At 39.4% G+C, this 288,358-nt stretch overlaps 9 protein-coding genes across 21 annotated transcripts in view; 5 read left to right on the top strand and 4 right to left on the bottom strand.

Annotated features, from left to right (window-relative positions):
- p4ha2 (procollagen-proline, 2-oxoglutarate 4-dioxygenase (proline 4-hydroxylase), alpha polypeptide 2) overlaps positions 1 to 3,931 on the top strand; it is a 21,511-nt gene extending 17,580 nt beyond the window's left edge. For 2 of the 3 annotated variants that reach the window (XM_085421079.1, XM_085421081.1), the window contains exons 13-15: positions 2,243 to 2,311; positions 2,685 to 2,781; positions 3,385 to 3,931. In XM_085421079.1, coding sequence (XP_085277205.1) covers positions 2,243 to 2,311; positions 2,685 to 2,781; positions 3,385 to 3,455 — 237 coding nt within the window. In that variant the 3' untranslated portion in view covers positions 3,456 to 3,931. The remainder of the gene's footprint in view (positions 1 to 2,242; positions 2,312 to 2,684; positions 2,782 to 3,384) is intronic. The other variant, XM_085421080.1, reaches the window with a different exon arrangement.
- Positions 3,932 to 6,198: 2,267 nt separating this feature from the next.
- Positions 6,199 to 26,354, bottom strand: LOC146660975 (sodium- and chloride-dependent GABA transporter 2-like). The gene is made up of 14 exons (XM_085421084.1): positions 26,020 to 26,354; positions 25,788 to 25,922; positions 25,052 to 25,192; positions 23,790 to 23,871; positions 23,355 to 23,487; positions 18,381 to 18,515; positions 18,173 to 18,276; positions 17,933 to 18,057; positions 16,948 to 17,060; positions 16,722 to 16,856; positions 8,254 to 8,356; positions 7,982 to 8,082; positions 7,687 to 7,857; positions 6,199 to 6,696 (listed from the first exon to the last, which is right to left on the bottom strand). Exons 1-14 carry the CDS (start codon positions 26,219 to 26,221, stop codon positions 6,580 to 6,582), a joined length of 1,797 nt encoding a protein of 598 aa, XP_085277210.1. The 5' UTR covers positions 26,222 to 26,354; the 3' UTR covers positions 6,199 to 6,579.
- Positions 26,355 to 28,745: 2,391 nt separating this feature from the next.
- jakmip2 (janus kinase and microtubule interacting protein 2) lies at positions 28,746 to 54,499 on the top strand. 2 transcript variants are annotated; one of them, XM_085421078.1, is made up of 24 exons: positions 28,746 to 28,881; positions 40,027 to 40,274; positions 41,966 to 42,220; positions 42,368 to 42,610; positions 43,854 to 44,063; positions 44,475 to 44,573; positions 44,724 to 44,870; positions 44,978 to 45,118; positions 46,692 to 46,748; positions 47,048 to 47,170; positions 47,406 to 47,534; positions 48,177 to 48,260; positions 48,382 to 48,444; positions 48,536 to 48,634; positions 49,667 to 49,768; positions 49,898 to 49,951; positions 50,035 to 50,100; positions 50,189 to 50,257; positions 50,777 to 50,854; positions 51,064 to 51,114; positions 51,540 to 51,692; positions 51,819 to 51,884; positions 52,200 to 52,276; positions 54,020 to 54,157. In XM_085421078.1, the coding sequence occupies exons 2-23, from the start codon at positions 40,146 to 40,148 to the stop codon at positions 52,248 to 52,250; spliced, it is 2,469 nt and encodes an 822-aa protein (XP_085277204.1). In that variant the 5' UTR covers positions 28,746 to 28,881; positions 40,027 to 40,145; the 3' UTR covers positions 52,251 to 52,276; positions 54,020 to 54,157. The 2 variants fall into 2 exon arrangements, with proteins under 2 accessions (XP_085277204.1, XP_085277203.1); XM_085421077.1 differs by lacking the exon at positions 52,200 to 52,276 and having other exon boundaries at positions 54,020 to 54,499.
- A 16,298-nt stretch (positions 54,500 to 70,797) lies between these two features.
- On the top strand, positions 70,798 to 107,307 carry dpysl3 (dihydropyrimidinase like 3). Of its 2 annotated transcripts, none has more exons than XM_085421076.1 (14): positions 70,798 to 71,012; positions 86,854 to 86,942; positions 88,120 to 88,304; positions 89,666 to 89,830; positions 89,983 to 90,044; positions 91,006 to 91,086; positions 93,216 to 93,284; positions 94,382 to 94,502; positions 95,273 to 95,429; positions 95,844 to 95,985; positions 96,791 to 96,961; positions 99,926 to 100,105; positions 101,721 to 101,874; positions 105,870 to 107,307. In XM_085421076.1, exons 1-14 carry the CDS (start codon positions 70,974 to 70,976, stop codon positions 105,962 to 105,964), a joined length of 1,710 nt encoding a protein of 569 aa, XP_085277202.1. In that variant the 5' UTR covers positions 70,798 to 70,973; the 3' UTR covers positions 105,965 to 107,307. The 2 variants fall into 2 exon arrangements, with proteins under 2 accessions (XP_085277202.1, XP_085277201.1); XM_085421075.1 differs by having other exon boundaries at positions 101,721 to 101,892.
- Positions 107,308 to 110,296: 2,989 nt separating this feature from the next.
- On the bottom strand, positions 110,297 to 181,147 carry stk32a (serine/threonine kinase 32A). 2 transcript variants are annotated; one of them, XM_085421073.1, is made up of 13 exons: positions 180,889 to 181,147; positions 179,425 to 179,932; positions 174,500 to 174,555; positions 171,009 to 171,160; positions 157,643 to 157,816; positions 138,205 to 138,242; positions 131,665 to 131,754; positions 128,793 to 128,896; positions 126,301 to 126,417; positions 125,110 to 125,235; positions 123,623 to 123,751; positions 115,549 to 115,613; positions 110,297 to 112,862 (listed from the first exon to the last, which is right to left on the bottom strand). In XM_085421073.1, the coding sequence occupies exons 2-13, from the start codon at positions 179,474 to 179,476 to the stop codon at positions 112,745 to 112,747; spliced, it is 1,221 nt and encodes a 406-aa protein (XP_085277199.1). In that variant the 5' UTR covers positions 179,477 to 179,932; positions 180,889 to 181,147; the 3' UTR covers positions 110,297 to 112,744. The 2 variants fall into 2 exon arrangements, with proteins under 2 accessions (XP_085277199.1, XP_085277200.1); XM_085421074.1 differs by having other exon boundaries at positions 179,425 to 179,927.
- A 2,784-nt stretch (positions 181,148 to 183,931) lies between these two features.
- Positions 183,932 to 185,491, top strand: cytl1 (cytokine like 1). Its single transcript, XM_085419665.1, has 4 exons — positions 183,932 to 184,084; positions 184,314 to 184,358; positions 184,591 to 184,737; positions 185,394 to 185,491. The coding sequence occupies exons 1-4, from the start codon at positions 183,932 to 183,934 to the stop codon at positions 185,436 to 185,438; spliced, it is 390 nt and encodes a 129-aa protein (XP_085275791.1). The 3' UTR covers positions 185,439 to 185,491.
- A 2,792-nt stretch (positions 185,492 to 188,283) lies between these two features.
- stk10 (serine/threonine kinase 10) lies at positions 188,284 to 225,808 on the top strand. Its single transcript, XM_085421067.1, has 20 exons — positions 188,284 to 188,800; positions 199,599 to 199,763; positions 204,121 to 204,169; positions 204,769 to 204,918; positions 207,649 to 207,721; positions 208,527 to 208,721; positions 209,284 to 209,365; positions 213,544 to 213,678; positions 216,088 to 216,441; positions 216,532 to 216,912; positions 219,852 to 219,976; positions 220,756 to 220,879; positions 222,045 to 222,224; positions 222,453 to 222,545; positions 223,034 to 223,163; positions 223,295 to 223,419; positions 223,540 to 223,728; positions 223,810 to 223,935; positions 224,074 to 224,187; positions 224,721 to 225,808. Exons 1-20 carry the CDS (start codon positions 188,642 to 188,644, stop codon positions 224,859 to 224,861), a joined length of 3,090 nt encoding a protein of 1,029 aa, XP_085277193.1. The 5' UTR covers positions 188,284 to 188,641; the 3' UTR covers positions 224,862 to 225,808.
- A 1,673-nt stretch (positions 225,809 to 227,481) lies between these two features.
- Positions 227,482 to 261,265, bottom strand: sh3pxd2b (SH3 and PX domains 2B). 4 transcript variants are annotated; one of them, XM_085421069.1, is made up of 15 exons: positions 260,892 to 261,265; positions 258,095 to 258,175; positions 250,482 to 250,557; positions 244,331 to 244,407; positions 240,413 to 240,504; positions 237,692 to 237,717; positions 237,287 to 237,322; positions 235,227 to 235,358; positions 234,192 to 234,293; positions 233,350 to 233,433; positions 231,797 to 231,914; positions 231,388 to 231,596; positions 231,050 to 231,096; positions 230,809 to 230,934; positions 227,482 to 230,715 (listed from the first exon to the last, which is right to left on the bottom strand). In XM_085421069.1, the coding sequence occupies exons 1-15, from the start codon at positions 260,961 to 260,963 to the stop codon at positions 229,192 to 229,194; spliced, it is 2,802 nt and encodes a 933-aa protein (XP_085277195.1). In that variant the 5' UTR covers positions 260,964 to 261,265; the 3' UTR covers positions 227,482 to 229,191. The 4 variants fall into 4 exon arrangements, with proteins under 4 accessions (XP_085277195.1, XP_085277197.1, XP_085277196.1 ...); XM_085421071.1 differs by lacking the exon at positions 233,350 to 233,433 and having other exon boundaries at positions 260,892 to 261,264; XM_085421070.1 differs by lacking the exon at positions 237,287 to 237,322 and having other exon boundaries at positions 260,892 to 261,264.
- A 1,599-nt stretch (positions 261,266 to 262,864) lies between these two features.
- LOC146660968 (leukocyte cell-derived chemotaxin-2) lies at positions 262,865 to 273,021 on the bottom strand. 5 transcript variants are annotated; one of them, XM_085421065.1, is made up of 7 exons: positions 272,633 to 272,704; positions 269,634 to 269,754; positions 269,008 to 269,045; positions 266,579 to 266,884; positions 266,055 to 266,142; positions 265,580 to 265,725; positions 262,865 to 263,580 (listed from the first exon to the last, which is right to left on the bottom strand). In XM_085421065.1, the coding sequence occupies exons 3-7, from the start codon at positions 269,021 to 269,023 to the stop codon at positions 263,414 to 263,416; spliced, it is 723 nt and encodes a 240-aa protein (XP_085277191.1). In that variant the 5' UTR covers positions 269,024 to 269,045; positions 269,634 to 269,754; positions 272,633 to 272,704; the 3' UTR covers positions 262,865 to 263,413. The 5 variants fall into 5 exon arrangements, with proteins under 5 accessions (XP_085277191.1, XP_085277188.1, XP_085277189.1 ...); XM_085421062.1 differs by lacking the exons at positions 269,008 to 269,045; positions 269,634 to 269,754 and adding an exon at positions 272,955 to 273,021; XM_085421063.1 differs by lacking the exons at positions 269,008 to 269,045; positions 269,634 to 269,754 and adding an exon at positions 272,951 to 272,988 and having other exon boundaries at positions 272,633 to 272,702.
- Between the last annotated feature and the right edge of the window lie 15,337 nt (positions 273,022 to 288,358).

Here is a 288,358-nt window from a genome sequence, read left to right as displayed (position 1 = left end):
ACCAGAATCCCTCACGTTAACTTTTATCGAGTGGAAAAAAAGTTGACGTTCATCCTCCAGCTTCACTGTGCTAATATTATGCTAACATAGCTGTGTCGCTAGCAATCACGTAGCACAACATTATATACCAGGTAGTCCAACTTCAGTAACCCTGCAAACGCCACTGCTGTTTAGTTTTCTGTCTTCATTTATGTTGGAAGTGGTAGCAGAGCTGTACGTTTTAATTAGTTTCAAAAATCTCTCAGCCAGAACATGGTGTCATGTTTAGGTGGAAACTAGCGAGCTAACTTCCTGTTAACTTCTAACTCCGTTAAATTTAATAACTTCTGTTTTCATGGATGCCTGGATGTTAAACTTACTTGTTACACCTGGTAAAGCAGCATCGTTGATGATTTTATTAAAGATTAAAGAATTTAGACCATTTTTAACTCTCAGTGTTCGTTTGACTTTGGGACCTGAAGAGGACGGAGTTTTGGACCCAGATTACTCTGAAGCTCCTCACTACAGCAGCCGTAATGCTCTGACAATCCATCAAGCAGTGCAGCTTACCAAAGTTGTACTAAAACATTTTTTTAACAGATTTCTCCTAGCCCAAATCGGTTCGAGGTCAGTAAGCACAACCAGAATTCATACATAAGGAACACTCTCAATTTTTGAGAAAATTAAAGGATTTTAAGTGTGCCTTATAGTGTGGAAAATACGTTATACAGAAGAAAAGAATATATCGCGATATATATCGTTACTGCACATGCTTCAAATTATATCGCGATATGAATTTTAGGCCATATCGCCCAGCCCTAATCTATACCGTAAATTGGTAACAATTGGTAAACAAGTTTAAGGATGAAAGAAAACAGCATTGAGGGAAGAACTTCACAACATGAACAATCACACTTTTTATTTTTTACGTAACTTATTGACAGAGGTGGGACCAAATCATTGTTTTGCAAGTCTCAAGTAAGTCTCAAGTCTTTATCCTCAAGTCACAAGTCAAGTCTCAAGTAATGTCAGGCAAGTCAGAGTCGAGTCTCAAGTCACTGGTGTAAAAGTCCGCGTAAAGTAACAAGTCTGAAACTTTGAATTTCAAGTCCTTTCGAGTCTTTAAAAAAAAAAAAAAAAAAAAAAAAACGAAAAAGGAATGTTGCAGTTATATGCTAACTGTAAATATTAGACCATATAATTTTAAAATCTGTGTTTTTCTCAACACATGACGAAATAGTGAACTTAGAAAATATACACAAATTGTGAAATTGCACCTCTATAAAATGCAGCTCAATTAAACTTAGCTCCAAGAATAATTTTCACCGACAGTTCTGAGATAAGCTGCATGTTATTCTTGGATGCGCTTGTAGGGCCGGCTTTAAAATCGCATGACAAAAATATCATACACATTAAAAAAAACTGTATCACCAACATAGCCTGGACAAGATTTGCTTGTTAGATGAAGTCATGATCTTATCGTAGCAAGAGAGAAGCACCACCTACCGTTCTTTATGCAACTTCAACTGTCGGAGAAAGTTGGAAGTTGTTCCATCTCTGTCTGTGATTCTCTTCTTGCATGTTTTGCATATTGCAATTCGGTTTTTTGTTGACTACTTCATAGTTTATGTACCTGAAAAAAATAACTCCTTGCAGCATTTGTGAGCATTTTTTTTAATTTTTTTTTTTTTTATCTGTTTAATTTGATTGGCTGTGCTACAGCTCACGCACACATACATACATACAGAGTGTGGTTTGAATAAATGAATCAATGAATTGAATTAATGGTGCACACTTTCTATATAATATGCATGTTAAATTTTATATTTGGGGTGAAATATCAAGTCTTTTCAAGTAAACCGGTTCAAGTCCGATTCAAGTGCCAGGTCATTGGTGTAAAAGTCCAAGTCAAGTCACAAGTCTTAGAACATTTTTTCAAGTCAAGTCTAAAGTCATAAAATTAATGACTCAAGTCTGACTCGAGTCCAAGTCATGTGACTCGAGTCCAAGTCATGTGACTCGAGTCCAAGTCATGTGACTCGAGTCCAAGTCATGTGACTCGAGTCCAAGTCATGTGACTCGAGTCCAAGTCATGTGACTCGAGTCCAAGTCATGTGACTCGAGTCCAAGTCATGTGACTCGAGTCCAAGTCATGTGACTCGAGTCCGCACCTCTGCTTATTGAGACATGGCGTAATATGGAATAGCGTCTTACGAGAAGCCAGTGACCACTAGTGATTATAAATGATCTTGTCTTTTTTCAGATGAGTGATGTTGAGGCAGGAGGTGCCACAGTCTTCCCTGACTTTGGAGCAGTAATCTGGCCAAGAAAGGTGATGATATTTTTATGTTTCTTTGATTGTGAGCGAGCTTGTGTGAAGACCTGCATTATTATTCCCTTTGTATTGTCTTTTTATTTTATACTACTGCTATCCTCAGGCTATTAGCGTTTACTTTATAGTTAAACTGTTTTTTAACAAAATCAGAAATAGTCACGATCTCACAAAGACAGCTGAACAAACACAAAAAAGATTTTATATATATATTTTTTTTAAAGCTAATTCAAGTCCAGAATTATTTTGGTGCCCTTGACTTTTTACCCTACCATGAGCAGTAAGCCATTTTTACTCCAAGTACTTTTAAACCTCCTATTTACTGGACACTCAACTTTATCGTCATATTTGCCTTCTAATTATTTTTCCACAGGGAACATCAGTGTTCTGGTATAATTTGTTCAGGAGTGGCGAGGGAGACTATAGGACCAGACATGCAGCCTGTCCTGTCCTAGTAGGAAGCAAATGGGGTAAGCTGTAGTTCAGATTTATAAAGCCACATTTGTGATTCATCAAATAGGTTTGGAAACGGCCACGTTCTCATTAAACATAAAGACAAGAAAACAGAAAACAGGAGGTCAATGACAATTACAGCTGCACAATAAATAAAATATTTGATATCTAATATTTAATCCAGTTGGTCCTGGTGTGTTCTTTGGTTTGTACAGAATTTTTAAGTGCTCTACTCTGCAACCACTATCACTTCAAGTATGTGAATTAACAGGTTCACAATTCAAGATGTTATTGCAAAACATGAGGCAGCATTAGAGAGGAAATGAAACTAATAATGATAAAACAGCACTATAATAAGCAAAACTAATTCCCTAATACAATGTAAAAATAACATTTTATCATTTCTAGCTTTTCCATTTGTACAAGTATAAATATTGAATTAATTATAAATAAGAGAAGAATCCAGCAGGCTTAAATGTGGTTTACTTTAGGTACTTGAGATGTGCAAGCTTATTTACAAAAAAGTAAGTGTTCATATGATTTAAAATGTCAAAAGCTATTAGACAGCATGTTCAAGCTGCTTTACTTGGTTAATTTTATTTGTCTTGTCTTTTTATCAGTCTCAAATAAGTGGATTCATGAGCGAGGTCAAGAGTTCAGAAGACCCTGTGGCCTGACAGAAGTGGACTGAAACTGACTTTGTGGACTGAAACTACACAGCACCCATGCTATCTTGCATAGATGGAGCGCTTTAGGTTGAAGTTGTAAAATGTTGCTTTTTTTTGTTTCTTTCTTTGTTTTTTGTTTGTGTGTGCTTTGTGTGTTTGTTTGTTTGTTCTATACATGGATTGCATTTTCTGAACTGACTCACCCGCTCACTTGCTGGTCAGTCCAGTCTGTGTGTCCACTGCTCTGTTTATCATCCAGTCCCAGAAGATGATTTTTACAAGTCTGAGTGGGAAGTTTGAGATTTTTTGGTTTTGTTTGTTTGTATTTGGGTTTTTTTTTTGTTTTGTTTTGTTTTTAAACTGAAAAATAACTCAGAACTTTGTTGTGCATGGTCATGCCACCCACACATCATTAAATGGGCAATTTAAATTAAGAATGAGAAACTGTGTCCTGAAATGGAATTAACAAATAAACACTGAAAAAACACAAAGCTGTATTTTATGTACGATTTTTTTGGGTGCTTTTTCCAGTATATGTACTTCACCTATATATTTTATAGTGTTTAAATTAAGAATTGCTTTAAAATCTGCATAGGTTGGCCGTGATTCTTGCCGGCCTCAGGACCGTGGCCACCTAGTGCACATGCTCCACCCAGGTGTCACAGTGGATGATCAGGTCATCCAAGAAGGCAGGATATGCAGCGTGTGGAGGCCATGATGCGTTTCAAAATAGTGATCTATAAGATTTGTACGTTGGGCACCTCTAGCCCCAGCCCATCTCTTTCATTCACCAGGCTCACCAGAGAAGTGGTTTCAGGGATAACTGGACCACTCGAGATCTCTGTCCAGAAGAGCGCAGTCCTACGAACAGCAAAGATACAGTGCAGGACCCTCAACTTCCCAGGCCTTGGGTAGAGAACCTGAGCTTAAAGGGTAATGACTGCCTACAGAGATGAGTCGGGAATTTATATATAGAAATAAAGTATTGAACACATCACCAGTTTTCTAAGTAAATGTATATTTCAAAAGGTGCTTTTGACATGGAATTCTCACTAGATTCTCACCAGATGTCAGTAATAATCCATCTAATCCATGCATTAGAAAGCAATCCTGCCACTCAGTGTAAATCATTATCAGCTGGTTCAGTCCAACTGATGGGCTATGAAAATTACCAATGTTTCACACACAAGAAGCATCTAATGATGGATTAAACCAGTGAGTTCTCTCAAGACCTTGGCACCCTCATGGTAGCAAAACATACTGATGGTGTTGGTTATTGGTTAATTTCTCAGCTACTGAAGGTTCCAGTGAGCACTGTTGGGGCCATAATCCTGGAAGTGAAAAGAACATCAGTTCACCAAACACACCCAAGGAAACTCTCATTTGGTTTCAGAGAAGGAATTAAAGCTGGTGGAAGCTGGCCAGTCACCTGAATCCACAGAACAGTCAGGATTTAGAATAGAATAGAGTAGCCCTTTATTGTCATTTTATATGTACAACAAAATTATGGGTGGTCCACGTCCAGTGTGCAGGAGTGGAAAAAAGTATAAATAGTTTGTGTGGAAGAATGGACCAAAATCCATTTGGGGGAATGCATGAGACAAGTTTCTCAATACAGGATCTTGAAGACATCATCACCAACAAAGGCTTTTGAAAATACATTTCACGAAGTGAGTTCAGTACTTTTTTATTACACATAACTTAATTTATAGACCTCTATGTTTTTATTTCTTTGCATGTGTAGATTGGATGAGTTGTTACTGGCACCTAGTGATAATTTCGTGTCAATAGCACCTTTAGAAATATATTTACTTTGAAAACTGGTGACGTGTCCAACACTTATTTTACCAACAGACACACACTTTGTAATTATATATATATATATAAAAATTATAGTTTGGTTCACTAAGTGGAAAATATTTATTTTCTCTTTCTCTTTAATAAAATAATTAAATAATCTGCTTTATTGCACAAAAAAATATTTAGGGTTAATTTTTTCATTCAAGAAATTGCGAAACAGAAATACTTACAGTACGTTGGAAGCCACTCCTCATTTCTTCATATTTTGCTTCCTATTCTTTATATTGCTGCGGTAACACAACAATTTCCATTGTCAGATCAATACAGTTACCTACCCTACAAGGAGCAAAATATTCTTGTAGAATTTTTAAGTGGTCTTCAGCCTTTCTGTAGATTTTGGCTGCTTTTTCCACTTTTCATATCGTATTGAATCTAAGCTAAAATAATAATATACAGAAAATTTCTTCAGCTTTAGTCTGTCCCTTTGGTCAAAATTATCAACACAACACCACAAGAAGAATGTGTTTTTTGAGACTGGGACGTCATTATTGCAAATCACATTCTGAATTTAATACAAAACCCTCCATGTTATGGAAAAAATGAAGAAGCAAACACTTTTAAATATTTGAAACTGAAATGAAATGAACAAAGTGACTAAGCAAAACAAACAATACCGATACAAAATAATAAAAAATAATAATTGAATTAATAGTAACAATTGTCTGGACAGATTTGGTAAACGGTCTAGATACAGTTACAAGAATTAACAGATGAGTTCAAAACTACGCCTGAGTTTACAGATGGGTACTACATGAGTACTTTAGTCATGGAATAATGTAGTACTGACTACAGAGTTGCCTTCTCATGGATCAGAATGCCAGCATTTTGATCCCATCACTACATGGGATTTATTTATTCATATGAAATGGTAACGCAGCTTAAAATTATATGAGTGAGTGAGTGAGTGAGTGTGTGTGTGTGTGTGTGTGTGTGTGTGTGTGTGTGTGTGTGTGTGTGTGTGTGTGTGTGTGTGTGTGTGTGTGTGTGTGTGTGTGTGTGTGTGCGCAGTTCTATTATTCAGCTCGCTTAAGACAAACTATATAAACAGTATATAAGCTTGTTCTAATATATTTTGATAATATATGTTTATTGCTATTGAAGATATTAAAGCTTAAAGATGAAATATAATTAGATAAAGGTAAACTAAGGTAAGGTACAAATGTGAAAGCTGTAGGTAAAAATTTCAGGGCATGTTTGTTCTTTTCAAAGCACTCTTTAAGTTTCATTAGATGGATAAAAGCTCAGAAGAGCAGAGAGTAATTTACAATGTCCGTTATGTTATTGTGTTCATTGAGTGTTTTCCCCATTGCATGATAAAGAAGCGAGGTCTGTGTGGTCTGCTGTACCATCTCGTCCCAAAGCAAGATGGAGGTTTTGATCAGGCTGGCAGAGCTCTAAGAAACGCTGAGGAAAGAAAGGATAAATTGTAGATTGTAATTGTTTTGAGGATTTAAAAAAAGCCATCTTTAAATAGATTTTTGATTAACATTTTTGGAAGATATGAGGCACAATTAAATACAATCTTGAAACTTTACAACCAATGAAAGAATTGCATTCAGTTTTCCTGTAAAAGAACAATTCAGTATTACAATATTATAATTTGACATTTCATGAAGATGTAATAAAAACACAAAAAAGGTGAAATACGTTTAGTGTGCTGATAAGTATTTGCAGCAGTAGAACAGAACTGACTTAACATGAAACTCAGAGGCCACGATCACATTATGGTGGAGTAAGGCTCGCTAATTAAACAGAAAAAAAGAGTCTAGATACATTGTTTTCCATGTATTAATTCTAAAAGTGTTTTCCATAAACCCATTCTTATGTAAGATGATTTGAGATCTCCTGCTGATACTCCTGGTAAAAGGCAGGGATTCAGTGTATGCAGTCCAAGTTGTATTTAACAATTCTTGAACATACCCAGGTTAAGACCTCTGTTTCTATATAATTGCCCAGATTTAAACAAAAAAAAAGCACAACTACATTCAATTACGTCATTCATCCCCCAAAACTCTTTAAAAATGTTCAAACACTGAATTTAACAATGCGGGAAAATCCAAACACTTTTCTCAGACCCAGGGGCCAGAATCAGCCAACCAAAGTCTCCAACTCAGACTGGACTGCTTTGGAAAATGTGAACAGGGTCATAGGTTTTGGACTTTTAACTGCATTTTCATACATTTAACAGCTTTTCCCATTGATAAAAACTATTCTGTCTATTAATACACCAAAATAACTAAGCATAGATAAACAATAAAAACAGTGAATGCTCAATGTATGTCATAAGTTATTGTTTTTCTTTGTCAGTGATGGTTCTTAAAAGTGAATCCCTTCCCCATCAAATATAAGCCATCTCATACTGATTCCACAATTTTTGAGAGAAAAAAGGCTCACCTGTCGAAGAGTGCCCTTTCCCTGGATTATTTTATATAATAGAAACAGTGGAATGAGGGAGAGGGAGACTGTGGCAATGAACCAGCCCAAGATGTTGGCCCAGAGTGGATAAACATAAGTGCTACTGAACTTCAGCGGGGAATATCTGACAATGGAGAAGATAAAGGTGCCCTGTGATGAAATAAGACAAAGTGGATTATTCTTCAGTGTGAAACTGAAAAGTGTGAATACTCTGCAGTGCCAAAACTGTGGAAAGGGAAACACAAATTACACATTATTATATGACATGACTTACAAAACAGGTCAAAGGAGTGATGTAGCGCCAACAGTACTTCATGAATGGGTGTGGACGATAGCCAATCATGTCTGAGATGTTACCATAAAAACGATCAGCACCTTTAGGTAAAAGAGAGCTATTAGAAAGACCAACCATTTATTTCAAACTAATCTATACCAAACAAGCAGACGCTGGTCTTTGTCTCAATGAAAATTGTTCTGAATCTGAGCAGCGTCTTTTTTTTTTGTCACAACACAGTCTGTAATTGGTTGGCTATTTGTCTGACTTACCATACACCCAGCCAATGCTCACAGACTGGCAAAAAGAGAGAAGCAGCAGAGTGGTGCCACTACAGACATGATGATCTAACAGCTGGAGCAGATACATTCCTCCCTAAAAAAACAAAAAAGGACAGGGGGAATAATACACAGTCGTTCAAATCCAATGATAAAAAGAAAGTTAGGAAATAAAGCTAATCACAGACATACTCAGTCTCACTCACAACAGTTGACACAAGCATGCTTGGTCATGTCCCTTGGCATGACTTTATAATGCATTTTTTTTCCTTAGGGTTTACTGGAGCAATTTACATTTTAATAGAGTAATTAAAAATTTACTAAAGCAGTTTGATGGTTTTATACCAATTAGATGCAAACTTATAAAACTTATATAAAAATTCTGATGTTTATTCTAATTGTGGTTGCCATGGTAATACTGTAAAATTGTATATTACACCAGAAAACAGTAAGTTGTTGTAGCTCCCGTGTATGTTGCCTAATTATGTCTTTGCCATTTTGAGACTTAACCAGAGTGATCTCAGATCTGTTATCTAAAAACTTTTGCAGTGCAAAGTTTTTAAAATTAAAAGTGTTTTCCAAGAAAAGGGTAACTATTATAGGCCTTTTGCCAGAATCTTGAAATCCACCTTATCAAACGAAATCTCTTCTGATCAGTGTCTTTTTCTTTCTGTTAAAATTTAGGAAATCAGAGCGTCATTACAGTTATATATTAGGGGTGCAATGATACACAAAATTCACGGTTCGGTTCGATACTTTGGTGTCACAGTTCGATATTTTTTCGATACAAAAAAGTGTTCATGCTTTTTTAATTTGTCATTTATTAAAATTATAAATATATATTTTAACTCAAAAGTACAGTTTTTAAATTTAATGTTGCTGAAACAAAAAAGTAAGAAAAAAATAAATCTATCTGATCGAGAAATCACTCATCTTTGGAAAAGAGAGTTTATTACAGAGAAATGGCTCTTTCCAAAATAAAAGCTATACTATACGCTTCTTCTGGGCTATATTCTCAGCAGCATATTATTAAACATATCAGGTCCCCATAAGGAGAATCATGTGCTAACGGCTGTCTAAATGACTCGGGTAAAGTTTGTAGCATGCGTGCTTGTTGTTTTTGTCTGTTTCCACTTGTCTTTGCACTAGGATGATGTCGGAGTAAATGTGCAGTCATATTTGTTGTGTTCCCACTAGTGCTGTCAGCGTTAATCTGAAGTGATGTTTACGCCACAACACGGCAAATCTCCGTTAACGAGCTACCGCGGATCGCCCCATGTGTGGGGCTGGACGGCCAACACGTTAACGAGCTAACTGCGCTAACCACTAGTTCCCACCCATGTAATTGAGCATTGTGTGGCACATCCGACATACTGTTTTACTTTAGTCCATGACGCGCTTACCTTCAGGGTCATACTTCACATGAAAACCAAAATAGTTCCAAAGGCCAGGGGCCCGTTCTTCGTACCTCGCTAAGTAAGTTAGCTGGATTAGATTGTTGACGATTTCGCGTGATCTTGGATCGTTCGGTTCCCCGAAGCTCATCCGGGACTTGCTGCCATAGCAACAGAGCCGTAAGCGTAAACCTGCTCGGGAGCAGGTTTACTTTATGCAAACAGGATTAGATCGCGGCCACGCAGGTATGTCCGCTTCATTTATACGAAAGCAACAGCGATATTCCACCACTGTTTCACCATAAATAAATAACATCAATGTAACTAAAGATAATGCAGCACTTGATCCTTCTATTGATTTCACACAGATACATACAGGTCATTTCCTAAAAAAGGGAAATGTACTATTATTACAGATGTAAGTCATATTTCAGAGTAGTAATTGCAAATTACTTTGTGTAATCAAGATGAGAGACCACGGCTATAAAAGCGAAGGTGGATTTGGGAAGCCTGTCGCAGCCATGTCCTGTCCGTATACGCGAGCCACCCATTGCGGAAGGTGCAAGATTGATAAGGAGAGTCCTCAGAATTCAGCGTATATTGCGGGACAGACAGGATCCTTTAGCTCAGCGCGACAGTGTGCTCATTGAGAGATATCGATTTTCCCGTGAGGATATTATTTACTTAACCAACTTGTTGACGAGGGGGTGCAGGACCACCACCTGTCTTTTTTTTTGCTCTGCCCTTTTCTTGGTTGCTGTTATGAACAAACAAACAGATTATTTCAGGGTCTCTTTTCAAGAGACGAAAAGCAATATAAGTGATAAATATTACCATTCTGTAGAATATTCCTATATTTCACTTTTACTTGTTCCCATGTTCTAGTGGGTCCTGTTGTGGCTCTAATGTGTAAGGGGATATAATATAACATAATATAATATAATGTAATATAATATTGGATAATATAGTGTAATATAATAAATCTACCCTACCGCCTACTGGTGTTGGCCAGAGGGGCCGATGGTGCGATATGGCAGCCTCGCTTCTGTCAGTCTGCCCCAGGGCAGCTGTGGCTACAACCGTAGCTGCCTCCACCAGTGTGTGAATGTGAGAGTGACTGAATAGTGGCATTGTAAAGCGCTTTGGGTGCCTTGAAAAGCGCTATATAAATCCAATCCATTATTATTGTTATTATTAAATCACTTACGAGTTTAATTTGTCAGCAACTTTCTGCCAGCCCTCTCTCCTTGCTTTTGCAGCCTTTGCAGTGTTCCCTTGTGTTCTGATTAAACTCTGAAACTCCTGAAATCCCTCACTCAAGAGTTCTTGCTCTGCTGCCGAAAAATACCGAGCGCGCTCCTTCGACATTTTCGCCAACCAATCAGAGGGTTGCTGATCAATGTTTCTACTATCGATGCGTAGCCCCTTTTACGACACCCAGTGATCTCACATTACTTCATCCAGCTGTACTAATCGTCAACAGCAGGTGTGTTCGGAGAACCGGATTAGCGAGCTCACGGTTAGCGCGATGATTTGGTCTTGGATGTGTCATTTGATCTTGGATGTAGTAAACGACGTACGAAGAACGGGCCCCAGATCTGAATGAGGGTGGGGGAGGTTCAATTTTCCATGTTGCAACTTCTGTCTCGCTAGCTTGCGCTGCGCTCAGTGAATCTGTGTTCAACTACTTCGCCTAGGTTGCACTGTCGAGCACAGATCCACTGAGCGCTCAACACAGACAGCAGAAGGAAACTTGATAAAATAAATTAAAAATTTTGTATTGTTTGATACATATGCGTACCAAACCGAAAGCACTGTATCGAACGGTTCAATATCGATACGAGTATCGTTGCACCCTATTATATATATATATATATAAAATAAATAAATAAATAATACACCCAGCACGCCCCTGCGGGCGGTTTATCCTTCAAGCTCGGGTCCTCTACCAGAGGCCTGGGAGCTTGAGGGTCCTGCGCAGTATCTTAGCTGTTCCCAGGACTGCGCTCTTCTGGACAGAGATCTCCGATGTTATTCCCAGGATCTGCTGGAGCCACTCGCCTAGCTTGGGAGTCACCGCACCTAGTGCTCCGATTACCACGGGGACCACCGTGGTAATATATATATATATATATATATATATATATATATATATATATATGTATATATATATATATATATATGTATATATATATATATATATACATATATACAAACTAACTGTAATGACACTCTGATTTCCTAATATATATATATATATCTAGTAAAGCTGGTGGTTTTAACTACCAGATTTTGCATTGTGCTTCATCATAGAAACTTCTCTTCTGTGGTGTTTTTAAAGAGATTTTTGAGATAAAAGACATCTCTTTTAATGTTTTTCTACATTCATTCCAGGTATGGTACTCTAATTACATTATGCTTGTGTTGGAGCTCCGTTTGGCCAGTTTAGTTGCCCTACACTTATAAAGGTTCCTTTGTAAGTGCGGATCCGCCATTAGCATGCTGCCTGCTGTAACCCATAATTTCCTTCGGGATTAATAAAGTATTCTGATTCTGATTCTAAAAGACCGGATCCTCCAGCTAAAAAACATTTTCACTTCTCCAATATGCAGCGATTCAACAAGAAAATTTGGGACACAGGTGACTTCATCTTCACTTTTCCAACCGTTCCATCTCACAATTTCAAATTGTAAATTGTAAAATTGTGAAGACTGTAAACAACTTATCATCTATGTGTACATAACATGTTGTCTGTCAACAAGACTGAATATGGACAAGGCTGATTCTTAATATTAGATGCCTGAGATCCCTAAGCTCTCAAACAGCACTTCATTAAAAACAGGCATGATTCTGTCATGGAAATCACTGCACTACTAGTCTCAGGATCACTTCCAGAAATCATTGTCTGCCACGTCACCCACAAATGCAGATGAAGGCAAAGAAAAAGCCTTATGTGGACACAATCCAGAAACACTGCTCTTACAGTGGGGCAAAAAAGTATTTAGTCAGCCACCGATTGTGCAAGTTCCCCCACTTAAAATGATGACAGAGGTCAGTAATTTGCACCAGAGGTACACTTCAACTGTGAGAGACAGAATGTGAAAAAAAAATCCATGAATTCACATGGTAGGATTTGTAAAGAATTTATTCGTAAATCAAGGTGGAAAATAAGTATTTGGTCACCTCAAACATGGAAAATCTCTGGCTCTCACAGACCTGTAACGTCTTCTGTAAGACGCTTTTCTGTCCCCCACTCGTTACCTGTATGAATGGCACCTGTTTGAACTCATCATCTGTATAAAAGACACCTGTCCACAGCCTCAAACAGTCAGACTCCAAACTCCGCCATGGCCAAGACCAAAGAGCTTTCGAAGGACACCAGGAAAAGTATTGTAGACCTGCACCAGACTGGGAAGAGTGAATCTACAATAGGCAAGCAGCTTGGTGTGAAAAAATCAACTCTGGGAGCAATCATCAGAAAATGGAAGACATACAAGACCACTGATAACCTCCCTCGATCTGGGGCTCCACGCAAGATCTCATCCCGTGGGGTCAAAATGATCATGAGAACGGTGAGCAAAGATCCCAGAACCACACGGGGGGACCTGGTGAATGACCTGCAGAGAGCTGGGACCAAAGTAACAAAGGTCACCATCAGTAACACACTACAACGGCAGGGAATCAAATCCCGCAGTGCCAGACGTGTTCCGCTGCTGAAGCCAGTGCATGTCCAGGCCCGTCTGAAGTTTGCCAGAGAGCACATGGATGATACAGCAGAGGATTGGGAGAATGTCATGTGGTCAGATGAAACCAAAGTAGAACTTTTTGGTATAAACTCAACTCGTCGTGTTTGGAGGAAGAAGAATACTGAGTTGCATCCCAAGAACACCATACCTACTGTGAAGCATGGGGGTGGAAACATCATGCTATGGGGCTGTTTTTCTGCCAAGGGGACAGGACGACTGATCCGTGTTAAGGACAGAATGAATGGGGCCATGTATCGTGAGATTTTGAGCCAAAACCTCCTTCCATCAGTGAGAACTTTGAAGATGAAACAAGGCTGGGTCTTCCAACGTGACAATGATCCAAAACACACCGCCCGGGCAACAAAGGAGTGGCTCCGTAAGAAGCATTTGAAAGTCCTGGAGTGGCCTAGCCAGTCTCCAGACCTCAACCCCATAGAAAATCTGTGGCGGGAGTTGAAAGTCCGTGTTGCTCGGCGACAGCCCCAAAACATCACTGCTCTCGAGAAGATCTGCATGGAGGAATGGGCCAAAATACCAGCTACTGTGTGTGCAAACCTGGTAAAGACCTATAGTAAACGTTTGACCTCTGTTATTGCCAACAAAGGTTATGTTACAAAGTATTGAGTTGTATTTTTGTTATTGACCAAATACTTATTTTCCACCCTGATTTATGAATAAATTCTTTACAAATCCTACCATGTGGATTCATGGATTTTTTTTTCACATTCTGTCTCTCACAGTTGAAGTGTACCTCTGGCGCAAATTACTGACCTCTGTCATCATTTTAGGTGGGGGAACTTGCACAATCGGTGGCTGACTAAATACTTTTTTGCCCCACTGTATCTCTGTGCCAGAGCTCATTCAACATGGACATGGAGTAAAAAACTGCTCTATGGTCATGAATTGACATTTTTGGAACACACAGACACCACATGCTCCAGGCTAAAGAAGAAATGAATCATCTGGCTTGTTATGAGTGCTCAATCCAAAAGCCTGCACATCCATGACATAACACCTTATAAAAACCCCTTTCGCAGCAATAACTTCTTTATTGGTTTCTAATGTCATTGTGGAAGAATTTTAGCCCAGTCTTCCCCAATGACTAATAAAATATTCTGATTCTGAGAAACTTTAGCCAAGTCTTCCCTACAACAATTTATTTATGCATAGCTCTGTTAAGGCTCCACTGCAGCATTTCAGTCTGTTTGAGGTCTGGGCCATTGCAGCGTCTTGATTTTTATTTTTCTTTGTCAGCCATTCTGTTTTGGATTTGTTGTTGTGCTTGGAATCATTATCCTGTTGCACGGCCCAGTTTCAGCCAAGCTTTAGTTTCAAGTTGGTCTCACATTTGACTCTAAAATACTACGGCATGTTCTGCTCAATGACTGCAAGCTGCATAGCAAGCCTGATTCATCACCCCTCCTCCAGCAAGTAATGTAAACTTCATGAGTTGCTTGACATCTGTGACTCTGTGCATTATGGCTAATCATCTCCACGTTGATCTTGTCTGTCCAAAGGACATTGTTCCAGCATACTTGTGGTTTCTTCAGATGCTGCTTTGCAAAGCTAAACCGAATCTGTCATACTCTTTTTAGAGGAAAAAATGTTTTCTCTTAGTAAGCCTTCCAGGCAAGCCCTACTTATTCAGTTTTTTTTTTCTATTATAAACTTCAACATGCTAACTGAGGCTTAGAGTTTTTTTTCCCCGGGCATTGTATGGCCTAATCTTAAAAATGTCCACTCCCAGAATAGCATGGCATAGTGTTAACACTCACCTGAGTGCTCCAGACCAGCAAACTGCCAAAACATCCACTATTATAGACGTGGTCACACTTGCTGATAATTAGTTAATTAAGTGCACATGATTTTAACCTTAATAAAATAACCACATAGATATTTTGAAAGTGTTAAAACTTGAAAATTCAATCGAGGTGCATTATTGTGAATTTTATTTTACTTCAGGTGACTGATATGGGGTAAATAAACTTAAATTTGTCTTTTCTTATTAATAGTAATTTGGAATCAAATAAATTATTATATCTTGGTTGGAACTTCAATAATTAAATGGTATCCAATCACAAAATTTTGTGTATATTATTTTGCCAGTTAAAATAATTAAAAACCATATGTATGTCAGCCATATATATTTAACTGTCACCTTAAATTTAACTTTAGCTTGTGTTAAATAGGTTAAATATTACAGCAAAGCCATTAATTCATTTAAAGAACACAACAAAGCATTGATTAATGCACAAGCTTACACTGAAACATGAGCAAGAGAAATATTGCTGTAGCGTCAAACCACAATCTTTGCATTGAATGTCAGGCAAGCAGGACATGCTGATTAAAGTGCATTACTAGAACAAGACACATATGAGCAAGTACTGAGAAGCTACAGCAACATATTCAAAAACCTTAGATGAGCAGAAGACCCAAATACATAATTAAAATGCAGCTGTTTTCTAGAGCTGGAACGTCAAAAGAAGGAAGCGTCAGTCACAGCTGGAGCTATAGAGGCTCTAGTGCAGTGGGAACCCTGCTAAGATACTAAGTTGGAACCAGTATAAAAAGGCAGTGTTACAAAGGTAAGTGATACCCAACCACCAGTCATGACAGCTGCATCCGCTCTACTTAGCATGGAAACCGTGGCCAAATGCAACCCACGCAATCCCCAGATACAACTCCCCCAACTCAAAGGCATCATTCATAAAGTATACACCACAGTAGCAGTAATCCTGGAGATAAAAGAGCAAGAATGCAACATGCAATACTTGTTTTGCACAGTGACAAGAGTAAAGGATTTCAGTTGCGGGTTATAGTGTTACACCAAAACCAAAATTGATCAAACTCACATCTGGAGCACATACGTGTTCTTGCTATGTAAAAGAATTTTTCCATACTTGGAAATTGGATCCTTGGGGAAAAAACTCCTAAATATGAACTGTATTCTAGTTAGCACACCATAGCGGTCTCATTTTTAGGTAAAACTAAATGTTTAGATATAAGATTTATAGTATAAGTTTATTCTGTTCGTTTATTTTTCATTAGATCTGTCTTAGCCCCCCAGAATACATGGATTTAACCCCACTGTTTCATCCCTATTTTTTAAATGTGTTCCAGTAGAGGCCACTTCCCTTGATTCTACCTGTACACTAAAACATGTAGTGTCAATAACTAAGGTTTAGTTAGTAGTTGACTACATACCTTATATAGTTCTTTCAGTCTCACTACAAATCACATTAAGAGCTATATCGGTCAAACAGTATCAAAAACTTCCTTAATGTTTTCTTATCGTGTAGCTCCGTCTGTACTGAATACGTACCTCAGTGACCAAGGAGAGTCCCAGCAAACAGCAGGTACAGCATACAGCCAGCAGAAGCAGCTCACGTCTATAGCCTTGATGCAGGCGAGGAAAAAGATCAACCAGTGATGTCATCACACACTCCAGACCAACAAACTGTAAGGAACCAATTGCAACACACGGTTTGTTCATTAGTCACATAGTATTCCATTTCTTCATTCATGCATACTCTAACGTGGATTAGTACCTGACTATCCAACCCAAGCAGAATGATCATGAGGAAGAAACACACCGACCACACTTGGGGCACTGGCATCATGGCTACAGCACGGGGGTAAACAATGAATGCCAACCCTGGACCTACAAACAAATAATGTAAAGACAGATCAAAGATGTAAATTATAGGACACAGACAGGAATCGTTATGTGTGGATACTTCAGTATACTGTCTTATTGCTTTTATCTCTATTATGGTGCTAAAGGAGAGGCCAAGGGATCCATCAATTTCTTTACAAAAACATCCTTTTTTGTTGTTATTGTTTTGTCAGCCACAGCAGTTTGCCTTGTGGTCTGCAGTACAATCCATTTAAAGTTCCTGTTTTTGCTTGTTATTTTAGTTCAGCTGCTCAACCATGTTTCTAGCGTCATAGACTTTTATTGCCTAGCCATACTGGTGTACTAGCTGTGGAAACTAATTTGGCATTATTGTCTTACTGATTCCCTCAAAAAGAAAAATTTTAAGGTTTGATGAGCCAGATTATTACTTTATATATATATATATATACCAAAAATGAATTAATACCAATTAATTGCCTATAATAAATATAGTTACATGCCTCAACTATTAGCCACCTTCCCAAAAGGCCTGAAAGTTGGCAACCCTGTATTATTATCTGCTGATAATAATACAGGGTTGCCAACTTTATCCTCTGCATTCCTAGTATCCACTGGTTAGCTTTAATCAGACTCACCTTAACTAAGATGATTCAAGTTTAAGCCAAAATATCAAAAGAGAAATAAAATGGCAGAGCAACATATGAGCTCTGCCAGAAAGCTTCTTATGATTGAAAGAAAGAAAAGAAGAATCACAAGATCTTCCCAAAGGGTGAAAAGTTTGCTGCCATGCAGGTTTCCTGAATATTTTTACAACACCAGAAAGCCTCAAAGAAAATGTATGAAACTGCCACTCTCATGTCCAGTATATAGTTGAACTGAAGCGAGACAGTACATGCCTGATTCTGCTACTTCAGAAATATCCACTCCTTGTTCATATGTCATGAAACCCAACACAGAGAAAATGGCAAAGCCTGCCACAATGCTCGTGGCACTGTTCAGCAGACACAAGTAGAAACAGTCCCTGCAATAAAATGAATATGGTAAGTAGAAATACTTAGACACAGATGTTGTAGATGCTGATGCTCAACTTAAAAGATGATCATAATGATCTTTATGACAGTTAGTACTGGACTTACTTATAACAGTTGTTGTTGTAAGTGTTATAACTCCCAAGAGAAGTGAGGAAACCAAGGCCAATGGCATAAGAGAAGAAGATTTGAGTGCCAGCATCCATCCACACCTGGAAAGGTCAAACAAAATCATCGTGTGTGTGTCTGTAGTGCATGAATGTCACTGTAAAACATCTAGCTTTTTTGATCTCGGGTCTCTATGTGCTTTCTTTACCTGGGCATCTAACAGGCGAGAAATGTCAGGGTAGAGGTAATAAATGATCCCATCCTTTGCCCCTGGGAGGGTAACACCACGTATAAGCAAAACAAATAGCATGACATAGGGGAAGGTTGCTGTAAAGTAGGCTGCCTGAAAAAAAAAAAAAAAAAACAGAGAAAAGAGATGGTAAAGAAAGTTATACTTTGTTTTGACCTGTCATTTCATTATTTTATTCATATTTTTTTCTTTAGTTTTACTGTATTGCACGCTTGCTTTCCTAAATCCAGCTTTGGTGTGGCACATTAGTAGCATCTTGGGTGTATTACTCTTGAAATAAACAGTTCCCACAACGTTAATCAGATCACTATAACTTCCAGTGTAATGTTTAGCTTAAACGTGAATATTACTTACCTTTTGAAATGATAAAAATCACACCAACAGCTTTTCTTTATAGCTGCTCTTCTGATATTACTAATCAGTGCTTTAAAACATGGTGTAAAGCTTACTAAATACTTTGCCAAAACTGTTCTTTGGAAAGTTGAAAGAAACTTCAACTAATCCCAGCCAAGTTATGCTTTGTATCGATTTTGCACCATTTAGATCTTACAATAAGAAACCTGTCACACACTGCACACATACAGTGGGGCAAAAAAGTATTTAGTCAGCCACCAATTGTGCAAGTTCCCCCACCTAAAATGATGACAGAGGTCAGTAATTTGCACCAGAGGTACACTTCAACTGTGAGAGACAGAATGTGAAAAGAAAATCCATGAATTCACATGGTAGGATTTGTAAAGAATTTATTCGTAAATCAAGGTGGAAAATAAGTATTTGGTCACCTCAAACATGGAAAATCTCTGGCTCTCACAGACCTGTAACGTCTTCTGTAAGACGCTTTTCTGTCCCCCACTCGTTACCTGTATGAATGGCACCTGTTTGAACCCATCATCTGTATAAAAGACACCTGTCCACAGCCTCAAACAGTCAGACTCCAAACTCCGCCATGGCCAAGACCAAAGAGCTTTCGAAGGACACCAGGAAAAGTATTGTAGACCTGCACCAGACTGGGAAGAGTGAATCTACAATAGGCAAGCAGCTTGGTGTGAAAAAATCAACTGTGGGAGCAATCATCAGAAAATGGAAGACATACAAGACCACTGATAATCTCCCACGATCTGGGGCTCCACGCAAGATCTCATCCCGTGGGGTCAAAATGATCATGAGAACGGTGAGCAAAGATCCCAGAACCACACGGGGGGACCTGGTGAATGACCTGCAGAGAGCTGGGACCAAAGTAACAAAGGTCACCATCAGTAACACACTACAACGGCAGGGAATCAAATCCCGCAGTGCCAGACGTGTTCCGCTGCTGAAGCCAGTGCATGTCCAGGCCCGTCTGAAGTTTGCCAGAGAGCACATGGATGATACAGCAGAGGATTGGGAGAATGTCATGTGGTCAGATGAAACCAAAGTAGAACTTTTTGGTATAAACTCAACTCGTCGTGTTTGGAGGAAGAAGAATACTGAGTTGCATCCCAAGAACACCATACCTACTGTGAAGCATGGGGGTGGAAACATCATGCTATGGGGCTGTTTTTCTGCCAAGGGGACAGGACGACTGATCCGTGTTAAGGACAGAATGAATGGGGCCATGTATCGTGAGATTTTGAGCCAAAACCTCCTTCCATCAGTGAGAACTTTGAAAATGAAACGAGGCTGGGTCTTCCAACATGACAATGATCCAAAACACACCTCCCGGGCAACAAAGGAGTGGCTCCGTAAGAAGCATTTGAAAGTCCTGGAGTGGCCTAGCCAGTCTCCAGACCTCAACCCCATAGAAAATCTGTGGCGGGAGTTGAAAGTCCGTGTTGCTCGGCGACAGCCCCAAAACATCACTGCTCTCGAGAAGATCTGCATGGAGGAATGGGCCAAAATACCAGCTACTGTGTGTGCAAACCTGGTAAAGACCTATAGTAAACGTTTGACCTCTGTTATTGCCAACAAAGGTTATGTTACAAAGTATTGAGTTGTATTTTTGTTATTGACCAAATACTTATTTTCCACCCTGATTTACGAATAAATTCTTTACAAATCCTACCATGTGGATTCATGGATTTTTTTTTCACATTCTGTCTCTCACAGTTGAAGTGTACCTCTGGTGCAAATTACTGACCTCTGTCATCATTTTAGGTGGTGGAACTTGCACAATCGGTGGCTGACTAAATACTTTTTTGCCCCACTGTAACATTGAATCTTGTCCCCTTTACTCATAAATTTCATGAATGACAAGTTTGAAAACCATACACTTCAGTATCAGATTAATTCAAATGAGTTCATAGATGGTTTTCATGCAAGCATCTGAAATGTAAACTGAATAGAGGATGGAGACATAGCTGCTGCATGTTCAGCAGTGTCCTAAAAGAACATAGGAAGAGACTATTTCATTTGACTATTTGGAGACTGAGTATATTCATTTATGTAGCCAGAAAAAGACTTCCTTCATCTTCTTCATAAAAAAGGACAACAGCACATGTCACAACAAGCATTGCTAGCAACAAAATTCAAGATAAATGGCATGAGATGGGTAGCTATGACAGACAATTACATCAGGCAGTAATGACACTTATAATACAGGTATACAGGAAAACTGGGAGCAGGAGACGGACCAGTGCTTGGACATATAAGTGGGTTAGGAAACAGCTGCAGATGTCACATCTGTCACATTCAATTTTGGATGAATGTGCAAAGTGCTTTTCCCTGCTGTATCATGTATACTGAGCAACTCCTATTGAGCAACATTTATCAAATTGTACTGTACATTGAAAAAATGTGGATAACGGGGTAGCAGTATAGATCAAAATATGAAAACAAGTCCTGATCAAGCATGGGTATGTAAGACTGGGTAATGACACACTGACTTAATGTGCTGTGCCCTCCAGTAGCTACTGTGTTTGTGTGCCTTTATTCTAGTGTTTCTAATGCATGCATTAACATAGAGAATTGTAGGATGTGAGTTTGCAGACGTCAGTTTGTGTCATGGGGCAATACTCACCCCGTGCACCATGCAAGCTACAGCAGCCACTAGCCAAAAGTTTCAACAATCAGAAGAAAAAAAATTTTTTTTTTCAATGGTTGCTTGTACCTCCTGTGTTAGTGTCTTAACAGTGCAACAGTGCAGTTATTTGCTTTATAACTATGTGAAAATGTCTTCAAAAATACATGAATCAATGGTTCTAATTGCCAATTATACAGCTGATACTTACTGTGTAATTTGACCAGATGTTAAAGCATGAGTAAAACAGAGAATAAAACTATGCTTTTCTGATGTTGGAGTTTTACCCAAGCTAACACAATACCCATTTAGCAGAGTTATTATAGTTTTGCATTTTCTATTTTTTTTTATATATATAGCATTTCAAGGATAAAAGATCTGATGTCTCAACAGGACCTGGAAAAACTAGTCCATGCATTCATCTTTAGTAGGCTTGATTACTGTAACAGCATCTTTACAGGTCTACCTAAAAAATCAGTCAGACAACTACAGCTCATTCAGAACTCTGCTGCTCGAGTCCTCACTAAGACCAAAAAAGTGGACCACATCAGTCCAGCTCTGAGGTCTTTACACTGGCTGCCTGTCCGTCAGAGGATAGACTTTAAAGTCCTGATGCTGGTCTATAAAGCTGTGAATGGTTTAGGACCAAAATACATCAATGACCTCCTGACCCAGTATGAACCTTCCAGATCCCTCAGGTCATCTGGATCTGGTCTTTTATCAGTTCCCAGAGTCAGAACCAGACACGGAGAAGCTGCATTCAGCTTTTATGCTCCTTATATCTGGAACAAACTCCCAGAAAGCCTCAGATCAGCTGAAACACTCAGTTTATTTAAATCCAGGTTGAAGACTCACCTGTTCTCAGCTGCATTTGAATAAAGCACCAAATCCACACTTTTAAGCTTAAATTTCAAAACTTACATTTAACTACTGACTTTATCTACTGTTCTGATTTTATCTGTTTTGATTTTATATACTGTTGTTTGTTTGTTTGTTAATTAGTTAGTTAGTTTATTTGCTTGTTTTAATCAATTTTAAATCATGCTTTTTATTTGTTTTTGTTTCTGATGTCTCTGTAAAGCACTTTGAATCACCTTGTTGTTGAATTGTGCTATACAAATAAACTTGCCTTGCCTTGCCTTTTATTTGGTTTTTAGAATGGGTTTGATGATTTCAGTTTAGTCTTTATTGTTTGAAAATGTTGAAAATGTTCTGTTTGTTTCAGTTTATTTGTATTTGTTTAGTGTTAGTTTTAGTCTTTTTAAGATTATATAGAAAGCATAGGTCACAAGCAAGATTTCAGAAAGTCAGTCTTAGACATCCAAAGTCTCAATAAAAACGCACATCAAATCCTTATTATGCTAGTTTGAAATTTTAAAATGAACAAATACTAAAAGTGAGTCCCTCAATATTTTATTATATTTTTATTTCCAATTTCACAAAACATTTTACTTTGTTTTCTTTCTTTTTTTTTCAAAAGCCTAGTATTTATTTTTATTTTAGTTAACTAAGCTGCCTCATGTTAGTTTTTAGTTTAGTTTGAGTTAGCTCTAATAACCTTGGTTTAGCCTTCAAATATAAAACAACCCAATGATGTATACATATTTTATGTGGAAATACATACATTCTGCAACCCTCTAATAAAAATTGATTAGATTTTTAATAAAGGCTCTTTTATTGCTAATTCAGACATCTTGGATTTTTGTACTGAGTCACTGTTTTTTGTTGTTTGTTTGCTGTCAACAAGCACGGTGTTCCACAAGGCTCTAGATTAAATCCTCTGTTATTTTTTTTAATGTACATTCTTTCACAAGGCCACATTATCAGGACTTTTAAAATCTTTTTAGAATGGTTTTATGATATACTATTACAACTTTTCTTCTTTGTTTTTTTAAAGGAAAAAAAAAAATAAGATGTTCAGTTTTTAAATTACTAACCTTTCCTGTCGACTTGATACCCTTCCAAACACAAAAGTAGCAGATAATCCAGCTGAGGATGAGACAAAGGACCAGTTCCCATCGCAAGCCCCCAACTTCCTCAATACCACCAGAGACCTTTAAAACCCGACGCCTGGTCAAATGAAGGGAGCAGTAATGTGGGTGAGAGGGAGACCAGGAGACCACAAATGAATGGCAGGTGAAAGGGAAGGACATGTGGAAATTGGGAGGGAGGAAAACTGAGTGCTAGATTGGATGACTGACGAATGAGGAAAAAAAAAAGTGTGGGAGGAAGTGGAGAGTTAAAAGAAAACATCTGAAAATGATCATAAAGAAAGGAGGAGAGAGGGAACGAGACAAGTGAGGGAGGGGAGTGAAAAAGGGGAGGAGGGGGGAGCATTCTGTTTAACTTGTGTGAGTTGACTATATGCTTACTGCCAGAACTCCACAGCAGGAAGAGTAGTGTTCAGTCTGGACGTCATACTCAGATTCAGATGGCTTAAGTCCAAGCATGAGTCTGGTATAGGGAAGGCAAGGCAAGGCAAGGCAAGTTTATTTGTATAGCACAATTCAACAACAAGGTGATTCAAAGTGCTTTACAGAGACATTAGAAACAAAAACAAATAAAAAAGCATGATTTAAAATTGATTAAAACAAGCAAACAAACTAACTAACTAAACACACACATTTCACACCTGTTCGCGCGATCTGAACCCTTATCGTAAGGGGAGCTACCAGTCCTTCTGTGGACGAGCTACTTTCTATTTTAAATTCCCTGAATTTAAAATACTCTCTAGACCCAGTCTAGACCCAGTTGGGGAGCTACCCAGAGCTCTAATCCCACACCTGTTCGCGCGATCTGAACCCTTATCGTAATGGGGAGCTACCAGTCCTTCTGTGGACGAGCTACTTTCTATTTTAAATTCCCTGAATTTAAAATACTCTCTAGACCCAGTCTAGACCCAGCTGGGGAGCTACCCAGAGCTCTAAACCCACTTAACAAACAAACAAACAAACAAATAAAACAGTATATAAAATCAAAACAGATAAAATCAGAACAGTAGATAAAATCAGTTTTGAAATTTAAGCTTAACAAACAAACAAAACAGTATATAAAATCAAAACAGATAAAATCAGAAATAGATAAGATCAGTAGTTAGTGTAAGTTTTGAAATTTAAGCTTAAAGTGTGGATTTGGTGCTTTATTCAAATGCAGCTGAGAATAGGTAAGTCTTCAACCTGGATTTAAATAAACTGAGTGTTTCAGCTGATCTGAGGCTTTCTGGGAGTTTGTTCCAGATATAAGGAGCATAAAAGCTGAATGCAGCTTCTCCGTGTCTGGTTCTGACTCTGGGAACTGATAAAAGACCGGATCCAGATGACCTGAGGGATCTGGAAGGTTCATACTGGGTCAGGAGGTCATTGATGTATTTTGGTCCTAAACCATTCACAGCTTTATAGGCCAGCATCAGAACTTTAAAGTCTATCCTCTGACGGACAGGCAGCCAGTGTAAGGACCTCAGAGCTGGACTGATGTGGAAATAAAACATCAGCAAAGTAAAAATGCCCATTTACAGTGTCAAAGGTGTTGCCTTCAAATTATATTTCATATATTCTATATTCAAAACTATTACAGCACACAACAAGCAATGCATACAATAGTCACTGCTTTTTAGAATATACCAGTACTGTAGTACCTGTGTTCCAGTAGTGTCCACATGTGGCCCAAGGCAAATCCCCACTGAAAGACTGGAACAGGTAAAAGAACGCCCATGCCAAGATTATAATATAAGATGTTGCACTGAATGCGATGATTAAGTGACTGGCATAGCCCATGCCTAAAATGAACAAACAAATAAATAAAATTGGTAATGGCCAATTATTGAAACTGTTCTGTTCTTGCACAGCACCTAAAGTCTAAGAGCTAAGAGGTGCGCAAAGGAAACACCGCAGACGTAAGCTATATACAAGTGCAATGTCAGTCGAAACACTGTGTAAACACTTTCTCTTTGCAGAGGTCTAATTATATAAATAAGGTCGTTGTGCAATGAAGCAGGAATATAAATGGAACGTAACCAACATATTTATGAAATGCATTCATGTGGTTCTTACACTTAACAATCATGCGTGTAATAATCTTTTACATGAGCATAAATAATTTATCATTCTTCCTCTTCCAGTAGCAGTGATTACTTTCCTACTGGAAGTGGAAACAACTTCCCTCTGGCACCTTGCCTCAACACTGTTTGTTGTTGGACCGAGACCATTTTTGGACACGGAGGCGGTCTCAGCTCTGTTTCTAGGGGAATAATCGAGCACGCATAAAAAATAGACTAGGATACAAGCCCGTTGGTAAATATAAGGACTCACTGAATATATATAAAGTATGACTGACATTTCGGAGAAAAATTTGGGGGAGTTTATTTTAATTACCTTGAAAGAGCGGACAAATCCTTCTCCAGCAAGTAATTCCCCCCTGGCTAGTGTACTGTCCCAAGGCAGTCTCAAGGAAAAAGAGGGGGATCCCGCACGTGAATATGAACAAGATGTATGGGATGAAAAACACACCTGTAAGAAAGGCGGAATTTTTCGTTCTAACGCACGGAGGAAAAAAATACTGGTGGACAAAATGTGCTTGACGACTAAGAGCGTTTCTTTCACCCACCTCCTCCGTTTCTGTAGCACAGGTAGGGGAACCTCCACACATTCCCGGGTCCAATGATCGCACCCATCACAGTCAATATGAACTCGGCTTTGGTTCCCCAGTGCCCCCTTCCTTCCACCTCTTCAGCCTTCTCTGGGTGACTGTTTGGCACACAAGCTGTGGAGGTGCCATTCTTGCCGTTTGTGGTCATCTGTTCCCCCATTTAAATAGTTTACTTGGTGCCAGATTTCCTTTGTTTCTGTGTAAAGTTCCCCGCGCACTGGACTAAAACTCACACGGGGTTGATCACACGAATATGAAGCTAAAGATGCCACTGATGTGGCAACGGCACTGATACGCTGGCCCTGTTACTGTGACTTGTGTTGGCTGAGAGGGGTACTCGCCTACTTAAGCTGCAGAGAAATGTGTGTTTTCTGGGGTGCAGGGGGGAAAGAGTGATGAAAGAAGCTTGTGATGGGGTCTACTGCTCTGCCTTAATTCATCCGACACCGACAGCAAAACAAAGCCTGGGGTACTGAACATTTCAACACATTATTCATCCTTCTGAGAATAAAGGAAAAAAGAATCTTCTCAATTAAACCTTTTCTTTTGTTATTTCCTTCCTCTTTGGAGATAAAAGACACAAAATCAGATACCAATGGAAATCCCGGGATTTCCTCTATTTAGTATTTATGGACTTATAGGGTAGTTCAAATAAGTCGAAAGATAAAGACAAAAAACAAATGTCCATTACAGAGGATATAAATGAATAGACTGGTTCTCAGGAGGTTATTTATTTATTTATTTATTATTTTATATAGCCTCATATATCTTAACTCATAGTACGGTAAACAAATAAATGCAGAAAAAACAACAGATTTTTACCTTTACTTGGATCTCGAACTCAGAGAAGACCTTTAAAACTGTTTTGACTCAAAAAAAAATGTCAAAAATTGATTCAGACAGCTGAAGAGTCTAGCGACATTTATCATATTAATTTAGTTTAGCATTAAATGTCTTGTTTTTCTGTATAAGAAAATCGACGTCCAGCCAATAGTTCCTAACGGACCTAAGAATTGTGCATAACAACAGGCAATTACGCACAATTCTTAGATCGACCTTTAGGTGGCATTATTTATAACATTATTTTTCGTACCACACAGCTCTCTATAACACAAAAAAGTCCAAATGTCACACTGAGAATAATACGCATTTAATTTTCTGCTTATTTTATTGGTTTGACTAATAAATAAAGTAATGTAAAGATATAGACATGCCCTTGAACTTTAACAGGCATCTTCACATTATTTATTTATTGTAGAGAAAATAAGCAACTACTCCTGTTTACTCCTGCAAACAGAAGAAAAGCTCTAAATCAATAAACCTCAGAACTTTGACTCCTTAAAATTAACTGTTTAAGGCAGGGCAGAATTATTTGTTATGCATTATAATTATTTATCATGAATTATCATGTGTTGGCAGTTTCTGATCGAGATAAGTTGTCTTACTCTTTAAACTGCGCTAATACTCAATACCAAGGATCTGAAAATGATACAAAGGCAGAAAGATGACACTGAAGCACCCCAACTGTGAACTTTTGCAAAATGTCAGTTCATTTAATTCAGTTTTATTTATATAGTGACAAGTAAAACCAGCTGTCACCTCAACTGTTACCTTTTTATATAATAGGTTAAAGATCCCAATATGTTAGAGAGAAACCCTAAATATCAGTCAATACAGATGTTGAAGCACTTGGTGACAGTGGGAAGGAAAAACTCCCTTTTAACAGGAAGAAATCAAGAAGTAGATTCAGGGAGGGGTAGCCATTTGGCATGCTGGGTTGGGGATGAGGGGGAAAAGAACAGAGCAGAGGGAGACTGGAGAAAGGACAAACTATAAAAAAAAGAGTTAAAAAATATTCACTAAGTGAAAAACAGATGAACGAAGAAGAAACTCTAAGCCCCCAGCAGTCTAAGTCTACGACAGCATAACTTAGGGACGATTCAGTGTCACTGGATCCAAACCCTAACTATAATCTTTATCAAAAAGGAAAGTTTTAAGCCTTATCTTAAAAGTAAAGGAGGTGTCTGTGTCCTGAATCCAAACTGCAAGCTGATTTCACCGAAGACGGGCCTGAAAGCTGAAGGCTCTGCTGCAAACTCAACACTGAGAAACTATAGGAACCACAAGTAAGTCAGCAGTCTGAGAGCAAAGAACTTAGAACAATAAGGTACTATGAGGTTTTTAAAATATAATGATGTGTGATTATTCAAGACCTGGTAACTGAAGAGAAGGATATTAAATTAAACTTTGGTTCTGCACATTTGTTTAATATGCAAACTGAACATCAAAAATGTCTCAAAGTTTAATTAGAGTGTTCCTGGAGGTCAAGGTAATGCCATCTAGACTGGTTAGACACCATGCTTCTAAGATTTTTAGGGCTGAGTGCAATAACCTCCGTTTTGACTGAGTTTAGAAGCAGAAAATTAGAAGTCATACAGATATTTGTGTGTTTAAGACGTGCATGTAATTTAACTAAGCGTTGTATGTCATCTGGCAAATACGGGAAAACAAACTACTGGGGGAAAAAATTAAAGGCAAAGAAAAGCTGCAGGTTTTGTACAGCAGTGCTGTTGCACTGGTGGACTGCAGCGGTACTGGAGCCGGCTGGGCTGAAAATCAGTGAGCTCATTCTGGCTACGCTGACAGGAGGGCGGGGCTCCCAGCATCATCACCACCGGCCATCACTTCATTGTACGGGGCTGCTGCTGATGCAGAGATCATAGCAGGCGATTGTGTTTCTCTTAGTTAGTAACGGAAGCATGCCATGGATGTGGTTTCTCACCCGTTACGTCTTCACATTGGATGGGAATCTGTTGTGAGGTAAGGCGATGAAATCTGTCGGCAGTGTGGCTGCTGTAGTTGAGGTTTATCACCGTCTGAACTGGGAGTTCCTGAGACTAGCGGGCCTGTTGGCTTGACTCACATTGATCAGCCCAGAAGCGAAGCGAGAGATATAAACTGGTTTTGTTTTTTTAATCTCACCTCTACTGGAGCGAGGAGAGGCCACCATCGCGTTCTGTGGCATAAAACCCTAAAGCGTGTCTTATTTAGCCGGCAGCAGAGCTCTAGCCTGCCTGTCGGAAGTGGCAGAGCTCGGCCTACACCAGCAAACCCTTTAAAGATGACGAGGATGGAGCCTGAGTCCGGATTTTCCTCGCCATGCAGAGCCGGATGCTCACGCTACATCGAGCATATTTCGAGCTTTTCGTAGCCGTGATTGTTGTGCTGTGTGGATCCCAGGTGGTGTTGCTTGTGCCTCTTGGTAAAGACAGATAAGCATCCTTTTCTATAATTATTAGGCACGTGTGGTTTTTCTGGACGTGAGTTCTGTTTTTTCCCTTCTTCTTCTGCTTGACAGATCGTTACACATTGCTGGCCGCGTCGTAAAAGGAAAGGATGCTGCAGTGATGCTGCAAGAGGATGCTAGTCCACAGTGGGTTGGCAAGGCCTCCAGATTGAGGCTCAGAGTCTGTAGCCTACAACTGCCTCGGGGTGTTACACTGGCCTGATTTAACAGACATCACCCCAGCTGGGAAGGTGTTTGTCACAGTATTGTTTCATGGCCAGGGCAGATGCAGGCTAATAACTGACCACAAGCTAATTGTTTATAGATTGCTTTATAAATGCAAGAGTCATCCAATACAAAACACCAATAGCAAAATGTGGCAAAAGGAGATGGCAAAAACACGAAAAAAATGAGATAAGACCTTTTTTTCTTTGGTTGGGCCTGTGGGCTTATTACTAATAATAATGCTTTATAAATATGTTAAATATGTTGCTGTTGTCAGAACCAGCTGAGCAGAGGTGAGGAAGTTATATATATCCCTGTATCATTAAGTCTAGAATCCTATTTTCAGTTCTTATCCATGCATCATCAAGGATTACTTTGGGTATAAAGAGGAATTTCTCGTCCTGAACAACTACAAAAGCTTGCAGCTTTAACATAACAGTCAATGCTAATGCCATACTATAATTGCAAGCCATCACTACATATTACAGCCATATTGTAGATGTTATAATGTCTGTGGACATTTAGCCAGGTATACAGGAAAAATTACAAATTAAAATTTGCAATAACAACAATGCAAACCACCATCTCTGTTTTCTGTTTCAACAAATGTATTTTTCAATTTGTTAATCTTGCAAGATACACCTTATTTCCTACTCTTATTAATAAACTATTGTTTTAGAATTATATTTACTTTTTCAACTTTAATTTGTTTAAATATGAATTATTAAATAAAAAAAATGAAAAGAAAACCAAGTATTTTAAACATGGAGCAGATGTACACCATAGTCATTTAGATCCATTTCCTGCACTATTTCCAGCATTAGCAGAGCTCTGCTTATACACAGGGTTGGTATTTTGACCTCAGGCAAATGGATTAGAAAGCATCTTTTGGTCAGGACTGAAATGTAATCCGAAAACAAGAAGAACAGTTCTTCTTCACTTCAGCCAAAGTGATGGCACGTTGAACCAGGTTATGTCACAGCTCTATACCAGACTGATTAAACTTAGTTTGCCCCTCGATGTTGGGGCAATACTGGCATTGGTCTGGCTAACTTTTACTGAGAGGGTTGCATAATGGGGATTAACTAAATCAAAAATAGTCCTGAAATGCAAGATTGTGTTTGCTGAAAAAAGAACATGACAGAAAGATAAAGCTGAAAGTGACAGTTGGTTGAGCAGTCACAAACACGTGGACATAACAGTGCTAAAGAGATCAGTCTGTGCGTCTAGGTCTGGTATTAGGGAGGAGGTTGGATTTCTGCTTCACATCTGGAACACGAACTGCCAACAGTGTTCAGTCTGTGTTTACAAAATCATATTACACATATCATATCATATCTGTGAGCCTTAAGTGATAACTGTTAGGTGGATTGTGACATTTATGAATCATATTGAATGACTGAACATACAGTAGGGTATTTATCCCTGTGTGCTTTGAATTTGGCAGAGAATTATGTATACAAGAAACACATTGTACCTGCATGTAGACATGGTCCAGACAGTTGAATTATCAGATTCACAGTTCTCTGAACCAGAAGTTAGAGAGGAGAATGGCCAGACAGAGCTAATAACAAAGGCAACTATAGCTCAAATAAACACTTGTTGCAGCCAAGGTATGCAGAAGAGCATTTCTGAACATGTAATACCTTGGACCTTGAAGCAGATGGGTTGTGGGTGCAGAAGACCACACCAGGTGCTGCTTCTGTCAGCTAAGAACAGCAAACTGAGGCTACAACCCATATGTGCTCATCAAAATTGGACCATAGAAGATTGGAAATAACGTTGCCTGGTCAGATCAGTCTCGATTCCTGCTGCAACTGTCGAATGTTTGAATTTGATGTAAACAAAATAAAAGCATGCATCCATTCATCCTCAACAGTTCAGGTTGCTGCTAGTGGTGTGACGCTAATGGGATATTTTCTGCATGAAACTGTGATCCAATCTGGTACTAGCAATGTGTACCTAAAAAGTGGCTGGCATGTATGTTTTCAGTTTTGCACTACTAGTGTTCATAGTAAAGCAGTGTAAAAATCCACATCAATAGGTGGAAGGCTTGGTGGTGGCACATATTAAACAAAAGACTTCCAACCATGTGACTGTTTGGACAGGGTTAGGGAAAAAATGCTTGGCTAGGCTTTGAGAAAATCCCGATATGGGGAAAATGAACCTTTTCAGAATGTTATCCACAGAATTCTAGCATCTGTAAAAAGCTTAAAGCTTACTTAAAAAAAGCTTACTGTAAAAGGTATAGTCCTACAAGTAGTGCTGACGCCTGTTTTCTGAAAAAGATAAGGTGTTTTACATGCCCTTACCACAAGAGTAAGTTTACATATAAAGGGGTTATTTCAGTCATCTTCAAGCTTGACCACTGTTTACCACATACTGTATAAATAAATGTTTGCAGAAATCAGTAGGGTCCCGTTTTGGAGCAAAGATTGTATGTAATCTCTTTATGATACATAAAATCAATGGCAGTGAATTAGCTGCCATTGATTTAAATGCATTTGGCAAAACTGTAACACACACTGCTATATGCAGAATCAGCATGTAGTCCAGGTTAACATTAAATCACTAGCAATTGTTCAAACAATGCAAAAATGCGTCCTTGTGACCATCAATCATTTCTGTGTTTTAACTCTATTTTCAGTCACACTGAAGCTGCGGCTCGTATTTCTAATGCTCCCTCTGATAGTCTGCTGGAAAATCCAGCGCTAACAACCAAATTTAATGTCTGAGGAGTCAAAAGTGGGTCATGGTGCCAGTGTGCTTCGTGTCGTAGTATTTAATGCACACAAGCTCACATTGATACACCAACACCATGATACATGCACATACACTCATTCAGAGTGCAAAGAGAAAATCAGTTCTTTTTCATTCTTAGCTATTTTCTTCATATTAAAAAAATCAGTTACTGTGAGCATGGATGGTTTTAGTTAAGACTTACCAATCATATCTCCCAGTCATCACAGTACTATTACTACAAAACGTGTTCCACTTACATGGTTTTGTTTTTAGTGTGTTTGACCAGTGGTTGTTGAAGCCTAACTTAGGGACATTTTATAATGTGAATGATGCCATCACACTTTAAAACTCCTAGGTCATTGTCCAGCTGTGCAGTTCCTTAGAGCTTTTTCACATTTTAGCTCTCTGTTCTGTGTATTCTAATGTATTTTGTAGTGTATTGACTTCATGGCTTAGTCGTGACACTCTAATGAACTCTGTTTGAAGCTTCTGACCCCTACTATCATTGAAAAGCTCAGATAAGGTTGTTGTTCTGCTTGCTCAGCAACAAATTGCATTAACATTTAGATCAACACATTGTTTCTCAGTATTGGATTAGAAATTGGACAGTTACAATATTATTATTTTAGGTGATCTAAAATCTGCCTCGAAATGAATACCAGAAGTCTTTAAGATGTCACATTTACCATACAGCTTCAAAAGGCAGTAGCAGTCACTCAGTACAGCTGTGACTTTTTCCTGTTTTACATGCATTTCTTAGTGAAGCTTCAAGCTCACCTGGAACTTTTTTAGGACTGAATAGCCGACAAAAATATCAACTAACTCGAAACCATAGTTAAGCACTTAGACACTAGAGATGTAGATTTTTTTTCTCTCTCAGGAATTGATGAAAATTATACCAAAAGGAAAGTGGATTTTGGGCTAATAGTTATTAATGGCATTCTGGCACCTTCAGTTAAAGAGCAACTAAACCTGATAGGGGGATTTATGCATAATACAGTAAAAGGAGTTTTTCTTCAGTGAGGTAATAAAAAAATAAAAAATAAAAAAGCAAATATCACCAAACACAAAAACATGTTTTAATGTAGCTTGCCACAGCGTGTCTGCTAGGTAGACGTACAGTCGGTTTATTTTTCAGGGAGTGGAAAAAGAAATCCATTACATTACAACATCTGTGACATTTTCAGGGATGGAGAAAGATGTAAGAAAGTGAGGAAAGGCAAGAAAGATAAGAGATTTTTCAAAGGTAGAAACTGCAAGGACATTTGAAAAACTGGAATTTTAAAGCTTCTTGTAATGTCCTAATTGATTCTGTAGTGTTTGGATCGAAACATAATGTTGCAAATTTCTTTTTTTTATACTGTGAAAGTCATTCCAAACAAAGTGAAGTATAAGAACTTTGTGTTTTTCAGAGGGTGTCGTTTAGAGCAGGCTGAAGTCACTAGCTTGAAAGACTGCGGTGAAGTTTCCAGTAATGCACCACTATATGCTGGATGCAGAGTGGCTGTGGTGTTCATGTTCAGTGTTAGGTTACATCTAGGATTGCAGACATCACTTTAAATTTAAGGTGATGACACTGATTAGATTCACTTGCCAAATCCTTCCTTTTGCACTAGCTTTATGCTGTCTAGGTGTTGGAAAGCAGCCACGGTAGCTCGTGTAACCTTGCTTATTTGTTTGAATTCAGTTGACTAAATCCACAAAGAGCAGAGAATCTGGTCAGCCGATGACAGCCTGTACATAACAAATCTCACAAGGAAAATTACTGTGACTTATTTCTAGGTGGTTCTTTTCCCCATACACTGCTACACACAATCTTTTCACGCCTGCCAAATCTCACTTTACCCTCTGCTTGTCAGGTGTACAGTAGTACCATGACACAAAATAATTGCTTTTGCTATCTGTCTGTGAGACAAAATATTTTGGTAAGTTGGATTTCTAATTGATATTATGCATTTATGTTTATTACCGGTATATCAACAATATTTAAGACCCTGTTAAAAACTTCAAAATAATCAACTGACAATAAATAAATAAATGTCCATCTTTGTTCAAGTGCAATTAAACAATTGTTGAATTAGAATTATGGACCATTTAATTGTTGGAGAAATTGCTGTTGAGTATTTTTTTTTTAATTTTTATACTTGGTTGGCATCTCTTTGCCTGTCATCTCCACATAACTCAAGTCGATTGCTTACCATGCAGTACTGACCTATAAAGATATCCTTGTATACGGTATAAACACTGGGAACATAGACAGCAGTCCAAGAAACATGTTTTAAATATCAGCACTGAATTGAAGGTGAACGTGATTGGTCACAAATGCATAAAATAGTGGTCTTTGTGGATTAAAGAGGTATGGTCACCACATATATTTGATCTCATAGCATTAGCATCCTGGTTTGCTCACATGAGCTATACATTTTAGAGATAATGGTTAAATCTCTATAGTTAAAAATGTATTATTCAAGTGATGCTGCTGTGATGGATGCTTGATCTTCTTGATCTGCTGAGTGCTCACTAGTTCTTAGAGGAATACTGTCAACAGAGTTTGAAAGATTTGGTTCCCTAAACCCTTCTTGGCATGAAAGATGCATTTTCATTAACTTGTCTTAGTCTGTGAGTCCATAAAGTGTTACCCAGTTATGTCATTTCTTATCCAAGAGGCTGCTGTAGCTGTCGGGTTTCTTACAGTTAGTTTCGACGGCTACCAGGAAGCTTGTATAAGGTACTGATACTCTAAGATTTTCTTTTATATAGTTTCTTAGTCTTGTGTGATGTTGATTGCTAATATTGTTGTAAAGATTTTGAGTGATTGTGTTGTGTGAAGTATGTTGAGTGTATATTGCACTTTTTAAAAATATAGCAAGTTGTCATTTTTTGCAGTATTAGGGTTGAAATTTGTCTCTTTACAAAAGAGTCTTGTGTTGTCTTAGCATCCTTTATTGTTTTATTTATTTCCTCATTTGAATCTATTTAAACTTTTTATGCAAATGAAACATGAATAATTTGCTAAATGGCTTGTAACCAGTCAGCTTTGTCCAAATATAAGATATAGGTTTAGAGTTTAGTGTTCTAGTGAGCTACAGTTTTTATGATGATGATCCCCAATCACAGCATTATAATTTTATCATAATATAATACTAAAATATATCTGAGAGATGCCTCTCAGACTAGCTTAAATTGTCCATTACCTGCCATTTAGCAGCTTCCAAAAAATTCCTTACTTTATATGCAAGGCTTCCCGCTATAAAACCCCATGTTTAAATATTAAACTGGCTCTCATTGGAAAAGAGGACAGTGCTGAGTAAGAATATTACTTGGCTGTTCCTGAGGGAAATATAGATCACAAATGACAGCTCTGAAGGATTTTTTTGCTATTTGTTAACAAGCAAGGAAATATGAATCACAATCCTTCCCTAAAAATCTTGTTGAGAGTCACCAAAGATGCCTGATACTGAAAGTGAAAACTAGAATTAGAAGCCTGTAAGGTTAAAAAGTGGGTACTTGTGTTGCACTGAGCAGTGGGACCTATAATGCCTCTGTGTGGGTGAATAATGTTAATTTGGCTAGCCAACAGATCATTTCCCTGCTGGGGAACGTAACTGCAATCAAATTGACTTAGGCTTATCGCAAATACATATCTAGCCTACTCCTCCAGAACAGTATCTGGCTTCTGTGGATGGTTTGTAGGTTAATACAGTATTAGTAGTCATGGTGAGGCGGTTGGCTTTGCATGATGATGGTCTAGTCAGTTTAACCAAAATGAAATAAGATGACTTGTCAATGAATTATCAGCATTACTATTATTAGAGTTTTCATATATGGGTATTGCACTCATGCCACAAAGGAGAGTGTTGTACATTGTATAACAACATTATGAATATCAAAGAAACAGGAAGTGTTCCTGTAAATGTAGAGTACCTCAACTGCCTTAGTATTTTCCATATTATAAAAACTTGTGTACAATACACCAATGTAAACTTATATCAAATGTATATTTTCCAGTCAACATTTGCTTTTTCTGTGTTCAAAAACACACGCGATGGGTGAAGAAACAACCCGGTTTGCCTTCAAAACAACATGAAAACTACATAAATCCTCCAAAAAGTGTTTTTCACATCACTTGTGGCTCTGGAAAAATTGTTATAGGGACTTGTTAATATGGCCAAATATTTAATTATTTCATAATAGTCGATCTAATTAATTAAATATTAAGAAAACAAATATATATATATACAATTGAATTGGCAGGAAAAATATCTGTTGAAATATTTCATGTTTAAGGGTGCAAATCTGGCTATACTTTCACATCATACTTAGAAATCTACTGAAGATGCAAACTCGAGTAAGCTCAAGTTTCCTCTGCAAACATTTTCAAATTCGTTCATAGATTACAGACAGTGGTGTTAAAATGGTAATGTACATGACATAACTGTCCTGCACTCTTATTGCAAATCATTTTTGAAGTTGCTACTTGTTGCTACTTCATTAGTGTTACTTTGGACAGCCTCCTGAAGTGATGCTTAATAACGTCAGCAGTACTTCTGAAAAGCCGCACTGTAAACTAACTGCAAAATAAGGAGCCCGTGTGGACTAAACGTGATGATTACTTCATCTCTAATCTGCATCGTCAAATCTGTTAAGCAATGTTATGTCATTCCACTTCAGATTATGAGGGACGTAGTCCAGTTCCTTGTGAGTCATTGTGACAATGCACAGTCTTTTTCACTTTCATATGAACATTTTGTGGGTAGTGTATTAGAGGAAAACAGTCTGCACGTCTCTACAAATGTGTTAAAACAGTGACCTTGTAACAATGTTTCCAAAGAGTTTAGAAACAGTTTAATCTATAAACCTTTGGTTGAATCTGCATAGAACAGGCAAAGTCACGAATAGCTGATAGTCATATTTATATGTATATATATGCCATTTAAGAAGAATTTTAGCAGCACAGCCATTACAAGAGCCTAGTAATGGCTAACCTTCATCATCCAAATCATCAAGGGACTATCTATTTCTGTGTTCTTCATAAGGTATTAAAAGTAAAGTTAAAAATTTCAGCAGAATACATTTTTATGACTAATATTAAATACAACATGTGTGTTGTACACACAGTCACACGCAATACATCATACTCTGTTTTTCATAATTAACATATTTCATGTTAGCATATGCATAATACATTAAAAAAGGCACCAAACCTGTAATCTTTAGACTGCAACTCCAGATGGTAATTTGAGTATTTATTATTTATCTATTATTTTTTTTAGACAGATTGGTCAAGGTAAAGCCTATATTTACCTTCTTGTGTAATTAATTTGATTGCCATAAGAACAATGTCTGTTTTAATCAGTAAAGCAACATATATATGAGCTAAAAGCTGTCCTTTTGGCTCATGAGTTTGCCATTTATTTTTCTCTACCACTGAGCAAGACATTGAAGCCTTACTGTACATCTTACACGCAGATGCAGTAAGTGCGGTAGGCCTGCATTACCATCTTTAGGTGACCTTAGCTTCTTGAGGTGACTGTTGTTGTGATTTGGTCCTATATAAATAATATTGAAATGAACTGAGCATTATTTTACCCCGGACTAGTGTGTGAATGTGTGAAAATAGACTGGGTTCAGTAAACTGATAGGACAAGTCTCTCATAGTCTTATTTTAGCCCAAATGTCCTATATTTGCTGCACAAGTCTATCTGTGGCTTTTAGCAGGTCGTTGGCTTTCAGATGACCTCAGGCTGTGCACAAACAGAAGTCAGATTGTGGGGCAGGAAGGATTACCACTGACTCGGCATATCCAGACAACCATCTGTTCCAAAACCACTTTGGTTTGATAATAAGCCAATATGATCAGGACAATTTCACTTCCTACTTGCTTGTTCAGGTTTTATTTACACCGCAAAATTTCTCAAATGAAAATCTCTTGCCACAGAAATTGTCATTATTGGCTTCTTTCTGTCTAGGCAAAGCTTCTTGTGACACACTGGATCTGTATGACCTTAGGGATTTACCATAACATCATGCATGTGTAGGTCATCATACTGATAGTAAAAAATTATGAGGATGTTTCTATTGTGTGCATTGTGTTTACTGCTTTTTTGTTATGTTAATGAGTGACTATAATTTCTTGCGTGACTATAATTAGGCATGTAACAGTTGTGGTCAAACAAGAAATCGAATGCACATGAAAGAAGCTGACCGAGCAACAGTCACAAAGAACTACAGTTCTAAAAGGTTTTATGTAACTTTTTTATGGACATGCGGAATTTACAGGCATAAAAAAATATTGAATATAACAGATTCTATAAGGCTGAGAACAAAATACTTTTAGGAAGTGGCATCAAACTGCTTTATGCCACAAAGTGAGGAAAAAAAACAGGGACCAACTCTGGCTTTCCTTTCACAGGTCCCAGTTAATGGACGGGACAAGGTGTCTCACATGGTTTTGAAAGCAAAAAGGCAGGGGCTCCTGAGATAAATCTGTATAAGTGCAGAGGAAACTGCTCACAGGAGGTTTCAAACAAATAAATCAGAAAGTAACCGATGTTGCCGTTCAAGTTAATATTGTCATAATTATGAGCTTTTCCATTTAGGTAAGCCAAGTGCAAAATTCCATAAACATGAGGCTAATATTAGCCTAATCCCTAACCTTAAATGGGTTGCTGGGAGATCTGAATATTAACAAATTAGAACTAAATTCTTCAAAAAACCCTTATCTCCATTTTTTATGCCATGCTAGCAGTGTGGCTTTGAAGGATTACCATTTTAATTCCACAACTTCTCAACTGCATGTGGCCAAACTGCAAGAAAGCTGGTCTCCCCAAGGGGAGTCCTAATGAATTTAGTAGGTCCATGACTTTTTGGGTAACTGTTACTCAGAAAGTAGAGGTTGACCACTAATTACTACGCTGGTAGTTTTAAAACTGTATCAGTGGTGTCTGCATGTTGAACAGATAACATATATATACAGATAGATAGATACGGTAAAAAGTCCCAAGTGGTCAATCATACTTGAAAAGCCCAACAAAACTGTAGTGTATTTATATTTTTTACCATTTATACTGACGTTTAATAATTGGAGCATGTTGTCTTTTCTACCAAACTAAGGTAGTGCATGTTTTCATTTTGAGCCTGTTAACTGGCATGAACATTTAGCCCAAATATGCACTATTCCCAAGTTTGTTACTGTATTTTTCAGTTACATATTTCAGATTACATTAGATAAGATTAGACTTCATTCATCATTTTTATATAATTACCTAAAAATGAAATAGCCTTCGTTAGCCAACAAGCTGGTGGTGGAAATTGGTTTGAGGAGCTTAGCGTTAGGGCTAGGTTTTAGCTAGGTTATAGCCTAGCATTAACACCTCCACCCTTGTCTCTCTTCCATGTGCTCTTGCGATGTTAACAATGCATGGTTGTCCTAATCCTGGGTGAGACCAGTGTTTTTTATCTGGGCTTATACAGTGTAGCAGGACAAGCTTGCTAAAACACTGTATTTCCCCTAATCGGTGATTCCTACAGTGGTTTCATACCTTTTGGTTTGCTTGTCTGAAGTCTGACGGGGCAAAACATCAGTTTTGTTGCTATGTTTCCAGGAATTTATTATTTCAAAGTACAAGAATCTTAATCATACTCTGTTTAAAGTAAATCTGGACTTGCTTTGTCTAACTCTGTCACTCTTTTGTCTCTCCTCCTACCCCAAGCCCTTGTGTCTAATAGGAGAATGAGGAAGAGGAGGAACTGGAAACCTTGGGAGCACCTCGGAACGCTTATATGAAGTCTCAATGAAAGCATTAGAACAGCCTCTCTAGTTCTTGAATCAATGGCTAAGAAAGGGCGTACGAAGGGCGAGAAGCCCGAAGCCCTTATTTCTGCCTTACAGGCAGCTAATGAAGATCTCAGGTCCAAGTTGACTGACATTCAGATAGAGCTGCACCAAGAAAAATGCAAGGTACTGTACTACATCTCATATACATATATATATATCTGGACTATTATCTCTTGGACCACTTTCTGTGTAAATACAGTATTTTTAAAACCTTAATAAAGTTTAAATGTTAAAATGTTCAGAACCATCACTGACAGCTTGAGAAATTTTTATAGTATGTACACTGAACAAAAATATAAACGCAACACTTTTGTTTTTGCTCCCATTCCCCATGGGATGGACGTAGAGACCTAAAATTCATTCCAGATACACAATATAACCATCCCTCCCAAACAGTGGTCACAAATCAGTCCAAATGTGTGGTAGTGGGCACATCTGCCATATTGAGATAATCCATCCCACCTCACAGGTGTGCCACATCAGGATGCTGATCTGACATCATGAGTAGTGCACAGGTGTACCTCAGACTGCCCACAGCAAAAGGCCACCCTGGAATGTGCAGTTTTTTGCGCTATTGGGGGTCTGGGGACCCAGAACCGGTCAGTATCTGGTGTGACCACCATTTGCCTCATGCAGTGCAACACATCGTCGCATGGAGTCTATCAGATTGTCAATTGTGGCCTGTGGAATGTTGGTCCACTCCACTTCAATGGCTGTGCGAGGTTGTTGGATATTCGTGGGAACTGGTACACGCTGTCGTATACGCCGGTCAAGCACATCCCGAACATGCTCAATGGGTGACATGTCCGGTGAGTATGCTGGCCATGCAAGAACTGGGACATTCTCAGCTGCCATCTGCCCTGAACAATGTGAACCATGATTCATCCGTGAAGCGCACACCTCTCCAACGTGCCAGACGCCATCGAATGTGAGCATTTGCCCACACAAGTCTGTTACGGCGACGAGCTAGAGTCAGGTCAAGACCCCGATGAGGACGACGGGCATGCAGTTGAGCGTCCCTGAGACGGTTTCTGACAGTTTGTGCAGAAATTGTTTGGTTGTGCAAACCAATTGTTCCAGCAGCTGTCTGGGTGGCTGGTCTCAGACGATCTTGGAGGTGAACCTGCTGGATGTGGAGGTCCTGGGCTGGTGTGGTTACACGAGGTCTGAGGTTGTGAGGCCGGTTGGATGTGCTGCCATATTCTCTGAAACGCCTGTGGAGACGGCTTATGGTTGAGAAATGAACATTCAATGCACGGGCGACAGATCTGGTTGACATTCCTGCTGTCAGCATGCCAATTGCACGCTCCCTCATTGCTTGTGGCATCTGTGGCATTTTGCTGTGAGACAAAACTGCACATTCCAGGGTGGCCTTTTGTTGTGGGCAGTCTGAGGTACACCTGTGCACTACTCATGATGTCAGATCAGCATCCTGATGTGGCACACCTGTGAGGTGGGATGGATTATCTCAATATAGCAGATGTGCCCACTACCACACATTTGGACTGATTTGTGACCACTGTTTGGGAGGGATGGTTATATTGTGTATCTGGAATGAATTTTAGGTCTCTACGTCCATCCCATGGGGAATGGGAGCAGTAACAAAGGTGTTGCATTTATATTTTTGTTGAGTGTATATATATATATCTGGACTATTATCTCTTGGACCACTTTCTGTGTAAATACAGTATTTTTAAAACCTTAATAAAGTTTAAATGTTAAAATGTTCAGAACCATCACTGACAGCTTGAGAAATTTTTATAGTATGTATTTATGAAAAATAACCAAACCCTTCCTTCCGTGTTCCTCTAAAGGTGAGCAAACTGGAGCGAGACAAGGTGCAAGAAGTGAAGCGGGTGCGAGAGCAGGAGCAGCACCGTCATACTGCCATGCTAACAGAGCAGCGGGCAAAGTGGCATGAGGAAAAGCAAAAGGAGCTCCAGGCTCTCAGGGAAAACCTGACACGGCAGCACGAGCAAGAACTGGCCCGCCATGCTAAAATCAAAGACCAGGAAAACCAGAGGCTGAAAGCAGCACTGAATGCCATGCGTGATGGCAGTGGAGAGAAGGTGAGTTTAAAGATGTCCGTTAAACAGATTTTAAGATTTTCATTCCACCCTACACTTACTTGTGTTTCAGAAAAATGTAAAAAGAATAAATAAATAAAACTCTTATCAACCTAGTCAACCTTTTTCTTTCTGCCTTCACTTTTTCAGGTACGCACAGCACTGACTCTTGAAGCCAAGGAGGACGCACGTCGTTTCTTTGACCAGGAGAGAGTTAAACTCCTGCAAGAGATAGCAGAGCTGAAGTCTACTAAAAAGCAGACTGACGAGGCTCTCAGCAACATGATCCAGGCTGACAAGATGAAGGCTGGGGACCTGCGGGTGGAGCACCAGCAGCACCAGGAGCAGATCTCTAAGATCAAATGGGACTGTGAGAAAGACATCCGCAGACTGGTATGAACAGTCACTGCAAATAAACACCATAAAACTAGAAACAGGTTTCACATGTATCTTCAACATATGAATAATGAGCATGTCAAAATTTCTGCGTCCATGAATCTGTGACCTTAGGACTCATAAATAACTACACATAAAAAATGTTAGGGAAATCTATTTATGTTTTATGTGTTTGAAAGAAAAAAAAACAGATTTTTAAATCACCAAAAATAAGTGTTGGTATACTCTTTAAAATCTTTTATTGTTTGAGCTTTAGTAGACACAACTCTATAATGGATTCACTCTCTCACGAGACTTCGAGAAGTATTCAAAGAATTTTAACAGGAATCATTACTTGAATAGTTTCTCTAGCTAGCCTGTGTCTACAACAGAGTATACAGTAGTCCGCACTTTAGTGCGAGTTGCATAGAGAAGAATGGGGTAGATTTCTATCTAATTAAATGAGCTACATTTGTGTTTAATGCAACCTATGTAAGAACAAAAGAGCAGCAGGGAAAACATTTTCATTTGTAACCTGCATAACGTAGAAACCTGGTGCTGAGAGAGTTTAATTATGGACACATCTAATGCTGCAAATTTCCTTCCAAATTGCTATCAAGGCAGTCTTTGTAATTTATCGGTCAGTCGAAATGCCTAAAATTAGCTTTTATTTAGCCAATAAAAAAAACAACAACAACATGATATTAAAATATCTGCATAAAATCTTTTCACACCTTTAAAACAAGCTTTAAAAATACTGATCAAGCCCTGAAAATAACAAAATAATTGCAAAATAATTTGTGGAATACATCCTTTAAGTGATAGGTTGCACGACAATGCCAGATGTAGCAAACATAATACAAATTAAACGTCATATATTCAATTTTATATTACATTTATGTCATTTTAAAATTTAATCAGAAGGCTCAATAAACACTGCACTTTCAAAAAAATTTCTCATAATTGCTTCATGTTTCAAGCATAACATGGTTAGGGTCAACTATTTATGGGTCTGTTGTTCCTCTCTACTTGTGTAAGTCGGTCTGGTTTCTTTACAGTTGTTTGTTAGTTTTTTAGAAATACATTAAAAGAAAATACAAACAAAAATCATATTAAACTTTCTGTTCTAACATTTAAAACCCTAATTCTGATCATAATGTCATAAAGAGTGATGGGAACAATTCGGATAGCATCGGAAATAAAACGCCTTCCTTTCAGCCATTACTTAATGATTTTTCCATTTCCTTCTCCCACACCATAGGTGGACGAAATCAAAGGTAAGGACCGCACCATTTTCGCTCTGGAAAAAGAACTGGAATCGACATCGGGTTACTTACAGAAGCTGCAGCTTCAGAAGGATGCCCTGGATGAACAGTTATTCCTTGTTAAGGAGGCTGAGTGTGGCCTGGGAAGCCCGAAAAGAGAAATCCCAGGCAGAGCTGGAGATGGTGCGGAGCACTGTGGCAGCCCAGTAAGTAGAGAAACCATCGAGAAGCAGCTCAGGGAATTAAAACAAATAATATTAAACTGCTAATTTAAAAGAAACTGTCTTACTTCTTGAATTCACTTCAATACTTTTGCTGAAGCACTTGAGTGCACTTGGTTTAGATTGTTTTAAAAGTCTAATAGTCAAAATGGAAACCATGTCATGTACACACTCAGGCATTTCTGTAAGTGCCAAACTATAAAAGACTATAAGAGAGGGGCGGTCCGCACATGAATCAGCTCCAAGCTATAATTTAATTTTAATCAGTGCAAAACAAAACCACTACAAGACAGGATGGACTGTTCTGTTTTGCAGTCCATTACATCACGTATTCTTCACACTTCCCTTGTGACTTGATTGGTCAAATGATAAAGGATTGCATTTTGTTTGTTTCAGGACATGAGGAGAAACCAGAGGCGTATGGCTGAACTCAATGCGACTATACGCAAGCTGGAGGACCGCAACTCGCTGCTGGGGGATGAGAGGAATGAACTGGTACGATGAAATTCAAGAAACTTAATTCATTTTTAATGTTTCTGCTTTTCCTTGAAAGTTCCCAGCTGCTGTTTCGTTGTCATCTCTTTTCTTACGGGTCTTCCTTAATCACCATTTAAATTAAATTTATGATTTTTTTCCCCTCACTAGCTGAAACGTGTTCGAGAGTCAGAGAAGCAGTGTAAGCCCCTGCTGGACAAGAACAAGCTGCTGAGTAAGAGGAATGACGATTTGACCCAGACGATCCAGAAGCTGGAGGAGAAGCTGAAGAGCCTGATGAAAGAAAACCTTGAGATGGTCTGCACAAAGTATCAGTAGCCTCATTCTGTATATACGCACGCTGACTTACACTTGAATAGTGTGATCTCAGTGGACACTTCTCTGTGTTTTTTGTGGATCTGCAGAAGGAGAGGATAAACTCTCATCCTCCACTGAAGAAGCTAAAGTCTCTCAATGACCTGGACCAAGCCCATGATGACCAGGAAATAGCCTTTCTCAAGCTTCAAGTCTTGGAGCAGCAAAGCATGATTGATGAACTGACAAGAGTATGTTTCTTATAGTGTTTCAGTAATTTATCAAGTAAGCCATGTTGTTGCCGTGATGCTCTGACATTTTGACACAGTCCTGATACAACACTGAATCTTTCTGCTTAGGTCAGATAGATTCAGATGAAAAGGAAGTAATTTCAGAGGATAATGAGCTATTATGACATCATGGTCAAGATGACCCACAGTAGGGACCTGCTCCAAACAGGACATAGTTTGCTGAAAATTGGTGTAATGCTTGTTAATCTTGTGAAAATGTATTGCCATGACTATCCTTACTAGAAAACTAGAAAATCAAGCACAGTATAGAGCATATCCCAGTTTATATGTTTGGGTTTGATAAATATGACCCATAGCAGGAATTTCAGATGAGTTTTTTGTCTACAATCATCCATTTTGATGGTATTTCAATCACACATATTCTAAAACCACATATGTGTTGTTTACATCTGTAGTACACTACTTTGCAAAAGTCTCGAGCCACCCATCATTTTGTCTTCAGGAATAGTTCTCCAGGCTTTTTGAAGGACACCCCAAATCTCTTATGGATTTGGCTGCCTTTTGTTGCTTCACCTGTTAAAATGATGCCACACTGCTGGAGTAATGTTGAGGTCCGGACTCTGGGGAAGCCAACATTTCTATCTAAATGTGCTTTTACTGCACTGGTAGTGTGTTTGGGATCGTCATCATGCTGAAAATAAAATGAAGCTCTTGCCAGTCTGAGCCTTTCCAGGTGGTATTGTGTGGTAAATAAAAATATGGATGATACTTTTCAAGTTATATAATTCCACCAATTTTTAATCAAAATTGATGGAATTTCTCTTTCCCTTCCTTAAGAAGGAAACAGCTGCTACTCCACTGAGACCGTCTCTGATGAGGCTTGATGGATCAACTGAAGGACTAGCTGGATCTCAGATCCGGTGTCAGGTCTTTGATGGATCTGTTTCTCAAAGGTCATGACTTTCACATATTGTTGCAGGAACCTTTTTAGCCCTGCCACTTCTTCTTTTGTCCTTCACTTGTTCAGCTGCCTAATTTCTTTCAAGGATACACGGTCAGTACACCATGCGAGATATGTTAGGTTTTTTGCTAATAGCTCTTTGAGAATCACCTTGAAACATATCAAACTGTGTTATCGTCATCATTTTTTATTATATCCAACTAAAGAAATGCACCACTGGTTTGTCTATTGAGTTAGGTGCCTTTTTTATGCTTGGATGATTCTTAGGTCAGTGTTACATGTTTAAACAAACAAACAAAATGTTTCTCTGAAAATAATTAGTACTGGACTGAAATTAAGTTAAAAACCAGTGTGTAAACATTCACAGATATTCAGAAAGCCTGGAGAACTATTGCTCTAGACCACTTTTTGTTTCCTTGGAAACAAATATAAAGAATTGAGGGGTGGCTCATGACTTTTGCACACCTATAGCATTTTTGCTATGGGGTAGCTCTTGTAATTTTGCTGCTTCTATAAATTTGATCATGTAACCTAAAGAAAGAAAATCAAAGAAAGTAACTGTGTCTTTAGTCGTATTGTTAAAGTGTGTTGTTCATCTGTCTGATTTTCCAGGACCGAGAAAAACTCCTAAGAAAGAAACGGCATAAAAGAAGTTCAAGGCCAATAAAGGTAGGATAAATTCAATTTGTTAATGGCTGCTTAATTTAAAGTGTGTGTAGAAAGTGTGCATTAAAAAACAGTATGGAAGTCAGTCCTGTTTGAGCGGATTGTTTCAATAAGAGTGTAAACTGTAGTTAAACAAATGAGTGCAAGGAGAAACTCGACCTGTTAATAATGCAAGAAACAAAACTAAAAATTGACAGTATTTAACACAAAACATGGCTTTTTGTTAAATGTGAAGCACCAAAAGGAAAAAAAAGTGTATTGATTGCTCTATCGTGAAAGATTTTGGTATTTATTTTCTGCAGAGGCATATCGTGGTTGATACTTTCTTTGGGTATGATGAAGAGTCTATGGACTCAGAGACATCCTCAGTGGCTTCATTTCGAATGGACAGAACTCCTGCTACTCCTGAGGAAGACCTGGATGATGTATGAGCTTATATTTATCATATCCAAAAGATAGTCTAGCATTAATCTCAGTAATCTCATTTATATTCACATCAGGGCCTTCAATTGTGTTTTTACTTTTTAAACTTCTGCTATCAACATCAAATTTGTTCAGTCATACCAGCTGGGTAATGTTAGCTCATCAGATGTATCAGTATAATGATGCTGTCTCCTAGAATCATAACCTTTGATCTTTTTCCTGTGTGTATCAATCAAGAGTCTAGCCAACGAGGAGTCAGAGCTACGTTTCCGTCAGCTCACCAGGGAATACCAGGCCTTACAGCGAGCTTACGCCCTGCTGCAGGAACAGAAAGGAGGCCTACTGGATGCTGAAATCGAAGCTAAGGTACATGTATAAAGATTAATTAACTAGTTACTGCTCAGTCTGGAAACCTCTGATCTGGTCTGAAACTGTAAAGTTACAATCCCCCAAAAATTCTAATGTCCCCCCGAGGATTATTTAAGTTGGAGGTACAACACGGTTCATTCAAGGTTACGTCTGTCTGCCTTAGCAGTGAGAAATTCAGTTATTGAGAATTTTATTACCACTAGTCTGAAGTATTCATCTAAACACACGATTTATAAAATCATTTTTTGACATTTTTTCTATCGTATGAGGCTGTAAAAGAGTCATTTTGAGCGTGGCCACATCATGTGGATGTCAGACGTACTTTTTAATTAGTTCAGCTGCCGTCATTGATTGGGTAATGTCCCATGCTTGACCAGGACACAAAACATTCTTTTAGACTTTTCAGTCGTTCTCTTTTAATGTCTGCATATAGCGACATTATGTACGTCGTATGTTGGGTTGAAATGCTGCAAAAAACCCTCAAAAAACCAAAACAACATTTGTGAGAGTTTTAGGTGTGGCTTAAACAGATCCCATTATAGAGCCTGAGTGCAGTCAGAAGTGAATGTCAGACAAAAATTAAAATCTTGCAAGATTTGTAAAAAATTCTAATGAATATCTGTTTTGCTCCTGGTTCAGGCTCACGAACAGCTCCAAGCAGAGGTTCTCAGGTATAAAGCCAAGATAGAGGACTTGGAGAAGGAACTAACCCTGAAGGGACAGGTAGGATGCGTAAACACACGTATGAATGAAGGTGTTTGCATGTGTGCATGAAGGGATTGGAAAAAATAACCATATTTGTTTAATAAATATATGAAATGATGTGTACCTTTCCACTAATCAGGACTCCAAATGGGTTGAAGAGAAGCAGCTGTTCCTAAGAAGGAATCAGGAGTTGTTAGAAAAGGTTGGACTCACATTTTTTTCGATAATCAGTGAACAATGAAATAGTGGAAATGAAAACAGACACATTCATTCTGATCCTTTGTGGCACCCAGGTGGAAAAGTTGGAGTCAGACTGTAATCGGCTGCAGCAGGAGCTTCAAGACTCCAAAGATCAAAATGAACTGTTAGAGTTTAGGATACTGGAGCTAGAGGTACGTCACAAAGGGTTTTCTACCAAGTAAGATAAGGGTTGTCTGTGCGCCTAATAATCAGGTGAGCCTAAATAACTTGTGTGTTTTTTACTGAGTTAAAAACGTTTTGCTTTCCCAAGAGCTGAGAAAAAGTGATTTTAGTGTAATTATTACACAAACAACACTCTGGTGATTAAAGCAGCCACATTGGTTTTACATTTCATAGATTTTATTAAAGTGAATTAAACCACAGTGAAATATTTCATGGCAAATCAGGAGAGACTGTAGCCACTTTACAGGGGAAAAGAAGCGGTGTCCGAAATTATCGAATTTTTTCTGAAGGCTGGGGATTATATCGTTTCGTAAAAGTACAAGGTAAACTTTGAGTTGAACACAGTGAGGTTTTAAAAGAACAACACAACACAATCCCTGCTTTAACTCGAGGACTGTGGAGAAGAGCAGAATCGTTGTTTAACAGGGTGCATGCCTCGTGTCTTGGAATGGCTCCAAGAGTCTCTGATTTCCAAGCTCGATAACCAGCTGACAGCAGTTTCTGTGTTCTGGCTTTGCTCTGGTGCAGTGACTGACAGCACCTTACCAAGGCTTTAACTGCCACCTAGTGAACACAGAGGAAAAGTTCTTGCTCGGACGTGCCGTGCACATTCACCTGATTTCACCTCTGGCAACATCAAAGTGATTCAGCCTCGGTTTAAACTAAAAACCTCCAGCGCTGCTGTCAGGTTTGGCATGTCACTAGTCAGATGACAGCGTTTGCAATGAACTTGTGAACCAAGTTAGAAACTTTGTAGCTGAACAAAGACAGTGCTGCGTACTAAAACTCAAGCATGCAAAGAGAAACTGATAGGGACTGATATAATCCATCATTAGAACTCCGGGTAAGACTGTCACTCGTCCTGTTTTTTTCTCTCCTGATTTAAATATTAATTTTAGGCTCCTATGATAGAGATTATGTTATAATGCTGTTATAATTCATAGGAGGCTTGCAGAAGACTTTTTGCATAATAAAAAGTGGGTTTCTTTTTGCTGTTTTAGGAGCGCGAGAGGAGGTCTCCTCCATTCAACCATTTGAGAATGCATCCTTTCTCTGAGGGAGTCAGTGCACTGCAGATCTACTGTATGAAGGAAGGAGTTAAGGTGCGCAGTGAGACGGGCTGATGCTTTATCATAGTTTATCGTTAAGTAGCTAAAAACAGCAAAGATTAAATATTAAAGGAATTTATATGTATTTACACCCTAATCAGTTTTATTGTCTTCTTTCCACAGGATGTATGCATACCAGATCTCATCAAACTGCTGGATATCCTCGGAGACAACGGGGTAAATTCATACGGAACTTAACATTTCATTTTCCGTCGCTAAAACATTTACATTATTAAGGTTTAAATGTCTTTTTTGTGCAGAACTTAAGGAATGAGGAGCAAGTGGCTATTATTCAGGCTAGCACTGTTTTGTCACTTGCGGAAAAGGTAAGGCTGGAAGCTACATTGTGTTTAAATTAACATCAGATTGTTCTGTTGTTTAATAAATCATATTTTGTTGCTTGTTATTTTCCAGTGGATTCAACAGATTGAGGGGACAGAGGCAGCACTGCACCAGAAGATGATGGACCTGGAAATAGAGATGGTGGGACACAACAAGGGGCAGACTTTGTTTCATGATTATCATTTGTGATATGACTGATTCTTCTGCTTAACCTTCTGCCTTTAAGACATTTAATTAACATTCCTTGGATAAAGTCACATCATACCCAAAGAGTCTCCATAACCAGTATTTGAAGCACCATGTGCCTGCTGCACATTAAGTTCTAGACTTGCACCGTGACACTTTAACAGGGAGGCGTTAAATGTTACTTAGTGGCACTGGGCTCAGTTAAAAAAAAAAAAAAAAGAATAGATAGGAAAGGAAAGAAGAGAAATAATGACGATGGTTTATTGAATATTCCACGTTGTACCCAGATCCTTCCTGTAAGTTATGACTAGTAAACCGAACAAACAAAAAATCTGTCATTGATGTTGGGTTTTCTTCACAGATCCATATCCTATAGTTTCAAACAGTTAAACCACATGTTAGGAAGTGGTTTAAGTTTATGTTATCACTTCTTTCTCTGCTAAACACTGGTCCTAATATGCTCCATGTGTACAGGAGATGTTTTGCAAACAGAAAGGATATCTGGAAGAGGAGCTGGACTACAGAAAACAGGCCCTGGATCAGGCATACATGGTGGGTGTGTTTTTTGTCTCTTGTACATCTGGGGCTGAGAAAACAGTGCCTCGTTTTATTTGGGGTCTAAATTTCAGTTCCCAAGGTGACACATAATCTTATGATTAGAATCATGACAGTATTGTTAGGCGTGTAGCCGTTTGAAGAAAAGTGAATAAGTTCTTACAAACTTAACTAACAACACTTTTCTACATTGCTTCTCTTCACAGCAAATCCAGGAGTTGGAAGCAACCTTATACAACGCCCTGCAGCAAGACAAGGTCTTTGATTTGCCATCATGCATTTATGCATTGCCGTACAGCCATACATTTTTACCAAAAAAAAAGGCTAAAGAAAACAAAAACAGTTGTAGCTTTGTTGAGTCTCACCCATCTTTTGAAATGTCACCACAGTCATCTGATACAGTGGGTGAGGTTTATCTAATTAAGATAAGAAATGCCAAATTCCTCCCAAATAATTTGGATCATCGAAGCTGTTGGCACAGCTAGTTCTTGGTAAACGAATGACTGGTGTGAGATTATTAACAGAGATAAAGAAACAGAAAAGGCTTCTACAAGCCCTCAAGGATTCTTATGATTTGATAAAGCCTCAGCTGATAAAGAGCAGTAACACTGGAGGTGTAAGGAGTCTTTCAGATCAATCACAATCCAGTATTTGTGCTTCACGCCTGTCTTCTTTTCACCAGGTGATAAAGTACGGCGAGCCTCTGGATGAGCTTCAGAGGGACGAGCTGCGGACGGCGGTGGAGAAGCTGAGGAGGCAGATGCTGAGGAAGAGTCGAGAGTACGACTGCCAGATCCTCCAGGAGAGGATGGAACTTCTGCACCAGGCCCATCAGGTCTGTTGCTGTCTGTAAATGTGGCTGCTGATGATACAGTAGAGCTTTGCGTGGAAGTAGGTTTGTAGGTCACATGCTTTATACTGGTATTGTTATTATTTTTTTCCCCTCTCTAAATAATTGCAGAGAATTCGTGATCTTGAAGATAAGACAGAAATCCAGAGGAGGCAGATTAAAGACCTGGAGGAAAAGGTAGGATGTGTTTGATGGCCTAATGTGAAAACAATTGGATGCAGAAATATCTCATTTCTCATGATCAGCAGCTTGGCTTTACACTCATAAAGGAACGCTAATTGAATTTTGATAGTTTAGAAGAAAAGATAAAAAGGGAATCAGTCTCAAATCATGTGATAGTCATAAATATGATTTCATAATTCACAATGAGCTACGCCCGCTGCACAGTGAACCTCTGTTCCTGTCCCTTCTGTGACTAACATGTCTCAAGTGTTCCTCTAATTCTCTTCTTCTCTTCCTTTGTCCCTCCTTCATCTTTCTTTCTTCCTATAGTTTCTGTTTCTGTTCTTGTTCTTTTCTCTTGCCTTTATCCTTTGGCCTTGAAGTCTTTGGCGTGTCCTGTAGCAGAGGTGAGTCCTGTTGGGCTTTCGGTAGAAAATTCAAATCACTGCCATCCCTCTTTTTGACCTTGGTTAAATATTTTACTGAGGAAAGCCATAAACCTCAAACAGTTTTACAAATTGACCACTGGGTGGCTCTGTGTCTTTCAGAATCAAGAAAAGATTTGACCCTGGTCTGCACACTCTCCCACCTTCCTTCATCTGTCATTACTTTTTCTTTGTACTCTCATCATCTTTCCACCTATGCAGTTTTGTTACAGTTTCGTGATATTTTTTTTCCATGTTTTCTGTGTTTCGCTCCATGTTTACATTCTATTTTTACCGTCTTGGTAGCAGATACCATGAGCACCTTTCTATCCATTATATATTTCTTCATTGTCAACTCTTTGGTTATTACCATTGTTTATACCTGCATTGCAGAAACCCTTTGAGGTTTGTGAAATTGTTCTAGATGATTGTTTTTCACCCAGCAATTTGTGTTTTTATAGACTAAAACTAAAGTTACCAAATAATTTATTATGGCTGATGTAAAAACAATATATGGAGAAAAAAATTCATGTTCCCATCTAGCTGAAGATAACAAGTCCAGTGTTCACTAACCTTTTTGCTCTGGTTTGTTCTCTGCTGCTCAGCTGTTTGTGCGTGGAAGGTTAGAAATTTTACAGGTGGTTTACAAGAGGTGTAAAAGCAAGCAAAAGCACTTTGACTGGAAAGAATACTGGGAAGAACACTCAATGGCTGCTTTATTAGGCACACCTCTTCAATCACTCATTAACACAAGTGACTTATCTTAAACCCGATTCTTTGATCCCCATGATAGAACAGAGAAAACCCGACTCAGGAGTGGTCAAAACATTTATAATTCTTTATTCAATCATCTTCTGGAAGAGAGAGCCCTGCACAGCCCAAAACCAGCTGCAGAATCTCTAACATTAGAAGCTAAAAATGTGTCTCATATAGGTGTTATTTTGGTACTTTACACGTCACACATAGTTTAGATACAAACAACTCCTTATATGTTACTAGTTCCAATCCCATGGCAGCAACTTATTGCATTTAGGTTTGTAGACATGTTCAAGACGGCACGCTGACGATCAAATCAAGCATCAGCATGCTGAAAAAAGGTGATTTAAGGGACTTCGAAGCAACAGAAGACCACACTAGATGCCACTATTGTCAGCTAAGAACAGGAAACTGAGGCTACATCTTGCACGTTCTCAGCAAACGTAGACAGTAGAAGATTGCCTGATCTGATGAGACTCGATTTCTGCTGCAACATTTGGATGTCCGGGTCAAAATTTGGCGTAAACAACTTGAAACCATACCATGCTGCGTTATATCAACAGTACAGGCTGCTGCTGTTTGATGTAATGATGAGGGGGATATTTTCTTGACACTCTTTCTGATTTGTAGTACGAACTGAGGATTGTTTCAACACAACAGTCTCCCTAAATATCGCTGCTTACCATATCCATCCTTTTATGACCACAGTGCAGCTCTAGAAACGCATACCTAATAAAGTGGCCAGTGAGTTTAGTCGTAGACTGTAAAGCAAAAACAAATAGTAGTAAAATTCTAATATTCTCATGAGTGACAGCTGAGTACAGAGATTATAATCTTTTGACATAGGGGCTACTCTACTGCTACTGACTGAGCATACCGATATCTAAAGATGATAAAAATGTGCCACATGCTGCACGTTTTGTGTGTTCTAATCTAATCTTTCATGACTTCTCTCTCTCTTTCTCTCAGGTGGTATGTCAGCTTGGGGATCTTGTTTGTGACTGCAGTGTTATTTATTTTCTGGACAAGTGTGAAACGGTGTGTGTAGCAGTGGCTGCTCGTGTCATAACATCAGTGACTGCTGTCGGTATAGCTGGATGTATTGTGTGCTGGTCGGATCACACTTCAGATTTATTATTATTATTATTATTATTATTATTATTATTATTATTATTAATATTGTTTTTTAACCGGGTGAGGTTGGTTCTCATCCTGCTGCCCAGGATGATATTTTTAGGACATTAAATATCTCTCCAAGCAGCTGAGAATACAGACTGCAAGGAATGGCAGGCAATTGGGAAAACAGATATAGTGCATTCAGACATGTACACACACACACACACACACACACACACACACACACACACACACACACACACACACACACACACACACACATAAATAGTTTTCAGACACACATGCATTTACAGACATATGCAGTTGCAAACACATGCTTTGACAATTTAAAAACCAAAGCCTGGGATATGTTCTCTCTGCCATGCAGGGTAATAATATATCACTGACCAACATTTAGCCCCAGTGGGAATATAAACAGACAGAGAGCTCATAAACAACAAGGAAAACAAACCACAGGCCGCTCTTCTTTTCCCCCCTCTGTTTTTTTGGCGTTCAAACCTGAAAAGAAGTTCTTGAATGCAACCACCCGGTGAACTGAAGCGAGCCAACTCAGGGCCTTACGCACGCAGAGGCCATTTAAACAGTGCTGGTCTCAGGTCAGATTATAACAAGGAACTTTCGGGACCTGGTTTCTTCAACCAACTGCCCTGACATTGCTGTTCAGAGAATGGTGCTTACACACTGCTTGCACTCTCCAGAGGTCACGTCTGCAAAAGGACACAGCTACACTGCAGAAGCTGGTGTGTACAGACACTAATGGGAGATACGGGACACTCAGGTTGACATGTCTTCACTGGACACACATAACAGACTCGAGTGAAGGAAGGTGAAAATAGATTTTGGGAGAAATGCCACACTTGGATCCACTCAGCTCCACTCAGCCTGGATCTGTACAGGAGAACATACGGATTGTCAAACTGCATCTTCATTTTTTCTCAAAAGCCAGCAGACTGTAAAAGCTTTACCCCCTGGTTGTCTTTTTTTCCCCTCCTTTCTGTTTTTCTTTTACAGCTCCTACCACTGACAGCCCAAGAGAAAACATCCCCATTCTGTATTGTAATATATACATTGTTAATATGTACATGTGTCTGAATAATTTCATGTAGTCTCCCCTTTTTTCTGTGAATAGTGGAAACTTTTGTTTATTCTCTGATGCAGCTTGAACAGTTGATGTACTTGGCAGTTTAGAAATGACTTGACAAGGGTGTAAATTGCTCTGTTTTATTGTGGTGATGGCTGCAAAGATGAACATTGTTTCCTTGAAAATTATAAATGAAAAAAATAATTTTAATATGAATGTGGAATAATATAAATATTTGCCACCCCTTTCCTTCCCCCCCCCCCCATCCTTTATCACATACCGTGTATTGGATTTGTTGTTCTACTGTCTATATCGTGTTGCTCCAGCTGGCCAGCAGGGGGTGCTGCTGTCGACCTGTGCAACTTTCCCAATTTGCCCTTTAAAGAAACATGACCTTTTACCAAACTTGTAAATATTTCAGACTGGTTTCCGATGAGCTCTGGTCACAAAACAACATGTAACAGTCATGTTGTCCGTATTTGTTGGGCAAAATTTCACTCCATACTCTGAATTTTGTAAGGATGAAAGGAAAAAATTATAAAACAACACTACAACATCAGACCTTCCTTTATCCCAAGAAAACTGCAGGTCTCTTCTTTTTCTACTAACCAAAACATCTTTGATACTAATGGCCCTGTTTTGCTAAACTCTGCTGGCCACTTAGGTGTCCACTTCCCCCAAAAGGAAACAGGAGAAAGTGGATGCAACACAACACCTGCTTCACTTCTCTCCCGCTAAGCTGACTCTGCCCAGTCCCTAAAATATTTACTACTAATACTCTGCCTGCTCCCCTTTTTACCCGAGCTACTGTATCTGCCACTGAATCACCTATTGTAAGGCCGAGGGTACCTTCTCATTGGATCCCATTACACATCGGACAGTAACTACAGCCCAGTACATTCACTTTAACTTATCGAGGGGGGCGACTGAAAATATTGTGCAAACTCAACAGCAGTTGCCTTAAATGCACTTTCCCCCCTTTTTCTGCCTGTATTTCCATGTTTAATCTATTTTTTCTTTTTCGGGTCATTTATGTATCTCACAAATATACATTACGAGAATGTAATGTGTGACATTACATGTAATGTGTATTCATTTTTATTTTTATTTTACAGAGATTTTCTTTTCTCCTTCTTCTGTCTGTCTTCCAAGGAGAATATATAATCCCTCCTAATTTCATTTAGATTATTTGATAAACAGAAAAACGTAATGCTGTAAAAAACAAAAAAAGATTAAATAAAAAAATATGGCCTATGACCTTGAAGACTAATTTGTCTTCTTTCTGCAAAACAGTTGCTTTTTTTTAAACTCCTTTTTTAATGACACGTAATCTGCTTTTGTCACGCTCAATTAGTTGTTGTTTTATTATGTATTTCAAATATTTAAGTGTTTAGCAAAAGATGTTTTTTTACATACTATTTCCAAAGTCAGTAATTTCTATATCTCCCCGTATCATCGTGTCAAACATCTTTTTCTCACACTGGTTTTGTTTGTAACAAGATTTCCTTCCCCTTCATAAAAAGAGAGCATAGGCTTTGAGCTGTAGCTGGTGGGTGGCTTACTCACATCTTTGTTCTCCGAGCATGTACCGCTCAAAAACGGACAGAAATCCTTGACAGAAATATCGTGTTTACTGGCGCTTCTCTAAGTTGCTTAATATTAAAGGGTAAAAAGTCTGGTTGAGCATTGCTGAGTCATTTGCTTACTTTAAAGAAGATGACACTGAAGGCTTCAGCTTTCCAGTTTCCTCATTAGTTTACTAAATAGTAGGCTTTTCATACTCTAAGCTTATTCTAAGCTGTATGGTACAAAGAGAAGAGTCAGTCCAGGTTAGGAGTCTGCTTTAAAAAAGAAAAATTGGAGTCATGGCTGTTCTTGACAATCCTGATGAGAACAGAGGTTGAGCCAGGCTTTGTTCTGCCAAAGTACATCTGTCATGAAAGCACTTTTATCTGTCCTCCTTTCACCGCTTACACAGAGGTCACTTTTATATTTAGTGTATCGTCTGACTGAACAACTGTCTCCTATAACTGAATAAAAGAGGGGGAAAACACTACTAAATAAGTTAAATGAAACTCCCCTTTGTGCTTGTATGCCTCTGCTAATCACTCAAATTGCAGTTGAAATCAGATCTGTTCAGGTTCATGTGATTTATGTGGTAAATCATATGAACCTGTTATAGGTGTCCCCAGATGTTAGTGTTACTAACTATGAATCCTACCAACTGTATGGTCACAGTCTGTGGCTACTTTAAAAAAGCTATAAGATATCATAGTCAAATAGTGACATAGTATAACCTATCATCACTGCATCAGTTCATGTGACTAAACTTTTAAAAGTGAAATATTGCCATTAATAGTTATTGCCAAAAGTATGTTTTGTCACAATGTCACTTTTGCCATCAAAGAGATACTGTGTTGAGGAAGTTTGGATGGATGGACGGATAATTATCCTTCTAGCGTAATCCTTGATGACACGTTTGCTGGGTGCAGATGAAAACTGCTTCTTCTGCACAATAAATGCTTTACCAGCACAAACCTTTTTAGCACATTTGACACAAGTCGGAAGAGTGGGTTGTTTAAAAGTCAAACTACAGATAGCACGAACACTTCAGTGTTGTTCATGTGCTAAGAAGCCGGCCTGACTGTTAGGGATACAAGATTGAAAAGTCTGACACATCCATCCTGGGAGGCTCTTTAACCTCATTTCAGCCGCAGCTGGTCAGCAGCCAAACCATTCCAGGCGGATGCAGCTGCCTGGCCTGGTGTCCCCAGCTGCTTAGCAGTCCTGACTTCATAGTCAGGACTGCTAAGGGGTAATCGGGGCGATCGTGGCTCAAAGAGTTGGCAGTTCGTCTTGTAATCGGAAGGTTGCCGGTTCGAGCCCCGGCTCGGGCAGTCTCGGCCGTTGTGTCCTTGGGCAAGACACTTCACCTACCACCTACTGGTGTTGACCAGAGGGGCCGATGGCACAATATGGCAGCCTCGCCTCTGTCAGTTTGCCCCAGGGCAGCTGTGGCTACAACTGTAGCTTGCCATCACCAGTGTATGAATGTGAGAGTGAATGAATAGTGGTATTGTTAAGCACTTTGAGGGGTCAAGAAAAGCGCTATATAAAAATGCAATCTGTTGTTGTTGTTATTATTATTATAGTTCATACTTCTGTGAGATTGCCACCTCAAGCTTTTGCTTTCACTTTTTGAAACTATAGATTTAGATTTGCACAATTCAGCAATTTTTGGGTAAATTCACAAGCAAAGTGAAAACAAGAAAAACAGCCGAGATGCGAGCTTCTGCAGTACCCTGGGCTGCCATTCCTTTTTATTTGGCTACATCAGGCCAGTAGGCATTTATATAAGTTGATGTATAATGCTGATGGTTTACTGCTGCTTCTGATTTTAGGCTGCTGTTCTAATAATGCCGTAGGAATGACATTTTGTGGCAGGAAAAAAAAATCCCATGATTTAACAGACGTGCATGGCTGCTACATAACCAAGACAACTTGACAGTGAATATTTGATCTTTTTTAAATCAAACTCAAACCAGAAACCTACCTGTGGTGGAATGTGAGATTTTATGTGTTTTTGTGTACCATTTGAATTGAGCCCTGTCGACTTATCTGTGGAACTGTGGCCCACTTACCTACTTCTTCAAAGGTCTAAGTCGCCGTAAGGCCTCTTGTGCCAAATCCATGAAGACCACTGGGCGTGAATTTGCCAAACTCTGTCCTACCTGCCATGCTTCAATCATGCCCGAATGAGCATGCACTTAACCCACTAGCAGAATAAAGGCCATTGTTGTATGGTGCTGGCTTACCTTACATCCACGTTTACTATCATGACTGAGTGAGTCTCCTGCTCTGCTCCAGTGATGCAGTCATTACTTTAAAAGCCACATTAATTCAGAATGATGTTAGTTTGTGAACTTATTGACTTAGTGCCAAATATGGGTTTGTGCAGGAAATTCAGAATGTGTGGAAGTAACACAATGTCTTTCATTGGGATCGTGATCACGGGGAATTTTCTTTGACAGTGACAGTAAAGTAAACAACCGACTGAATGTTTTGTTTTTATGGTTTGCAGCTATGACAACATCAGTGACACACTGAAAGCCAGACACTGCGTGCTGACGGCTCTGTTGCCTCCCAGTCAGTCTGCTGATGCCCCACACCACAGGGAACACTTAAAGACAAACACACTCTGCGCTGGCCTCAGAGCGTTGTCCTTGTTCTCTCACATTATGTTTAATTCTCAAAGCGGTCGGTGTCAGCTTATGAATGTGTGGCCGGCCAAAACACAAATTTGTTACAAGGTTGAAACTCCAAGGAACGCTGTTAGTCATTTGTCTCTCTTCCATCAGCATTATTCACCGTCTAAACCGAGTAAGATACTGGAGGAAACACAAGACTTGGAACACACTGTCATAGAGTTACAGAGACAGGGAATTTTAGCAGGCTCTTGGCATCTCTGCAAACCTTGACGCTTTAATCACATTCATGTGAGGGGAAATTTCTTCTGCCTTGTCAAGTTACTGCATTAGATGCCAAAAGAGCCACGGAAACTGCCACAGTGGAACTCAGCAGAGAATAGTGCTACTTGTGTTTAATTTTGCTTCAGTACACTGAAAAAAAAAATACACTCTGCTATCTTTTAAAAGCATCGTGCTTGATCATTATTTTCCTCTTTCTCCTGTGCATTCTATGATCATGCAGTGTGTTAGATATGCTTTTGTATTTGTAGGATTGTGTTTCTTCATGTTTCCATGCAAAAAAAGAAAAGATGGTCATGTCTGCACATCCCTGCAGGCAGACTTTTCCCTGTTGTAAATTATCCAATGTGAAACCTTTTGACTAGTCTGTTATCTGTTTATACAGATAAAATCTTCTCCTGTGGTTTTAATCCACACACAAAAATAGAGGCTGCCTTGGTAACAACTCAAACAAATAAACACACAATTACATTTTCTCATTTTCATTTTTCAGGCTTGGTCACTTGAGTCATTTGAGTTTGATTTTGTCTGTTGTGCCCTTAGTCGGTTTCTTTATCAGGAGCTCCTGGAAATTTCAGATGCTGCCCCAGTGAAGTGGCCCTTTGGCTGAAAACAGCCACGGCTTTAATTCACTGATGACAACCTGTTAGATGAGACCTGAGGACGTGGCTTGTTGGACTTCACTGTAGCCCACAGTGTGACTGACCTTGAAAGTCTTTTTCAGATTTGTGGAGTCTAAGAGCTCTTTTCTTCACCTCTCTCTTTTACACACACACACACACACACACACACACACACACACACACACACACACACACACACACACACACACACACACACACACACACACACACACAGGTTAGGCAGGTCGGTGTTATTTCTAATCCACTTGATGAAAGTTTTCACCAGTCCTTTCACCTCTCTGTGAAGCCAAAGTCACCCCCATGCTGTACCAGGATAAAATAAAATACCAAACTGTCATTATTCTGTCCACTTTTTATTAGAAGGCTGTTTTACTCTGACATATGTTATTCATGAGACTTACACGAGGCACAGTTATCAATATACTACAAAGTCCTAACGGAACCAGTGTCCTAAATTTGACCCCATGGAGATTTGTGGAACATGTAGATATTTGGCCGTTACATAATTACGTTCCTGTTTACTGACTTCGTTGACTCCTGCTTCCCTCGTTCGCCCTCTCGACTCAGCAGACCTGCTGCCTGAAAGCTGCGCGTCTGCCGCGCTGCTGACACGATCTTGTCTCGTTTGTGCTGGCCTAAGTATTCTAAGCACCCTGAGGTGTCGCCGGTGAGGGGGCCAGACAAGCACTTGAAGAAACATCAGCATGATCTCGCTGGGAGTTGTTTAAGCGCGCAAGTGCTGAACGGACAGCGCCAAAGTGGACGTCTTTCAGGACACCTGTAATACCTGCTAGGCGCACACCTGTGTCCGCTCAAGTTAATCTAAGTATCAGTGCATCAGCTAGAAGGAATTATATTTTGATTATTAGGTTAATTCTTACCTTTACAGACATAATACGTATGTGTGCATAAATATGGCGAGTGTTCTCTTTAACCAAATGTGTCCCGATCTCTTTCGTTCTCTTTTCAGTGTTATACTATAAACTCAGAGAAACAAAGCCTTCCATTAGTCTTAAGCCACAACCATGAGTGTGCTTGATTTCATTGTAAAATTTAAGATGAATCAAATACACATATATTACCTATGCATCAGGAGCCACTGCAGTACCACCTTTGGCTTTAATTCAACTCCTTCCTGCCTGACTGTCTGCTCAACACACACACACACACACACACACACACACACACACACACACACACACACACACACACACACACACACACACACACAAAGAGATACACAGCACTTCAGTACTAGTTTCCCCGTCTTTCTCGGCCACTTGTGCAGGGCTCCACTATGGCAGAGCGCAGGAGAAACTGGGAGAAATCAGGGGACGACCTGCCGGTTTATCTCGCCCGGCCCGGCACGGCCGACCAGGTGCCCAGGCAGAAACACGGAGGCTTGTTTTGCAGCATTGAGGACGCGTTCGAGAGTAAAACGATAGACTTTGATGCCCTTAGCGTCGGGCAAAGGGGATCCCGCACCCCGCGGAGCACCAAACGGCTAACCGGTCTGGAAGCGAAGAGCCCGGCGAGTGACAGTAAGAGCTCCCCTGCTGTGGAAAGTCCCACAGCAGACAAGCAAGAACGCAAAGGCTCCCCTCAGATGAAGATCGGAACCAGCGGCGGAAAAGAAATATTGCAGAACCTGGAAGATGAGAAGGTAAAGAGACTAACTTTTTTTTTTTTTTTTTTGCAACAAACTGTTTCAGCATAAATGACAGAGGTGGCTTCCACTGTGTGTCACTGTTTTTCCTACAAGTTCTCTGCAGCTACCCTGAATTTTTTTTTTTTAATTATGCTTAAATGAAAATGATAAAATTGTTTCCATTATAAGAGTCCATATTATAGAACTCGCTGTGTCCTTTAGTTGAGTTTTCAAGTTTGTCACTGAATAATCACAATGACATGCCATGAGAGCAAAAACTGAAATAGGAAGTCAAAAACTGTCCAGTCCTTACAATCTACAAAGAGTATAAGAAGCTGAGTTATCCATAATTCTGTTGACTGAATGTGCCATTATGGCACATCACTATGTAATTAAAGACACTATTTTGTTTGGAGAAATAACCTTGGTGTTGAAGTGCATAGAACAAGCCACAGAACGTAAAACAATCATGAAATAAATGGCATTAGGATTTTATGACTTAGCATTATTTCTTAGTAAAAAATATTCATTTGTAAGATTTTACCAAGAAACAATCAGCTGTGTCTGGGAAACAGCCCACTATCCATCCAACATTCATTAACTTTTGTTTTAACTGAGAAATTGTGCAATACAAACTACTTACCACTGTGTAGCATCCCCTCTACTTTTAACAAAAGTCCATAAATGTATGGGTGCTGAGGAGACCAGCTGCTGGACTTTCATGAGAGGAGTGTTATCCCATTTTAGCTGCTCAACAGTCTTATCTCTGTCTTATATTTGCTCCAAATGTTTAAATTGGTCTGGACTGCATGCAGGCCAATTCATTACCTAGACTCCTTGAGTATTAAAGTTATGCCATTTCCATAGCTGTAGGATGCAGTTCAGCATTGTTTAGCTGTAATATACAGGACCTTCCCTGGAAAAGAAACCATCTGTATATACCTTTCAGCACTGATGGTGCCTTTTCAGATGTACCACCTACCAGTTCCACATGCACTGACACATCCATCATACCATCAGAACAGCAGGGTTTTTAATTCAGTGCTGATAACAAGCCTCTTCTGTAGTATGTAGCATCCATGTTTCACAAAAATAATATCCATTTGGCTGGCCACAGAACAGTTTTGCACTTTGCATCAGCCCATTGTATCATCATCCAGAGATGATGATGGTGTTTCTAGAGCATCTTCACATATGGCTTCTTCTTTGCATGACAGAGCTTTAACCTGCATTTGTGGATGGCACAGTGAACTTTTTTCACAGATAGGGATATTCCTCAGCCCGTGCAGTGATTTCCATGTCAGAATCACACCTGCCAAGGCCGAAGATCACAGTGATCCAATATAATTTTTTTTACCTTGTCTCTTGCATACAGAGATTTCTCTGGATCCTTTTACTGTGATTATGATAAGAGATGCTGTGAAAATCAAAGTCTGTTTGTGTGTTGAGGAGCATTATTCTGAAATCATTTCACAACTCGTAGAGGCAATATTTTTAGAAGATTCGTGAACCTCTGTGAACCTCCCCTGTTTACTTCTGCCCATGTTTACTTTGAAACCTAGTGGAAACCAACAAACAGTTGGTCTGTTCTCCTAATCAGCTTGGTACACCTAGCATACACCACCAAAGTACGGACAGGGCAAATTGAGCCTGGCACTGAGCCGTCAACTGCTCCAAGCCGTCACTGAGAGCTGTTCATAGCTCAACCGACTGTGATGGGTAGGATTGGGTCAATGCCTTTGGCAAGAATGCAGGGATGGGCAAGAGGACCACCCCTTTCCAGTCCGGCAACCACCCACAGCAATCCCTATGGCCCAACAGAGCATGGAGCTCACTGACCCTTCTAGACCTACATGGTGGTTCAAAATGAGGACGCTAAAAGGTGCCAAGGAACTGGGTGGAACTGGGTACCCAGGCCTGCAAACTGTAAGCCGCTGGGCTCCCCTCAAGAACTGGGAAACTAAAGAGGAGTCGGCATCGCTAAGTTCTGAGTGACCAACGCAAACGGGCCTGATCGCTGCCACCATGCCAGCAATCAGGGAGTCAGTGAGTGGGGTGAGCCTACCGCTATAGCCTGGTAGCTGCAGAGGATACCGTGATACCCAGTTGAGGCCGAAACTACTGTAATGCCAAGGACAACAACCTGCAACTCCAGTACATTTATGTGCTGGGACACCCAAAAGCCAGTCCAGTGGCTGTTGACCCCACAGTCCTCGTCGACTGCACAAGGCATCTGTGAAGACTAACTAGACTAACTGTGAAGTAGATCTACCGCTTGGCCCTACTCCATGTTGGACAAGTCTCTCCACAAACAGAGAGCTTGGTGGAGCCCTCAAGAGACTACCAGTGTTGTCTTGTGGGACTGCTGCGAGCAGACCCAGGCTCAGCAGGTGCCGTTGGAGAGGTCTCATGTTTAGGAGCACTAACAGAACCACCTACACCATGGGAGCCATGTGGCCCATCAGGTGGAGATAGCCCCCAGCTAACCTGTGAGTGTAACCTGAATTGGTTTAGGAACACCCTGAAGGCCTGCTCTCGCTCCACAGTGAGGGACATGGAGTCCCTGATGGAGTCCAGGGATATGCCCAGAAATGTTGTGACTATTAAAGGCTGCTGCCTGCTCCTTTTCAGATTCAGGCACAACCCCATAGCCAGAACATGCTACACAGAGCTACATGGCTGCGGTATTGTTCTACTGATGTGGCACAGACCAGCCAGTTGTCTGAATAGTTCAGGACCCTGCGGCCCCTGAGCCTAATAGGAGCCAGGACAGTGTCCATGCACTGCATGAAGGTTTGGGATGCAAGAGAGATGCTGAAGGGGAGGATTCAGAATTCGAACACCTTGTCCTCGAATCTGAACTTCAGGAACCGACCGTGCTTCTGCCAGATAGGAATCTGGAAGTAGGTGTCCTTCAGGTCAGTGGTTGCAAACCAGTCCCTGACATTGATGGCCTACCTCACCTTGGGGACCATCAGCATCTTGCACCACTTGCCTTGGCTGTACGTCCTTCAGCTTTCCCCTGCATGTGTGCGCTATGTCTGTGGCTTCAGCTGAGGCCTGAGGTCACCAGGACCCCATGCTGGAAGAGATAGTCTCTCACTCCACTCCACTCACCAAGGTTACAAAGTAACCGTAAGATATGTTTTTTGTCTACTATTCTGAATAAATCGTGAGTGTACGACATTAGCAGATCATTGCATTCTGTTTTTACTTACATTTTACGCATCATATTCAGAACTAGGTTTGTATGATAAAGTAGAAGACAGAGAGAAAAAAAAAGGAGAATGACTGGAAAGCCTCAAAGCTGGAGAAATTACAATTTTTATCATATCATATCACTACAGGCTTGTGCCACTAAAGACATAAGTCCTGTTTTTAAAAAAAAAACCCACAGAACTGCTTACTATGATGATGATGGGGCGATCATGGCTCAAGAGTTGGGAGTTCGCCTTGTAATCGGGAGGTTTCTGGTTCAAGCCCTGGCTTGGACAGTCTCGGTCGTTGTGTCCTTGGGCAAGACACTTCACCCGTTGCCTACTGGTGGTGGTCAGAGGGCCCGGTGGCGGCAGTGTCCGGCAGCCTCTGTCAGTGCGCCCCAGGGTGGCTGTGGCTACAAAGTAGCTTGCCATCACCAGTGTGTGAATGGGTGGATGACTGGATGTGTAAAGCGCTTTGGGGTCCTTAGGGACTAGAAAAGCGCTATACAAATGCAGGCCATTTATGATAGTGATGATGATATTGATATTTTACCAAATGTAGGAGTGTTACTGGGAACAACTGTATGGTTTACTAACAGGTGTAACTGCAGAGAAAGCAATTAAGAGCCTTGTTTAGATTAAATATGCTTTATATTCCCAAAATTATATATATATATATATATATATATATATATATATATATATATATGTATATATATATATAATAAAGGTAGTGTGTGCTAGCAATAAGCATCCATATTCTATTGGATCGCCACAAAAGAACCAGTATCTAAATGAATAATGTTTTCTGTGTCTTAGTCTGGTGAAATACTCCTTTAATACTTAATGCTTCTTATATTTATACTTAATAATACTTATACTTATGTTACACTTGAACATCTTTGATACCTTTTCCATTATGCTTAAAGTCCTTACAAATTATTTGGGAAACTCTATACCGTTTAAATATTTGCATTTTAATTTTTGATATTGAGAAAAGGTACGTTTGTGTCTGTTATGTGTGATTAAAAATGACACAAGTCTTTCAGCACCATGGAGAGAGAGACACAAACAAAAGCACCACGGAAAGAATCCAGTGCTAAGTAAAGGTAATAATTACTTTATATTAGTGGTTCACAACCCATTTATCTGAATCAACCCAGTAGACCAGACAACACAACAGCACAGATGGAATTTTCTAAACTCATTTTATATAGTTATACTTTACGCTTAACTACCCAAAAGTGGAAATAAATTTTTCAGCAATTAGTTTATTTTTTTTTTATTACTTAACCTCTTAACAAATTAATTCAAGTTATTTTACTAATTTCTGTACTACTTTCAGCTTACCATTGACTCTTAGCTATTACTTCCTACTTATTAGTTTTCTTCACGTAAGCTATTTATTGTCTATTTGAACTCTTTATCTGTGCTACTAAATAAAAAAAATCAGCTGTTGTAATTTAAGCTGGCTCTTTTATTGCTTTTTTTATATTTGTAATTATTCCTTTTTTGTTTAACATTTCTGCTTTGGTCGCACTCAATTAATAAATTTGAATTTTGTCTTTGGCAGATTACTTGAGATAAGCTTTTCACATACTTCATGAACTCCTTGTACCCCTAATTGGAATTTAATTAGAGTTACTCTCTAACTGTGCTATTAGAGAGTACAATTTATTTATTTTTTAAAAAAAGGTTGTTTCTGAAGTGTTTCCATATTCTACATTCAAGGAAAGAAAATGATACTTGTAATGCTACTTTTTTGTAAAAAAAATACATTGGATAAAGTCAATCCATCGGGGCTCTAAATGTATGAGTACTGCTTTTTGCCATAACATAAGTGTGGGACAAGAACTGATGATAATATTTGTATGTGTGACCTAGCAACTATTCTAAAAATTCACTTCATCCACTCTTAATTGACACTGGCTTAGAGCAGTACACTCTAGGCACCAAAAGATGATGATTCATGTCTCGCTCTCTGGCTCTTGTTCAATACACACACACACAATTTTGGCTGAGAGCAGTAGAATCACTGGACTAGACAAAGTGGTGTGATTACCATTTTGCCATTTCATCACCAGAATGTGGTCATTTATTGGCACACAAGAGTACTTCTTTGAAGCACGGACGGAGAAAACAGATTTTAAAAAGACCAGGAAAGAGTTAAGCAGATTACACAATAAGTTAATATAGAGCAAGATGTCATAGATTACAGACAAATGGAATCTAATAAAAGTCATTATGGTGATGTCAACTCTAGAATGAAATTAGTAGCACACCTTGGTAAACATTTTAAAATGATCCCCGCATAGTATGTTTGAGCTGAATTTCAGCTTTAAGGTTTGCTGTTATGTGCTACACAGCATTTAAGAGAATGTGGGGAAGTTCTGGCTGCTAATATTTCCTACAAAGATTGGAAAACAATGGGATTGTCAGTTTACACTTTAAAAACTTTAAAACTACAAAACTCTCTGACACAGATTGCCTTTCTTGATGATGCAAGTCCTTCATCTTCAGATTGGTCACTAATTAAAATATGACTGCCTGCTGTTGTTTCTGCTGCACAGGCAGATCTGCACTCTTATCCAACTTTCATTTAACAGAGACTCAGCAACAAAGCAGTAGACTGACAGACCTTTGTGTGAGTAATGCAAGTAAACTGACTGAAGCTGTGGAGCTGTATCTCTTTGAGTACAGGTTTTCTACATGCTTTTTCCCCCCACCGTTGCAGTTAAATGGTGTTCCCTTTTTTGTTTACACCTCTGTGGTTCTAGTGCTGTTATTCATTCAGTCTCAGACAGTTTGAGACTAAGCTGCTGCACTCTACATTTATCTGCATTTAAATCTTCACATTATCCTTATGATATATTTGATTCCCGCCTTCTGAATCATTCCCGCCTTTAATTGTCTTAAAATACTGTAAAAAAAATAAACATAGATTTCTTCAGCATGGCAGGTGGCCTTTTTCCCTCATGTGGCCTGATACTGAACTGCAATATTGCTGCTTTCAGGGGACCAGATGATTCAGCAGAAACCAGCAGACAATAGAGTAAGGTTGTGTTTTTGTTTCCCCCCCCCCCCTGGTTTGGAAATTGTTAGAGGACACAGGGAAGGCAGGATGTGTTTATCCCTTTGTTATTAACTGGTACATTTAGCGTGCCAGTAAAACTTAACAGCATCTTTGTCTGGCAAACAAATGACGAGTGGAAAAGCTGCCCGTTTGTATTTTTATGACAAATGTAGTTACCCCTCCTTCCTATCTGATTACACCTGGTTCACTTTGATTTGAACTACAGTAAGTCATGATATTATTGACATTGTCATGCAAACTCTCAATATCATTCGTTGTTTTGTGGCTATGGTGAACTGAACTGCTCACTATGTGTTCCTGTGTTGTTCCCTGTTCGCTGTAGTAATACTGAACAATAACAATCATAATTATAGATTTTACTGGTTTTCCTCCTGTCTGGTGGGCTAATTAGTCCTGTGAGCTGCTGCAGTGGAGTGAATAATGGAGACTGGCTAACCAGATGTCCAGAGAGAGAGGAAATGGCCCCAACCCCATCTTCTTTTTTTTTTTTTGTGATGTCCTGCAGGGTGGAAGTCACATTGACACATGTATTCAGAAAGCATAAAACTATACATATACACTGACATGTAGACTTGTCTAAATTAAAACATGCACACACATGCTTCTTTAAGCTGTCACAGAGATACTCTAGGAGCAAATGAAATAAGCACTCTACTAATGTTGCATATAACACTCAGTTTAGTCTTTATAATCAGCAGATAGAAACAGAGGATGTCTGTGCCTCCCTCTGGTTAAGTCTGAAAAATAACTCTAATTATATTGGGTGCAGTAAAGAGATGCTTTTGTATCATAAATATATTCAGTGTTTTGGGAGAATGAATCATAAAAGGGACCAAAAATAAACACTAAGAAGAATGCTGCTTCATATGTCTTCATATCGGTCAAGACTGAGCATTGATAGAGCCTTAAATGTTTAGAGTTAAGCAAAATTTTAGGAGGTTTAATTCTGCGTTCTGCGTAGCCTATTTGCTTTATCCTCCCCCCGCATTTTCAGAATTGTCCCACTACCACAAAACAACTCCAGATCATTTAGTCTTCTTCAATTCGCCAATGTCGTCTATATGAAGAGATCACATAGTGGCTGAGGTGGTCAGCATGATTGTGCTTGTGTGTAAACTGATAATATAATTTTATATGATTGTTGGGTAGTGAACTGGAAGCTTCTCACTCCATTCACTGTGGTGTGAAATGTGCTCCAACAGGCTTGATGACCTGACAGAGACTTTTCTGCATCCCTGATCTGTCTGCACCCTGTCTGTCTGTCAGTGTCAGCCGGTTAATGTGGTCTGCAGAGGTAGCAATCCTGCAAACTTGAGTGTGTAGCGCTGATGCATTCTCCAAGTCCTGGAAATGCTGAGGTAATGCCTTTCTGCCTCACTGCCATGAAAGGACATGCCAGGATGAAGGCCCTGTGTCTGCTTGTAGCAAAAAAAAAAGAAGAAGAAAGATTTAAACCCTTATTTTTGTACAACAATTGGGTAGAACTGTGCTGTAAAACCTTCCTACATTACTCTGTAAAGCAATATTTAAAAAAAAAAAGACAAAATGAAGCAAATGAAAGTATGATATATATATATACATATTTTAAGTTGCTAGTGTAATATAGACACACAAATAGGCACACCCTTTGTCACGCACCTGCTTCTACATGCATGTCACTCTCAGGATCTCATTATGGCTGCATTAGAGCTGAGGAGGGGAGTGGCAGAGCGAAGAGGGACCCACTTTAGGTTCAAACAATGGAGACACATGGCTGGGTGGGAACATGCAGAGAGAGAGAGAAAGAGTGTGTGTGTGTGTGTGTGTGTGCAATGTTACGGGCAAGCTCTGTGACAGCTGCCACACCATTTTGCTCTTCTGTGTCCCGCAAAACAAAACACACAACCTCCTGGTTATGACTGATATAAATCTACAATTTCAAAGGGAATATTTTTTTTTCTTGCCAATAAATCTATTTAGCAGACTGGCAAAATTTTAAACATCCAATATGTATGATTAACACACGGCAGTGAAGTCAGTGGACATGTTTAAAATGAGTAAATCTTTCCATTACATATTGTTTATAATAACGATGGTGATTTCTATCCCATGTTCCTTTGTTTCCTCTTAGTTCTGCCAATTTTCCCCTAATCAATCAGACCTCAGTGACTTCAGCCGTAAACACACAGGCGCAGACTACACCACAAACTAGTGCGCCTCAAAACCAGCTGCTTCAAGGACTTTGCTATTTCTCTCGGATAGGTCAGTGATGACAGATATTGGATACGCAGCACACTTTATGTAAAAAACAAAAAACAAAAACAAAAAAACAACGTGTGACATTAGTGTAACGCAAAGAAGAGGATGCCTGCTGGAGGCTGTTCACCAGCTTCTCCACTGCGCCCTCCGGTGGAAAGATTGTGACATCACGCTTTCCAAACTGAACATACTGAGGGAGGGGCCGTGTGCCTGGACCACAGACGCTCCTATAGCACTCTGCGAGCCACTCCACATCGCACTGACAAGAGGGGCGACTATTCCTTGAAGCTCCCATCCAGGCGAGGGCCGCTGCAGCATCCATAAACGGAGGAATATCGCTTTTAAAAGCTCGGTATTTTTAAAAAAGAAAAGAAAAGGTGGAATCGAACAGAAGATGTCTTATCAAGGAAAAAAGAACATCCCAAAGATCACAGTGAGTAAAGAGTTATTTCTCCTTCACTGGCTGCAGGAACTTTGATGGCTGCTGCTTCAAATCACTGCAGAAGGTTTCAGCGTTTTTTTGCGCCGCTGCGATGGATCTTTGTCACATACACCGATGCAAGCTCAGAGCAACATGAAAATGCTCTTTCTATTGTCAGAGCCGACTGCAGGAAGCCGCTGGAACAATGCGCGCAATGATATGGCATGTCTGGCTACCATAGTGACAGTCAGGCAGGGAGATAAGGCGTTTTCTTAAAGGTGTCCTGCATCCTCTTTGTTGAAGCGATCCATGCCGTTGTGCAGAACGGATACCGGCTCGCCCATTAAAAAAAATCACCGTGCATAACGGAGACTTTATGGTGATTTAAAATATGTAACTCATTCTTATATATTTAGAATAATGCAGTTAATTAGATTTATTCCCCTACACTCCACCTAGATTTACAGCGTAAAGATATTAGAAGAACGTGTCCAACCCTTGTGGGGCTTTTTAAGGCCCAGCCGGTCTTGTTCATGGGAGGATTTTGAACAGTAATGTTGATCTCATTTTTCGAATACCCTTCTTGCCATTTTGGTGCACAGTGATTTCATGACATACATAAAAGTATCAATGCACATTCTGGTCACAATGCCCTGGACGCTTGCAAATGACTGAAAAAGGAGGGGGGAGGGGGTCCTAAAAATAATGGTCACTTATTATACATGAACTCATTGTTTCGCCTGAAGCCCTTAATTGTTTTATTGCAGGAAAAAAAGCCCTCTCTGTGATTTCATAGGGGGGCCTCGGAAATCATAGACAGGGTTTGTCTTTCAGGCTGGTGCAGCAGCAGAGAGTGAGAGGGACAGGGGGAGAAGAGAGGTGGGGTAAATACACGCCCATCTGTGATAAGCTGGCCTTGTGAAGGGGTGCTTGTATTTCTGCATCACCACAAGGAGAAAGATTCAGGGTCGGCTCAGAGCATTCAGGGTGGAGCGGGGTGGGGGGTTGAATTCAGGGCAGACTGGTGTTACACAGCCAGCCAGCTGGGTGTTGGTGTGTGTTACAACTGCAGAGGAACCTCTCCCTCTCCTTTTTTTTCTTTCTGTGTGTGAGCATCTGAAACGCCTGTTTTCCAGCACTCATTGTTGAAGCTCAGGCTGCAGTTCGGGGTGTGTTGCTCAGATGTGGGAGACTTTGCTTTTTTCTTATCTCCTCAGCTAATTGTACACAATTACATTATTACTGTAAAATTAGGAGATGTCGATAATATATGAAAATCTATGAAAATAGTGAAGGCATGTTTAACAGTCACTAGAAGTGCTGCCAATTTGAATGACGATAACCGCTAAGGTAAAGGATGTTTTGTAGGTTTGGGGGTTTTAAAAATACAAAGGGAATGCTAATTGTGTCAAAAATACACACACATGCAGCAATAAAGTAACAGAAAGCATTTAGCAGATCACCAGCCAAAGTAACATGAGTAAGCTATGCTGGTTGATTGCCTCAAGATATATCATATTTGGTTACTGAGCTTGCTTTTTTGTGGATTTAGAAGAGCTCCAGCTGTAAGCGGCACATTAACACAGACTGACAGAAAGTACCACAATACAAGTTTTTCATGGACGTCCTAAAGCTGCTTCATGCAGTTTCAGTTGAAGGGGAGTAATTTATGATGTAAGCAACCACACTTTTCACTGTTTTATGAATTTAATTATAGTTTGATCTCAACATATGGGTGACTATTCCAACAATATTTAAGTGCTTTTGAAAAGTGATTTGAAACAATGTCTGGGTCAACCACTGAGTGGATTGCTCCCAAATCTGTTTGCGTCCAGTTGACAAGGTAGGGTGTACTACGTTCTTTCCTACATCCAAGTTATAACCATAGCCTCTAAGGATGTAGGGGAAAAACAGTTTGGCATATTGGAATATTTTGTGTGGCGATATTGTATAAAAATATTGATAATATTGATATTAATAAATGAATAAATAACAAATACTTGAAAATATATTAGACTAACAACAAGCGATGACCCTGGGCCAAGAGGGCTCGTCTTCTGCACCGTCATCCCGAGACAAGGTTAGTCGAGCAAACTTACCATAAATTGGCTGAAACGACCCTGGACACACTTAGCTTGACAGAGTATAAAATTTCCACTTGATCTTATTCAATTGCAGACTGATATCAGATTCATGGCAGACTGATTCCATCTTATGGCAACATTTATTGCAGGTTTTAGTGACAGTGTTGCTTGACAGTGTCATTTTGGAGCAAAAAAAACCCTCCCCCCAAAAACGACGTCGATAACTTTATGTTATTGGATAAAACCGATATTGACAAATTTTTATTTTGAGGACATCATTTGCAGTTGAAAAAAGGTGATAAATTGCAGTAGATGTTATTGCAATACTATTGCAATACTGAGCTTATCACCAAATGTCAAAAACTGCAATAATATTGTATCGTGAGTGAAATATTGTGATAGTATCATATCGTCGGGGGTCTGGTGAGTCCCACCTCCAATAACTTTATGAGAAATGTATTTTATGTTCAACAATGTATGGACTAACAACACATGTTGTTGTTTGATTTGGAGTTTATGGTAGTAGTAGTTCCCCTCCAACCATTTGATCAGCTTCTTAGAAATGCAAACACACAATACTTGCATTATTGGTTTATTCAAACGCAGACAAGCCAGGAGAATTGAAAGTGTCACGTTGTTTCAGTAAAGCAGACTAAAGCAAGAACCTCTTGTTACAAGTAATGGATGTTTTTCAAATAAATAACAGAAGCACTGTTGTCTTTGTCTTTTCTGTATCTAAACCATAAACATGTATATAAAAGATGGCCATAGCCTTCTTGTCTGAGAGCTAAAGCCAGTATAGAGGAACTTGAATTCTTTGTTATAGCCAGCAAGGGACGAACTCTTGAGTTACAAAATGAGGTCATACTGTATAGAAGTTTATGAGGAAATGAGCCCATTGCTCACATGAGCCACTGGCCTTTCCTAATGAGTTTATGTTCTTAAACTAGTTTCAAGTCTTATTAAAATCGCATCATGTTAATAGACATTAAGTGGCTCCGCAGTGTAGTGGTTTACATATTTCCCAACAAGTGAAAGAGTCCACTTCAAATCCTTTTGGGGTTGCATCTGGTTTAAAAATCTACCAAATCAACCATGCAGACCTATCTGCTTTGTGACTCCTTGTGAGTAAGAGAGCAGCTGAAACTAAATTTCTTTGATGATAAAGCAGGTTATGCATCAAGGCATGGCTACCTTGTAATTGACAAATTGCTACTGTATGACCAGTCAGTTTCCATCTGGTTTCAAAAAAACAAGATGGCCACAGCCGAAATGTTCAGGCTGCGGCTTCAACACAGAACTTCCCCAACAAAAGGAGCCATGACCGTGGAGTACATCCACGTTTTATACAGAGTGTACGATCGAAATGCAGTTATGGCCCCAAACAACAGGAAACAACAGGCTTTGCTAATTACATGGAAGATCTACTATATACACAAGCAATAAAAAATGGAAATATAATGAATAGCAATTTATTATGCTTGGCGTAGTTAGCTTTTGGTTAGTTGGTTGGTTAATTAGTAATGGGGGCTACACAGACACCAGAGAACTACTTTTGTGCATATCATATCACTATGTTTAGATTTAAAAGGTGATTCTGCCCCATTGCTGCCCCAGAGGTTGGCATCTGTTGCATTAAAATAACCTTTTTTTTCACTGTAAGCCAGGAGTGTCCAACTCCAGGCCTCAAGGGCCGGTGTCCTGCAGGTTTTAGATATCACCCTGGGTCAACACACCTGAATCAGATGATTAGGTTGTTTGTCCAGTTACAGGCCTTTAACTCTGTAACTGGACAAACAACTCTTCATAGAGTTTTGATGCCATGGAATCATTGCGTTTGTAAGCTGTTTTCACATCTGTACTTCAACAGAGGTCCATTTGATGTTGTCGATGCTGGAGTATGCTGGTGTGTGAATATTGTATTGTCTGGTACATTCTTTAGTGGTGAGTGGATGTAGTGTGTGCTGCCTCTTAACCTGATTCCCTAGAAACTGTCTGAAGTTCGTGTGTGAAAGCCGCTATTAATTCTTACACAGGAGGACCTTAAACGCTCTACCTATTTCTAAGCCTCCTTCCTGACACCGACTCCTTATTTCCAAGCCTGTCCATTCTATTACAGCATTTTCATTTCGTTTGGGTTTTAGATCTGCCCTGTCACTTTTCTAGGTGTGGTCCCTTTTATTCCTTATACCCACTCACAGCAGCCACAGTGTTGTTCCAGGCGGTTACATGTCATCCGTAATCCCCTCCAGCTGGAGTGAGCATCTGTGGGTGAAACCCGTTCACCCTGTCAACGCTCCACAAATCAGCTCCCTGCCACACCAGACTGTACCGTCACCATGCAGACTGCAGCAAAGTGGGCTTCAGTGCAAACAAAATACCCCACGGCCACCCAGACATTGCCGCGCAACTCACCATGGAAACAAACATACAGTTGTGATGGCAGGAAAATACAGCCCTTCTTCGGTTTGTCATTGCGGGGATGTGTTTTGACACACATGCGCACAAACAGGCATTTCTCAAACTTCTTGACCGAGACAGTTAAAAATTCAACCTGTCTGACCCAATCAGATCCAGATTGTTGCACGGTTACACTACTCCAGCCTATCACAAGATCAACATTCCAGACCTTAACTGGCAGGGGCCCCTGCGATTAATTTAGATGGATAAGTCTCATTGTTTTCACTTTTCCAGAATGTGAAAAAAAATCCTGCACACTTTTTGCTGAACAGTAAATATTTTTGACTGCTAGGCAACAGGGCTGCAGCAGAGGCACTGGTGCAGATTCAAGATGACTTCCCTCTTCCACTGGTCCCCGCCTGCCTCCCCATGCCCCCCTCCTTACAGACACGAGGATCTCTGCCACAGCTAATGGAGGTCTCCTCTAATGTCCTCCTCCTCCTCACCCCCTTTGACCTATTTTGTCGCACTCGAGTTTTCCAGGACCGTTCCCTTTCATTAAGCACCATGAAGGAGATATTAGTACTTTGCATCCCACTTTATGAGCGCTTCTCCCTCCAGTCCGGTGAAAGTGGAAAAAACGTGTGTGTCGATGTCAGCATAGTAGTAAGAACAACATCCTGCCGTCTATTTTTTATTACTGCCGGCTTGTGTAACAGAAAATGACAGCTTCCCGTGCAGTAATAGGCGTTTTATTTTTGGCACTTTGTTCTTTGTTAAGAGCTGAATGACAAGTTTGTTTGGATTTCTTTCCATCTGAACTTCACAGTGTTTTGCTTCCAGAAATATAACAGATCAGCACTTGTAAGAAGTTGTATCTGTAGCAGACAAAAGATCTCACTACTGACTGAAGTGTATCAAAAGAAAAAAAGCAGGTGGAAGGAACACATTTCCTTATAATTCAGATTTCTAGCATAATTTCATCAGCTTAGTTTAAAGAAAGGCATTAACAGCCTCTACATTTGTTTGAGCTGAGAATACTACTTGTGAGAGCGACTTTAGATAGTTGTAATGTTTGCATGATTCTTGTGTTAACGCTAATCCACCAGCTGGCCTAAATTAGTGATTAAGACAGCAGTTTAATCAGTGCCAAAGCTTTGAGAATAGGTCATGCGCACTTCATAGAGTGGGCATAAGTTTCTGGTAAAAATTGTGCTTAGATTGTCACCCGCAGGGAAACACAGTGTATTAATTATAAATTTTATCATATCCAGAAAATCTTCCAATAAAACTATATGTATAAAATATTATTTCTTCATTTCAAGCTGTTTCAATGCCACATTCAGGAAATAAACTGAATCATCTGAAAGCTTTTGTAATGTATTATTTTTTAAGACAAATGTAATTTAAGCTCTGCTGATTTGATGCTGAATTTTTTTAATGATTTATGTTTTTTGGCACCTGCAAAGCTTAGTTACTCTAATACATGAATGATTTGGTATGTTTAGAACCCAACCAACACAGGATTTGTAAGACCAATTCTCATAGCGTGATTTGAAAATCCAATTTATCATCCGATATTAATTTTTCGTTCAGAGACATTAAAGTTAACCAGTTTTTTTTCCCTAGCATTTGTTATATATATATATATATATATATATATATATATATATATATATATATATATATATATATATATATATATATATATATATATATAGAGAGAGAGAGAGAGAGAGAGAGAGAGAGAGAGCAGCTGGATAGTGTAGTGGTTAGACTACACGCCTTTGGAACCCAGGATCGCAAGTTCGATTCCTGCCTGGGGGCGTCTGTATCCAGTAAGGGTCCTAAGGCTAGACCCCCTATGCTAAGCGAGCCTACCGCAGACATGAGCGAGACAGATAAATATGAAGGCATGCCGGCTCGGACGTCGCCCGGATCAACAAGGTCCGCGTCAGGTGTTGAGGAACCAGGGCACCCTGACGAAAAATGGGCTACTGGAACAAGAAGGCATCGGTGGGCAAGAGACGAAAACAGGGCGTTGTTGGAATGCTACTACGCAAGTAACCCCGGCGGAAGGGGCTACATGAATAGGATGACGGACCTATGGCTTCTTCGATACCCAACATCCACAATGACGGCGAAACAACTAGTAGCTCAGTGTTCCAACATTCGAAAGAAGGGACTGCTCTCACAGCTAGAGATTGACGAGGTACAACACAAATGCTACGGCAAGGAGGAGTCAGGACGCCAGGTCAGGGGGGAGATATCATCACCCCCACCCGAGATTGGGTACATAGCCCCAAGTGCGATAGGAGAAGGATCGTTGAGTGCGAGAGGAACTGACCTGAAAAATAGGATCATGGCCAAGCTTGAAACCTGGATCCCCCGTAGCCGGTTACCAAGATTACGTGAAGTACCCTCAGAAGGTCTGCTAGATGATGTTAATGCAGCACTACGGACAATACCTACAACCACGATTACCGACACTAACAAGCTGATCTACAATACGGCAGCAGTGATCAGTGAGATGCTTGGCTACAAGTTGAACAGCCACAAGGGGCAGTACCCTCCATGGAGAAGGAGGCTAGAGGGCAAGATCAAAGTAGCACGGAGGGAGGTTAGCCAACTAACGGAGTTGCAGAAAGGTGCGACAAAGAAGGTGCATAAGAAATACAGCAAGCTGTCCATACCTGAGGCCTTGGAAACTGCCAAGCAAAGACTCACAGCCTTGGCCAGCCGCTTGAGGAGGTACACCAGAGAGATAGAAGGCAGGAGAATAAACCAGCTGTTCTCCACAGAACCAGCAAAGGTGTACTCTCAGTGGCAAGGGAACAATAAGAGAACAGCACCACCAAGGCTGGAGACGGAGCAATACTGGAAGAGCATATGGGAGAAGGACGCAACCCATAACGGCAATGCTCAGTGGCTAGTGGATCTGAGGGCAGACCACAGCGACCTCCCTGAACAGGGTCCAGTAACCATCACAGTGGCAGATATCCAAGAAAGGGTCTCCAGTATGAAGAGTTGGACAGCACCAGGGCCCGACATGGTTCACGCCTACTGGCTAAAGAAGCTGACTGCACTCCACGAGCGTCTGGCAGCACAAATGAACCAGCTGCTAGTTAACGAGAGACACCCGGAATGGCTAACCGAAGGTCGGACGGTCCTGATCCCCAAGGACCCCAAGAAGGGACCGGTCCCCTCCAACTACCGACCAATAACCTGCCTCAGTACTACATGGAAGCTCCTGTCAGGCATCATATCGGCTAAGATGAACAGGCACATGGGTCAATACATGAGTGGGACACAGAAAGGAATTGGCAAGAATACCAGAGGCGCAAAACACCAGCTACTGGTAGACAGAACAGTCAGCCGAGACTGCAAGACCAGACTGACCAACCTGTGCACTGCCTGGATTGATTACAAGAAGGCCTATGACTCAATGCCCCACAGCTGGATACTGGAATGCCTAGAATTGTACAAGATCAATGGGACCCTAAGAGCCTTCATCAGGAACTCAATGGGGATGTGGCGTACAACACTAGAGGCCAACTCCAAGCCCATAGCACAAGTCACCATCAAGTGCGGGATCTACCAAGGAGATGCTCTGTCCCCACTGCTGTTCTGCATAGGCCTGAACCCCCTCAGTGAGATCATTAACAAGACTGGCTACGGATACCGACTACGGAATGGAGCAGTTGTCAGCCACCTCCTGTACATGGATGACATCAAGCTGTATGCCAAGAGTGAACGAGACATCGATTCACTGATCCACACTACCAGGCTATACAGCAATGACATTGGAATGTCGTTCGGACTGGAGAAGTGTAGTCGGATGGTAACAAAGAGAGGGAAGGTAGTCAGAACTGAGGGGATTGAACTACCAGAAGGCAACATTGCAGACATAGAGGACAGTTACAAGTACCTGGGGATCCCGCAGGCAAATGGGAACCATGAAGAGGCCGCTAGAAAGGCTGCAACCACCAAGTACCTGCAGAGGGTCAGGCAAGTCCTGAGGAGTCAGCTGAATGGTAAGAACAAGATCCGGGCCATCAACACCTACGCCCTGCCCGTGATCAGGTACCCTGCTGGGGTAATAGGCTGGCCAAAGGAGGAGATAGAAGCCACTGACATAAAGACAAGAAAGCTCCTTACCATGCATGGAGGGTTTCACCCCAAGTCCAGCACCCTGAGGCTGTACGCTAAGCGGAAGGAAGGGGGCCGGGGACTGGTGAGTGTCAGCACCACAGTCCAGGATGAGACAACGAACATCCAAGAATACATTGGGAAGATGGCCCCAACTGACCGAGTGCTCAGTGAATACCTCAGGCAGCAGAAACCCAAGAAAGAGGAGGGAGACGAGGAACCATCATGGAAGGACAGGCCCCTGCACGGTATGTACCACCGGCAGATAGAGGAGGTGGCTGATATCCAGAAATCCTACCAGTGGCTGGACAAAGCTGGACTGAAAGACAGCACAGAGGCACTAATCATGGCAGCACAAGAACAAGCTCTGAGTACAAGATCCATAGAGGCTGGGGTCTATCACACCAGGGAAGACCCCAGGTGCAGGCTGTGTAAAGATGCCCCAGAGACAATCCAGCACATAACAGCAGGGTGCAAGATGCTAGCAGGCAAGGCATACATGGAACGCCATAACCAAGTGGCCGGCATAGTGTACAGGAACATCTGTGCCGAGTATAACCTGGAAGTCCCGAGGTCAAAATGGGAGATGCGCCCAAGGGTGGTGGAGAATGACCGAGCTAAGATCCTGTGGGACTTCCAGATACAGACGGACAAAATGGTGGTGGCTAACCAACCGGACATAGTGGTGGTAGACAAACAGAAGAAGACGGCCGTAGTGATCGATGTAGCGGTTCCGAATGACAGCAATATCAGGAAGAAGGAACACGAGAAGCTGGAGAAATACCAAGGGCTCAGAGAAGAGCTCGAGAGGATGTGGAGGGTGAAGGTAACGGTGGTCCCCGTGGTAATCGGAGCACTAGGTGCGGTGACTCCCAAGCTAGGTGAGTGGCTCCAGCAGATCCCGGGAATAACATCGGAGATCTCTGTCCAGAAGAGCGCAGTCCTGGGAACAGCTAAGATACTGCGCAGGACCCTCAAGCTCCCAGGCCTCTGGTAGAGGACCCGAGCTTGAAGGATAAACCGCCCGTAGGGGCGTGCTGGGTGTTTTTTTTATATTTATATATAACAATGCAAGTACAGTGCAGTATATACTTATACTGGTGTACTGACTTTCATAAATAGTAACTGTAAAAAAAAACTGGAAGGAAAACAACTGGTACACTTTGAGTACTGAATCAGCTGCATGGAGTAGTCCTTGCAAATGTGTAATTTCTAATAGTGGCTACTATTTACTGCCAACCCAGGGAGACCTTTCCATTTCAAAGAGTCGGTGCTGCAATAGTTATGCGATTGACAAATGAGGACATAGTTAGTGACCCTGGGAAGAGCAAGTCAAGATCAAGATCAACATCGTTCATGTCTCTTGTGCATATTCTGAAGAGCCAAATCCCACAACCCCCCCCCCCCCCCCCCCCCCCAAAAAAATCCCCCAAAAAAACCAGAATAGCATTTATCACCCTTCTAAGGTAAAATAAACATTTTCTTCTTATGTCATTAGATTTTTAGAAGTCTAAGGAGCTTGGAAAGAAAAGCGTCTGGACTTCTTTAAGTGGCTTGAAGACGTGGTTTTGTCTCAGTATGACCATTGACTCAGTCAGGAAACAGCTTAGTGACTAAATTATTTATTTTAGCACTGATATGGATAAAATGCTCTGTTTCCCAGTTTTCTGTAAACTCCAGTATGGTACATATTGAGAAATTAAGTTTATGCAAACAAAAAATATATTTTTATTATGACATTTTTATTTTCATAATAAAAGAAATGACAATGAAACTTTACAAAAGAGGAATGAAGTACAAATAATTAACTAAAAAATGGTTTCTATAGCTGGCATATTTTGCCTTACCAGATAAAAGAAGGTTTAACAGATTTATATAACAAAACAAATACCAATTACTTACATTTTCCATTATGTTTATAACTTCAGCAGACAACAGGGCCCTTTTCTCTTTTTCACACACCTTAGTTTTCCTCGTAATTGCTCTCAACCTTTGTCTGCTCATACTGAAGCTCTTTCCGAAGCTGTTTGCTTCTACCTGGCTCTGAGCTTTAGCTAGCTTCAGTGTTAGCCATTTTGCCTTTGTTAGCTTCTTTAAAAATATCCGTGTAGGCATTTTAAGTGTCTTATTATGCTTGTTCTCAGAAACATTTACTTGTACTGAATAGCTTCCTAATGATAGCCTACGTTGGCATGTGGCTGTAAATGATGTGTAGATGACTGTTTGCTTCCAACCCTGTGCGTGCGTTGCGCATGTATGAAAGGGACCAGCTCATAATTGGACACATGGGAGGCTAACCCACCAGTAACCAGTCTGGGTCAAGAATGTTGTCAACCTGGAAATTCTGGTCCCTCACCAGTCGAATGATCCCGTAAGAGAAGAAGTTAATTCAAAACAGTAGCCAGACATTGTATTTTCGAAACTTAAATCAATGGCTATTATAGAAAATCCACAATGACTAGTCTACAGCACCTTTCTTCAGCTATGTGTGAGCACAGGCAACTTTGCTCAACAAAGTTAGAGAAAAAAGTAAAATTATGAGGTCTTCTTTGTCTTAGGACCTCATTAAGCTGTCTTTACTCTCCTTTTTGCATCAAGACTGTCAAAGCATGTTATTAGCCGTGCACTGAATCCACCATCTTAAGCCCGCTGTGGTTATGCAGTCCAATCTTAGACTCAGGACTCGTGAATACCACATTAGCCACTGAATGATATTTAATAGTTCTTGTCGAAGCTGCAGCAAAAAGTAACAGCTGTGGCATGAGTTCATTATGTGGACAGTACTGTCTCGTTAAAGATGTAACAAATGTTTTGGTTTATTCCCGTAACCACAGGATAGCACAGAGGGTTGGAATCCACCAGTGTCACTATTACAAAACCACATTTGTCTTGTGGTATAGACAGACTAACAGACAAAAGTTGGACTAAGAATTTCAGAAATGAGGTGATGAGCTATCTCCCTTCACTCACTACTTACAATTTTCTTTCTTGTATGTTGTTTTGATAATCATGAATGTGATGTAGAACACACATTTTGAAATATTCCATATCTATTCTTTAACAATCTCACCCGCCATGATGTCACATGACATATATTTGTTATAATAATATGAGCAACATTGCTGTTTGTGGTCAGATGAAATGGTTACTGTCACAGTTTGTGGCTGTTTGTCACAGAATTGATGTAAAAGCCACAGTAAATGTTGAGTCTGAGTTTCTGTTAATGAAGTGTGATGAAGAAATGTCAGTGGAAAACGCGTTGTTTTTATTATGTGTCTTTAAAAAGGCTTGACAGTTTGGCCACGCATTCTGCGTCTAGTTCATGGTTTGTATTATTATTGAAACAATTTTTTGGGCATGCTTTTTGCTTTTTAAAAATATCTGTCTTGTTAGATATTGCACCGATGACATGAGCTGCTGGCATGAAGCGTTTCAGCATCTTAGTTTCCGCTGAGTGTAAAAAGAATCTAATGTGAAATGCAGTCCTGAGCAATTCAGCAATGGCCAGTTACTGGGTTGTAACGGAAATGGAAAGCTATTGATTGTTAAGTGATTGCGGTCTCCTGCATGTTGTCATCAGCCAGTGGCCAGAAATTGAAAAGGGTAAAATGAGTGTGTGTGTTTGTGTGCGTGCCAGAGAGAGAGGACGGGGGAGGGGGTGTAAGTACTTCAGTAAGTCACCCATGCATGATGGCACACCCATCGCTGCAGTATTATAAATCAGGTAAAACCTCTTCTTGTCTGATGCTGCTGATGTAAGCAGGTCTCTATCTGACTATTAATTCAATAATATTTATATTAGTGATTCTTATTCATGTTAATGAAACAGCAGTGACTCTTAACCATATGTTCCGAGTGATTAAAAAAGAAAAACAAAAAAACTTCCAATTTTAGAGATCCGAGGTAGTCCAGTAGCTTTTGAATCCTTGAGGGATTTTCTTTGAGTCTGGCATGGGACTCAAGGATGAACTGATTAGAACTGAGTGGGCGAATGTCAAAGCTACTGAGACCACAAAATAATTTTTTTAATCTACAAAAATCAGAGGTCAACTTCATTGATACATCACAACATTTTACAAAAACTAATGTCTCATATTTAACACCATAAGTCATGACCAGGAGACAAGATCAGATTTCAGATTTTGCAGAATCAGATTTGGTGGCATTAATTTTTTGTGGGCAGCTGCAACTAATGTATTTTTCCTTTGACTCATTACAAGCTGCTTTTCACCACCATTTAAACTGACAGCTGTAGAGCCGCAACAATTGATCATTAACTTGGTTAACATCAAATTCATCAGGAGCTGTCATTATAACAATAACTGAAAAATCTTTTCTGGGTTATGGTCATCTTAGGTTGTTGATCTGTCAAAGAATGTCAAAAAACGATGAGGAAAATACCATTTAGTCACATGCAAAGGCTGATTTTGTTACAATAGTTTTACAACATTGGGCATCTTTTGTACCTTTTTTTGATTAACTGACAAATTTATCGTCTGTTTCCTTTACTGGAATGCTATGAAAGTTGTCTGTGTGCACTCCCTATTCACATTCAGTAATGTTGTCATGTTAAATTATTATGACAGAGCACTCTTTGGAAGGCGTTCTCTCTAAGCTAATGAAGGCATTGAGCTTTGCAGCATGATCTATGCTAGTGTGGTGTTCCAGGAGTTGATGACTGTGTGTTGTAATGTGTTGCTTCAGGGTGTGGTTGCTTGGGAAGACTCTGGGTTCTGGTTCGCGCTAGTCCATCACTACCACCACCACCACCACCTAATATGTGCAATCACTACCACACAACTCTTGAATAGCCACATTGTGTGTCTTTTAGCTCAGCAGATATTCGAGCTATGTACACGATAATACTTTTATTTTTCCTGTTGTTATGTTCAAAGGAATTGCTGCAGTTTATTATAATGATGAAACTCTGGGTCCACGGCCAGGGGCTGTAAATTGTTGCACACATCTGCTGATGGGAAAATATGGTGTGTTCCTCTTAGCAGACCAAGGAAAGACCAAGTCTTGCCGTTTTAGAGACTGGGTATATAAATAAGGCTATATTTTTTGGTTTTCAGTGTAATGTCGATGCTTTTTTAAAAGAACTAATTCGATTACTAATCCATTTTAGTAAAAAATTAATAAATATAAAAAATAAAATAACTAATTATCTCGTGAAGGTTACACGGAAGTTAAATACTGCAGGTCGCAACAAATTTTTCAGTATTGATTATTTTATTTGTCATCTATTCGAAAAAATGTCACAAGTCTCACATCACAAGCTCCAACACCTGAGGATGACATGTGCAGAAGCCTTGTTTTGTCCTAAAAACAGTTCTAAACAGAAAAGAATTAAACCTATATCCTGATAATTAAAGCAGTTTTTTAAAATTTGTGAAGCAGATAAGTGCAAATATTTGTTGATTGTGCCTGAAATTCACTGGGTAATTTAACTCAGACATACTTTAAGAAACTGACCATTTATAGCAGCAATGAGGAAGCGGACAGGAGAATGGATTCTCCCAAATAAATATACCTTTGAACCCTATTGTTAAATCATAAGTGTAGAGCTCCACATATAAGGAGAAGATTGGGGTGGTGGAATGAAGTGAAGGGAAAAAAGCTTTGTCATGAAGTCATTGTGATAAGGTTATCCAAGGCTAAATTTCCTAAGGCATTAATATGTTCAATTACTTACATCATATTTGTTTTATTGAGCAAGTCCTGTATGAAGAAGATATCTTGCCCTTGCTCATTTTGTGAGCAAGGGCACGTCTGTAAACCCTTAACCCTGTTGTACAGTCAATTGTACATTCAACCAGTCAGCAAAGCCAGCATATCAGCGAAACCAGGCGCACCCTGTCTCTCCTCTCTTGCTTCTCTCCCTCTCGTCAACCTGTTGCCATGGCAATGGCCTGCTAGAGTCGGCCCATGGTGCAGCAGCAAATTGTTCTTGTCTGACTGTGTGGCGTCATGACAACACCCAAATCAGGCCACAAAACATCAAAAGGTGTTGGCAAAAGGCTCCTCAGACTTAGTGTTGCTTTTTTAGTTTTACTTTGGAACATGTTCGTTAACACTGTAGGGATTATATAATATTTGCATTATTTTGTAACACAGATCAGAAATTGTCTGCTTTATGAAATGATTGAGTGATCAGTTGGTGATCGCATTCGGTCTATTGGATAAAATGATTACGCTGAGAAAAAAAACATTGATGGTTAAAATTATTGCGTAACAGAATCTGGATAAATGTGGTTACGATGTTAATCCATGACCTTAAAAGCGGCTTGAGCTTCAACGACATCAGCCTCCCAGATGACATCCCTGTCTGGAGAAATTTTCATTTTAAAAGAAGGGAAAGGTCTGCAAATTATGGTGATTTACTGGACCCCCTTTCAAGTAAAGGAGCAAAAGACTGAAGGATGCTGTTTAACCTCCTGACACCAGAGCTGTTGTTTGGGGAGCCTTTTTACTTTTTTCTAGCTATGTGTGAATTCTTTTTACATACTTTGTTACATGCATGTCCCCTTGTGAGAACATGCTCACAAGGGGACATTAGGTTTATTTTACAGCACAACACAAGTAGAATGAAGTGTGTGATGCAAACAAAGCCAGGATGTAATGTCCCCATGTGTGGATGCAGGAGGTTATAATACTCTGTACCCAGAGCTCTTCACATATATATGGGTCCATAGTCAGTTTATGTATCAGTGCAACCAGTATTTTGTCACAGATCTGACATGATCCAGATATTGAATGTCATGTAATCATCTGCCATCTGAAAAGTGGGTAATGAGTTGACACTAGTTGATGTTCATCAAATAAATGAAGACATTTCCTCCCAAATCTTGCTTGTTTTTCTGGGCACGCAGACTTACTGGGTGGTCCATATAGTTATGCTATGTGAGATGTGTTTGCTTGTGACACGGCCACCACATGTATCCCTCTCTAGCAGCCATGAATGAAACATTGTTCATATCCTGTGGGTGGAAAGAAATAAGGAGATAATCTCACTACAGACAAACAGAGTACAGTTCTAATTCTTGTACAGTAATATTGTGACTTAGGCAAGTAAATTTCCAGTAGAGGATGATTTACTATGTCTAAACAAATTTTCTTGGCACAACGTTGCATAGAATCATAATTGTTATCGTATTTCATCCCCTCCAACCCCACCCTCCCTCCTTTTCCCTCCACTCTGCCCATCTCTTTCTCTACAGAGCGACAGGCTTCTGATCAAAGGCGGAAGGATTGTTAATGATGATCAGTCCTTCCATGCCGATATCTACATGGAGGATGGCCTCATTAAGTAAGTATTCCACTGTCCTCTTTTCTGCTCTGCTCACACCTCTTCCCATTTGGTTTCGTCCCTCCACTTATAGTTCACCTCATCAACTATTTTCTATCTGGGCTATGTGGTATCTTACTTGTCCCCTTTATATTTAAATCCTTCTCTCCCCTGAAGGTGCATAGTGCTGCTGTAGAAATTCAAATATTTTACTTTTCTAAAACTCTGAAACACAGATAATTCTAAAGTTCTTGAAGAAATTCAAAATCAAAGGGCTTCTTTTGAAATAATTATCTATACCAGGGTAAAACAGTATTAAAAAATGTGAAAAGAGCACCTTGGGCCTTAAAGATTATCTTCAAGAGTTTAATCATGATTAGATTGTTAGTTTTTGAATGCTATTTGATCCTAAGACAGTAGTGGTTAAAAACTGGTTGCTCCACTTGCAATGATAGTTTTAAAGTTTAAGTGAAGAGCAGATATTACAGTCTAAGTGAACACCAGCTACATAATGAATAGCAGTCTTATAAACACTTCCTCCAAAACACTGATGAGGAAATCTGAAACAATTTAAGAATTACGACATGAATGCAGACTGAATGAATGAAGCTAACAATCTGAACTTGTTGCGGTAACAGTTAAACTGATAACAGCTGTTCTTGACCGGGCTGGGGTAGGACAGTGGAACTGTCTCACTCGCTTTCCCCGTTGTTCTGTTGCCACTTGAATTCCCAGTTGTCCCTGTTGCCCCTAAGTGAGGCAGCTCAGAGAGAGGAGCCCACAGAAAGACTGGTGTTGCATGATAAACACCCACATGCCGGCGGCACTATTGGACTGTTGGCAAACTCACAGAGACTCTGGCTTCTGCCTGCCTGTCTAACTTGTGTCTTCTATAAAAATACTTTTTAGCAGAAGCGAAATGTTAATGTGTTGGGATGGTGACATTGTCCCGCTTCAGGCTAGGTTGACTTTGTTTCAGTTAGTTTTTTTTCTGCTTTAGATTTATACGCATTAAACGTTTTTTTGCCTTTTACTATGTTGTCTTCCTTTCTGGAATAATTTGGTTCCCTGAATTTGAATAATTGGCATCTCAGCTTTGATAAATAATCAAAAAGGGGAAGTAATACTTATATTATGTTTGTGTACATTTATGGACAGGTTTTAATATAGTTACGATAACATCATCTTCACTTGACAGGCAGATTGGTGACAATCTGATTGTGCCTGGTGGTGTGAAAACCATTGAGGCCAACGGGAAGATGGTGATCCCTGGTGGTATCGACATCCACACCCACTTCCAGATGCCGTACCGTGGAACCACAACTGTGGATGACTTTGCCCAGGGATCAAAGGCCGCTCTTGCTGGTGGGACAACCATGATCGGTAAGAGCTGCAGGAAAGGTCACCCACGCAGTGAAGCTGATAATAGTAAAGCTTTTTCAGAAAAAAAGCTAAAAAGAAAATGCAGTGAGGGGAGGGATGGCTGAACGCCAGACAGAGGAAAAGAGAAAGGGAGGCATGGGAAAAGGTTTTGGTCCCACTACGAAAGAGGACCATACAAAAGACTGAGCGTAGGGGGCGATGACTGGTGGGGGTTATAGAGTGAAACACTACTCCCAAAGAAATAGGGCATCAGTGTCGTACTCCCATGTCTGGTTTGACTACAGCCTTTTCTTTTGTGGATTTGTGAACTTCATGTAGGTTAGGGATGAGATGCTGTCACAGTTGGTAGATGCTGCAGTTTCATTAAAACTTCTTTTGGGCTGACTGCTCCTCTGCTGCCTGTTGGCCCTGTTTTCAGACAGACAAAGCCACTAACAGGCGTGCTACTGTAGTAAGCTCTATTCATGAGCTCCATTCATAGAGGGATTATATTCCAAGTGGAAATGTGTACTCTGCTGTCTGCTTGTGTGTTTTTTATTTTTTTATATCGTACATGTCTGTCTTAACTAGCAAATGAGGTTGTGTTGAGAGATGGTGAACAAAAAAAGTGTGGACACTGAGCGTTTGCCATTGTTTTGTGTGTGTGTGTGTCTGTGTGTATGTATGCGACTGCTGTTTTCAGCTATATCCTATTAACATAAGCAGATTGGGTTTTCTTTAATAAGATAAAGAAGGCAGTCAGGTGGCAAGGCAGCAGGAGGCCTTATTTTATTAGAGCTGAGTTAGATGTAGCAGGATATTTTGTGCACTGTGATCCTGTTGTGTCCACAAACAGAAACACAAACTCGTACTGTGTGCTTTTCAATCTGCACAGAAAACCATGCAAATATACACATTATGTATGTAATTATATGTGCTTGTGCTTATGCAAGCAGCATCCATGCAAAGCATTCATGATGCATTTAAGAACTTGCATCGAAATGTGCACCATTCCTATTAATAAAAAATGTGATCGTGGCTACACAGAAAATATAAAAGTAGGTAAAGTCGCTCAATTTTTGTGCAAGGACACCTGTACCCAGATAGAGATGTACAAAATGCAATGTGACATCTGACAAGGTTATTTCCCACTGGCTGAGCACTGCAGGAATTCAGACAGACAGCTGATTATGCAAGATAAACAATGCAGGGAGAAAGTAAAAGCACCAGCAGACAGATCCTGACGCTGCCCTCTCTTTGTCTCCTTACGTGTGACTATGCCCACCCCACTTGTGTCAACTCTTTGCCACTTCATCTGTCATTTCGCTTTTTGCATTCATCTTCTTTCTGTCTGATAATACTTGTCTTCCTTTATTCTTCAGTGGACCATGTGATGTCAGAACCTGGTACCAGTCTGATAGAGGCCCATGACCAGTGGAGGCAGTGGGCTGATGAGAAAGCCTGCTGCGACTACTCTCTCCATGTGGACATCACCCACTGGAATGACAGCGTAAAGCAGGAGGTGGATAATCTCATCAAGGAAAAGGGTGGGTCTTGATGGCGTGCTATAAGAGCTTCGTGGGTGAGGGGGGGTGGAGTGCTTTGGGAGATTTTGTTTAAAAGTAGTTAAAGAAATTAAACTTTACATAAAACGTTTCACATTTTATCTTTCTCTCATGTTGACTTACTGTTTTTGCAGGAGTGAACTCATTCCAGGTGTACATGGCGTACAAGGACTACTACCAGATGAGCAATAGTGAGGTAGAGCGCCTTAAATGTAGCACACACTTTAAAGACCAGGTTTTGCTGTTTTAATATCTGTGTTAAAACTCTTTTTGTTCTCAGCAGTCATCTTTCCCCGCATGTTTGATGTGCAGGGATGGGAGAAAAATCAACAGTTTTGAAAAATGCCAGGCTCAGTGCAAAATTTGCTTTGGTGTTGCTATCTTTCCAACTCGGCTCAGCGACGAGATGGTGCCTTTGAAGAGACACAGCTGCAACTTTTTAATTCTGAAAGCTATTTTAAGTTACCGAAGGCCTAATATTAGTTTTGCACTGAATTGTTGAGGACTGTTGCTTTTGTCCTCAATTCATCATACATTAGAAAAGGGCTCACTTCATGGCCTTTATTATTATTTCACCGTGTCACAAACTCCCAGTTGCAGTCAATGTAAAATGAGTCATTGCCAACTTCCTGTAACTTCACAATCAACATGCAAAAAAGAAATGGCTGTGACTTGGCTCCAATGGTGACAAAGTGTCTAAAAAAGGACTACGTAATTATTGTTCACAGCCTTTGATTTATGCGTACTGCGATTTTATAAGGACTCAAAAAACAGTGGAAAGCCAGAGGGTGTGAGGCAGGACTCTGTTTCTCATACAGCCATACCTAATTTGGTTGGTCAAAGGAGCACATGTTTCAACTGAAATAGTCCAGCCTGAAAAACTGATGTCATGCAGCTCGCTAAGGAACTGTGGCACAGCAACATAACAACAACTGCAGTTCATCCACATGACTCTCACCATTTCTGGAGACCACACACAATAATTGCAGCGTGTCGGAGTAGACATCATGTAAATTGTGGGCTTCTTTTAAATTGTGGCTTATGGGTGACCTCTGAGTTAAAAAGGAGTGCCCTTTCTTTGAGTAAACAGCGAGGCAGGATTTGAAATATAAAAGAAGTGCCACTGTAATTTCAATCTTTCTATCTTTCTCATCCAGCTCTATGAGGTCTTTACCTTCTTGGCAGAGCGGGGAGGCATCGCTCAGGTCCACGCTGAAAATGGCGAGATCATCGCTGAGGTAACAATGGAAACGAGTGCACTAACAGACACCTTTCTTCTCCATTGCTTCCTCACTGCCTCATTTTTCTTTTTTTCTGAACTTTTGTGCCCGGTCCAACTCTGTGATATGTTTTTGTTTAGTATGATTTATTTCAGTTTAGTTCACTTCAGTTCACTTTTCTAGTCTTATCACAGTGCATCTCCACTACTTAGAGACTAAACGCACTGTCACTGATGAGAGGGAGACTGTTTCCTGTAGGACTGTAATGTGTGGGTGTAGTTTATACAGGGCTGTGCCGTTTTGTGGACAAATGAAAGTGAATCAACCGTAATAGGTGATGGATCGAGAGGGCTGGTATTAGTCAGAGCTCCAGACCATGCCTGGATTCTGTCACTGTGTGTGTATGCGGGTGCGTGTTGGATCTGATTCATCGCAATTCCCAGCTCTCCTATCCAGTTTGCAACTTTAACTTGGAAGTCTGATTTCCATCTGTAAGACCAACATGTCTGAACACTTGATTATGTCATGTACTGTACTTTAGACCACCTAAGATAGAGGTGTCTTGTTTAGATTTGCTGCCAGAGCCGCCCCTGATTATGTTCAAGCTTTTATTACTCAAAGTTCTAGATGCACCCAAGGGGTGGGTCACATCTTTGCTTTTGCAGATGATGTGGTTCTACTGGCTTCAACCTTAAGCATACACTGGAGATGTTTGTGGCCAAGTGCAAAGCTGCAGGGGGAGAAGTAGCAACTCTGAACCTGAGGATATGCTTTACAACCTGATTCACTAGTCCAGGTTGGGGCAGGGTCTTCTTCATATTTGGCAATGAGTTGTGAACAATGGCCAAAGGAATATTAATATGCTGTTACAAGTGGCAGAAATTAGCTTTCTCCCATGGGTGTCTGGACACATCCTTAGAAGAGTTCAGTCTTTCTTCTTACTCTGCATTAAAAAATCTCTGTTAAGGTGGATTAGGTATCTGACTAGTGTCCCTCCTAGGTGAGTGTTTTGGTCTTTTGGCTGGACCCCACCCCACTTCTCAGCTAGCTTGGGAAGCTCTCTGTTATAACAACAGCCATGGAAAAGCATAGAAACAAATGCCAAAGGACAGCTTCTCATCTTCAAATGGCCAATAAATGCCGGTTTGAGATAAACTCCCCTCTCAAAGCTCATGTACTGAAAGTTCAGTTACTTTTTTCCTGAAAGGGTTTGCAACTTCCATAATTCCCATATCCTATAACTTTTTCCTGACTCTATGTTTCCTTGGAGCGAGATCAGCAATGCTAGATTTCTAAACTTTTCCAAACATATTTAGCCATAGGGCCATTTATTGTAACAACTTCATGAGCATCTCCTGAAGGCAGCATAAGTATTAGAAATGCACCTTGAAAAACTTAGGTTGTAACTGCTTTTGCTTGCCCAATGTAGGCAGCCAGGCAGCCTCTTCTGTGTGAGTTTGGGGAAGGGGAACAGTCTCAGCGCAGCAATGTTGATCAGAGCCACAAATTTGTTTCGTGTAGTAACACAGCTGGGATTCCTCTCATTTGTAGACATGTCTAGATTTTCCGTGTCTGTCATCAACAGGTCCTGCTCCTTGCAACAAAGTTTTTCTCCTCAGATAGCTGAGGGGAGCACTGACCACAGGAATGCCACTAGTTTCTTCAGTTACAGTACAAGTTGTCTTGCCTTTGGCTGATATAGTCTCAGTCTTTAATTTTAGCTGCCTGACCAATCGTAGGCTTCTAAGACAGAGTATTACTGATTTTCCACTGGTATGAGATGCTCGCTTAAAGCCTTATTTGCAGAAGCATGTCACCGTAATACATTTTCAACTCACAGACAGTCGCTCTAAATGACACTATGCAAGGAAAGGTACAAACTAATGCCTAAGAAAACTAACCTGAAAGCAGAGTTTTTGCTTTTAGGTGATGTTCTGAAAGTGAAATTTTCCTTGCTCTGAGCCGTGCACAGACCCACATGTTAAAACTGCTGTTCGTGTACTTAACACACGCAGAACTAATCAGAAACGGTTTATCATTCTGAAGTTTGTAGACTGATGAAGACCTCCCAGAAAGTTCTACATACTGTACATTATGTCTATAAACTGAGCAGCTAACAGTTGACTTTTTGCATGTGTGTTGAACAGGAGCAGGCCCGGATGCTGCAGATGGGTATCACTGGACCAGAGGGGCATGTGCTGAGCAGGCCAGAAGAGGTCTAACATTCACACATCATACACTATATTAAATATTAGCTACTATGCATCATTTGCATGTGCAAGCATTTTGAAAGGGACTGTCCTAAAAAAGTATTCAAATAAATTAGCCATGTTATAATTTAGCATTTTTTTGTGCAAACAGTACAAACATGGTTGTACATGTAAAGAATCACATTCTGCACAGTGACATTTTTGGACTGGTCCTCAGACACACACGTTGTTCCTGTTACACACATGTGGTTTCAGATACATTTGAGACACTGGGTGAAAAAAAAGTCTCTTGTTCCATCCAGTTTTTGCTGTGAATGTTTCTTCAGCAAACAACAAAAATCAAAGCCACACTTTCAGCTCAACGACTTGTCTGGGATTTTCCATTCTGTGCTGCTGCAGAGGGTTCCTGTCCCACCAGTATCATAATGTCAAGTAGCTGAGTGGAGTCTTAAGAATCTAGAAATTGGTAACATGATTTTCTTAAGCAGGCAAAGTCAGACAAGTATTTCTCTATTAGTGTACACTATCTTATTCAGTACTAATCCAGTGGTCATTGAAGCCAGACTGAACCTCTGGACTCAAAGAAAACAGTGTTTCCATCATATGGAGGCAGTGACGTTTCTACTTGAAACCTTTGTAGAATTTTGTATTTAAAGTCATTTTTAGTTCTCGTTAGCCAGCATTTACAAATATGGAGATGAAGATTTCAGAAATGCAATAATCACAATAAAACACCAGGTGCTTTTCGTTGTGGACATGTGTCTAAAATGTGTCCAATATGTTTGCTTTTAAAGCCTCCCACCTTAGAAAATCTGCAAGTACTGGGTGTTAGTCTGACCTCACTTAAGTTTCTTTTAAACATTTGTTTGCTGATCGCATTAAATTTAACTACTCAAACACAATATAACTGAAACAATCCTTGACTTTCCCAGTTTTAAAATTATAAGCTTCTCCTTGTCGTTCGGGTTCAAAACAAATTATTCAAATGATACAGCTCCAAAAATGTATAATTTGCTGTGGTCGTGATATTTGAAGTTTGTTTGACAAAATCTTAATGGGAAAAACATTCCCGAGTCAACCGCATTGTGCTCTTTCGTCTGTAGCTGGAGGCAGAGGCGGTATTTCGTGCCATCACCATCGCCAGCCAAACCAACTGTCCGCTCTACGTGACACGGGTCATGAGCAAGAGTGCTGCTGACATCATCTCACAGGCCCGGAAAAAAGGTAAAAAGCAGAATTTGTCCTGGGCCTTTATATGTTTTTTTTTTCTTTTTCTGTGTTTTCCAAGACTAGAAATGTGCACGCTGAGTTGTCTCTGTTTGGTATAATGAAAAAAATATCCCACTCTTAGAGTAACATTCAGCTTTGTTGTTCAGGTCTTTTCTGTGGTTGAGCTGTCACACACACTTTTCCTTAGAGGATAGAACAGATGTGAACCAAGAGCCTGCCTGGCATAGATGGATTGTGAAATTAACAATTTTTGAGAATGTAATGAAAACAAGAAGAGAAGAACAATATGTGTTTGAATGTCTTTGGTGGAAAGCCAAATGAGGTTTTAACACACCAGATTGCTGACCTCAGATAGCCTTCTCTGCACTCAGGTGAATCCATTAGGAGCATTTATGAGCTTGACACATTTGTTTGGCTCCATTCCCGAGCTGTTATATGAAAACCAGGAAATAATAATGTATGTTAGTGCAAGGGACTATGAAGAAGCATAAGAGCACACGTGTTAGTGACAGGACTCAAACCGTGCATGAAAGAGAACAACCTCAGCTGCAACTGAGCAAGTGGAATTTGTGCATTGCCAATGCTGGCATGGTTCCCCTGCTGGAAACTTTCACATGAATTGCCAAAGCTTTTAGCGAGACTAAACTGCTGACAAAATAAAAATAAAGGTGCACTAACGCAATTGATGATTATGCAAATGGATACCCTCACACTTGGCACTTTGTTGACGTCTAACAAAGTTTTGACTGATTTTCTTTTCCCAGGAAATGTTGTGTTTGGGGAGCCAATCACAGCCAGTCTGGGCACTGATGGGACACATTACTGGAGCAAGAATTGGGCCAAAGCAGCTTCTTTTGTAACATCACCTCCTCTTAGCCCCGATCCTACCACTCCAGACTATCTGAACACACTCCTGTCCAGGTACACATCCCCTTTGCAACTTCATTTTGCATGTGCAGAAACGTTGTTGTTTGTAAGTGCCATGAACACCACTGTGTTGTAAAATTATAGCTATTAAAGTTTAGATTTTAGATTTAGATACATCCAAAGTTTGTGTTTCTTATGAAGAATCAGCAATTGTTGTGCAAGAAATGGACTTCATCTGGTAAGTGAGTTACTGCTTCATGTGGAAACAGGAAACATTAGTAATGGTTTACACTGGAAGGACAAACTCTGGCACGCTGCATACTTCTTTACTTTCAGTCCCCCTTCTGTTTTGTTTTGCTTCTCCTGCTGAAGTAGAAGCATATTTACTTATGTTTACAGAACTTTAATGCTGTACACAGACTTTACTGTCCTGGTGTAATACCTTCAGTATGCCTCTTCTCCTCCCAGTGGAGACCTGAGTGTGACTGGCAGCGCTCACTGCACCTTCAGCGTGGCCCAGAAGGCCATTGGCAAGGATGACTTCACCCAGATCCCAGAAGGTGTCAATGGAGTGGAGGAGAGGATGGCTCTCATTTGGGACAAAGCTGTGGTGAGGACAATCACATACTGATAGAGGCGCATGGTGATGTTTATTTTTTATTTTTATCTTGATTCATTTTATTTTTACGATTTTCCCAGAGGAACATCAGCAACTTTATGTCCCTTAGCTTTGTTTTAGCAGTCACCTGTTGTGTTTCACTCAGCAGCTCCACTATGTCACTCTCTGTGCCTCTTTTACATGTCCATCCATGTCTGTTTTTCCCCTTTAAACAGCACTCTAGCCTTATTTTTTTCTCTATATCACTGTGTCCGTATAATTAACATGCAGCCTTGTTTAGCTTTGCCGTAAAGTGCATTGCTGGCTCTGAAATTTGGGTAGGCTTTTAAACATAAAACTCAATACATTTCCTCAGCACAAGTACTTAGAATCCTGGCTCACACCAAACTTGGACCGACTGTCAGTAGGCCTATTTTTAAAAGGTTGACAAAGGTTAGCTGTTTTCCCTGCTTCCACTCATCTTCTAAGAAATCCCCCATTAATGACAGCTTCATAGTTTAATGCTAAAATATTGAACCTTCACTTACACATAGTATCTTATGTTGAGAGATTTAAATGTAAGAAAAATGCATCATCTGAAACTGTTTTTATGGATATTTTCTCAAAGTTTAAAAACGTCCTCCATGCATTTACATTAATACTACAAATACACCATTCAGCTAATTGAATAATGTGTCTTCAGTAGTAGGACTACATGCTGTAGGGTGTGCTCCATAATGCTAATATATGGATAATGGATACAGTCTCAACATTTCCAGTAATATTTGCTTGTGCATTGTGCTTGTTTTGCTCTCAGACTACAGGTAAGATGGATGAGAACATGTTTGTGGGCGTCACCAGCACTAACGCAGCCAAGATCCTGAACCTGTACCCTCGTAAGGGTCGGATTGCTGTGGGCTCTGATGCCGATCTGGTCATCTGGGACACAGACGCCATTCGCACCATCACTGCCAAGACACACAACTCAGTATGTACTCAGACCAAAGTATCAGTTAAATTCAATTCGCAGGTCCTGGCTCTTTTTTTTTTTTTTTTTTTTTTTTTACTTTTTTTGCTTCCCTTTCTACTTGTTTTACATTTATGCTGTAAAACCATAGGCACTGTAATGCTTCACAAGTTCTCACAAAAACCTTATTTGATTTAGTTGGTTAAATATAACAGCTGTGTTACAAAAAACCCCCCCAAAACATCTGGTATTTTTTAAAATAAGAAAAAAAGAAAAATTGTGCTTTAAAGGGTGAGATGTATTTTTGGGCGGGGGGACAGACAAGTAGAATGTACGATCGGAGGTAAGTGTCTGCATCTGTGTGCAAGAGGCAAAGAAAAAGAGAGACTGAGGAAGAGAGAGGGAGAAAGGGAGACTGGGAGTAAGTTAGGGAGGGGGAAAAAAAGCACATTTTTGAGCAGCTTCCAGAGAGGTCTGAGTACCTCGGAACGGAAATGAATTCTCAGTGGATCTTCACTAATTCCACTCCACACTGGGCTCACCACAAGACCAGGTCTCAATGCTGAGACTCAATACATTCAAAACTCCTTAATAATGATGAAGCAGTTATTTATTAAAAAAAAAAAAAGATTTATGCCGTGCTTATTCAACAAAATCAGACAAACAGCAAACAAACAATGATGCAAATGCTGCCAAAATGTCTAGTTCAGCAGAACTGAAGTTAATCCACAGAGAATGTATGTGCTGTATAATCAAGAGGTATTTCCTTCCTCTATATCACTTTCACTTGCACAGATCCTCCAAAATACATGAATAATTGGAAAAGTGGGTTTAAAGAATGGCTCTCATTGTATGAGATTCTGTTACTGTAAACACTAATATTTCAGCTGGTTTCATAAAACCTTGGAGATTTTGGACATCTGTATACACTGCTTGTTGGCGAGCTGCACGTCTCAAAAGTAGAAAGCAACTTTGGTTGAAATGTATTTTTGATTTCATGGGAAACATCTCACACAATATGCAGCCTGGACCAGAGGTGATAGTGCACACCATTTCCTCCTGCTTCCCAATGCACTGACTTATGTATAATATTATAGGTTAGCACTTGGGTTTTTTTTTTCACATTAAAGAAATGTTTTGTCACATTTTCCTAAGAGAGCGGGTGGAAACGAGTGTAAAAAGGTCAGCAGAATGTAAATGAATAACCCTTTTAAACTGCACTTAAGGCCATTCGAAATCTGAGCGTCTTTGTGTGTAGTTATGAGTTCAGAGTTCGATACTGAAAGTGAAATTACATTAGAAATGTGAAACTGCATCCTGTTGTACACTCTTACAGTTTAAGCCGAGGGCCTCGCACACTTTGTGTTCCGCACATACACACTATGTGTACAGTACGCACGGTATATATGAGTAATGAGGTTTCTGCCATTACACAGATGTTAAAGATTCCTCTCGGGCCGCTCAGCAGCAGAGGAAGTGTCCGCACAGGAAATTACGGCTTCAGCAGCCTAGGACAAATCCTGCTTTTGCATAAACACTGTCCACGAGCAGGGAGAGTATGCATTAGCTGAAAAGCTAGTAATATCTAAATTGATCGCAGGAATGATGAATTGAAACGTGTAGATTTCAGTTTGTCTTGCTTAAAGGCTCGATGACATTTGTTTTTGTTGGAAGACGAGACTATGGCGCTGTCTCCAGATGGAGGAACAAGACGTGAAACAGAGAGAAGTGGACTAATAATATGCCTTCTCTAAATGTGGAGTACATCCACCGAGGATCCATGGGTTCTTGCATAATGATGTCACCCCTTTCCTTTCCTCCTAGTCGTCCTTCCAGCTGTAAAACCACAGAGAGAAGCAGATGACCAGAATCACAGCAGCTCCCACTTCAAATAAATCTCTCTTAAGGAGAACCATTGCAGGCAAAACAATTGTTTTTTCGTGCCCTGATCAATTTTTAAATGTGGGGCCTGTTTTTCTTCAGCGACATGCTTTCTTTCAGACTACAGAGAAAAAAAGTTTCCAAAACACACGTTCAAGTGCTTATTCAAAGACAACTAGTCTACTGGACATTAATATACATAAGCACACATTTCATTAGATTGTCTAAATGTAAGCTAAGTAGTCTACATTGTATCCTATTGTCTTCAAGTGTCTTGCCTTAATGGGCAGCAAAATCAAACGGGAGCTGACCTGCTTACCAGCGTACTGTGTTGGGGAATGCTTTCCCTGAACTGTGTTATATCTCAGTGTGTTATCAGTAAACCCACATCTGGTTTTGATTGCTTGTTGTTGTCAACATAAAATACATAGATGTGCATAAGGGTATTTGGATACATAGAGAAGAACAGGCAGCATTACTGTTGGACACTGAGAGCCCGCTCAGATTAGTCATGACATCATGTTTGGCATGCAGCGAGTCTTAGTTATGTCCTGTTCTGGCCTGAATTTGGATGGCAGTAGAAAACAGGGCCGTGTGCAGAGGAAATAAGCAACAATGGAATGAGGGGAGGGGACCATCAGAGATTACACATACATACAAAAAAAAAGGAAGTTGGCACAAGGAAAAATGGAGGAGGATGAACAGCACAACATGGTTAAAAAATGCAAAGGATTACAGAAATCAAGCAAGAGAAGGCAAGGGAGTGAAAACATTAAGAAGTGGACAACTGGAAAGAGCATTAGAAAGAAAAGTGAAAGAGCATACGGAGCCAGAAGAAGGGAAGGGCGGTGATACTACAAAGTACTATGAAGGCATCTGAGCCCAGCTGGATGAGGGCAGCTGTTTGTACATGCCAAACAGACAAGTGTAAAGAACTAGGTGATGAATGATAACGAATTCGAGAAAGAGAGTTAAGTTTTAACCTCTTCTCCTCAGTCATTGAAGAGTACATTTAGCATATAACTAATAGGAAACTTTATCTAATAAACACTAGTTTCTTTGCTGCTGCAACAATCTTTGACAATATCATATGTGTGCTTTTAGGCTGCTGAATACAATATCTTTGAGGGCATGGAGCTGCGTGGCGCCCCACTAGTGGTGATTTGCCAGGGTAAGATCGTTTTGGAAGATGGAAACCTTCACGCCACCTCCGGAGTGGGCCGCTTCATTCCCTGCTCTCCCTTCCCTGACTTTGCCTATAAGCGTATTAAAGCCAGGAAGCAGGTAAGTGCAGTTATTCTTCTTTTAAAGCCTACATTTTACATGTGGTAATATAGTTAGTGTATAAAACTTGAACTGAACAACATGAACTCCGTTACAGCACTGTTAGATTGCCAGAATAACAATAACATAACTAGAAAACCATAGAATACAAAGGAAATGGGGAAAACAACTCAGTGAAGGACTTTAAGGCCTTCTAGGATGTACCTAAAGGAAAGGAGAGTCTAGGGTGAAATGGAAGTAAGGATGGCGGGGAGAAAAGAGGGCAGCCATGGAGGAGGCAATGAAGTGGGATGTGGGGGAGATATAATAACTCTGACATCACCCTCCAAGGTTCAGCCACAGGGCACTGACTGTGCTTACACGCTGTAAGGTCCATACACTGAGGGTGGTCATGGCTTTGTCATCTCGGATTAATAAAGATACATTGACTTTGGATTTGGATAACACTTTTAGAGAGACCTACCGCACACGCTAAGAGGATTACTCATACTATTAAACTTGAATTTTAACTTTAGACTCTCGATTTTAAAAGACATTTAGGAAGGTGGCTTTGATTACAGCAAGAGCCACTGAGTAGCTGAGGTTGGAGAGAACTTGATGCTTTCTTGATACATAGGGAGTTTGTTTTTATGCTAAGCTATACATGCTTGATGCTTCATACTCAGCATACAGACATGGGAGTGGTATCAGTTGGCAGTAAGGTGTAAAACATATTGTCCATATTTATTTCCTGAATAGGTGGGAAATCAAGGAGAACTTGTGAAAATATCCGAATAGAAAAATATATACATGTAGAAACTTAGAGAACCCAAACTAAAGGTAAATGAAATGTTAATGTGCAGTCAGGGCCAAACCCAGAAAGCTACTGTAGTCAAGTAGCACTATTTCATTAGACACCCACCCTAAAGTATTACTCATCTGTTCAAAGTGTGAGAAATGGGCCCATTTAACCATGTGATGTATAGCAGCTTATACTTAAAGCAGCCCCTGCTTACTGCTCTCTTGCCATCTTTCTTACGGCCCGAGAAATCTCATAGCCCAACAGTTTCTTAATTCACAGCTGGCTGCTGATGAAAAAATGGAGCTGTAGTAACAGTGTGCTGTTTGTCTTGGTAGCAGTTACTGTTATGCTTTTCTTCATTCACAGATGTCTCTTTTTAAGTGTTGACCGAGCTTCCAAGATTCCACTGAGTCACGCCACTGACAGACATACAGACAATGGCTTTTCACAGTCAGCTAATAGTTTCAACTTGATTTGAAAGCTTATGAATACATAACTGTATTTTGGTGACTCTTCTGTTCTATAACCTCGAGAAGGGCTTGATTGTGTGTGTTCGTGTTTCAGTTTGCGTGTTTCTGTGTATGTTTGTGTGGATTTGTAAATCTGGAGCTGACTCTTGGCAGGAAAAGATGCATATATAATTTAGACACACAAACAGTTATACAGACAGCCATGTAATGCTAAACATGTGTGAAGCTAGTTGCGTTTAACCTTTTGTTGCACAGCAAAATGCCATAATGTTTCTCCTAGTACCTGCATGTTGGTTCTGTTTCTACATGCTGCCATACTTTATGTTTCTTTTCACCATCTCTGCTCTTTCTGTTTGTCCTGTAGTTGGCTGTTCTGAGGGCAGTGCCCAGGGGAATGTACGATGGGCCAGTTTCTGAATTCTCCATGTCCCGTGGCGGTACCCCCTCGGCCTCGGCCCGTACTTCCCCAACCAAACAGCCTGTCAGAAACCTGCACCAGTCTGGATTTAGTCTAGCAGGTAACCCTGCACCATGCGGTGAGACCACTTTTTTAATAGAACAACAATCCCTGTGTTACCCAGTCATTTCTTCCACGTATCTGTCCACATACTGTACGTACAAACATTAGAGGAGCATCCATGGTCATCAGCTAAACCACCCTCATCCTCTTCTATTTTAACTCAGTTACTAATTCATTATATGAAGTCAGATAACAGTCGTGTGATTCTCATCATGTCTTTGCGTTTTGTCAATGATTTATTAAAAGTCCTTGGCTGACTGGAGAGTAACCCAATAATGTCTTATTATCTCGTTTCATGCATTGCAATTTGCACAGTATGGCATGCATTTGCTTGCAGTACATAATGCTCCAAAAAGAGCTGTTTGTTTGTGCATTTCATTAAGGCAGTTGCTTGAATTCTTTTGAGTCTGATTGAAGACTCTATTAAATTAAATTTCTAACACAGTCAGTAAAAGTTTTCACTTTAATGTTGTTTGATGTAAAGTAAACATGACCCTGGATTAAGCACGCCTTTAATGTTAAAAGCGTTTAAAATATGTGCAAAAGTCTTGATCCACTTTATATAACTTTATATTTTGCTCCCAAGAAGCAAGACAGTTTCGTCATTTTTATTTCAAAGGTCTTTCATAGTTTTCACTCATTTCCAGTCTAGTTCTCGTACCTGACTATTTTCAGAGGAATGTTTATATTAAACCACTTAACGCTGACCTATGACTCATTCAAGCATAAATAAGTCACCTAACTCGAGGGATGAACCTGTGTTGTGTTTGCACATAGCAGATAACTTAACAAACAGACATTTTTAAATTGTATCTTTCAGCAATTTCTTTATACGAATCTATGGATATTGGCAAAGATAACACATGTTGACATTAACATCAACTACAGTAATACAGCCTCTCTAATAGAATTCAAGCCCTCTTAATATTTTAGCAACATGAACTGTTGTAGGCTTTGCAAAGCCAGGATATGTGTTAAGATTTGTGTCTGTTTTTTATATTCTTAATTTAGTTTTTTAGTTTTGCTCCGGGTCCTTTACCTCCTGTAATTCCTCTCTGTCGTTCTCTCTCTCATCCTCTTTTCTGTCTCTCTTAAAATGTGTCCGTTAAATAAAGGCAAAAAGCCAACAAATACATTTAACAAGGTAGCATAAAAGAAAATACTTTGAAAAGATTTTTAGAAAGCTGCAGGAAATGAAGTTTTCACCACATTTGAACCTACGTTTCAAGCTTTAAAAAGTACAGCATTTGCAGTCATCTGGACCTGATTTGTTAAGATACTATAATGTGAGAGCTCACAATAACATTCACGTTTGACATCTGTTAAATTTTGCTGGGCTGCTGAGTGACAGTATGATTGTGCCCATTTGTCAGGGCAGCACTAGATTAGCTTCAAGTAAACAAATGTGAGAAATGCACTTTGTCAAGCTACCAAGCAGTGACGCTTCATACGCGTGTTAAAATCCCAAGCCACTCAGTGTTTGCGCTGTTTTACAATCAAACAGAGCGACCGTAGCTGATTCTGTCCTCCCTGACTGACTAAACGTGTCCATGTGTAGCATTACATCAGTGAGAGCAACTCTGGTTAACCTGGAGAGACCACAGCTGGGTTCACTGTAGTCTTTGGAAGTCGTTACAAATATATGGATCATTTTTAAAAGCTGATAACTCATTTGGATAAACAACTGTACTTAATGAAGTTTGGCATTTACTGTATTAAGCAACCTGTCTTTGCAAGTGTTTGAACTCAGAGATGAAAAAAGACAATGACCTCCACTGGAAAGAATTTCTAAATTTGAGTACATGATTTAAGAGGGGAGTAAGACTGCTCCTACTTTCCCAGGCTTTGAAATATTAACATTAAGTAAGTTTGCTGTATAATTGTATGTGCCTTCGTGTGCATGCTCTCTCACTGAGTCTGATCTGTTATAGTTTTCCTTGTTAGTTGCCTGCAGAGTACATTTGCTTGTCTGGAAGAAGTTGGGAAGGATTGTTTGCTTAGACACAGTGTATCATAGTCTGACATCATTCCACTTTCCATTTATACACGCACTGATCATTAGTTAGACCAGGGAACCTGACTTATCATTTGGAAACACCATTCTTTATGTCAGACTTAAGCATCTTTTGTTAATGTTTCACAGTCCTCGTACAGCAGTAGGTCTACTCACATTTGCATCCCCCTGTCACTTCAGTGATACATACCATATGTCATAGATAATGATGTGTTTCAAGAAGCCCTCTAGTGTTGGGAAAGTAATAACGTGAGTGCATCATGGCAATTATTTGTGTGCCGTGATGACATGAAAGCTGTCCTGTCTGACAGGATTGACAAATGCTGCTACTGGTTTCCAGTGGAGGGCAAAAGTGTCACGGCGGGGTGCGCCGATGTGTGCGGAAACAGGACCCAAAAGCAGATGATGACGAGGAATAGTAATGATTAACAGAAAAGTGAACCTTTATTGCGATGACGGCAGGAAATGAACCAAGAGACCAAAGCAAACAGGCAAAACACTAAGAAACAAAACACTGAACTGACAAAACACTAAGAAACAAAACACTAAAGGTACTAAGACCAAAAACGATAACTATGATCGAGGTGGAAAAATAAACAGGCTATGACTATGACTCTGGTGAGAATAAACAGACGAACTGACAATGGCATGAAGAAAACAAAAGGCTTAAATACAGACATGAGGTGATCAGGGGAAGTGGCGACACATGAGGAAACAGCTGACTGACATGAATCTAATGACAGGACCAGGAGGAGTGAAACTAAATACAATGACCAAAGAACACATGACACTGTCAGAATAAAACAGGAAACACTAAAACTAGACATGACAATACAAACTTAACATACCAAATACGTGATGAATAATGCAAGAACTCAAACAGAAAACCCAGGAGCAATAACTGCCTAAACTAAAGGCAAAATAGGAAATAACACAAAACTAACAACATCTCAAAAAATAAGAACAATACAAAGAAAACTCAAAGTGCTGGGTCGGAGACCCAGCCTGTGACAAAAAGGGAGTAAATCCCACCATCAGTTCTCTGATTTATTTAATCTGTCACATGTTTTCACATTACTGTAGTCCCAACATACAAGACTATCTCGGTGGTTTTGTTATGTTACTTTCATCTCAACAAAACGACACAGCATAACCTAATTTGTACAAGGGCAGAGGCGCTCCGACTGCTTTGTATATCTGATCGAGTTACACTCATTTGATATGGTTTAACATTGTTAGAGCTTAAATTCAACCCAGTCACCCTAAGAAATTAATTTAGTTCCATAAAGCCTAACCAATCAGATATGAAGGGGCAAAATATTAGATGATTATATATCTTTGTAACACTTTATGCTAGGGGCTTACTTTTTTTACACCGGAGAACTGATTTGGGGTTCAAATGAGGGGTCTGGTGAGATTTTAATCCTGTTGTGGGATATTTTATTTTTTATTTTAATACAGTAATCATATAACTTTTATACATTCCTGAGACATCACCAATAGCGTAGTATTTCATAGGATTATGACGTTGAGATTAAACAAACATATAATAGGCCAAATGCTCTAGATCTTACATGGTAAAAGAACATTTTACTCATGACTGTATGATAAATATTTACCCTATTACCTATTTTCACAGCTTTAAGAAAAATTGGGGTTTTAAAGTAAACAGTAGACTACACAAAGACATATGTAATTGACACTTTACCATTAATTTCATGAACATGCACTTGAGATTATCAGTGCATAACTAAATTTGTAAATGTATGTTCCTCCCATATCTAAATTGCTTGCCAGTGTTTTCCATGCAAGCACAAGTAATTTATAGGAATTTGATTGGATTTAATTAGAAATCTGTGTTCATTTCTCAGAGAAACCCTGCAGATGTCTTCTTTTTGTACTCTTTGACTCTGCTTTCTGCCCCCACCCCCCAGCCGATATCTTTGGTCTCTTTATCTTGTCCATCTCTCTCTTTGCAGGTCCTCCCACCCCTGATGACATCCCCATCAGGCCTGCTGGAAGGCGCATCGTAGTGCCCCCTGGTGGTCGTTCCAACATCACATCTCTCAGTTAAACAGCAGGACACGCAGAAAGAAAATGACAACAGCCAGAGTGCAGGATTGAAGAGGGGAGGGGGGAGGAGATGCAGAGGACCACGATTATTTCAAAGTTACAAAAACAAACAAAAGAAAAAAGCAAAACACTGAATCCTCATGCCTTACCTGTCACAATGCTACTATGCTCATATGAGAAAAGTATCCCTTTTCCTCTGGAATGTGAACCAGCGTCAAGTATATAGATGGTTGTGTTTTGGGATTATTTTTTTTTTTTTTACTGAAAGTGTGAAATTTCCACCAAATTCACATGACTGATCTAAGTCTCATTACTCATCTATGTGGAATAGTTATCTGGTACTTTGGCAATGTGAAAACATCAGGAAAACTCAGTATAATCACACAAAAACAAAACAAAAAAACAAACCCTGTTCGCAAAGGAAAACGGATACCACATGTCTCAGAATGACGCTATCGTTCGTTCATCCTGTTCGGCTTTCAATGTCACCCCTTTTCAGTAGCCTGCTTGCTCCATAGTCAGCAAAACATAACACTAGATTCCACGGTAGCCATGTATTATCTTGCAGTATGTTTGGTTAGCTCTAGGTGGCATTGTACATATGGTAGATGTGATGTAGCTTTGTGGATGATGTTGTTGCAGCTTGTTTGGGTTTCCTGGACCAAGTTAAAGGTAGTTATCGAATCTGAGGGCAGGAGTGCTGTCGGGCATGGAGCTGCATGGGCCACATTAATATGGGTGACGTGATCCATGATACTGCTGCACTCCTCCTCTTTGCTTTTTGGTGACTACCATCCCCATGATGTACTGTACTGATTATTGATGTTTAAAAAAAAAAGGAATATGGACAAATCTGTTTGGGAAAGATTATGTGAAAACAAAAGAATAGAAAGAAGAATTATTAGAAACATTTTTTTTTCCAGATTTTTTTCTTAATCCCAAAAAACGTTTATATGAGTTTTTTGTTTCCTGCATTCCATCGTCACTAGAAAAAAAGAGCTTTGCGAGAAACCGTCCTTTGCATTTGCTTCTAACTTACTGGCTGTTTCTGCAATCCTGAATCATCTGGAAAAGGATAAAGGGAGGGGAAAAAAGATTATGAAAGGATGATCACACGAATTAAAAATAAATGTAACTGTCCCTTGTAACTACGACTTTAACTGAAGAGCTTTGCAACTGAGGGCAACAAAAAAGACTGATGCAATGAATTGATGAAGTATAACAAACCTGCTTTATGATAACACTTTAGCTCTGGCTTTATTTTTTTCATTCAAGACTAGGACAAGGGGAAGCCCGTCATTCCCTCTGTCATCACAGCATAGCCCTCTAATTCAGCACATTTAACATCAGCACGAATATAACTGAGCCCAGTTCAGTTTACCTAAATACTCTGGATGTGATTGTGTTGGGGGGCGTTTGTGTTTTTTTCATGTCTTTGCTGTTTCTTGATAAGGCAGAGGATTGCAGTGCAGTAAGGTAAGCTTTGTATTCTGTTGTTGGCCCATTGTGGGGGGAGAGGGGAAGACGATTGTGCTTTTTTTAATCTGGCAGGTGGTTTGTTGTATTTATGTTACTTTGACAACCTTTGTTACTGTTTTTATGTTGTTTCTTTTTTACTGTTGTATCGAAACCCAGAGATGGCAGGTCAAAAATACAGTGTGCTTTGGACGTATGATTTGTTTCCAGAATAAACATGAGTTGCAACTTATTGGCTGACTTGTTTTATTTTATAATATTAATTATTTAACATCAAGATGTATGGAAATATTTAATAGACTAGTTTGAGTGTGTAAAGCAGGGAAGGCTTCAAGGCAGTTTTTTTACAACCCTGTTTCCAAAAAAGTTGGCATTTTGCATAAAATGTAAATTTAAAAACAAACAAACAATCGTTTGAAGCAAATATATAATTGAAAATATTACAACAAATGCTCTAGCAGCAAATGAAAGTTGTACGCTACACTATAAAAATGATCTACTTTGATTAACTTTGCTTCTTTCACTTCACATCTGTTTTGCATCCATAATTACTTTTTAATTCTGGATGTTGTTTGGACAAATGTTCTGGCACCATCATGGTATATGCACTTCGCGTGTTAGGTCATTCTTATGTATTTTGTGAAAAGTTGCCATGACTCACTTCCCAATAAATAGTGATTAGAGCCCTGCAGCACTATACCTCTGCATAAACATCTTTATGTGGCCACAGTTTCTGCTTTATTGGCCTGCATATCTCCGGGGATGATCGAAGAACTTCTGACATCTCTACACATGTGCAAGATCTACAGTGCTGTGCTGAAGTAAGTTAGTAGTAGATTAAGATAACCTGAGTAAATACAAAACTTATTTTGAAATCTGATTTTGTTTATTAAGCAAAAAGAGCCTCATCTGCCTCTGTTAGGCTCAGTGTTCATGATTTAGCAAGAATGGTCAGCACTCTAATAATACAGAAGCACTTCCAGGAAGGTTCATGGTTTAAAACATTTATTCTAAGAGCAAAGTTTATTAGTGCCAGATGCCTGTTATCCAGGTTTCTCAGTCAAAGTGTCAGAACTGTGTCTGCTTTTGTCTTAACTATTTGCATGTGTCATGTATTTGCTCATTATGGAAAACTCAGCCTCCTGCAGCTACTGGTATGGAAACATAGCTGTGGCACAGTTTGTGCAGGATTTCAGTATTTCTCTATCCTGAAATCCTAAAAGGTTTTCCACTGCCTTGGAAATGTGAAGCAGCTTATTATGCATTAAACACCTTATTACTGTCAACAATAGAATTAGCATAATCATTGCAGTAAAACTTCAGCAAACATACTGTCAGCGCTGCAGCGAGGAAGGGACTGTAAGAATGACAGTGTGCAGGTCCAGCAGTACAGAAAGGTGTACCACTCACACCTCGAGTGAAATTTAATCATAGTTAAGTCTCAGGATGCCAGGCAATGTTGGCATTTTGTTTAAACAAAGGTTAAGAAAATAACATAATAAAATTACATGTGCTTCCACGACAGAGAAAAAAGAATGAAATCTGACTACTTTGGCTGGACAAAGTGTCCATAGTCTCTCATAGGTCTTTCATAGCGGGGGCTACATACACATGCCCTCAGTTTTATGGTCCAGCAGTAAAACTTCTGCGAGGTCCCTCTTGGATTGTTAGGTAGTGAGTAAATGTCTCATGACATCACTGTGATGATGGGGAAAAGCAGACGGAGCAATGAGTCTGCAACCGCAATCTAAACAGAAGTGTGCGTGGTGGCTGTAAGTGCACACTGTGATTTGATTTCACATCATTATCAGAATACTCTCCAGAAATTTGTCAAGCATCTTCAGACATGCACAAAAACTGCAAAAACACTTGATGTAAACAAACAACGCTGTAACAGGACGAGTTATGAATATCTCTCCTTCCCTTAACATTTACATTTAACTTACGGAGTTCAGATTGTTTCAGATGAGCCTGTGAGACTCATCCAGTCCTTTCATTTCCCACTTGGTGAAGTAGTGCTGATGCCAGTCATGCAGTAGTAATAAAATAAGGGGTTTGACTGTGTAGTATTATTATTTCCTGTACTTTAAGTGTTATTGGAAATGTATTAATAGTTGAGAGCGTTAATGCGCTCTTATTTGCCTTGGAAAATTATAGATTATAAGTAATAAATCACCTTTATTATCAAACACAGTGGACATTTTCTCATTTTTGCACACGCACTAACAAACTGGCAGCGATTCCCTTACCTTCTTGATAAGCAGAGAGATCATCAAGCTGAGGTTTGCTGATTATATCTGTTTGATGCCCAGCAGATTGGGGAAGTATTTATCAGCTGAGAGTCCCATCCCCACCAACTCAGATCAGCCATTTATGTGGAAAGTGCTGCCTCAGCTCTGGTTTCTATGGAGGAGAGATTGGACTGTGCCTTCGAGATAACCTAGGGAAGGGCTGGTCTCAGGTCTCAGGTCTGTATTTGTAGATGCATGTGGGTGAGAGAAGGGACAGGAAATGCTTTGAGTTTGTTTGATACTGACTGCATTAAAGGAATTCCCTGAGACACTTATCCACTGCCAATTTAGCCTAGTGTCGCACTGACAGTAAACAATGGCCACTGAAGCAGGTTTTTCAATATACATTAGCTTGGTTTTGATTTCTCCACATGTGATACCAAAAATGTTTTCAACTTTCTCCTTTTTGCACATTAACCATAGGTTTCCAATCCAAGACTCACTGTACCTGTAGTCAGTTACCACTAGGGGGCAGCATTATCTTTAGACTGGAGCAGAGTAATCTCCGAATCAAACTTCTTTTCTTTTTTTTAATGGAATAAAGCACAAGGACAGTCAGGTTGGTTCAGAAAAAGAAAGTTATTATTTAAGGCACACCTTAACAGTTTGCAACTCCAACACATTTAATTACAATAAACACACAGTGACAACTGAAGGACAACAAAACCGTAAGAGGGGTGAGATTCACATGTGTGGAACAAGTGTATTCTCAGAATAAATTCTTCTTCTTTTTCTTCTAACACATATGTTTTGTTGAGAAATTATATTACCTGGGTCAAGTACCATTTGCCATTGAGTTTTGTTTTGGGGTTGTTGTTTTTCTTTTGGTTTCTGAAGGTGGCAAATGTGCCACATTGAGGCAATAATTCCAACATTTTGATACCCGTATAAGATCAAATTGAAATACTGTTTGCTTGACGTGTATCCAGGATTATTCCATCTACTGAACTATCCCACCTTATAATATACAGACACCTTTTACAGAAACCCACCTTTGAATTTCTAAAATCACATCTATGACAACAACAACGACACCACAAAAGTAATTTGAAAAACATTGCACCTGTCTTCAGTAGAAAAGTGCCAAGAGTCATTCAATTAGAGATTAAACTACATTTTAAATGTAATTACAAGAGATCATAGACTTGAAAGGATTGAGTGATACTGCAGCTAGACAAGCTCAAGGTCAATAGAGTGGCACAGTGGGATTAGTATAAATCACATTGACTTACAGATTGTGAAAAGAGCTCAGGTTTTTAAAACATGCACATATAGCTATGGGAACCAGCTGTGTGCCATATCTATGGTCTAAGGCACCCCTCTGCAAACCTCAGAGGCAGGTGTGGTTTTCGGATATAATATTGAACAAGTCTATGGCAAATCTTACTGAACGAAAGAAGGGTGTTTTCACGCCTTGTATTCATTTGGATGCTGCCAAATTTTATATCAGTGTTGTAGCAGCTGCACAAATGTGTTGATGCAGCGACAGATTGCAAATGGATTCAGTTTTTTATGGGAGCAATTAAGAGCGATTACAAATTTGCAGACTTATCTGGTGGCACATATGCATTTGGTTGTATCCAACACAAAACAGGAAGAACATAAGTAAAAAATACAAAAACAGACATGAGTGCAGACAATAACTGAAAAATGAATGCAGTCTAGGAGTCAGCTTAATTATCATCTAGAAAACCACCCTAAGGAGATAAATATTCACTCACAGCATAAGATCTTTATTTTTTTTTGTTTCTCTGTGCATAAATGCTACACTTTATGAAGAAGCATGTGCAAAGCGAGGTTCAGTGCAGAACATATAACATCTACCCTCTAGCTTTTTTCTATGTTTTCATCGCAGTGAACCTTTTTGTGGAGACCCAGTTTGTCATTTGCAGATTGAAGCAAAGGCTAGTCCAAAATGTCAGCGTTTTGATGAAGATTTCCATCAGGACACACTGATTAAAGTCAGCATGAAACGTAAAAGCTCCATATAAACATCCAAGGTTGAGAGAAAAAGCTAGTTTGGTAGCTGCATTTTAAATACACATCATGACTCATAAGCAAGTCAAGGAAACATATGGGATGCTTTGCTTATATCTGCTGTTGATTGGAACTGGGACTTCAAACCAAATGCTAAAATCCTATCATCTTTGTTAACTGGCAAAGCTATGCAACATGACCACTACCAACATGTACCTGCTGCTCTGATAAAATGAGCCATTCGTGCTCAGTTCTACAATTTAGCTACATAGAATTTTTTCTTAGAGGAACTAGTGTTTGCTGTGTTAAATCAAATATCTTGTTTTATGTTTCAAAGTTGTTCAGTTTTAATGTTTTGCACTCCTATTGTCATGCTCATGTCCCGATATTAAATAGAGCACACTGTACAATGGCGTCATCCTCAGTGTTCTTCAACACCTGCTGCCCATCTGCTATGTTGTCGGTCTAATTCCGTCTTGTTGTCATTTTTTATGTAGCACTGGTGAACCATGTTACACTTACATAACCACCACGGACTAAAAAGTCTCCCATCCAAGCAGCAGCAGCACATATAGCTTTTGGCCATGGTTGACCAGCTGATCAGATGTGGCTTTGTCAGGCAGGGAAGTGACTACCATTTCACCTCAGCAACTGCTCGGAGTAGAGGCTGAGCAGATATTAGAGCACCAGATGGATGTAAGGGAACATTATATGAGTGACACTCTGCTGAGAGCCATTCTTCTTGGTGACAGGAAAAATGCCTCGCTCGGGCACGGCTGCTGCTCCAGGAGTCCATTTCACTCCTGCAGTCCTGGAGTTCTTCGTAATTAATTTTTTGTGAGTGAACAGAGATGCACAAGTGCATACTGTGGCGCATTTGTGTTGTGGATAACAAAGTGGTGCAGGAACACTGAAGGCCAGTTTCGAGTGCCTGTGCTCATAGAATAATATGTGTCTGGGTGCAAATTGCAGATAGATATAAGCCGTGGGCAGGTGCAAGTGATGAGGGAGTAAGCAGGGATCTCGCATCATGAGATCTATCCTGATAAGTAGGCAGCTGGCTCGATATTGTTGTTCTGTCCATCTTCTATTGCCTTGTTCTTCTCACTTGTGGACAATTCAGAGGACTCGGTGTCCGCCACTGCTTTTCTTGACCTGTTGATGAAAGATTTATTTGAGTAGATATAAAGTCAGCCGGTGTCTGTTGCTATATTCTGCAAGAATACTGTAAAAGTTAACAATAACACATCTTTTCATCTTCCATGCAATGACTTAGTAACTAATTGCACTGAAATTGGATCATTTTAGCTTGACATTCAACCTGTAATTGCTAGCCTGGCATTTTATGATTTTTTTTTAAATGGATACTTAAGAGGGAAACATGTATCAGCTGGTGGTACAGATATTATTCCCTGTGATGACAAAAACATGTAGCTGGTCCTATTTTACAGTAATTGTTCTTTTAAAGCTAAACCTACTGACCTTTTCTCCTACCTTATCAACCAAAATTTTAGCTATTTGTTACCTTAAAATTTGGTCTCCTTGTACACTAGTCTAAAAATTGATGTTTTTACAGGAGCATCAATTTTTAGATTAGCGTCCATAGGAATTAAGAGGGTAGGTAGCAAGCAGACGCTGCTAATCAAATGCACTTGATTAGCTAATCACCAACAAGTGTGAACACCTCTGTAAAAGCAGAGCTTTTAGCAGTTTGGTAGTCACAAAATGTAACACAATGACCTTAAAGAAGGAGCTGTTGCTACCCACCAACCTAGGAACCATTATAAGCCATTTCCACCCAATTTGAAGTCAAGTGAGAAAGGTTATTCACAAGTAAAGAACATTGAAGATTCTCGCCAATCTCAGGCATGGACGTCCCAGCAATTTCACTATAAGATCAGACCACAATACTCAGAAAAATTCCCAAAAAGCCAATAGCTACATGAGAGACTCTACAAGCCTTGGTTAGCATGAAAAGAACAAGAACAAGGTTTGTTCAGAAGTGTTCCCAGTAGGAATCTTATTCTCTCTAAAAACAACACAGCAATTCGATTTAGGTTTGCAAAGCTGCATCGAACAAACAATAATAATGGATTGCATTTATATAGCGCTTTACAATTCCACTATTCATTCACACACTGGTGGAGGCAAGCTACAGTTGTAGCCACAGCTGCCCTGGGACCGACTGACAGAAGCGAGGATGCCATATCGCACCATCAGCCCCAATGGCCATCATCAGTAGGCGGTAGGTGAAGTGTCTTGCCCAAGGACACAACGACCAAAACAGCTGGGGATCGAACCAGCAACTTTCCAGTTACAAGATGAGCTTTCCAACCCGCTGAACAACGGTCGCCCACCCAGACCAAATGGCAAACATATTATGCCAAAAGTCAAGCATGGTGTTGGAGGGATGATGATTTGGATCTGTTTTTCAGCCATTCATTGAATCCACCATGAATGCCACTCTATACATAAACAGTAGAGTCTATATGTAGACATTTTAGAATATAATATGAGGACATATGTCTGATTAAAACTCCAAACTGGGTCATGTGATAGGACAATGATCACAAGAACAGCAGGAAATCTACAAAAGAATGGCTGAAAAGAAAAAAAGTAAGGTGGCACAATGGGCCAAAGTCAAGACCTCGATCCACTTGATAAGTTGTGTCAAGAAATCAAGAGAACTGTGCATAAAAGAATGCCTGCAAACTTTAATGACCTGAAGCAACATTGTAAAGAAGAGTGAGCTTTTCATCTCTAGTTTCTACTCTGAGCCGTGGAGTCGGTTATTCCAGCTGCCTGCTGAGCTTGCACACCTGACTCTCCTCACTCTGTGGCATCTATGAGTTGACTTTTATAGACAACTTCAACTTGTTTTAGGAGCACAGAAAGCTTTACTGGAGGGATGATCTACACCCTAATAGAACCCGTTCACAGGACTGTATACATCATTAAGCATACATTATACTGCCAAAAAGTCCATAAGTAATCTAAGTCATACCTTAAATCCTGTAAAATAACAATGGCACTTTGAAATAATACTAAAATATATTTTCTAAATTAAGCTTTTAGGTTTTTTTCTATTGTTGTCTTTTTCCAGCTTTCCAACTGTTTAATTTGTTATTTGTATGTTGATAATACTACATATCATTTAATTTCATATAATGAATATAGAAGTTCATGAAATAAAGTATAAATATTTACACTTTCAGGTTAAGCTAGCTGAAGACTAAATTACCATTTTATTTTACAGCAAATTGAGTCAAACTAATTTCCTCAAAGCAACAATTTCATAGCCTCTAATATCTGTTTTTATGCCTTTTCTGTGTACTATTGGCTTGGCTTGGGATAATAAGGTTTGATAAATGATTTAGACTGAAATAATCATGAAATTATTTTATGTTCTTGTAGAATATGCCACTGCGTGAGTCAACATTGCACCTGCCTGAACATTTCCTTATGCAAATTATGGTGGTGAATCATATCTCTTATTACTTCCAGAAACTTCTGAGATACAGGATATATTCAGTACTGGGCAGCCTTTACCAGTTGTTAATTTTTTTAATACCTTCCTTTATGCTTCCACCAAGCAGCAAGGATTATTCTATTATTCCTGGTTACAGCTAGAATATTTATTAAACCGCATATCCAGCAAACCAAACAATCATTATTATTATTGTTGTTATTATTATTACTAATGATGGTGAAAAGGCATAGTATTTACAGTGTTACCTTCATTTTGAGTCATTGTTTCTCATTTTTCATTTACTGAAAGCTACAGTGCTATTTATTCCATGAGAAGGCAGTATTAGCTGGTGAAGAAAGAATAGGCTCTTACTTTTCTCTGTTGAAGACAATGAAGTCTCTCTGGACATTATCCAAACGCTGCTGCAGCTGCCCATTCTGGGGGAGAGACAAATGTAAAAAAAAAAAATCAGCTGTGACTCACTACTGGCAGTTGTGAAGAAGCAACAATAAAATCACATCCAGCCATTAATCATGGTTATTCTTCTTGTCTTGGTGACTTGGATTTGTAATATGTGCTGGTGCACAGTACAGCGCAAATTGTTTGAATTGTCCAAAAAGTGCCAGTTGAAAAAATTCACCCAACTTATAAGACTGCATGTCTGAACCTGCTTAATGCAGGCCTACTCGGGACATATTTGGCCCACTTAATGATGTTAGACTACTCTAATGCCAAGACAAGGAGACAGGTGCTTTCTCACTTTCCCTAGGAGGCAATGAGGAGAGATCACAGAAATACATCATCATTATCACACTGTATTCATTGTGTGTGGGCACTAAAGAGAGACTAGGAGATACAACACAAGAGAGAAAAATAGAGAAAAACTGAATATGTAATAACCCTAAATTAAGTGTAATAAAGCTGCCCCTGCTTCAAACCTTTATTGAATTTCCTAAACTGTTTAATTTTTAGGGTGTCTTAAGGCCTCATCCTTAGTAAAAAGAATCATACTCAAAGTTGCACATGCATGTATGGGCATGTGGTGCTTCCCCCTCAAGCTCAGTTAGATTGGCCCTCTACACTTCGAAATGGCTTACTTCCTGCCAAAGCTGTCACTCACACAGCCTAGCAGAGAGGTTCTGTACAGGTGCTGTCACAGTAGGGGGGGAGCAACTGGCATCCGAAAGCCATCAACTAATTTAGGGCAGGAAGACAGACTGGAGAGTAGAGAGAGGAGAGGCAAAGCTGGAGGAAAGGAGGAGCAGAAAAAGTTGGGAGTGGATTTTGTGATTTTGCAAGCATGCCTGAGAGAGAGAAGGATAAAACAGCCCTATGATTAGTATACATCTTGACTGCAAGCGAGCCTCTGAGTTTTAGTGAAGGGACACTTTCAGTGCAGTATCAGAAAAGAAAAACGGCAGATTTGCATGAACCCAAAAGATACTGACACAACCACCCAGACAGAGACTGTCAGAACAGGGTGTGCTTTTGTGTGAGCGATACAGACAAAAAAAGGACAAAGAAACAAACAGGCAGACACTCAGAGTGGGGGGACGCAGTGTTTGTCAGGCATGAGTTATAGATCTGATACATAACAGACATGATGAGGCATGAAGAAAGATATTGTTTTCTTTCTAACAGTGTCATAATGATGCTTCACATCTAAGATCTAAAGGCATGACAGGACCCATGAAAAAAAGAAAGAAAAACCTTTGTCCAACATTGTCTGTACTGATATAACCCATGATAGGACATATAGTTTCCGTTCAAGTTGCAGAGGGAGCTTGAACAAAAAACGCACTGCTGTAAAGTCATGGAGCTCCTCCTTAGGGTACCGCCGGTCAGACTTGACTGAATACATTTTTTGTGAGCTTATTTTTTTTTATGTCAAAATATATTTCCAGGGCCTGATTCACACTTTTGACTTTTGTGGTACCTCCTGGTCTTTTCCATGTGATCTCCTGTTGTAAAGCTGTGAAGAACATTTATTATTAATTTATTTATAAAATCCAAATTTGACTTAATACATCCACGTCACGCCAATCCACAGGGTGCTGATAATCAGTATTGACCTGTTCAAGAACAGTGACAGCAATAAGAAGTTAAACAACTATAGACATCTATGATGAACCCAGAAGGAACTGTTATGATTGGACAATTTGACATTTACACACTGTTGATCGTCATGTTTCGCTTTTTTCTTTAGCAGCTTCTAAGTATAGGACATCCTCCTCTTGTCTAGCCTTGTCTCTGTGCCACATGTTTTCTGTTTTGGGGCCTTTACTTTTTTTGATATATTAGATACCTTTTGTTTTACTTCATATGTTTCATATGTTTCATATGTTGTTTGTTTAATTTAAGACAAAAAAAAATTAAATGAATGAGAGGTAAAACTTGAGGGGGTAGGGACAAATAAGTAAATACTTCAGCCTACTCCTTTTCAAACAAATAATGGAATGATATTTTGTAATGATTGTGAAGGCACATGTTTGAAATGTTTGAAATAAAAATGAACTGAACTGAACTGAACACACTCTGAGCACTTTTAAGCATAGTTCTTATCATTTCTATGCAGACAACATTCAGCTATATATCTCTTTTAAGCCCCAAGACGTTTCTAAGCTACAGACTTTGCAGAGGTACTCAGACTCTACTAAAATTTGTAGGAACAGTCCTTGCTTGTGCCCCTTACAGATTTGTACCTAAGCTCTCGTTTGCCTTTGCAGCATTAGCTACATCTTCTATCAGAAATGTTTCGGTAACTTTTGTTTCAGCTTCTATTTTGGATGCTCACAGCTTGAATCCTGTCCTAGATCTTGCTTTCATCACTTAAAAAATATTGACAAATTGAGTTCCAGTGTGTCAGGCTCTGCACTGGAAATTGTTATTCATGCATTTATTCAATCACGAGGGTTAGAACATCTAACCCTCGATTCAAAAATTGAGGGGTTAGATGTAAATTGATTCATTCCTCTGTAACTGTACAATATGGGCAGATGTATAAATTGATGGAGACAAGGAATGAGAAGGTCAGAAAGGAATCTGCCAGAAGAAGGCTCTGGCCTTGCTTTAACCGTTGACATTTCACTACTTCTTCTCTCCTCTTTGTCTCTTCCTTCCTTTCTTTATTTAATGCTTTTAAAAAGACAGTTCAGAAGCTAATTGCTCCAAATGGTAGATTAAACTTTCCATTTAATGAGACAAACCAACAGGGAGTGCTCTGTTGGATGAAAGCCTAACAGGAACATTTCTCAAGGTCCATTGCTAAGGCTGAGGCTGATGTTTGTTGTGACTGGTAATGAGCAATAGTATTAAAATATGTAGATTGCCTGACACATAAATGGCATATCGAATCACAGCCATTTGAGAAGATTGATATGCTGTAATTTGGGAACTGTATGTGACATAATAGTGAAGTTAGTGGTGAATAATGAAATATGGATCGAAGGAATGCTTTAACCATAATTTAAACAGTAAAAATCTTCAGCTCAGATTCAACTGCTGAGTGTAGAAATATCTGCTGTACAAGTAGTACTTCTTAAATTGCATGTGTTTGACTTCTCCTGATGATATTCCCTCAGACCTAAACCAAAGCCAAGTTCTGACTCTGCATTTTTAATCAGTGGCACACACAGAGTTGCTTCCTCAGATGCACATGCAGCTCTCTCTCTATTCCAATGATCCATCAATTTATCTGACATCAGTGCTAATTAACTGGTTTTACACTACTTCTATGAAGCTTTTGTTTACTCAGAACAACCAGACATTCTATTTTTTAAGCTATAATTAAAAGAGAGAGGAAATATTTGAAAGAGATCATTGAAAAAAAAATCTGTTCTTCACTTTTTCTTACTTAAAGAAAAAAACTTCATTCAACCACATATAGATTTTGTCACTGTACTATACTTTGTTTCTGTACCCAAAGAACAAAAATTGTTTTCTATCCTGTGAAAACCTTAATGTCAGCCTGAAGACAGCCTTTCCCATCTCTCTGTTTCTCTCCATGGGACTCCGTGATACTGAAACATGGCGCTGATTGCACCTTTTAGTGCCTTATTTCCAACTCACTGCCAATGCCCCACCCAAAAACTGCTGTTTATTTTGAAATTTGCATTGAAAATAATGGATGTACTTTTACTATATTTACAGTTTTAGCAGTAACTTTTTAATCAAGCATTCACTCTCTTTTTAGCCTTATTATTGGTCACTACCAACTACCTGCTATTTACATATTTGATGGCATTTTCATCAAGCTATATCTCATTTTCATTAACTGCTGTTTTGCTGTGTGTGGTAGGTTTTAGCCACTTTTTGAAAATGGATGTAAACAAAAATTATCAACGAGTGGTGAGACTGAACCAAAACCAAAAACATGGCGCAAATGACTTAAGTCGAAAATTCCTCTGAAAATGGTCGGATACAAGGACCGGACTGAAAATGAGTGAAAAAGCATCAATGGAGCACTGCTTCTCAAGACCAATTTAAAAAAAATTGGTCTATTCTTCCAAGGTTTGGTTCCTTGGAAGAATAGATTTGAACAAAATCATAAAATAAAGTAAAACAAGATACAGAGTGAGATTGGAATCAGACATACACAAACTCATAATGGTGTAAATGAATGTTTTAAGTCTGAAAGGGAGTAGGTAGAGATCTTAAACAAAAATCTACAAACTAAATGCCTACATTCTCATTAGCTACAGATACATGCACAGAACAATAATAAAGAACAATAGTAGTATCCAGATGAGCAGAATGAGAAGCCCATTTTCCATTAGTACCTAATTAGTACTAATTAGGACTCAGTATGGTTAGCCACGGTTTTCAGAGTTTCCATTAGTTGATAGTATCTGGTACCAGGTACTAAAATGGTACCTGCTCCGCTGGGGTTCCAAGCGATCCGAGCAGGTACTAAAATGTGACGTCATCAGACTTCATGCCACCTATTGGCTGGTCAGTGGTGTCACTCGGTGAGTCACGAGAGCATGTCGTTCACGAAAATAAAAACTGCCAATTTTGAAACCCAGCAACAAGGGAAATTGATACCAAAAATCAAAGCCATGGTCCCTGAGTCTGACGAAAAGCCACAGACCAAGCATCAGGTCGACCGAGCAGCAGGACGAACGACCACACACATTAGGTGGTACTCGATCGTAATGGAAAATCAGTCGATCCGAGGTGCGTCATGGTGAGTCGATCCGAGTAGAAACTGATGGAAAAGGGGCTATAATAGTTTTGTTTTTATAGAGTTGTATGAATGTACAGTATACAGCAACAAACAGGTTTTAATTTCCTCTGTGCAGTTATCACACAGCTTTACTCCATTGACTATGATACTGTAGTATTTACTACAAGTTCTTACAGCCAGTTATTAAACATATAGCTTGTGTTTGTCTGCTTGTCTTATTAATGCTTCTTATTGCTCTTTGTTGTAATATGTAAACTGACACACAGACATATAAGGAAATGAGGGATGGCTTAGAACTTTTGCACAATACTGTAGGTGATAATTCTCTGCATGTTCATTTTAACGACTTATTCAACATTAACCCAGTAATCTTCATATAGTCATTTCTCAATATAAAGTTAATCATCATAACCACTGCAGTAAAAACTCTACAACAAGCAAAAATGTTGCACCCAATACAATCACTAGACTATTATGGTAAACGTCAACTTATTGTCACCAGATCAGGCAATTCAAACATACTAGAAACCTCCTGTGATTGCAATATGCTGAGAATCAGATAGAAGATGATTTCACCCATTTCATATTTTAAAACTTTCATGGCATTGTGAAAATAACGTCACCAATGTCACCTATAATAAAACCTAGCCTAGCAAACATAAAATTACAACTTGATGCACACATAGTAACAGCAGCCTGGAGAAACAATGAGAACATACTGAGTAGCAAAAACAGCTCCAGCCCTGAACACATTATACAAATTAATTCTATATGTCAAGTTTCCACTTTATCTCACGCATGCAATAAACTTGAATGGCACCTATGATTAGGCGAGGTGTGTGTGTGTGTGTGTCTGCAAGTTTCAGTGTGACAATTAATTTTGTTCTCACAGCAGTCCAATTTTCTGCTGTATATTATCAGTGGTTTAACGGAGCTAATTCCATGCTACATTATGAGAGCAATGAAAGGAAGAGGGAGGCAAAAAGATAAAAGTTCAACCAGAAAAATTGATGAGGAACGGGACACTTTCTGTACAAGAAAATGTTATAGTGACATATAGATATCTTTGTGCTGGGATACAGCGGAAAGGAGAGAAAAGCAAAGGTTGGAAAGGAGAAGAGGAGAGGAGGAACATAAAAAAAAAAGAATACAGACGGCTTTAAGGTAATGAGTAAGAGGCTGGAACAGGCATTAGGGTAGTTTTCTTCATGCAATATTGATCTGCTGTGCTTCAGACCCTCTCTCTTACACACACATACACACATATATCAAACACTCACAATCTTTTTTTGTCTGTCTCTTATAAGCATCCATCACAAGTGGCCCCAGTACCCCTGCGTAAATGGATATGGTAAAGCACTGCACAAACACAAACTGATATTTATAGCCAGTAAAGTGAGTATTCAGCCTGACAGCTAGCACACACTGCAAAATATGATTCCAGAAAAGGATGTTTGGCCACATCATATTGAATAGGCTCCAAACATCAAAAACTGCATGCAAATAGAATCCCTGAATAGATATAAGATGGGAAAACTTGAAATGGGTCTACATGGGAAATAGCAGGAAGACCTGTGCTTTCTGTACACAACATTTATAAAAGAAAAAATCTGTTTGGTATTTGAAAAGCAATTTAAAAGGGAAGACAAATACCCCACTGTTCAGTGACATTATGGCACAAACGTCACAGTGGGCTAAAGTAATGCTTTCCAATCTTTCTCGTGTAATGTGCTCACATAAATGATCACTTCAATCATTCATTCCTTACTTACTATCTAATAAAGTAGGCAGAGTGGGATATTAGCTATTTGCCGATCTTTCTGTATCAGCATTTTTAGCAGCCAATAACTTAAAATAAATAAAGGAAAGGAAAGATGTGAGAAAGATGTGGTTGATTCTGCTCGGATCAATCAGCTGATCTGAGCAGAATCGTGCAGAGTTAACAACTAACTACACATAGAAATATCCATTTCTATGAAAGAGTTATTTATTCCATTGCACTCAGTTACCAAACAACAGTTTATCTATTGTTTTTAGCTAACAATTTTAATTTTACCTGGTTGTTGTAACAGCTAATACATAATCCATACTGTTGGCTAACACCTCAACTGCTAGCCATTCATTTTGGTAAACACATCCCAGATTTTTAATCCCCACATTTGGCTACTAATTTCAAGTACTTATCTATTATGTTGAATTTATTTATTTAATCACCCTATCATCTTATTTTTTCTACATATACGTCCACATCTGCTACTAATCCACACCATTTAGTTAGCTTCTTTACTTCCTTAAAATTGGCTCCAATATCAGTCCTTTAAAACTAAAATGCAGTTTCTGTTTTTACGGCTAATTGTTCCGTGTAACCCAAAGATACCTTTGTTGGGAGTCACTAGCGCTCTAACGTAGCCATCTTACATTTCATTTTGCCTAAATACTACTAGAATGACTCAAAAGTTGCTTCCGTTTAGCCTTCGCTTAGACAGAAGAAACATTTCTTTGAAAGTCTGCTATTATTATTTCTTTAGAACAGGTGACATACTCTCTGACAAAATGGATCAAGTGTTTAGAAATGTTGTTTGGCCACACAGTGAGATATTACTGATATATACACTTAGACAAGCCTCCACAAGCAGCTGTCAGCTTTCATAAAACATGGTGCACTTTGAGCCAGCTCAGACTTCTTATTGCAAACTGGCAAAGAGTGTGCTCTAGAGTCTAGACCACACAGATTGCTTCACTTCTATTAAAAAAAAGAATTCCATAAATTGTTCCTCTGTGCCAAAGGGTCAGAGTCGAGGCAAACTTTGCAACTTTGGCATTGGCTGTATGCGTGCATGCAACAGGTTAGATCGTGGGCCTTTTTTTGAAGTGTGTGTGCCAACTGTGTGACGTATCTGATATTTTTCTGTTGTGTGGTAAAGTATAAACATATCCAACACACATTCCTGTACAATTTATATGCATCTTATTCTAGTATGATCTTTCTGAGTTCATACTGTCGTCATGAAAAAATTGTGTGGGTATGTTCTCCCATATCTCACTTGACCTTTTACCTTCCAGTCTTTTTCTTCATTCCTCATTAATGAAAATAATGAGAGAAAAATATTCTAAACCAAAAACATTAAGTGAAATGTTAGTTTCCTAAGATAAACACAGTTGTAAAAAATGCATTATCAATCATCAATATCAAACATATGTTAACTACCCTAACATAACAGAATGTAAATATGATCTAAATGTATAAATTTATGGCCTTACCTGCGGAGAGCCATCAGAGCCATGCTCCTTGGTTTTTCTAGCAAGTCTTTTCTTCTTCTTGTGAAGTGGTTTGGACTCCAGGATCATTTCCTCTAGCTCAAATGTGGGGTCACAGTTTAGCCTTCGCCTCTACAGTGACATATTCATATAAAGAAAGACATATAATCAAAGGCATAGACGTGGCTATTTTGGTGTCAAAAAACAAGACAAAAAACAAATGGCAATGCAGGTTTCCGTGTTGTATTAGAAACGTGATGAGGAAAATTTAGAATTTTGCATCAATAAATGTTTTGTACCACTAAATATCTGACAATGAAATGTTCAACAGCGCTTCAGAACACAGTAATATGTGATAAAAAACAAACTGAAGCAAGGTAAGACGCTGAGTGCTATAAAGTTAGGAAACAAAACATAAGGGCTGAGTTTTCCCTCAGTGTTCAAACATTAATAGTGTGGAAGGGATTAAAGACTGTGCATGTGCCTATAATTAAACAGAAAGACACTGTCAATTCCCCATCGATCCTCTGTGCCTTTCCTCTGCTGTGGTAGCCTGACCGCTGGGGATACCAGCTGCTCTGCTCTGCTATAGACTGAAACTAGATAAAGTCATTTAGTTAACTGTTTACTTCCAACAGTCATTAATCTCTATTTATTCCATTCTGGAGCAAAGCATTAACAGTTACTGTCACCTTTTAGGAGACTTTTAAAGTTATTTGATCATCACATTATTGTACAGGTTTTCTTTTCTTTCTAAAAGCTCTTCTGTGAGCCTGTCAAATTTACTTTGGACTTGCAGATTCTCATTTACACCCTTCAATCACCAGCTGTAACTTTTGTAACGCTTGGAAGAACCTGACATTACAGAAGATACTACATGAGCTTGTCAGCCAAGCAGCTTGACTCCCTGTCTAATGACATTATTAGCTTTATCCACTTTGCCACAATGACTCATTGACTATATAGCTGCTGGTAGATACACATTTTAGCTTCTTTAGCTGCTTTCAGTTGTGTCTAAGACTCTTTCTGTTGTTCTGCATCTGCACACTCTGCCTGGATATCTACAATAAGTAGTTGGGCCAACTTAAACAGCAGGGGGCAGTGTTTACAGACAGGGTACAAAAGATTAACTGAACAGTGGCTTCATCTTTATTTTTCACTACCCGCTTTAGGGTAAATATCTGAAATACTGGTATGGAAATAAGTATGGGAAAAATATGGCAGAAAAACCTTTGGTATTTATAATCTAATACGTTAAAAAACAAACTTGTGTCATGATACTCTAAATAAGCTTTAAGGTCATTTAAGACTTCTGTGGATGGATTATTTAAAGTGTGGTATATGTTTGTTTAGGTGCTCCTTACCTTGATTTACAGCAATGTTGTATTTGTGTCATTTAAATGTAATACAGCAGAAAAATAAACATTCAGATGTGAGCATTTTGCTGCGCACTACACTGCCACAGTGCTGAGTTTATGTCTGATACTCACATTTGGAATAAAACCTGGAGGGACCTGCTTGCTGAGCACAGCATCCCAGTTGACGTCTGACATGTAGTCCAGATCCTGTAGCTCTGCTAGACAGGAAATGCGTTTCTGGACATCTATGCACAGCAACTGAAAGCGACAAAAGGATTAAAGTAAGAACAACTGTCCACGGGGAGGCATGGCTGAAAAGTTAGGAGGAGAGTCTCACTGAGACATGAGCACATGTTTGCCTTTAAGGATGTGTCTGAGAATGAGGATACAGGGACAAAGGGGGTTGGAAGTACTGGAGAAGGGACATGCGGAGGGAGCTTGAGGAAGAGGGCGGAAACAAAAGGAGGAGGAAAAAAATGAAACTCATATAGAAAGCTAATGGTGATGGGATAACGCAGTGGTTTGTGAAGGATAAAAGATGAAGGACAAATTTGTGGGCCTGAAATTCTTCCCTGGCATTTTCACATTCTTTACATCTCTTTCATCTCTCTCTATACTCTCCTGCTCACTCCCTCATACACATATACACATGCAACTGGAATGCCAATGAGCTTCGAGGAGTCTGAGCACGAAGCAATGCAACAGTTTGACTGCAGTGGATCGCTGCCAAGATAAAAGCCAAATCCTACAACAGCCGTGCATCTTTTAAGCATTACAACAAGACGAAGACACGTTTGACAGCTGAATGACATACTGAATAACACGTAGACTATTCTAATTTTAGGCTGGTATTTAGTGTTTATTCACACATACTGAAGTATAAGCTTCCCTGTGTCTGTTTTTCTGTGTCTCTCTACATTTTCAGCTTTAGCATTTGTTCTGGAATAGTACCTTATTGATTTATGTATGCAAGTAACCGCTAACAGTTAACACTGTCATTCACCTACATCACTAATTTAAATGTTTGAATACTGATTCTACTCCATTATAATTCTAAAGTTGTGCTGCATTCAAGTGAGGCTGTAGCAATGAAAGTGACCTCCTAATTAAGATTCTGTAGCCTCAGTGTGCTGGTGTCAGATATGGATAATGGTCTTCCCAGAGGAGACAAAGATTTCCCACACTGGAGAAAAATTCAAAATAGCGTATGTCATACAAAATAGCAAAGACACCCACTGACAATAAGAGTACCAGGAAAAACAAAGGCATGAACAATATAATTTGTTTATGTTGCTGTTTATTATGCACTTGCTGCTTATTTACCTTTCTGAGAAGAGACTTCATCTCCAAAGACCAGGCTGCTGGGTAACTAGGATGGACCTTGTGAAATGTTTGCAGGATCTCATTGGCTGGTGTACTAGATTTCATCACATATGGCCTCTGAAATAAGGAAAGTAGAGAAAAAGACAGGTGAGGGGATATGGTGTTACTGACATGACAACCTGAGACTGTCACTGGGAAATCAATTGCTAAAGCTCCAGTCACAGAGGCCTCGAGACCAGCAACCACCGTCACGGGGGAAAAATGTGTATTGCCAAACTGATTGGCAAAAACCTCCTTGTGATTACTTTGGTCCCTAGCTGATTGCTGTGATCACCTGTACTTTTACAAACTGGAACCGGAGGCCATGTGCTTTCAAAGAAAAATCTGCATTTTTTTTATTAAATGCACTGGCTGCAGTGCTAAGGTTTGTGTGTCAGTCTTCAAAATTTACTACTGCTCAGCTACTAGTTAGCAAAAAATTGAGGCTGGAGAAATACAGGCTAAGTAACTGTGACCTATTTAGCACTCTCAGCATTCAACCAATGGTCAAACCCAGGGGGAAAGTTAAGATTGAATTCAATTATTACAATATTATGAGTAATATATTATAATTAAAAAGTGGCAGGAGTTTAAGAGAGAGAATGGAAGTTGAAAAGATACCTGAAAGTACATAACAGGCAAATAATTTTGTCACATCCAACAGACCAGTTTTCAACACCCAGAAACTGACTTTTGCTTTATGGATGATGTTCGAGCGCGTCAGTCAAATGAAAAACGTGTTAAAACCCAGAGGAGACAGAGGGAAGAGGTGAAAATATATTGTCTTGGTAAAGGTGATGTGCAGAGAGAGGAATAAAAGAAAGTAGGGGAGATAACTAAAGGAACTACCCAAAGACTAGAGAAGTGAAGCTATGTCATTTCTAGGTATTAATAATCTGCTGAATAAGTGATGGTTGTAAAAGCAGAGGACACAGCTTTGTGGGATGATGAAGGCAGCAAGAATATGTCTCTTTTTGAGGTCAGATAAAGGACAAAAAATTCAGAGAAGGTAATGGAAGGGTTAGAAAGAAGATATTACAGCCGAGTGAAGACGCAGCTCTAAGGTCAGAAAGAGGACAGAATGCTTTTTTTTATATAAAGGGGAGTGGAAAGTGATTGTTCTGGAAATATTGTGAGAACAGATTTTCCTCATGCAGAAATAATCTTACAGAAGACTCAAATATAAAGTATAAAATATAGATGCACTTATCACGGACACACTTCATATCGAGAAGAAGCGATAGAAGCACACAAGCTACAGTTGCCTGGTGGAGGCAACTGTAGCTTGCCTCCACCAGTGTATGAATGTGAGAGTGAATGAATAGTGGTATTGTAAAGCGCTTTGGGTGCCTTGAAAAGCGCTATATAAATCCAATCCATTATTATTATTATTGTTATTATTGTTATTATTGTTATTATTATTATTATTATATGTTGCAGCTGGTATGAAGGAAGGAAGGCAGTTTATCCTTCCAAAGGGTGTTTTCCTATACCCCCTCCTGTTCCAGTGCTCCAGATAAGAGAACAGAGTGAGTTTCTACACTGTCAAGAAGCACCTGGACTGTCCTTGAAGCCTCTACAGAGACAAACTGATGACACCAAACAGAAGACGGTCAGGTCATAGTGTTCTAAAAAAAGACTCCATCATACCTGACCCTTTCAGGCCTCCTGGGAATAGTGAGACCTTACTAAAAAGAGGTGTCAAGTCCCAAAAAATCCATAACATTGACGAGATCTAATAACTTTGAACAGTTAAAGATACATAGATGTGTGAGAAGAGAAAATTTCAGTAAAAGTTCATGACAGTTTCCCATAAGTTTCAAAGACTTAGAATCCTTGTCATTGCAGAGGGAGGTTACTGTAGTTTATGTAATTCTCCTAAAATATGAGAAGAAATTATGCAGCTGCAGTTGGATTTGAGTCCGCAACAAACACACTGCTCTAATAATACTCAGCCTAATGGAGTAGGAGGACCGAGGAAAAAGATCATGTCCTGTGTTTGCTTCCATGACATCAGAACTAAACTCTCCAGGTGGGAAGTGCACAAGATAAATAAATATCATTTTGAAAATCAATTCCAATTATATGGCTCTCTGAATAACTCCGATTCGATTTTCTCACTCTTCTGCAGCGATTGGTCTCGCACCACGACTAAACGATTAAACATCTATCCCAGTAAGGTCAGCTTAAACATAAGATTCAATTATAACTTCATCTTCCTTTTGTTTTGTAGAGGCTGTCTAAACTCCTACTAACAGGATTTTTCTAGCACTCAGCGTCCTATGCATTATTGAATGCAGCTAAGTGTGTCAGACCGCACAGAAGTAATCTGTGATGTATCTATGAAGCGCCTTGAGGCAACTTTTGTTGTGATTTGGCGCTATATAAATAAAATTGAATTGAATTGAATTGAATGTAGACATTGTGGTGTACTCCGTATGTGTCTAAATTACCTGTCCTCTTAGTAGCTCATAGGCCGTAATCCCCAGTGACCACCAGTCAACAGAGAAGGAGTAGCCGGGGTGGGACCCCTCAAAGGACTGAAAGAGCTCAGGCGCTGATGGACAAAAAAATATTGTACAACATAAATAATGCATTATAACACTTTATGACATCTTGTGTTATTAATGTTTTTTCATTCCCTTCTCTCGGGCTGTTTGGATGGGTTTATTTTAACTGTAGGATTCCTCCAGACATGAAATAGGGGGAGGCCAGGGATATTGTAGCATTTTTTTCATCTGTACTTGAATTGTTTGATAAATAAACTTAGCACAAAAAAGATTTGGTTGATCATTTTCATTGCTGTGACAATGCTTATTGGCAATAAATCTTCTACCATTGGAAAGCCTGTTTATTTCCCCTTTTTTAGGGGTGGGGAACTCCAAGCCTCAAGGGCCGGTGTCCTGCAGGTTTTAGATATTACCCTGGGTCAATACAGCTGAATCAAATGATTAGCTCATTACCAGGCCTCTGGAGAACTTCAAGACATGTTGAGGAGGTCATTTAGCCATTTAAATCAGCTGCGTTAGATCAAGGAAATGTCTAAAACCTGCAGGACACTGGCCCTTGAGGCCTGGAATTGCCCACCCCTGCCTTAAATAATGCATTTTGTGGGTTGACCAGCAGAGTTACCACCATGAAAACCTTTTGTCCCAAATCGTTTCTGCCAATGTCAAACAGCCTATTCTGCTATGGGCTCTTGTTTTGAGCTTCTCGTTCCCCAGCTGTTTGAGGTGTCGGATCAGTGCCTGATTCACGTGATGAGTCGAGACTCTGACGTTGGATCGTAGGGTCAATGTGTTTGGAAGACACAGAGCACCTTTTGTTCCAAGACTATTCATTTTAATGCAAGAAGTCAGAGTGCTACAACAGCCTACTTGGTGGGTAAAATGGTAACAATAAAAAACAAGTCATTTTAACCTACTCAAACAGAAGTGACTTTGGAAGTAATCAGTTTATTGTAGTAGCATCTAATAATTAAGAAAATGTAATGTAAATCTTTTTTAGCCTATATACTTAAGAACATATATACTGGGAAAGGTATTTCACTCTTGCTAGGCTAACAATTCTTTGCATGGTAGCACTTTTGTACTCGATCTCAAACAGTGGTCAAGTGAGGTAACGTAAGTGTCATCATCTTAACTGTTATCATTTTGTTGTACCTGTATCTTTTTCAACACTTCCTTTTTTCTTTCTTTCTTTCTTTACTTTTTCTTTAATAATAATAATAATGAGTTCAGTAAATTATATACTTGGATGTATTTATTTGTTACTTTTTTTTTTTTACACAATTACCAATCTTTAGGTCAATATTCTCTTGCAGATAAAATAATGATTCCTGGTCTTTTTTCTCAGAGGGTTCAGGTTAGGTAACTTAATTAAAGACTAATTTAAAACAGGCGTAGCATCTGTATCAACATACCCACAGGCGTAACATCTGTACATGTCATTTAAGTTGTCTAGTACACGGTGCCTTGGTTGCTTGTGCACAAAAGAGATTAAGTCATTTTCTGTTGAGTATTTTTTTTAGGGTTCAGTGATGGAAAGCATCAATTTCATTCTTTTTCCCAGGGGTAAAATAAATATTTTGACATGCTCTTTGAACTATATTATATCAGATTATCTCTGTAATGAATAACAGATTAAGAAAAACATCCAATTAAACAAATAAAACTGCTTTTTTTATTCTTCTGTGGAAGCGAATCATCTAGTCATCTGTGATTTTAAATAGTCAGTAGAAAAGCCTTCTGTGGCTAATCTCTTACCGTTTCGTCTGCGGATCTTTATCTATATTACACGCAGGACTGTGAGGAACTATACTCAGAAACATGCAGGCTCTCACACAAATCCCCCACCTCTCCTTTAGGTTTGCTCTGCCTTCTTGCTGAAATGGAAAAAGTGTAGCTTATCTACTAAAGGTTCTTAGAGAAGGGGAGGAAGGGTTCTTTTTTTCCCCAGAGCAGCCATGAATTATCTATTATACTGTAGAGAATTCACCTGGAGTCTGGTCGCACATTGTTCCAAGGTCATTTTCTAACCTGAATGCACAATTTTTAAGGGAAAAGGAAAACAAAAAAGCTCACAATTCACATGTCCCCTTTAAGCATGCACGCAAACACATCCAAATGCATGGTCATCATTCATACTGGCCTCAAATCCTATTCAACCTATCTGATCTCTTTGGAGCTGAATCCACATAAGTCTTATTTAAGACTCACGATAAGGACAAAACTGAAGATGTGCTGGAAACAAGTGAAAGCAAGTCCTTTATTTAATTTTATTATATGATTCTTACAGTATGCAATAAAGACTCAATAATGCACTACATATATATTTACATATATATTAACTACAAATATTTTTGGGGTTTTTTTTGGTCCCATCAAAAAATACAAATGTAGCTTTAACATCCAAAGTTCACCTTAAAATAAAGTTTTATTTATTGGATGTAGTTTTTATTAATAATTTATTAAAGTGACAGATGTAAATTCACTCAGTCAAGCTCTGTGAACTATCCATCTTTCATCTCTTTTTCATGTGTATTTAAATATTTTATGAAAGTATAATTTAAATATTTTTGAAACTAAAGAGTTTTTGTTCTTTTTAAAACTACCGCCTCAATCTCAGAGCCAACCCTGCAACAGCATTTGCACAATTCTTTTTCTAACTGAAAATTGAAGCAGCCTTTGGAACATCCAGCGGTGGAAGTCCACTTCACCGAAAGCTGAGGAAGATTTATTGTGTTGATTTCTTAAGATTAAAGGGCAGAGTTTCAAACCGTTTCAATTCCAGTAGCCTTTTCTTGTCAAAATGTCATTTTCTTACCCATGTATGGTTTGGTTCCAGCAATGGATGTTGCTTTGAGGTCGTCTTTTACAATGGCTGCGATGTTGAAGTCTGTTAGATGGACGTGCCCTAAAGAACAGAGAGATTTTGTTACCTCAAATGTCTCATTCTTGACAACTGACCTGTGTCATATTGCATTGCAATATAACACATACTGCAGGGTTTGCTATGCACACAGATACTGATATAGTGTGTTATAAAACCAAGAAGTTTAACATGTATTTTTCTATTAATTCCCATTTCTTTTGCTGCTTTTTTGCAGTCTGAAGTATTTTCAGGTACTGGTGTGTGACTTTTCTAAAGCACATGGACGAATATTTGGTTTTCTGTTATTATCAAAGGAGCTCTGTTAATGAAGTTGGATCACTGTGACAGCTGTGTAGCAGAGCTTAAACAGCAGTTGACACTCAAATGATGCTTGAGTACGAGTAAGGCTTTATTGTTTTTCTTTGTGTTTCCGCCTATTTTCCTGTGAGTATCATGGTGGTTAGCACCGTCACCTCCCAGAAAGAAGGTTCCTGATTTGAAGCTTGAGGACGGATGTGGCCGTTCTGTATGTCTGCATGTTTGTAAGTCTGCATGTTAGGGCAAGTGGTGTCCCTAATTTGGCTGTGGGTATGAATGTGAGTATTTGTGGTTGTATGTGTCTCTCTGTTAAACCTGTGGTGGACAGGCAAACTGTCCATGGTATACCACACCTCTCACCCTAGCACAGCTTGGAAAAGTCCAAGACCCCTGTATACCTAAAATAGATCAGCAGTTAGAAATTATCTCTCTATGTTTTCATCTGTTTTTGCTTTACAGGAGACAGATTTAGACAGGAAATTTAGACCGCAGGAGTGAGAAGAAAAAGACAGCTGTCCTCAAAATGCTGCATATTATAAGTGATGAAATGTGGAGAATGAATTCAGCTCAGTCTCATAGCCTGAGGAAAGAATTAGCAGAAACTTCTCGATCAACAGGGACGATGGTGGCAGCAGGGTGAACAGGCTGTGGATGACATTGTTTTGGCACTATGCAGACACCTCACTGATATTACTGTGTTAATAGCATTAATCAAAAGATGCAGAGCCTTCTAGCTTTGAGCTATGCACGAGTTTGGGGATTTAGATCCTTCTCCTGCAGAAGTTTACAATAACTTGGCGAAGGACTTTCGCTTTCTACGTTTCCTGTCTTAACTACAGTCTTTTCTGAGCTTTGTTTACAACAATGGAGAAGTGCGATGACAATGACAAGTTCTCTGTGATATAGAAAAACCCAGGAACCTCAAAGAGCTCAGCTTACCCCACTTCACATACACTACATTGCCAAGTATTCACTCGTCTGCCATCACATGCATTTGAACTTGATTGACATCTTGTTCTCAATCCATAGGGTTTAATATCAGTCATAAACTGATGATGGTGAGAAGGCCTGGCCTGCAGTCTCCACTCTGATTCATCCCAAAGGCGTTCTATCAGACTGAGATGAGGACTCTGTGCAGTCTAGTCATGTTCTCCCACACCAAACTTGCTTATCCATGTTTTTATGAACCTTGCTTTGTGCACTGGTGCACAGCCATGTTGGAACAGGAAGGGACCATCCCCAAACTGGGGTGAGCCCAACTCCTAAAAAACAACCCTACACCATAATCACCCCTCCACCAAACTTTACACTTGGCACCCTGCAGTTAAACAATTACCATTCCCCTGGCAGTTGCCAAACCCAGACTCGTCCATTAGGCTTCCAGAAGGAAAAGCATGATTTGTCACTCCAGAAAACACGTCTCCACTGCTTACACTTACACTGCTGCGTTAGACTTTTTTGCATTGCGCTTGATGTTGTAAGGCTTGGATGCAGGTGCTCAGACATGGAAACCAATTCCATGATGAGTGAGTGAGTTAATTTGAAAGCTGTACGAAGTTCGGAGGTCTTTAGTGATTGACTCTGCAGAAAGCTGGTGACCTGTGTGTCCCTCAGCATCCGCTGACTTTCTCCATGATTTTATGTGGCCTAACACTTCGTGGCTGAGTTGCTGTTGCTCTCACTCCCTTTGCTATAATACCGCTAACCGCTGACTGTGGAATATTTAGCAGCAAGGAAATTTCACGACTGGACTTGTTGCACAGGTGGCATCATGTCACGGTACCATGCTACAATTCACTGAGCTCCTGAGAGCGACCCATTCTTTCACAAATATTTGTAGAAGCCGTCTGCATGCCTCAGTAGTTGATCTTATACACCCGTGGCCATGAAAGTGGTTGGAACTGCTGAATTTAATGATTGGGATGAATAAGTGAATACACTTGGCAATGTAGTATACATTGATTTAACAGTGGAGTGTGTATTTGTATTTGTATGAGTACCTTTTTTTTCTCAAATCACCAATCAACTCCCTATTGTTGATCTTGTTAAGCGGCAGGATTTTAATGAATTGCTTTGAATACCTCATAAGAGGTGCGTCACAACAGTTGGGCATCCATGGAATACTTGCCAGTTACAGTGGATGGATTTAATAAAGTAGCGGCTCTTGACTCGTGGGGTGCATTATGACTTAAGCTGAAGTGGATCCCTGGGTGATTCTTTTTATTTTAAAGTACCATTCCCACTGTCCCTGCTTGTGAGTGTTTAAGTGGCCACTGAACAATGGTTCAGCAGGAGGCCTGGTGGCTTAGTTATCTAATGTGTTTTATGGGATTACCACGACAACTGTCAAGCTTTGCTTAGGCCATATCCTGCTGCTGCATAGCTCTTCTATTTTTAGTATGGCTTTCATTACCAATACCTCACAACATGCACCCAAATCAATTTCTTGGATCCATTTTTGTAGCCACAGTTATATGTATTAACACTTACTGCAGGGCCATACAGCATAAAGTCTGAATTTTTCCCAAAAAGTGACATCATCCAGCAAATTGTGCACTACATGTGAGATGTAAGCAACCAGAGATTTCTTCATTAATACACTTTTAACCAATGACTCTTTTCAGTTGCAATGCCCATCTGAGGACTGAAAGAAAACTACCCCTACAGTTTATTCTTAAGTGTTATTTAAACAGCATAACACAGTGCATCTCTCTTTTTTCCTAATAAAACTGTCTAGAGCCTCAACTAAATCAGCACTGGTGCCTCGTTTCAGTCTTTTTTATATTAATATTATTACACTGAAAGCATTTGAGCCAAAAAGGATTTTGTTCTGCATCAGAAATATTTGGAATTAATGTGTTAATATTCATAATCTTTTTGATCTGTGAGCTGTTGTTGAGGTAATGCCAAAACAAAGACCATGGATTGAAGTCTGCTGAAATAAGCTTTTCTCAGTCAGTATCTCGCTAGTGTAATAATCTTTGTTTGTGACATTGGTGTCGGGTTGTCTCACCGCAGTGTGTAAACTCTGCAATCAGGTGCCACCTTTTCCACCTTTCAAATCCCCGTGTGCCGAAACGCTGTTGTGCAATCTGATTTATGCCACATAATACCACAATGAACAAGAAGCACTTGAGCTGTCAAATCATAATGGTGAAATAATGAAAAAATAAAGCATATCTAATTGTTTTAATGAAGACATGCTTTGCCTTCACTCAACACATGTAGAGACTGTTAAAGTAACCTCAAGCATACTAATCATTAATGTTCCTCATTAAGGTAAAAGCCAGTATTCCAGAACACCAATTTCAATTTCAAGTGATAGTTTTTCATGCTGTGAAAATTGCTAGTTGACACACACATGGAAGTCATTACTATTTTAGCTTGCAGGTGTGTGTTAGCTTGAAAGCTCCCTGCTTTCTCTAAAACAGAACGATCGCATGCTACCTTTTATGAGTCAGATGTGAGCTGACGTGCCATACGTATGCAGATGCAATTATCAGTGTTTGTTAAGTCGTGGAGAAGAGACCCGTGGTTTCAATCACAATATTCTTTTAATGTGCTGTGTGTTCGTTTTCGTAGGAAAGGTGCATATAATCTCACAGAGGATAAAATAGACCTGGCCCTCCTGGAGCTTCACTCAGCATCCTAAGCGCTATGCTGTTTAACAAAGCAACGTCACATGTGCACGAGTAAATTGTTTTTCTCTATATGAAGCAGCTCCCAGAGGGATACAGGAGCACAGGTCAATTCCAGCTTTCAAAATGCAGAAGCAAACAGCTTGCTACCCCCCTCTGACACCTCATGCTGTTTTAGACTTCAGTGAAGAGGTAAACTAAAGGTCTATGCAGGGAAAAAAAAACAAGAGTGTGGGCAGAATGCATGACGAGGAGAGAAGTGCTTAGTGAGTTTTAAAGGACACACACACTTACAGGCAGGAACCACAAGTGAACGTCTGTTGTCCTGTGGAAATAAGGCAGGAGCTGTCAATGCTGCCTCCCCCCTCCCTCAAATGCTCTTTCTCTCTGCTTTTCGCTTTTATCTCTGTTCTTTCCTTATGCATCTCTGTCTGTCTGTTGCATTTTTTCTCCTTTGATAAATCTTTTCAGAAATGTGTGTTCATCACTTTCCTCCTTTGTGTCGTATCCTCGCCTCACGCTCTTTCTCTGTCTGTCTTTCTTTGTCTGCCTGTTGTGACAGCAGGGCTGCCATCCCACATATCCCCTTGGCTCTCTTGAGCAGCTGCCCCATGCCCTCTGATATCTAAGGAGTTTAGGGGTGTGTGTCTGTGCATGTGTGCACTACACTGCAGTATATGAACAAAACGGACACTTTGATGTGAGGCGGCTTTTTAAAACAAAGGAAATAATTCTCCAGTCTAGTTAGTGAATTAGTTATGCACTGATTTAAATATCAGCAGTGCACTGCTAGACAGCCTTTGCTATAATGATAACCAACAAAAACACCTTAAAGTCGTGTCCCTGTTAAGTTAGATTTAAAACCTACTGCAGAGCAATTGATGCATTTGCAGTCCTGTAACACGGTGAAACAGAGAAAACAGGAATATGACAAACAAACTAGCATGACCTTAAAAGACAAGTGCAAATAAATATGATATAATAATAAAAATATAATCAATGCATAAATAAGATCGTTTTTTGTTAATAATGCCATGTTTTTACTTGTGTACGAGTGGTACCTGTAGCCCGTTCAGGTTGCACAGATAGTCCAAATCTTTCAAAATTGCACACCCATCACATTCTTCACAAGAAGGTTTGTTGTGTCTCTAAGGACAGTTTAAAAAGTGGTGAAGATATAAAGATGGGTGCTTTCAAACATAGAGAGCTGGACAGGGCCACAAAAGGCCATCGTGTGATCGTGGCTCGAGAGTTGGCAGCTTGTCTTGTAATTGGAAGGTTGCCGGTTCGAGTCTTGGCTCCGACAGTCTCGGTCATTGTGTTCTTGGGCAAGACACTTCACCCGTTGCCTGCTGGTGGTAGTCAGAGGGCCCGGTGGCGCCAATGTCTCAGCCTCGCCTCCGTCAGTGTGCCCCAGGGCGGCTGTGGTAGCTTGCCATCACCTGTGTGTGAATGGGTTGATGACTGAATGTGTAAAGTGCTTTGGGGTCCTTAGGGACTAGTAAAGCGCTATACAAATACAGGCCATTTACCATCAACCCAGCAGCAGGATCAGAATCTGCTTTTTTGTACGAGGAACAGGAGGAGCACTACCAGAGCCCAACAAACTGGCCTTCAGCAGGTTAATTATCTGACCAAAGTGTCAGATGAAAAAATCCACTAAGTTGGCACCAGAGCCTGATATCCTTTAGTAGGACCTGTTCTCACAATCCACAACTATGCAACCCATTTGTCAAGAATATACCTCACAATAACATCCACCTGGACGATGCTGCATTTGAAATGTTGTCTCCAGACTCTTTCGCAGCTATCTACTTATGCTTCTAGATTAAATCCCTGAACTTTAAGCGACTGTGTGTCATAGTGTCATGACTGAGTCTTCCCTCGTATAACAACATTTGGAATTCAAGCTTATTTTTGCCGTTCTTACATAAGAACAATTCCCATTCTTTTCTTCACAGTGAAGAATACAGAATAATAAAACATCGTCTACTTACTGAATCGAGAGCTGACACTAAAACCCGTTATGAAACTCTATCGATAATTCCATCCTTCTGACACACACACAAGAATTCTAAGTTTCTCTTTTCGCACATGGAGAAGACATGATGAATATAACCTTGTTTTCCACTCCCCGTTACATCGCTCCATTTTATTTCATCCCATGGTTCAGAGAGAAAGAAAAAAAGCTTTGCTTAAATGTCACACAGCTTCAGCCAACTCAAACTGACAGTTTGGACAAAACATAAGATTTCACTTGTGCAGGCCTTCTCTGGTAAGAGGCATTTTCCCGCTTTGTGCTGCTTTGTGTTGCAAGACCTATCTAGTCAGTAAATGTGAAAGCTGTCTCTGTGCATTGCAGCTACTTTGATCTGTGCAATTGTGCAACCCAGAGGTTAGAAGTTGGGTGAAATTCTTAGTTAGATGCAGTTGAAGTGTTGAATTTTTAACGGTGAGTCTTTTTGATGGAAATTTCATTCACTGACACTGAAATTAATTAATTAATAAAAAAATATAAAGAAACAGGGCATCTTACCATGTTCATCTAGTAGTATGTTGTCAGGTTTGATGTCTCTGAAAAGGGACACAGAGAATACAGTAAAATTAATCTTTGGATATCACAAATCGGAATCAGATTTGTGTTTGTAAATCACAAAGTGATTGTGCAGATATGCAGCACAATTTGTAGAAGAAGCATGATTGGGATTTGCAAACCCCAAAATAATCAAAATGATTTAAAAAAAAAAACAGTGTTTCTTAAATAAACAGTGGATCAAAGTACTGATTACTTGTTGAACAGACACCTTAGAAAATGACTATGATGCTCGAGATCCAATCCGGAGAATGAAAGCTTACAAGTTTCAAATGCATCAAAATCACAATTATAAGAACGCTTTCACATTCACATTAAACATTTTATCCAACTAAGGCTATAACTTTGAAGCTGTTGTCATTTTAGTGCAATCAGGGGAATTGTGTGATAAGGTCTTCTTTAAAGTAGTAATCTGTGAAATCTGAAACGTTGGTGTGTTGCGTCATCCACTGTGATAAGCGCACAAGGCTCTGGTGTGCATAGCAATTCCCGCAGTTCACCTGTGAATAAAACAGCGTGGGTGGTACTCTGATGTCTTATTTGCTGCTGGTGACGTTTGAGTTTCTGTAGGTGGCACTGTCATCTCTGCCAAGGAGCTGAGATTACTCATATTAATTACTTAATTCTTCTCTTCTTTATCCTAAAAAGGCCTTATATCTGCTTAAAAAAGGAGGTGAATGTACAGCTGACTGGCATGCAGTTCTTTTGAATCATTTCACTTAAGCAAAAAACAATATTTAATAAGGAAACTTTAAAATGGTGATCTCTTACATTCGCTGTGTGATGAACACAAATGAATCTTAACCATTTATGAGAGAACGGGGGCGTCAGGTTAAACTGTGGGAGCAGAAACCTGAAACCTGAGAAGAGTGGCAGGTGTGGGCCGAGACCCTTTCAAAAGTCACAGCTTCTCCGCACCATGTCCTTGTTTTTCTCCTATTTTCTACCACGTTTTTTTTTTTTTTTTTTTTTTGGGGGGGGGGGGGGGGGCGCGACATTTTTACATGTTTTTTAACCCAACGTGCACTTACTAGGCACTTTATAGCTGATTAGTACTGGACTATGGAGTTGCTGCAAATTTGCCATCCATGAGGCAAACCTCCCATCCAAGATGGCATACTGAACTGAGATCTGATCACGAGACTCCTCACCGTTTTTCCAATCACCTATTGTCCAATTCTGGTGATCCTATGTGAACTGTGGCCTCAGAATTATTTTCTTAGTTGACAGGAGTGATGCTCAGTGTGCTCTTGTCCAACTGCTACAAGGTTTGACCTGTGTGCTCACAGATTCTTCATACCTTGGTTTAACAAGTGGCTATTTGAGCCTGCCTGTTAGCTTGAAGCAGTCTAGCCAATCTCCTCTGACTTCTGGAATCAACAAGGCATTTTCAGTCAGAGAACTGTGGCTCGCTGGATATTTTTCTCTTTTTCAGATATTCTCTGTACACACTATAGAAGGTTGTGTGAGAAAACACCAACCTGTCTAATACAAACAAACATGCCGTGTTCAAAGTCACTTAAATCACCTTTCTTCCCGATTCTGAAGCCCGCTTTGAACCTCAGCAGGTCGTCTTAAACATTTCTATATGCCCAGATAAACTTAATTGCTGCCAAGCGATGAGACATTTGTGTTAATAAGCAGCTTAACAAGTGTAATCAACAGTGGCTGGTGGATGTTTATCATCAAGAAGCACCACAGTAACACCTCACTGTCCTGCTGAAGCAATGTATGTTTGTGGAATTAGATCTAAATTGTAATTTAAATATAAATAGCCCTGTTCTACTCTTATGAGGTATTCAAAGCATTTAAAAGATTATTTAATGAGCAAAAAATAAAATAAAGCACATAAAAAGAAAGAAAGAATCTGCTTCCAGTGAAAGTTTCAATTTCGTTACATTTTATTTATCTTATTATTTTATTTTTTAACTGGAAAAAAATATTCATTTATCACACAGATTATTTTTGCTAGGAGATTTTGTTCCTATTTTTAGTTTTATGTTTTTAATATAGTGTGTTCTTTTCTCCTCTTCATTGAAAACAAGAGGACTCAGTACCGGTAACGTGTACTAAAAAAAAAAAGAATCCATAGAACTACAGGAAGTTAACTGTCAGGGTGAAAATTAATTTGAACAGAGAAACACTGACTGCTGATTCCCAAACTGTTATAGTGACAAAAGCATCTGCAACAATACCAAGATCCCTGATGACAATCAGCAACTTCAAAGAACAGTTCAGTGTCCAATGATTTCCCTCCTGGCCATTTTTAAAGTTCAAAGCATCGTTATTCTCCAGTTTTCCTTGTTTTCATTTATCTGTATTTGACACCGTCATCTGTCTTTTCCATACCATGACTCTGTCTGCTCCACTGGGACTACTCCTAATATCCTATGTGCTTACACACTTCTTTGCATTTCACCTTTTCACCTTGGTGCCTTCTAGCAAACACACTGAAACCTAAAACTCTTCAGGCACACACAAAAGCACAAACTTAAAAGTGGCGCACAGTGTCATATTCTGCTAATTACCATCCTCCCTGTGTGAGACTGATGTGCCGGTGTGGCTGCAGACTGGATTCAAAGACTGGAAGGGTACATTGTGTTCTCAACTTCACTCTGTTCTCTTGTCTCTGGAACATATCACCACTGCTCTAAAATGCTTTGAACTGGAGCAATGATATTCAATATTCAGAGCCCTCCTCAAATGTTCCACTGTTGCTTGATGATCTAGCAGCATTCGTTCTGACATCAACTTTACTGAATGAAGACATCTAAGAGGAGCATATTGTGTTTGCATTAAATCGGATCATGATAACACAATCAATTGACCTGAGTGTTTTTCATGTAAAAATGTGATCTGTAATCAGGCTATGGGTTTATTTCATAATGTGAGACAGAAACAGTATAGTAGTAGTCCATGCTAAATGAAGTTTTATCAGTGTTTGAATAATACCTTACACATATTGGGTTGCGCATCCTCACTTTTAGTGGGTGTCTCATAGGGATGGGTATTGATAAGATTTTCACGATTCCGATTCCATTTTCGATTCTGTTTAACGATTCGATTCTTTATCTATTCTCTTATCGATTCTTTTTAAAAAAGGAGAACACTAAGGTCGATTAGCTTAGAACTTTGTTTTATATCTTCTCTTTGAACAAGATAGAAATTTAGGAGTAACATGGCCTTACAAACCCAACAGTGAGATCTTAAGAGATCCACAGCCTACAGCTCTTCAATGGGGTGTCACAGGGTCCCCAGGAAAAAAAATTGTAAATGTAAAATAATAAAATAAATATTCTTCTGTAGCAATAACAAAGCATAACATAAATTATTCTGTAGCAATTACACAAGAATATCCAGTAATGTCCCTGCCTACAATTAAACACATTCACTTACCTAAAATTGGGGGCATCTGCTGTGGCAAATGGGTCAAGCCTTTTACCACAAACTTAGTCACTGCTCGGTGACATTCGTCTATCCTGGCCTGAAAGGAGACGCTACCGGTAGACTGCAGCGAGAACTGCCAGCATCTGAGCCAGACTGGCAGGTTTTGTAATAAGGCAGATCGCGCTAACATAATATGCACTGTTAGTTGATGATTTACCTGCCGCATTAACGGGAGAGGACGTGCAAACGTTACCGCTGCTGCTGCGTTGAGATTCACGAGTCCGGAGCGGAATTAAAAACATGACATTCATTTAAGGTTATCACGTGTTTTGTGAACAAATGCTTTTGCATATTCGTAGTGTTTCCTCCCTTAAATGAAGTATCTACTATGCAAGTATTGCAAGTTGCCCTGTTGTCATCCGTTCTCGTAAACTTTTGAGCATTTGAGCCGCTTACGCGCCGTGTTTCCTGCCAGGTAAATGACGCTCCGCAACGTGGTGACGTCATTCGGGGCAACTGGAATCGATAAGGGAATCGTTTGCAAAAATGGCAAACAATTCCAAGGAATTGAAACAGTGGGAACCGGTTCTCAACAAGAACCGGTTTTCGATACCCATCCCTAGTGTCTCATCTAATTATGTCTTTTGCATATAGGAGCACAGCAGGACTTAGCATATCAAAGGCCACACTGACCTGGGCTCTCTGTGTGGCTTTGTGTGCATTTGTGTCTGTGTGTGTTGAACACTCTTGGAGACAAGGAGAACCTGTAGCATTAGACTTGGCTCTCTGGCAGATCGAGTGGCACAGGCCCAGGCGGGGGTAAGAAAGGTCGACCGTGTAACCCTTAATTAGCTGACATTTGCCTCAAAGGCTGGCACTGAGGGGGAGAGGAGGGGCATGTGTCGCCGCTAAAAAAGCACACTGCAAGTGAGAACAAGGGAGCATCTTTTACTGCTAAAGTCCAAGCTGTCATTGTGATGCCACAGGAAGCAGCAGGGGCCGACACACCTGGCTTAAGAGATAAAGCAAAGCGGCAAGTCTCATTAGGAGTTGGTGCATGGTAAAAGCCGAGCTGCTGAGATAGAGGTGATGACCATGATGACCACGAATGACTTTGTCTTTTGGCAGTCGACATAAATGAGCAAGCAAACAGCAAGTTTTGACTTGAAAATATTCCCATTGTATTTTCAAAAACTCACATGATCCATAGAATCCACCCATCCATCCAGCTACAGTTGCAATTACAGGGATTTCTGCTGATTACTTAAAACTCTTCAACTCACCTTCAAGTCACAGTTTTAGACAAGCTAAAGGGAACTAAGCTAATAACATAACATATTCTTGTTTAAAATATAACAAAAGAATGAATTGTCCCACACACTGGTTGGGCTGAACCCTTTATAAAAGTGCTTTTGCAAAAGAAGTGCCAATATTTTTATAAACCTAGGGATTAAAAAACCCATTGACCAATTCTAATTTGCATTCAGTTGAAAGACCCATGAATTAAATGCTAGTTTTCTTTCACAGCAGCTGACATAAATTCAATCACACATAATCAAAAGGAGGTCAGACGGCTCTGCACTAATGTTGTCTAGGGGAAAAAGCAGTGTTAGTATTCACAGTTTTTTTTTTTCCTTGACTCAGCACTAAATCAGAGAATGTTTACTCTGCCGTTTACCTTGTTTTTATGACCACATAATCACAGTTGGAGTAGTGGAAGCCCATTGAGTATTCTTGGGATTTTGAAAAATAATTCCCATTATTTTGTTTCCAGTGATCTGGATGTGAGGTATCTGGTCACTATGGCCTAAAATCCAATTTCATTGCAGAGGACATGAGACATCTCACCCGGTCATTTCAGCTAGCTGTTTGTCAGGTGTGCATTAGCCAGGATAACTGCAATGCAGCACCTATTAGTGCTAAAAAACACATGTGTCTGTTTTAGCCTTAGCCACACCAGGACTGTGTGACGACTGGACTGCTTGGTTAAGTTACACCTTAATCCACAGCAAAAGGGATGAAAGAGCTATAGTTGTTTCCTTTCCTTTCTATAATGGAAATTGCAGGGGGGGAAAAAACTAATATATTTCGTTCTTGCACTGACAACCACTAAACTGTGAGATAAAAACTTGTAATCATCAGCCATTGTTTGTCACTGCTGGAGTACTGCAGAATTGTTGCTTATATGAACAAGATGTTTTTTAAATAAATTCTCTCAGCCAAAGTAAAAAGTAAAGCATGTATCATGACAGTTTACATATAGTTTGACAGCTGTGACGCTCTGCACAGAGATATTAAGTTTATATCTAAAGTCCTGTATACAAATTTAAATATAGGGGATAAAAGTGCTAAATTTGAAGAAATAGTTTGAGGTCTAATAGCCACACTAAAAGAGTGTTTAAGTCATAAAAGCTAAAAAAAAAATGAGGCATGCAATTAAAGAGCTAGAGTATTAAATCTGGAGAAACAGCAGGAACAGTGGCGATTTAAGAAAACACAGAATGCATAGATCATTGATATTCTGTATGGATAAACAGAGAAAATGAAGCAAAGGACGAATGAGAGAGTGTGGTATGAATAAGAAATAGGAAGAAATATAGGAAGCTAGGGGAAAATGAAGTAAGAAAGGAACAAAGAGCAAATTAAACAAGTAGGATTAAAGGGATAAAGTGTGAAACAGAAAAAGTGACCAAAATTTTGGGCTCCTTTGAGTGAGGAATTTGATGAAGGGCCAGGGAAAGCTGATCCCCTTAGCTTTTCTCTCAGTTGACTGACCCTACAAGCTATTAGCAGGATCTAATGGCCTCATTACAGCATGCTATGAGAGGCATAGGAGTAACTGAGCCCTGTACCCGGTCATACGACACCACGCTGATACTCGACCAGGCCAACACACCTGAGAACAGAGGCTTGTGCGCACACTCACACCCACACACAGGTCAGACCATTAAAAAAGCACATGTAATAATACACATGCCGAAACCAACAAGACAGAAGCACACCTGCTTACATGTGAACTGTGAAGCAGTAAGGGCTCCTGGGGGGATTTTAGGGGAAGAAAGCCAGACTTGTTCTGACATGTTGCGGTAAAAGTGGCAAACAATCTGCCACATGCGATGACAAAAACACTAAGCAGTCGGTCTAAAATTAGCCCACACGCACATCCTGTGACTATGACTTCATTGTTGTATTTATTGTATTGTTAATTTGCAGGAAGATCTAAAGAATGAAGCCAAATCAAACATTTAAAGCCACATAGCAAATACATTATTACAATTTAACTTGACCATTATCTTCTTGATTATTTAACAGTCGGTTAGTCCATTTAACGTGAAATAATGAAAATCACTATTTTAACCCTTTACAGCCGATCGGAGCGGGCACGCTCTGTTTTGCGTAACTATTTTTAAATCCCGGTAGCTCTGCAACCAAGTAAGCTAGCGCAATAATTTTTTTTGCATATGAAACTGGAGGAGTTGTACTTACATCTTATGCCATCAGCTTGTCCTAGGTCACAGTTTCCTTCCACATATAGCTTTGCAAAAACTGCATAAAAATCACTTGCAGCAACAAAAACATGATATTCCAGAAACACGCTTCGCCGATCCATCAGCTGTTTGTAACACTTCCTACGTCCATCAGCGCGAACTATCACATGACCGCATGACCTGCCCGAAACAGGAAGTGACGTCATTTTGCGGAAATGTAGTTTTTTACGATCGGGGCCTTATGAGCTTGTGTTTTACTTGTTATGTGTTTTAAAAAGTTATGTTTGACTTTATGACTTTCTGTGTCGTTTCTGGGATGCTTAAGACTCATATTGCACTGCTGGAAATAGTTTATTTTGATGCATATGCTGTTATTTTGCAAATTTGCACTATAATATTTATTTTCGTTTTTCCTGCAGTATATAAAAATTGGTGTATTTCAAAAATAAAACTATGAAGACACTCAAAATAAATTTCCTGTGGTGGGAAACTAGTTTGTGTAACTTTTTTGTATTTACAGTTTTGAGGGATAAGCCTCTTAAATTTCTCTAACTAGAAATATATGTTAAAAAAACAAAAACGATTTTCAATTTTTTTGTAGTTTATTGCACTTTTTTGCAATTTATGTAATTACTATGCACCTAATGCAGACATATTATTAAAGTTTGGGCTATAATGGTTGTATTGATGTATAGCAACTTGAAATGCTCCCAAAAATGGCTCCACAGCATGTAAAAATATAATATAAGCTCTGGCGAACTTGGTTCTATGGTAGGTCTTAAAGGGTTAAGGGGCAAAACCTTAAAATCACTACACACCCAGCCCTGGCATCATGACTTTTCCTTTTAGTTTTTTGTTAAATCTTTGAACAAAATGCAAAATTTGTTGCTATGAAACCTTTAAATCTTGCTGTTTTCCACGTTAAAAAGAAAGCGATTCATAGCTTCTACAGTGAAATTGGCGGTACTAGTTTTCTGCTGGCAGTTTAATAACAGGCTCTTTCATGGCTCGGCCGCTTTAGTAGCTTCTCCCCTCTGGAATAAAAGCGGGGAGCTGTATGAGCTCGTGCCGCTCCCCCTCTGTCACAAAGGAGAGTGGAGGAGCTCTGGAAGCCCCAGAAACCCCTCAGCTCAGCTACATCCCACACTCTCCCAACAAGCAATACACACATGAACACAGATATGCACAGTTTGTGTGCAGAAATATGCACGCGACCACAGATTCACACAGTGTCAGAATCCCTCAGTTCTCAGCACCCACGCCCACCAGCAACTGAAGAGCGAGTCAGACAGCCGCTGCCTTTGAACGTGAATTGAAAGCCCAACTTGATCCACAGAGACTAACTGCTCCAATCCAACAAACTGCTGCATCTCTCATCCACCCTTTCGTCTTCATGTTAACGGCAAGCAGCTCTGACAAGTGCGAGAAAGAGACAGGTGTCTAGAGGCGATCGATCTAGAGGCGATCGATCGTTTGCCTTTGCTGCACCTGAGTTATGGAACAGCCTCCCGATTGGCATTCGGGAGTCTGATTCTATTTTTTCCTTTAAAGCACGCCTTAAAACTTATCTTTTTGAACTTGCCTTTTCTACCCGTTAAATGCTGACTGTTAACTGCGACCTATTGCATTAACTTTTTACTATTCCTTCATTCTTGGTGTTCTCTATCATGCGGCACTGGGTCTGCTATAATCTATGTGCTGCAGTCCATTTTATTAGTGGCTTTCTACTGTGAACATTGTCTGCTGTTCTTATTATATTTGATATTAATGCTCTTAACTGTATTATTTTATTGTTTTTCTGTAAAGCACTTTGGTATGCCTAGGCTTTTAATGTGCTCTATAAATAAAGGTTGTTTGTTTTGTTTGTTTGTGCGTGTGTGTGTGTGTCTGTGCTCTAGTTTATCCACATGTGTAAACAATATTTGGCGTGCACCAACAGTTGAGAAGAGAGACGTTCATTCTTTATTCAACAATAAATGCCGACTGTTACCCGGTTAACAAAGTTGGCCATGACGAGTTCCCGGACTCTGGGAGAGCGGCGAGCAGACACGAGAAGCAGCCAGTCAGCGCTAAAAACTCACATCACAATTACTGGTGATGAATAATTCACAGAGTCAGAAACATTCAGAGATTGTTGCAAAAGAAAAATAATGTTATCTTTTTCTCTCTCTCTGCCTCTTTTCTTTGTCTTTCATCACCTTCTTCTTGTCTCTCAGTCTGCCTCAGATTTCCTGAATGTGCTGCTTTCTCCTTCCTCCTTCTATTTTTTTTTTTAATTCTACAGAACACTTGTGAATTAAATACACAAACAGCCAATTAGTGATCTTTTTGGAACAGACTTGCTTGTAAACAGTCTATCGTGTTCACAGCACAAACCTCCTCCCATCCTTTAATCTGTTACTGTGAGCTGAGGCTGAGCTGAAGGAGATTTTCGAAAAAGATAACGCTCAATTCACCGTTTTTTTTTTTTTGTTGTTATTGTTTTTGGGTTGTTGTTGGTTTTTTTTGGTGGAAATCAGGAAAGCTAGTACCAGCTGGCACTTTAATCTCCATTTATGAAATATGAGCATATAATTTCCCTCTCCCTCTCTTCCCTCCCTCCTGTTTTTTTTTCTTTTTCTTCATCTGCTGGGAAATAAAACATTAACACGCTCCATGAATAAAGGATACTTCACTTGAAGACCTGACAAATGCTCCCCATCTCAAACAGCTGATGGAGAGTAAGAGTAATGACTTTGTCTGCAACCATGCATACAATTTACTATGTTTTATCCTTTTTTTAGAGCACAAGAAGACCCACTTCCTTTCACCTTCACTTAAGCAGATAGGTGAATTAAGATCATATTCCCTTTCGGCAGCTTAGCAAAAGGTCTCTTCAGGAGAAGAGGGCGGAAAGAGCAAATAAATTATTTGAAGCACAGCTATGTTTGTGCCACTCCCTCTGAGAAAGAAAGAGACCATCCACAAGAAGAAACAAAGAACGAGGATGTACAAGAGTAGAGCATGGATAAGAAATACAGTAGGAAGTTGGAAGAGGAAATGGCACAAGAGGTGAAAAAAGGCAGCAATAATGAAAGAGATTATGAGGGAAAGGTAGAGTGTACTGCATGTGTGTATACATGTGAGAGAGAGGCTCAAAGAGGAGATGAGGGGAAGAGATCAGAGCTTGCAAAGGCAGAGCCTCTTTAGCTGAAATAGGGTTGCTGCTGCAACAGCTGGGTCTCAGTATGCTTCAGTTCATTTAATAAGAAATAGTAATGTCAATAAATAGACTGGTTAGTTTCCACACAGAGGCAACAGCAAACAATGGGATCTGTCAGTTTTTTCAGCATCTTTTGACTCTTTTGACTTAGTTTTTAGGTCCAGAAGATGTTTCATGTCACTTGGTCTGATAGTTACCTATGCTTATGCTCATACTGAGGCTGTTTCTGAGGCTGCTGGCTGCTGGCTGACTCTAAGTTCTGGATAGTTTTAGCCACTTAACCTTTGTTGGCTTCTTTCAAATGTTTGTGTTCAGCTGAATGAAAGCAATTTAAGTATTTGATTAAGTTTGTTCTTACAATCTCGTTTGTGGTGTTCATCTTAACTCAGAGGGAAGAGCTTTCACGCTAACAACATAGCATGTGGCTACAAGTGTGTGTGTTTGTGTCTACTTAACGGCAGTACTGTGTGGATGTTGTGCATGCATGAAAGCGATCAGCTAGCAACTGGTTATACATGAGGCTAACCAGCGGGTCAGGGCCAAGAATGCTTAAAAATCTGCCAATATCAATTCCTGTCTGGTTGATCATTGCATCTCTAGTTTAGTTTGAAGCTTTTTAAAATACTTTTTGGACAAGAACAAAGGTCTATCCCACAGGAAACAATACAACATAATAACAATGTAAGACCAATTTAATATTTGTCAAGGCCTTTTAATAAGAAATTGTTTATATTAAAGCAATTAGACTTTGTATTACTGGTTACTTTGTATTATTAGTCTTAGAGCACTGTATTGTTAACTTTAAAGTTATCTATATGAATGACAGAAATCATCTGTATATTAATGGTCCTTACAGCTTTACCAGGCATATCCATGAAAGCATCAGATGGAGCCAAGGTACATACCTGTATGAATTTTTCCATACATGCATTGCAGGATGTAATGTACGTGCAGATTTCTTGTTGTAATGTCAGCATTGATTATATTTAAGTATAGCCACACTTTTGAAAATTTAGTTGTTTCCACCATTTTCACTAAGCACAATCCTCCAGCGTGCTGCACAGCAAGTGAGAGATGCTCCTTCCCCTTGCACAGATTGTCTGAAAGAAAGGTGCTCCTCCCGGATTAGAAGGAGCAAAAATGTTTCATGTCATAAAATGTTAATCTTATTGCAAGTTAAAAAGTGACTTGGTCAAACGAAATGTACCAATATTGTAGTTTGGATCTTTCTCCAAAACAATTAGAATCCCCCCAGCACTCTAGTGCACTGTAGCTATCATGAGGACACAATGGGCAACTGAAGTGGCTGATGAAAAAAAATGTGGTGGTGACCAACTGACTACAGCCCAAAAATCACTCAAATATACCCCTTTAACTGAGTCCATGAACCTCTGCTGCCATCCTGGCCAATTGGCATAGCAGCAAACGCATGCTGGCCTGAATACAAACCCTCCTGTTCATCCTTTAATAAACCGCGCATTGTCAAAGCCACTGTCCAGCACCTCGTTGCCATTGTGGTGAGCAGCAAACTCAAAATGCAGCTAGCTGGTACCCTGGTGGGGTTCTGGCTCAAGCTTAGCTAATAAATCATCACATTCTATATCAGTCTGGCTGCCATTAGGCAATCTGATCAAAAGCTCCACGCCTATCTGATGATGCAAGTATATGCAATTTAGACTTTTGCCTTGAAATGAGGAGATGTGATTAGGTGTGACAGACAGAGTTTTGTAGTAAGCTTAATAGAAAAGTGAACAGTGTCCTTGTGAAGCTTCAACATTCGGATGCTGTAAGATGATGGAAATGGAAAAGAGAACATCAACTACAGTTGCTTAAGATGAATGTACTGCACTACCAGTCTCACTCAGTCAGAGTTCGTCACATTGCTATCTTTCAGTACATTAAAAAAGCAGTGCAGATAGCAAATGAAGACAACTTTAATAAAAGAATCCATAATTGCATGCACTGCAGCAGCAATCAGTGCTATAGCATATTATTAAAGTTCTACCATATAAGTGCTTGTTTTCATGCACTGCTTGTAATTTTCAGCAACTTTGGCACAGCTGTGGCTCCACGCTGTAGTGGTTAACACACAAAAAGTCCCCCAGTTGAGACTGAGATGAGACACAAACCCAGCTTCAAGGGGTCACAAGCTAGTGTAAGCCTAGTGCCGATCCCAAATCTCTGTCAAATCAAACATGTGGTTCTGCCTCATGTGGGGACCCTTTCAAAATAAAGGAGCATCTGAAGAACCTTTGAACTTAATGCCTCATTTGAATGTCAAGTAACTATTTACTAAACTTGCATGTAGCTCGGGTTTAACTTACTGAGTTGAGTAGGTGACCCATAGTGTTAAAGCAGAGGCCTGGTTTGAATCTGGCCTGCATGCTTTCCCTTGTGGGCTTTCCTGTCTTCTCTCCACTATCCTAACACAATAAAGGCTAAAACCCCAATAAATGCACTTTAAAAACTTAACTCAGGGGAGTCCTAAAAGGCATTTTTAAAAAAGCCAAACGATTAATCCTTTAACGACTTTAATGGGCAGTCTGTTTCCTGACTGCAACATATTGACTCGTTAAGAGCACAGACTGGTTGACAACATGTAAGTTTTTCCATTATGAGGATTCCAAGAAACACTGAAATGCACCCGAGGATGCACAGATAATTGTTGTTGACGTCAAAGAGGATGGGATGAGGTAAACAACCACAGAACACACACACACACACGGACAAACAAATACACACACATCCCCCACCGCATTCTTGCCATTTATCTTTCCACTTGTTTGGAAGGATTTGTCAAGTCTCTGAAGATGTCATATAATTGAGACTCAGTCTAATGTAAATAATTCAGACTTCCCACAGAGATTTATGTTAAACAGTAAGCAATGCAGAATTAGGTTTACAAGATATAGGAGAACCAGAAAATGAGAAATATTAATGGCCCATAAAGCCTATAGACTAGTAAATCCCATTATTTAGTTTTTTAATTAAAATGCAAAAAGTATGGCATAAAAATTTAAATTGAATAAGGTTTTGCTTTAAATAATTTTTTGGACATATTTCAAAAATATTTTTGCTTGCTTGTTTTTATGACAGGTGACTTAATAAACACGTTAAGCACTATGTATATACTATATATGTGCTTTTGAACTAGTCATAGTATGGATACACACATATTCCAACAAGCCTAGGTGTGTAGAGAGTTTTTGTTGTTTAACTGCAAAAATACCCTTAACTGCTTTATGTGATACTGAACTAAAAACAAAATAAAGGAGTAAAAGGTAGAAGTAAAAGGTATCAGGTAGTTGGGTACAGTTCCCGCTTCAGTTTAATGTCTAAAGGATGTGATGTAGTAGTGCAAGATCTGACCATCTAGAATGTAGAATTGGTATATCTGACAAATGAAATTTAAAGCACTCATACTTGAATAAGCTGTGTCATCTTCATTTTATTGTACAAATCTGTTTTATGGCTCCATGTTTAAAAACCTGTTCAACACCTGTACCTCTGTACTGTAATAGCATATGCAATACCAAACTTACAAAGTCTATTTTAAGGTAATATTATTTTCCATTAAACATATTTCCACTTTGTGTTTCATGCTCAGAGGTTGCTCTATTGTCCCTTGATGACACTGAACTAATTTCCCTCCTTACAGGATGAGTTGAAAGACTGTTGCTAAGATTGAATGTTCCCATGGGACCGTTCATGTTTCCATATAGCAGCAAACTATACCGTGCAAGGACTCATTATTGAAAATTACATAGATATGTCTGCTGATGTTGCCATTGTTGTCTCGTTATTATGGTACCCAGAATATAACTGGGACATAACTGCATAAAAGACATTTACCCTGATCTCAAACCACACCAAAACCTACATACACTATGCAAAAGCCTCGAGCCACCTCCCATTATCTAGTTATCAATATAATGTCATTATTCAGCTTCTAAGGAATCAGACTTTCTTGTAATTTCTTGTAATTCTTGATCAATAGTTCTCTAGTTATGAAGGTCTTTCAAAGCGAGGGGATTTTTTTTTGTTGCTTGTTAAGCCACTTAACACTGACCTATGAATCATTCAAGCATAAAAAAAGGTCCAAACTCAATGGATGAACCAGTGTTGTGTTTACACATAGCGGACATCTTAGCAAATAATTCATTTTAAATGGTATCTTCATTTCTAGTAGCCTGATGTAAAAAAAAAAACCCATATAATTTCTTCTCATTTCTTTAGTTGAGTTTGAAAAATGCCCAAGATAACATCGTTTTACAGGGATCACATTGTATTTTTGTAACAAAGTGATCCCCGAGGAGCTAGCATCATAAACAGTGTGTGCGGTTTGTCCTCAAAAAATGTAAGAAAACAAGTGGAAGGCAAATTGCCAGGCCTATTTATGGTAGATCTTAAGAAAAAAGCAGTAAAATATCACAGCAGAGATCTGACACGGGACCTGAGAGATGCATTGGCTCTTTATCCATGTACGGTTCATCAAAGGTTCATCAGAAATGCTGTCAGTGGAAGGGCGGCTGTCAAGAAGCCATTTTTGAGGAAGGGAAAGAGGAAGTAAAGACTGAGGTATGCCAAATTGCACAGGAACTGGACTGAAGATCATATGGAGTCATGAATCCAAATTAGAAAATTTTCGTTCACTAGTGATTATTATTAGTGTAATAATAACAGAGGAGGTCAGGAGAGAAATCTAACAGCGAGTGGAACAGTAAAACGGTGTTGGCTCTGTCTTTCAGCATGTAGTGTTGGAGATCTTTTCAAAATGGATGGAATTATGAATACATAAAAGTACTGTCAGATTTTCATCCACCATGCATTACAATCTGGAAAGCATCTGACTGGCTGCGGATTCAAAAAACAAACATAAATATGTTAGGTTTATATTGTTGGATTGTCATTTATGCTTAGAAATATATTCTCATATATGCTTAGATTTTTATAATTGATTGCATAAAGATAGAGGTCTGATCCTTAGCAGTCTGCAAAGACTCTGTGTGCCTCCCAGAGCACTCTGGCATACAGACATATCTTAAGGTCATGAGAGAGGTCGTACCTTCTCTTACTGATTTATGGTATAGGAGGACACCTACTCTGTATCTATTTAAGTATAAGAGCCCTTTGTTTAGGTGGACCGCTGGACTCCTAGCACCAGCTTTGGGGAGTCTTCACAGGGTCACATCTTGACCACACACACACACACATCTATACATACACACAGACAAGGTACTCTTTGTTTACAGCAGTGTTACGAGGGAACAGACGAGAGTGACTGGGGTTCGAGCGGAAGGAACGGCGCTCGTCACAGTTCTCTCCCTCGTGCACGAGATCAAACAAAGAGCTCTGCTTGGTGTCCAGTGCTTTTTGCTGTTGTAGTAGAATTGTCTCGTTCCAGCAACATTATAACAACATACAATATATTTGCTCATACGAGCTGCAACACAAACTCAAACTAGACACAATCCGAGAAATTTTAATGTTCTACCAACTAATAACTTAAATAATATATGTAATAGTAAAGGGGTTTGTGTATGTATGTGTGTGTGTGTGCACGGGTATTAACATCTTCCTGGGGACCAAAAATTGGTAGTTTACTATACCTGTGGGGACAAACAGCCCTCGTGGGGACCCCACGAGTTTGAAGGCATTTTTGAGACTCAAAATGTGGTTTTAGTGTCAGGGTTACAATTAGGTTATGGTTAGGTTTAGGGTAAGGATCAGGGTTAGGCATTCATTTTTGATGGTTAGGGTTAGGGTAAGCGGCCAGGGAAAGCATTATGTCAATGAGATGTCCCCACAACGATATAAATACACACGTGTGTGTAGAAGCATCAGTACCGTATGCTGATATCCAGCCATCATATGGAAGAAGCTAATGCCATGCGTATTTTACCTCTGGCATGATCAAACTTGTAAATGACATAATTAACATGTGATCGTGTTGCATGTGATTAATGCCATTATCATCACTGCTCCCCTAATTATCATCAAAATCATTAAAGACCAACGGAAAGAGAATCTGTATGTCTCGTATTTATACCCATATAGACAGGTGCATACACACACAAACGTCCACTGAAACGCATTCGCTCGGCGAACCCAAGTCAGCGCGTCCACGTCTGAGTGAGGAAATTATATATTCAATTTCCATACAGATGAGCCGAGAGTTACTTTCAGCTCCTCTTCCTATTTGAAGCTAATGAATGCAGATTGAAAAGATGTTGATTCCATCTAAACAAACGCCCCCAACACCTGCGCATCAACTGGCAAGTCTGTCCTCTCCAGGACTGAAATAGAAAACATAATTTAAATATTCATACCCTCAATGGGCTGAATGAATAAGCAAATTATTAATCCGTCCCACTTATTTCTCCTCCTCTCTTTCCTGTGGAGGTTTAAGAGCGTGGACAAGAGCAAGTAGCCTGCTTAACGTTAAATGGTGTAATTTGTTATCTGGGGGTGTTGATAAATTAGTGTTCTCTGTTACAGTGATGTTTCCTATTAGTCATGATCTGAGAAGGTCTTTTTCCTATGTTTGTGTCTTTGCTCAGACATCAGAGTGGAGGAGTAATTTTAAAGACCAATATACACAGAAAGCATTTTATCAACTGTTTTTGCTGTCAGTCAGTAGTGTCTGGATTTCATCAAGTGTGCCCATCGACACGCAATCTAAAACCTGTCGTGCCCTCTAAAATCAGTGAATGAAAAATGGTAAAAGATGATTTATTCTGCTGAGCCATCATCAAAACCGTTTTTATATGGGAAATTTTTCCATCAATCTGGTGTAGACAGTGGGTCTGGCTGCCTTCCTTAAGGTCCGCTTTGGAAGACAGCTTGTTCTCAGGACAGAAACACTAAACAGAGGCCTGAGTCAGTGGGAATTAACTCAGGTAATGTGGATTCCCAGTAAGTGGTGTTCTGAATACAGACATTACATTGCTTCAGTGAACATCATTATTAATAGCTAATTTTCATGGACTGCTAATTCATAAAATGTACAAAAACTATCCTGTAAAGCATAAACCGGGTAAATGAAGAGAGTTCTTTGTATGATACAGGGTTGCTGTATTGTTGTCTGTTACTATGTCACGAGTAAGGCAGTTTTTTTTTAACATTTTGCACACTCAATGTACTTAATGTATTTTGGCAGCAAACGTTAGCCAATAATGGAACATCTCATGCACTTTGAGTTATTCAGCAACTTAAAATAATAACATTTGGCAGTAGGCACACTTTTATTGGCTCTCTGAGTTGTGGTTTTGCCATAACAGCAGATATTTCTGCCTGAAAAGCACTTGACTTGCATTTTGAAAATTAAGTAAGGCATCAACACAGCAACATACAGTGGGGCAAAAAAGTATTTAGTCAGCCACCGATTGTGCAAGTTCCCCCACTTAAAATGATGACAGAGGTCAGTAATTTGCACCAGAGGTACACTTCAACTGTGAGAGACAGAATGTGAAAAAAAAATCCATGAATTCACATGGTAGGATTTGTAAAGAATTTATTCGTAAATCAGGGTGGAAAATAAGTATTTGGTCACCTCAAACAAGGAAAATCTCTGGCTCTCACAGACCTGTAACGTCTTCTGTAAGAAGCTTTTCTGTCCCCCACTCGTTACCTGTATGAATGGCACCTGTTTGAACTCATCATCTGTACAAAAGACACCTGTCCACAGCCTCAAACAGTCAGACTCCAAACTCCGCCATGGCCAAGACCAAAGAGCTTTCGAAGGACACCAGGAAAAGTATTGTAGACCTGCACCAGACTGGGAAGAGTGAATCTACAATAGGCAAGCAGCTTGGTGTGAAAAAAATCAACTGTGGGAGCAATCATCAGAAAATAGAAGACATACAAGACCACTGATAATCTCCCTCGATCTGGGGCTCCACGCAAGATCTCATCCCGTGGGGTCAAAATGATCATGAGAACGGTGAGCAAAGATCCCAGAACCACACGGGGGGACCTGGTGAATGACCTGCAGAGAGCTGGGACCAAAGTAACAAAGGTCACCATCAGTAACACACTACAACGGCAGGGAATCAAATCCCGCAGTGCCAGACGTGTTCCGCTGCTGAAGCCAGTGCATGTCCAGGCCCGTCTGAAGTTTGCCAGAGAGCACATGGATGATACAGCAGAGGATTGGGAGAATGTCATGTGGTCAGATGAAACCAAAGTAGAACTTTTTGGTATAAACTCAACTCGTCGTGTTTGGAGGAAGAAGAATACTGAGTTGCATCCCAAGAACACCATACCTACTGTGAAGCATGGGGGTGGAAACATCATGCTATGGGGCTGTTTTTCTGCCAAGGGGACAGGACGACTGATCCGTGTTAAGGACAGAATGAATGGGGCCATGTATCGTGAGATTTTGAGCCAAAACCTCCTTCCATCAGTGAGAACTTTGAAGATGAAAAGAGGCTGGGTCTTCCAACATGACAATGATCCAAAACACACCGCCCGGGCAACAAAGGAGTGGCTCCGTAAGAAGCATTTGAAAGTCCTGGAGTGGCCTAGCCAGTCTCCAGACCTCAACCCCATAGAAAATCTGTGGCGGGAGTTGAAAGTCCGTGTTGCTCGGCGACAGCCCCAAAACATCACTGCTCTCGAGAAGATCTGCATGGAGGAATGGGCCAAAATACCAGCTACTGTGTGTGCAAACCTGGTAAAGACCTATAGTAAACGTTTGACCTCTGTTATTGCCAACAAAGGTTATGTTACAAAGTATTGAGTTGTATTTTTGTTATTGACCAAATACTTATTTTCCACCCTGATTTACGAATAAATTCTTTACAAATCCTACCATGTGGATTCATGGATTTTTTTTTCACATTCTGTCTCTCACAGTTGAAGTGTACCTCTGGTGCAAATTACTGACCTCTGTCATCATTTTAGGTGGGGGAACTTGCACAATCGGTGGCTGACTAAATACTTTTTTGCCCCACTGTAGATGGAACTGGCGCATTTGATAATGGCCGTAGTCTCTGGCAGAGGGTAAACTGTTGTGTCAGGGATGACCTTAATGTCAACACATCTTGACCTTGCCCTGTGGTGGAGCAGTATTAGAAAACTATGTGGATGAAAACAGCCAAGGAGAAAAGAGGAGTACGCAATGCCCAAGCTCTGGTGAAAAATGAGGCAGGAAGCATAAGGAGGACGCGTGCTGAAGACTATTTCCGTCCTGTTATTTTTAAAGAGACAGAGGGCAACAAACCCTTAACTGTATCATTAAAGGTAATTACAAAAAACTATATATTGAGTTATAAAAATGTCAGTTTATAGAAACACCTCTTACCTGTGTATGATGCGCTTGGTGCGGAGATATCCCAGAGCCAGAGCCAATTCACAGATGTAGAGTTTGACAGTGCTCTCTGAGAAGTGCACATTCTGCTGGAGGTGGTAGCGCAGGTCTCCGCCCAGAAGCAGATCCACCACCATAAACATGTCCTCCTCATCTTGGAAGGAATACCTATAAAGAAAGATAAGTCACAAAGAAGAGTGACATGGTAACAAAGAGTCAGGGAAATGGCAAAGAAAACTGGAGAAAGAAATAAAAACTGAGGAGACATGTAAGAGGAGGAGGGAAAAGAACTAGGGAATCAAGGGGTGATAAACCCATCAGCAAAAAAATAAGATAACAAGCGCAAATTGAACTCATGCCAGGTTTGTGCACCTCAGGCAAATCAACCTTTTTAAGATAGTGTGTAACACCTTAGTATAAAAAGTTTGACAAGAACAAAGAGTTCAGCAAAACCTTTCGGGGTTTTAACAACATGATCTCTATTAAAAACAACCTCGGAAGCCTTGCATACTCTCAGAGGACAGGTGCTCCTCTAAGTCCAGGCCTAAAGAAAAACACTCATCACAGTCTTTCACATTGCAGAAAATGCTGTCTACGTGACGCCTGTGGCAAAGTTCATTAACCTTCTGTCAGGGTTGGGGGTTTTTGTTCTCTCCCTTCCTCTCTCTTGCCTTTTCCCCTTTTCACTGCTCTCAGGTGATGTTTGGGATGGTTCCCTGATCAGTTCCCTAATCTTACTGTAAACTGAATGCTTTGGTCTAGGTCGTTATGACACTTTTAAGGCTCAGAGAAATGAGAAAATCCCACAGAAGTGGCTACACAGGAGGCATGTGAGACAGCTAAAACAACACTCTTGGTTGAGCACTTTTGTACAGCTTAAAGAAGAATTCCAGGTGTTTCCCCCATCCATGTGGCTCCATGGGTACAGGTATGTTTAGGAAAATGTTATGTTGCACAAATCAGAATCAGAATCAGAATCAGAATACTTTATTGATCCCTGGGGGAAATTATTTTTTGTTACAGTGCTCCATTTTAAACCAACATTAAGACAAGACAGACAATACGCTAACTAAGAATAGTACAATATATACATATATATACATACATACATACATAAGTCACTTATAAATAAATATTTGGAAAAGAAACATGTGTAGTTGTAGCAGCAAACAGTGTGTTAAGTGGATGCGTTGTACAGGGAGATGGCCACAGGCAGGAATGATTTCCTGTGTCGTTCAGTGGTGCTTTTCGGTAATCTCAGTCTCTCACTGAACGAGCTCCTGTGACTGACCAACATGTCATGGAGTGGGTGGGAGGTGTTATCCAACATTGTCTTTATCTTGGACAGCATCCGCCTCTCCGACACCACCTTGAGGGAGTCCAGCTCCATCCCCACAACATTGCATGAATGTTGTGGGGGAATGTTACATGAATGGGGTTTATTGGATTGACTGAAAAGCCATAACTGTCAGGGTCCTGGGTCTCCTGACCCAGCGTTTTAGTTCATTGTGATTTTTGTATTATTGTACTTGGTGTGAGTTTCTATGGTTTCTAGTTTCGATCTCTTGCCCTTCATGTTTCTCTATGTCCCCTCTGTTCTGTGTAAGTCTGTGTCTGCATGCTTGAGTTCCCCTCTGTGTCTCTCGGTTCTTAGAGTCCTCTGCCTTATGGTTTATGTCTCTGTGTTTCCTAGTTGCTGTCTCCACTGTGTCAAGTTCGCGTCTCTGTGTGATCCTTCCTGTTTTACTTTGTAGGTCCGTGTCTTATGTGAATGTGTCCTGCTTTACTTGTCTCGTCAGTTCTAATTTCCCCCAGCTGTGCCCTCCTTCTGTGTCTCATTCTCCTCGTTACTTCCCAGTGTATTTAGTCCCTGTGTTTCTCTGAGTCAGTGTTGCGTCGTACCCTCAACAAGCTGTGTGTGTTTTGCCTCCGTGTTACCAGTGTTTTGTTTCCAGCTCTAGCTCCAGTTCAGTATTTCTGCTTCAGTGTTTTGTCCACCAGCGTTTTTGTTTGTCCTTTGGTGAGTTTAGTTTAGTAAGAGGTTTTCCCAGCAATAAAGCTGCGCTTTAAGTTGAACTTCTGTGTCTGAGTCCTGCATTTTGGATCCACCACTCCTGCTTGCCTGCCTGCCACACAGCCAACCATGACAATAACAATGGGAAAATCCAGGCTGAAATGCAAAATTCTCCTCTAAGATGACAGTTTACAGAAAATAGACATTGGACAATGTCTACTTTTACAACCTTATTTGTTTGGGTCATAATTATTAATCATAATAACCTGTCAGTCAGTCTTAATAACTATCATTCCATCCATCCATCTTCTTCCGTTTATAAAGACCAAAGTGCTGCACAAAGCCTTCAAATTACATATAAATACACCTGAGATATACTTAAGTACATCATCACTCGATTTAAAAATATAATGTGAGCCACTATCATCCTTACACTTGTATGGCAAGGATAAAAAATGTGCCTTTTTAGTTGTCTCCACATGACATTGTATCATGAATAGCTTGCTAACTATTCTTGTTTCCTCTTAAATTTTCCGTGGGCTCAATTTTGCATAGGTTTTACAGTTTTTACAGTACACGGTAGTTAATATTTGCCTATATATAGTCCTGTATTGGTGTTAATCTGTGAAGAATGCGCTGAGTGTGACTGCGGTCATCAGTCTGCTCATCCCTGAAGCTCCAGCATGCACAGCCAGCCTGTCTCAGCGAGAAGTCCGCTGCGTTGCACTTTGAGTAGCTGTTGCACAAATAATTGATTTTACATGCTGAGCTTCTCACCGGGGATGCACTTTTTGTTCACTCCATTTAAACAATGACTTAATTAGTTTCTCACCCACGACTAATTTATGCAAAAATTGTATAAAAAAATCGCAGATGCCTGCTTTTTTTTCCAAAGCTCGCCTAGGGTTTTGTTCTGCATACAGTTGGCAACACAGTGTCCTACATTTCCACGTTCATATCTTGCATAAAATATCAGATCTGCTGCTACACTCGATTGAAATGTGGATTTAATCGGATGCAAACAGCCTACAGCTGAAATTGTTGCATCTTTGAAAAGAGTATTTCTGTTATTGCCGGCAGAAAAGGATCATCTTGGCTAAAAGTCAAAGTGTAATGACCAAGGATGTCTTTTTTTGGCTGTATTGGTGAACACCCTGAAGGTGAAGCTTTTCTAAACTGGATGGATGGAGATTGATTAAGCTGACTCCAAACTGTCTACTACGGCTCAGATAATGCTGAGACCACTCAACATCTGATTGCCGCAGCCTCCGAGTTTGGAAATACTATCTGTGGCATGGACATCCTGGAGATGCATATATTTATATGCAACAATAAATATTTATCCTAAAGATAATCCTATTTCTGACTCTCTTTAGGATATCCTATTTACCCAAAAGTCAACTACATTGAATCAGGCAAAATATGTTATTTTTGCACCAACGAGGTGATTCCAAAAGAGATCTATGCCAAAAACCTGTCATATCTCAGTATGGTGTGCAAGATATCCTTAAAAATGTGTCAAGCCAAAACAAATCTACAGCAGATTAACAGAATCTGGAAGTCATGTCCTTATGAATAAGAAAATAAAAGCCTCATCAGAAAGTCTCAGTGTGTGTAGATGTAGGAAAGGCTGACACACATCATATTACAGAAGAATTTTAGTGAAAATCAGTGCAACAGTTCTTATGGAGTGAAAAACCCATATTTGAAATTGGCAAGAGGTACAACAGCAAGTGTTTAAAGCCATCTGTAAAACACAGTGGATGCTCTGTCATAGTTTTAAGACTGATGGAACTACGAAGGCAGAAACGCATCAGATTTTAATCCAACAATAATGTCATCTGGAAAGTATCTCTTTGTTAACAGCTTCATTTTTCAGCATAACAACGATGTCAAACAAATTGCCAATGTAGTAAAAGCATAGCTGGATGGAAAAACACACAATGGAACGCAATCAGTCATGGATTGGTCTCCCTAGAGCCTGGACTTCAATAATGTGGGGGGTCATCTCGGCACAGAATAGAACAAAAGGCACCCAAACGTCAAAGAAGTACTTTGAAAGTCCTTCAAAAACTCTAAAGAACGATGTCTTAAAGAAATTACAGAGAAGCTTGTCTAACAGAGTTCAGGTTGCGATGAAGAATAAAACTGGTCATAATGAATAATGACGCATTGTACAAAAGCTGTGCTGGGACAATGAGAATAAAAATGTATTCAGAAAAGAGGACCTTTAACAGGAGTCTACCAAGATTTTATTCTGGAAAAGAAAAGTTTCAGCAGATATAACTAGAGTGACAGAGTGGTTTGGCATGTATGCTTGTGTGTGTGCATAAAGATGAAAGAAAGGAAGAGTGAGTTGGAAAACGATATGACGCTTAAGTCTGGCACAGAAGGAAGAGACACACATCAAACCCGCATCATATTAACACCACACTCTCTGCATTGCTTGACTTTGATGCAGGATTTGTAGTTTTTTCGGATGACACAACTCCAACTGTGTTCAGGGAGAGTAAAAATGTTCTAGCTAATTATATTGCTCTAGTTCTGTTTACAAAGATATGTGAAGAACTAATGAACCACACATTTGGATATGCCAGTCTAGGTGCTATCCTGTTACTGCGTACTTCAATTACAGAAGAATTATAGAAAAATAAACTGTAAGGAGTTAAATAGCAGGAACAAGTATGCAAATTTTTAAATGCGATGCTGAAAATGTGTGAAATACTGATGACTGAAAATCTGAAAATCTTGCCAAAGACTCCAAACCAAGATAGGAAAAATAGGCCTTTTTTTGTTTAAAGTGTGCGCCAGATAACTTTTAGTGATTGTCGGATGGACTCTATTTTTACTCCATCTACTAATCGTTTGATTGACTGTCTTTGCTTCTCATTTGCTCTCTTGCGGTAAAGAATACAACAGGACTCTGTCACAAGTATTTAGGAGACACAAACGGGACATTAATTGCTCATTTTTCTTGGCCACAAAACAAGAAAAGGAGTTACTTGTTTAATATGTATACAAAGAGATGATTTCTTCTAATGTGCTGAGTTCAGCAACTTTTTTTAAGACAGGGGAATTGATCTTTACATCTGAATTAAATGTGCTTCTTGCTAATTTATTCATTACTACTAACTATTTAATAATTATTTATTTTATGTCATGTATACTAGCGATATCATGAGCCAATCTTATGGATTTCTGTTTGTGTCGATTTAGGTATATTTTAATAGGCTAAAATACAAATATGAGAAAAAAGGGTCACAAATATTGGACATTCCTATTCTTTGCATTTAATTCATTATACATCCAAATAGTTCATTAATTACCAATTACATGCCAGATACCATATGCATTTAGGCATGCAGATATGGTCAAGATCACCTGCAAAAGTTCAAAGCAAACATGCGAATGGGGAAGAAAGGTGACTTAAGCAACTTTGAATGTGGCATGGCTGCTGGTGCCAGATGGGCCAGTCTGAGTATTTCAGAAATTGCTGATCTACTGGAATTTTCATGAAAAACCATCTGTGGGTTTTACAGAGAATGGTCCAAAAAAGAGAAAATATCCAATGAGCATAGATCTCTGGATGAGATTGCAGTGAGGTGATAGGAAGGCAACAATAACTCAAATAACTACTCGTCAAAGGAAAACTGGACAACTGAAAATTAGATTGTTGCATATTCTGGTCATTCTTAGTTTCTGCTTCAACATTTGAACAGCAGTGTCAGAATTTGGCATAAAAACAAAATGAGAGCATTGATCCATGCTGCCTTGTATCTTGTATTCAGGATGTTGGCATTGGGGTTATGGTGTGGGGGATAAATGCTTAGCCCCCTTACTACCAACTGAGCATCATTTAAACACCACAGCCTACCTGAATATTGTTGGTGAACATGTGCCTCCATTTATGACCACAGTGTGCTAATCTTCTGTTGCGTCTAGCAGTACAATGCACCATGTTTCAAAGCTCAAATCATCTCAAACTGGATATTGAACATTACAATGAGTTCACTGTACTCATACGGCATCAGTCACCAGATCTCAACCCAGCAGAGAACCTTTGGGATGTGGTAGAGCAGGAGATTTGCATCATGGATGTGCAGCTAAAAATCTGCAGCAATGTTACCGGCACCTTCCAGAATCGAGGCCATGAAGAATTAAAGCAGGTAACAGAAGGACTAAGGTGTATCTAATAAAGCAGTGTGTGAGCATAATTTTTTTTTAAATGTTTCAAAATCAAACTGTGGATGGCGCTCTCACTTTACCTGCATTACAGGATTTAAATGTTCCTGTCATTTGTTAAAGGAAAAAAGAAATACAAGAGTTTTTTGAGGGATGGGTTCAGTTGGTTGGTAGATTATCAATGGTCAGTATAACGATGTATTGTAATAACACATACGTTAATATGAAAGTTCAATGTATTACTTGTTCAACTACTTGATGAGTTCACAACTTTGTGTTGGCTTCAGGGCAGCGAGGCCATCAAGTTAATCGATATCACTCTAGAGCCGTCCGTGAAACCAGTTTAATCGAGTAGAAAACCAACTCTCACGCTTGGCTGAGGTTTCCATGTTTTCCTGTCCCACTAGGATTTCCGTCAAAGAGACAAGGTGGTAAAAACTGAAAGGGCTTAGCCATAAATGGGGGGTGGGGATGGGGGGGTGGGGTGGAAATGGAGGAGTGACTGACTTGCCAAAGACTTCCACATAAAAGAGACAAACCATCGTACACTCACACAGACCTATCTGTTTTTATGGTTGTGGTTTTTGCGCTGCGATTAGAGTGCATTAAGTATTTTGTTTTTTAATGATAGTTGATAATAATCAACATTGATCTGGAGACGACTGACTTAGTATTAATACAGCTCTATAATTCAGCTATTTCAGCACTCTCTTCAAAAAAGAAAGAAAGAAACGGTGCTTGTGAATGTGCTCTCCCTCTCAGTCGCTCTCTGACCATGGGGAGCTGGTACTTGGAAGGCAGTTGAATATGAATGAAGTCTTTAGTGACCTGCTGCCACTGCTGTCAAAATGAATTAGAAATGGCACTGATTATGTTGTTTGCCACAGGTAGAGTCTGGGTCACAGAAGCTACCTGAGTTACCACTGACGCTGTCTCATATTAAAACTGTGCATTGCGCTGATCACTGTATGTAAACGAAAACAACCCTAGCAACTTAGAGAACCCCCCTTTCTAAATAACCTTGTTTTTAAAAGTGGTAGTCCAATCACAGCTGTAGTTGTTTGCTTTTTCTTTTCTGAACACATTTTTTGTTGTATCCTAGATTAATAGCAGCTAGACAGATAAAGTTTCACAAAACTTGTTAATAATGGATGACATAAACAACATAATGGCATGAAGATGAAAAGCTGTACAAGAATGAAATGGAAAATAATCAGCCAGTAATGGGAGTCCCGTCTCCATTTGCCGTTGCACCTGCAGAAAGAACAGACATCCACAAGCAAATAACGCTGTTGATGCTTCAACCACAGTTGTGGGCTGACAGAAGCCAAGAGTCATCAGGCTGCAGATTAGCACCTGTGCATTACGTTGAAACTGTGAAAAACTTTTCATTCGCTTTCCTGGCATCGAGCCTGGTGTCTCTGTGGCGCGCTAGCTCTTTCTGTTTCCTCAGCTTGTCTTTTAACCGCTCCCACCTCCATAATATTCTTTCTTTCTGTACCTAGCTCTACTGTGCCACACATGCATTTCAATGTGACCCTTTGGTGGCTTTCAGGCAGCCGGTCCGATGGGAGAGCATCCGCCATGGAGCTTTTAGAAGCAAAGACACCCCGGGCCATTTTAGTAATGGAAGAAACCACAGGGGCTCACAACCTAATGGTAACGTGTCCTTACAAAAAGACTCCCTTTTCCCTCTGTCAAAGGTAACAGTTATGACATGTAAGGCTACACAGTTAATGAAATAATACTGAATATGCTGCAGTTTCCAAAGGACTTATATTTTCATCACAATATAAAGCGCCCTGAGATGACTTTGTGTTGAATCAGAGCCATATAAATAAAACTGAATTGAATTTCTATACGGTATTGAATGAAACTCTCATCTAGTACATACTTAAATAATAAAAGGAAAATAATATAGCCACTGCCTCACTTGTATTTCTAACACTAAATTTAATATTGAAGCACTTACGACAGACTTTTGGTCTTTGCAGTAATCCATCTTCCATACACCTTTTGTGAAGTTAATGAACTAAAACTCCCTCTAAACTGCTGAGTGATTTTTGCTCATTAACATTTATCTATTGAATGCCCGCAGCATAACAACCACACCAGTGAATCTCAGTGATAAAATGCCTAATCAGGACTTTGTTGTTCACCACAGAGTAATGCAATTATAGTGATCAGACATAAATACTATACAGATGCACACACGCCTAATCTGACCACCACACCTTGTTTGAAATGGGCAGAGAGAGTCAACCGCTCAGACTGTGACATGCCGGATCGATGCCGACAGCCCTCCGACCTTCCTCCCACCCAATCTTCCAACACCTCCCTGTGACTGACAGCTTCCATCAGTCTGCGTCTAAAAAAAGAAGTGCATTGCTAAATTCTTGCCCTCAAATATATAAACTATTACACTTAAACAAGCAATAAGAAATACTACTTCAATAATTTAGCAAATGATAAAAATATTAATCAACTAACTTTTTTTGCATTTTTTTATCAGCAGGTTTTCCTACTTGTGTGCTTGAGTCTTCAGGGAATCAGCAACCGTGTTTGATTATCATATTTTCTGATTCAGGTCACCTTGACTGAAGACCAAATAATTGACGTGCTGACATGTTGCCTTCAAGCATTCAGCGATGGCTGCAGTGTTAAAAGTAAATTGAGGATTTCACACACAAATTTCGCAGATACACAAGGATATTGTTTGTACCTGACGTTCAAGAAGGCCTCGTTACAGTAATCGTGATATTCGAGTCTGGAGCTGGGCTTTTCTTTGGTTGTGCCAATCTTCTAAAATGCATCCTGTTTCTAAGCAGACTGTAGTTCTGCAGAATACAATGTGTCTGGTTTGCGGAACCTTTTATATAAGGATTCTTAGATGAATAGTCCTCTTTTTTGCCTTTTTCTGTGTGTGTGTGGGAGGACATCGTGGCTTCTGAGAACAAAGATGCACATGAATGAGAAATGATGAATGATGCCTTTTTCTGCATAGAAATCTAGTGCATTAGTAAGATTACATAATGCAAAAGAGGGACTCCCTAAAGCAAATGAAGCTTTTACTTCACAATGTCTCAGACTTTTGCTAATGTGCTTCTTTCTTTCTGCCTTTGACTGTTATACAACTATTTTTTTTATAATTGGCATGTTATATCATGAAGGTATTGGTTCCAGAATTTAGCAATGTCAATTAGAGGTCAAACTTTATATCAAGGTATTAAATTTGTAATAACATTTTATTGATGCAGGCAACTTACAGGTGTAAGTGTAAGTAAATGAAGAGCATTTTCCTTTCTTCTTTCCCATGAGCTTCTGTCACTGATGACACAGTTCGTAATTGAAACGAGGTGCCAGCAGGAGAAACAACAACATTATCTCCAGTGACACAGCCTAAGGCCTAGCCTGTTTCCCTGGAAATTTTAAGGAATTGTAACATCACCGACAAACACTTCAATATCTAAAGTACAGTAGCCTAACCTTGTAACTCTTCAGGAGTCTGCACGATATTGTCATTTAATAAAACTGAAAAATATTATCTATGCCTGGGATGTTACATTTTAGTTTGAGCTTTTTAACCAGCTGCCTGAAGCCTTGTTTTTCCACCACGTAACCACAGCAGTATTTTCCACCTACTGTTTGCCCTTTCTGTCATATGGAGTATAACTAGTGCTAGTATCTCCTCCTTCGTAGGCTGACTGTACTCATTAGTGTGTGTTCTTGCCTCAAGTGGTGAAACAAGTTTGTTGTTTGCACCTGTAGCTGGAACAATTTTCTTGCATATTTTGCAGCATAATGTGGTTTGCTGGAGGTTATTGAAGTAGCTCCCTTCTTAGCAACTAAACTGCCATCAGAGGCCGCTCTGGCTCTCAGACATGCCTGGGCTGGTCTCATTGTTGTGCGAATTAGCATTGCTATAGCAATGATACAGCGATATGACGTTTTTATTAAATTTGTAAAAAATGATACCAGTATTATTGCGGGGATATTGGATCAGCCCTAGATGTCATTATGGAGACTTCTGAAGTACTAAAGTAAGCCCACAACAGTCAAAATTACTGCATGACTGACTTTCTCTGCTTGAGGCTAGTGTTGCTCACAAACAAAACGAGTGCGCAACCAGTGCTCAACATTTCCAATACACTAAGCAACAAACAAGCTCTTTGAAAAAAGTTCTTCCTCTGTGTTATACCCTCGTCAACAAACAAATCGAATGCTAAATCCACAGTTAAACAGGCAGCAAGCCTAAAAGCTGAAACTTGCAGCCTCTCTGTGTTCCTCGCAGCATGACTGTACAGTATCCCTTCCCTTTTAGTCAAAGGATTGTAATGCCAACGAGTGGTTGACACCACAATGTATGACTTTCATGCCCAACTGGCTGCTTTACTGTTTGTGGTGCGATCAAAACCAATACTTTTTACATTTTAAATGCATAACATGGCATAAATAGCTTTGTTTTCACTCCTGTCTCTCAAATGCATTGCTGTTTGGCTGCCCAGTTTCCAGACATTCTGAGGCAATGCCCAGTCGCAAGTGCAGTGGCAGCAAGAGGAGCAAAAAGGAAGTATAGCAGGTGGTGAGGGAGTGAAATAGGAGAGGTGAGAGAAGACACGTAAGAGGTGACTGAAAAGAGGAAGAGGAGAGGACAGCCAGGAGGCAGCTTTCTGCATCTAACTGGCTCAGTGCAGTTCATACGCTTGCAGGTAATCTCTCCCTCTCTCTGACCTTGAGCACTTACCTCAGGACAATCATAACTTATGCCAACTCAACATGAAAGAGAGAGAGAGAGAGGGAGGGAGAGAGGGAGAGAAAGAGAGTGGGCATAGCGCTGACCCAAGCACATCTCTAGAGGATATCACCCCCACCCTGAGGGGCTTACACTGCCAACAGCATTAACTTCCTTTTTTTTTTTTCATCCAACACAGCATGCAATCAAGCAAGAAAGCAAGCACTGGTATTGTTTGTCTGATGAGTCCGTACACTGCACAGACTGCACTGCACTCTGCCTGTGTCTTCTTTTCTTTTTCTGTTTTCATGTGTCCATCTATCCTCTCCTCCTCTCCTTTTTTGAAAAAATGTGCTTAAATGACTTGTTATTCATTCTCACCAAAGTAGGTTTTATTTCCATCATATAGGTAATTTAAAATTAAGCATTAATTTTGTCAAACTAGCAATCAATTATATAAAAGTGACACAATGGATAAAGAGTAGAAAACAAAATACCTGATACCTCACAAGTGTTCAGAAGGACATACCTTAAAATCAAAAAAATATGTAAGAGGAAATGATAATAATAATAATCATCACTATCATTGTAACAGAACTGAACAAACAACTATCTTTCAATCTTTAAAAAACAGACTGTGTGTGTTGTTGCTGTTTTTCTTCGTCTTTGGAAAGACATCTTTCTGCCTCTCAGCTTGACAGAAGACCAGGGTGGCTTCCTTTCAAACGTTGCAGTGTGGGAGTGCTTATCAAGAATTAATGACGCCTTTCAGAAGAAAACTTAACAAGCTATACTTATCAGGCATCTTCAGTACAATTCTTGGTGCTCAATATTATGACGAATGGCTGGTTAAAGGTACCTGATGAGTCATCCTAGATTAGCATTCCCAGTTTGAATGAGCTTGTACAGTTGTCGAGTAAAAGATTTCCTCAAACCGAGATGCGGTGAGGCAAGTGGGAAGCTGCCAAGAGAGGAGATACATTTACTGTTCTTCAGTGGTCAACAGCTTTCTGGATGAATCTGCAGGCTCACTCCAAGACTGTGTAAAAAGGGTTTGTTTTTGTTGTTTTGTTTAATTGATCACACTCTTTCATTGGGTCTGCGCATTTACTGATTTGATAGGATCCAGTCACCATATAAAATAAATAAGTGAGAAGGAATGCATTACTAAACCAACGACGGGGCATTTATAGCTGATGGCAATAACCAGTGTGAAACACAAGCCTTTGAGATCAGCTGCTGAAATGGAAAGCATTCATAATTTCACAGCAGCCTTTTGTGTACATATTTAATGAATTCAGCAGTATTCTGCTAAAGTCACTTAGTGCTAAATTCAATACACTCTGAGCCAGAATTAAAAAAAAAAAACAACACATTTCTGTCCCCAAAATCTCTGACAGAAATGACCCTGGGAAGATTCATTCATGCATTCATGAATCTATCAGACACACATACAGAATGAAAGAAAGACCCAACCAAACATCTAAATACAGTTGTTTACAGAAGTTTATATCCACTAATCATGGGCATGAATGTCATGGTAATTTGGGGTTTTTAATGATGCCTTTGAAATGTTCTTCTACCAGGGTGGAATGATTGTACAGCATGCATCTTTACCGACTTTAAGCAGGACGAATTGGATGCACGAGTTTGAAATCATTTTTCTTATCCACATTGGATCAAAAGTATGTATACAGGCTCAAAATATATACACGCACCTCCACTCTTATTTGGTTAGATCACCTTTAGAATGTTGCATCCTGACTAGATGTTTTGGTAGCCTTCAACAAGTGTCTGGCAGAACTCTGCCTGGATATTTGACCACTATTCTTTCAGCATTTAAACTGCTCAGGTTCCTGGCATGGACTCAGCTTTAAGTATAATTCCCAAATTTTCAACAGGGTTCAGGTCGGAGCTTTGGAAAAAGTCTGTAAGCTTAATATAAGAATGCTTTATCCACTTGTGTATTTGAGATCATTGTCCTGTTGAAACACCCATCTGCGCTCAGTCTTGGAATCGGCACTCATTTGGAAAAAGCTCCAGTTAAAATACCTTCCCAACTTGATTAAATATAAAATATAGATAAATCTTCACTGAGTTCCTTGGATATTGTCATTGTTCTGTGCATTGGTCAATCCAATGAGTGCTGTCAAACAAATCCTTTTTATGCTAGCAAAGAGCAACTACCAGTTGTAATCGGCCCTGACAAGTTAAAAGACACTGCAGAACCTTAAGCATCACGTAATAAAAGTAAAGTTTATCGATGTGACTTAGAGAAAATCCAAAATGAATTTAAACTTGTGCGCCCAATTCTTATTGTTCAAAGTCATTAAGGATGTATGCTGATGCATGCTTATTACAATGACATTGCCCATAATGAGTGCATGCAAACTTCTGACCACAACTGCACTTATTACAGCATGATGACTTACCAAAAGTTGACCAGGAAAGGATGTTCAAGGTTCTGCATGATCTGGAGTTCTTTGAGGACGTTCCTCACTTCGTTCCGCTCCACGCATTTTAACTTGTTCATGTACTTCATGGCATACATCTTCTTGGTATCTTTCTTCTGCACAATGCAGACCTTAAGTGACAAGATCACATGTGACAACATGGCGTAAGGTAAATTCCTGTTGATTATTAATTCATTATTTGTGATATGAATCAAAAAACAGCATTCTGTTTTTAAAAATACTCAGACTAACAAATTTACAGTATGACTTATGTTTCCATCATTCATCCATACTTATCTAAAAACTTTTTTTCCACCAACAAAGGAAGAGGTGGACCATTTGAAACACTTCTGCAATAACCAGAAACACAGTCTACCAAAAAAGGTTGGATGGAAAAGATTTGTCTTTAAGCCAGTGATCAAGAATTTAATCCCCTCTTAAGATGTTTAACTTTTCACACCAGCATATTTAGCATTTTAGAGATGGGAAACATCAGGTTAGCACTCATTAGAATTGCTAGTGTGTGTCAGTGGGGAATGCAGTCAGTTTTCTCAAATAAATAGCATTAATTATATGATCCAGCAAAAAGAAACAGCGGAATATAACAACCCATTACGATGTGAAAAGCTGCTGTTGTGTATCAAATGCATACAGACGGTATATGACGACTCAAACAGGGAAACACATGCATTTTTATTAACATGTAGAGTTGTAATAACACTACACTTTTTTGTTGTCATGTTTGTCTGAGCTACAAGCGTCAATAAGCCAGTGATTGCTGCTAAGAGAGTGATCTGCGGACCAGCTGGCACAGTTAATCAGCCAAACCCTGATCACATCACTCCTCCCATTGAACAGCTTGCCATCTACTGTGATTAGACTGCTTATCTGTCACTGGACACAGTGTCGATATTGTGCGGGTCTCTGTTGTGTGTGAAGGTTATTGCATGTGCATGGGAGTGCCTGCATCTCTATATGTGCTTACATGTGGTCACCGACCGACCACAGTATGTGAGGACTCAGGGCTGTGTGTCGGACAGGGTCGTCTGCAGTACGGGGGCCCCACAGGGAACGGTTCTGGCTCCGTTCCTCTTCACCATCTACACTGCAGACTTCTCCCACAATTCCACCCAGTGCTTCCTGCAGAAGTTCTCTGATGACTCTGCAATAGTCAGCCTCATCACTGATGGGGACGACAAGGAGTACAGAGGACTGACTCAAGACTTTGTGGACTGGTGCCAGCTGAACTACCTCCAGATCAACGCCAGTAAAACCAAGGAGCTGGTGGTAGACTTCCGCAGGCACAAGCATTCTCCACTGCAACCACTGAACATCCAGGGTATGGACATTGAGGCTGTGGACAGCTACAGGTACCTTGGTGTTCATCTGAACAACAGACTGGACTGGACTCATAACTCAGACGCCCTCTACAGGAAAGGGCAGAGCAGGCTGTACCTGCTGCGGAGACTCAGGTCGTTTGGGGTGGAGGGCCCACTCCTGAAGACCTTCTATGACTCTGTGGTGGCTTCTGCTATCTTTTATGGTGTGGTCTGCTGGGGCGGCAGCATCTCTGCTGGGGACAGGAAGAGACTGAACAGGGTGATCCGAAGGGCCAGCTCTGTTCTAGGATGCCCTCTGGACCCAGTGGAGGTGGTGAGTGACAGGAGAATGGCAGCTAAGCTGTCATCCCTGTTGGACAACGTCTCCCACCCCATGCAGCAGACTGTGACAGCACTGAGCAGCTCCTTCAGTGGGAGACTGCGGCACCCACGGTGTGGGACGGAGAGATTTCGCAGGTCTTTCCTCCCCACTGCTGTCAGACTCCACAACAAAGACTTTAACTGAACAAACACACACATCCACACATGTGCAATAACACTAAGTGCAATAATCCTTTCTGGCATCGTTGTATTTTTACTCAGTTGTATATAGCATTCGTATTCTATTTTTATCTTATTGTATATTTTTATTCTATTTTATTCTACTGTATATAGTATATTATTTTATTCTATTCTGTACAGCTGTGTACTGTATTTATTCTTATTGTATTCTAATTTTTGCGTCATAACTTTTGCACTGTCCACTTCCTGCTGTGACAAAACAAATTTCCCACGTGTGGGACTAATAAAGGTTATCTTATCTTATCTTATCTTATCTTATGTACTGTAGGTGCTGATGTGAATTACTATGCAGCACTTGGCTTAACATGGTGCTGCTGTTAAAACTTTTACCACGTCTCGGGGTGTGGTTTTATTTACGACAACATGCTGTGCTCTGTGCAGAACTCAAACAAGTGGTTGATTTGCTGAAAGAAAAATGGGGACCATACTGAGAATTCATTATTAGTTTTATTATCAGTTTGTAAGCAAAACATCAAATTTTCCTCATTTCAGCCTCTACATTGTGCAGATTCTATCAGATAATCTGACGGTAAACTGGATGGACTATTGGTCAAAAAACATCCATCTACTTTGGCTTTAGGGAATTAAAATGGCCATTAATTTCACAGTGAATAATGTAGAAAATTAGCAAATTAATAAGCCATGACATTAATCAGTGGCTGCAGCTCTAGGATTACATGGAACTTAGGAACAACCTGAGAGGTTTGCCTGCATGCTGTCACAACAAACACAGACTTAGTTTTATATGTAATAACTATTTTTTTTTTCATTTTGTGACTGATTTTTTACATTTCAATAATCCAACCATAAAATTGATAGTTTTATAGTTCCATTACCCATACGGAAAAGAAATAGTAAAAACTTATATGTGATTACTCATGAAAGTGGCCACTTTCATGAGTAAATCATATAAGGCTTACATGATTTACTCATGAAAGTGGCCACTTTCGCATTACTTTCATACATTGTTTTAGTAAGTATCCAAAACATACAAGTTTCATTATATAATTTTTCAAGGGATCTTATATCTGTTTTCACTCTTATATGCTTTTCATACAAGTTTCACACAAGACAGATACAAACTTTATAAGATTTATATATATCTTTTCCATATGGGTATATATTTGTTGTTGCAGTTTTCTCTCAAATTATTGGCTGGGCGACATCTTAAGCAACACCAGTCTTCTGGAAGTGTGCATTGTCAAGTTGAGTCAAGTCAAGTCAAGTGGCTTTATTGTCATTTCAACCATGTGCAGTGGTACAGTCCACAGTGAAGCGAGACGCTCCTCCAAGACCATGGCGGTACATATAACAGACAATCAACACAGGACAACATAAAGTGCAAGTGTGCAAAAATTGCTAGAAAACAAAACAAAGACAGATAGTGCAACTCCAGAACAAGGTAGGTGTGTGTGTGTGTGTGTGTGTGTGTGTGTGTGTGTGTGTGTGTGTGTGTGTGTGTGTGTGTGTGTGTGTGTGTGTGTGTGTGTGTGTGTGTGTGTGTTTTACTGTTGTTTCCAGCTAATCTGGGTTTATATTCCATCTAATTTCTTATGAAAAGAAACTTACCTTTCCGAAGCTCCCTTTTCCTATTGCCCTTAAGATCTGGAAATGGTCGAAATTAACTGTTGGCATAAACAAGGAGAAAAAAAACAGTTTCTTAGAATCAACACAAAACTAAAACAGAAATTAAGACCTAAAATATTATGTATGTAACTGTAACAAGATGGTGTTATAGATTTGTGACAGGGGATTTCTTTAAATCACCCCAGTAATTCTTCAGCTAAGACACCTGAGTTAGACACCTGTGTTGTTTTTACTCATTCACTATCAAAGTGAGTCCGTGGCATGACATTGTATCCTCGGTTACAGAGCTGTGTTCATGAAAGTCATTGGATCACAACCTGTAAGGTTTATACCCTAAATTTACAGTATTGACAATTACCAAAATAACTTTTTTTATTTTTCTGTAAAGGTTAAGCCACAAGTATGCGAACACTCTTAAATTAAAATGTTATTTTTAATACTAAAATATATTTGTAGTTATCCAGAATTTTCCAAATTTGTTGTTTTATAAAAAAAAATTCAAAGCTTGTTTTTGGCAGATTTCTAAAGCATTTCTGTTTTGTTGTTTTCATGATAGGTGGGCTAGTAAACATGATAAGAACTGTGCTTGAGAAAGCTTCATGAATTTGCTCCTGGAGGACTAAAAGTGAACTACTTGCAAATAACTTAGGGGCAGATACAAACCTTTAGGAAGTGAAATTACAAGTGTGCATCCTTTAAAACTAGGTCACTGATGTATTATAAATGCAAAAACCTGCATGTGTCACACCAGTTACAGTAGGTTCACTGTGAGGTTTGCTTTAAGCTCATTTTAGAACAATGCACCAGTCATGCTGAAACAGATGGAGGTCTCCCGGGCAACCAGAAGTCGCAGGTTTCTAATGTGACAGAGAAATGAAATAACCTTCAGCCACAAAGATGTCTGATATGATGTCTGTTCCTAAACACCCATTTCAGACAACCTAAGCATTTCAGTAGCTCTGCTTCTTTGCTGCCAGCTTTTGCGTCCTTCCCTCGCTCCCTGTGTCTCACCCACACACAAAGACAGACGCAACCTGAACCGCAGCTTAACTCCATATCTCAGTATCCATTTATCAGCAACATTTATCGCCAATTGGAACCGGATGGGGATGTTTGTTTCTTGCTGTCATGACAACCAGGACAGAAGGTTTTCCCTCTCCGCTGTTTCCCCGAGGATGGAACAGCTGCTGCCCACTCTTTCCACTCATCTGTCTGTGCGCGAGCGTGGTCACACACTCACACACAGACAGAGGGAAGAGGCACGCGCACGTGAATTATCGGCTGCATTCACAATCATTATCAAAAACACGCTTGCTTTTTGACATATAGCGCTGACCTAAAACATTACCTGCCTCTTTTGCAGCAGTGTACCGTGCGTACACGCACTCACTCAGCCTGAAGTCACTAGATGTATTGGATGTGACAGTTAATGTTATGCTCTGTTAGTCACGTATATCTGGCACATCCTCGTCTCACACTATCGGCACTGGAGTGTTTACACAACCTATTCCATATGAGGTCTGCTTTGTGATGCACATGCATGCTTGTAGCAGCCAATATACTGACGCACTTGCATGAACTCATCATATAGAGCCACACTTTTAGTAAACATAGTCATTTTTTTCTGCTGAGCTTATGCTTTTTGTTTATTTTTTTATTTATTTTTTTATAAAGACAGCTGTGATTGTGGTTGGAAGCAGACAGACTACAGAGAGAGCAAGAGATTGAGCGATAGAGACAAAGGCAGACACAGAAAGAGAGGCTGTGAGAGCAAGGTGGAGACTCATAATTTACTAGCAGTGCTTTGAATGGTTTAATGTGATGGACACATGAGTAACAGAGCATGTAATGATTCAAGTCTGCATATGAGTGGAATTGGCAAATTGACAGCGTTTCCATGACTTAAACTAGCTGAGGAAGTCATGTGACTGACTCTGGCACTCATCTGCTAGTCAATTTGAATCTGACTGACATGTGCTTATCAGTTTGGATTGAAATAATCACGCTTGGTCAGTTTGAGCCTCGCACAGTCTCTCACACTCTCAGCATGACTGGTACGTACTCTTTCTTACTCGGTCCGAGTGTGCCCAGGCTGGGAACATTTCAAATATCATCCTTTTCTAGAACAGTTGCTCTGACAACTGAAACAGAATCAGCTGGTCAGTCTGCTCTAATCTCACTAAAGTACGGGAAGGTGTAAACAGGACTCATCAATATACTATTGCACAAGGTAGCACGTGCACGTGTCATAAGGGACACATGAAGCACACCCATCATTCCCCAGGGGAGATAAACGTGTCTTGACAGAGTTCACCTTCATGCACACACCTCTGTGTAAATCACCTAATATGGGTTGAGTGTAAGCTAGAAAATATGCACTGACGCCAGCCCAGAAAACAGATTATTCCACAGATAAATTGATTACAGGGTCGGATTTATCAATGAGCAACAAATACATTTAAAAAATGTTTGTGTTTAGTTTATGTCTATTTTTTTCTACGTTTTCTTACTATTGCTTTAAATGCATTTGCGGTTGAGTGTGGAAAAAGAAAGGGGATGCACATGAAAATGGCACAAACTGAAATATATCTATATTTGCATAGCTGCGTATTTAGCTTAAGCGCGCAATCTCACATTCATTTGTGTCAGTTACTAATCTCCATAAATCTCTGCATGTGAGTATAAATAACCTGTAGATAAGTAGAAGGTTTCTGGTTTCCGTTTGCAGTCTGGGCTGCACTGACCAATCATGTTTGACCAGGCTTCAGCTGCATGAACTGAGAGCAAACAACAGATTGCATCTATTTAAGTGCACTTTTGAAACGATCGGCTGTTATCTAGCAACTATTTAGTTTTTTAATAGGTTTTTAAATGTAAATTAGCTGCATGTGCAAACAGTGGCAACAGACACAACAGGAAGCCTTGGGCCTGATATTTGTTGGCAGTGTTAGAAGCTCCAAACTACTGTTAGCTCCCTTATGGCTAACAACAGAATAAACGAGAAATCATTTATCTCTTTATATACAGGTGTAATGTATAGAGAATCAACACATTATTTTTTTATCTGACACACAATGATAGTCTAAGATTTTGAAATATGACCATTTATAAATGTTGACTTTACAAACAAACTGGTTTGCGACTGGTATCACCTCACAGTGACCTTTGACGCTTCTGAAGCATGAAGCGATACTTCAATTTGCATCTTTATTGCTACTCAAAGCAGCGAGCACATTATTAACATGCGGACCACCAACAATTGTCAAAAGAAAAGATTAGAAGTGGAGATTCTTGGCAGGTTAGGAGGTTGAATAATTTTGGAAGTCGTGCTTGCCCTACCTTTAAGCCATGCAAAAAAAAACCCAAAAAAACCCAACTTGTACCATTGTATGTGGAGCAGTCTCTCACTTTTCTGTCTCTCCAATAATCTTTCCTCGCCTTCTTTAGTATCCCCCTTGTTCCCCTAATTACACTGGGTTTCAGGTATCTTAGGTAATCTAGACAGTATAGAGCAATGAGGGGATACAAAAGTAAAGTAAGGGACACCTATCTCTTCCTGTCGCTCACGGGACTTTCATCAGTGACGGGATGACTTTTTTTCGAGGATGCAGGGCTATTAAAAAAAATCAAAACAATGTTTCTCAACAATGTGTTTTATATTCACCCTCTCTCAGTGAAATCAATTCAATTCAATTCAATTTTATTTATATAGCGCCAAATCACAACAAAAGTCGCCTCAAGGCGCTTCATAACCCATGCTTTATTTGTGAGAAAGAGAAGTGTCAAAGAAGGTACACTATGGCATTAACTCGAGAGTTCAGAGGAGCTCCGATATGAATGACATTTCCAGAATAGCACACAAGATGACTAAGCATCAGGGTTAACCATGAATAATGACTTGATCTTTGATAAAGGTTGCCTCGATTGAAAAAGAGAAAACAACAGATTTCATTAGAGAGTGTGGGCCAGAGTGAAAAATCGGACTCTGGTTGGTCGCATAATAGCTATGTTTCTAAAATTCTAATGATAATTAGGAGAGTAGAGTAGCATCCTGCCCTGGCTTAAACCTTTGGCTAAATGCAGCCTTGGTCTGCAACTTTATAAAAAGACACAAATATATCACATCACCTGATATACTGGATATAGAGAAGAAGGTAAGAAAACCTGGAAAAACCACTCCACTTCTGACTAAATTACTGACTCATGTAACACAGACTTTTTTGAAGGCCTTGGGGTTCCGCCAGAGTGGAATTAATTTCCGAGACTGACTCAGATCAATAACATCACAGACTATTATCTACTCAGGACACAAAGAAAAAGAAAATTTATTCAAACCAGGAGCTTCCGAGTTAAAGTACTAGTCCTATCAAAGGCTCCCTTGACTGCAATCAGCCTGAAAAAGAAAAACAATTCCTAACCATGCAAGACTTGGGTGATCAATAATGATAGATGTAAAGAATAAAGAATTAAAGAAAAAAACAGATGAGTTTTGATGAATGTCTTTGGCATTCAGTAAACAGCTTTTGTTTTTCTCTCCTGTACGCCTAACTATAAGAATATTTGCAAAAAATATATACACTGTTGTGGTCATATTAAAGCTAAACAGTTGTATATCAAGAGGTATTCCTCTTTTTCCTTACTGATGAGGAGTGGCTGCAGACCTAATCAGCATGTTACACTTCTATGCATTAACTGTAAGTGCTCTTAATCTTGGAAAGAGGATGGAAACATCTTTGCACATCAAAAAAAGCTGAAGAAAAGACGGGTTAAGCCAATCACTCAGTGGTGGTGAATCCTGCTCCCATCCTTTGCTGTCTTTGGTTTCGTTTAGATGTTAATCTCAAAGTAAAGACACTAAAAGTAGAAAAGAAGTGAAACAAGAACTATTTTAAAGGTTTAATACTCACCCTCATCTGTGTCTTCTGTGACTGGAGCCTTGCTGGACTGGCCAAGCCCCATGGTTGCTTCTCTTGTGGATTTTTCCTGTTGTGCTCAACTCAACTCAGCACCAAACAGCTCTCCCTCTGAGACTCACTCATAGCCTGGTCAACAACTGGCCCCAAACACACACACATACACACAGACAGCCTCACGTGCTCGATTGCGTTTTGCTGACTTGAATAGGTCCCGTCTTCCTCTTAACTGCCCACCTCGACACAACCACACATCACTGGATCCATACACGCGCCCACAGAGAGTGAAGGACTTGGGGAAAACACTAAAGGCACTGAAGTGCTGACACGCACACATAAACACACAGACACACACACACAGGCAGCACAACTACAGCGTACGTTCCCTGTCTGTCTTCGCTGCTGTTCAGGCGACTGCAGGCAGACGGGCAGCTCGTCCAAGCCAGGAGGCGGGTGGGTGATGTGCCTCTGCCTCTGACCCTCTGATGACTGAGAGTCTAACCTGTGCAGGAAGGCAGGCAAACATGACACCGCCATCGGAGTGAGAGAAGGCGGGACAGAGAGGAAGAGGGGGAAGAGGCAGCAGACTTTAAAGATACCAATAAACAAACTTTAATAGCAGCAGTACATAAACAACTCACTGAGGCTTGATTAGGAAATTTACTTAGTTAGTGAAAGAGGTAAAAAAAATAACTGCTATTTGCATTTCTTACATATCCAGATCTCTTTTCCACTTCCTACCCCTTCATTCCTTCCTCCTTTACTTTTCCCATCATTTATCAATAATTGAATTTATATATTTTAATCATAAGCACATCCCACAGAACAGTGCAAGTGTGATGAATGGTAAGGTTTTTTCCATTAAGAGCAAAAAAGCTGCAGGCTTGATTTAGGGTGGTGTTATGTACTGTGAATGGAAGCCATTCAGATGCCTTTTTAGGACAGGAGATTTCAAAAGTTTCTCTATTTTTTTTTTCCAGAAAGAAAAGAAAAGAAAAATTCAGTTTTTACAGAACAGTTATGCACAATGCAATTATGAGTTGCAAAGAAGTGACTTGAAGTGATTAAATGGCATGATAATTTCCTAACACATCGTATCATATTTCAGTGGTTTTCCATTAAATCCTTTAATGTCACGCTTTAGTGCCTGTCAGTATCTTCAGGAAGAACGAGGGTCTAAAATGTGATATGTAGGTAAACTGCCTGCATGCAGTCCTTTGGGGAAGCCCGTTAATGAATGTCATCCTGAGACTGCGTGATAAGGTCACCACCGCGAAGGTGAATGTCCCTCTTGGGTAAATATGAAATATTCAAAAAAGTAGTGCGGGAAGCCGCAGTGCTGAGCACCCCGCAGAGGACATTGTGCCGGGAGCCCTTATCTGATCAAATAGGAAAGCATGCGCTGAATATAAAGTATCCCCACGCTTCCATGCAGGACAGCCGTGGGCACCTACCTACCTTAGTTGAGCATAGGACCATTTCTAGTCCGCTTTGCTGCAGAGAGGTGAAGAGCAACAGTGCTGCTCAAAGCATCACTTGTAGTCCCGTGTTCGGACGACGACGCACCGGGACATCTGCCACGGGAAACAAATGGTACCACACGGGAAGACGTGACTTGCGGGATGTGCCGACAATGCGAAATCCTGCGCTGTGCTTCTGGAGGACAACAGGACAGACGACAGAGCCGACGAAACACAGATATTTTGGCGGCGGGGGGGGGGGGGGGGGGTTGCTGCTACTGGGCTGCTTACACTGATGAGCGGCTGACCTCCTGTTCAAGAGCTGGCCACCCGCGTGCGCCTTGGGAGAGGCACGTTTCGTGGGTTGCTGTAGTGGGGGCTGAGGTTTCCCTCGGTTTTTTTCCACGAATCCTTAGTCATTAATACTTCTCTAGTGAAATTCCACATTGAGAAAAATCAGATTTCCCATTCAGTCCCCCCCCCCCGCTCAGCTATTAAAAATCACCCAATGCTGATCTTCTCTTACTGTATAGACCATCACTTTGAAATTGCCTCATATTGCTCATTTCCCTATAGTTGCCACCATGGAGTCAGTGTTCATACTGTGTTGACAAGAAGTTGTAACCACTTCTTGGCACCAGAACTGTTTCCACCAGGTGCCCCAGGTGAAAGTCTCTTTATAGTCCAGCTGAGCCTGCTGCACCATAATAGCTTTTAAAATTATATGGAAATAGTAATTAGCGTCCATAATTCTCCATGTATAATGTCCCTCTAGTGTTCCATTCTGAGTCTGTGCAGATCTTAGTGTACTTTATTGTATTGTTTCATGCCAGCTATCAATACAGAGTTCATATTCTTGAATAGTCAAAAGCGTTATAAGTTTTCTTATTGCCTACCTGTGAGAACAGACACATAGGTAGTGACAGTCTTTCCACATTTTATAATATATAATTATGCAGAGACCTACATCTTTACCTATACATGATGATGTAGATGATGATCTTCATTAAATATGTGAAGTATGTTGCTTACTGCAATGCAGTTGGATTTCCTTTTGGCCATAGTTCTTTAGTGCAGCCACTGATTATATATTAACATTTGCAGCCATTAACTACTAACTGTAAAACACATCCATCCATAGTCAGGACTGCACTATTTCCTGCCTCCCCCTGCTAATTGAGCAAGCCAAGGTCGAGAGGAGAATGGCTGAGTAGTGGGACTGGGGCATGCAAGACATGCTTACATTGCACTTCCTCTTTATGCCCGTCATGCTAAGATGCTCAGAGTTGGTCATCCATCTTACTGACAAGATCGCCCCACGCTATGAAGTGGGAGCAGATATCATTCAAAACCAGGCCAGTCCCTTATTGGGCATTTGACAGCATTGGGAAGTTTACATGTTTTTTAGATGTGATGAATAACGGCAGGCTCAGATCACACAGGGGCAGAGATGAAGTCAAGCTACATAACATGCCTGAGGTCATAAAATGCGTCCCTGTTTTCCCAGTTTTGTAAGTGAAAATGGGAGATTTTTATTTGGAAAAGGGAAGCTGTCATTGTTATGCCCATTTATACTGGATACAGATTTGAATAGAGGAGTGGTGATTTTTTTTTTTTTTTTTGCAGAACTTTTATGCAGAAACTATAGAGCCTACAAGTCTGTGAAATTAGCCCCATCTAATGGATAAAAATGAGATTGTTGCCTAACTGCAGTCAAACTTTATACAGCAAGGGTAGTTGGCAAGGCTAGGCTAAGTAACTGTTATATGCCAGCTTTTTTTTTTTTTTTTTTTTCCGCCTGTCCCATTTGGTTCTTTAGCCATCAGAATTGTTGTCTGAAGACCAACAAGGATACCCAATGGATTTACTTTGCCAAATGGATCATCGTGGCATTGCCGTATTGGTCCATTTGGTCGATCTTTGTTTTTATTATTTATTATATTTTATTTTCAGATGTTACAGACGGGACAGACATGAGTGAGAGATAGGAAAGGGAGAAAGAAAGAGGAAGGAAAGGAAAAACAGAAGGGGAGAGGGACAGTGAGAAAGGGGGGGAGAAAATGCCAGCTTTAAAAAAAGTGTACAACTCATCTGCTTTACATTTTGAAAATTGATAGTTGTTGCAGTGAAGCTATTTGGTATGACCACACATGACATTAACAACCACTTGTTCCCATATTCATAAACAAATGCTTTTTTTTCTAAATTAACCAGTAATATATAGTGATTTTTTTAAGTCCATCACTAGCTCTTACATTAGCTTGTTAAAGAAGAGTTTGCTATGTTTCTTCTTTACTTATTCATTTGTTTATTTGGTATTTTAGTTTAGTTCTGATGAGGCAATTAGTAAAAATCATTGTGAAGCTGATGCTCCAGCCATTAATGGAAAACTAATTCAATGCCTTCATTGGGATATTCAACATCTAAACTATCTGGACTCCTCTCCTCCTGCATAGAAGATATTAAAAACATATATACAGACTAAGACATGCGCCAATTTAATGCGAAAAGTACTCTATGCTGAGTTGGAAAATTCATAGTGTGCAGTTAGCTTCACAGTTTGTATGTATTATACAAATAAAAATTGTTGACATAAAAAAGTGTATGAAAATGTATCATCTGTGGTGGAGAGAACACTTACCAAATGCTACACATAATCAGAATCTGTAGTTCATTTCCCAACAGTTATCACTGTCAGTGAAAAAAAACACTGTTTCTAAAGATTCATATATAACAATAAAAAAAAATATTTTCTAGCTACTGAGCAGTAATGCAGATACAACTTCAAAGTTGTATCTTTTACTTTATTTTAAATTTGTATCCATTAGAAGAGGAGAATCGATGCTGAACTCAAATGCACACAATGCATGCAAATCTGCGTTATTGCATCACAAAGGATCTTCCCCTGTCATTCCTTCACAGTTATTTTGGAGTAAACAAAGGGTGTGTTAAAATCCATCCAGATGCATACGTGGCTCCATGTGAGCGTTGGTCACACAACCAAACCAAAGCTCTGCTGGTACACAAGGTGTCAGTGAGTCATGGCGATCTTTAAACACGTGTTGTTTATCTCATCTTTGATGCCGCTGATATTGAGCTACCCTTTCTACCCTCCAACATGCTATACTAAGGTGCTGAGCATGGCCCGGGACCTCACCCAGTGGGCAGCAGATTTGAAAAGGGACCCAGAGACTGTAAGTCAGCTTGGTAATTTTTTATTTTACTTTACACTTAAGTGGTATTTTATAACTATTCTAACTGTTTAAAAACTTGTAAATAATAAAGATTCTGTACTTTACATACATAATTGTATATTTCAGCTGGCTTTAGTGACACGAGAAACATAATTTCAAAGAAATCATGGAAAGTCAGGAAAGGTTGTAAAATCTGTGAGACTTGATAGCTGTCATTCTTTTCATCCAGAGTTACTGCATGGCACACATGCCAAATCTCTACATTGATGTTCATGTAAGTATGTCTTTATTATTAAAAAAGAATAATAAAATGGCATGATTTTTGCCATATAACATTCCGAAAAGAAAATGTTTTCTGCGCTCTCCGTTCTGTCGATGATCTACACACATTGTTTTGAGTAATCTGGCCGTCCCTGCATTTTTGACGCTCACTTATGTGGTATTTTGACTCCAAACTTTAGCTGCAGTAAATCATGCGCAGGGACACTAATTGTTACTCATGACAGAATGGTTGTGTGATGTACAAAATGAGCACCTACCTCCAAATGGTGGAGGGCCTGCGACAGCGCCGCTGTGCTTACACCAGAGACGTAAGGAAGCTGGGTGTCACTATGCGACAGCTCTTCATCATCATGTCAGAGAGATGCCACGGGGTAAGACAAGACAAGCTGTCTAAATAAGTGTAAACTGTGCCATACTCAATCATATATCAGATATTAACATCCCATCTTGTGGGACTTAAGTGTGGTGTAGTGCATTTTTGCCTGGAAACTCTAGAAACGTCATAAAGTAAATTACAATTCATAGTTAAGATCAAACGTATAGCTCTGATTAAACCAGATTTTTATTGAATATGTAGTCACTGAGCTGCGTTTTAACTCACCCATGCACCTGATATAGTTTCATAAACTGAAAACAGGCTAACAGTGATGAGATGCATTCAAACTAACTGCTGTTTACTGGGTCACTCACTTGGTGATTTCGCAGGATTAAGCAGGGTTTATGATGCAGATTATGAATAACCTTCTGTGCTCTGTGAGCATTTGATCCCACTCACCTGATCTGTGATGTCAGACCCATCTGGGTCTGCTATTGGTGTCCTGACATGACTGATCTGCCCGTCTAGCCGAGGCCACAATGCCTCAGAGAAGGGTCAGAGTAAATTCACTTACATTAGAGAGAAAGGTAACCTTCTGCTGTGGCTTACATAAAGCATATACAAACATTATTTATCAAGTGAAAAACAAGTCACTGCTAAAATGTTCACACCTCCCTCACCGGTGTCCCATGGTGTGTTTTGTTTTCATAGGACTTGGTGTTCACAGCCTTTGACTGCTCTGCCCTGGAGCGCTGACATCCTGGATGCTGAAATATTTCAAGCTGCTCACCGAGAACGTTGATAGACAGCGAGAGTCTCAGTGGACATTCTTTATTTCTTCAAGTAATGACAGAAAAAAAAAAAACCTGGAAGACATGAGTATGAGATCACCTCAGTAAACCATATTGTGATTCTGATGTTATAAGCATGCATTCTCTTTGTAATGACATTTATTACCAACTAGATGATAAAGCAAAATATTTTACAGAATAAGATGCATTATTTTTTTTAATATTACACAGGCTTCTTATAGAATGAATAGAGTCACATGTTTGGTTGATAGACAGTTGTTTGAATAAGTATGCAAAAACTTTTAATGCTGACTAATGAGTTAAACCCCTATGGAAGCAAATTAAAACTGAGCCTTCTGAGTACCTTTGATCTGCCAAATGTGATAAAAGACAGCATTCATTATATTTCTTGCAGGGGTTTTTTCACACACAGGGTGCCAGATAAGCATATTGCATAGTGCATAGTGGAGGTCATACTGACTGTATTAGGGCAGCGCTTAAGTAACAGTAACAGACAAGTAAAAGATCTGTCAGCCAAGACACTTCTATCTTGCTTTTGTCGTCTTTAAAAACATCTGTAATAGCCACAAACAAGCTACTAAATTGACGCTGAGGTGTGACTGTTCTGCTTTTATATGTTCCCAATGTGTAAAATGGACTTTGCAACACAATATAAGGTTTGGTATTAAAAGTAAGCTCCAGCATGATCCAGCAGTAAGCTTTATTGCATCTTACGATGGAAATATCACAGTAATTCTTTTGTGCCTTACATGTTTTAAATACAGTCAAAACTGGAACACATGACACGCAACAGTAAGGATTGTGAGGTATCTGCAACCGTCATTTTCATTTGCCATAGCAGGAAAATATCATTTGTGCCCCAGTAAGACAGTGCACCGGTCTTTTTCACTTCATAAGTCATTACATTTTTGAAACAAACATCCCTCTGTTTTATCTACTGTGTGAAACAAGCTGATTTATTCAGAACTGGTGATTTAGTTCTTATACTTTTAAGTATAAGACACATTTTCTTGTACCTAATATACAAGCTGGTATTCTAGGACATTCAGAGGGTTGGTGTGACAGAAGAGGATGGGACAGGGCGAGATAGAGGCAGATGATCTGCTGTGGCAACCCCTAAAGGGAGCCGCTGAAAGAAGAAGATGCAAGCTGGCTTCCTAAGAATAGAAGTTAAATCAGTTGAGTTGTCCAAAAATGTATTCTCCTTATGTCTCTAGCCATGCAAATAAAAAAGAAGATGACTAGGTTTCAAGAGAGGTTTAATTTTTCAACATGATTCCAAATGCACTGCCATTGCAGTAAAAGCATACATGGATGGAAAAACACACAATGGTACACACATCAGTCATGGATTGGTCTCCCCAAAGCCCAAGCCTGAACATTATTGAAGCTGTGTGGGACAGAGAACAGAGCAGAAGAGAGCCAATATCCAAGGAAGAGCTTTGAATGTCCTGCGAGAAGCATGGAGAACTAATCCTGAAGACCATTTAAAGAAATTAGTTGAAAGTCTGGCTAAGAGAGTTCATGAATAAAATACTGACTTTTAAGCTTGTTAGAATTATACACACTCTGTTTTTGCCTTAAATATTGCATTTCCATGCATGTTTACACGTTTTTATATATATTACTTGTTTTATTTCTCACCGATATTTCAACACTCAAAGAAATTTTACAATACTCATACAATAATCTTTAAAACAATCTTACTCAGTTGTCATGGAAGGTCATTTTCAGAAACATAGATAACCTCCCTGATATTCTGTTTGATGTGGACGGCTGGCTGTGTGTCAGATTGCCACCTCCAAGTCCACCTCTTCTCTTTTTATCAGTGCCACCGTCTCCAAGCTTACATTATAACAGTTCACACTACCATGTTGTAAACATTGTCTTTCACACGATAATGTGAAGTCATGGAAAATGTGTCAGGTGATAGGATCTTCAGAGAAAATGAGATAATGGCAGTGAATTAGAGGTTGAAATAATAATAAATTACATTATTTTTCTTTTGGGGAATGGCCCCACGGACACCACTTATATAATTACGTATTTATACAAATATCAGGATTGACGACAAGTCTCCTTGATAATATGTCCATCATGTGTGAATGGGTGAATGACTGAATGTAGTGTAAAGCGCTTTGGGGTCCTATGGACTAGAAAAGCGCTATACAAATGCAGGCCATTTACCATTACCATTACCATCATTTTCTTCATTCTCCCGACGTCAAATTTCCCACATACTACGCAGAAAAACAATGACTTTCCCACTAGAGGGCGGTGTGGCCTTGCTTTTTCAGTTGAGTGAAGTTTAACCAGCATGTAGCTTAAAAGGAAATACAAACGAAAGTAAGAAGAAACCAGTGCATTTTCTTTTTGATATTGATTAATGAGCTTTAAAAACTGTAAACGAGCTGTAATAAAAAATCACCCAAATTTGTTTTCTTTTTTGCCCTTTAATGATATATTTTTAAAAAGCAAACAGAACACCTAAACAGGAGAACGAGAAGACAAAATCTGTATATAATGGTGTCCTAACTTCATGCATGCAGTCTAAATGTTCTTACAGGGGTTATACTTTGGTATACAGCACAGCTGTTGAAGTTGAAGGAGACGCCGCCGCTGTCAGAGAGCACGCCGAGCATCAACCCGGACATGAAGTCCTGTTTTACCGCCTCGACGCTGTATATCAACCGACTCGTTCTACCCAAGGAACTACATTTCCTACATTTCCATGTCGGCAGCGCGAGCGCTGTTCAGAAACGAGGTGGGGCTATTTTGAATCAACAAGTTGCCCAGCCAGACAGGCGAGCAGCAATTCCATCGTGTCTTCGTAGCAGCAGGTGGTCACCGCGCGCCCAGCACTTAACCACAGCCTGTTAATTGGATTACGCCAAGTTTCCACGACAGAGCCCACGGGCTGAAATGGACGGAATAGATTAACTTTTTCTTCTTTTTTTGTGAACCAGCCCAGTTCTCTTTTTCTTCTCTCAAGGACGCTGAAAGTGACGCTGTAAATTGGTAGATAAGACTTTCTTTTTAGCGGACTGCACGTTTCTGCGTGCCTAGTGCTCTCGTGCTCAAGACAGTTTTTTTTTTTTTTAAATATATTTTTTTCTTTTTAAAGTTGAAGTTAGTACATTGTTAATAATGGCGTTCGGTAGATTCAGTAAACTATTTCGTCTACCCACCATGGATATGAAAAAGAAAGCCAAACAGTACGAGCACGTCAATCGGGACGTCAATCCCAACGACATTTGGGAAATTATTGGCGAGCTGGGCGACGGTGCTTTTGGAAAGGTCTACAAGGTAAGTGTGTTCTCAAAAGACACGAGGCACCTGTTGTCTGACAATGCTGTAGAACCCCAAGAACCCCATTTGTCCTCAAATGAAGTAGTCCTCTCGAAATGTTGATAAGTTGCCTGTTTGTGCTTATGAAAACTTCCTTGAATATCAAAAAGTTACTTAAGTTTACTCTGACAAAATGTAGTAAACGTCCTAATATATACTTTATACCAGTTTCATTTCAAATGGGTGTTTCTGTGTATTTTCCCCCCACCTGTCACACACTTTAAAGCCTTGCATCCTTTGGGTGTGGACTAGTTCCATTCACCTGTGGGTGCTGAACCATCCCAGCATTGCTGTAATATGACAGATATCTGAACTATGTTGCTGGTCAAGAGTTCTTATGTTAAACAGACCCATGCAGTCATTACATTAACTTTGGCTGTCATGTGAAAGTTTTGCTAAATATTTAGAATCAGCATGGGTGACTACTACTTCTGTGTGGCTCCTCGATGCACCTCTCTTCTTTTCTCTCTCAGGTCTGACCTCTCAGAACTTGTGTGAATGCAGTTGAAATTATGTATGCCATGTGGAGGATTTAGAAAAATGCCATGATGTGACTCCACTGTTGAGTCAGCCTGCAGGGACAGTGAAAGCACCTTAGCAGCACCACCACCAGCAGCACCACCACCATCAGCACTTTGACTCAGTGGAGATATTTAATCTGGCTCTGTAAGACATTCACTGCCCTCTGCAACGCGGGGCACAGGCCTTCTGTGTCTACACAGCCCAGTGGAGCACAGTGAAGGTCTTTGACACATCAGGGGCCTCAGTGGAAGAAGTGATGCTTTAAGCAGAATTCTGCACTGAACAGAGAGCGCAGTCTTTTCAGAGGACCCCACCTTGTTTAGACTTTTCTTTTTTTTGTTTTTACTGGAAAGTTTACATACATGTGGGGAAATGGGTGTGAAGAGCACCATAATGCTCACTATTCCAGCAAAGCTATTGCCACGGATGCAATTTAATGAAAAGAAAATAGTAACATGGCGATCAAGTTATAGCTAGAAGTGAAGTTGCATAATTTATCTTAACAGTGAAGCATACTATGAAAACGCACAGTGCTTTGAGTTTTCTTCCTGAGATGCTAAGGCAGGGACCTGGTACAAGGTTCTTTAAATCTGAAGAAACCTTTAATAAGCTGCTGTTTATTACTCAGGTTTTAAGGATTACTCAGGTTTCTAAGTGCAGAAGTACACACAGTCCACTTCAGCTCCAAAGTGTTTAAAGCTAAAGCCAAATGAAAGTGGCTGGTACATCTAGTGTGATTAAGTGCTACTTAGACAACTGGCAAGCTTACAAAATGTAATGTCCCTTCCACACTATATTTGCCTGGGTTCCTGTTTCTCCTCCTTCAGTTGGTTGGAGGAGGACAGCTCCACACCTGCAGCTGTCAGATGGAGTGGAGGGAGGCAGAGCAAGAGCAGACGATGGCCAAGAGAGGAAACTGTGGGACTGCATCAGGAGACGGCTTCCTCTCGCTGCTCCCAAACCTCAGAATAATTGGCCCATCTGTGGGAGGGAAAGGCCTTGTGTGGTGAATTGTACATGCTTTCAGATGTTAGAAGTATTTGATAGAGCAGGCGTGAGGGAAGGAGGCTCTGTGTCCTGTCACTTGTGAGATCATCTACTTGTCAAACTGTTTGGGGGAGGGCAGGAGTCACAAAAAAGATGGCTGTTGATGTGCAATGGGCAGCAGGAGAAGAAAGTATAAATTTCATTTGTCGGACACCGCTGCTTGTAGAGCTTTTTTTGTTTTTGTTTCGGTCTTTGAGATTGAGGACAGATTTGTGTAATTGTGCAGTTTTGCTAGAGAGTACCGAGTGCTCCACACAGGCTGATTCTCCAAAGGTTAATGTCACCAGCAGGAGAATAACAACTCCCAGGCTTAAGGGTAGTGCTAAGGACAAATCAATCTATGTGTGTGCATGGCTGTAACCCAGGAACAGTGTGAAAGAAGGATCTCATAAAATGCAATATACTCCCCCAGTTATCGAATATATTCTTCCCTGTAGGTGAAACTGTACTTTTCCATTATTGAAAGGCTGCTAGGAAAAAAAATATGACTGTCTATAAAACTTAAGCCTGTGTTTCTAACTTTTTTATTGCTGGAGATTGAGGGTCAAAATATTGTGCAAATATCTGTCATCCAAGTGCTATAAGTACAAGCGTGCACTTGTGTTGGTTGATACTTTGATGCATAAATTACCTGAATGCAGAATATTCATTTTGTTAATGAGTCTGAGTATCACAGGACGCTACAGATACAAACATGTACTCAAACATGCTGTTGTTTACACCTTCTGGTGCTCTGTTAATGAGGTTAAAGTATCACTGTCCAGCAGCAGTTAAATGGGATTATAGAGCAGCTAAATGGAAAGCCGATGTTTCTAACACTGCATTTATCACTCGAGGGCCAAACATATCTTTAACCTTAGAGCACATTTTACTTGTCAGTAAGTTAGTTTTGACCACAAAAAAAAAATCTGTGTGCAATCAGTGCTACGTTTAGATTCAAATTGCAGTTAAATTTTATTAGCACTAGTTAAATGCTAAATTGGATTTTGATGCTTGTTATCAGTCTTTTACTTGCTGGTTTGTTTCGCAATGTAATGCACACACCCACAACACTGTGACACTTCTGTCTCCCTGTAGGCTTTTTTTTTTTTTTTTTTTTTTTTTTTTAATAAACCATCACTGGCTAATCAAGTTTCATATTCCACTTCCTGCAGATTCAGTGTGTCATAGGATGATGTCTTTGCTCTGTGCGTGTTTGCACTTGTTGGAAGGAGTCTTGCGCTTGTGTATGAAGGTGTTGTGGCTGCAAGTGAGGCATGAAACAATTGAGTTGTATAGCCCTTCTCACTAATTAATGAGCCACGTGCCACTGAGCACACTAGCCTGCTGCTGCTAGTGAAATGTTTCCATAGACACACACAGGCTTTAAGGTTACGCGCTGTCAAATTCCCTTTGTGGGATGAAAAGCGCAGTGAATCTTGTCCCTGTTGGTCTGACAGTGTGTTCAGCCTGGATGTTGTGTAGTAGAAAGTGTGTAGGTGGCCTCAACTATGGCAAAAACGAAACGAGTACGGTAGTCGGCCAAGTGTTTAGGCCACAGTACTTAATGTAACGGATCTGATCATCTTTGAAACTTTTAAAAAACTCTATTTATGCACATTAGGTTGGAGAAATGTGGTCATACACCGGGCCAAAATGTTGTGGGAAATCCTGGACTGGTTAAAGGCATAAAACAAGACATTTCTCTTCTATGTAGTTTTTTTGTAAGACTTGCAGAAAATCACTTAAAATATGATTACCATCTACTGTGAAGTCAAAGAGAAACTCACATGGTGAGTAGGAGGGGGCAAAGGTTGCAACTTCCTTTTTGTGAAGGAAAGCCGCAAGGTTCATATGAAATGCTCACAGTTATCAAGAGTGGCTCCAAGACGAATGTTTAAAAAGACTTCAGTGGCATTGTCGTCACTGCTCCCGAGAGCAGGGTTTCCCTGGGTCTAATCTCAGGGAGCAGCTGGGCCCACGGTGACTGATAAGAGCCCAGCTGGATGGGTGTGGGCTCAGAATGGTTGGAGTCCCTGTTATCCTCGTGATGACATTGTCATCGGCATTTACAAAAGCCGTGATCTGTGTTTCTAGTTGTAGGTCTGAGGTTAATGATCTACATGATAATTTCTGATATGTGTGAGTTCATACTCAGACAGCATTAGCAATCGAGAAAATGAAAGATTTAGAATTTTCAGTTATATCAGATTTTCTACATTTGTGTCACTTGTACACTTTTTCTGATTAATCTGGTAATCATGCAGTACTTGCCCGAGCTTGGTTTTGTGGTGTGCTTTAAATTCTTCTAGTCTGCACTCAGGAAGTTTGACTCCTTTGTCATGAAAGTCAAGGTTTGAAGGCCGGTGTATCACTGATTAAAGAATTAAGTGTTACAGGTTTTCTTCCAAGGCTGTCTGTGGTATTGTATGTTATAACTTCCTGCCTCCCTGACCTGCTTTGTTTTTGTGACTTTGGGGTTGAATTTGGGGCATGTTGCAATGTTGATCACAACTTTCACATCCTGAAAAGGCTCATTGCTTCATTGTTAGGCAGTTTTTGTACAAATGTGTTCCAGTCAGGTATCCTTTGCCCAGTAGTCCCAGTAGTAGTCTAAATTCATACATTTGTGCTGTCTTTACAGTCAGTGGTTTTGATAGAGGAGGAAGAGTCATGCTCTGGCGTTGAAAGAAGAAAATATGTCAAACAATCTTTGTTCTTCACTGATGCGTTTCGCTGTAAGAGCTTCTGGTATTTCACAATAGAGCCATAGCTACATTCATGTCTTTAATCTATTTTTTTAAGGTAGGGGTTAGCCATAATGATTGGGTTTGCAGAGCCATTCACATGTCTAGTTGAAAGGTAAGCACTGGCTACGCAGCCTTGAAACATTTTAGTCACTTTTCTTCTTCTCTTACTTTACTTTCTTCTTGAGATTAGACCCAGAGAAGCCCTGCTCTTAGGAGCAGTGACAACCACACTGAAGGCTTTTTATCATTCATCTTTACTGTCTTGGAACTTAAAAAACCTAATAAACAGTAGCAGTGGCAAATTAGTAATTTCCTTTCCTGTTAAAAATATGTCATGTGAGAGTTATAGGTATGCTTCCTTGTGCCTTTTTTTTTTTTTTTTTTTTTTTTTTTTTTTTTTTGGAAGAACATTTTTACTATGTCACATGAATGCATCATATCCAGTAAATACAAGATGATGATTACATTAGTTTTCATACTTTACTGGGTAACATACTTCCACATAAACCATTTATACTGTTGACCTTTACGCCCAATCAGTATTTTCTATTTTTTTTTTTATCACAAAAAACACAATCCATTACTCCGTAGTGGTTTGTCAGTTTGGCCTAAAGTGTAGGGAGCTTGGGGATGGGGGGGCTCCAAGATAGTGGCTTGGGCCCTTCTCAAAAGCTGCGAACAACAACCTTTACCAAGAAGATAGGAGAGCTGGTGACTTGACTGGGTGGATGAATCCAGGCAAATGCACTATTCAGTCACTTCTACTTCCTATAAGGTCTAATTGCTGTACGCAAACAATAGCAAAAGGTGACTCAGACGAGCTTTAATTATTTTGATCAGCTCATTTCTTTCCCACCTTTAAGCGAGTGTCAAGCCCACTTTAGAAGCATTTGCTTTCTGATTCATACTGGAAATGTGAAGGTGGCAGAGGCAATAAAAAGGAAATTAGGACTACAAAAAGTGAGTCAAAGGCATCCCCAGCAGTAATGAAGAGGTGTGAGTTGTATATGTGAGCTAAGAACCACATTCTTGCTCGCAGACATGTGGGAAGGGCCTGTAGGGGCGAGGCGGTTCACAGGTTTATAAAGGGACAAAGGTCTACCGTGCACACATTCTCCTGAAGGGAGCTGTATGTGTTTAGTGCCTGTTCAGCCTGTAGGTGAGTGACCCCAGAGAAAGTTCTCTGTGTAATCAGTCACATCAGGTCACCTGACATGTCACTTAATTTTTTTAAATGTTCTTAACAATAACAAAGATACATTTTAAAAATGAGGAAAACGTTAATCTAAGTTTATTTTTAAGGTTGAGATTAGGGTTTTAGCTGCTGTATTATCCAGGCATGTGCTTTTGAATCAAAACATCCACATTAATCATTAATACTTTAGTCAACACAGGATATTTAACATTATTGCTTCCAGTCCTGATTAACTTTTGAAAAGACTGCCACACAAACACAGGAGACTGGAAGTGTGTGCTTTTGTATGTTTATGTTTACTTAGTCTATCAGTACTTACAGTATGTGTGGAGGTGGACACACAGGACAGTAACATCTGTCCTTGCCCCTTTTTTAATTCTTTTGTCTAGCAGGAGCTTCAGAAAGTAGTATGGGGAAACTAAGTCAGGCAGGTTTGGCAGACACATTTTATATTTACAGCTTTGCATACAAAATGAGGAGGATGGACTGGGTTTATTGCACATGTGTTACATTAAGTAGACTGAAAACCATATGAGAGACTTAAATCACCTTCAGAAAGATGGGTACAGAGGCACTCTGATAGTAGGCTGGTGGATGATTGATTAAAAAAACATAAAGAAAATGAAAAGATGCAGAAGTAATGTTTTCTTTTCACAGTCTCTGAGATATTATTGATCTAAAGGTTGCCAGAAACTATTTTGATAGGGAAATAATAATTTTTCCAATCTGAATGCTAAGAATTTGATAGCAACAGGCTCACAAATGGTAACTCTGTTGCAATCTTTGGAGTTATGCAATGTTGGAGTAAATGAAATATTTTTTGGCAACTCTTTGGTTTTTAATAGACCAAATTAATCTGCAGATTAAATAATGGCAGTATTTAATTGCCCAACAGCCCAAATTATAAGTCTGTGGTCCAGGTTAATAACTCAGCATTCTGTAGTCTGTTAGTTGATGTGTGGTTTAATCAGATATTTTCAGAATTTACAAAATTCAAAGTGAACAAATGCTTAGGCCGTCTGTTGAAATGCCACAAGAGCAAATGGTAAAACAGACAGAGAGCTTTGAACCATGAGGACAGACAAGAAACAAGTTCTTTAGGTAGAAACCATGGAAACCAGACCAAAACAAAGCCTAAGACATTTGTTCTCCTCTGGAGTAGAGTCAGAGGAAGTAAAGAGTCATCGGGTTTGAAACAGTGTTGTCTCGTGGGATGGCAACGGCTACAGTATCAAGTTGACTATATTTCTTCTCCTTAAGGGGTTGTGGGTGTGCCGTCGTTATGTAATAAATTAGATATTTATGTTTTCAATAAAGCGTGATATTTTTCCCTATTCAACTTTAACATCTGGTGCCCGAGTATGCTTTTTAAAAAGTGGAGGAACTTTAGTTATGTCATGAGTGAACATGTTAAGAATGCTGTAGGTGGCCCCTGGGCCAGCTGATATCAGTGTGTGTGTCATCTGCTCTATAACAGATGAGTTGTGTAGGAGTTGCAAGTTGGAAAACTGTTACAAGTTAGAAAATGTTGTCATATTTCTTGCATAAAGTGCAAAAAAAGGTACAATCCTTCTTATATGGGATGATGTGGTGGAAAACATTTTCAATTTTTTAGTTGGGTGCAATAAGCACATTACCATTTATACACCAAAACGTGCACATATGACTGCGTACACTTGTGCACTGATGTGGTGCTAGTTTCCAGAAATTCAGCTTGTCCTTTTGAGATTTGATGTTTGTTCCTTTTAGTGGAATGTATACAGATGGTAAGGTGCATATATAAACACGTTTGTGTTTATATACCATGCTTGAGGATCCTCATTGACGTAATGCATTCCTCACTCCACACAAAAAGGACCACATAACTGCAGGACACTCACTTCTCTCAGTCTGCCCATTGAGTCTACCCCCAACCAGCTGAAGCCCAGAGGCACATTCCTCTGCCTTGCTCCCACTGAGATGTAAAGGGGTGTGTATGTGCGTGCGTGCATGCCCGCATGTGTGCATGAGAGACGGGCCTTTCTGAGCAGAGTCTGTCTGATGTATGATTTTATTTTTTAATTAAACGATTGATATGGATATTCGACTTAAACATTAAATGTTTCAATGTATTCGTCAATATTTGTATTCTTTTTCTTTCAAACACATAAAAACTCCACCGACTCCCCTAACATTTGTCATGTTTAGCTATTTGCTCACTCGGTTATGCTTTGCCCGACTGTTCTTGTCTACCCTGTTGTCGTGTTTGCGATATTGTTGTGTGTTGGGATATTCCAAACACATATTCCATTTGTGTTGCCAACAGGGAAGTTGCAAATATCTGAAAAAAGGAAATATTGGAATTTTAAATATCCCAACATGGGTAATAGTTGGACTAGATGGATTAAAAAATGCTTAAGGAGTGTGTAAGTTTAACCTTTCTCTGAATCATTTTACTTTACACTCTACTAGTAACTAGAACTCCAATAAACCTTCTGGAATTCAAGTTACCTTTTACTTAACAAGGAAGGCAGGTCTGACAAGGAAGAATTGTACTAAATGAGAATAAAATATCTTGTTTCGAATTTCTTAAGTGTCTGGAGAGTTTCATTTTGTACAAGGAAGTTAAGAACTTAAAAAAAAATAAAAATCTGTTGTACTAAAAATAAGGTTACCCACACAGTGTTGACTGTGTGTGTCAGATGTGCTTTCCACAGACATGTAGTTGGAATTGTTAGCTTGTCAAAACATGCATTTCTTTGGAAATCTGACCCCAGATGGTGACTTTGTTGAAGCTGATACAGCGCTATTGCAGAGAGCTGTAATGTTAGCAAAGCAGTTGCAAGAGTTTGGTGTCTGTGTTTACTGTTGAGACTTGTTAACAGACTGATTGTTTGATGGCAAGAGATCGCATCCTGTTGAGTCACACTTTAGGTTAATCTGCTGGTGAAAGTTTAACTTCTCCGGAGCTCTGTTAGGTAAACGCGCATAGTCCAAGGAGTACTGCGATGAGGATGTGTCGCTGTGAACCTCATGTGTTTGTTCAGATGTTTTCCCACAGCCTCTGTAAACCATGAAGGATTCAGATACCAGACTTAATATAGTCTGTTTCTGCAGGCCACTGGGTGGATGTAGACCACAACAGGGTCCAGATTTCACCAGGATAGGCAGTTGTTTCTTTTTCTTTGTTTTTTCCTTATTTAGTCATAAAATCAAACACTTGTGCTCATTATATGCACATGCATTGACCATATTAATCAGACAACATTCATGATCGTGATGAAACCATCACTTCCTAGATATTAGATTTTTACAGCAAAGAAATTGAATTGATATTTTTTTAGGGCAGGTTTAAATGAGGTGTAGCAGATGACCCCGCCTTTAGCTATTTGTTGTTGACTTCACTTTAAGTCTTCATTTGTCTCCAGTTGAACACTAACAATGATTGGAGTGAATATTTACTTCTGACTGTAGAAACACATTGAAAAAAGCCTGCCTCATACACGAGAGAGCGTCATGTGTTTGATGCTGTTTGAGTCACTCTACCGTTTGAATGTTTTGTTGCTTTATTTTCTTCTCTTTACCACTCAGAGCGATGAGGAATTCTTTGTCTATGCGTGTGATGGGTTTGGCTAAAGTGGCATTTTCTTCTTTTCAGTTCCTCTGACTCTTCAGTTGCTCAGGGGAGGGTGTGGAGCTTCCTTTCCAGTTTTGCCTGTAAATGTTAGTCAGCATTTTAATTGCTGTCGTGTGGATCTTGGAGTGTCTTCTTCCGTTTGGCTACAGCATGGACAATAAAGTCCAGCACAGATTGTGATCAAAGTTATCTCTTTTGAACAAACTAAGACTTGAGACTCTTGGTGCCAGATAAACTATGCAGGGCACGTTACCATGATTCCCCAGTGCATTGATGGGAGTGGAAAGTTACGTACTAATTTATAAATGCAGCTAGTTCATTTAAAAAGATTATTAATGCAGTCTACCAAGAGCAGAGCAAATTAGTTTTGCCAAAAATGAGCAGACTTGACAAGGTAGTGAGTAAGATAATATAGTGTATGCTCAGGTTTTACACATGTGTTTCTCTCTGGAAACTGTAATTCAAATAAAAGAGAGGCAACTGGAGAAGGAGAATCAATATGTTTTTGATATAAGAAACTCTACTGTTAGAATTCGCTGTTGAGCATCTCATCTTATCTCTGCATAAAACTGACAACTCAGGTGGAGTCCAGCATTTATCCAAAGGAGGGTTATAAAAATGGTAAATGGCCTGTATTTGTATAGCGCTTTTCTAGTCCCTAAGGACCCCAAAGCGCTTTACACATCCAGTCATCCACCCATTCACACACACATTCACACACTGGTGATGGCAAGCTACATTGTAGCCACAGCCACCCTGGGCCCCACTGACAGAGGCGAGGCTGCCGGACACTGGCGCCACCGGGCCCTCTGACCACCACCAGTAGGCAACGGGTGAAGTGTCTTGCCCAAGGACACAACGACTGAGACCGTCCAAGCCAAACCTCATTTATCATTAGATGTTCCTGTGCTGTGTGCCTAATCTCAGGCATTGTTCTGTTTCTAGAAACTCAGAGTGAGAACTCATTGAGAGACTAATTTAAGGACGGAGCTAATGCTTTAGCACCGAGCTCCGAGCTTTGAGCCATCCATCTTTGTCAATTATGAGCTCATTTTGATAATTTCACCGCCTGACATTCCAAATAAATTACCACTCTTACGGGAAACTATCACAGTCACATGAGGCTCAAAATGAGATGCGCCCCTAGCACATTTTACTGTAAATTGCACGTTGCAAAATTCACATTTGTATGATTTTAAGTACTGTGGAAAATGTACAGAATCATCTACCAACACATTTTGTATTAATTATGGCTAGCTGGAAAAATACCTCTGACTACGCCATGACACTGCACCTCTTTAGTTAATCACCAACTGTAGATTTTCAAACAAAAAGGGGGCCTTTGAACTGTAAATGTGGCCCTTAATCTTAACATTGGTCATACTGTGTATTTATTTATTTTTCCCTGTTATATGGGCCATGAAAAATTAAATGTTGGCAATAACCTCCCGCACTGTTGATGTTTTCTGTATAACTAAATGATAAAAATTGGTCTCTCTGGAGACCTGAAACACTTAAATTCACAGGGTTGGTTACTTTTGCTTTGAAAGTCTTTGAGCACAAAAACGGGAGGAAACTGAGTTAAAAAAAAGGTCTGCCATTACTCATGCATGTTTCATTTAACATTGATCTGTTTTCCTTTCACAGGCCAGAAACAAGGAGACAGGAGTTCTGGCTGCTGCCAAAGTGATCGAGACCAAATCTGAGGAAGAGTTGGAAGATTACATAGTCGAGATTGACATCTTGGCTAAATGTGACCACCGCTACATTGTCAAGCTGCTTGATGCTTTCTATTATGAGAATAAACTCTGGGTAGGTAATGCTGAAATCTGAATGAGCAAATCAGACAAACCACAGACTTGCTGCCCTCTGGCTCTTTGTTTTATTTTTCTTTGGCTGAACATTGTCAAAGAGGTTAACCACAAACACTGACACACTATCTTTACACATTTTAACATGATCTGGATGGAGAAAAACAAAACAAAGCAATTAAATAAATTCGACCTTTTTCAATGATTTTAGGCTGAAATTAGATTGGTGCATAATGCACTAAAGGAACTTCAGTCGTCTTCCTCTCAAAACCACTCATAACCAGGACCCAAAAAAGCCATGACACACAAACCTCAACAGTCAGTGAAGAGGGTCAAAACAAATATTTTCACTGTGCATGTTGAACGGCTGGTGGGATGTTCCGTTTCACTCTGTGACAACTGTTTTTATTGCAACAGTTTTATCTTGAGTATATTTCTCCTCCGTATGCAAGATTTGTTGTAAAAATAGTGATAAGAAGAGTCTATTGCCTAAATAGGAATGACAGAAGAACCCCTGGCTGACATAATGCATCAGAAATGACCCTGATGATACTACAAGAATGAGGATTAATCTCAGCTATGTTTCCCCTGCTCTTGAATCATTCCTTCTTCTCACACATACACTGGGTCAAGTGTAAACTTTTCAACTCCCTCTGTAATCTCCCACTCTATCTGGCCAAGACAAATGGTGACCTCACGTCGGGGCATGATTTTAAATATTTGAAGAATTACAAGGCAGTGTTAAAGCTAAAGATAAAGATTATTGCGGTTACTAGAAGTGCAAAATGTAGATGTTTAGTTTGGCATGTTTGTGACTCTTCTGTTAGTTTTCAGTTAATTATTAAGCATTAGAATTGTAAGCCTTAAATCAAGCATGACAGAACTCGTAAGCTATTAAAATTCAAGTTAACACTTAATGAACTGCTGATCAGTCAAAACTTTACCAGAGGTGTAACGCAACAAAGCAAAACTCATGTTTTAATAAAGAATTAATGTACTAAAAATTGCTAAACACAATGTAATTATGCTTTATTGCATACATGCATTAAACCAACAATGAATTTAGTAGTTGACCTAAATAAAATGTGGAGGGGGTTGAACATTGCCCATGAGTCAAAGCTGGACCCTGTGCAACTGTTAGGTTAGCTTGATAAGTTAAATGTACATACCTCTCTGCCTGTTGCTTTCAGACCACATGTTTCCTGTGTTTTGTGGCTTCAGAGTAACAGGCCTTGTTTGTCATGTGAATTCTGAGCTGTCTCCAGTAACTAATGTTTCTCTGTCTAACACATAATTACACTCAGTGTCTTAAAAGTATTGGAAATGTTTTTAAAATGTATGTAAAGTATCTGTGTTAAAGATTGTCACTGAAGTGACAACTGGTTGTCTGTAATTAGTCTTTACAAGAGCACAATCTGGAAAAGTTTCTACACCTCATTGCTGTAAGCACAACAATTAGCCCAGTAGTTACTGGTGGTCAGGCCCTGGTTACCTCCAATTGGGTGGACTGGGCAGTGTAAGTCAGTGCATTCCAGTGACGACCCACCCGCTCTGCTTTCTACCACAAAGAGAGAAGACAGTGAGAGGCTGTTTGTTCCAATCTGGTCTGGAGGTTAGCAAGGCAGTCTGGCCCACAGCGTGAGAAAAACGGGGCCTTTAACGTGGAGATGGGATTGCTGATGTCAGCACCGAGAAGAACAAACAGGGAGAGGCAAAGAAAGACGCAGGAGAAGAGAGGATTTAAACAGCTAAGAGAATATTTCATATCATTTAGCATGTAAAAGTACATTATCCCTTAGTATTACTCATAGTTAGCTATGCAAATTTTCTTTTTTTCTTTTTTTTTCCCCCTAATGAGTGCTCTATGTCTAAACGGTCTAATACTACAAAAATCTGTGTTACTTTAGGCATGTGCAACTTGGCGCTGTCAAATGTGTCAGTGGTCAGAAACTCATGAGGTAGGCTTAAAGTGGGTAATGGGTCAAGTCTTTTTTTTTTTTTTTGTGTGTGTGGACCGGGTGCAGCCTAAATGCCACTACACTCTTCAAGTTTTGCCCATTAAGACAGGCTTATGGCTAGGTTGAGGGAATCAAGATCACCCACAGTCTGTAGGCCTGGATTATATTGAATTCATAATATTATATATAATCTTAAATAGGTCATTGAACAGTACCTAGTCCTAGATACAGTGAGAAATTGTAAGTGCATTACTCTAGTCAAGCGCTGTACAGTTTGACAAAGAAAGAAGACTTTCTAAGGGTTTTTGGGGGTTTTTTTTTTGTTTTGTTTTTTTTACACCACCTTGCCTGCGTTTTTGAAGGTTTAGTTATCCTCGATTGTATAACATTTTTTTTGCTGGCAAATAGCCTTTTACTTTCCTTTGCCGTCTGTTAAATTGAGGTAAGAAATCACTGTGAAGGTACAGAGTGGCGAACTGGAGGAACACTGCGGTGTCAGCTAAGCCTGCTCCATTTATTTTAAAGCTTTTAGGGGTTTGTAGACTTTATCAAGTTGTGTCCAGCTGTACTCGGAAGAAAAAGACACTCATAAATTGTCCTAATGCTTTTTAAGACACTTGAAGATAAAAAATCACCCCTTTAGAGTAAAATGTGAGATATATCTTTAAACAGGGGATGAAGTACACTGGGTTATTGTTTATTTTTTTTTATTTTTTTTTTAAAGTCTCACTCTGACTCAAATACACAGGGACACTGAGTGTATGTGTGTGTTCAGCCCACAGTGGTTATGAATATCATGCAGCTTGACCAGTTGGAGCGCATTCTTTACCCACAGCATCACACATCATCCAAGATTCTTTCACGCAGCGAGAACAAATCTTTGCTGCAGACACACTGATGACTACACAAACCAGTTGCCTCTGTCACAGCCGAGTAATGTACAGCTGTTTAGTTTGGCCAGCGCTTTGTGCTACCACTAAAGTGCAGTTCGTTTAACTTGGAGAGTGGTTTTTAAACAGAAGTGAAAAAAATGGGCAGTGGTGAGCAGGAACAGGGATGTGGTTTGTAATAAAAGGTGTGATTAACCACCCTCTGTAGTGTTGAGAATATGTAGAATAAACAAAATATTTTCAGAGTGTATATACTGATAATATTGATGGGAAGAAACTGCACATCAGTTGGTACACATTTTAAAATAATACATTCTGTTCTTATTTAACTTTTACAGATCATAATGGTGGAAGGATGCATATCAACAGGAAATGTTAATTTTTGAAGTGTGTGCGAAACTCTTTTTCCTTAATAATCTTCTTACTTGAAGAATAAAATGCTAAACCTGACCTATGTTAGATTTCTGTTTCTTCTTTGTTGATCAAACAGTGGAATCTTAAAACAGGTTTTTAGCTACTGTAAAACAACTTAAACACGTGGTAAAACTTCGATCTAGTTCAAAGATATAAAAGCTGGAAACATGCGTCATACACAGGCCAGACAGTCTTTCAGCTGTTTATTTAAAAAAACTAAAAATCTGATATGAGACTAACTTTTAAACAGACTAAGCAAAATGGAAGATCGCTGATGACACATGGCAGAGCCCAAACTAATGAAGTTTGTCAGCGTGACAGAAGAGCATTGTTCCACCTGGTGTTCAATGCCAAGAATGGCAGCCCTCATATTCTGATTCTTTGCAAAGTATGTGCGCCTTCACGTGACCGCGTGTACACAGAGGTATGCATAGTTTCATACCGTCAGACGTGCAATGGTGTGGTTTCACCTTTTGGTATTTGTCGTTCATTGTGCGGGTTTGTCTGGGCTGAAACTCCACGCCTTGTCCAGCGCCTGGCTGATGCTTTGGCAGTGTTGTCATAGCAAGAAAGACTGATGATTGTAAAAAAATAAAATGAGATCACACAGCAGGTATGCTTCGTAGTACCAAGAGTTCAATTTTGGAATCAAAACATAATTATAAATGAAGTATGTGCTGTGAAAGAAGTTCAATCTTACTATGGTTTTCTAATAGGTGTGTTTGAGGACATGGCTAATAAGACTCCATTTAGGAAACCTCTTCAGTTTTTACCTCCTCCATCTGCCTTTTCTTTTACTTTACTGCTGAACTGATGTGTGTTTGGCAGTTTTTCCTCTACAGGTAGTGATGACATAATTTAACAGGAAGGACACACTTCTGATATAAATTTAGATTTTCTGCTTTTATGTCCCACTGAAAATCCTTCATCTTAAAGTATATTGATGTCTCTGCTATCACAGACACATTAAAAGCTTCATCAACAGCTAAGTTCAAACTCATGAAACACAGACTTTCACTGACTGTTTTTCAGCTTTCAGTTTTATTACTTATAATTCCTGGGTTAAGTTTAACACCAGTTTCTCTTCCCCCCCCAGATCATGATTGAGTTCTGCCCTGGAGGCGCTGTGGATGCCGCCATGCTAGGTAGGCCATTCTGTCTCTGTATTTTCATTTAAAAATCTTTTTCCTTTACAACAACAGTTGGTTTCCAAACCTCAGAGAGTGTTTTTATTTTTTTGTCTTTTAAAATTTTTTTTTTAAGTCAAAATTAGTTCTTAGCTTTCATGACCGTATATGTATTTAAAAAATCTCAAATTTATCAGGCAGAAAATCCTGAAAAACAGCATCATACTACAGCTTTATTAATTTGACCTTGAAGCCTTGAAACAGTCAGACATAGTGGAGTCCTCCTGTGTGGGAAATCCCCCTGGTGTTTTCACTGGGTAATCCACATCCTCGTAACTGCCTGCACCCCATCTGCAGCTAACCAAACACAGACAGAGATGAAACGAAGTCTACAGGGCAGGATTATCTTGGATGTGTGAAGGTTTTTCTAATCTGGGATTACTTATCGGGTAATACTACCTGATCTGCTATGGTGGGTTTAGTGTTGTTTTTTTTTTTTCTCATGGAGCTCACACGGTAGCTCTGTACTCTTTATTTTGCCATGATTGTATGAATTACAAGGATGCAGTGTTCCGTCTCTGTTGCTCTAACCTCTCCTCCTCTCCTGCCCATATCAGAGTTGGATCGGGGGCTGACAGAGCCCCAGATTCAGGTAGTTTGTCGCCAGATGTTGGAGGCGCTAGACTACCTCCATGGATTGAAGATCATCCACAGAGACCTGAAGGCTGGTAACATCCTCCTAATGCTGGATGGTGACATCAAACTGGGTAAGTGTTTAGTTTTAGATGTTGTGATGTTCAGGTTTTTCATTTCTAGCAGAGTGTAATGCATTGATCATTTTTTTTATTATAGAGGCATCAAGGTGGACAAAATGATGTTTTGTTTTTGCAACCACATTTGTATGAACAGTCAGAAAACTGCAGTACTGTTTTGAAAACTGAGATTTTATTTGATATTCAGGCAGAAAATATAGTACAGACTAATACAAAGTATTGGTTGCTTTTCTTATTTGACTCGAGCAGTTTTTTAACCTCTTAAAAAACATTTGTGAATTTCAACTGTTGCATTTTACTGCTAAATTAATTATTGTGGGACTAATTCCCAGATTAATGTATCATTCACATTGATTATTGAAGGTTATTTCTGGGGTCTTGGCTAATCTTTAGGTTCATTGTTTCTTTGACATAAATGCATGCCACACATAACATGCACAGTAAGAGGTCCTGCACTCCTCCTTTGCTGCTGTCAGCGAATCGCAAGCACTGTGTGGGAAAACTGTGATCTGAGAACATTGCATATTTTTATTCATTTATTGGCTTTTTGAAGCGTTCCTCACATTCTTCAAATTTTATGGCTGGACGACAAAAGTTGGATCCACACTCTAGTTTGTTTTAGATTGAAGTGTTGTGTTCTAGTGCAGTGCTTTGTCTAAGTGCCAGGTAAGCAAGTGCTGAATTGTCTAAATGATTGCATAACATTTAGGATCCTCAGATATGAAACTTTAGATAACTGTTTGTGGCGTGATGTTTTACCTTCTTTACTCTGATTGACTCTCTGATCATTTTTACTGAGCTAAGACCAAAAAAAAAGAAATTCATATGACACATTTTTGTCAAAAAGTGTGCTCATTAAGCTGCATGCCAAGAATCTTTCCTGCTTACATTCTTCTCCAGCTCCACCACAGTTGCCTATAATCACTGGGAGTTGCCTCTGTAAACCCATTATGTCATGACATGGACTCATTTACGGTCTTCAAACTTATCTAAATACATGTTAATTCAAACAAGACAGCAATTAAACTATCTTTGAGGTCAGCTAAAATGTCTGATCTTCATGAAGCATTCATGCAGTTCTTTTTTGGATTAAAAAAAGTCTTTAATGATTTTTACGAACTTATTTACAGCAGTTGTGACCAGTGCCAAGAATTGTTGATGATGGCAAAAAAAAATTGCTCATAATTCCTGTTGCTGTATCCAGGTAACGATAAAAACAAAAGCAAATGAATATTGGATCAGAGGTATCATGCCTTCCTGCTATCGTCATGAAGGAAACATTATTTTTAGCCTATACGATTTGCCAATCCGGTTATGCCATGTTGTTGTATCCATCGTTTGTCCGTCAATTCACAAGAATCGCTACAACTCCCTACAGTACTGGTCAGAATTTAAAGTGACTTGCTACAGTGATGACCTTCACACAGATTTTTCTCAAACACAACGTCACATTTGTCGTTCTCAGTGGATTTCAATTCAGTTTTTGATGATGATGATAACCTGTGAACAGTGAGGGCTTGTGAGTCAGTGATTACATCTGTCTCCCATCACAATTTTGTAATTTTATTCTCATCAGGAAATCCTTGAGACGTGTCTTTAAAATAGGCTTAGACCCAGGGATCAACTGATTAGAATTTGACGTTTAAAGGTCAATGTGATCTCATGTAATAATTATTTGGGTCATAATAAATTCTAAAGTCAATGGTCTACTTCATTTTGCTATCAAAATGTTATGCAAAGAAAACATTGTTCAGCACTGTAATGGAAGATGAGCATATTACATATTTTGTCGAATACTGAATTAGTGATGTTAATCTTGGACCCTAATGTAGTAGACATGCGGCAGCGGGAACAAAGGAAAAACTCAGAAATTGGCTTCAAGAGGCAGCAAGCAGCATCTGACACTTAGACCCTCGAATTTGATGAGTATAAACTCTGACTAATGGGCATAATTGAAGTGGTAAAAGATAAAAGCATAGAGGTTGCCACTAACATTACTTCTGTTCTTTTGGGACTCCTGCTAAAACCTGCTATTGTGCACTAGTTCCTGGAAGTGTAGAACATAATGAGAGCCCTGTTGTAGGTAATGAACAACTATTTAATCTGTTTTGTGTTGTTTTTACCAAAAACATAGTGTTAACTCTTATTCAATGTAAAATAAAAGGACTGCTTAATTTCAATGTCTCTGAGATGTAGAAATCCTTGCTGCAAAAGCTCAGACTGTTTCAAGTGATGCATTTGACAGTGAAGCCAAAGATTTTGAATTGTAGTCTACAAAACCAAAAGTCATTTAAGAACCCATAATAGAACATGCCAGTTTGTAATTGAAGATGTGACCCTGCTGCCTTGTGTGCAAAATCTAAGCGCTACTGCCAAGCACTTCTCTAACCCCGGCATGGTACACATGATATTCCTTCTGACAGGCGGGAGGAAAAAACTAAAGTGAAAACAAGACCCCTGTAATCTGGAAATCTGGCAACTTTTTTAAGGAAATAGGACTGCTATAAATTTACTGTTTCTGGATTTGTAACTCCAAAGATCACACAGTCAGGATGGCTTTACAAGCTAAAAAGTATTTGTCTACCTCATGGGCGTGGTTGTGAAAAAAAAAAAAAAAAGCCGGAAGTTTTTGAATTGGTTTCATTCCTTCCTTCTGTGAAATGCTAGTGAACGTCTTTCCTCCATCACGTGACTTTTCTTTTCGTTTTTCTTTTTTTCATGCAGCTGACTTTGGTGTGTCTGCAAAAAATACCAAAACGTTGCAAAGAAGAGATTCTTTCATTGGAACACCATACTGGTAAGTTTACAGTTTCAGTCAGCAACACTGGGGGCGGGGGGTTGGCTTAGTACGCTACATTCAATGCCTTCAATGACTATATAAATTACACTCTACTTTTTCTAAATCCCATATTATCATATAACAATCCTGCTCCCTGATTTGCAACATTATCTGTAAATCTATTACTGTTATGCAAAACAACTATATTAAATGTTTACTTTAATATAATTCATATACATAGCACTTGTGAAGATATCATCTATGAACTTTAAAATTAGTGGGTCAACCCTTTTTGACTGCTCACAGCACTTAATACCTGAGAGAAAATGATACTGTGCATACAGTCAGTATTCATTACAATCCTTCATTCTTGTCAAATAGTGCTCCTCCAAATTAGAAATGATTCCCAGCGAACCTTGTTCCATTGAGCCTTCCTTTATACCAATATGACAGTTAAACATTTACTAGAACAGGTTATCATTCATCCCCACCATCCCAGCTCAATTAAATCATAACTGTGTACAGTCCTGATCGGATCAGGGAAAAAAACTTAATCTAAAATGCTACTTTTTTGACTACACTTAGTCAAAATTTGTATCTTATTTATATTACATTTATGTATGTGTTATTACTTAATTAAATCTTGATGGTTATTTTAGATTCTTTACTTGTTATTTTATTTATTTATTTATTTATTTTTTAACCCATGGGGAGCTGCATGTTTTTAGTCAACAGAGTATTTATGTGCTGAACCATGTGATGCGTTTGTGGAGGAGTTTGCATGCCACAATCTTTAATGTTTAACCTTATTTATCTGTCTCAGGATGGCTCCAGAGGTGGTCATGTGTGAGACAATGAAGGATGCACCATATGACTACAAGGCCGACATCTGGTCTTTGGGAATCACTCTGATCGAGCTTGCGCAGATTGAACCCCCACACCACGAGCTCAATCCCATGAGGGTGCTATTAAAGATCGCAAAGTCTGAGCCTCCTAGCCTGGAGCAGCCAAAGAAATGGTGAGAATCTGAATTCAGCTGTTGCACATTTGGCCTGCAACCGTCTAGCATAATATGTACAGGCTGCGAAGAGGAATTTGTTAACCAGAAAGTGGGGAGTTTGAAACCTGCCTCCATGATTCATAAGCTACACGATAGAAAATGGCAAGTGGAGTCAACGGGGACTTTTATTTCCCTGTCTAGATTTCAACAAGTCATTTAATTTCAATCACTTCCAAGTACTTTGCACACTTGGTATACTGTAATCTGCTCTAGACAGTCATGCATCAAATTGTCCTTCCCTTTTTGCACCTGCCAACCATTTTCCAGCAGAGGCTGCACTTAAATGAGTGCCAAACTGTAATTTTTTTCTACCTTTTCTTTAATGAGATTAAATGCGCTGTAGCAGTGAATTTATTACTGTGAAAGTGAAGTTATCAGGTAGAGGGAGATTTAGAAAGGGCCGCTGATTCATTGTTCCTGCTGAGACCTTTTTTTTTTTTTTTCTTTCTTTTCTTTTTTTTTTTTTTTGTTTTAACTGTTTCTTCACTTCACTACTTCTTTTCTCTTTTATTTACTCAAGGTCACAGGCATTTAATGACTTCCTGCGGAAATGTTTGGATAAAAACCCAGAGACTCGCCCAACTGCAGCTCAAATGTTGGAGGTAGGCTTGATGCTGTGTGTAACTGAATAGTAGTGAATATTATACAGTGCTGCACTTTGACATACAATGGAACATCATGCTCTGTCTTTGTCTTGTACTGACACACACACACACACACACACACACACACACACACACACACACACACACACACACACACACAGATCAGTTTAATCTTCTATTTTAAGACCTGAATACAGTGATCTGTGCCAGGTTGGTGTTCCATGGCGGGCACAGGCATGCAGGTGAAAATGAAACGCTTTATAAGAAATTGATAGTGTAAAAGTGAAAAATTATTAGGTAGAAAATGTGCAGTAGCCAAAATGTAATGGTAAAGGATCCTGAATAAAGACACTATCATAAAATATCCTTGAAGGTTTAGATGGGAAGGACAAAAGAAATAAGAAGCTTTGGCCTCTTCGCGAATGCCCCCACCCTACCCTCAAAAAAAAATATTACCCTACAAAAATGTTTTCGACATTATTCATCTCAGAAACAGAATTCAGATTCTGACCATATTTTGTATTCGTCAGCAAGCTTATTTGATGCCTTTTATAGACTTCACTATACATATGATCCTGGGCAGACATGGTTCTGAGCAGCTGTTTGATTATTAAAGGCATCATCATATGGTAATTCTAAGTTGTGGCAATGAAATGCAAATATCTAAAGACGAGCTTCAATCAGACTCTAGATTTCAGAGCCAGTAGAATGAGCAAAGCCATGAGCAGGGTGTGGATTACAGAACAAGAGCAATGTCTATTAAAATTCAGAGCCACAGTTTCCTGTCTGCATCCCATAGCTGAGGAGCTGCCAGCTATTTACATTCCTGCTCTCAGCCAATGGTGTGCCAGGATTAACTTGAGTTTGCCACCTTTGGCCAATTAGAGCGAGGCAAAGATGAAAACCCTAGTCAGGCCTGCAGGGAATTCTCCATGTGTTCTCTAGTGGGGAGGGAAAGAGACAGGCGCGGCCCAGTTTTTGGTGCTGTGCTGCAAGTTTTAGATGTTTATCATGTCCACTGCCTCCTAACAGCTGTAGGCACTTGTGGGCGTGGTCAGATTGAGGCTTTGTGATGGATGTTGCATCATGTCACTTTGCCGGCAGTTACCGTCAGATATGTTACAGGCTTTAGGGTGAAGTGAGCAGATGTGGAAAAATACAGGTGAATAAAAAAGTCAGAAAAAATATCCCTGGTGCTGGATAGACTAAATAAGGGATATAAAAATAAAGCTTTGCAAAGTCTTTGTCACTAAGCTTTTCACAGGAAACAAGAATTGGTTATAAACATCTTTTTAACCTCTTCCCTTTTTTTGCCATAATTACTCTGCGTCTGTCCCACATATGCGGCTGTAAGGAATGTATACAAAAAAACATGACACAGTATCAGTCACTGTGGGTGTGTGGCTGGCCGGGAGACCGTCTGGATGACTAGTATCATATTGAATCCAGCGTCTCCTCCCATAGTTTCTCATGTGCAGGGTTTTTATGGTGTTTTTGGCAGAGCTGCCCTGGAAAGCATATAAACATTTCTGAAGTAGAACAATGTAGCACATTTTGAACTTTGAGTTAATCTTGGTTGTCTAAACTTCATAGAGTATATCTTAAGCAAAAGTGTAATCTTCTAATTCTGCAAACAACTTCTTTGAGACAGAAATCTGTCCTAAAGTACTAAATTTGGGTTAATAAAAGTCAAGTCAGTTGAGTACCAAAATTGCACCTTGCCCAGTAAAATTCTTACCCCTAACTTAACTTATTAAAGTCCTAACCCTAAAAACCGTCTTAACTGCCAAACCCTCCTTCAAAAATGAAAATTTTATAACTAATTAAATTTACATCATTCAAGATCTAAAACTGTCCATAAAGATGGAGGGACAAAAGCATACACTTTATTTTTATTCCTGTGCATGTACACCTGACCTTTTTGCAGGTTTCTCTTCTAGTCACCTAATGGTCCATATTGTGCACATTTAATCTTTATACAAAGCCATGCGCACCAAATCTCCCCCCTCTCTGTCTAAAGCAATGCGAAACCTATAAAATGGTGCATATATCCACTGATACACATCTATATCTGTGTAACAAGGCACCAGTGCTAACACTTAGTCTTTTTGCCCTGTGTTTTGCCTCAGTGAGGATGTGTTTACCTGGAGTATGGGAGGTCTGGTATAATTTATTGGATTATACAGCTTAAAGCAGATTTCTCAGAGGTTTACTGCTGTAGGTGCTTGACGCTACAGTTACTCCTACTTTTTTAGTTACTAGCTACTCATACTCATTCCTCATATAAGTTCTATGGCAAAGGGAGAAAAATATCTTTTATAATCTTCAGTAGGCATTCAAATGAAATAAAGAGCTTTACTAAAGCAACAATGATTAGATAATTGACATAATGGAATTTATTTCAAGTCATTTTTATGGCTTTATAAGTTAGTTTTGATTTTGTTAACATTTGAGAAACATTTTTGAATCAGAAATTTTGGATTCTTAGTTAAAGCAGTTGATATAAAGATGTTTTGATATTTCTGTGGGTTTCATGAATTTGTAACTGGACATTTCTCATAGTTCTCTAATTTAATTAGAAAGCAACAACCATGAGTTGATTATGAAATTAGTTGCCAGTTCCCAGCCTTAAATACCTTGTTGGATGTGTAACATGTCAAAAGAATAAGATGCCTTATTTTCTCTCAGAATTGGAGTAATTCTAATGTAGTGCTTCTCACATTAAAACTCTTTTCTCCAATGTTTCACCTTGCTTAGGCTTAATGTAAATCTAAAACATGTCTGAAATTTTACTTCCAAAAAGCCTCTCTCTGCAATTTTCGAATTGAGATAGTGGAAACAGAAGTTGAGTTTATTTTAGCTCCTTTCACTTTTAAACATGCATTTATTGCAGCACTGCCTCTACCAAACATGACAAACTGAATTATTATTGAAGCATTCACTGCCATCACCATATGTTCATGTGACCTTGTTTACGCCACAGGTTTACATGGCTTTAAGATAAATCTGTTGGCTGATTACAGAGGATGTGGCCGTGTGGTTGCTGAAATCGGAGCCATTTCAGTTGAAGTTTGTCTTTAATTAACCAGCGTTGCTGCATCAGTCATGTTGATGTTCTTCTTACAAAAATCACTAAATCAAAAAGGGCTGGCTGTGCAGCAATAGTTTGAGATTTAAAAACTCTATCTTATGTTGCTCATGTTTTCAATTGATGCCATAAAATGGGCTGACATAGAAAGAATCATGACATCCAAATGTAGACACTATGCATTTAAGCATACAACTTATCCATGCATTCATATTTTGCCTCACAAATAGTCAAATGGCACTCATTTGTGTACATCTCATTAGGCAATAGCTGAGTGTTATTTGTCATTGGAGAAGCTTAAAACTCAAGCGTAATGCTGTCCTCAAGGACAAGCAAGCTCCTGAACCTACAACTGTGGAGGCTCACAACACACACTGACTTCTACACACTTCATGGTCCAGCACCCCTTGCAGACTTTTCCCCTTTGTCAGCTGTTCCAGTTAAATTACACAGGAGTGCAAAGCATCTAAATAATAGATGATCAGCTTTTTATCCTTGCAGCACTCAACTTTTAATTTGCCTTTTTTATATTCCTGTTACAGCGTTCTTATTGCCTTACTTGAAGCACGGGGAAACATGCATTTTCTTTTTAGACATAGTAGAGTTGAAGACTGGTTGCTATTTTAGGTGCATTCTGTTAGAATAAACATTTGCCTCAAGTGGAGAGTTGTATTGTGATGTTCCCATTGTTAATGCTGCGCAGGAACTGGCAGGTGTCAGATAGAGTTTCCCAGCAGTGAAAGTATGTTGTCTTGTCTTCTACTCCGGTTCCATTTAGTGTATCGTTTTTAAGCACCAGAATTTTATTTCACTTGATCCATCATTTTGTATTTTAAAGTTTTACAGATTATTTGAAAAGAAATTGATATCATTGAAAGTTGAGATGTTGCAGAATGGTGTCATCTGCTAATTATTTAAACCTGTGGAAAATACTGTTCTTGTGTTTTGTGCAAATATTGCTTCATGGTTGTAAGCCTTTTAGTCAGCCTGACTCTTAGGCAATAACTAAATGCGTAGTGTTTATAGTATTTATCCCTAAAATAAATTTCTGATCAGCCTTAATAACTGTCTCTTCTCCTATCTACAGCACCCTTTTGTGAAATCGGTGACGACCAACCGTCCGCTGAGAGAGCTGGTGGCTGAGGTCAAGGCTGAAGTCATGGAGGAAATTGAAGACAATAGAGAGGAAGGAGAGGAAGACGAGGGCATGGACCTTACTGTGGTACCAAACCTGTTCATTATCATTGTCCTTTTTATTTTGGTGTTTCGAAAACAAGAGTGGGCAGTCCATGCTCTTCCATTCAATTGGTTTAATTTATTAATGTTGTGATTTAAATTAAAAACATAATAATGGCACAGAAAATGGATGCATTTTGACGTAGAAGTGGTATTGACTTTACAAGTAAATGCATTTCTGTGACGTTCCTCATTTTCCTGTCAGACCACACAGTGAGATGGAAATTACCCTTAATTTCAGTGTCCAGACTGTGTAATTAAGTTGCAACTTGCACACAAAATGACAAAAAGGCGTGCATTTACCTGCATGTGTTCCCCAGCACGTAGGTTCCTTCTTAACCACCGAGCCTCACGTTTGTAGTCCTGACTCGTTGACCTCCTCTTAAAGCATATTTTGCTAAATATAGCCTTTCTGCAGAAGGATTGATGGTTTATTCCACTGAAGTCATTCATGAATTCACAGAGAACTGGAGATTAGACAGAAACATAGGATGAAAGTGCAGTTTGCTGCCTGCCCTGAGCACAAACAAAGGAACAGAAGACGGAACACAGGCATTCACCCACACCCGCACATGGTTAAATATAGGTGCTGCTTTTGGCCTGTAGAAACAGCTATTGCCTCATAATCCCTAAAGGAGTAAATTATTTTAGGTTGCTTATTGTTCAGCCAAGATACTCTGACCCTTAATCAAAAACATGGGGATTTCTACATAGCAATAGCAGGTCTTTATAGGATCCTTGAAATACTCTTACAAATGCTGTAATCAGACAAATGTTTTCATACATTTTTGTCCTTTCTCTATGAAGACAAATGGCCTTTTACATTGTACTTCCTTATTGTACATGTTGTGGCATTCAAGGGTCTTTTTATTTTATTTTATTTTATTTTATTTTATTTGGGTGACTCTAGTATACTGATGGTGCAAATTGGTGGAAAATGGTGGAACAGTAAACACTCTCATCTAGACAATTGAACAGTGTCTTACCTGGACAGGTATTTGGAATAGCTTTCTGTAGGAGGTCTTCTTTATGCACCTTGTTGTACATTAATCATTGAAAGGAAAGTTATTTAAAAGCAGGTGTGATGAATCAGCTATCTTTATATAAAGTAACTAAATCAAATCAATGATCTGTGTGACCACCCTTTAAAATGCTGCCAAAGTACACTGGTCCACATTTCATGGTACTTGAACGAGATGGTTTGCTTAAAATCTTACTTTGTGTTATTATTTCTCTGTGTATGACGCCAGCTGGTTTTTTTTTTGTTTTTTTTTTTTTGATAAAATCATTAGTTACTTTATTATCTCTTTTAAGAAAGCACAAATAAAGCTCCCTCTCATTTGCAGGCAGGAACATTTTCACACATACAGTAACAAATTGCTGACTTCGAAACAAGCAGTAACCAGACAGTTTCTCTTTTTCTATATATATCTCACAAAGTGAGAAAGTGATGTTTGCTTAGACATTAGTGAAGCTGTGAGTCATCAAGACAGGTTTTTGTTTTGTTTTGACCTGAGGGAGAAGAGACTGTTCCTGATACAGAGCTGCTGATTAGAGATGTGCACATATGTAGAATTCTTGTCTCACATGTCTGAGATATGACTGTGCAGTTATACATAGTTGTGCAATATCTTCTTTTTGCACATAAACATTACGTTATTTCTGGTTAATGTTGATGAGTGTTGCATGGCAATTTTCTTTTTTAAAAAATTAATTTATATCATTTAAATGATTGGCGTTTTTGTTTTTTGCTTTCTTTGAGCTGCATAATCAGTTAATTCTTTCCTAGTCTGATTTGATAGGGTGCTTCTGAGATGTAATTCCCTTACCTGTGTACATGCTAACTGCAGTAATATCATTTATCTAAGATTGTTAGTCTTGGGTTTTGGTTTTGCAGCATATTTGCAGGTGTTTCACATACTTTTGACACCGTAAAGTGCAGCTTTGTCTGCATAATAAAATACATTTAACGCACTGCTGTATGCAAAAATGAAAGAGTGCACACTGAATTATTTTGCATCAAGATTTTCATAATAGCAATGATAATGATAATGCCATTAACTCTCAGGTCCTGGCAGTCTGTCCTGACTTACGCAGGTTTTTCACCTCTGTAATTATTACCTCGCCATTGCAGATTAGATAGCTATCTAAGCCACACTTAAAAGTAGCAATGTGCAAGTATAAAACAGAAATGACTGCATTCATACTAAAGCAAAGATTGAAGTTACTTAGCAAAAAGGTGGACGGCCTGAATGTTTTTTTTCCCCATTAGTGTTTGGACCAGAAGCAAAGGTTGAAAACATTAACATTTTGGAGACCACCCATGACTTAATGTCTTACGAACATGAAATGTTTTGTCACACCAGTGCCTAACAGCACTTCTCTGTTCCTTTAGTCCTCAGCCAAGGAGCCATGCCAGACTAGTCAGACCAGTTTGGAAGGTGACCAGCCCCCGGACACCCCAAGCCCTACCACACCTTCTTCACCTGCACCAGTACCATTCCCCAGGAAGCTGAACCAGCCAGATACATCAACAGAGGAAGAACCAGGCTCCACCATGGCAGTCCCTGTACCCCTGCCACGGCAGAATGTCCATAAGAAAGATCCAGATGAGGTGGGAGACAAAATGGGTGAAATCCTTGAGAAATCAGAGTCTGAGAAATCTGAGAGTGAGTCCTCAACCAAGACTACCTTCTCAGACTCTGGTATTGAGGATGGGAAGAGTACACCCACACTTGAGGAGGAAAAGGTATTTTTTGAAAGTTGTTCTGCTCGTGTATATTTATGAAGTGGGATTATTTATTTATTTTTAGTATTAATACTAAAATCATTGTTCTAGGTTGCCGGAGACACCCCAGAGACAGAACAGCCACCATCTCTCTTTGATATGGAATCTGAGAGATCTGAGGAATGTACGATAAACTTTATAGGTTCAACAGAACCAGAGGTCCCCAAGATCCCAGCTAATGGAGAATTGCCAACTTCAAGTGGTGTTTCGATTCCTGTACCTTCGCCTGCATCTTCCTCTGCTCCCACCCAGGTAGCAAACGGCAGCCTAATAGAGGATTCCCCTGAGAAGAAACCAATGGGAGCAAACGCTGATCCTGGTTCATCTTATCTCAATGGAGGGATTATTGAGCAGTTGTCCTATTCAGGCAGCATGGCATCTGAGAGCATGGATTTGTCTGTCCACAGGGAGAACACATCCATTAGTGCACGGGTGAGCCAACACAGATCAAAGCTTTCTGTACTTAAAGGAATTTTCATATGATTCATTTACTCAAACTTTTTAAAATGCCAGAAAGGAATGGTCAGAGAAGATAGATCCCTCATTCTCTAAAGTGTTTTTGCAGAACATATCTTTATGGCAAAACCAGTGCTCAAGTGTTAAAGATGTACAGAGGGCAGCTCTGTAGGAAAACCCCTCCTGGGGGGAAAAAAAGAAGTGTTTCTTTGCACTCATAGCGGAACTGAAACAGCATTGTGTCGTTTTGGGGTGTGGGAGTTTGACACAGAATATTGCCTGTCTCCCATTAGGTTTGCACGCACATTGCACTTAGGGAAACTCAAAGTTTTACATTCATGAGGACTTAAGTAACTTTTTTTATTGACTGTGAGGTTTGCTGGGATTTATTTCTCAAGTTTGGACTGAATTGGTGACAAAGCATATTGGGGCATCTCCAAAATGACTATTTATTTGATTTACCAGCTTGAAAAAGGATATTAGGTTGTCTCTGCTTAAGAATCACCAAATCCATGTCTGACAGTCCTTGTAAGTGAGACGATTGGGAGGCTAGACGTTGGGAAAGAGAAGCCAAATATGCAACACTTTCAGTTCATCTAGACCAGTGGTGGCCTTTGTGTGGGCACAGTTCAGCATTCACTATTGTGAGTGGAAATTTCTATGCAGCCCATTGTCAGTGAGTTGCTTCTGGAGGCTTATGGACTGACCATGATTAAAATCCTATTAACTGGGTGTGGAGTCATGGCTGTTCGACATGTCAGGGTTTTTTTTTTTTTTAAATAATAGATTATTTACCAGACGAGTCTGCCTATAAGCTTTTTTCTTTTTATTATTTTCTTGGGTTTTTTTTGTTGTTTTTTTTAATATGATTTCTATGTTTCTGCATGAGAGAATGAGTGCAAACATCAGTGTGCACATGCACTTATAAATCCATGGGGTGTGTGTGAGAGCTACATGTGTTTTTTCTTTTGTTTGTTTACTCTTTTTGTTTTTGTGTGAATGAAGAGTGACAGGGAGTCAGCACAGTCACAGATGAACTCAAACATAAACGCCACAGCTGAAATGCAGAGTGATGAATATATATCCTTTCATCTTGGTGTAAATGTGCGATTAATAACACACCAGAACACACAAGCACATAGACTTATTGTCATCGTTAGTGTGTCAGTTACGCAGAAAATGATTCAACAGTACTGAGCAGTGCAACATTAGCATCCGGTAGCTGCCAGCTATGACAGGAGCCTCACACAGATTCATATGGAGCGTGTTTGCTCAGCTGTGTTGGCTTCATGGGGAAGCTTTGTTATGGCGAACAGCAGTTTGTGCAAACCAAAATAATTCCCTCTGAGTGGGGAACACCTTCCTAGGGTCCTTTTGTGCTAATATATTTACTCTTTTTTTTTCTTTTTTAAAATCTTCAGCCAATTGTTTTGTTTTCTTCGAACAAAATGGAGAAAAGACCAGAAATAAGCCGACAATACAAAAAGCAAACAAAAAAAAAACTGCTCGCCTACATCTAAGACAAGTACTTCAAACAAGAAAGTCCCTGTTACATTAAAAGATAAAACAAACTTAATTGTTTACATAAAATAATTCTGATTTACTTTTTGTAATAAAATCATTCTTTTTTTTTTTTTAATTTCAAGGCAGATCTGTATCATTCTCTCAAGAGGAAGAGTTGCGATAACTTCTTATTCACTATGTAACAGTGAAAGCAAAACTGTCATTAGCTTTTTGTTTTAGTTTTGTATTCATTTTTATTTTAATTGAAGCACAAATAACTTTGAGAGTATTGGGATTTTCTCTTACTGTCTTCATACCTTCTGTCTTGCGTTCACGCTCTCTTTAGTTCTCTGGTCTCATCTCCTCTTCATTATATATGAACTATTTATACACCAGGAAGTGACGACATTCAGAACTTCCCAGTGTTTGCTGAGTAAACCCTTTCATATCATTTTGCAAATATTGTCCCTGGAGGATGACTTGGACAGGGGACAAAGAAGGCGTAACTTCTCAGTTACACATGCTCCAGTTAACCGTGACAGTTTTGCATTGCAATTACAATACGCTATGGCTCATGCACTGACTGAAAGGAAATGTGTGTTTACATCATCGCACATTGTTTGGTTGAACTGCCTGATTTGTGCTTTTTGAGCTAGAGCAAACTTGAACAAACCTTCGTTGGCTAAGAAAAAGGTCATCTGCTCTGTGGGTGAATGTCTAGAAATGTCCTTTCGGACAATGTGAAGATCCACAAGTCTGGATAAAGAAGGCCTTTAACCAGTATTCTTGTTGAAGAAGGTTGAGAAGTCAAGTCACATGGTGCCATATTTGGTATACGATGTTGTTACTACCTCCATGGCGCTCTCCATTATGCTAACGGATCAGCATCTTGCTTCTTGTTACAGTAGAACCTGCCATACAGGATATTAGTGCCATGTAAACATACACACTGTCATACATACTTACTCAGCCTCTCCTTTAACAGATAAAGACTACACTACAGATGAACCTTGACACATTTGAAATATTTGAAGTTAATTCGTAGGAATTTGCATGAAAATAGTTTCTGTGAGTGATCTGAAGATTTTTTTTTTGGGGGGGGGGCGATATTGGGGTGTTTGTAGTTCCTTACAGTCACAGTACACAAGAGTCACAAAACAACTCTGTGACTAAATTATATTGCGGCTGATATAAGCACAGAGATTTTACAAGTAAAGTTGCAAATTGTTTTTCACACACAAAAAGAAAACCTGTCTATTGCGAGAGTCTAATTATGCTATGGAAGTGAAAGAATCTGGTAGTACTGACCTTTTAACTACTAAAAAAAACAGCATTTAAACTCAAAGTACATGAAAAAAGGTTCAATTCTGAGTTTAAAACCAGGCTTTTCTGTGTTTTTGTCTACCTATCAGAACTTTTCAGATAAGACTCTGAGGCGGACCAGAAAGTTTGTTGTTGACGGTGTGGAGGTGAGTGTGACCACCTCCAAGATCATCAGTGACGATGAGAAGAAAGATGAGGAGATGAGATTCCTCAGGTATGTGGGTGATCTTATTATTCCCTGGTAGCTAAGCCATTTTTCATTCACTCTAAATGAGAGGCATGGACTCTTGTGTTCTCAGGACACAGTGAACACTGGATTGGGACTTATTTATTTTTGTTTTATGTTTTAGTTCTTACTATTTAAGTCATCCTGCTCTTTGGGAATTTAGTCCCTTGAGATTAGAACTGTTATTGGAAAAAGTGTAATTTGGTCTCTGGTCTGAGAGGAAAATTAAATTTCTGAAATTACTTATTCGTTAAGTCAAAGTTCAGGTGATCTGTATTTGGCATTTGAAACAACTGATTTCTGTACTTCCTCTGAAGCATAGTGAGTTCCTGTGTTTTACTCCTGCCATCTAGTGGTGGGACTATGATATTGCACCTATGGCTGCAGTAATATTTCGATATCATTCTTAGTTTAAATTTGGTGAAAATAATCTTCAGAAACTCGGTGCTGAACAAAAATTGCATCTTCTTTTGCTTCCATTGGGTTTGCACCATTCAGAGTGTTGTTAGTGGTCTGCCAGCATAAACATTGTTTTTATTATAAAGTAAGCTCAATTTATTCTACTCTCTTATTCATTACTTTTCTGCTGCCGTGGCCTGATCTAACCTGTGATAAAGTTCTAACCTGTAATTTAAGCACTTGTGTTATTTTGCTACCAGTTATAGTAGATCTTACCTGACATAGTTTCATTTATTTTAGGTGTCCTTAGCTACATACATACATACATACATACATACATACATACATTTGTTTTGTTTTTTTTGTAGGCGGCAGGAGCTGCGCGAGCTCCGTCTGTTGCAGAAGGAAGAGCAGCGAGCCCTGGCTGCTCTGAATGCCAAACTCGAAACACAAAGGGAACAAATACAAAGACGTTTTGACCAGGAGATGAATGTGAGTCACATTACTCTAACAGCTTTAACAACAGCATTTTCGTCTTTAGCTAAAACTTAGTCAGACAGTTGTTGCATTAATTCTATGGTCGTATGTATTTTTGTCACACTTAAATGTTTCAGGTCATCAAACAAATTTAAATAGTAGACAAATATACCATATGAAAGCACAAAATGAAGTTTCTAAATGAAGGTGTTTTATTATTAAGGGGGAAAAATGCAAACCTACATGGCCCTGTGTGTGGGGGGGGGGAAGTGATTGTTTACTAAACCTAATAACTGTTGAGCCACCCTTAGCATCAACAACAAAAATCAAGCATTTCCAATAACTAGCAGTGAGTCTTTTACAGTACTGTGGAGTAATCACCTTTGCAGAATTGTTGTAATTTTGCCACATTGCGGTTTTTGAGCATGAACCTCCTTTTAAAGGTCGTGCCACAGCATCTCAATCGGATTCAGACCAGAAATTTGACAAGACCACAACAAAGTCTTCAAGAAAAACAAGCTTTTTGTTTTTCCTAAGCCATTCAGAAGTGGACTTGCTGGTGTGTTTTGGATCATTGTTCTGCTGCAGAACCCAAGTGTGCTTCAGTTTGAGGTCACAAACAGATGGCCACACATGCTCCTTCAGGATGTTTTGGTAGACGGCAGAATTCATTCTGGTTCTGTTTACCACAGCAAGTCTTCCAAGTCCTGAGGCAGCAAAACGGCCCCAGACCGTCACACTATAATCATATATTACTGTTGGTAGGATGTAAAATGCTTTGTTGGTTTTATGCCAGATGTAATGGAACTCAAACCTTTTGTCTCGTCACTCCAGAGTATTTTCCAAAAAATGTGGTTAATCACAGTTAATCATGATTTAAGAAGGTCAAAGGGCAATTACTTTTTTACTTTTTCACACAGGACCAGGCAGGTTTGGATAACTTTTCTCCCTTAATAAATGAATGAAATCCTTTAAAACCTGCATTTTGTATTTACTTGGCTTATCTTTATCTAATATTAAAATTTGTTTGACGATCTGAAACATGTAAGTGTGACAAATATGCAAAACACTCTGAAATCGGGATGGTTTCAGTTGCAATAAACTTTTGAACTAGGAACATTTTCCTTGTTTGCCATCAGCTAAAATTATAATGTGCATATCTCCTGTTGGTGTGTCCTAGACCAAGAAGAAGCACTTTGATACAGAGCTGGAGAATCTGGAGAGGAACCAGAAGCAGGCAATTGAGAAAATGGAGGAAGAACACAAAGTTAAACTGAAAGAAGAAACCAGGCGTATCAAAGCAGAACAGGAACGAGACTATCACAAATTCCTGGACCAAATAAAACTAAAGAAAAAGGAGGTAAAGTGTGTGTGTGTGTGCACCTAAGCAAAATAACCAGTAATTATTTCACATATTCTTGCCTTTATTTAAGCCCACTTGATCTCAATAGGACATAAAGAAAGGGTGCAAGTCAAAGGAAGCTTTCAGTGCTCAACCTCGGCGACTGCACAGCTGTGTTGATTTTTGTATACCTTTCTGAAGTTCTGATGTCTGAGGTTTAATTACTGAAGTGTATTTTCTTTTTAGGTAAAACAATCTGTTGATAAGCTGCCCAGAAGTCAGCGTAAAGAAACCTTAAAACAGAAGATGAATTCCTTCCAAGAAATGAAGATGTCAGAGGTATGATGCTAGGTCATTTGTGCCATTTTGATGCATAATTACAGCTCAGTTAAAACAAATTTATTTTTTTTAAACTCTTAAATTTAGTATTATTTTTCAGTCTATATTGCTTTGGTGGTGCAAGTTGCTCAGTTTTGGAAATATTTACAATTGTGACGTGATCATAAAAAATATGTTGAATGCACTGGAGAAAGCTCCTTTTTCAGAAACAATGAACCTGGTTAAATGGCTGCTATATCTAAGAACTATTCTTTTGCTATCAAACTACTAACCAACTTTATCACTGCAAATAGAAGTATACATCTACCAGGAAATAGACTAGATGTAAACACTGATGGCATGCTTCTCAGTTGAGTTATGTTGGTTGCAGGCTTCTGGTAATTGGCATGTGTAGATTGTTTGAAGGGAAACGGCACCTGCATGAAACTGCTGATTTTTGTCTGATTATTCACCCACTCCTCAATTTCTCCTCCTTCTCCTTTGTTTAGGAAGAGAAATTCCTTGTAGCTCAGAAAAACTATCTGCACATCACACTGAGGAATATCATTTCCAACAACAAGAGAGAGATTGCAGACCTGGAGAGGGATTGTCTTAACAAGAAGCAAAGCCTAATCAGAGGTACAACATCCGTAAAGCAAACAGAATCACAGTAACAATTTCAGCTTTGTTTTCTTCATTTTGTGTTTATCCCATCCTTGCTGTAGTTACCATTTGATTTCATTCAGTGTCAACTTTTTAAATTTGATTAGAGCGTGAAAATACGATGTGGGACATGGAGCAGAAGAACCTTTATGAGAAACATCAGTTGGTGAAGCAGCAGATGAAAGATCAGTACTTCCTCCAGAGGCATCAGCTTCTCAAAAAGCATGAGAAGGTACACTAGTGGATATCATCTTGCCACAATAAGTTTGCACACACAACTTGGTAACACCTAAATCATGATTACATGACAAAATCAAGTTAACCAATTCTGTGTTGTTGTTTTTTCCTGCAGGAAAAGGAACAGATGCAGAGTTACAATCAGCGAATGGTTGAGATCCTGAAAACTAACCAGCAGCTGGAGAAGAGCCGACTGCCTAAGATTCAGCGCAGTGAGTCAAAGACTCGAATGACCATGTTCAAAAAGAGCCTTCGCATTACCTCATCGGGCAGTGCTGCAGAGGACAAGGAGAAGATCAAACTGGTGAGACAGAGGGGCTTTCTTACTCCATATTCACACATTCAGTTAACTATTTATTAACTTTCTCCATGCGTGGCTCTCCAGTTTTCTCAGCAGGAGGAGAAGCGGCAGAAGGCGGAGAGGCTGCATCAGCAGCAGAAGCACGAGAACCAGATGAGGGAGATGACTGGTCAGTGTGAAAGCAATATCAGAGAGCTGCTGCAGCTACAGGTGAGTGAGGGCAAATTTAATAAAACATTTTTATTACAAATCTATTTGTAGTTTTTTTTTTTTCCAAAGAATATAGAGGACACTTAATGAACATAATAACTAGCCCACATTGCTTAACAAGCACATTTTCTGCTGCAGAATGAAAAATGTCACCTGTTGATTGAGAATGAGACTCAGAGGCTCAAAATGTTGGATGAGCAACACAATTATATGATGAAGGACTGGAGGGAACAACTGAAGCCCAAAAAGAAGGTATGTTGTCTCCACTCACAATTTCTTACAAACAAAAATGTATTGGAGTCTATTTTGTGGCTCAGATACTCCCAAAATACTATCATCATAGTAATTTCTATATTTTTAAGAGCAGGCTTACTGGGAATTTTCATCAAAAACACACTGAAATGTGCTCTGTGTGAATTGAGATAAAGATAAAAAAATGCCCTTTTTCTTACTAAAGTTGTAATAAATGCAAACAATTGTAAAACATTTATGGTTACGGTATTTTTGCTCGGGTGTTTTGAGAGTGTTTTCATTCTGAGCTCCACTTTTCTGGTTCCAGGCTCATTCTTATAACATATTTTGCTGTAGCCATGCAATTCAATAAGCAAAGTAGTAGTTAAGTACTTAAATGTACAAGACACAATGTAATAACTGCTTTCCCAATCATATAACAGGAACGTTGATATATCAAATAATTCATGATTTTAGTGCTCTGTTTTCTACTTTGTTCACATTGCAAAAGTTTACATCTTTGTGAGGTAAACTTGTGCATTTTACATTCCCAGGCCCTTGAAGATGAACTGAATGCCAGGAAAAAGGAGCAGGAGGCTTTCTTCAGGATGAGTGAGAGTTCCGACTGTCCAAACCCCAGTTCTCCCAACAGAGTCTCCAAATTTATGCCGTATCAAGATGAGACTACCACATGAGAACAGATGCTGTGACATTACACAATATTATCTTCTGCCCACTAATGTATACACACCCACTGGTACCATTGCCTGCTGGCCTTCTTTTTTTTTCCTCTTGCTTTACCAGTAATGGCAGAATACTGATCCTTCCATTAGGTTTCTTTTTTGTTTTAGTAAATATTTATGTTTTTATTCATGTTCTGATGTGCGTCATTAGACACCCTGACATAATATCTACTCCCATACAGTGTTTGCTTTCTTTTTCTTTTCAAGCATGCTTCAGATTTCTCAATAATGTGATACAAAGGCCATTTATTGGGGTGAGCTGAAGATACCAAATTATCTGTTTTAATGATTAAATATTCAGAAAAACCACCTTATGATTAGGCAACAGGTTTTTTGTTTTTTTCCAAAGCACCCAGCCAGAGATCATTTTTTCCACGATAACAAGGAATGCTATAAATATTAACGACCTAGTAAATGAGTACTTGCTTACCTTAATTTTTCAAGGTTATCTTTCAAATAAGACCAAAAACTCCTCTAGAAATGTTTTGATTTACTGAATCTTTTTTTTTTTATTTTTTTATTTCCTGTTCTCTGTGCCTTACTTTGCCTTTGCTGCCAAAGTTTGCCTTTATTTATTTTTACTCAAAGAACATTATACAGCTTACCCCTATATAGTTTTGATTTACTTTGTCTTTTAATCATGGAATGAAGGATGTGATGATTTTGTGTCTTTTTTGTTTTAAATGAGGGATAAGGCTGAATGCAATGTATCTTTGAATTTAATGGTTTCTTTTAAGATTTCGTTGTTAACTAATAAGGGAACTCAAGTTTTGTTGTTTTTTTTTTCAGTATTGCTCAGTTATTTTTTCTGTTGTATCATTACTGTAGAAATCAGTCACACTGGATGGGAACTGACAAAGCCAGAGCTGTTTGGTTTTTTTTGTTTTTTTTTTTGTTTTTTTTTTCTTTCAGGATGTTATAGAGGAGTTAAATTTGAATTGTTATGCAACATGCAGTAAATGCTAACCAATGTGCAATATTATATGTTTTTGCTAAGCTTACAGAGGTTTATTTTTCTTAAACTTTGCCTTCCTTTGCACTGAGAGCAAGAATAACATGAAGAGCTTAAAACCAAAAATATATATGTTAACTTTTTTGGGAGGTGAATAAAAGCCTTTGGTTAAGAGTGATTTAACCATTTTATAATTTTTAGGTATTCAATAGCAATAATTTAGGTTTTTACACAATAGTTCTTCACATCATTTTAAGGGGATGCAACAATTCAGTCTGCTGTAAGATGCCTCTAGCTGTTTAATTTTCTACTTAAAGTTTGCAGCTCAAAATCATCATTTCTTGAGTGAGGAGCGGTTTTATTGGAGCAGTTTGCATCAGCTAACTGCAGTTGGCCTGCAGATTTACACTGAATCAGGTCCACAATCAGGTACAGCTTAATCTCTCTTATATCAGAAGTATTTACATTTACAATTCTTTTCTTACCGTTTACTGGCTCTGTATCTCTGACTCTCTGCCTTAGTTTACATAACATTATTTGTGTGGAGGGACTGTATGAATAAATTTTTTTTCAGAAGGAACCACTGTTGTAAATAAATGCAGATTTTATAATTGCTGGATTGTTGTGGAGATTCTTTGTAACATGATACCACCTGTTCTACTGGAAAACGCATCAAGACTGTCAGATGATATAATTTTTTTTTTTTTTTTTTTTAAACAGTTGGTTAAAAAAAGATTTGTGGGATTAAAAATCCAGTGTCAACTCCTCTATATATAAACACACACACAAGGAAAGGTTATTAAAAAGAAAGTATTGTGGAGAACGCAGGAGTGTGACTATATACAGGATGTTTTTATGTAACTTATGTTAGATAGTATAGCAAATTCAGTCATTCATTGCAGCAGTGCTAAAGCTGGAGGAACTGAAGCGAGAACATTCCAGTTTGTTACACTCACCACGCACTTCATTGGATACAAATGTTCAATTGCTTGTAAATCCAAATGTTTAATTAGCCAATCACATGGTAGCATATAATCTCCCATGCAACCATCTCTAGCATTTACAGAGTGGACAGAGGACAATATCCAGTGAGCGGCAGTACTCTGGGAGAAAATGCCCAGCTGATGCCAGAGGTGAGAGAATGGCCAGACTCCTTTGAGCTGATAGAGCAACAGTAGCTCAGACATGTAACCTTGAAACAAATAGGTTACTGCAGCAGAAGAGCACACCAGCTGAAAACAGAAAACAGGCTACAATTCACACAGATTTAGAAGATTGAAGGAACATTGTCTGCTGTAAGGAGTCTCAATTATGCTACAAAACTTGGTCTAAACACCACAAAATCATGGATTCATACTGTCTGACACATAGTGGTGAGGCTTTCTTGAACAGGAAAATCCCTCGACAATCACCAGATCTCAAATCAGTAGATGGCATTTTGCGATGGGAGATTCACATCACAGATGTGAAGCTGACAAATCTGAAGTATGACTGATGTTACCATGTCGACACAGATCAAAATCTCTGAGAATTTGTGCAATGAAGAATTTAAGCAGTTCTGAAGGAACTACAACCCAAATAAATCAAACGCTAAACACTGAGTGGAAGCAGTGGGGCATCTGAAGTGAAAAATCACAAAACTTTTATTGACTTAAAGCGAAAGCAGATACACTGTAATGAAAACACATAGCAAAAAGGTAAACAGTTTACAATACTGAAATAACCCCTATACACTTGCCTTGCATTGTACTTCTGTCCTTTCCCTTTAGGATTTCACTTTAGGATTTTTTTTTTTTAAAGTTGGTAACATACTTTGGTATGATTGGAAGATGGTATAACATTATAGCAACTACAAGCAGAACAGAATTAGTGTTATAAAGCTTGCAGCCTTGTCTAATTATCTTCATAACTATGAACAGATTTATTTTTTTAGTGTCAGACAATTGGTACTTTGTAAACACTTGAGATATGGACCAATTGTTAGATTACCAGCCAGTTGTTTCCCCAAACCTTTCCTTAATTACTTAAATCCTATCATCAACCAAATCAACAACCAAATACCTTCTTGAAACTTTCTTCTTCTAACCCTTTGATCAGCACAGAGGGGGATAAAATAGATGGAACATCAAAAAAAAAGTGACAATAGTTAAGATATGACTCATTTCTGTACAATAAAAAATAATTTGTTTCACCGACCATACTTGAGACCAGTCAAGCGTCAATGTAAAACATTATTCTTATACAACGGTCATACTTTGTTATCGGAGCACCACACTTCGGTTACGAACAGATTGTACATTTACAATACTGTAAATCATTGCACAAATGACTGTAGGTATTCAATTGCTATGTCAGATAGGCAGATGTGCTCTGCCGTTCACATTTTGCAAATCCCACTGATGGCTCTGAGAACAGTTATGTTAAAATACTTTGATATATAGACCCTTCTTGCCTTCTCAGTTTGGATAATATAGCCTCTTTGCTACAGTGAGGATAACACAAATAAAGAAAGCAGTCTGAAAATGGCTTATAAAACTAAATGCACCGTGGCATTCTCCCCTTTCTTTCAGTGTGTGCAAACCTTAAACTTCAGCTGAAATGACTGAAAGTGCACATCTGTTACAATTCGTTGCAACATTAATTATGCAGTCAGAATAAAAGCAATACAACACGGAAACGCTAATATGCACGTCTCCAAGGTAACAAACAGCACTGGGCAAAGAGATAACCAACTATTAGCGCTTGAAAGTTCAGATGTAGTCAATGAACTCCCCCAGTGAGTTAATTTAAACGTCTACTCTGTACTCTTGCAATGTATAATGCGATTCTTGATTTTATAGTAAAATGACTCCAAGACTCCAACAAGGACTATGTCTACCATTGCATACCATTTAATAAGCGCTGAAGCACTTCGCATATAATATTGAGGCACCATATATTAAAAGGCAAGGGTGTAGATACATTTACTGCTCTTCTAGTTTCTAGCCCGAGAAATGGCGAGACTGACACGGTGACTAACATACGGCAGCAAAGGCAAGATACTTTTTTTTTTTTTTTAACCTAAGATTTCATATATAGTTGACATAAAACAAAAAAAGTAAACATTACAAAACCCAACAAGGTCATGTGTTATTGCTGGTTCAGTTGGTAGGTAAAATATTTGTATAAAAATGAAACAAAACAAAATGTGTCAATAAAAAAAATGTACCTATAAATTAAAAAAAAAAAAAAAAACAGGCTAAGTAGCAAGAAATTAGTGAGATCTTGTTCATTTAGATCATTAAGTTACTTATATGTTCATATGGCGATGTGTGCGAGCACATTTACTTCCTAAGGTTTCTTGCTCAGGTAATTCGAGGGGATCCAGCTCTCGACTTCTTCTCCTACGTTTTTACAGAACCACCAGCCACTGCTGTTTTTTTCCAGAACCTCAAACACTGTGCCCACCTTGAAGCTGGATGTTTGCTCATCCCCTTCAAAGTCTGCCACAGCAAGATACAGCTCATCCTTGCTGGGCTCCTTGAGTAAAGGTGGAAGCCTATCCTTGGGTGGCCCAGGCTTCAGCTGGGGCTTTGGAGGAATTGGGACTTTATTCACCTTGGGCTCTTCCTTCTCTTTGCTTGCTGGTGCCTGAAACCCTTTGGGTTTTGGGGGAGGTGGTCTGCTGAGCTGTGGTGGTCCAGCCTTGGGAACGTCCTGGGTTTCTTTAAGAGTTGGTGGAGATTTAAGTTCAGTTGGACTTGATGGATCAGTTTTCTTTGGAGGGGGTGGTCTTTTTGGAACCGTGGCCGGCGGTCTCTGAGGGGGTTCCTTGTGGGGAGGCACTGCTGGTTTTGCAAGAGGCGATGAGCTCTCCTGGCCATGACCACTGATGTGTTTTGGTGGAAGTTTTGGCTCATTAGAATACTTACCGTTATTCAGAGGTGGGATGCTCACTGGAGGAGAGCTAGGGGGTGAACTTGTGTGGGAACTATTTACTGCTGGCGAGGCGTCATTCTGATGGTTCACCTCTGTTGAGCTAGCATCTGCCGGCTTAGATGGTCTCAACTTGCTTCTCAAGTTGGTGATGTCTACTTTGTTCTCCCCTGGGGGATCTGGCTTGGCAGCTGTAACGGGTTTAGGTCGGACCACTGGCTTTGCCTTCATAAACACAGCTGGGCCCGGTGCCTCGGTTTTCTCCTCCTGTGATTCTGGCTTGGGTTTTGGTGGCTGTTTAGGCACAGGTTTCAGATTAAACTTCTTCACCTCTTTGGCAGAGATCTTGTGGCCACATTCAAGACCCATCTCATTTCGAAGGTGAAGAGCTTTGCTCTTTTCATCTTTCTTGGTCTCTGGGGGTTTGTCTGATTTGAAGGGGGGAGGTTTAGGTGTAACCAGTGGCACGATGACCCCAGGAGCTGGGGGTTTTGGAGGCAAAGGTTTGGAGTTATCTGACCTCGATTTCTCTGCTACCTCCAATTCAAAGCTCTTATTAATAGACTCTCTTCGAGGCGGCAGAGCAGGTTTCTCCTCAGCGGGAGGTGCAGTTGGGGCTGGGGGCAAAGGCCCAGAGAAAGAGGGCCCCTTGCTGGCATTGGACTTCCAATCTCTGAGCTTAGGGCGCGTAGAGGACTCAGAGGCTGCATTTGGCTCATCTGGTAAAGGCTTGGACCAGTTGTCATCTGTACCTGAAACATTCGAACAACCACCATCCTCCAGCCTCAGCTTCTCCATCTCATTGGGCAACGGGGCGAGGAAATTGGGTCGCAAGGCATTGCTGGTCTTCTTGTACTTGTCAATAAAAGTGGCAGGTGCCCAGCCTTCTTTGTCATCGATCTGGATGTACCACCAACCACTTGCATTCTTTTCAATCACCTAGAATGTATCAATGTAGTTTAAACCAAATGTTAGTGAAAAACCATTTTTCTTAATTCAGAGGAGCAAAACTTTAGGCCGTGTCTAACCCACCTCAACTTTGACTCCAGCTTGGAAGCTGATTCCATCAGGGATGGTGGTCTGAAAGTCTGCTATGGTGTAGAACTCTTCCTCAACTTGGGGAGCGACGGGTGGCTTGGGTAAGTTTGTACCACGTGGCTGTGGGATGTGAGAGGGCACACATAAAGGTTGCACTGGTGAAAACCTTATTTATTTATTAAGCCACTGAAAGCTATCTTCAGATATACAGAATCACCACTGGGTATATTCTTACAATGGTGAGATCTCTGCGTGGAGGAGGTCTGTGTCTTGATCCCACTTCTGCAAAAAACAAAACAAAATCACACTAGTAGCTCGCAGCCCAACTGAAAACTAGCAATATGTGTTCTGGGAAATTGTTACACGTCTCCATTCAGGTTTTCTCCACTGGCACAATAAATATTTTGACTGTCATTAGGTAAAACTGTATTATTTGGCACATTGTTGCTTTGCCAGAAAAAAGGTTTTAGTCACTTGTGTGCAAGCTTATCTTTGCAAAGCTTTTGCATGCTTTGGTTGCTTTAATATTTTAAAACTAAATCTCAGAGGCACTGTTTTGTTAAATTCACTTACTGATTTTGTTGTTCTCAGAGAAAACCGAGAGCCTGTTTTCCTTCTGGCTATTCTCTCGGTTTTCTCTAGCGGCGTTGTTTTGCTGGATTTGTTTAGAAAGCCCATCTAGGTCATTTGTACTGGCATGAGGAGGAGCGCCTGCTGACTGCTTCTGCATGTCAGCCTTCTTCAGGTAGGACGCTGGGGCCCAGCCCTCACGGCCTTGGTACCTAAATGGAGGAGAGATGGACAGTTAGTGGCTGATATATAATGAACATAAAGCTGGACGAAAACAAAAAAATTGGACCTTCCTGCAGTCTGTACAGTAACATGCATTAGCATTTTCATTCCTATTACCACCATTATCAACAATGTACTAAGAAGTATTTGAACATATTGCACTGTATTACAAAAATGTGGCTGTTGCTACCTGATCTTCCACCAGCCTTCCAAGTTCTTCTGAATAACCTCAACAATCATGCCTTTCTCCAGGTCGATCTCATCCTGGTCTCTGGCCGAGTACGGGTAAATCACTGAATACTTCTCTTCTGAACGTGGAAAAAGGAAATATTGTTACGTGTATCAGAACACGTTATCAGTTCACAGTTAGGGTGCCACAAATAAACGCATAATGTAGGCTGGGTACGTATAGCACATAATGACACACTTAAACTACAATGGCCTAAAGTATTTATCCCCAGAGAGCTGATTCTGGTCATCTGGATGCAGCGTTTTCAGTGGATGAAACATTTTGTCACTTAACCAAGTGACTGGAAAAGAGTCAACTGTCTGGGATTTCCATTACCTGGATCTGTTTTTTTTTTGTTTTTTTTAAACTTTTCTCAATGTGAAACTGAATCAAAGATGACAGTAAAAGTTACAGCATTTTAAAAAAATTAATTCAAGTAATAATGCAACCAGTCTAAAATAAAATAAAGCGTTCAAAAGGATTTAATAGGAGTGAATGCCATCTTTGTTATTCCCACTCGCCTCTAATGGCAGTACTGGCAGTCGACATAGGTTAATGGGTGTGATCTCCAAGTAAAAGTGTGTTGCCAGTGACACACTGCCAACAAAGCTGAAAGTGGAGCTTGTTGTGCCACTGCTAACGACTGGCACAACAAGCTCTAACTTCACATATTTACGCAGAAGCAAGCACTGGGTGGTTGGATGTTGAGCTGCCTTTTGAGACCAACTTTTTCCTCAACAGACTTTAAATTAAACCTTCTCTTTTTAAGACTGAACACAGAAGGAAATGAGGAATTTTGCTTCTGACCAAAACTTCAAAAACACCAGACACAGACTATCATCCTTTTTTCCCCCACAAAGTTGGCAAAGATTCTTGTTAGGGCAAAAACGACAGGAACTTCTTTCTGATTAACAGAAACTGCTCAGCAATTTAATATTGAGATTTCAGATGAGATACTGTGGTTGCTATAGGCACACATTAGTTTTACCTGTTATAACTTATCTAGTGAGGCAAGGCTTGAGCAACATCTTGTGGAGTGAAAATGTAAGACACAAAAACGCACACACAGGACAAACTTGTTACAACATCAAACACAGCCTTGTCTATTGTCAACACCATTTCTACTACTATTACATACTACACACAGTGAACAATCACGCGTTTATTAATGCTGGTTAAATTGTTCTAGTCGTTTATTTGATATATAAATAAATATATATTTTTATCATATATATTATTTATAACAAATACATTTATACACAAATATGCAGTTCACTTTGCATGCGAGGATTTATTTACATGCTGAGGTCACTCATGCAACATTTCTTCATGCGCACACATGGACAAACATGCACACAGTTTTATATGCGTGTGTGTACACACACACACACACACACACACACACACACACACACACACACACACACACACACACACACACACACACACACACACACACACACACACGCACGCATATATTCATTATAGGGGGAAAAGAAAGGCGTGCGCTCCACCTTGCCCAAAGCCTGTGCTGAATAGATCCCCTAAAGTTCTGCGACGACCCATATGCCTTGGCAGTGACCAGAATCTCCGTGGCACTGACATCCCAGCACAGTAATTGGGGCAAAATAGGAAGTGAACATTACAAATGCAATCTGGAGGATATTTTCATCCTAAAACACTTTCGGTATTGATGGATCTATGGGGAAATAATTGGTATTTTTATTTACTTGAACTGACAAATAGTTCCTTCATCTAATGGTTAATAGGGATCTCTGGGGTGTTTTAAAATTTTTCTTATTAATGTGGCATTTTAAATTGAATGCTGATTAGCATAATGCTGTTTGTTGATTTTGTATTGTTCTCTTACGGAATAAAATCTGTGAATGTTTGAATCAAACAAACTCTCCAGACTTTGATAGGGCAGCCAGCCACCTCATACATCTCAGGCTTTTAAGATCTATAATTTGCATATTGGCAGAGCACCCTATTTTGAGATCCTGTCATTTACTGTACAATATTCCTTTCTTTAGCATATCCTTACCAGGGCTTTGGCAATGAAATTGTAATTTTTTTCTACTGATCCTTTTGGATTTTCTTTTGCCAATTCTCTAGAATGCAAAACACACACAGAGTCTTAGCAGCAACAGTCTTCAACTCAAAAGTCAGTCTGACAAAATAGGTTTGCTTATTAACCATCAACAGAGTACTGAGTGAGTTACAGGAGTTAAACGGTGTGTAACAAAAGATGTGCCTCTGACGTGGTGTATTCTGCACTTCTGCACTGCACCCTAAACCTTTCCTTGTGGTAACATTGAATCTAAACAGTAGCACCCAAATGTAAAGCTTGATGTACCTTCTTCTCCTGGAAGACTGAAGTCATCAGGGTCATCCTGGGCCTCAAGGCAGGTGGCAGGGACCCAGCCCTGAGCATCTTCTGAACTCACAAACCACCACCCTAAACAGGCAGGAAAAACAAAACAAAACTGATATACAAGATACTGCACCTCATGCAATGCTTATTCAGTTAAGGGATTATATGCGTCAGTAAAACGCACGACTGATATTTGACTTGTTGCTGGGATTGTTGCAAAGCACCACCATATGTTGCTTTTTTTTTTTTAAGCATGCGTAACCTATAGTTTATGTGATGTATTACAATTATTCTTTTATTATGCATTACTATTAATCTTCTTGGGCAGCGGTCCCCAACCCCCAGGCGTTGTTTGGTACGAGAGAGTTGAGGCTCGGGTGTGAAATTTATGGTTTTCGGGGTTTTTATCGTTATTTTTTAAATGTTTTTATCCTTAACTTGGCTTCCCTGGTTCTTTTCCTGTATGTTATGAATAAATCTTTTTTTGGTACCAGTACTGGTTTTATTTTGTTGTATTTTATCCGTGATACCTTAAAAGCCAGTCCGTAAAAATATTGTCGGACATAAACCGGTCCGTGGCGCAAAAAAGGTTGGGGACCGCTGTTCTTGGGTGTACATGTTACCATTGCGGATATTCCGATATTTGAATGACTATTTGTTTTAGTAATTTGATTAATTAATTTAAAAAGTTAATAAATAGCTATGATTTACAAAACAAGATGACATTACTGGCATACTCTGAGGTTTTTAAAATATATATTTTTATTAATATATCAACTGCTATTTCTCTTGAGTATTTTTAGCAAACCTATTTAACTCAACCTTAATAGCTGGCAACAGACCAAGTCCAGCAGTAGCAACAATCCCACAAACCCCCATAATGTTTCAAGTAATTGCATAGTTCCACATCAACACTTAACGTAACAGGTTAGCTGAACAGTGAAAGCAGCAATCTGCCACAATGAAAACATCAGAGAAATGTACAGAATATATGTTCTAATTCTGTATGAAACTTGCCAGACTCATTTTTCTCAATGACCTCCACCACCTGCCCCACATGCAGGCTTATCTCAGAGCTCTCCTGCTTCTCATAGTCTGTTACTGCCACATACTGGTCGAGTACAAGAGGGTCTGCTGAGGAGGAGTCTCCTATTAAGGGAAGAATAAAAAAAAAAATCATAACAGAAGTTTAGCACATCTTCTTTGATCTTTCTTAGGGGAGTCACGAATGAAATCTCAATAATGCGAGAAAAGCCTCCACTCAATATCTTTTGTTCTTCGCTGAAGAGCTCTGTTCATATGTGCATAATATCAAAGGACTGTCCATGAACTTGGAATTATAAGATTGCATCAGTGTGGGTTTAAGGTATTGACCTTTAAAGGTTTTGCATTTCATTGACCAAATGTAATATGACCTTTTAAAATGTCAGACTTTATATGGGCTTTGAATAACTTCACTAAAACCCAATTTAAGCAGGCCTTTACAAAACAGCCAGAATTCAATTTTAGGCTAAGTGGGAGGAAAAAAAACTGCCTTTTGATGAAATGCCAAGAATAATTCCAAGGTCGCAATTTGTGCAAAAGCTATTAAGTAAAAAGTTTTTTTGTTAGAGGGGGCTTATGTACATTACTGAGATTCCCTCAGAGTCCAGACGGAGGAGGCAGTGTACGTGATTGGAAAGGAGCGTGAGGGGAAACAACGAGCTGAGAGAGAAATAAAGGAAGAATGGGAGTGAAGAGGATGGATTGAAAAGCGTAGATGGTTAATTTATTTCTCACCATGACTGTGACATGTCTATAGAAACAAACCAGCATCATTAAGACCCACCACCAATGTTAGCGCTACATCACTAAAAAAATAAAGTAACAAACGAGGGCTCACAATATAATCACTGTTAAAAAAATGTATAAATAAAAACTCTAACAACTCTGCTTTTTCTATTGACGTTTGTTGTGTAAAAATGCACACACTAAAACTTGGCTGACTGATAAAATGCACGATGAAGGGACATTAGCATAAATTGCAGCATGCTAATCACTGAAGGTGCTATCAAACACATTCTAAAGTAATGCGTTTATGGCACACAAAAAGTTCAGATTTAAAATAACAAAATAATAATAACATTAAGTATGTACAGTAATTACAAAATAGATTTTCTTGATCGGGCAGCTTAAAAATACGTTAACATTAGCCTCCTTCAGTGAGCAGCAGCTAGCTAAGAAAATAATCTGATTAAAGCCAAATTTAGTACTGCTTAATCTGCAATTTCTCCATTATGCTAGTTAAAGATTTGAATATTAGTAATGCAAATTTCTCTAAAGCAGAACTGGAGGAACACTAGTCATTTTTAACACAAGCTATTTTCAACTATTCCCTTAGTCATTGTGTGTTTGAGTTCCACATTTTTTACTCCAGATGCCTTTCCAAACAAAACCTCAAACCTTTTTTTTTCCTCCCAGGATCAAACCAAAGATCTCTGGCAAATTTGTAAATCACTACACTATGGCGCCACTAGCTAAACCAATTTAAGTCGGTTAGCGTAATTAGCTCACCTTAAACATAATATTTGATATATTTGAAACAGAGCCATATTTAAAAATGTAAATGACAAATTTATTAATTGTAATTTCTTAATTAATGACAATGGCATCCTGAAACATACTGGTATAAATTTTAAAGGATTCCTTTATAATATCAACTTCTTCGATCCTTTACATTTCAATGCATCTTTAAATCTAGTGATTAAAATATAATTTTTCTATTTCTAACTCCCTGATTCAATGTATTGCTGTTAGCATAACCAAGCTTACTATACAGGGTCATGCATTCATAGTAGAGCATAACTTTACTACCCTGTACCAACACAACATATATAAATAGAGCTGAGATATGACCCACACCAGTTCCAAAAGTCAATCACCAACAATTTATCATTAACAGAACCAATGCAAGCCCCAAGCCTCAACAGAGCCACATCCCACCTGCCCAGGCCAGGGAAGGAGAGGGGGGACGGGCCACTAACGACCCACTGGGGTTACACACACAGCACGACCAAGCATGACAGTGTGTTTACTACCTCGCTTTAGGAAAGTAGTTGCTCTCTCCACAAACCCTGAGGGAAAGGAAAATGAATGGAGAAGAAAACTGAAAAAGATAACATGGATGCAAAATTAAGAATAAAAGATGAACTGAGGGGATACAGAGTATATATAAAGAGGAACAGAGAAGGACAATGTTTGTTTCTTGGTTCAACAGTACTGTAACATCAGTATAGAAGGAATGTCTTCTAATAAAGTCATTGTTTTGGTTTGTTCAACCTGTGACCACTAGATGGAGATAACGTCCTATCATATGACACAGAGGTAATTACTGAAGACTTGCTTTTATTCCTTTCAATACATAGTTTATCAGAGAAAAGCCAAGATTCTCATGATTAACTAACCTACCTTTCATTTCAAATACACAATCAAAGCTATCTCACCTGATTTCTTCTTCCCAATGGGTTCCCTGTTAAAGAAAAGAAAACATTACATGACCACACCATACATACCAAAATGGAATGGAACCAGCATACTAATAATATTTAACATAATTCACAAACTCATGAAGGTCCCACTTAAATAACTTAAAAACAAACATCAACAGCAATAGAACAGCATCCCCAATTATTCATTTCTACTTAATCTCACTATCATTTAACACGTGTACTGCTGGAGGAATTAAATACAAGAGAAAAAGAAAGGCTCTTTACCCATCAGATCTACAAACTGTCACGCAGGAGAAAACAGATCCATGTCTGCAACGCAGGCTAATGTGAATAAAAAGCTTTGAGATAGCTGATCCCGAAAATCCGGGCTGATGTTAAATTCAATACAGCATCTGCTGTGTCTGGTTTAGACATTATCCAGATAAATAGACCATCACTCCACAGCAAGAGTCAGGAACTGATTCAATGGCCAGATGCCTCAAAAAGTCACTGGTGGCTAATGCTCAGCATTTGCTCTGTTTGTCCCTCGTTATCTAAACGTCGCACCCTTACTTTATAGCCTACCAGTGCCTTCCTTTTTTCCATCTCACATCTTCCACGTCTGCTCAACCTACTGCTTTATCTCCCTTGATTGTTTTCCTTGGCAGCCACTCTGTGTCCATTTCTCTGCATCAACATCAATGCTCTCAGCCACATAAAGGATTATTGGATTGATAGAACTGTTAATTGCAGAGACCTCATCTCTGTGAATGTTTACCTCCAAGCTTGCCAATTAGGGTATTATAATAAGAAATACTCAGGGCGACCGACTAAATGGACTACAACACATGAATCTGCGCGTGCACTGCATGTGTATACTTTGTTTTCATACAGAGAATAAAGGTGAAGAAGTTTTGAAACCTCAAACTAAACTTTACAGTAAACAACTGCTCACAGAAAATCGCTCCATCCCTCCCTGTGCCTAATCTTCTCTCTGGATTAGGTTATATGACGTCCTTTTTTTCTATAACGATCTTCCTTGCATTTTCTTTCCTTTTCCTTGCCTTCTTCTTGCAACACTTCCTCTTCTGTACTTCTTTCTTCCTTTTTACTCACTGACCATCTACTTCCTCTTTACAATTGAGTTCTCCTGTCCTCTCCTTTCCTCTCCTCTCTGCTGCTCTTAAGAAGAAAGTATAACATGTCTTACTCGTTGCAGTAGATTTATAGGCCATGATAAATCTTCTCCTACAGTTGCTGTACAGCAGCCTTGTTGTCAGTCAGCCAAGCAACAGGCTGCACTAGCAGAAAGCAGTAATCCAATTTCAATAAAGACAAACCAAGGTCCTTCCTATATTCATCTGCCTCAAGGAATCACATCTCCCTCTCTCTCCCCCGTCTCTACTGATACATGCTTGGGGCTTTGTATGAGGAGTAGGGAAGTATGGGTCCTTGGCAACCTTCCCCGAGGTAAGAAAGGGGGAAAAAAAGATGTGGAGATGTGTGAGAACAAACAAGAGTGCGGACTGGGTGTCATAACTTATAAATATAGATTCATATTCCACCGACAGGCTTCGGAAACTTTTAGACATACTTTTTGTTTGGTATCAGCTTACAGTTGCCATGATCTGCTATCCTGATACCACCAATAGAGTGAAAAGTTTTCCAATATCAGAGAACACAAATGCAAACTCTTCATACAGAGGGGCTGCATGTGGAAAATAACACCCAAATCCTTGTGATAATTCCAGTTTTGGGAGAGATCTTTTCCCCCCACAAATTTACTTGAATTCACTATTTAAAGTAAGAGTACGTACACACAAGTTAGGGCTGTTTTAAATTCCAGTTATTTAGCTAACGTTCATCACATTTTATACTGAAAGTGGCTCATCTTGTCAAAAGAGTGAAGTAAATATAATCAAGCAGTCTTCCTAAAGCCTGGCCCCAGTAAAGTACTTGACGGCAGCACACAGCAGACTTCAAAGGAAGATTAAATCTGTCCGCATTATATATGACAACATGGCAGGCTGTTGCAGGAGCTCATTTCACATTCAATCTTCATAACAGCTTCTTGTCCTGTTAATTGTCCTTGGGCGTGAACCCCCAGCTGCTCACTCAGTGCATGCCACTCCTGAATGGCATTATGGCATTTATAAAACATCAGGATGTGATAGGTTTATACATAAATATAGTCACAGGCCTTATCTAGTGGATTTCCTAACAGCTGACAACACACGTCAAGATGTTTCGACGGAGAGGACATGACTACGCTGCCTTTCTGCAGCTGTTAGCAAAATTTATTAATTAAATAAAACATCTCTAGGCCATCCATAACCCCTACAGCCCTAAATGTAAGCTTAATAACGACACAGTTGCGTTACTTTTAGTGCTGGATATTGCGCTAATGTGTTGAGAGTGAGATTATCAAGAAACTATGTGGACTCAGCTGTGTAGAGGCTGGTGTCCGCGCTCCGCTCCAGCAAAAATGCAAGCTCAGCTTTAAAAACAGGACCTATTAAGTGTGTTTCTACTAGAAAACCCCAACAGAAGGCTGAGCGGGAGTATGAAATCATATTCATTAGAGAGTATAATGAATGTTCATTACCAGCAGATCTCGCAGGACATGGCATACCATGAGCCAGTGGAACAATGATTTACCATTGTATACAAGAGGAAGGGTTTTTAATAGTTAAGGAGATATGTGAGGGTGTGTTTGGGTACATGTGTGCTTCTCACTCCTTGGGTGGGTTGAGGTCTTCAGGTCTGGTCTCAAAAAACACTCTGACCTCCTCGCACTGGGAGATGTAGACTGGCAGCTGAATGAGGGCCTGCGTGCACAAAGATTTCAGGAAACTTAAACACACAAACTGACACGCATAATCACTTCAGTGCACAGGGAGGTCAACCAGAGGATAAAAACGGTGTTCATTTGACCTGGCCTCAAGTTTTTATGTCTGTTCTCATACTTATTTTACCCTGCAACGCTTGGTTTCCAATAGAAAGAACAAAAGCTGTATTAAAAAAATCCCAAAAATCACAATCTTCCATTCTTTATTTTTTGGTAAAATCTTTATTCCTCTTTTTAGGATCACCGGCAGCAGAGAGATGAGTCCTGACAACAGATAAAAGACAAACATCCACATTCAGTTTTCTTTATTAGTCATTACTCATGCGCAGCTATTAATTTTTTTATCTGGCTGTTTTCCACTTGCTCTCAATCAACCCTCTAAAGGGGGAGCAGGAGAACGAATAATCACCTCACCAGCTTGATGTGGCAAACCAGAAGAAAAAAAACAACTCCCATCAATGACCTTGTGGAGACTATCCCTCTTAGCTATGAAGAAAATATGCAACTCCTCCATTTGCTGGCAAGATCAGCTCAGTGCTACCCATCAAGATTCCTCTTCTGGTCTCTACCTCTAATTTTAATACTCCTAAGTGTTTCAGCTTTGTCCTTCCAGGAAGCACAGCCTAGCTCCTGGACTCTCTGACACATGCTGATGTAACGTCAGGACTGACGGATGTGGAATGGAAGCCAAAGACGTAACCAGAGTGTCCTTGTCCCATGCACTATGTTTTCCTTGTCATATGTTTGTGTTAAAGAAAAGATGAGATTTGTGTCCTCATTCCTGTTTGCTGATTCATGGTAAATATTAGGCTTCGAAACTATTAGGCTTCAAAAAAAATCTTGTGTTGTTAAGACTTTCAGAGGACCCACGCAACGTTTAGTCATGCAGCCCAGGATGTTGAGCCGTAACTGAGGTCAGAGTGCAAAATCTCTGCCTGCTGCAGAGGATGCAATCCTTAGATTTATTTCCATCCACGTGTGAGCATGTGGCTTGACCGCTCATTACAATTCTCCCCAGGGAGGAGACAAGAGGGAGGCTCAGGGTACATTACGGCAAATGGACTTTATGGGTGTTCTTTATAGAAGGCAGCATTAACGTAATTGCACGCGTGTGTGTGTCTGTCTGTGCGTGTTTGTGTGTATTCTCCAAGGAAAAATATATAATGGAAATGCAAGACCAACCTCTCAGAAGGTACAATACACTGTGGCAGTGTGGGTCAGTGTATAGTATGCTCTCACATGTACATACATATAGTGAATGTTTAATTAGAATAAAGGGCATCTTAGCCATATGTTAAAAAAAAATCTTGATGCTCATGTTATCTGCATAAGTGATTTTTGTACTGTTCCACAGTATAAGCGAGGTCTAAATAAATCTCTAAAGAGACGTTTTATGTGATTGTTTTTTATCAGCTATTTGACCTTCCCAGTGATCTCTTTTTTTCTATTTTTTTAATCCAACCTTTCATCCAACTTTGCTTCCCAATATGAAAAACAAGGTTTCATAACCAGGGAAATTTGAAATGAGTCAGTACAAAGCCTCAGCTGTACAACAGAAGAGATGACTCAGCTCTTCTGTAAGAACAACAAAGTTGTACCTTGTCAATCTGACTACATGTGGGGGTGGATGAAATGCCATTTTTGATCCTCCAGTAAAGTTTTGACTTGTTTTTACCGCTACTGCAATAACTTCTTCGCTGGCAGTGCTTAGCTCTGACATGTATGATACTGCCAAAGGACTGATGGATGTTTTAAATCACTAACAAATGTGTTGGACACAGATACCATATTGCTTGAATTTAAAAGCAATATGGTAAAGGGACTGACTCTTATTTAGTGCTTTTCACTGCAAGTCAGTGTTGCTAACATTCACACTCTGATGAACGCATCAAGAGCAATTACCCAAGGACCCTTTGGGCATGCAGACTGGAGCAGCTGGGGATTGGACCATCAACCTTCCAGTTAGTAGATGCCCTTCTCTACCTCCTGAGCCACAGTCACTCCTGGACCACATTAAGTCTCACTCTGCTTCCCTTCTGTCTTTAAACATAACTTTAGCAAAGCTTATATGCACTGAAACATTTTAAAGGCAGGCATCCTTAAACCAATAATGCTAAGCAGGTATATTTTATGGCTTTTCATACATTTGCACAACTTCAAATTTGACTGTGGCAATTCCACTGAAATTGTCTCAGCCGTTCCCATAAAACACCCACACCCTCAGACATGAACCAGCAACTCTACCCTTTCCTCCCCTACCTTTATTGTTCACATAAGTGGTTAAAGATGTTGCCTACCAGCTGCACATTCCTTTAACCCCTGATGACACAGAGCCCCTTCGGTCCTCTGCATTGTTCATCATACATAAAAGCTTTACTCTCAGGCCTGAAGAATTGCCGTTTTTACTGGTGAAGAAGTGACCAGTCAGTTCCACCTTAGGAAGCAATTTTTTTTCCGTAATGGTTTCACAAGGGTCTTGATGGAGTAAGAGAAGTAAAGCAATTAAAATATAAGGCAGCTGAAAATCGTAAAAGCGCGAGTACAGGCTAAGTCAGAAGCAAAGTTTCCTTCGTAGAGAGAGACATAAGGAAATGTTTGTGCATGTTTTAAAGCCCCAAGTCACGCCTGTAAAATTTAACAAAAACATAGCCCGTGGTTGTGTGGATATGCTGACTGGAGCTAGCTCAGCAACGGGAAAATGCTTTGCCTGTGGCAACCACCACAACTCCAGAAGATATCTGCCTTGTAGATATGTATCCATAAAAAAGCACCTCACTGAGAAAGATGAAAATCTTTAAACTGCTATTCGACTTTACTTCAGAGGCTAAAAAGATGAGCATCAATCATGATTATTTTATATAGGCTGTGGTGGTTGCGTTCCTGTTGAAATGAAACAATTACTTGCTAGCTGTTGGCAGTTATACGGTTTAACCTCATCTGCAGTGGAGCTTGAGAATGTAGAGTTGCATGATTTTCCTTTTCTTGAGGTTAAGTGAATAATAATCTCTCTGGTAAAAAGCAATGTAATGGGTTGGACAAGGCACAAGTTTTGCATCATCCTTTTTTTCACTTATGGAATGAGCTGCGGTATTTCAAAATGACAAAACAGACACCACACACACACACACACACACACACACACACACACACACACACACACACACACACACACACACACACACACACACACACACACACACACATTACAGCATGCTTGCACCCTGGCAACATTCATCAATTGTCTTGCTCTAGGGGGTCATAAGGCCTACATTTTGTGTGGTGTAACAACATTCTCTTCTCATTTAGCTACATAGAAACTTTTTTCCCCCCTTATACACATCTATCCCTTGAGAAAAATTCTCCTTTGGCGTGTTTCTTTTTGCAGGAAGGTCAGAGTCTACAACAGAGCACCTGGGGACCTTTTAGAACACATCGGCAGAGTGGATGCCTGCGGTCACAAAGACTTGCTCCGGGATGTTTAGCATGCCACACACCGCACAGTGCCAATTTAGATCGCAAGGGCAGCAGCATTATTCATAAAGCTGCAACAAAGTGAACGTATAAATCTTTCTGTTATGCAAATGCTGTAGTTTGACTACAAGCTTGACTTTACTTAATATAAGCATGTGTTTGGACGACTAAAAATGGGCCTGAATGTGATGGGAAAAAAAAAACGGGGGGGGGGACCCAGCTAGCTGTGATGTAATGTACACAGATTGTGGTTTCTTTTCTCTTGACAAATGCATTTTATAACGTATATATGTTGATGCTTAGCATAAGTAGAGAATTGCATAACGAATACTCACCCTGCAGTATTCATTAATAGGTCTTAGCCTTTTCATTGCCACATCCCTGATGTGGCTCCTCCTAAACAGAATCTTTCCTGGAACAAACAAGGAAAATCAGATTTAGGAACTTAAATACTGCAACCTACCTTTACATACGTCAAGTTAACATGTGCATATACCTTAGAAAAAAATAATAATTCTAATCTTTTCCACAGCAAGTGTTCATATAAAATACACAAAAGCTATATTGAAAAACGAAACAAACAAAAACAAAAAAAAACCCCACCCAAACAAAACCTTGATTGATTTCTTTAAGTAGTGACTTAAAAGAAAAACTTGCAGGTAGACTGAAGGACAGTGAAAACCGTGGCTTTTCCCAAAATGTAGTTAGTGAATTAGCATGCAGACACAACACAGTCGCATCATCAATAACAGTGACAGCACAATGAGGAGGCTAAGGAGGTGGGTGAATAGCTGGCCTTTCCAAGTTAATAAATGATTTAGGACAGGCAAAGAGTGCCCGTTTGACAGTTTAAACACTGCTCCCTTATTCTTATCGCTAGGCACGCATTACCACAGGCACGGGCAAGCTAGTTCACCATAACAATAACAAGAAAGGGCTACAAATAGCCCTCTTTTCTATTCAAAGGCATGTGAAAAACTTAAGAGTGAATATTTTCTTCGTTCTCATTTGACAATAGACACACTGAGACATATTAATTAAAAAATACAGTATAGCAGGGCAAAAGGTTGTGTATGTAATGAGATCCTAAATGCAGGTGACAGATTACAATATTACCGCCATCAAGGAGTCCTGGTGTTTGCTTTTGAAACAGACTTGCTGACACATCATCCATCCATCCATATATAAAAGCTCTATTGTTACAAAAAAAAGTGGCTGCTTCTTTAACCCACGCAGCTTAAAACTGTTTATGCTAATACTTTTCTCTTTGTTCTGTGAATCTGAAGCATTCAAGAAAAGAAGTAATAATGAAAGGAAGGGCCAAGGTGAGACAGAAGTATAAAAGGTTGTACAAGTGTATACTGCTGACTGGAGTAGATATTTGTGGTGACTTCACACCAAACAAAAAGTAGATCTTGCACATTTTACAGAAAACTACCAACACCCAACGTTCAAAGAAACAACCTCCACACCCTACCAAACTATCCCTGCTCTCACTACAACCTACAAGCTGACTCAGGTGGTAGACAAAACAAATGGGAAACCCCCCCAGGATATTGTATAAATAACACAATAAAAGGAAGCTCAAAAGTAAGACAGTGAAGCTTACTATAATATAAAAAAAAACAAAAAAAACAACCTGCGGATGATGTCAGTTAAAAGGAAAATTGATTTGTGTGGATATTAATTTAACCATCAGGGAATAATAAGTAAAGGGGGGTTCGTCTGATTGTTGGGGTTTTCTCTGTATGATTGTAGGCTCTTTACTTTAACTTTACCTTACAATTTAAAGCGTCTTTAGGCGACTGTTGTTGTGATTTGGTATGATTACCAGATGTGTCCTTGGGCAAGACACTTCACCTGTTGCCTACTGGTGGTGGTCAGAGGGCCCGGTGGCGCCAGTGTCCGGCAGCCTCGCCTCTGTCAGTGAATTTGAATTTCATTGAAAATTGGTTGTCCAACAGTTTCTTGTTCATAACAGGCTTGAGTCTTGGTGGTTCCTCAGTTGTTCTGAAACATCCCAACCAATTTCCTCTCATCAGAGACAGCCTGGGTCTCCTTCCCAACCCTGGCAAAGTGGTAATACTGTATATCCAAATACCTTGTATTTATGTATAATTGTTTGAATGATTTGACTGATGATCTTGGAATCCGCAGTTGTTTAGAACTTTCCAATTTCTTCTTAGATCTTCACAGAGTTCCTTGGACTTTCCCCATTGTAGTGAGCATTGGTCAATCCAATGAGTGCTGCCAAACAAATCCTTTTTATGTTGGCATAGACAAGCTACAAGCTATAGTCAGTCAAGATCACTAACAATTAGTTGGTCTAGTCAAGTTAAAAGACATTGTAGAATAGTACCACTTTTTAAAAAGATTTAAGTGAATGTATGTATATATTTGAGCATATACGTTTCTTTCTGACCCTGTGTGGATTAGAGAAAGTCCAAAATAAACACAAGCTTGTCCACCCAATTTTTGTTGTAAAATCATTCCACTCTGAAGAAAGAACAGTTCAGAGAATTCATTAAAAATCCTAAATTTGTCACGACATTCATGCCCATGAGGACAGTATGGAAGCTGTACATAATTAATAGATAGCCACAGCATAGTAACTTTGGCAATTTTTTTTGCTGTAATGCCAACGGTCAGTTGTAAGTTTTAGTCTACATTAAAAATGGTGTGTTCATCTCTCTCGGTGAATCCCACAGGTTCAGTGTTTGGGCAGAGTTTAAAAATGTGTACAATAAGCAATGCATCCATAATGTTTGTTTACCAAGGCTGTTAACTATTATGCTACTACTGTTTCCCATACTGCAGATAAATGCATTGCAACAATAAATAAAGACATGAAATCTAGTGTCAACGAGCGTGGTCTGATTAACAGTAGACTTTAATATTTTACCACACTGCAAAGGACAACAAGATCATACTACATAAGGGAGACTGTTACAAGTGAGATTAACTAGAAGAAGAATTAGAGAAGACATTCCGAATCTCTATGGCATTGGCAAGCTCTTGCCAGAGCAGTCGAGGGGACGCTGTTGGGACAGCACTGAAAAACTAAAGAGATTTGAAAGTCAACCCTCAGACACACTTCTCCTTCTCTATTTCTGTCTCTTTCTTCTTCTCCTCCCCTCATCACTCCTCAAGAAGAAAGTGTTCTTGAAGGTTTTCCAAAGCTCTCTGGGGTCAGGAGAGAAGCACTGACTCAACACTGCCTACTTTGTATGCACGGCAGCTCATGGATGCAGCCGATGAAAAGGGCTTATTTGGGCAGGGTGGAATGCTGCTACCCTGGAGCCATGGCTGAGGCACGGTGGACATTTTGGCAAATCTCAGAGTCAGTAGTGACCAAAAGTATCAAACAGCTTTTGTTTCCTGGGAAAACTGAGCAAACTAGATGGAGAAAAAAGGCAGGCTAAGATGGCCATACATAGAGAGGTTATTGTTACCTCACCCAAAGAAAGCTGTTCTCAGAATCCCTCACATCTTAATGACTACATTCACCAACCCAATTAGCCTTTTTGGGGAGATTTTGAGCTGCTTATACTTTCACAAAACACAAAAGGACTTGGGATCTTGTGACAAAACTGTGTACTCGAGACCGTATTCGGATTTTACTTGACACGTGCATATACCGGTATTCAGTCGGGACTTAGTAAAAATAGGGTCAGTCTTGAGGAAAAAATAAATTAAGTAAGCAGCAAAAAGGCATATATTTTTAATTTTTAAAAAATAAATACTATTCTCTACCTATGCACACCAACGGCGTGAAAGAAAATGTTCTAAATCCACGTGTTTTCATACTACATGGAAATTTTCTGGACTTTGCTTGGACATGGCTTATATCACTTTAGTTGCTAAGAAAACTGAGGATATTTCTGTGACTTATTTTTGTTTTGTAATTAAATCGGGCTTGTACAAAATGACTTGGCCACTAAGGTTTTAAATAACACAACGTCTAGGCGTGTACGGAGTATAAGAAGAAATACTGATTTGCGCCTATGTTGTAATTACTACACAGGTGCACATTCCTCCACAGGTTTTCACTATTTTTCAACCTGACTCTGAATGGTGGGATTAACACATCAAATGTATCATTTTATCTTTATGTCATTTATTAATCAATCTACAAAACCAAGATGGCACCATCTATCTAAAGATAAAGAGTTGACTTCGTAAATGAAAAATACATAAAGTTATGTATTTATTGGACTTCTAACATATTCCTTCCAAAGGCCAAAATCTGACCTCAGAGTAAAAATGCTGTCAATGCTTGTCAAAGAGAAGAAAGCACAAGTTCTACAGTGTGTACTCTTACTGACAAACCACTTTGCTGATGCAGAGATACCAAGGAGTAAAAACAACTTGGGGCCTTGAACAAACCAAACCAGAAAGGGAAAACCACTTCCGTACCTTGTGAGATTGGCCCCCGTCTTTTTTCCAGACTTTTGCTTTGTAAGTGAATGTTTTAGGGTTTATTTCCCCTTGGCTGTCAATGAATACTGTGCAGTTCAGAAGACTGTTTGCTTGGGATCCCTCTCAGACAGAGGTCCGATCTGATGCTAGTAATGGGCCTTCATTTGAATCTCCATGTATTCAGCCACTCAGGATAAAAACCTTCATATAGCATGCAAACAGCTCCACAGCAGCATTCCTAGAGGACGTCCCATGCAAATGTCCATGAGTCCAATCAGACCTTTACTTGTGGTGCCTTAGCAGCACCAAAGAAGCAGCACTTTAGTGCCATCCTCAGCGGCACTAAATTTATTCAGGCAATAAAAACAGGAAGCACACGCTCAGAGTTCAATGTAGATGTTTAATGCATCAGTATGCAGTGCTTAGATGTAAAAAGGATGGTATGAAAAGCAATCTTTTAAAAAAAAAAAAAATCTCCCTCTCCTTCCTTTCCTACTTAGATTTCATCAAACGGGGTGAATGCGTGTGTGTTTTTGTATGAGCATCCTCTCAATGAGTTCCAGACTTGCATGGGCATTTAAAGAAAAAAAAAAAAAAACCCTAACCCCCACACATCCCAAGCCTGGTGGGGGAGATGTGGGTGGGGTTGACATTAAGGATTTTCTTCCTTTCATAAAGGATTACTTTCAGCAGGATCTCAAAAGTTGGTCAAGTACACCCAAAGCCCCCTTTTTCAAAACAAACTTTGTTGCCATTTGTATTTGAGAAAAAAAAAATAGTGAAAACTAAAAAGAAGATATTTTAGCCAGTTCTCTCAATGATGATTCAGCCAGGAGAATGATGGAGCTGAGTTGGGATTATCATAATGAATATGGAGTATAACATTCAGATTTCTGTTAAAAATACATGCAACACTGGCAAATAGTCTGTTTCTCTAAAAGGCTCCAGCACTGATTCACATAGATGGTATAATGTGTCTTTAGGCCATTTGCTGAGATAATGTGGTTTAGTCCAATGCTTAAAAAGTACATGCATTAAAATATTCTTGCTTAGTGGCAGAAACAATATGCTTATGCCCAACACCTTTGCTTCAGGTTGTTCTAGTTGGTTTCTAAGCGCACGTGTAAAAGATTAACTCGGCTTTCCTCCAGTTCATTTAAAGGTCATCATCAGTAAGTCATTGCTGCCCAGTGTGTTTGGTTGAAGGATCAAAGGGAGCACACATAATACAAGGACGTGACACTGCAGCAAGGACACGACACAGGAGTTCAAAAACCTTTCCGTATTATAAGCACATGAGCTGTGGTTAAATCGCTCTGTGTGAATCAGCCCTTAAAAATCTAAACTTTGTTGATTTAATTCTGGCCGATTTTTCCCTCAATCACTTTATGGACATCTCATTCTGTGCCTTTGCACTTTACCTCTGTGTTGCATGCTGAATCTCTGTCAGTATGTCAAGACAGCGATCCTTAAATGTGATTTTGATTTTATGGAGAAAGTGACAGGGAAGCAAATCTGGTTGAGTAGGGCCGGTAGGAACTGACACAGGTTTGCGTGACCAGACTCGTCAGGACATAAATGGAAAACTAATGGACTAAGGACGCCTCGGGACATTGAAGTAGAGCTCGACACCTTCAGCTTTACACAAAGGGACAAATTCACGCTGCACAACCAGTGAATGTCAAACAAAATGATGAGCATGACCCTGGTTTCCTGATACACTGTGGTTTGGGAAACGTGGGCCTTTCAACTGAAAACTGCTGAATGAAAGTAAATTTTTGCTGTCTGCACACATTTGAGGTCCATGACGAAGTCACAGAGCACCCAAAATAAGTGGTCATGATGGGATTTTCAGGAAGGACTCTAAAAATAGCACTAGAAGTGGATCACAAGGCCTTCAGAAGACAGCCTTGAAGGGAAGATTAGACAAATTTAAATCAGGTAAGTTTAATTGGGATGGCCTGTAAAAATGGTGTATTCTCCATTTATTCCTAATAATGCCCAGTTATGTGCCATTTCTTTTTTTTCTGTGATTGGTCGTTGAGGGACTGTGTGTTCAACTCTTACCTGGCAGGAATGGAATGATCCGGCGCTTAGGGTCTTTCTGGCCTCCCTCCACTGGGAATTTGTCCAGCAATTCCATCTGAAACGCGATGATTAATCAAAGTTATTAGCATGTAAGGTTTTTACATTCTCACACACGCAGGATACATACACAGGACAGCTGAGGGTGGTTAAGAGAAACTGATGATTTTTTTTTTAACAAATCAGCAGTTCCAACAAGGAATTTGGCCAATAAATGCAGATCTGCCAATAATTATAAATGTACTGAGCAGATGGTATGGTTTTCCCCCCTCTACTTCACATGTTGCTGTAGCTGTAGCTAAGGAGCACCACCGCTGACATAGTGGAACATTTCCTTTGCCATGATTTTTAAAAGGCTAGAAAGCAGTGGCAGCGAAGAAGTTCAACAGTCTTATATTTACCTTACTGAAACTCAGCCTATTCTTATAGCTTTTTTTTCTCCTTAAGTTAAAACCTGAAATCACAAGAAGGTCAATCCAAAAACTGGTTCATAAAATACAAGCTTAATTACAAATCAAAATACTGTGCTACAGCAATTTAACTAATTTACTCAATAAAGCTAAATCTGTATTTTATATGATGAAAACGAATAAAAGGAACCGAAAAATGATCCCTTTCATCTACAAAAGCAGGAATAGTAAGAGAACATGAGTCAAGCAAGTTACTGGAGTTCCGTACTTTCTTGAAATGCATCACAAGACAAATAGTCAGATGCTTAGTCGGTGAATCAGTACCACCTTGAGTAGGATTGTATAAACAAAAAGATGGCCTGACATAGACAAAAGAGACAGAGTGAGGGAAGGAGACAGAGAAACAGAGAGGAGCCAGTACCCCACACACTGTAATTGTTCCCATGTGTCTGACTGCGAGTGCAGACACGCCCCAGTCCCTGTGTCTACTCTAAGACTTGTATCTGCTCTGTAATCAGAGGCAGTCAAACAAGAAAAGGCATATGGAGCGAGTCAAGTCATCTCTTCAACATACCATTTACATCATGCACTCAACATCAAATATCCATCCTCGACAGGGGTGAGGATGACAGGCTAAGGCAGAGGAGAGGAAAGCTGCATATGGTTTTAACTTTCTAAAATGTGGTTTTTTCAGTTATGTGCTATGGAGTTTATCTCAGTCATGTGTTAGTATTGTATAGATAAACATATGCAAGTCCAAAATTCTACATTAGGCACTTTATTTCTGTGCCTGTTCCACTGCACTCGGAATACAATGAATATATTCATTTATTTACTTAAAAGTTCATTTCAAAATCTAAAATACCCCCAACCAAATCTATGTGCTTCTTCACCTGATAAAAGGTGTTTAGAAAATATTATGATTCTCCACAATTTAAGGAAAAATCCTGCAAACATTCTGTAAAGAAACTCTTTAATGGAAACACTGAATACAGTTTGACTCTCTTGGTCTACACTTTGACTCCAAACAACATATCTTACGTTCATTTTGGTACAGATTAGAAATATTTCCAAGGTCAGACCAATACTCTTCAATGACATACTTGAACATCCTATCCATAACCCCGCACCATTTTCTCCTGTTTGCTGATTATTGCCACTCACTGCATACGTGCCTAACTGATGTATTTAACGGATTTCAGTTAAATGCAGCCAGCAAGACAGATAACGCATTACTCCAGTCCTAGCAGAATTACACTGCCGTCCCATTCACAACACAGACGCATTTAAGTTTTCATTGATTACTTGTAAATCATTAGATGAAATGGCCCCACTTTGTAGCTCCAAAGTCTTAATGCCTTATTCTGCACCCGAACCCCTCAGATCAGACAATCATGCCAATATATCTTGCAAGATCCAGACCACTGTGTAACAGGCTTCCTCTTAAGCTATTAAATCAGACTCCCTGTTAATAATAATAATAATAATAATAGTAAACTAACACACCAGTAACGGCTGCAAGCATCACAAGTGCTCTGAGGTCTCAGTTGAACAGAACTCTAGATTGTCTACATGCTACATTCCCAGGCTATTATGATCCTGCAATCTTTTAAACACTGTTATTTCATCCAGCATTTGCTTGCAGATTTACAGTCACATAATGTTTCAAGGGACTGTAATTTGTCTTGTCTATGTCCCTTTAAACCACATCACCAGTATTTAATCAAAAACCAAATAAAGACCTAAGAAGCTCCAGACTGTTGAGCATGAAAAAGGTCCATGAACAATTGTTGCTCTCTTTGCCTGTCTCAATAGTCCTGACATTCTCTGACTCAGTTCACTGCATAATTAAGCCTGAAACCATTTTTTAACCCTTTGTGGGGAAACTGTTCTCATGGCAACATACTGTTACCATTCACATTTGTGGAGTTCTTTAACCTGTTGGTGTTTTTTTAAGTATTTAAGTTAACCACGGTATTATGCGATAGTAATTAGCTCTAACACTGACTAATTAATACTAAGTAATTAGACGAAAGCATATTAACACAGTAACTTGGCAAATGAAGAATGAAGAATCCCAACGGATAAACACTTGTTCTCTAATGCAGAAAAAGATGCTTGGGGTAATGACTATGCGGTAACTATGTGTGAGGGCTTAGTTTACCCAGCAGACCTGCTCTGGCTACTGTTAGCACTCTCAGCCTTAGGGGTGGCTGTAGCTCAGGTGGCAGAGCAGGTCAGCCACTAATCAGAAGGTCGGTGGTTCGATCCCAGGCTGCCTCCTGGCTGCATGCCAAATATCCTTGGGCAAGATACTAACCCCATGTTTGCCTACTGGTGGTGGTCAGAGGGCCCGGTGGCGCCAGTGTCCGGCAGCCTCGCCTCTGTCAGTGCGCCCCAGGGCAGCTGTGGCTACAATGTAGCTTGCCATCGCCAGTGTGTGAATGTGTGTGTGAATGGGTGAATGACTGAATGTAGTGTGAAGCGCTTTGGGGTCCTTAGGGACTAGAAAAGCGCTATACAAATGCAGGCCATTTACCATTTACCATTCAGCCATAAGCAATATAAAGGATGATTGTAACTTCTGCTTCCTATCACTTGTGACTGACTCAATGAACATGCAGCTTCACATTCAGATCCTCGTCTTGCTTGTCAAAAACATCAAGATGGCAATGGGCAAAATAGAAGGTATGTGCAGTATCAATGCAATGTTCACCATGATGTGTCTCATTTAAAAAAAAAATTATAACAAATTTCAGATAATGCCTTATAAACATTCATAATTTACAGCAATACCAATTTTCAGAGGATCTGTTGGTTTCTGATCCCTCAGTTTCTCGAATGCATAAAGTGAAAACATGCACGACATGGGAAAAATAAATGGTTTCAATTGTGCTCGTCATCTCTTCAGCAGTTAACAATAGGCCATTTTTCAAAAATGAGTAATCCTGAACAAAGATAGTGATTTCGCAGACAACAACGTGGACAAGAAGCCAGGGGGTAAAAGTTCAGAGTAGAGCTCCCATTTCAAAGCTTCACTTTCTGGAGATCTGTGCCATGCTGCTAAAGAAACCTCTCCCATTCTCAAGAATGATGAATCTGCACAAGAACATAATGAAGCTAACAAATATGATAACATTTGGTATAGCTTTGTTAGCATTCATTTAGCTGAATCCCGGAAGATTATATAGACTATATACATGAAAACTGTCTATTTTCATCTACCCAAGATAATCCTGATACACTCAGTTCAGCATTTTTATGAAACTTTTCTTCTTTCGTTTTAGCCATCTCATTCTCTCAGGTCATCAGTTTACTTCTTTCAAATGAACTGTTGAGGACATTAAAAATATCGCCATAGTTACAGTACACAGAAATGATCACATTGTTGCTGCTTTGTGAAATGAATGCAAGAGGCAACTTCATATTACAAAGTCAAATAATCTGCCCCCCCCCAACCCCCGTTTCAAGAAGCTGAGTTTATTACTGCAGATGGAAAATATGTGACAGCTGTGCAACTCTGAATAAGCAAATAATGTTTTCTTTTTCTTCCCCCCTTAAGCTTTAAAGTAGAAATATATCCACTATCCAAGGCGAGCGGGAATGCAGGAAGCCTGTAGAGCTCGATGGACACGTGTGCAGAATGGAAACTGTTCTTTGTGACATGGAAGCAAACTGAAAAGCTGCTAGGATGAATGCACTGAAAAAAAAAAAGAAAGAGAGAAACTAGAAGCCACCATGGGATGGGCTCACACCAGGCCCAGTGCCCCCACCCCCTCTGATCATGAGCTCAGCTGCAGATGTGTCATGTTTCAAGATTGTGTCTTGTATGGCTGTGACACTATCATGTTGACAAAAACGTATCCACAGACAGACAAAAAAGCCCCTAAACTGTATTGTGTATCCAGGATGATATTTTCCACAAAGACACACACAGACACACTAACTGACAAAGATCAAGACAGTACACTCTAAGTGATGTTTTGCTTAATGTTTTGTTTAATGCTAAAACATAATAACTGTTATTATCTGTACATTTTCAAATGTAATGTTTTACAAAAAGCGGAGAAACAAGCGTAAAGCACATTGTTATTTATGATTAAGATGCGTTATAAGTTCTTTACTTGCATTCCCGAACACAAACATTAAGTTTCGTGGTTGAATGTTAAGCTTCTTACAATTGGACTGAATTTAGGTCAATTCATGATTTTAAATAGAATAAACAGAATTTTTAGTTTTAAACATGTTTTTGACGTTTCTGGCCTTCCTCTCACTTCTGGAACAACTGCCAACTACTAACTTTTGGAACAACTTTACCCTCTTGTTTTTCTGAGGAAAAAAAATCTCAAAAACAGCACAAGTGCCTTTCTCTCCTGTCGGAGGCACACCTCTGTCTGTTCAGTGAGTAACTGTTTGCACATGCTCAGTGTTTGTTACCCAGACAGAGGATGTTTACTGTATGTGAAAAAAAAAAAGGCTTTCTGTGGCTTCTAATTTTCTCTGAGTAACAATTTTCAATGTAAATATAGCTTAAGTCACAGCCCAGCTGATGTTTTTAAACTGTGAGTATGATGAATCTGTCTGATGAGAACACGGTTAAAAATCTATTAAAAAAAGCTGTTAATTAAACAGAAAAATTCTCCATTTCTAGATGGTGCAAAAAAAAAAAAAGTAGCAGAAATATCCTCAGTGACAAGAACATCTGGCTCTTGCTCAGCTATTCTCTTCCTTAGAGAAATGAGCTATTGATCTGTCAGATCAAAGATAGAATGCCAGGAACAAGAAATACTTGCTATTTTGTTACTGCTGCATGGTTAATCCTAAGATTTGTTCTTTATTTTCAATATGTAAATAACAGCCTTGCTATTGTTGATTTTGCGCATGCATCAAAAGACTTACATTTATAATAGAGAAAACTGCTTTTATATCTTGTTTCAGCCCTTAGTGAAGCAAAATCAACAAAGTCTGTGCCAGCCACACAAAAAGCACATGCTGCTGTGTTTGCAGAAAGAGAATCAGCTGCTTAGGGCAGTTATGTTGACAGGATGTGGTGACTAGCACTTCCTGCATAACACTAAGGCTGTGGAATGACCAGAGATGTATTAATATCTGCATTACAAGACAAGCCAAAGCCACATAATGAAAGACATTATGAAGGAACCTGTTAGACAGATTACAGAAAAATGATAACATAATATAAAAATATATCAGACACATGGGGGATGTATCAGTGTGCTAGTGATCGGAATAAGCCAGCTGATTAGCCACAACTGGTCACTGGATATATTCAATTTCAAGGAAATCTAATTAACATGTCCTGCAGCTTGCCATGCACCTCTCCAGCTATGCAACATGACGCTGCAATGCAGACAACAGCTAGTGTGATTGCTTTAGTTGATACAAATACACCGACACCGTGTGATCATGGAAATCAATATAAAGCATACTAATACCCACAGAGACCTTTCTTCCTTAAAACACAATGCATGTTAATATGTGATGGGCTGGGACTGATTGGCTTCCTAATGTTGCTAATGCTGACACTTGCACAGCAGTGAGTAATCTGCTGGGGCAACCATCTGCTGTTTTCATAGCACTGCCACCATGTATAAACCCAGCTTGTTCCAAATCTGCTCTCTTTTTGTGTTATAGTAATTTCAGCTATTCGACTTCAACAAGGTTAGCTTAGTCAGCATTGTAACACTGAGAATTACACTAAGATACTCCACACAGCATCCCAATAATACCACCACCAACTAGTGTTTTGGGGGTGTAATTAAAGAGTAATGCAATTATAACAGATGGTAGAGAAATTGAAATATTCTGCAGCTCATTTTTCTTTTTTTCTTTTTATTTTATTTGTATAAAAAAAACTGTCAGCCCAATAAAATGGAGCATGACAGCAGGTCATGTAACCTGATGCAGCTGTGGACAAAATGTACAGTTTAAACTTGGTCAAAGAAAACTTGGAATAAATGCTGCATGGTGACTTTAAAAAGCTGGAATCACCCATTGCAGTTGCACTTGGTGACTCTTTATTTGCATATAAAACTTATAGTGACACTGATGATATTCAGAGTATTACAATTTTCTACTTGTCTCCAAGAAATGCCAAAACTTTAATGTGGCTTTTATATATTAGTACCAAACCATACAGAGATACAAAAGATGAGCCATTATCTGTTATGTATAACACATCTTATACGCTCTTATTCTAAAACACTGATCTGATACAGTCTGAGTTATAAATAAAGTGTTGCCTGTTGTGTGTAGTAGTTGACCAATTACACAACTGTAATGCAACTAACATATATACAGTCATTTATACAATACAGATGATGTTTAAAGAGCAGCCTTTCGACATTATCTGTAATATTATGCTCATATTTATCCATGCTTTTATACTGTGTCAACAACAGAAAGGTGGTATGGATTAAACAAAATTAATGGATAATGGTTCTATTAGCAGCTTTACTAGGGGTCAAGTCAAATGAATGAAATGAATACTTCACATCCATATGTTAAATGCTACACACGCAGCCTCAGAAAACTCAGTGAGGCACTATAGTTCTGTACTTCATTACCCATGCATTGACCATCTTAATCAATTAAAAGGAATTTAATCCAATTAGGGCCGACAGTACGCCTTTTCGAAATTGACTACATGCTCATTAAAAGTAATTGCCTTTCTGAATTTCCTGGAGTCCATGTTCTGGTGTCTGATGCAGCCAGGGCCGCCACCCCCCCACCACCACCACCACCTCCCTCAGATCCATTACCTTCAAAAAGACAAAAGGAAACTAGGATACTAATAAGACTCCCTCATTGTGCAGCGTGCACCATCACCATGACGTCTGAGAATGATTCAGACATTTCTGTGGTCATCAGTGCCACAGTCGCATTCATCACTGTCCTCTATTAACTTCACTGGAATTTTCCGACTCGTCTCGCACAATATAATTACCAGGGTTATAAGGGTGGAGCAGGGAGAGGCTGGCTACAAGTACTAGTCTTGTATGACTGAGACAGTGCTTCCATGCCTTTCCTGCCCTGTGCACTTGTCCGCTAGCACAAAACAAAAAAAAAAAGTCCCCCAAAACGACAAAAGTGAAAGAACACATTTAAAACTATTAAAAGAAACTCAAAAATGACGACACACACGCACACAGTTAGTGGCTCACTCACCTGCAGGTCAAAGAACTTGCTGTAGCGTCTGTAAATGGCTTCTGTACTGCCATCGCTCCAGGACACTTTGATGATGTAAACCTGGCAACGCAAAATAAAGGAAAATAACATTGAAACTAATGCACAGCTATTATTGTGAAAAACTAAAGCCCTTGGGGCATCACTCTTCAGTCACTACCATTATTTGGGAGTGTTATGAATCCTAGAGAGGGCTGCATATAGCAGACATCCCATTTCTCTGGCAGCATCACGCAGCTGTCACTGAGTGGTTTTCATTACTGTAACATATGTTTCCCCACATCCCACTGCCTCCAGCGACCCAAGAATTGCTCTCCGGTCCCTTAAATGCACCTCAAGGAGATAAAGAAAGAGGAGGCTTTCAGAGAAACCTTGCAAAAGGAAACACAGGTGCATCCTACACAGAAGTCTCCAGTCTTGTGTCGTGACATTTAAATGCCACACTTCCATCCATTATGAGCAAATTGCTCCACTTAAAACACCCTGAAACCACCAACTTCTCCTTTCCTCCATCACATCTACCACATGCCATAGCTGGGAGGAGCTAAGACAGACTTGAGTGCGGGAAGTCAGGAGTCATGCTAATGAAAAGCCCCCAATGTCATCATCCGTTCACATGAAAAGAACAAGGATATCAGATGATTTCACTTCCTAGTGCAGTTACATCACTTCCTGCTGTAGAAAACATAATTGTTTGTCATAATTGTATACATGCAGAAGAGTGAAATAATAATAATAATAATCATAAAAAACCCACAAAGTTTGTGCTACCTTTCTAACATGGGCAGCACTAGGTTAGATAAAAAGAGGTTGACTGTGTAGGTGCAGCTGCAACTTCAATCAGACATATATCTAAAACAGTAAATCATAATGCACTTTAAATAATGTCAAGAGTTTGGGGACAGCAGCAGATTTTGATTTGGTTCTTTAAAGAATGAAAGGGGAGACGCAGGGAGGTGATTGGAAACACCCTTGCGGCTTGCTGTGTTTGGCTAAATGCTGCTGGCCCCAATCCCAGACCCTTTCAGGCCTCATTCTCTTTTTTCGGTGGACTCGAATCCGATATTACGATGGACTGATCAACTACGGGAGCTATACAGACAAGCAGCAAGGCCATCTTCATTAAACAAAAGAAGATTCCCCAAAAAGACTAGTTCAGGTTCTGTCTGACCAACTACTAGAATTAAATTACTCATCAATGAGAAGAAAAACTAATCAGTGCAAAGATATCCTGTTGTGTCCTTGCTGCAGATAAAACTAATTAAGAAATATTTGTTATCCAAACTAATTTGCAACAACTCATAGGAAACAGGAGCTGATACAAAAAAACATAACTAACCCTCCTAATTAAAGTTCCAAGTTCAAAAAAAAAACTTCAGCCATTAGATATTTGCAGATATCTCTTAAGAATTAGAGCTTTGTGTTAGAAATTCTATAGGATATACTGAACTCTGGTGAGCAGACAAGCCTTACGCAGCTTTTTGCTATTCAAGCTACATGTTCAGACCTGAGACTTTAAATTTCCCGGAACCTTGAGATCTGTGTAAGAGAGAAAAGGCATAAAATAACAGTACACCAGAGACTGAACGAACAGATGGAGAAGACACAGGACCACAAGAACTCTGCGCCCTTGACCACTAACACTCACAGCGGTACAAGGTCTGCTGGTCCTTCAGCCCCCGGTTTAAATTTGCACACCCATATGGATGCATACAAGTACACACACACACACACAGTGACACAACATGTACACGGAACTAACACAAACACCTGCTAAGGCCTTGGCTGCGACTCTCTCTCTTTCTCTGGCCAACTACACCAAGTGATGTCATATGTGTGACTTTATACTAAGTGCAGGATTGCAGGCAAATACACCCACATTTAGCTCTCACTAGTCACTAATAAAAGCTCTACTGTCTATGAAAAAAAGAGGCTTTGTCCTGATGACATTCTCGTCTCCCACACAAGGTCTGGTTATTAAGAAAAGAAAATTATTCCCAAGTTCTTCGTCTTCTTTCCCTCCCTTTCGCCAACTGTTGACTGGAAAAGAAACACACAACTCTCTAAACTGAAAATATATATATTTTTAAAAATAGTAATAAAAAAAATGACAATATCTGACACAGTCATAGCCTACTTGTCATAGCCTACAATGTTAGTCATAGCCTACTTCCTGGTTACCAGTGGCAACTAGCCAGTGTGGATAGTTAGCGGACTGGGCTGACTGTATATTATGTTTCTTGGGCTCTTCCACCATTGCAGGCTTCAGTGGTAAGGTGCTGCAATGGCTACGGTCACATGCATGTGATTCTGGGAGTCACTTAAAAAAAATGCACACTGAGAAAAGGGGTCATAGGTCACGTGAGTCGGCGCCACTCGAATGCTTCTTAATGATATCCTCACGTCTTTTTTAAATGAGCATTTTATTAGGTCAAAAACAATCTGAAAAACGATAACAACACAAGAGCTTTTGACTTTGGGTCACTGTACAGGTTGCTGAAATATAACAGCGTAAATCTTGATGTCGGTCGTTACTGGTCTTAAGAATAAAGATCCCAACAGATTTAAATAGTCTGAGCATGACCTGAAGTTTTCAGAAATCATATTCTAATAAAGTCTGCTTGACCGTTTCGGCTGATTTGGTCAGCTGTAATTTGACACTCTCTTTGTTTTTTACTTTTCCCAACAGGACAAAGGGGGAGACTGCGGAATATCCGCGATCTGTTGCACATTTCACGCAACAAATCACACGGTTGTGGTAATTACACAAAAGGCTTACGTAGTGTTTGTTCGGATTCCTCCGCTTCTGGACATCTTGAACAGTTACTTCTTGCACGGTGCGCCGTGGCATGATGTCCCCTTCTTTTTACGGATCCGTTGAAAAAAAAGCAGATATCCCTGTCGGGTTTTTTTTCGAGCGATCACACCCGGCTGAAAAAGTTTACACTGCGACGCTTCTTTGTCATCCGAATGGCTGGGATCGATCTGAACAAACGCCTTTTTTTCTCCCCGTAAAGCTGCCCACGTCAAAATTTCCTGTCCAACATTCAGACTCTCGCAAGCCAGAAGTTAATAATCGGTTCTTCCTTTCCCCCCCTTTCTCATGCCTTGTCCCGACCCGCTGACTGCCCCGACCAAACTCCCAGCCTATCCCAGCTCGCCTACTCCCATTTGAGCAACTGGGACGCTTCGTGGACCAACCCTCCAGCTTCAGAGCAAAACCACAGTCTGCAGGAACACTCGGGCTTCAGTCTGCACACTTAGAGCTAGATGTTAGGCTTTAATCAATATGACAGCACTCAAAAACTGCGTGCTCAAGAGCACTTAAGGAGAGCGAACTTTGCCCATTTCTCACTAAATTGGAATTCTATTTATTTCAATTCTCTGTCGCAACTTTGAATGTTCGCCTTCTTTGCGACCAACCGCTCTCCATTAGCAATATAATAACACTGATGCAATTTAAATGACAGTTAAGAGTGGATGTTGTCTCACTGTGCGTACAGCTGAGCTGCAGATGTCTGAATCAGATGGCTTGAGTCTGAGCTTACTTTTCAACTCATATGCTAACTACAAACTACAGAGGACATCGTTCAGATATACAGTGCTGTGCAAAAGTCTTGAGTCAATCATCAAAGAGATAGGCACTCTTGGGATGAACCAGTGCTGTCTATATATAACACTAAACTTAGCAACCCCCCCCCCCCAAAAAAAAGCAGTTTTAAATTGTATTTTTAAGACACTTAGTTACTAGCAAAACATAATTTTCTTCCATTTCTTTAGTTAAATCTCTGAAAATTGCCAAAGATAACACAAAATTGAAGTGTTAGGCCTAGAAATATCTAGACTTGAGTGTCTGAAAGTTATGTCTTTAGGAAACAGGGGGGAAAAAAGAAAGAAATCCATAAAAGACCTGACACAGGTCGTGGGAAATCCATCCGGCCCTCACTTGATACATCTACTGTCTGCAGAGGTCTCACAAGAAATGATCTCAGTGGAAGGGTGAGAAAGAGCACCGGGGGAGAAAAGGCTGAGGGATGCCAAATAACACAAGAATTACTCTGAAAACCAGTGGTAGCAGGCCTTATGGCATTATGAACCTAAACTGAACACTTTTGTATGAAATCCTTGTCAGCAGGTACAGAGAAGGTGTAAAACATGGGGAGGCCATGTTTTAACTGCTCTTTGGAAATCACCAACAAGTTGTTAATGCAAAGGTAGAAACTCTTAAATGCTTGAATGAGTCATATGTTAGTGGGAAATGCCTTAACACGCACACATCAGACTTTAAAACATGAAGTGATATCCTGTGTCTCGATGTGATTATTAGTCATAAGATGATGTGATTAGTAAACTGGAAATGTGTTAATATTTATTTTTCCATCCTGGTAACACAACACTATCACTCTATGGTTTATTGTTTAGTATTTAGATTTGTACAAACTCAGAATACTTGCAGTTACGGTCAACATTTCTTTGCTGATATGTCACCAGGATGACTGCTGAGGGCCAGTGTCAGGTTTGTTTTAAAATAGCTCCATCTTTTGGTGTGCCATACTCATTACATTAGTACTGTACATGTGGAAATCTCCCCATCTGTAGATATCAGATGAATATGATGGAAGATATTGGTAATATAATTTTAAAAACTTGAATAAAGTTTGTGTTGAATAAACTTGCTATTTTTAAGATGGGGAAAATATTTGACAGCCTCATTTTTAACTTTGAAATAGAAAGCACTTCAGACAAAAGAAGAAATGAAACTTTATATTTATTCCATTGTTGAAAAATAAAGTCACGGTTATGAGTGATGGGATGTGAGATGGGACATTTTTCACAGAAAAGGAGAAGGAAAATGTTAAACATATGACTCGTAACTTTTTAGAAAACATCCTTTTGTTTGTATTCGATATAAAGTATTACAAAAAATTTAAATGGTTGTAAAAACTGAGAAATGGAGACAGACAGTTATCAAGTATAGTAACGCTGGTCATCACAAGTTTGTAGAAATGTGTTTTAAATAAGTGTTATTGTAAGAAAAACAATACAATGCATCTTTGTTAAGTTATTGTAAAAATACAGACCAACATTTTTTTATGGCTATAATAGAGAATAAGAAGAATTAACACTTACAAAAAGTGTCAGAGTAGCCAAGTAAAAGTTGCTCATAGTAAGAAATCGGAAAGCAAATAAGTCTATATAAATTCTTATTAGCATTAGGGATTTTATGTGCAGGGGCATGCACCACGTAAAAAAGACAAGGACGCATGGTGCCTCAGTTGTATAACACATGGAAATAAAGGTTTATATGAAGGGTGAAGGATCAGTACCATCACACATTTGCAGCTCCAGGTGTGATGTGATGCCAGGGAACTGTTCTTGCAGTGGCAGTAAATAGCCCAAGGCCTCTCCTTGAGTTACCGGGCCGGAGTAACGATAAGGACGGATGTTGAAGATCTTCACGCAGTGTACTAAATGGGACCAAAACAAATATAAATCAATTATTTTGTGGGCATTAATTCCTTAATATCACCCTTAAAAAAATGCTCAGACAAATCAATGACTTAAGCTAACTCAGCTGAATAAAGTGCTTATTGACTACACACCAAAGAGTTTGAGTTTACTGTTTTATAACTTGCTATCAATCACATGTAAATCATATGAAACTGATGAGGAAAATGCTCTGTATGAATGTGACGGCCTCATTTTGAGCTTGTTAACTCTAGTTATTTGTAGAGTTTGCTTCCTTAATGTTTTCCAGCAGTCTGATCCAGAAATTGAGAGCAAAATGGCTGTATTTCCAGTTTTTCTCTGTGAGGAGTATTGGATATCTGACAGATGGGTGTGGGGGATAAGAGTGTGAGTCTGGCTTTTTGATTTTATATAAGTGAGAGCATTTTTAAATCAAGTCTGTAGAATTGGGAAGCCAGTGTAGCTCTAATAAAACTAGTGCCCTCTGTTATGCATTTTAGTTACTAAGCTTGCAACAGAATTCTGATTAAGTTGCAGACCAGAAAAAAAGTGCATTGTAGTAATCCAAACTAAAAGAGATGAGTGCATGAACAAGTTTTTCGGACTGAGCAAAGGGTGGATTTTGGCAATATTCCCAAGATGGAAGAAGGTTGGCTTGGTAATAAGCTCGTGCCTGAAACTCCAAGACTTTCAACTTGTGGTTTTACCCTGTTAGCTTATTTCCCTAGTTTGGCTGAAGGATATAGCTGTGGTAAGGTGGGTTTAGCATTCACTTTATCGTTGGCATATGAATAGTTCGCTTGTGCAGCTAAAATCCTCTTCCAGCGTTTACAAATGTTACAAATGCAGGCTCAAGACCCTAAAAAAAACCTTAGATCTCGCCTTTACCATCCACCTAAACAAGCCGGCTGCCAACCTAGAAACAAACAACCTAAAAGTAGTTCTACAGCAAACTCACCAACATCATTAAATCTTAAAAACACTTAATGATCAGTGTCTCAGCATTAATGTGGGCATCACGGTGAGGTAATGTGTCTCTGTGATGTCTAATCATGTCTGTGCTTTACCCGGAGATGAAAGGAGCTGACAGTACATGTGTTCTTCTGATAATACACTTCAATTATAAGGTGAGAGGCAGAATGAGGACTAATGATGTTTACTCATCATTCCAGCACCTTATCAGCTCAGGATGGTCTCAAAACACATTACCACGCATGAGCACATATACACATATAAATAGGTATACACCGCAAAGGAATACATGGGTATTTTAGGCACATACACAGATGCATTCCCTTTTTTCTCTAATGATGGCCCTTATGGGGGGTCATTACTCATGAACAGCCTTTAGTGGGGTTTCACATAGACCCCGATCTTAGGGGCTATCAGGAGGTCAATGCAGTCTCCGCTCGCGTTTCAGCACCTTAACTAATCCCTTTAAATCATTCCTTTTCATTCTCATGCAATGCCTCTACCATAATAGCATGGCCTCGCCTTTGCCCTAGCCATGGAACTATACAGTAGATTAAAGGAATTCACAGGCAACACTACAAGGTTACAAGGATTTAATTAAACCTGGTTTATGCTTATTTTCAGTTATAAAAATATCTCAATGGACTTCTAAATTGAATTTTTTAGAAATTGAAACAGACTTGCACACCGACTTATGGCCATACTAACAACATGGGTCTTTGAATGATATTCTGGTAGGCCATTTGACTGGTCTGCCACTTTGGTTCCAACTGAAATATTTAGACAAGTACTGGATGATTTGACGTATGTTTGGGTACAGCTATTCATGCAGTCACTGATTCATCCTAATGATGTGCTAAATATCTACTGAAATAGGTCTTTATCTGGTACAGGAATCGGTAAAGACCTGCAAAGTCTTTGTCCTGTTTATTTTGATTGAGACTCACATCTACAGTTTTAAAAACACTGTAATTTTCCTTGCTTTGCTAACTTTCAGGTATTGTGCTAGCATCTTGTCCCTCTTACCATCACTGAGGAGTTTGACTCCATCAAACTGATAACCAGCTGGGTCTTTCCGACTCACTGGACCGGCCAGAGAGCCTGAAAATATTGTGTTGATGATCGAATAGTCATCACATACAAGGTCCACTGCTTTATAAAGGCCATTACCTCTGTAAAAAGACATGTGACAGAGGAGACTGGCATTAGTTTGCCATCAGAAAAGGCTAGATTCAATTAGTCATCTTAATCTGGCCAGAACAAAAATCTCTGATTAGTTATTTGGACATCATCTTTGTCTACAGAAAGTCAGCCTTCTACCCAGACAAAGCTTCACTCATCATTAATTCCAAGTGGTTTGGTAAAAATGTGCTTTGTCATTGTAGGGATCAGGCTTGGATACTATACAAAACTAGACATGGGGCAGTATCAGCGTCTGCATGTTGCAGTATGAGTAATCCTCTGTGGGCTCTGAGATAAAGATCTGATCAGGATTAGTCACCTTTGGGAGTTAAAAGCTCCACAGCCGTACGCATCACAAGCCCTCACTCTGTTGTGGTGACCGGCACAAAGCATGCTCCAGGCTTGGACTACAGAGAGAGGTAAAATGAAATAGGTTAGATAATACTTCTCCTTCCAAAATAGGCACCATATTAAAAGCTGCAGCACTGCACGCCAAAAGGCCAAGCATAAAGACGATATTTTTAAAAATATGTTTTAACATCCACTGACTGTGACTCATGCTCTATTCATGTGGAAATAAGGCCAATTACAGCAGAAAGGCACTATTCAAATGTCATTTACTGATGTCTTCTCCATCAGTTTTGTGTTACCCACACATACAGCCTCACTCCCACAATAACGTTTTCATGAGTCAGACTTGAAAAAAACTCTGCAAATCCATTTTAATTCCTTCTTGGCAGAAAAAAAGAATGAGCTGTGTGTTTGTGACCATCTGAAGAAGTTTGCAGGAGGTTTGTGTTATTGTAACATTTCGATATGGGCAGATGCATATTTCTATCATACCTGGCATGCAGCACTGGCGCGTCTTGGCCCCTGAACACTTGTCTTTGAGGTATCGGTCTTGGCAGATGTAACGGACTGGCTGGCAGATGCCTCCCAATCTAGTGCAGCTGATGTCACTTCTAGGTCCCATGAACACTCTCTTGCTTCCTGATTTGACTTTCTTTCCTGGAGTCACAGCCTTTGGCCTCCTGTCATTAGAACTTGTGAAATTTCCCTTCACCTTGAGTCTGCTGCTGTTCTTGTCAGGGCTTTGAATTTGTTCCTTTTTTCTCTCTCCATGTTCTAAAGCGCCACTTAACACCACATCTTGGGAGAGATGAAATGAAATGAGAGTTAGAGTTAAGAGTGTAATGGAGAAAGGATTAAAAAAGAGAATGGCTAGAAAATTTCCAGGTTGAAGGATTAAATCAAACTTTTCTGAGACTGATATTTGGAATGAGTTATGCAGTATTTGGAATATGAAGCAGCAGATTTTCTTTCTGTTCAGTTAATACCACTTACAGTCTGTGAAAAAGTATATGCTCCCTTCCTGATTTCTACTTTTTTTTTTTTTTGCATTTTTGCTACATCCATTTGCATCTGCTTATCCAATTCAGAGTCGCTCAAAACTCATAATTGCAATATAGACCGGGGCTGCAAAGTATCTCAAGCTGGAGTCCACGGTGTCACCAAAACTGCCTAAAGTATGCCTCACCTCCAAATCTCTCTCCTCAGTCTGAACCACCTAACCTATAATCTGTTCCTGAAGTGTACCATGATTTAGCAGAAGTGTTCGGAAACGATCCAGCTTTCTTTCTCCCTCCTCACCATCCTTTTGATTGTTTTACAGATTTACTTCCAGAAGCCTCACTGCCCACTAGTTGACTCTACAGTTTAACTAAACTAGAATGTGAAGCAATGGAAAAGTACATCATGGACTCTCTTGTAGATGGAAGTATTCATCCGTCTTCTTCTCCTTTTGGCGCATGCTTCCTCTTTGTCGAGAAGAAAGAGAAAACTCTCCATTCTTGCATTGATTTCAGAGATTTGCACAAAATAAGTACCATTACTGCTCCTTTTATCTGCCTTTGAACTCCTGCAGTGGGCTACAGTTTTTTTTTCCAAGCTGGATCTCCATAATGCATAACATCTGTTGTCAGTGTTGGGGAGTAACGGAATACATGTACCGCCGTTACGTATTTAGAATACAAAATATGAGTAACTGTATTCCGTTACAGTTACCGTTTAAAAAGGTGGTATTCAGAATACAGTTACTTTGTTGAAATAAATGGATTACACTGCGGTACTTTCCTGTTTCATTTTGTCGCGGGTCAGGACTGTTTGGGTTTTGTTTGACAGCTACGTTCTTTCGTTCCAGGCGGCAGCGTTACGGTTGCCATGGTTACAGGGCGACGCTCTCTCTCTCTTTCTGCGACTGTGTTTCCTGGGTGAGAGAGCGCCTTTTCGTTGTTGTTGTTGTGCTAAGCTAACAGGCAGAATGCTACAAGCATAGCTCTAAAGAATGTAGCATCACGGGCAGTGTAGTCCGTGTTGCAGGGAGAATGGACTGCCATACACGTTATGTGTCTGTGAGCGCGAGGAGGGAGAAAAAGGCGAGTGGAAAGGTACGAGTTGTCGTCGAGGAAAAACGGGAGCTGGAAGCATGTAAATATAATAATAACCACTGCAGCCAAGAAGAGTGCCTGACGAGCCCAGTTGTAAGTAAGCTATTAAGACTCGACTGTACACCGTGTTCGTGTTTTCCTCCGAAAACAATAAGTTCCGTTGGAGCAGTCTTTCAACGCCTCTCTCTGTCTCTCGCAAGAAAAATTGACCCACACAACAAAGTAAAGCTATTTTTCGGCTATGAGCCGACAGGGACCCCGCCGTATTAGTCAGAGGTCCCTTTACTACACAGCAAATCCAGCATGTCCAAATTAACACTGTCGGATTTGATTTCAACACTATTAAAGTGTCTATATGGGTCCACACCAGAGAGTGTTAATTTAACTCTTTTTGGAGGGTTGGTACGTTAACTCTGATTTAGTGTTAAACACCAAATCTGTCTGGAGTTGATAATTTAACACTTGGTGTTAAGAGTTTATATATTAACTCTCAAAGAGTATTTTAGTTTAACTACGTAAGAGTTATCTTCTAATTCATTCTAAAAAGCGGGAATTTTACTGTTCTGAACTTCTAGAAATTTCTTTTGGAAATAAACATTTACTAAAAAGACGCAATGGTTTTTGAAAAACATTTATACTGAACTGTGCACCACAATTTCAAAACATTTTCTGAAAGATGTAACAGTATACATATTCTCACTTTCATTAGAATTTTGTTTATCAAAAGGTCTGACATGGTAAATGCAAATAACAGCATTCTCATCACTTATTTCTTCAATACAATATGCATGTCCTTCATTCATCCTTTGTGGAACTTCAACGCACTTCTGCTCTCCCCCATATTCCATCTTTACAGGCATATCCTGTGCGGAGATTGAATAACAATTAGTTGACACTAATTAATGGCACAAATAATCCAGTAAACAATTGCAGCACAGTAAAAAAAAAAAAAAAAGGAATCCTCTTTGAGACATTACTTGTGTAAAGTATTTTTCCCAAAAGACAAGGACACAGGCAACAGGTAATACTGAACTAAATGTAAAACCTCAACCTTTTTAATTTTTACCTAAACCGTGTGCACAAAACTCTGGAGGGATCTATGCTAACGTAGAATCCAGTCAGGATGCCTGCTACTGCTGTTTGCTCGTTTTTTTTTTATGGGAGATCGTTTTCAGGCTTCAAGCAGCACCATTATACCAACATTTCACATTCTAGACATTGTTTTAGGTGTATTTGACCAAAAGTTTGACTGAAAATTCACATCCAAGCTTTTTTTCAAGGCTGTGGTATTTGCCCGCAAACAATACCTTTCAGCTAGCTAAAACAGAATATTATGCTATCACCGAGCAACATGGCTAATGCCTTTCACACAGCTTTGTCTCAACTCCAAAGAGCCACAGAAGTAAAAGCTAATAATAATAATTGAAACAATCTTTGAAAAAATGACTTACCAAGCATGGCAAACAACTCAAATATGTAGAGCAAAATGTTCTGAAACGGCTTCACTTCAGCTTCGATTGGAGCCGTGCTGGGGGCGGAGTCTGTCAATTTACTCTATTGGTGTCATAGCCTCTGTAGGAGTTCAGAGTTAAGAGGTCAAGAGTTAATGTTTCCATTGTAACACCTCCAGATTTGACAGAGAAACGCTCATTTTTAACACTCGATTTTAACTACTATCATTTTACACCTCAGAGTTACATTAAAAGAATGTGACTCTACTTAGAGTAAAATTAACTCTACTTTTGCAAGAAGACTCTTAACACCAAAACATTTAACACTTTTGAATTTGCTGTGTACAGTTCGGAGTCGCGGACCTTCAGTAATAGTAATAAATCACACAGCAATAGTACATTCACGTTGTTGTAAAAAGCACGATAATATATTAAGTAATCCAAAGTATTCAGAATACGTTACTCTCATTGAGTAACGTAACGGAATACGTTACAGAATACATTTTGGGGCATGTATTCTGTATTCTGTAACGGAATACATTTTAAAAGTAACCTTCCCAACACTGTCTGTTGTGCATTAAGGAAAACAGCCTTCAGTACTCACCTGTGACACTTCTTATACCTGGTAATGCCCTTTGGTCTTACCAATGGTCCTACTGTTTTCCAAATGCTTGTCAATGACATTCTCTGTGACTTTCTGAAATGTGATTTTCTTTGTTTTATTCTTGTTTACCTGGATGACAATTTGATTTTTAAAGTCCATCTCAGAACACTGTAAGTCCAGCAGCTCCTCCAATGCCTTCTGGAGAAGCTGTATGTTAATGGAGAGAAGAGCTCTAATGCTTTTTGAATGTTGCCACTCTATCCATGACCTAAGGAAAACCTCCTTGTCTATTACTGACTTCTCCAAAGTTTGCCTTCCAGTGAAACTCTTTGCCATGGCCTTGTTCTTATTCAACCAGACCCATCTCAGCAGTTCATTGTGGAAGTGGACGCGTCAGATTCTGAGGTAGGAGTTGTCTTATTTCAACAGAAAAATGGCAAAATTCACTCAGTGCATTGTTGGCGCCCATGAACTGCTGGCCATCAAGTTAGTCCTCAAAGAACGGAGACACTGGATGGAGCAAGCTGAGCATCTCTTTGTTGTATTTACCGACCATGACAACCCCCATTACCTTCAGACCACCAAACATCTAAACTTTTGCTTTTTACCAGATTCAGCCTAACCATCACTTACAGACCTGGCTCCCATAATTTAAAGCCTGACACAATGTCCCATTAATTCTCCACCTCTGATTCCACCTCAGAGAATAAAACCATCCTTCCACTTATTTGCATCATCAGTTCCTTGGCTTGGGAAATAAAGTCTCTCTTAGGGAATGCTTAGCGGGAAATAAGTCCTCCAGCTCCCCACCTTCCCCTCTTCTTCAGACTCCCATTCACCCTCGGTCCCACCTGTAGTCCCATCTGACTACTGCCCAGATTAAATCCACAATGTCTTTCACATCACTTCACAGCTCAAACCTGTTCGGTCCAATCCACTGTTTTGTACCTTTGTCTAATATTAAAATTTGCTTGATGATACGAAACACATAAGAGTGACAACTATGGCAAAAAAAGAAGAAATCATGAAGGGGGATAAATACTTTTTCACTGGACTGTTTATTTATATTACAACTAGATTTAGATATTAGGGATACCAGTTACATTCTGTCATACTTCACATAGATGTTTGCTTCAAAATGACCCCACAAAAAAACACTATTTTAAAAGGATCACCTTCAAAATTGCAGTTTTTAGGTATTAAGGGAAAAACTTTTCTTGCATTTTCTTGATTAGTTAATAAAGTCACCAAGTAAGTCTTAACACACTGTAGGACGCCTTTTTTCAGGGTTGAATGGTGTTACTTGTCTATATAGACAGACAGAGTCATAGTTCAGTTATTCATAGTATGTTTAATTCTGACAGCATACTAATTATCCTGCCCAGGCATGAGTCTTTGATCTTCATTAACCTCAGAAGCACATAAAATATTTCAATCACACTGCCCTGGCACAAGAACACACATTGGGCTCAGTGATTGAAAGAAGCTGCTTATCACTAGAAGGCCTTAATGAGTGGGCAGAATGGTTGTGGCTGTGGCATGGAAAAGCAATTTTCCTCAGCATGTGAACTAAATTAGAAAAGACCAAATTTTTTTGACATGTGCAAGTGTGCCTTTTGCCTCAGCAAAATTAGATAGCATTAAAGGTTTGCTGCAGTTTTACTAAATGTTTGTTTATGTATTGCCAGGCTTCTACTACATTTTAAAGCAGCTGCAGTGTTAGGCTGTTAACAGTTAAGGTACTAACAGTTAACCTGAAGAGATGAACACATGCAAAGACAGACACAGCACTGATTGGCAAGCACATTTCCATTAACTCCACTTGACTGGATACCTCTCATGGAACTGCAGGGTTGTGTCCACTGTGGTGCACGAATCATTTTCATCTCAGTAGAAAGATGGCTGTCTCATTTTCATGTCGCTCAGCAATCCCCCAGAGTTACTGTGCCTTAAGCTTTTTAGTTAGATGCAATGATGTAATGTTGCATTAAGCACTCAGTCATGCTTTAAATGTGTCATCCACTTGCGCCAACTCATAGTCTCTCTGGCAATAGGCTCGAACCCCCCAAGGTTCATGTTTACAGGAGTTTACAGTCTCCTAATAGGGCTCAGTTCATGGTAATTTGCAGGGCCAAGCAGATGTTTATGCACCATTTATTGTTTCCATAATGGGAATCTTATTACACTGCTGAATGAAAATTTGTGTCCTATGTACCCTAATGCATACTTTTAGCATGTGGATTCAAGTATTTTGTGGGAATGCACGTGTCCATTTCTGTATGATCTACTTAATACAATTACTAATATATCCCAGACATATTCCATACACTATGATGCACGCTAGAATAGTGTGCATTTTGCAGGTGGCAATTTTATACGAAAGTGACTTACGTACAGCATAATAAGAGCGCAGATATGACACAGATCCTAAACAGTCTTCCCATCATCAGGTCAGAAAATAAAAACTCTGTAGAATGATGAATGAACAACAGAAAATGTTTTTAATCTAATCAAACAAGTGTCCGATAAATGTAATCTTTGTATCAATATCAACTATCTGGCTAAATCCTTCAATAAAAAAAGTTAAAAATATAGCTTGGGTTTTGGTTTTTTAAAAATATAATACTAGGAAATCTGTCTCAAATCTCAAAGGAACACACGGAAATGATGGAATAATACTGAGACTTTTTAGAGATAGAAAATTGAACTAGACTTACCAGTCATGTGCAGATGCTGAAGAGTGGCTCCCAGCTCAGTGGGAAGGAACACAAAGAAGGGACTGTTGGAAAACCAGCCTGCTGTGGAAGCTACACGCCTGAGCCACAGGACATCCCCCAACTGTCAATATTGACATTGGCTGCTAGAAAGCATACCCTTTTACTGGCTCAAAAAGCTCAAGTTTACTTACTTTCTACTGCTACACTAAAAGCTAAAGATTAGGACACACACACACACACACACACACACACACACACACACACACACACACACACACACACACACACAGAGCTTGGCTTCAGTAAACATTAAATCTACTTGAGAACTTTCAGTTAAAAACTCGTTTTATGTATTAGACAGTAAATAGTAACTTGGGAAAAGCACCAGCTGTTATGGCTAATCTAAATATACAACAGGTGATATAACAATGAAATGCTTATAATATTTAAAAAATGTTGTTTTAAAGTTCTTTTTATTGTCTCCAAGAAATAAAGTTTATACTGTTTTGCCAATTTCACAGTAGTGGGAACAACCGCTGGCACTATTAGGTTATGCATAGTTGCACTGAACTCTGACTCCTAGCATGGCTCCAATTACACCCCTCCAATAAACTCATTAGTATATGTGGTGCAGTCAGCAGGTGCTTGACTGTTGTGTCAAGCTTAATGAGACAACAACAACGAAGAAAAAAGAAAAAAAGGAGAAAGAAAAATTATTATATTCATACCGTGAGACTGGCATCTTTCATTGCATAATTTGCCTCCGCGAGGCAATGGAAGTTAATCAATGATGAATTTCTTCCTCTCCCTCCGGGAGAGTGAAAAAGACGTACATGGATGAATAATGGATGGATAAACACGTGAATGTAGGCTATTTTAGACATTGCTTTGTGCAGAATAGAGAATGGGAAAGCCAGAGATGAGAAAAAAGGGTTTAATTGAGGTTACACACATTGTATTCTAGCCAAAGAAAGGAGCTAAGTGTTCTGTCTTGAGTAACTGGGAATGCCCAAAATGTGGTTACTGCACTTACAAAAACTAATAAAAGCCCTCAGAATAGGCCTTGCTGTGATGAATTTAGAGTTGATTCATAATAAATAATTAGTAATTGAGTTAACAGATGTACAACTCAAACATCTGTTTAAATGAGTCACAGAGATAAATGTGTGGTTCTTTCGTTGCAGCAACCAATCAAAATTAATTTCAAAAATGAAGGGCTATATCTCTGTATGTACGTCCAAGTGTATTTTTCTCTACTGATGTATTGTGGTCAGCTGGTTGCTCTCTCTGAATTTACAATTTACTGAGAGCAGAGGAATGGATTCAATAGCAGCCGGTAAAGAGTTGAGCCTTTTGCAGCCAGACAGCTTTGATAATCAAATATCTGGGCAGAGGATTACACTGATAGACCATATGGCTTGGAATTTGAAAAAGAAGAGAGGGAATTAGGGAGACTAATAAAAGACAAGGGAACAGAAAAGGAGAGAATAATTAGAGCTGAAGTGGTAGTGCTCAAGACTGAGCGAGTGAGGGAGGGAACAAGTGAAAAAAAACACAGGGAAGTGAGAGAAATAGCAAAGACAGTCGACTGGGCAAATAGAAAATGAGAATGAAGCAGCAGAAATTCCAGCTAGCCTATCTGCATCTCAAACATGAAAGAAAGGCTGGTGTTGACTCAGTGAAAACCCTTTGATAAACATGGCTGCTTAAATAAAAACATGTATCACATTCTTCAAACTCCTGGGAGGACAGAACTGACATTTCACTCCTGCTTCTCTGTCAGTTAGTTCTGGCATTTCAAGGAGACAGAGAAGAGATGCCACAAGTGTTTCCTAGCAACAGTTCGCTGCAAAACCCTTCTCCTCCTCCTCCTCCCACCTTCTCTCCTCCGCTCGCCTCCCCCTAGAACTCCCTCCATCCCTGAGATACGAGTTGCAGCAATGCAGCACTTGCTTTAGACCTGAAATACATTCTAATTCTCCTGACCCTCCCTCCCTCTCCCTCCAGTTCCCTTCAGCACGCTGCCAGGCCTGCATCAAATGACATTCAGGCCGCTGTCATCTGTAAAGAAAAAGCATACAGCCAGGCTATTCCCTGTGAAGGTTAAAGGCACTGCAACTGAGAAGTGTTGGCAGACAAAGTACTAAAAGAATGCAGCAATATTTTACCTTTTACACGGTGAGCGGTTAATGTGCATGAGCCTGACTCTTACTCTTTCATTTGATTTCTTTAGCACCTCTTTGCTGCTTAGGTAGAAAGAACATCTCACAAAAGCAGGCTTGTGAAAAGACTCTGTGGTCTGTTTATGGCCTGGAACAGCTTTGAGGGTCTAAATCAGCTTTTGCAACACAGCGGCCCAGTCACACCAACTTGGCTCTGTCGATTTGTAAACATATTCATGGGACTTGGGGAGCGGGTATTTAGCCAGCCTGAGCAGACAAACAGAGCGCTGTAGGGTGTGGGATAAACTTGATGGTGCTGGTGGCAGCAGACAGGGGGCACCAAAGTCTTAATAATTTGTTCTATTAAAAGCATTTCCTATGTTTGAAAGGGCATTGAACTGAAGTCTGCCCATATCTGTAGGGAACAAACCAACAGCATTTAGCCAGACAGGACATTTCAGCATATACAGATGTCCATCTATGTTTTTCATCTGTCTTGTGAATTTTCACAAGCCGTAACAAGCAGTGAGACAATGGAGCAAGAGACTGAATGTGACTGAAATCTTAAGCCTCGGCGTCCTTACATCATATGGTTGCAGTGTTATTCTACAAATGTAATCATATAATGCGGTGTATGCACAGAGCCTGTGGGACACTACACTACACCATATGGTTGCAAAAATCTTATCAAAGTACAGTGGAAGGAGCCATAGACTCTTTAAAAACTCACCAGCGTCTGTCTGTCTCTTTATTTTCTAATGAAGCTGTCTGGTGAAGTAAAAATTTACCAAAAGGTAGCCATGTAGTAGCACTTGTGCTGAAACAAATAGTCAGTTGACACCTAAATTTACTTCATGTTGCTTCAAAACCTTCATTCTCAGAGAACTAACACAGCCCGTGACACAGCAAATAAAAGATGTGAAGGACAGAAAAGTTGAAGTCACAGATGACAAAGTAAAACTAGCTCACTGGCGAGGAAGGGAAAGCTCAAAGGCTCAGACTGGAGCCTTTGAACTGTGCATGAGTGGACACAACAACAGAATGTGATAGGCCAAGAGGATGGACGTCTCACAGGCCACGTCCAGCGACGTATGCATCAAGACACGGTTCTGTGATTGATAGATCATTGCGGAGGAGGGAGAGAATATCAGGCACAGCAAGAAAGATGTCTGAATCACATCCCTTTGCTTTGATCGGGAAGAAGGCAAAGGTAGGCAGCACAAGATGGGGCCGAGTAGGAAAAAAATGAATGAAGAGAGAGCAAAAAAAACCTGGAAGTCAGTCTCTCATTATCTGATCCCAGCTGGGGACTAAAAAAAGGAGAGATTTCTTAGAGAGAGTTTGATTCAGGGTCTCTCCTTTTATATAAAACTTTCCAAGACTTGCACCGGCTGAAAACAGCCATGCAGGAAGAGCAATCACACAACCCTCACAAATTTCGTGTTCGGCACTTAGCAGTACTTAGAAATTCTATTTCAAAAAGAAATTGAGAAACATATTGTGTTTATGAGAAAGCAGATCCCAGGTGTTAAATGTGGCAGACACAGACAGAGAAGCCACTGGGTTGATTAGCCTGCTCTGTGAGGTTGCATTGATGAGCAGACAGCCCAGATAACCCTTATTTTCACGTCCAATATTGTTGTTCCAAACTCGCATAGGTGAAATTGATTTGTGTAAGTGAGGACAATACATTTCAAGTAAGTTCCTATCTAATGCCTGCTCTCATCTAAACAACATCTCACTTGAAGTCTGTTCATTAAGAGGTACCTAATTACGCCCACATTATCTATAATTACAGTATTTTTACATCACGCTTCCAAGATAAAACTCCTTTAATGTAGCTTCAGTGTATAATTAGCATTAGTAGGCTCCTACTGCACACATAATTAGAGAGAAATTGATACTAATACACCTGTGTAACAGGGCAAAGGGAAAAAAAGTACTATTGTATCCCCAAGTTGCAACATAAACCATTTCACAGATATGATGGTTGCAAGACAATGTGTGTCTGTGAATATTATACACTGAAACCCTGTTGGGATAATACTCTGTTTTAAAAGAGAGATGTGATATTAAGAAAGCCGTCCCATCATGTATCAGTGAAAAACAAAAAATCTATGGAAAAATGTGTTGTTGGGCTCATGCAGTAAATGCTTAAAGAGATGCAGGTGGAGTGACATAAACCTGCAAAAGGCTTTGTTTTATTTGGGTCTACCTGCCCATGATGTTCAGTTTGCAGCTGAAATAGAATATCTCATCTTGATGAGCAAGGTGAGGAGATGTATTTTAAGCAGCTTCAAGAACCACGAGAAAGAAGAGTGATTATTATGAATCTATAGCTACAACTGAGTAAAGCTAACTGATGTGCTATTTTTATCCAGCTGCTAAAGTCTATAGAAGAGCAGTGGCTTACAGTATGTGTTAGCGGGATTGGTTCATTATTGGTTTTGTCTTTTTGCTGAATAAGTAAATAACTGAAACCAGCTGATGCCTTTTATTTTATTTGTAATAGATGTGTGTATAAATGTTTGATTTTAGGGGCTCGTGGTTACATTCAAGAACTGGTGAATTTCTTTCTTTTTTTCATGGTGGCCCCATCAAATTTTCTCAGGCTGTAGTTGCTTCTGTAGCGATATAGGACAGAGAGGGACAGAAACTGCATTTTGCATAGTTACCTGTTGGTCTCTTTTGACTCGGCTATCCATGATCTCAGAAAAAAACTTGTCAGCTCCTTCCTCTGTCACATTTTTCTGTTTGCTGCAGGGATATTCATATTAAATACTTTCCCCCCCAGAAGATGGCAGTAATAATCCACCAGACTAGGCCACTGAGGCAGGCAGGAAGCACGTTGCAAAAGCAAGAATCTCATAGGTTAATTACATAGCACTCTCATGCCAGGGAACGTGATCATTCAAACAGTATCTAACTTGATAGAAGCACAGAAAGAGATCGGGAGAGAGAGATAAACAGAAAATGTGTGCAAGAGAGAGAGAACCTAAACAGAGAAAAAAAAGAAAACTTTTGTGTTGCTTGCTAATAATCACCTTGGCTTGATTTGTTGTTACAGTTTTCAGTGCCTCTTTTTCCTCTTGTCACTGTCCACATAATTACAAACAAGGACTGGGAAAGCTGGTGGGTCAATTTAGACAAACGTACTGACTTATCTTGAAGGAGGTTAAGTAGTAAGTCAGATGAAATGTTCACAATCACAATGTTTACACACATAAACACAGCACGGAGTTGTATCTAATCAGAGTCGCCACGTGACGGGATTGTGTAGCACTTCATGAGAACAGAGAGCGTCATGCTATAAATAAATGAATAAAGTAAATGAAGGAGTAAATGTTTAATGTTGTAAGCCTGAAGAATATCCAAGAAAACATTCAAAGGAACATCTAACAGTTTATTCTAATGTCAAACTTCCACCTGCTGCATCACAGCTCTAGATTGGTCATTGTTTTAAATATATTGAAAAGTCCATTGAGAGTCAGCAGACAAATCAATAGACTGTGGTAAAAATAAGATTTACATAATCACTTTAAGGCTTTCAGGGAATTTCCATGCTTAACAGTAGCAGGCTGATAACACAAATTTAAACAACCGAAGTCACACATTAACTCAAAAAGATATAAAAAGAAAAGACCGAGATCTTGAATTTGCCTACCAGTACTTCAACTGAAATTGCTTCTCCCGAAGTTATTTTTTTCTGCTATTTTTCAAACGCGTTTATTTAATTTTTCAACCTAATGATGGCTTTCTTCACATACGTCGTCATCTCTTTGGAGAATGTTCAATTACTTTTGAGTTTCATGAGGGACTATACATAAAGATGAATTGAATTCCTGCAAATGTGATACTTTTGCAAAACATATTTCCATCACTCATGAGAATTAAATGGTGTAGATTCAGTTATTACGCCGCCATATGCTCTTGTGGTGGTGGGGAAGGTTTTTGTTGGTGGTTGGCATATGCAATGTGCACTTTGCACTTGTTTGCAGGCATCTTTCTGTTTAATTATGCTACATGGCTGTATGGCTGCTCATAATTAAACAGAAGCAATAAGGAAAAGTGAGGATGATAGCTATTGGAGAGAGCAAGGCTACAATTGCTTAAAAAGGACCTAAAAACTATAATCATTGGCTGGAAGCATGACCATTATTAACACAAGTAGTGTCCCCACAGCCAGATAGTTTAAAGAATGCAGGAATGCACAGGGGTACCTTTTAGCACAGAAAGCATTGACCAAATTGTTGAAGAAGCTCAGTATGTGTGGGAGACCCATTTATACTATACTCCCACGGTGGCAGTGTTCTTTTCTTATCCCCATTTCCTGATGAAAATTGCATTTTGCCACTCGAATAAAAATGGTTTGAATATTTTTCACAAACGGACACTGGGGAAAAAACCCCTACAGAATCTTCTAATAAAAGTGGTATAGCGATTTAGTTTTGGGGATATATGCTGCCTCACATTTTGAGTAAAGTGCAACTAAACAGCTAAAACATGCAAAGTTTAGCTATATTTACAGATTGATTAACTATTCATATGTCATATCTTAAGATTCAGAGATTCAGATTTCTGTTATTATCAGTCAATTCAATGCATTTGCAGTATGGTCTAGGTAAGTGGTGACCCAGACCATAATAAGAATCTGAGTTTTCAACTACAGATCTATTTAGTACATATGAAACTGTAGCCAACGTTAACAAATAGATGATTAATCTTTAATTAATGTTTCTAGAGAAAACCATCGACTATTGCACAATAACATGTCCTGTTTTACCTAAGACATGGAAACATAACCATAATGATCCATGAAAATAAACATAAACGTGGCAGGTAAAGTTTCACATCTGTCACACTGAAAACTAATCTAAAAAAATACAGGCCAGATCTGTTTATCAATCAATTTAATACATGATCAACAGAACCTGTTCAAACTAATCCTGTTTTGGATTAGTTTAGGAAAGGTTATTTAATTTCATGGTGAAATAATAACATTTTTATAATTTTCAAGTGTCAAAATGGGTAAAATTTGACCCCAACAATAAGGTAACAGTCATTCGTGTTCATTCGTAATTGCAAATCATAGGAGCACCAATGCCCAGAAGCTACTGTGTTGATCTTGGAAATAATTTTGATTATATAATTAAGATATTTTTGTAGTAGTGACTCACTCTTAATATAGTTTAGCCAGACAGCTTTATTTGTATCTGTATTTTATTTTTATTATTTTTGCCATAGTTACACTGTGAAATTAAGAGAGACAGGAATGTGGAGAATAGGGGAACACAGTGGTGAACACACCCAACTTTACTCATGTGTAGATGGTCATCGACACCCTCTACCCTCATGGTGTCGGAACATCCCAGTGCACCCACTGCACAATAATCAAACCACTGCTGTGGTTAAAAACTATTACTAAAAATACTTATTTGGGGAGGGTTAGCTTTAAATAGTTACTGTCAGACTAAGCATGTCACAAAACATCCTATAATCTTATATCTATGCAGAGAGGCTCTTGTGACTGGGACTGAGTGTTGAAGAATGTAAGTAAAAGGTAAATTTCTGTCTGAGAGAAAGGAGGCAGTAAAAAGCAACAACAGCAACAACAAAAAGACAAGACAAGAAAGTTATGTGACAAAAAAACAAGGGCTCTGAGAGTTCTGAGCAAAACTTAAAAAAAGAATTTTCAATGAAATAACAAAATGAAAGGGGACAGGAGTCATTGTGTGCTGTGCAGGCTGATCCTCTTCAGACAGCAGGATGCCAGTGAGTGGGTAGCTGTGCTAGAGGGCCGCCCAGTAAGGAGTGACATACATCATAGACACTGCTTTCCCCTGCACCATTGTCTCCACTGCTATCCTTCAAAAGTTACCTCACTGCTAACACATAATATATGACTTTTGCTAAAACTGGCAAAACTGAAACATTGTAAATACATACGATCATTAAAATACTTGAAACATCTACATGACCCTGTAAGTGTACCATAACTCTACAAAACCCCAAATCTCTATGGGAAGATGAGCCTGTGTGCCTTTTTCGTGCTGTGCGCAGCTAGGCCCCACGGGCTGAGGCCCGACCACCCTCAGACACCCTCCACAGGCCTGGCTCCAGCCCTGGTAACCCTATCATTGGCATGGGGAACTGCTCCCTAGATTTTTCGATTCTTCTGCATCTTTTGAATCACTTTTTGTCTGGTCCCTCACCCTGACCAATTTGCCAGGAGACTCCCAACAACATAACCCCTGGGATCACTGGGACAGACAACCCACTCTACCACGATAAGGAGGCGATTTACTGAGGTATCTGGGGGTCTTGAAGAAGGGAGCAAGAGATCGACATAGGGATTGTTGTCACGGCTGCAGTGATGCGACCAGTGTCTGTCGTGGTGAAGAGAGATTTACCAGTCAATCTACGGCCCTAGCCTCAACTATGGGCACTATCTTTGGGTAATGACCGAGAGCAATATCGCAGATACAAGCAGTGGAAATGAGCGTTCTCTGAAGGGTGGCTAGCCTCTCCCTTAGATATAGAGTGAAGACTTTGCCCATCCGAGAGGAGCTCAGAGAAGAGCCGCTACTCCTCCACATCAAAAAGAGCCAGTTGAGGTGGCTCAGGAATCTGACAAGGATGCTTCCCGAGCACCTCCTGGGTGAGGTGTTCCAGGCATATCCCACTGGGTGGAGGCCCTGAGGGAGACCCAGGACACGCTGGAGAGATTATATCTCTCAGCTAGCCTTCAAACACCTTGGTGTTTCCATGGATAATCTGGAGGAGGTTGCTAGAGAGAGGGAGGTCTGGGCTTCTCTGCTTAGGGTGCTGGCCCTGCTCCTTGGCCCTGGATAAGCTGAAGAAAATGGATGGACGGATAATTCATCAATTAAGTACAACAATTTTTGACAAACTTTGTTTCATATCCAGGTGGTGTGCAGCAGATTTATTAAGGTTTGCTGATGAAAAGAGCTACCAGACTGGGGAAACATTGATTGCTTTGAATACAAAATGACTACCTAAAAGATTCTAAAAGCCCATTTGATCTGTATTTAAAATAAGAAAACAAATAAGATGATAAATACTTAATTCATCCTATTTTTATGGATTTTTTTCGACATGAAAGACACGCATCTAATGGACAAACGAAAAACACGTTTGGTATTATGTCATTCACAGATTCACAGATAACCAGTAGCCCTAACAAAATGATCAAAGCTTACTACCAGTGTGAGTAGAACCTGCGATGACCTGGAGTATTATATCTTTCTCTGGAGCTTTTTGATCCAGGGTCAGTTATAAGAATCTATTTATGTTTATGTTACAGTGAGCTGGTGAAGTTGAGGTTGTCTGAAGGCAAACAAATTATAAACTAATTTATATAAAATGACAAAGTTAGTGAGTCTCAAACTCTTTAATGATCCTTTACATACTACTAAGAAATTAAAAATAAAAAAGGCCATACCTCATTAATATAATCATTCATCAGATAGAGAGTATTATTAATTGAAATGATTCTCCTCTGGTATAGACATTGCTCCATTACATAACTAAAAATCTGATTCCTTTTTCATGCTTGGAAACAACAATCATGTTCGGTTATTTCGTGCATGTGTTTTAAACCACATGCACCTAAAGCTCTGTTACTTATATTCTACTCATCCTTAACCTCAAGGATGAGTAGAATATAAGCAATAGGAACGATGTCCATAAATTAAATGAGCAAATTACGAGTGCTCTTCCGTCTGATAAGTTATGCAAAAATTTGGTCCATTAGCATGGAAACACTTGAATCTTTCTGCCTTCTGCCAAATGCTTTTAGGGAAAAGCTTTACGTGAGGTGACCGTGAAAAGGATTAAGTTGGTAAGGAAAAAAAAGTAAGAATATAATTATGGAGATATTCTGAAAAGATGGATTTCAGGTACCTTAAGGTATCAAATCCTTCAATGGGATTTTACAGAGTAAAGATGGTTTAGAATACTATGTCACCATAAACTACACAATAACAAATCAAACACAGACATCATCATCATCTAGACATGTATGCATATGGTGCACACATATTCAGATTCTGTCATAAATTTGAGCTCCTCCTGCAAACACTGAATCAAACACACACTCTCATATATTCACATGGAGAAAGCTCATATCTTCAGTGTTCACCTTGACTTAGCAGAGGGCTCCCTTCATAAATCCCTCCTTATCTTGGGTCTCAAAGACACCCAGATATATGACAGAGGAATATGACTGAAATATGTAACACTATCAACAGCACTGATGGGCAAACCCTTCGCACGTTCACCTACATACGCACGTGTGCAGTGGGAGAGTTGTGAAAAGTGTTATATCACAGAATAAATTGCATTGTTGTGGTTTGGATCTTTATAGTAACAGTGTAAAATGCTGTTGCAGAAACTGTGAAACTAAGCGGGTTACATCCCCCTCCAGTTTTGAACAGGGCCATTGGATAACCTTCTGTGGGTATCACTCAACATATACTTTCAGCACAATAACTTGTGATTTATAGCTGGCACAACAGTTCTTCGTCTGTCCTTCTACTGGATGCTATTTACTTTGCCCTTTGGTCCTTGCTCCAAGCTAACATGTGATGCATCAGTTTCTCCACTAAACAGAGACAGACTTGAGTCAAAGAGCAAACTTCAGAAAAACCTCCACACGTTCAAGCCGATCTTGTAAACTGTCAAAGTAACAAAAAGCTACCTTGACAGAATTACTTTTAAATACAAGCTTTTAACATTGCAAAATGCTGACAGATAAATTGCATATACAGTACTGTGTATAACAGTCTTGAGTCACTCCTCATTTCTTTATATTTAGGAGAATGGGAAATAGGTGCAGTGGAAATACAGTATCTAAGGGAAAGACAGGGTATTTACAATTCTACCAAGATTGAAAGTAAACTCTGTAAGTCAAGTCTTTTTGCAATTTCTTTACGTAATCTTCAGGAATAGGTCTCCAGGCTTCTTAATAGACATTCCAAAGCTCTTGCTTGGATGTTGGCTTCTCTTTGATGCATTCGGTGTCAAAATGATCCCCCACTGCTTCAACAAAGTTGAGGTTAAGGCTCTGGAAAGGCCTATCCATGTGTGTTGGTATCACCTTGTTGATGCAAAAATACTATTTCCTGCCTGTTAAACTTTACGTTCCATATCCCTTTGGCATTTTTTGCACAGTCATCTAAAGACATGGAACGAATTATGTGTTTTTGTGATAGCTGCTAGTGACAAAGTGCCTAAAAATAAAACTGGTTCTTTGCTAAGCTGTCTGTTATGTGTAGGCACAACACTGTTTTATCACTGGTTAGGCGAGTTAGTGTCAACTGGCTTAACAAACAAGGACAAGAAGAGAAGTAAGGTGGAGAGAACACAGGTAGAGGTTGGAGCCCTGGCATCCAGTGGGACAACCTACCTGGAGAGTAAAGCTACTGGGCATTTATATTGCCCCTCCCACGATTAATAGGGCTGTCACTTATGACAAATGTTGCACTGTGTATGCGACCTACTTCAAGATAGAAGACATGTAAGATTTTGCTTCCTTTCCCCCCTCTTTCTTTCTTTCCTTCCTTCTTTCTTACTTTCTAAATGAAACACTCCCTCTACAGCTTCCCTATCTCCTGCTTTTTTGTTGCTGGAATTCTGCCAATGTTCCGTCTTTATCTGGGGCTATAAAGTTCCTTTGCACTGACAATGGGTTCTTGCTTTTTCCATGTGACCGCAGAGGGACTGTCCTCAGTAGGGCATTACTGAGTCTTTGTGGCACTGAGGTCCCTTACAAGTGCATTCAATACTGACATCAGTGGGGGAAAGCAGGACAGATGTTCTGTGTTGGAGTCCTGCACTTTGTATCACTATGCCCAGAAAGTTAATTGAAATGCATGCAAAAATGATATCATTTTTTAATTGGTAAAAACTGGCAAAGATTTCACTTGCATTCTGTCATGGGTGAAGTAATTTGCTGGGAGGTCCTGGAAGAAGAAAAAATGAAAGAAAACTGGCAAAACTGGACTGATACTTGACTGTTTTAATTGTAACACAATCTTGGGGTGGGCCCGTTACTTTTAACTTTTGTCCAAAGTGGTGGAACAGTTCTGTGTCTATTTTTGGTACCTTTGTGGTTGTGTGGAGTACTTTTGAGCTCAGTCTCCCTAAGGGTCTGTCAACCTGCATGAAACAAAAGATTCTGAGCACAACACACCCACATCTTCATAAGCTCTATGTTTCTAGTATACTGTTTTGTTTGAGTAATCATAACATATAGATACTTTACACAAAATGTTCACAGCTTCTTCTTTTTTTTTTTGCAAAAGGTTGGATGTTATCTGCATTTCTTAATTTTGTTCCATTAAAGTAAATAAACTTGGAGGCTGAGAAGGACAAGTGCTATTTAAAGTTGTAAAGTTTGACAGTGTGTGTACCTTCTGACTTGGCAACTTTGCAGTAAACCCTGAAAGTCACAAAAGAACAAGCTGCATGACAGCTGAGTGCCTCGGATGTATTTCAGGGTACAAAAAAAAGTTTGAAAAAGGTAAAAAGCAGGAAAAGTAGAGGACACTGAGGAAACGTGTCGGTGCATGTAAGGGGATTTGAGTTCAATGTTTTCGGTTATCATTTTGTATTGTTTAAGCTATTTAATTTCTATTCACTGTGCTGCATCAAATGTTAGGTGTATGCAAATATTTCTTACTTGAAACAAATATCTCATTAAAGCAAGTTTATAAGACTTTTTATCCTGTAAACTCACTAATCAGAGATGCTAGATGGAATCGATCTGATGGTTTAAAATCCTCATCATCATATATAAAACAACCTAGTGTCGTGGCAAAACATGTAATAGACACACAGTCAAAGTGGGATATAGACACGCATGCAAAATTTGCAGTAATCTACAGTAAGAGCAGAGGGCGATATTTTATTTCAAGACAACATAAAAATAATCACGGGAAAGTGTTTAAACAGACATTATTAACACATTTACACGTAAATAGCCACCTAACGTAATCCTTTCCAGTAATCAAGGACACTGGAATGTACTAGATATGTTTTTTGCACACTGTGTGAGGACAATCGTGGTTTTAAATATATTATCTCCCCCAACTGGTAAATGCAACTTCTGCATGCGTGTCCATTTCATGTTTTGGAGAGGCAGAGTGTGAAATGGCCATGGTGGACCAACGTGTCTATTACATGTTTTGCTGTGATATTGGGTGTATAAAGGGGGTCAAATCAAGTTCCATGCACTAAAAGGACAATTTCCTTTAAAAATAACTGAAATATTTTAATGCCAACTCTGTAAAATACATACGGTGTACACATAAAGCACAGAAAATGGATGCAACTGTTAATGATTTAATACCTCTTAGCGGTATTCATAACTAATCTGTAGAGATTACTCAGTGTTGGGCAAGTTACTTTGAAAAAGTAATTAATTATAGTTACTAGTTACTTCTTCAAAAAATGCCGCGTTTTCTTGTTAGTAACAGTAACGGCATTGTAACGATAGAAAAAGTAATTAGATTACTCGTTACTGAAAAAAGTAATGCCGTTACTTGTAATGCTGTTATTCCCATCACTGGTCATAACTAATCTCTACACATGTCTGTTGCTCTTTAAAAGCTAGGAGATTATAGATATGCTTAATTTCCATTCAATTTTACTCATGTAACACCAAATCACAATAAAACAACCCCCTTTGAGCAAGCACTTGGTGACACTGGGAATGAAGACCTCCCTTTTAACAGGAAGAAAGCTCCAGCAGAACCAGGCTCAGGGAGGGGCGGCCATCTGCTGCGGCCACTGAAGGAGGATGGGAGGAAAAAAAGATAACATGCAAGTCAAAATAGCAGATGAGCAAATAATTTGTGCATGTAAGAGAAGTGTGAAGGCTTTGGAAGAAAACACCACAAATGAAGTTCCTGGACGACCATTTATTTTTTTACTCTTGATTAATTTGTTCTCACTTTAAATTTAAACACCTGCCTCTAACACACACACACACACACACACACACACACACACACACACACACACACACACACACACACACACACACACACACACACACACACACACACACACACAATAAATAATGAAAAATAATCACAAACTAGTTAATTATACACAACAACAGCATAAGCCAGCCTCTTTCTCTGAGACACTGTTTCTGCCTGTTCTTTAGGAGGCCTTTATACATTTGAAAACACAATCAAGCTGTGTCAATGGATGTCACGTTTTCTGAACTATGTAGTAAAATGACTCCACAGAGAGTACACATCTGTACTATTTCTAACAAGCAGTACATTTACTGCTTGCAATAAACAAATATAGTAAATGTTCAACTTGGCATAGTAATTTAAGTGAAAAAGGTTTACCCTCAATGCGTGCATTTATAAATACATCATTCTGAATGGTAATGCAATGCTAAGAAACATCAGGTAAGGCCATCAGGCTTTCTGAGAGCCTTGCTGAACTCATTAATGTCGAAACAAGATGGACTTATGTTTAGTCAGACCAGTAGAATTAAATGAAAGTGGGCTTTACATTCAAGGGTTGCTTACAAAACTGGTGATGTTCCATTCAGATCTGATTCCTGGGTTCACTAGGATGTGGCTTGTCTAATAAAGAAGAAAAAACAACAACTATCAAGACATGGTAGATACTATAAAAAAGTTAAAGGATTTAATGGGTGCCCTCGCTAATAGATTGATGCTTGGTGAGGAAGGCTGAGATCAGAGTTCAGCAAACTGACTTGGGTCCCAACAGTGGGGTGGGTGTTAGTTAAATTACGCTTAAGATTACCCAGTGTATTCAAATGGGACACTAGAGGTGCTGACCAACCACCCATATGCAGTGAAGTGGTCGTAATTGGTGTCACCACTGCTGTGAATCAAAGTGCCAAATAACACATCATCTGTATAGAAATGAGACACCAGTGGTTTGACAAAATGACAGTTTTCAATGCCTTGAGAATGACGACCAACTGTCAGTCAGCAGCCTCACTGTCTACGTTTTACTTGTGTTCTAATTTTATCTCCCTCAGTCACCTGTGGCCCCAAATGGCTTGTATGTGGCTGTACGGTATCTGCATTTGTCTGCTGATGTCTTCACACACCGTAACACATAGCTCCTGCCAATGTGTGAACGTTACGTCTGTATGTTGAGACACACATCCTTGTGTTGTGAGGATGACCCTGTCTGTGACTTTATATTCCTTAGATTGTGTTTGAG

Source organism: Rhamphochromis longiceps, linkage group LG10 (genome assembly GCF_057381845.1).
Source record: "Rhamphochromis longiceps isolate RC_006_pf linkage group LG10, R_longiceps_female_GT1.1, whole genome shotgun sequence".
NCBI lineage: Eukaryota > Metazoa > Chordata > Actinopteri > Cichliformes > Cichlidae > Rhamphochromis > Rhamphochromis longiceps.
This window is presented reverse-complemented; position numbering and strand designations above follow the sequence as displayed.

Bases quoted from the DNA above. Each gene is read 5' to 3' on its own strand.
- sh3pxd2b (XM_085421069.1), bottom strand. From the start codon at position 260,963: ATGCCACGGCGCACCGTGCAAGAAGTAACTGTTCAAGATGTCCAGAAG. The intron at 237,323-237,691 runs GTGAGATAGCTT...CCTTTCCCTCAG, and splicing joins CATTGGGAAGAAGAAATCAG to GGTTTGTGGAGAGAGCAACT. The intron at 231,597-231,796 runs GTAGCAACAGCC...TCCTCCATTTAG, and splicing joins GAAGGCTGGTGGAAGATCAG to GTACCAAGGCCGTGAGGGCT.
- jakmip2 (XM_085421077.1), top strand. From the start codon at position 40,146: ATGGCTAAGAAAGGGCGTACGAAGGGCGAGAAGCCCGAAGCCCTTATT. The intron at 44,064-44,474 runs GTAAGTAGAGAA...TGTTTGTTTCAG, and splicing joins CGGAGCACTGTGGCAGCCCA to GACATGAGGAGAAACCAGAG. The intron at 50,101-50,188 runs GTAAGGCTGGAA...GTTATTTTCCAG, and splicing joins TTTTGTCACTTGCGGAAAAG to TGGATTCAACAGATTGAGGG.
- dpysl3 (XM_085421075.1), top strand. From the start codon at position 70,974: ATGTCTTATCAAGGAAAAAAGAACATCCCAAAGATCACA. The intron at 95,430-95,843 runs GTACACATCCCC...TTCTCCTCCCAG, and splicing joins CTGAACACACTCCTGTCCAG to TGGAGACCTGAGTGTGACTG. The intron at 101,893-105,869 runs GTGAGACCACTT...CTCTCTTTGCAG, and splicing joins AGGTAACCCTGCACCATGCG to GTCCTCCCACCCCTGATGAC.
- LOC146660975 (XM_085421084.1), bottom strand. From the start codon at position 26,221: ATGGGGGAACAGATGACCACAAACGGCAAGAATGGCACCTCCACAGCT. The intron at 18,516-23,354 runs GTTAGTAATTTA...TTTTTTTTTCAG, and splicing joins GTATCAAGTCGACAGGAAAG to GCAGCCTACTTTACAGCAAC. The intron at 8,083-8,253 runs GTAAGTCAGACA...TTTTACCTAAAG, and splicing joins GAGCATTGGCTGGGTGTATG to GTGCTGATCGTTTTTATGGT.
- LOC146660968 (XM_085421062.1), bottom strand. The intron at 266,885-272,632 runs GTACGTAAGTCA...ATCTCTCCCAAG, and splicing joins ATCTGCGCTCTTATTATGCT to ATGTGGTGTTAAGTGGCGCT. The intron at 266,143-266,578 runs GTATGATAGAAA...CTCTCTCTGTAG, and splicing joins GCGCCAGTGCTGCATGCCAG to TCCAAGCCTGGAGCATGCTT.
- cytl1 (XM_085419665.1), top strand. From the start codon at position 183,932: ATGGCGATCTTTAAACACGTGTTGTTTATCTCATCTTTGATGCCGCTG. The intron at 184,359-184,590 runs GTAAGTATGTCT...TACTCATGACAG, and splicing joins ATCTCTACATTGATGTTCAT to AATGGTTGTGTGATGTACAA. The intron at 184,738-185,393 runs GTAAGACAAGAC...TTGTTTTCATAG, and splicing joins TGTCAGAGAGATGCCACGGG to GACTTGGTGTTCACAGCCTT.
- stk32a (XM_085421073.1), bottom strand. From the start codon at position 179,476: ATGGGGCTTGGCCAGTCCAGCAAGGCTCCAGTCACAGAAGACACAGAT. The intron at 138,243-157,642 runs GTAAGAGGTGTT...GTCCCTTTTCAG, and splicing joins ACCAAGCGCATCATACACAG to AGACATCAAACCTGACAACA. The intron at 115,614-123,622 runs GTAAGGCCATAA...TCTCTCCCCCAG, and splicing joins GCTCTGATGGCTCTCCGCAG to AATGGGCAGCTGCAGCAGCG.
- stk10 (XM_085421067.1), top strand. From the start codon at position 188,642: ATGGCGTTCGGTAGATTCAGTAAACTATTTCGTCTACCCACCATGGAT. The intron at 204,170-204,768 runs GTAGGCCATTCT...TGCCCATATCAG, and splicing joins TGTGGATGCCGCCATGCTAG to AGTTGGATCGGGGGCTGACA. The intron at 208,722-209,283 runs GTGAGAATCTGA...TATTTACTCAAG, and splicing joins CTGGAGCAGCCAAAGAAATG to GTCACAGGCATTTAATGACT.